Below are 212,819 nucleotides of genomic sequence, written 5' to 3'. Positions count from 1 at the left end.
AGCCTACACAGGTCAGGATTTTCCTCTAGCTCCTTTTCTACTCATGCAGGGGGAAGGGAATGGATAAATATTATACAAATCTTTACTGAATCTGACCTGGTTGGGCCGAAAGAGGAAAGAAAGGGGAAGAGACTGTAGTCCACCAGTCCCTAAGATAAGCTGCTGGCAGACCATGTTCTCTCTGTGGACGTAGGCTCAGAAATGGGAAAAACTCCCTCCCATTTTGAGGTTTAAAGAAGTTTGTGGGTCTTGCCATTGGCTATCGATGAGCAGAACCACCCACTCCAGGATTACCTACACTGATAGAGGAAATCAGTATTTCAAAAGAGTGCTTATCGAAACAAATTCAAATTTGTCATAATCCTGTAATCAATTCTTCACCAACTAGACTTTAGTTAGTGAGGCTGATACAGTTTTAATCTTAAAAATACTGATATAAGGTTGTGCTTTCCACTTCATCATTTTTAGCATCTTCACATTTTTATATCATACTGCTAAATAAAATTACATGAAAGTGTTACTTTAACAAACATAAGTCTTTATTCCTTATAATTTCTCATACCAGTGACACCGGAATAATTTCATCATCATTATTACATCACAACGAGAACTACAACATTCTGGTGCATATAGCTACAGTTTCATTATCAAGGAAAGACCTTGAAAACTGAACACAGAAAAACTTACCAAATGTGATATTGTTATGATGAAAATCAATTAAAAGGAACAATGATTTAACAAGGTATATGCTAGTAAGTATACAAAGAGACTTAGCCATTTGGTTTTCACAGTTTGATTAGTAAATGTGAAACCTATTTTTAGTGCAAACTCTATTTAAATGTACCTATGCATGCAGTATAGGCTTCTGAGCAACTTGCAACAGCAACACAATTTTGACTTGCCATTCAGAACAAACAAGTATGTTAACTGTATCTATACCTCATTAAATGTACATTGGAATATAACTGGACTTCATTGAGCAACAAACTGTAAATCAGAGTGGCAAGTAAAATGTGACTTCACTTCTTCCAAATGTATCCATTTTGATCGCTGTGTTATAGATCATGTGACTAGTGTTCAGACCTGACATAAGTCAAAGAAGGTGAAGAGGCTCTATTTTGCATTATTTTTTTTCAAGATGCGCGAAATTGGTAGTCTTTATACTTGCAAGTACTTTGGAATATGCTCTCAACTCATAGTGCTCAGCATACACTCCACAAGAACAACACTTTAAAAATCTCTGATGACAGAAGTTATTATATTTTATCTTACTGAACACATCAGAAAACCACTTTATCTCCCTGGGACCTGTCCCACCAAAGTGTGCTATTTAGTGTTCCAAAGCTGCTATCTTCTTCTTCTTGTTCTTTGGCAAGCTCAACAAACACCTAAAATGAGGAAGAACTGTATTAATACATTATGGTTATAAGCCACATTATTTCTGCTCAACCTTGGATGGTTGCCTAAATCAGCACTAAGTTCCAAACCTTCACAGTAGACAGTGTCTGACAATGTTAAGTTACCAATATTTTGTGTTCTTAAAAATGTAAAAAGGAAAAAAAAATCGGTACCAAAAGCAACATTTATAATTACTGTAATACGGTAGAAAAATCTGCTTTCAGAATGAGACCAATGTATAAATGTAAATCGCAATTCATTTTATTTTAAATTAAAATTTATTGGATAATAGCAATAACAATAAACAATAACAGCAACTGAAAGAAGCAGAAAAAAAAGAAAGACAATCATGATTTTAAATACAGTATATCTATATACACAATAAGATAACAACAGGATTCCTATGTTACAGCTAGAAAAACAGAATGAACGTAATTATTGGATTAAAAATAATAATCTAGAACCTTTATGTACAATTCTGGATAAAAAAGAAATTAACATTACATTTTTAGAATATTTACAAATGAAAAAGTATTGGAATAACCTAAAAGAAAATGATATAACCGAACGTAGAGATAAATCAGAGTTTGAGAAACTGATGATACAAGATAAAACTCCAATTTCAAATATTTATACAATTCTATTGAAAGATAAACTAAACCTAACAACGGGATAACGAGATAAATGGAGTACTTATTTGGATAGAGCATTAAGTGACCAAGAATGGGAATACATATTCACAAAGGGATTAGGTTTTACAGTCAGTATGCAAATGAAAGAAAATCTAATAAAGATGGTATACATGTGGTATATAACCCCACTCAGACTAAGTAAAATCCATAAATCAGAAAATGACAGCTGTTGGGACTGTGATAGAAAACAAGCAGATTTTATACACATGTTGTGGAAATGTGAGAGAGCTATAGCATTTTGGTCTGAAATAGTGAATTGCTTAGCTGTTGTAATGGAGGTGGATATTCCATGTAAACCCAAGATATTCCTGTGAAATCTGGTACCTAACCTAACTAAAGACCAACTTTGTATGGGATTACATATGATAACTGCTGCTAGAATGACCTTTGCCAGACATTGGAAGCAAAAATCGATTCCAAAGATAGATGAAAAGGCTGGTTAAAGTTAAAGAAATTTATGTTTTAATTAAGCTAGCAGCATATCAGAAAAATAGAGATACAATAAGTTTAGATGAGTTATGGTCACAAACTATAAATAAAATAGAGAATTTTATAAATAAGGGCGAGAAAGGGGAATGCATTTTGCTCAGTCAGGACAGAACGATGAATATGAAGACAAAGAAATAAGCAATTCATTTTATGTAATCAAAGTTAAAGACAAGTTTGAGATCCATAAAATGGCTTGGATCCAAAGAACTGCATAGTAGGTTCCACTTTCTTAAGCTACAGCCAGTGAAATAGTAAACTATTTGTATAATTTAAAAAGTAGGTAGCCATGCTCATCCACAGCAAAATCCCCAATCTGAAGCTATTAAGCCTTTTACTAAGGTAACTGAGAGGTAACTATATGACATGGGAGTCTGCTATTCAAAGTAAAGCATGTCACACAGTACAACCAAACATGTTGGGGTTTCTGAAGCAGCTCTTTGAATAATGAGCAATAGGTTCAGGGAGGGAACAAAACAGGAACAAAAATCCTGTTTTACATTACCTGTTCAAGTGTTGCTTGAGAGAAGCTGTACTCTTCAATATTAAAGGCATGTTTTGCTGTTAAAAATGGCAGAGAGAGAGATTTATTCCTCCTTGGCAGCTGGGTAATAACAATTTCATGTGAATGTATAATTCAAAATGTCACATTATTCCCTGATCCCAGTTAAAATTATAAACATGATTGATTGGATACTCCATAAGCACTATGATGGTCACTATGATGGGCCTATGGAGCTTCCAGTGAGCTCTGACTTCCATCTTTACAGCCATACCAGTTTTCCTGAACATTAATGCAACTGCGTAAGCCAGTTCATGTTTTCAGCATTGTGTGCATCTCCTGTGAATCTTGAAACCTCCAGATGACAGTAATGCAATAGCTAGTCAAAATCAGATTAAGGCCATGAAGGAAATGCACATTAATTTATCAGGATGCAATCCTGCACTTATTTACATGCTGTAAAGTTAACTTGGCTGTGCCCAATCAAAGCATATTAGGAACACTGCAAAATTAAACAGAGTAAAACCTCAGTTAACCTGAGTGGCTGAGGAGATGATATCTGAGTAACCAAAAGTTTGAATCAAGAAATGTACTGTTCCTAAATAGAATTATAATGCCATGAAGCTGCATGATGAGTAGGTTTGGAGACTACAGGGTGAATCACACTATCAGAAGAGTTGGGTAACTGAAAAAAAGATGGTGATGAGTCTGCCTTATAAGGTAACTTAGGAAATTACTGCCTCACCTTCCTCCAGCTTAGAAAATGACAGTGCAAGCGAGTGGACGTCTTCCTTGGGTATTTTATAAGCCAAAATTGATGCAAAACTGAAACACAAAATAGACATCATAAGCTGCAAAAACTAAGCAGAAACAATAATCACAAGAGGCTAGAGTAATGTTAACGGGAATTAGATGCTATTAGAATAAGCAATTTCAAACTGGTTTCAGAAATCCAAGCTAAAAAGTACAATTATTCCAAGATCAATTCCAAACTGTGGACCTTGTCAGGTCCCAAATGACATCACTGCAAGCTCAAGGGGGGTCTGAACAGCTCCCCCAGCTCAGCCACAATCCTCTGTAGCCAACCTCCTTCTTGTCCTGCTTCCTTCACATGCCAGTGGCAGCACTAACAGGAGGGTGTCCCTTCCTCCTCTTTGGTGCCTGCTAGACCACTGCAATGGCAGCATCTCAAATACCAGGACTCCAAGAAAACATAGTTTAAGCAGAACACCCTATAAGCCAGAGGTGGATCTACGGTGAAACTAATGACGCTTGAGCTTCAGGGCCCCTAATCCCGGAGGGGCCCCCTGAAGCAACTTTTTTAAATGAGTGAATATCTCAACAAAATCGATGGAGTTTTTTAGTGATAGAATCATAAGCCAATGGGTTGAACTACTTAATATTGACTTTAGAATATGCTCTAATACCCATTTCACATGGCTTGAAAATGTCCCTGTAATTGGTCAAATTTCAAAATTTTCTCGGGGCTTGCAACGCTCGAACTCCCAGCTGTAAGGACTCACTGAGCTGGCCAGAATCTATTCACAGCCTACATTTTGGCAGCTGGATCCACAAATCCTTCGTTGGTGAACGGCTTAATAGTTCTGTAGTTTTATTTCATCACTGTATGGCCCATTTTCAAGGACTCCACCCCAACACCCTGTTCTCCACCATTTGGGCCTCAAGGTCCTTGAAGGGCAGCAAAGCCCTTTGGACTTTGTTGGATGTTGCCCTATTGTTGCTGGTTGCAAAGGGTCCCCCCCATAATAGTTCAAGCTTCAGGGCCCCAAAAATGTAGGTCCGTCACTGCTATAAGCTAAATATTCCTAGGCCTTGATGTCCCAGGTCTCTTTACACCATACACCAGAGGGAGATGGGAAGAGTCTTCTCCAGCTCAGATTATGTTTCAGCTGCAGAAGAGTTCTCAGGACTGTGACGCTCATCTTATAATACAAGCAAATGTTCAAGCCTTCTAAGTCTGAATTATGAACTTCAGTAACTATTTGGAAATTTGGGATCATGCTAGACGTTTTATTCATTCTATCAATTTATTTTTGACTAAGTAGGTATTACATTTTATTTTTGACTAAGTAGGTATTACTAAGTAGAGCAGTACATCTAGTGCTGTTCAAAATAGTGAGTTTGATGTACTGATTGATATTCAAATAAATGCAAATCTTTCAAATACAAAGTTCAGACTGCTTTAAGAAGGAAAAAACAACATTGCTTACCTGTAACTGGTATTTATTGAGTGGTCCTCAATGCAGGCACACATGGGAACTGCACATGCGCAGGCCAGCCACGGAGAACTTTTGTATGGAAAGCTTCTAGAAGGGATGATTCCCTGCCCCCTCTGCCCGTTTTCCACCTCAGCCAACAGCTCTTCCTGCCAAAACAGTCATATGACAGTGGGGAGGGGGAGGGCCATCCCTCAGTTCTCCCATCGCTGCCATGGAGACTCCAGATTGCTGAAGCAGTCCACAGAGGAGATAGGAGGGAGGGATGTGTGCCTGCACAGAGGACCACTCAATGAACAACAGTTACAGGTAAGCAACGTTTTTCATCATCATGGCCTCTGTGTAGTCCCACATGGGAGAGTAACAAGCTCAACAAGGTGAGTGTGAGACTGCAAAACAAAATTAAGTATTGACTAATATTGCTCTCCCTACAGATGCATCTGCACTTGTGTCTAAATCAATGGCATAATGACAGATAAACGCCACAGGGGGTGACCATTTCTCCTCTTTACATATGTCCTGAATGTCAACTGCAGCAGCAAAAGTGGCTGATGAGGCCTGTGCCCAGGTGGAATGAACATGGACATCCAAGGGGCAGTCACACTTGGTCCTTCACATGCCATCCTGAACTCCTCCACAATCCAATGCAAACAATGTTACAAGGATAACAATGGTGTGATCGAAGTTGATCCAACAGAGGCGAACATTCTCAATGTCGGGTGTCCCAGCGTGTGGGTTGGTGGTGGTCTGTAAAAAGCGACCTGTCTCGGCGTTGGCCCAATCAACCCTGAGAAGGCAAAGCAGCTTCCATGTTCAAGTCCCAAGGATGGTGCGACAACTCTCACCAAGTTCTATTATGTCATGTCAATGCACCCGAGCTCAAGGGAACGTCGGGGATATGTATGGTGTTGCGATCGAGGAGAAACAAATTGCTGACCCTGTTGGAGAAGGTGTATGTGACTTCCCCTCCCTCCAGTTCTTGAAGAAGGAGACCTTCAGGGGGAGTAGGAATGGTGGTGCTGAGAAGGAGAATGCTCTCTTGAAGGAGCATGGCATTTGGGTGAATTGCGAAATCTCTCTAACTCCAACAGCGATGGCGTTCGCTTAGGAACAGAGGACCCTGCCTTCAGTGAAGGAAATTTGGATCATCTCTGCAGGCTGGAACGGGCCCTTCTTCGAGCCATCTTTCATCCCCAGAGGGGTTTGGAACTGAGGGGATCGGCCTCGAGGTTGATCATGATTGCCGGAGCTTGTTTAACTGTTGCGTAGGAGCCAATGACTTAGATTTCTTCTTAGCAGTCTTGGTCAGGGTCTCAGAAGCTGCCTGCTTCACCAGTTGTTTCCCTTTGTCCTTCTTGACAAGAGAGGACACCGAAGTGGATGCCAGGGAGGACTTCTCCAAGGGCTTCAATGATTTCTTGCAGAGAAAGACCTTCAGTCTCGAGGCCCTATCTTGCCTCGCTTTGGGGGTAAATAAGTTACAGGCCCGGTAAGAGCCTGTAACATGGCCCTCCCCCAAATAATATAAACACTCACGGTGTTCATCATTTTGGGCCATCTTTGTTCCGCAAACAGAACATTTCTTGAAGAGAGCCATCATCACAAAGAGAAGAACTCTCCCAATGATAGCACAGAAAAGTAAGTTGGAGTACTCACGTACCTGAAAAGCAGAGAAGCAATCCACACGTCCTCTCTCCACGGTGGCAAAGAGAGAATTGAGGGATGGCCGCTCCCCCTCCCCTCTGTCATGTGACCGTTTCAGCAGGAAGAGCTGAGGCAGGAAACAGGCAGAGGGGGAGGGGGATCGTCCCTTGTAGAAGCTTTCCATTAAAAAGTTCTTCGTGGCTGGCCTGCACATGCACAGTTCTCATGTGGGACTGTACAAAGGCCACAACAATGAACTCTTGATCCACTATATCACTGACTTTTGTTTACTTGTTGTTTTGGGAAAGAAACTACTACAAGTACCTTCTTCCTCATTTCAGGGAAAAACTAATGAATGAACCAAGCTGAATGGAATTGCTCAAGCAAGTGACACAGAAAAGGGGAGAGTCTGCGTTTCATATTGTCCAGGGCCCACACCTGGCCTTACCCCACTCTCAGCGGCACATCCCCGAATCACCTCCTCGCCAGCACCCTCAGAGGCCTCTCAGGTGACGAGTAGATCAGTGGAGTGTCAGCGAGAAAGGACAACTCCCATGCCCAGCACCTGGACATCAGTAGGTAGCTATGGGAAGTGGGGAGGGGCCCTGGCAGAGTCTGTACAGCTTGCGGCTGGGCCCACCAAGCCTCTCTGCCCATTGACAACAAACCGAGTGCAGGCAAGGAGGGTGCAAACAGGACAGGGTGCAGCCAGGCTCCTCAAGAGTAAGACCGGCCCAGGCAGGGAAAGGAAAAGATGCATGCAAGGCCCCAAATGGGGGCCAGCTGAACGTGATAAGCAAGGGCAGGTGGGAAGAGGGCAGGGTAATGAGAGCACAGGGGAATATAACGCAGATCCCAGCGAAGGGCAGGGAGGAAACAGAGCTGGGGCATCTTGGTGGTGGTGGATGCTATCTAGCTGAGAAGAGGAGGAATCAAGTGGCATAACCCCCTCTCTTCTCATTCCGAGGCCTGAAGGAAATTCCAAGCCTGGAGTCACCACGGTAGCCCTTCCTGAAGACAAGGTAGGGAACGTTAAGTCCGCGTGGGGAGGACACACGAGATCGAGACGGAGTTCCAACAAAATGCAGCTTTATTGATTTCAGCAATGAACAGTAAGGAACTGGGGAACTGTACAACCTGACCCTGCTTATATGCACCCCTGGCCCCCAGTGGCTGCTCCCCCCCTGATCCATGATAGGGGAAAAACAACCCCCAGGTCACCAATGGCATGACCTGGCTTAGGGCCAATGGGATGAGTTGGCTGTGGCCAATCATGCGAGCAGGGCTTAGGAGCCTTTGTCCAGGACTCAAGCTCCTGGGCTTTCTTCGCTATGGTCTTAACTGATGCACATACATTACACCCCTCCCCCCAAGTTCAAACACTCACGAGCACACAAAGTCTTTCAGGTGGCTGGGTCATGTTCGTATCCGCTGCGACCTACGCGGTACCGGAACCGGTGTTGTGGGTGCTGGGGCCGCGTCTGTGGCAGCGGTCGGCCCGGGTTCGCAGGGGGTAGGAAAAAGGGCTTCTGGGAGTTCTCTTTGCATGCCGGCAGACAGGCACTCCTCGCTCGGCCCGCTCTCCGCTGGCGCGGCTTGCTCCGGCACTCCAGAGAGCTCCAGAGCTTCTGTGGTAGCAGCGCGGTCGGACTCATCAGCCAATTGGCAGCGCAGCTGGTCGATGTGTCGCCGGAGGACTCGACCTTCGGGGGTGGCAACCCGGTAGGATACCAGGCCGGTTGCGTCTTGCACAGTTGCCGGAATTCAGGCCGGGCCCATACCATAGTTATGGGCATAGACGGGGGCATCCTGTTCTACGACCCGTGGGGCTGCCGGTTCTTCTCGATGGCTGGGGCGCTCCGGCGCAAGGTCGGGGTGTAGCCGGTCAAGTGGCGTTTTCGGCAGGCGGCCCATGAGAAGCTCCATGGGGCTTTTTCCGGTGGCAGAGTTGGGCGTGGTGTGCTGGTACAGGAGGAAATCTGCCAGCCCCCTGTCCCAGTCGTTGCGCTCAATGCGCCGTATTGCGTCCTTGGTCATGCGGACCATCCTCTCTGCCTGGCCGTTAGTGGTAGGGTGGAATGGTGCTGAGGTCATGTGGCGGATTCCGTTTTTGGCCAAGAACTCCTGGAACTCTGTGGACGTAAATTGGGCCCCGTTGTCAGAGACCACTGTGTCTGGAAAGCCGTGGGTGGCAAAAAGCTTCCGCAGTTCTTGAACCACCACTTGCGAGGTCATGGAGCCTACGTCAGCGACCTCCAGCCACTTGGAGTAGGAGTCCACCACGATCAGGAAAGTTTTGCCCTGGAACGGGCTCGCAAAGTCTATGTGGAGGCGTGACCAGGGTTTGTGGGTGGACTCCCAGTGGTGGGTAGGGGCTCGCGGCATCTCGGGCCACAACTCTTGGCACTGCTGGCAGCGGTTCACCCACTCCTCCACAGCAGCATCTATGCCTGGCCACCAAACGTAGCTCCTCGCCAGGGCCTTCATGCGCACAATTCCCGGGTGGCAGGCATGCAGGGCCTCCAGGACCTTGGTGTGCAGTTTGGCTGGAACCACGACGCGGTTCCCCCAGAGAAGACACCCCTTATTCAGTGAGAGTTTGTGCTGCCGCGTGAAAAAGGGCTTGAATACACCCTCCGGACTGGCAGACGGCCACCCCTTCCCCACCCAGTTCAAAACGCGGGTGAGGGTGCGGTCCTTCGCTATACGGGCCACAATGTCTGAGGCATGAAGGGGCGGTTCAGGCAGCGTCTCCAACAGCATGACGTTGTAGGCCGGGGACGGGTCCGGGTCCGAGTCCTTGAGCGGCAAATGGCTGAGCGCGTCGGCGTTCGCGATGCTGGACCCGGGGCGGTGCAGAAGCCTGAAGTCATAGGCGTTGAGAAAAATCGACCACCGGAGCATGCGGGGGGACAAGATCTGTGGCGTCTGTCAATGCGGCACGAACAACCCTAAAAGTGGCTTATGATCGGTGATGATGGAGAAGGGGCGGCCATAAACATAGTTGTGGAATTTCTTTACGCCGGCCACGATGGCGAGCGCCTCCCGGTCGATCTGCGCGTAGTTTCTCTCCGCAGAGGAGAGGGTCCGGGAGTAGTAAGCAATCGGGGCTTCCCGACCGCCTGGCAGCTGGTGGCTCAGAACCGCTCCGACGCCGTAGGGTGAGGCGTCGCATGTCAACACAATGGGAAGCTTCTCGTCGAAATGGACGAGCAAGCTGGAGGGAGACAAGAGAGCTTTGGTAGCCTCGAATGCCCATTGATGCGACTTACCCCATGCCCACGAGGAGGACTTGTCCAGGAGACAGTGGAGCGGCTCGGCAACCGATGTGCGGCCGCAGAGCCGTATTAATAGTACATTTGTAGTCCGCGCAGATGCGGACATCCCCGTTGGGCTTGAGGGGAGTCACGATCGGGGTCTCCCAGGGGGCATTGGGGACCGGGACCGCCCTGAGCGACGAGGCGGTCCAGCTCCGCGTCTATCCGGGGCTTGAGGGCGAAGGGAACGCGGCGAGGCTTGAGGCGGATGGGCGCGGCAGCGGGGTCGACATGCAGGTGGACCTGCAGCCCCTTGTAGCAGCCCAGCGGGCCCTTCCACACATCCTCGAACTCCACCCATATGTCGTCGAGGGCGGTCTGGCTGATGCAGTGGATGCCGCCGATGTGGAGGCCGAGGGCCGGGAACCAGTCTAGCCCCAGGAGGCTTGCACGAGGCCCCTCGACCACGATAAGGCGGAGGCACCCGGAGCGGTCCTGAAAGCGGACAGGCATGCGGGGCTCCCCCCGGACCGGCACCCGGCACCTCTGATAGTCCCAAATGGTGACGCAGGACGGTCGCAGCTCGGGGAGGGAGGCTGTGCAACGGGTCAGATCACGGTACGTGTCCAGCAAAATAATGGAGAGAGCCGACCCAGAGTCCACTTCCATCTCGCACCTTGTGGAGGGAGACGCTGTGCAGCTCCATCTCGCAGCGACCCCGGCGGCCACCGGCGGGCTTGTCATCATCCAAGTCGTGGACGGGGCGAGGGACGCCATCTTTCTTGGCTGGGCGCGAAGACCGACCCTTTGGCGTCGAGCAACAGACTTTGGCAATGTGGCCGACCCTGCCGCAAGCCTGGCAAGAGGCGTCGCGGAATCGGCAAGATCGGCGGTTGTGTCGCTCGCCACAGCTCGCGCACGGGCGGTCAGTGGTGCCCCATGCCCGGGGCCCCCGAGAGGCCCCTTGGTCGCTCAGTTTGTGAGCCTCGTCCTCGTCACTGGAGGCTGCGTCGCTGGCGCTCTCGTGGTGGACGGCTGCTGGTAAAACGCAGCTTTATTGATTTCAGCAATGAACAGTAAGGAACTGGGGAACTGTACAACCTGGCCCTGCTTATATGCACCCCTGGCCCCCGGTGGCCACTCCCCCCCCTGATCTGTGATAGGGGGAAAACAATCCCCAGGTCACCAATGGCATGACCTGGCTTAGGGCCAATGGGATGAGTTGGCTGTGGCCAATCGTGCGAGCAGGGCTTAGGAGCCTTTGTCCAGGACTCAAGCTCCTGGTCTTTCTTCGCTATGGTCTTAACTGATGCACATACATTACAGGGAAGGTGGGCTGTGACACATATAACGATCAGATTTTGTCTTCCAAAATAGCCAGCGTTCACTTGTTTGCATTTCTATAAGCACATACATGGAACTGGGGTACAGATAAGGATCTGCAATGGAAAATGGTTGATTTTTCTTCCTTACCTATAAAAAGTTTCTTTGGGTATTTGTGACAATATTGTAACCAGGGCATAATTGTTAAAACTGCTTCACAGAAACATGTCATAGGAAAAAATACAAGTAAATCTCTGCATTTCACCTGTGTCACAGACACATCTGCTGGAAATAAGCAAAAGTTATACTCCAGAATTTCATGCACACAGGATTAAACCACATGCATAATGCTGTTCTTTGATTTTTGATTTATTAGGGCTGTATTCCCCCTCCTCTACAAGGTAGATCACAGCCAATGTCTACATTTCTGTCTAACAGGAATGTCACCTTAGAGAACAATATTGCTTGTAGTTCAAGGTGTACAGCATCTATTGCAGAAAGGTAACATGAAATACATCTTAGCAAAATTAATGTGATTGCTTTAATAATTAGAACCGTTTTAATTTAGTGTTCTTTAAAAATGTTTCAATTACAATTATTTTCTTTATTTTTTTATTTTTAATGCACAGATTTATTATAATTTCTGCTTTTTACCTTTCCTGACGATTTGCATTTGGAAAGATGTACAAAATCTCCCTTTGAAGACGCTCCTTCTGGTTTGTATCTTGCCCTTGGTTTAATTTAATTTCTAAGAAGTATTCTTTGCCAAATTTACTCTTGAGGTGTTGAACTGTACCAATACACCTATAAATTTTGTGTATAGGAGAGGAAGAGACAAGACAGGCAAAAGTGGATTTAAGATCAGAATCGTTATGATATTTTAAAAACATATATATGTACTTCTCAACCCCACGATGCCAAAATTGTTCAAGATACCTTAACTTTCCAGACACCAAGATTGCCACCCGATCACAAACAGCATCTGCTTCTTCTGTATAATGAGTAGTCAGAATAGCTGCTCTCTCTCTAGTTTTAAAGGATGCTCGTATTGCTTTCCTAGAACAATGTAATAAACACTCGGTGAAAAAATGAGATGGCCAGCCTGTCAATGGTTGTTCTTTGAGTAATGCTCAGTGCAGCCACTCATATGGGGGATTATGGCTGCGAAAAGCAGCAACAGTGACTGTGTTTGTATGACTTGGTACAGAAGTAGCTCATACCCCGTGCATTATTATTCTATAATAAGGCAAATTAAATTTCCCTGAGAATTTTTAAATTAGCTCCTAATATAAAATCAGACTCTTCACATTTATCCTAGCCATGAACACTAGTAACACCTAAACAATGAGAGCAAACACCCACAATGTTTTAATGTTCAAAGTCCAGGAAACTGCAGGCAAGCCAGGGAGCTCCAGCACCTTGGAAAAAAGGAAATGTTACAAATCCAAGACTTCTTTGATTAAGCTCTGAGAAGCTTCTCATACCAACTGCACATAACTTATGTAGGAAAAAATTTCTCTACATAAGAACATAAGAAAAGCCATGCTGGATCCGAGCAAGGCCCATCAAGTCCAGCAGTCTTTCACACAGTGGCCAACTAGATGCCTTTAGGAAGCCCTCAAACAAGATGACTGCAGTAGCATCCTGCCTGTGTTCCACAACACCAAATATGATAGGCACGCTCCTCTGATACCGGAGAGAATAGGTATGCATCGTGATTAGTATCTATTTTGACTAGTAGCCATGGATAGCCCTATCCTCCATGAACAGGTCCACTCCCCTCTTAAAGCCTTCCAAGTTGGTGGTCATCACCACACCCTGGGGCAGGGAGTTCCACAATTTAACTATGCATTGTGTGAAGAAATACTTCCTTTTGTCTGTTTTGAATCTTTCACCCTTCAGCTTCAAATTCAGCAGATGATGCCACGTTCTATCTATCCCTACCCCCAAGCTTTTATATTATGGACTTTGTAGTTTGTAAGCAGTGGAGAAAAACATTGCTTTCCAAAACTTCAGTGTGAAATCCATACAAGAGGTTATACAGACAAAATAAATAAGATCATTGGGCTTTTTCCCTCCAGCGGAAAAGCAAACAAACCTTATTGTAGTTGTTTATTGCTCGTTAACAAAGTTATAAGCATATACATATAACACATAGATGCCTAAAATGTATAAAATGCATGGAGTGTATAAAGCTTATAATAAAGTTATACATGTTCAACAAAATCTCTTAGGCCAAATACCAGTGTCATTTACCGGGATAGTTTTAAAACCATTACCTGGGTTAAATATTTGGCGACCTGATGAATTTTCTCGATATCCACCTCTAAATCTGATGAGAAAGGGAACGATCCAGGGTTCAGAGGGAAGACTGTACTTTGTTAAGATAGGTGTGATCCACTTAGTACTCTCCTTGTTCCAGTTTTTGCAAAATAGAAGTAAGTGCCCTAAGGTTTCTATTTCGCTGGTTCCACAATCGCACAGGCGATCACTAAAGGGGATTTTTAAAAAGTAGCCCTTTAAAACCTGTGTGTGTAATGTGTTTAGTCTTGCTAAGGTGACAGCACGTCTTTGGGTTGGGGAGGTTAGAAGGTTAAAATATATGGGGAGAACTTCTAGGGAAGGGATTCCCATTGTAGCAGTAGAGCAGACTCTACGTGCTCTGAATTGGGTGCTGCCAATATCCAGGTTAAAAAGTCTTCTTGTTTCACGAATGAATTTTTGTTTACTAGGTCTAGTCGGTGACTGGCGAGGAAGACCTAGGAAGTTTACTTTGTTGTTTATTAGGTGTTCCCAGAAGCTGGAATAGTTGTCTTTGGCTATCAGATGAAGAAAACCGCTCTCTGCATTGGGCTTGATATAAAGCATTTTGAACCTCATTTTTAGCACCTCAAGCCATGCTTTAGCTCCAAGGAGCGCAGTGCAAATTCAATTCTGAGTGCTGTGCTCACCACACAGCCTGGTACCCCTACAATGTAATGCAGGAAGTAGGATAGAGTACTATCTATTTTTTTCTGTCACTCCCTTGATCCAAATGTGAAGAAGTGCCATCAAGTCGCAGCCGACTTATGTTGACCCATTTTGGGGTTTTCATGGCAAGAGACCAACAGAGGTGGTTTGCCAGTGCCTTCCTCTGCACAGCAACACTGGTATTCCTTGGTGGTCTCCCATCCAAATACTAACCAGGGCTGACCCTGCTTAGCTTCTGATCCAGATACCAACTCCAAAGAGTAGATGGGGAACTATTTTGGTGTTAAATACTTAGAGGACCGCAGGAACATATTTGGCACCTTTTGTGCGAAAGAATCTCAGAAGTGCTCTAGAAGAAATCTTGGCTGCCTGGGATGCTAAGCGCACGTGGGTGTTCCATGAGAGATTGTGGCTAAAGGCAATTCCTAAGTATTTAAAATGGAGGACTTGCTCAATCTTCCCTCCCCAAACCTGTCATGTTTTTAAACTGCCAGAGGTAGTTTTAGAGAACCTCAAGATTTTAGACTTCTGGTAATTTATTGGAAGATCTTCCTTATTACAATATTCGGCAAACACATTTATTGCTGCCCTGAGTCCTGATTCCGACCTTGAGAGTAATAGCGTGTTATCCACATATAATAGGATTGGAATTTCCCGCCCTGCTAGGATTGGGGCATGCTTTGCTGCATTTTTGATGTAGGGAACCAGGTCATTTATATAAAGGTTAAATAACAGAGGGGCTAATAGGCAAACCTGCCTGACTCCCCTTACTAGTGGGAAGTGATCTGTCAGTTGCCCTTCTGCGCCATATCGGACTTGCGCTATTTCGTTTTTGTGTAATTTTGAAATAAGCCATAGAAGTCTGTTGTCTATGTTAGTGCTTGCCAGTTTGGCCCATAAGCGGGTTCTCGGGATGGAGTCGACAGCTGCACGAAGATCCATGGATGCAGCATATAGTCTGCCTCCAGGAAAGGCTGAGTATTTCTCAGCAAGATGGTAGAGGGTAAGGCAGTGATCTAGAACAGAGGCACCTTTCCTAAAGCCTATCTGCTCTGGATGGAGAATTGCCTCTGTATCTACCCATTCTTTCAGTCTGTTTAGTAGGGTGGCCGCATAGACTTTGCCTGGGACTGATAAAAGGCTAATTGGGCAGAGGTTTGCGGGATTATCTTTTGCTCCTTTTTTGTAGATGGGAACTATAATTGCATGTCTCCAATCCCTCGGGATGATTCCCAGAGAGTTGGTTTGCGTAAAAATAGGAGCAAATAATTTACTCCACCAAACTGGATCAACAAGTAAGAGTTTCAAGGAGATCATATCTGGACCTGGGGTTTTGTTGGATTTTAGTTGTTTTATTAAAGGGAAATCTCATCAGATGTTACTATGGGCCAAGGTTCCAATTGAGTGCTATGAAAGTTTGTGGGAACAAACCTTATTTGAGATGTCCTATATGGGCTGAACATGCTGCTTATTGCAAAGCAAGTTAGGATAGCTAAGTATAGTTCAGAAGCATTAAAAATGTAATGAGCCCAGCAAAGCTGTCGTGCTCATAGTTGAAAAAATAATGTGCATATTGTCACCATCCATTCTAGTTTCCTTGGCATTTGGGGGTACTTACCACATATGCTGTTTTGCTTTAGGGTCCATACCTGCAGATGGCTCATCTAATAGAGTTACATAAGGATTCCCAAGCATACTTAAGGCAAAGCATAACTGAAAAGAGAGAGAGAGGGAGAGAAAGAAAAAGTTAATTTGATAACTTTGTGTAAGAAAATTATTCGTGTTTGCTGTGGAGTTCCCAGCTTGTGGAATGCCCTTTGGAAGGAGGCCTGTCTGTCTCCATCACTAGTTGCCTCTGACAAGCAGGAAAAAAGTGGCTGTCCCAACAAACTGTTGGGACAGCTGCTGCAGATATCCCCCCTCTTGTTTATGACCTTAGCATAGTTTTGACATAGCTGCTAGTTGCTTTAAAGTTTTTTAGACTGAAAATTATGATATGGACAAGTGGAGGCTTCAAGCAAGGACTTGAAGAAGACACCTCATTTCCTACCCTCCCACGATTTTCTTTTTCCTTTCCCTGAAAGCCCCGATTGTCCCGGGACGGGCCTACCGCCCGGCTCCCGGGCCGATGCCTCCCCCGCGTCCGATCCCCCGGGCCCGGGCTTACCAGTGGGAGAGTCGGAGGGAGCTCGGCTGATCACCCAGCCCCCTCGAGAGCCGGGAGAAGTCAACACCGCTTCTTCTCTCTCCCCAGGCGGCCGACGAGACGGGACCCGGCGACCCAGGGACGTCGCAGCAGGGCCGAGAGTCCCAGTGCCTGGTGCGGCCAGAATGACGCGGCCCTCCGGACTCCACCCCACTCAGCTGCCGATCGGGATGGCGCGGGTGGGGCGAGGGAGAGCTGGTGGCGCAGCTGCATCGGGTCTCGGAAGGGAGCATGCATGGCCGGGCTGCGAAGGGAGCACGGGGGACGGGACGGGGGTGTGGGAGGGGCGGGGCCTCGCTGGCTGGGGAAGGTTATGAGGCGAGAGGGGAGCCAAGGCAGAGGAGGAAGCCGAAGGAGGTTGTGAGGAGGCTGAACGTGGGTCGGCCGACAACCTGGCAGCGTCCGAGGGGGGAGAAAGCTCTGACTCTCCCTCGGACTGGTCTGAGGCCGAGGAGGCTCCTCTGCCCCCACCCTTTGCCCGGGCAGAGACCCCGGGGGTCGCAGAAGGCCAGGGGCAGCGCGACACCCATAGTCTCTCCCCTTTTCTTGCTTTCTTCTCTCCTTGTTATCCAGCCAACCTACCTTTATCTGCCCCCATCTTTTGCTTTCTCTCCTTCTTTTTCCCCAGCAGCCTACCCAGGAAAACTATCACCCAATTATGGGGTGCCTGCCACCAGGTCAGACCCAGCCGCTTGGCGGAGAAACTGAAAGGAGTTGCAGGGGACACCTCCCACCCCCCTTCCCATACTACTACCCTTCTTCTGGCAACTACCATATCCTCATATTCCCCTGTTTCCTTTTCTCCTTTCCACCCACCAGCTATCCTACCTTTTCTGCCCCTCATCTTCAGCTATATTTATTAACTTCACTTATCCCTTGCTGTGCTCCACCATGGGGACCCAAAGCAGCTTATATCATTCCCCTATCTTCTATTTTATCCTTACAACAACCATGTGAGGTAGGCTGAGAATGTGTGACTGGCCCAAGATCACTCAGGGAGCATAATGGCAGAATTGAGATTTGAACCTGGGAGCCCCAGATCCTAGTCTGAAACTTTAACCACTACATCAAACTAGGTTTCATGAGTTGAGTGCTATTGAACACTAGTGAATGGCCAGGCCTGGGTAAGTCATGGAAGTCACGTAGAGCAAGCTGTCCATGGCTACTGCCTGTCCTAGTCTTAGGAATCTCTTTCAAAGGCCAAAACAGCTCCAGAATAGGCCCTGCCCTTTCCCCCCAACCTTTACTGACATAAACAAAGTCTTCATCTGGCAGTACTGCTGTAGTTGCCTAGCAACAATAACAGTCAGAGGGCATTTGTGTTTTAAAGCTACAGGCACTGCTTCTATTATTTTGGGGGGGTTGTAACCCCCCAGTGTTTGTTTGTTTTTTTAGATTTCAGATTTTTCTGCAAACATGAGGCTTTTCTCAGGTTTGTAGAAAGATCTTGTCTGTTCATGGCTCCAATCACCAGATTTAAGAACCCATATATTTGGCCATGCTGAAATTAGATATACTGATATTTCAAATAAATAAATAAAGCACGAATAGTAAATTCACCCTTTTGACAATGAAATACCTTCCGTTTGAGTCCTGCTGCAAGTTTCTTTGTTTTTTTCTGTAGATGTTCCTTGAAATCAAATGCACTGGAAATGCTGCAGAATACCAAATGCAGAACATTGTTGTACCGTAATTTTCTAAAGTGCTGTCACTACTGCATTAACAATGCAATCCTGTGCACTCTTATCCAGGAATAAGACCCACTGAATTCAGTGGGGCCTATTTCTGACTACTGTACATGTATAAACATTAACAGAAACCAGCCTGAGAGGACCTTAAAACAATAGCATACATTCATTATTTCTTTTCCAGCTTTATGAAAAGATCCGTGATCCTTTGCAGGATGTAAGAGCAATATAGTATGCCCAGTATCCATTTTAGAAGAGGGGTTTACCAGTTGTTCATGAATGTTCCACTTTTTCTTTATGCTATTCTTATAGTGGTTCCTACAATAATTTCACACAGTATGTACAGTACATGTACAGTACATGTATAGTATTTTGTGACAGGGATTTGAGACAAAGGAAGACAATTGAGTTGTCTTTCAGCCTATGAAATGAGGAAGGCAAATCAGATTGATTAGTTTTGGGAGGGCTTATCCATCTTCTACTCTAGTTGTAATGTAATTTCAGAAACAAAAATATTTTGAATGTAATGGCTGAACTGGAAAATTTCAAGAGGCAAAAGTAAATAAATGAAGAATTAAGGGTACAATGCTATCTATCAAGATGGGTCATTAGCAACACAACTGGAAGAAATTATGAGTAAATTGGTTCAATTCAGTTGGGAGTTATACACTTCTGATGACCCAAATCAGAAGGATATTGGTGCCTTCTTGGCTAAATTAAATATACCTAAATCATCTAAAGGAGATAAGGATATACTGGCACAATTATAACTTGACATAAAGACCTTATTGCAATTAAGAAATTCCAAAGTAATAAGGCCTCGGGATTAGATGGATTAACTCCAGAGTTCTATAAACTGTTCTCTGGTAAAATCTGTAATCTTCTTCACAGAGCTTTAAATGGGACATATGAGTCTAAACAACTCCCAAGTCTTGGAATATTGGTAAGACCATAGTTATATTAAAAGAGGAGAAAGATGAGATGGCTACCGATTCTTACTGTCCGATCTCACTCCTAAACTATGAATAGGATTGCCAACCTCCAGGTAGTAGAAGCAAAAAAAATACAAACAGCACAGTGGCCAAATGAATGGTAGTACAACAGGTAGACTCTATTAATAAAGTCAAAGGACCCAAATAGAGCTCAACAATAACATGAACCGACCATGGCGGAGTAATTAATAACAAATTAAGCCAATGTTCGGGGTTTAAATACAAAGCAACATCCAACGTGATGGATATACCATAAGGAGCATGTCATCAACAATAAAGTCCACAGAATTGGTACCGAAGAGGCTCTCTCCAGACCGCTCTCAGGTGCCAAGGAAGTGAAGGTGACCGGGACTGAAACGACCAATGGGGTTCTTTTTCCCAGTACGGTTGAGGCAATATCGGGGTCCAATGATCATTCCCACAGGGATGCTTTCAGTCTCAAGGCTCTTTCCTGGCGGGCCTTGGGGGTGAGTATGGCCCAAGATTTGTAGGTTGATGGGATATGACCTTCCCCCAAACACATCAAGCACTCGGCATGTTGATCATTTTTTGCCATTTTAGTGCCACACTTCTGACCTAGCTTGAAGAGGCCCCCTCTTCTCTTATTAATGTTTTTCTTTTTCTTTTCTTTATCCATTTCTCCACAGAAAATATCTTTTGAGAAGGTCTATCCAAAACTAACACGTCCTCTCTCCGTGGCAGCAGAAGAGAGAACTGAGGGGAGAGTGCTCCCAGCATGGTGTAGTGGTTAAGAGCAGTGGTTAGGAGCGGTGGACTCTAATCTGGAGAACCGGGTTTGATTCCCCACTCGTCCACATGAAGCCAGCTGGGTGACCTTGGGTAGTCACAGCTCTCCTAGAGCTCTCTCAGCATTAAGGGATGGGAAGGTGATTGTAAGCCAGTTTGGTTCTTCCTTAAGTGGTAGAGAAAGTCAGCATATAGAAACCAGCTCTTCTTCTTCTTCTTCTTCTTCCCCCTCAGGTAATGTGGTCATTTGTGTGGGAAAACATATGACGCTGGCCTGGGGGGAGGGGGACACTCTCAGGAGCTGATATTCCTAGAAGGAATATCTTTCTCTGTGGCTGGCCTGCGTACGCGCACTCTCATGTGGGACTGCTCAGAAGTCATGAAGATATAATTCTGCTTACCAAATTCATAATGATCCTGTTTCACATATAACAGTTTTTAGTAACAGAATCTATTTCAATAATATTTCAATAATATCTTTCCTTTTATTTTCCAAGTCATTATATATCTTTTTGGATCCAGTTTTTGTGTGTGTTGCTTCTAATTCTCTTAATTGCACCTGCAGCTTCAATTTTTCACAATAAACGTCTTTAGCCATCTCTTGAATACACACCTCTTGAATACATATTACTGGTACAGGTCCTTGCTCTGTCATTCTGAGAGGCATTTTTTTAAAATAAACTGCTCTGAGCTAACAGAAGAGCAGAGTAGAAACTTTTCAAATATACAAATAAATATCCTCTGATTGTTGGGAGACAGAAAATACTCCTATAGTTAGCTTCCTTTCATATAGAACATGTCTTCAATGAGTCAAACTACATATACAAAACAATACAAAGGAACAGAACTCCCTGTCCAGGGGACAATGTCTGTCAGTTTGAAAAATGAAAATGGAAAACTTTTCAGATTATGCGGTAATATGCCTGAATTGTTCACATAATTTCCCCCTTCCCCCATATGCAAGCATCCATTATTTGGCATAAAAAAACTGATCCCTTTCAAAGACCACATCATAGTAAACCAAGACAAAGTCTATAGAGAAAAACCTATTAACATTAAAGAAAATGAAGTGAGATATTTACCATTTTATGACTTCTTCCATATCACTTTTGCACATTCCTTTGATGGCACCATATATTTCAAAATGCTCCTGCAATGTAATATCTGGCCAAAGTGGGTTTGTCTGTGGACAATATCCCACAAATCTCATGGAAGTATCCTCCTCATTGTCACCTAAGGAATCTCCCACCAGCATCTGTGGACACATTGGTCTTTACTCAGTATTTTTATATAATGTTTACAAAAATTATGCACACTGAATATAGGAATGGCTAAATTAAAATAATCACAGCAACTATTAGCTTAGGAAGGAGTTCTCAACTTGCTTTTCATATAGCAGCCCATTTTCTTTTATTAGAATCTTACTTGCATATTCCTTTCCACGATAGCCATACATTTTTGTAAACATGGCCTTTTGTTCAGTTCATATTTCTAAATCTGCCTGAAAACTTTATGAATAAGAAACCATCTAAACCTCATAGGCAAAGACTTTTTTCACAGTAGGTTTGTCATTGTTTGTGCATCTTATTTTGTTATGTACATGAAGCCTCAGTGAACATGCAGCTGCAGTATGAAGTTTCTATGGGGGCCAGATCAGAAAGGTTGAGAAGAATTCCTGTAATGGTTAACACATAAAACTACAGAGGAGGGGAGGTCATAGTCAAATACCTGGCCTGAAGTTGGTTCAACTTCTCCCACCAGCATATTAATCAATGTACTTTTCCCAGATCCACTGGGGCCCAACAACCCTAGTATTTCCCCTAAAAAAGGGGAAAAATGCAAAAAAGTTGCAGTTTTAATTCAGAAACCAATTGTTTTTACTTTTTTTAAAGTGTATTCGGTAGTAACTAATTTAACTCCAACCTTTTTTTACACAAAGAGAGACATGATCAGTTGCCACTTTCTTTATTTTTCTTCCAAGAAGAAAATCTCTCTTTTCGTCATATTCTTTATGCAAACTGCTGACCAAAATGGCTGGTTTCTAATAAAACAAAAAAATATGTATAACTTAATAATGAATTTGTTTGACTATATAATGCACAAATGTTCATACAAATAGACAAAATGCCTCTCCATTAGTGAATATCAGGGCATGCAGGCAACACAGTTTCTTTCCCCCACACTAGCCCTCCCATGTAGGGAACTGCAAAGGGAAACCTCTGTTAGAATCATACTTTACACAGAGTTTGCATCCATTTCTGTGGTTATGAGAGCTAAGGCCACTGTGATTAGGGCTGCAGGACTTCTCAATATATATGGCACAAAATTTCTTACATGATCCCTTATTTGGGAAAGTTTGTGTGGGGAAAAAGTGGCTTGTTCAAAATTTATGCATCAGATGGAAGACAAACATTCCAATTAAAATGCTAACCTTGTCATTTTAGTACAATTTCATTTCCCTGACTCAAGGAGAAAGATTTATCATCACAATAGAATCTGGTGATAACAAGTTCACAGGGACACAAAGATAAAATTTACCTCCTCACAACTCTGGCAGGTTGTCATCTCTTTAACCCTCAACCTCTCTGCCTTAACATCTTCATCCTCATCCTCATCATGTGGTACATCTGGGAATTTCCATGGTTTCGGTTTTACTGGCGTTCTGAAGACAGGAATATATATTAAATATATATTTAATATATATTCTCACTGGCCTGCTAAATAGATACAACCAACACCACTTTGCCATTGGTGGGTCAGATCTGATAATTTACAAAGATATACCCATGAAATCCTACTCATGTTTCCACATCCAATTCAGGGAGCATTCAGGGAGAATTGATTTGACACGTGAGCTGCAGGTGCATTCAGACTAGGCACTGTATGAAGCTTTCACATATACTTCTTAAAATTAAACAGTAATTCTCAAAATCCTGTAAGTCCCAGGTTTTCAAACAGTTTCTTGTAATCTCCTGGTGGACAATGAAATGCTAAAGAGAGTCCATAACTGGTTAATTTTGGGAAGTGATCCCACACGAGCTACTTGTATGACTTCCCAAAAGGTAAAATGAAATATAAATCAGTAAGGCAATTAACCAACATAAAACAAATTTAAAAACAAGAGAATACCATATATCAAAACAGCAGCAATAATGTGTCAACAAAGAACAGAAATAAAGGATGGTAACACTTAGCAGGAAAATAGCTTGGTTTAAAAACAGATTAAGCAGAACTAGAAATAAAATAAATCATAAAATTAAAGACAGCAGCAAAATAAAAATATTAAGGCAATATAAAAATATAGATGAGAGAAATATCAAAAATTAACAATTATATCCTATAGCACAACGGATCAACAAAAAACTTGGTGAATAAAAATGCTTCTAATGGGCAGCAAAAATTACACATTTGGTGCCAGCCAGGGGGCTGTAGGGAAGATACTCCATAACTGAGATGCCACCACAGAAAAAAACAAAACAAAAAAAATGACCCCTGTGGCTACCCTCTCTGACATCAGGCAAAGGTGGCCCATGGAGCTGGTCCACCAAAGATGATCTTGGAGTAAAAGTTGCTTCACTGGCTTCCCTAAAAATACTGCCTTGCTAACTGACCACATGGGTTGCTTGTGCAATCATTTCTCATACCCACTCACCCGCCAGAGCAACAATAAAAGGACAGTTCTCCAACGACAAAAAGACCATTGCTTCTCGGCCTTTTGGCTAAGATCAATGACAAAAAGACCATTGCTGTAAACACTTCAGAAGAGCCTTCAATAATGATTACTTCATCCCAATTTACTGCGGTACAACCCTGCTTTGGTTAAATAATTCGAGTACAGATTGCTGACAAAGAAAATGCATCACTGACCGAAAAAATGGATCCTCTCTTATTGATTTGCCACCACATTTCACCTCAAGATATCGCAGAAGAAAGAGCCACTTTACACATTGCAAGTAAGGCTAAAGTGAAAATAAAGAAAGATTAATTAAAGCTCTTTTGTTCCTGTGTCATTCCAGCAAATGGATGCTTTAAAATGGGCACCAGTGCAACATCTACAGTCGATACCATTACGCTAGCAGTGGAGGTATCATACTATTGCATTGGCAGGCACATACATTAGTGCAAAGATTTAAGGTAAAAGTGAAGTGTTTCTGATAATGAAACTAAATTAAATGGTAGTCTAGTAGTCGAATGCTTGGAAGCTCTAGTTCCTTAGCTGGCTCTTTATCACAGGCTTCAACATTTTGTGTGTAATTCTGTAAATCTGCTTCAGTTCCTGTATCTTAAAAAGTGCTTTGTATTATGGCAGCTTAAGTAGCATCCTGTGCTTGACCAGCAGGAAACCTTCTAGTTCCTCCACTTGTCGTAACAAAAAATGTTATTACAACCCCACGCTATTAAAAGGCTTTTCCAGTGTGGTGTAGTGGTTAAGAGCAGTGGTTTGGAGCGGTGGACTCTGATCTGGAGAACCGGGTTTGATTCCCCATTCCTCCACATGAGCGGCGGAGGCTAATCTGATGAACTGGATTTGTTTCCCCTACACACGAAGCCAGCTGGGTGACCTTGGGCAAATTACAGCTCTCTTAGAGCTCTCTCAGCCCCACCTACCTCACAGGGTTGTCTGTTGTGGGGAGGGAAAGGGAAGGTGATTGTAAGCCGGTTTGAGTCTCCCTTAATTGGTGGAGAAAGTCGTCATATAAAAACCAACTCTTCTTCTTTTTCATATCACCCTTGCCAAATGTATTTACTTAGAACATTTGTACCTTGCCTTTACAAAGCTCAAGGAAGCTTACACAAACATTTTAAACACAGCAACAAGTGAGAACAATTAAATGTTTTAAGAGTTTACTTGCACAAGGGATCTAATCCCTTATCTCCAGTTCCAACACAGTAACAGCCATTGCTGGCACAGCATGACTGAGCCTTCTACCATTGTGGCACATAAATACTGTTTAAGGTTATTTAACAGTATTTGCATGTCACAGTGGCAACAGGATCAGTCATGGTGCGCCAGCAATGGATATTGCTGTGTTGGCACTGGATATCAAGGATTACATCCTGCATGCAACTAAACTCTTAAAAACATTTGATCCAAGAATATAAATGTCTTGTTCAAATTAGAAACAGTAACATAGAGATCAAAATTATTACTTTAAAAAAATGTTTCCAGATAGTGAATCTCTGGAACTCTTAAGGAAAAATATGGTGCTTACCGCTACTGCTGAAACCCACAATCTTTCTGAATGTCTTTCCATCTTGTCATCAAGTTTCTGGGTTATCTAACAAGGTGATATAATTTGCTTATTTCAGTAAATAGATCTGTTTTCATATTATCTTTCTAAATGAAATAACAGTATCGTGTGTTTTTTTAATTCATACATTTCTCCATTGATGAACTTACATCTGAACTACAACAGTATTCCAACAAATATAGTTAATCATACTGTTCTCTTTGATTACCCATGCTGAATCTCAAACAACTTTGAATATAATCCAAATGGATCTAAAGATTATGAACTGAACTATCTGCTCCACCTCTTGATTTTTTCCCAACCCAGAAAAATCCATGATGAGTTCCAGTGAATTTGTAAAACTGTTCTGTGTAATTTGGGATGGTCCTAATCATAGGTTTTATATGACTTTATTCTCATTTTGGGATTTTGCATGGACACAGCTGCCTGTTGCTTTCTGGAACTTCAACAGAACATGATTGACAAGCCAATGTACCATCAGAATCTATGGAGCTTATTAGTGCAGTTGATTGCACATATCTATGGTAAAGTCATATTAGGTATTTTGTAGAGCATGTTATGGGTGATGGGAAATAAACATATTGTATCACCAGGAATGTATTTATCCTCTGCACGAGATAACTCTTTGGAAGTTACAATCAAAATAAAATCATATTTAATTCACTGAAAATTTACCTTTATAAAAGAAATTAGAGACCCAATAAGAGGATAGATTGGAATGAAGACAGAAAAACAAGCATGAAGAACAGCAGCTGCTGTATAACTCCACATAAGGGAAACTACTTCAATTACAAAAGAACAAATCAAGGCTGCCTGAAAGGGAAAAAAATAATTTAAAATTAAAAGACAGAACTCTGAATTACTTTCAATTACTTTCCTAACATATCTTCCCACTAGATAACTTGCCAAACAAGAAAATGTATAAACTCTGCTTTCAGACAAACATACTTGCAGGAATAAAAGCAACAATATGTTTTGTGCTTGAATTACATCTTTAAGGCCCTCTTCTGAAACAGCACAAACTACTGTCTGCGGTGAATCTACTGTGATATATACAAACTTAGGATGCTTTTGTGAGAAAATAAAATATTCACAAGACTGAAACACAATCCACCTGCAGAAAAAATGTGAGAATATTTTAATGTAAAAATAACAACCTTACTAAATTAAGGTAAGTCGGGAAGACAAAAATAAATACAGCACTTTTAACTTACCATGGAAAAAATAAATGACCAAAATTCTTTAGTGTTCTGTATGGTTTTAAATGTAAAGGACACAACGTAAGTGAACAGGATTACTGAAGGTACGTAGCCAATACAAGAAAAAACCTGTAATTCAAACAGACATTTCTTAGAATTGCTCATAGCATACACTGATATGAAAACACAACACAGTTAGGGCTTAAACCATATTCCATTTGTACACCTAGAGGAGAAGAACACAGGCCCCTTGTTATTCATAACTGCTGAACAGAGAAGGCAGATCTGCTCTTATATTTTGTCATTTGGAAAACAAAAAGGCATTTCTTAAATTCATGAGAGGCATTTGGTAGGAGAGTTTTGCAGAGGACTCTCATTTAGTAAGGATGTTCCAACATCCAATGTACCAGTTCTTCTCCCACAGATGTACTGGTTGCAGACTGAAGGAGAGACAGACTTCTCCCTGGGTCTTTTTGAAACACTGAACCAATCTTTAGCCATAAGAAGGAATCCAGTCTGAGAATCACCTTATTGATAAGGAGAAAATGGAATGGAAATGTGTGGCGATCAAAAGCAAAGGAAGTAACCTTGGCTTTTTGTGTCAAGCTGAAATTAAGCCCACCAATGAACTACTCGACAGCCACTGGAGTTGAGACAAGTTCAATTCTCCCTACCAGCTTGGAGAAAAAAGTGAAAGGAACGCAGTGCAGGTCAGACACTGTAATAGTACATTACATCAATTACATAGTGAAGAGCACGAAAGAGGCTAACTTACACCCACCCAAACTGGCAGGCGGTCATTTACCAATACTGCTGTATGCAGATGATGCTGTACTGTTATCCAGAACACCGGTTGGGCTGCGAAGAGCGCTGGATAGTTTCATAACTTTTTGAAAAAAAGAACATCTCGTAATTAATTTTGAGAAAACCAAAGTATTGGCTTTTGGGTCGCATCCAAAAATTATAAACTGAGTAATGGAAGGGAATAGGATAGAGCAAGTTAATAAATATAAATATATGGGTGTAGTTATTCAGGACACAGGGTCAACAACAGCGCACTGCAATTTTTTGTTGGAACAAGCAGAAAGGTCGGTACACTGTTTTAAAGTTCTACCACTCCAAGGGAGGTTTCTTTGTGCCAGCAGCCTTAAAGCTGTATCAAATTAAAATCCTGCTCCAATTGTTCTATGGTATCTATCCTAGGTACTTCTACTTCCTGTCTAGCTTCTTTAGAAAAGGTACAGTCTAAATTCCTTCATGCTATTTTGCAGGTGCCCCCTTGCATATCCAACGCCCTAATTCAACTTGAGTCGGACGTTATGCAAATCGAGGCTAGGGTTTTTCTTCTATCAGTCTATCAATGGCTTAAGATAAATATAAATGGAAGAGGCTTATTTCAGTTGTTAGCCCAAGAATCCTTCCAGACCAAGTGTATACAGGCAGTTAGGATTAAATTAGAGAGAGTGTGTCTTTCTCCAAGTGCTCTCGTGAAGCTAGATTATAAACAGACAAAAGGCTAAGTTAAACAGAGGATAGTGGCTGCAGAGCAACAACATGATCTCAATAAGTTACCATGTTTTAGGTCTCCTATGAAATTCAGGTATATTATGGCCCCAGCTCATTATCTCTTGCATCTAGATGCCCATCAGACAAGAAGGGCGTTCACTCAGCTGTATTTGAAGATAAATATTTTAAAAACTCCATGCTTAGAGAGATTCTGCCCATTTCCAAAGGGTGAGACGATATGACATGTTTTTTTCCCGACGTCCATACCACAGTCAATTGAGGTTTGTTTCTCCTTTACTAGCTAAACTCCCGGAATGCTCAGAACAGGTATGGTTGGAACGGCTATTAATTGATGAAGATCCCATTATTTCGAAGCAAGTGGCCAAATTTTGCGCTTATGTGGTCAAAGCTCGAAACAAGAAAAGGGTTCACAAGTTCACAAGGTTGGGAGAGACCACAAGGGCCACCCAGTCCAACCCCCTGCCATGCAGGATCCCACAATCAAAGCACTCTCAACAGATGGCCATCCAGCCTCTGCTTAAAGACCCAAAGACTCCACTACCCTCCGAGGTAACGTATTCCACCATCGAACAGCCCTCACAGTCAGAAAGTTCTTCCTAATGTTTAGGTGGAATCGCTTTTCTCTTAGTTTAAATCCATTACCCCGTGTCCTAGTCTCTGGAGCAACAGAGAACAAGCTAGTTCCCTCATCAACATGACATCCCTGCAAATATTTAAACATGGCTATCATGTCACCCCTTAACCTTCTCTTCTCCAGACTAGCTCCTTAACCCAGCTCCTTAAGTCTCTCCTCATAGGGCATGGATTCTAGACCTTTGACCATTCAGGTCGCTCTCCTTTGGACATGATCCAACTTGTCAACATCCTTCTTAAATTGTGGAGCCCAAAACTGGACACAGTATTCCAAGTGAGGTCTGACCAATGCAGAATACAGTGGTAGTATTACTTCCTTTGATCTAGACACAATACTCGTATTGATGCAGACCAGAATTGCATTGGCCTTCTTAGCCACCACATCACACTGTTGACTCATGTTCAGTTTGTGGTCCACTAAGACTCCCAAATCTCTTTCACATGTACTGTTGTCAAGCCAACTATCTCCCATTCTGTACCTGTGCCTTTTGTTGTTTCTGCCTAGGTGAAGTACCTTACACTTCTCCCTATTGAATCCATTTTATTGCTTATGGCCCAGCTCTCCAATCTATCAAGGTCATTCTGAACTCTGACCCTGTCCTCTGGGGTATTAACTACCTCTCTCAACTTGGTGTCATCTGCAAATTTGATTAGCATATCCTCTATTCCATCATCCAAGTCATTTATAAAAATATTAAATAGTACCAGTCCCAAGACAGACCACTTTGGCACCCCACTGGTCACTCCTCTCCATCCTGGTTGTGCCATTAATGAGCACCCTTTGGGTTCGGTTGGTCAACCAATTACCAATCCATAAGAACATAAAAATATAAGAAAGACCCTGCTGGATCAGCCAAGGCCCATCAAGTCCAGCAGTCTGTTCACACAGTGGCCAACCAGGTGCCTCTAGGAAGCCCCAAACAAGAATCCACCTAACAGTAGCAGTGTCCAGTCCACATTTTACTAGCTTTGTTTCAAGAAGATCATGGGGGACTTTATCAAAGGCTTTACTGAAATCAAGGTACACTACATCTACAGCATTCCCTTCATCTACCATACTTGTCACTCTATCAAAAAAAGATATGAGATTAGTTTGGCATGACCTGTTTTTGAGAAACCCCTGTTGACTGTCGGTGATCACGGCATTTCTTTCTAAGTGCTTACAGACTGTCTGTTTAATTATCTGCTCTAGTATCTTTCCTGGTATTGATGTCAGGCTGACTGGGCGATAATTGTTTGGGATTTCTCCCCCCCCTTTTAAAGATAGGGACCACATTTGCCCTCCTCCAGTCTACTGGAACGTCTCCTGTTCTCCAGGAAGTCTCAAAGATTATTGCCAATGGTTCTGAGAACACTTCGGCCAGTTCTTTTAATACCCTTGGATGCAGTTCATCTGGCCCAGGAGACTTGAATTCATTAAAAGTAGCCAGGTATTCCCGTACCATCCCAGTGTCTATATTATGCTGTAATCCCTCTACTGCATCCTCTGCTCCTTTATTCCCAGGTTGAGCACTATTTCCCTTTTGGGAGAAGACTTGAGACAAAGAAGGTGTTAAGTAATTCTGCCTTTTCTGCCTCCCCTGTTAATAATTCACCGTCCTCTCCACACAGTGACCCCATCATTACCTTGATCTTCCTTTTCCTCTGGACATAACCAAAAAACCCTTTTTGTTTTTAACTTCCCTGGCAACCCGCAGCTCATTCTGAGCTTTAGCCTTCCTGACTTTCTACCTGCATGTGCTGGCTACTTGTCTGAATTCCTCTTTGTTGATTTCCCCCTTTTTCCATTTCTTGTACATGCCCTTTTTAAATCCTGTCTCAACCAAAAGTTCTTTAGACGTCCACCCTGGTTTCTTCAAACCTCTACCATTTTTTCTCCTCAATGGAACTGATTGAAATTGCGCCTTCAATATCTCACTTTTTAAAAATTCCCATCCTTTATTCACCCCCTTCTCTTTCAGTATTCTTACCAACAGGATCACACCCAGTAGTTCCCTAAATTTATTGAAATCAGCTTTCTTAAAGTCTAGAATGCGTGTCTGACTACTCCTTGCTTCTTCTTTCTGCTGTATAACAAACTCCAGGAGAATATGGTCACTCCCACCTAAGGATCCCACTCCTTCCATCTCATAAACCAGGTCATCATTATTGGTTAATATCAGATCCAAAATGGCTGTTCCCCTTGTTGCTTCTTCCACTTTTGGGACAATGAAGTTTTCTGCAAGGGAAGTGAAGAATTTGTTGGACCTTATTGTCTTGGTGGAGTTTGTCTTCCTACAGATGTCAGGATAATTGAAATCTCCCATTACTACTACATCTCTCTTTTTTGAATGCTTGGACATCTGTTCCAGGAAGGCATCATCTAACTCTTCAGTCTGGCTTGGGGATCTATAATAGACCCCCACAATGACATCACTGTTTTTCTCCCCCTTAATTTTTACCCAGATGCTTTCAAGCTGGCTTCCAGTGTTTAAGTCCTGGACCTCCTTGCAGGTGTAGTCATCCCTAACGTATAATGCTACTCCTCCCCCCTTCCGGTTTGGTCTATTTCTCTGAAATAGGTTATGCCCTTCAAGTAATACATTCCAATCATGAGACTCGTCCCACCAGGTTTCCGTAATGCCTATTATATCATATTTGGTTTGTTCTGTTAAGAGTTCTAGTTCATCTTGCTTACTTCCCATGCTCAGTGCATTAGTGTAGAGACATCTTAGACCACGGGTCCTTCTTTTTAAAATTGTTTCCCTCCCATTGTTGAGTTTTTGAATGGTCTTTTCTTGCGTATGTGCTACCCTCCTCAAATCCTTCGTATCTATTTCTGCAGTTATTGTCCTCATCTGAGGCTTTGAATTTATGTCTCACTTTCCTGGAAGATTTAGTTTAAAGCCCTCCTTATCAGTCTTGCAAGGCTCTGACCAAACACATTTCCCCCCACCTTTGTGAGGAGCAAGCCAATAGGCTTTCAAATATACAGTATGGTTTTTGCCTATATTAATACAAAGTGTGCTTCTTTTTTCTCAAGTTGCATTATAAATGTTGAGTAATGTAAAACTTTCTCAAGACTATGTACAACAAGCATGTATGAAAAATGAATGCAAAGATAAACATTTTTGAGGGATGGCCCTCAATTATGGAACCCTCTTTTCTTGAAAATTTACAGAAAGACTGAACATTTTTTGGACTTATGTAAGTTACTTTATTTTGAGCTGGACACCTATCGCTGAGATTAAATGGGTTGGTGTGGGGGAGAGGAATAATTAATATGATGTTTACTATTTAGCTCGAGGGGTCAATATTTGGGAAGAGATGGGTTAAAATCCAAACATTTAAAGAAAAAGAGGAAAAGAACAGAACAGTTAAGTGAAACAGAAAAATCCTTACCACAGTAAGAAACTTCTCTGGAAAAAAGTAAAATTCTTGGTGAAATACAAACAAGCTTCCTATCATCAGAAAGAGAATAATGTAAAATAAAGGAATGTCAACTAGTGCTTGTCCACACCAGTAAGCAGAAGGATAAAGACCCGAAATCTTCAGCTGAGTGTAGGCTTTAATCTGTAAGAGTACAAAAACAAAAGGCTAAAATACATGTCAAAATATGGAGAATGACAGCAACAATTTGGTTGGCTCCTATGACTTCCTTCTGCTCCCCTATTGGAGGAAGATTCTTTATTCATCAGAAGAAAGTCATTGGATCCAACACACTGTATTTTTCTTCTGTCCTCTTTTTCCCTTCCAATTCTCCCAGGTAGCCCACATAGAGAGCATCCATAGCATCTGGTGCATTCTGAGAAGTGTATTTCTACAGACCCCAGAATACAGTGCGCATCATAGGTGTTATCCATCACATGCACTTGGGCAGGAAGACAGAAGAATGGAGAGATGCTGCAAGAATTTCTTGTCCTCTCGACTGCCTTCCACCACCACCGCTGCCACTTCTTTCACTTCAGCTAGGCAGATGGATTGGAATGGAAAAGGAGAATTCTAAGGTTTGGCACATACAAACCCCAAAGCATTCCTAATGACATTATTGGGTACACTGGCGTTCCAAGTGTGCCAAACACTCAGCAGATAATATAAACTATTTGCCAGTGTATTCACAAATTGTTTGGTTTCTCTGTGCTCAATTCTAAGGAGAAGGGGAAAGGGGAGCTCATCAGTCTCTTAGTTAAACATGGTCTTCACTGTGCCCTCTCCTCTTTTCAGCTGGTCTGTAAATAGTTTTCAACATTAAAAGACCTAATTCTACATAATAAATTTTAAAAAGATACCACAATAGCACTGAGGAGATCATACGATCATAAAACATCAAGGGTCATTAGTCCAACTCATTGACCTAAGAGAGGATACGCCAAACACCCATAACACTTGAAAGAACTCTGGTAGAAAAATATATCCTATTAAAATCAAATTACAGTGCAAGTAGAGAGCAGCTCAAAGAGAGGTACAGTGATGCCAGAGAGGTCTATACACTGCGGAGTAATTGGAGTAAGATAGATCCAAAGGACTCAAGTGGCACAGTAAAATGAAAATCCTCTAGAATGGTCATGGACTGAAGGGGAGATTTAATTCCAGACCCGTTTGACAATGAGACTGAGCAAGAATATCTAAGAAAGTGAGATTTACTGGTTAAATTTTGCATTTTTGCCCTTACAATAGTTAAATAGTTACAACAGTTAAATTTTCATAAAAACATGCAAATTGATGATTATGTGTTTCTGATTCATCCCACTGTACAGTTGGTTTCCTTTGCAGCTTATTATGCTGCCCTAACTGAATAATACCATCAAATAACAACCTTGGATTTTTTTAAAAAAAGTTTTTGCTGTTTGTTTAAATATAGAACATTTTAAAATTTTTCATACTACCAACTACTAATTGCTCCATTGTGTTGTATGAAATCCATTAATATGAGTCATAGTGCCAACTAAGTGATCATTTGGTGGTGAGGTTCACTCCTGCTTTTCATTCATTGTATCATACAAATATCATTATATAGTCCAGTGTTCGGCTAATATGTGAGACATGTTGTGCATGTGTTTTAAAAAATGTATCTTAATACTATTACCTTGTGATTTTCTGCATTCTCCATGGCAAAATATGGTGGCATTCCAGTTACAATGATTCCTAATAACACAGCTCCAAAATAAAGCACCACTGTGGAAAACCTATTAGTAAATTCCTGTAAAAGAACAGATTTCATATAGAATAAAATTCTCCTTACCCAGGATTTTAATTTTCATCTTTTTGGCCTTGCCAGGTGCTTGTCAAAACTTCTTGTTGTTGTGTTTTGGCTACCTACAGCAAATACTTGGTAGGCCATGATACATCTAGTTGACTATATTTAGTGTAAAGAAATTTGAGGCCTTTTCCAGATTAATATATGAACACAGACACACTAGAGATGATATTCTTCCTACATCTGAGAAAGGGAAAAAACCATTCATTCCTACATGAGCTATTCTGTTTACTTACCTGTAACTGCTGTTTATCCAGTGTCTTCTGTGCAGGCACAGGGACTGCACAGGCCAGCCACAGAGGAATTCTTTAAAGCTTCTAGAAGCTTCAGAGTGCTTGGAGTGCTCCCCCCCTTCTTGTCTGGAGCCGAGCGCAGGCTTTCTTCCAGCTCGTTTCCCCCCTTTTGTTAACCTTTTGAAAAGACTCATGAGACGGACACCAGATCGAATGGCATTGCCTTGAACTGCATGTCAAGGTCCATGTACCTGAACCGAAGGAAACGCCGATGAGATGGATGTATTGTCAGATGCAGGTAAGCCTCGGTGAGATCTATGGAGGTCATGAAGGTAGCAGGATGAAGCGCCTCCACAATGGTTCTCAGGGTCTCCATTCGAAAATGTTTGGCCTGGATGAAACGATTGACAAACTTGAGATCCAATATGGCCCTGCAGTCCCCGTTCTTTTTGGGGACCATGAAAAATATGGATTAGACTCACTTGGAGCGCTCCTTGGTGGGAACTTCCTCAATGGCCCCAATTTGGAGGAGATATGAGATGGCTTCCATGGTTCTCCGATGCTTTTCCACACTGCAGTACTGTAGAGAGGTGATGAGGTGATCCAGAGGCTTGTTGCGAAACTCTATTATGTGGCTGTGTTGAATCAGTTGCAGTACCCAGGCATCCGCCTGGGACCTTCTCCATTGTGGAAGAAAGAGTTGTAGCCTTCCCCCCACCAGTGGAGGCTTGGTGTCACTGTTTGTTCCTCTTGGGGAACTTGTCAGACTTGCCCCCTCGGAAGGGTTGGGATTGGGGTGGGCAACTGAATCTGTTGAAGCGTCAAAAGGAACCTCTCTGGGAGGACCAGTATGTCAGCTGTAGGCAGAAGCTTTATGAGCTTCTTGGTCCACGCATTCATGGCCCTGGCAATAAGGGCTGTGGTAGAGTTGGCCTTGATTGCCTCATGCACCTTCCTAGACAAAAATTCCATTTTCCTGTTTAGCTGATCCTTGATGAAGCCTACCCCAGAGTCTGACACAGTGTCTGAAGACTGCAAGGCTGTGACAGGCGCATCTACTATAGGTAGCTCTAGCATTTCCATTGCATAAGAGGCCATATCGTACAATTTCTTGGCATTGCCAGAGAACTGTTTATTATGAATGGGGTTATCACATTCAGTTCATGGAAACAAGTCCTTCCTCCCCGGTGGGAAGAAAGCCCGCGCTCGGCTCCAGACGAGGGGAGGGGGGAGCACTCCAAGCGCTCTGAAGCTTCTAGAAGCTTTAAAGAATTCCTCCACAGCCGGCCTGCACCTGCACAGTCCCATGTGGGACTGCACAGAATACACGCAAATGAACGTTAACTTTTCTTTACAGAAAAGCTTCCATTTTTTCATAAATGCCAGACATCTTTGAGTACTTAAAATCTGTCTTTTCATGGTTCCAACAGAATTCACAGATAGTGATTAATTCATCAGCTTTTGCTTCAGAACTTACTTCAGCTAACACCATCCATTAGGGAAGAGGTAGGAGTGATCCAACTCCAGTTTATAAATCTGCAATCTGTGTTCCATTTCAAAGAAAGGTGTGGTTTATTATTTTGTGGTCACACCAGAAGATCACAGAGAGCCAGCATAGTGTTCAGTAGACCCTCGCCATTTGAAGAGGCTAATCCTGGAATGAAATGGCAAAATCCACAAACACTGACAGGAAGGGACTGGGAGACCAAAATGGCCTGGAAAAGGCCCTGCTCTCGCTCCCACTATGCCAGCCAGAGAAAGCTGTGTGGCTGCTGCCTCCTAGGTGAGTTGTCTAACTAAGAACCAAAAAGGTTGACAATATAAATATGGGCTCAATATCTATTGGTTAAAGGTATGCATGTATATGTGTGTGTGTGTCAATATTTCTTAAAAACATATCTTGGCCCACATACCCTGACCAGACGTATTTCCGCCTGTTAGCCTTCCTCAGTGGGCAAATAATGTTAATCATACAGAAGGGCCCCAGACATTAAAATAGTACATTAGTAATCTCAAAACTAGACCAAGATGAGATGTAACAATAATAATTTTCTGTGACAAAAGTCAAAGATATAAATCACAGTACTCTTACTTGTATCTTGCTGCAAAGGTCAGGTACTTGTATCTTTGATGGCAATTCAATTAGGTAGGTTTCTCTCCTGATCAAAAGATGAAGTAATGTCTGGAGCCAACGCGAATGTATTTCGTCACAGAGAATTATTTTTATTACATCTCATCTCGGTCTAGTTTTGAGATTATTAATGTACTATTTTAATGTCTGGGGCCCTTTTGTTTGATTAATATTTGACTACTGAGGAAGGCCAATGGGCTGAAACCCATCTGGTCAGGGTCAATAATGATCCTTTTATTTATGTACATTTGTGAGGCTTTGGGCCAAGAAATGTGTTCTTAAGATATATATTCCTATATTTGCTCTTTTAACGTATAGATGTTGATCCCAAAATTGTATTGGTTCTATGAAAAAAGCCCACATGAAAATTGCGCACAGAAAACCCCCCACTGTCATTAATGCACACAAGAAAAAAGCCCACACGGAAAAAAGCCCGCACGGAGAAAAGCTCACATGGAAAAATACTCAATGTAGAAAAATTTCTGTATTCACAATATGTTCGGAAGAAAACAGCTTATTTGTTCAAAATGATGAGTGCCTTTCCTTTTAATTACAACTCTAATTGAATTTCAAAGAAACTACCAGCGCATTCCTGAGGATTGGAGTAGAAAGTGCTTAGGAGGCCAGCAGAGGACGCACAGGCGGGACTGGAAGATTGCTCCTGGTGACTCCTCGGAAGCTACCCTGGCAGTAATGACAAGGGAAGCTGTGGTGCTTCGATGTGACTGGAGGTCGGGGCGGTGACTGGGGGGGGGGCATTCTGACTATACAGCGCCCTACATATACCTCCCCATATTTCCGCCGCTGTTGTCCTTCTTGGTGCTACAACTCCTGAACCTGCCCCAAACTCCTCCTGGCGTTAAGTATTTAAATGTAATTTTCTGTGTGGGCTTTTTCCCATGTGGGCTTTTTTCCATGTGGGCTTTTTTTGTGTGTGCATTTATGATAGTGGGTTTTTTTCTGTGAGCAATTTTCATGTGGGCATTTTTCATGTGCGTTTTTTTCTGGTTACCATTTGTATTGTCTTAATCTTTTTGGTTCTTAATTCAATTCATTTTGGGTTATTTCCCTTTTTTTCTTTTGTTGAGTTGTCCAACTGCCTGGCAACAAGACAAGGCTTCATGGGTCTATGGCAGTGGTTAGAGTGTCAGACTAGGATCTGGGAGACCCAGGTTTGAATTCCTGCTTTGCCATGGAAGCTTGTTGGGGGACCTTGAGCTTGCCATACACTGTCAGCATAATCTAACTCATAGAGCTGTTATTATGAGAATAAAGTGGAGGAGAGGATAACAATATTGTAAACTCCTTTGGGTCCCTGCTGTGGAGAAAATCTGGATTTAAATAGCTAAATAAAAATAATTTCAGTTCTGGATATACATTCCTTTCGCATTTCATGGAATGCAATAGAGACAGAAAGCTAAAGGGGTGTGTTGTGGGTAGTATTGAGAGGGAAATGAGAAAAACCATTTCTATGCTATTATTGTGCTGGAGCAGTAACAAGCTAGTGAACAAGTAAAAAAGGAAAGAAAACGGAGGGAACAGAAAATTCCTTCTACTGATATTCATTTTTATTTCTATCTCAGTGTGAGATATCTCTAGCACACTAATCGAGAAAGTGTGGGGCTTTTAGTCAGAACAGCATTCCTGCACTTCTATAGGGAGCACTTTTTAATAATTAAATGGAATATAAGCAATGTAAGTGAAGTAAATTAGGTACAAGTTTCCATGGGCAAATTCAAAAAATTATTGTTGGAGAAATTTTCATTGTTTGGTTTAAGACAGCTGGAACTGGTCAGGGCAGAACATAATAATATTAATAACAATAATAAATTATTATGAATAATGGAACTGAACCAGGAGAATCTCTAAGAAAAACTGTCTACTTCTCTTACTTTGTCCGGGTAGACAATTTTATAACAATCTTTGGGGTTTTGCATTCACTTACTTGAAAGAAAGGGCTACTCCAGATGTTTATGCTTTCAGTTACATTTAAGCTGTGCAGATAGAGGTTACTAATGACATTCACCATAACAGGTAAAGAATGTACCATAGTACGATTAAAAGCAACTGCGAAGGTGTAGCTCTGCAACAATAACAACAGAAATTAAACAAATTAGCTTCTGTATATGAAGATCTTCAACAGAGACATGAATACGCCTACTTGTGGTACAGTATATTGCTTATGAAAGTACCCAGTGATGTGCTTCCCTAAAAGCACTTTTCACATTCTGCTTTACAAGCCTGTCAGAGTACAAGAGTGTTTTGTCCCATATAACAAAATTCTATCTTGGTAAATAATATAAGGCCACTGCATGATTGTTTGTGGATTATCATGCTGCAAAAGCTGTTACTAAGCACACTGAAGAATGAATTTGCCCTGTGTTTCTTTTGAGAAGCCACTGCTCTAATTTGGGATTAGTCTATAAAAAGCACAGTGGGTCCCATAATGAACAGGGAAAGTGCCAAAATTTATTTGCTGACCCAGGGCTGAATGGGAGGGAATATGGCCGCACTATAGTTATCAGTAATAAACTTCTTGATTGGCAATTTATTACAACATGTTTTTATTAAACAACAATTTTCATAACAGTTGAAAGATAGAAATGTTAATTGGAATGTAAAAGGCCACAACTTGGAATTGGCAACAGCTGCGACCCCCGTGGCGCAGCATGTATGATGTGTCAGGTGCCCAGGCTGACCCCAATGCGGCCTGGTGTGCCAACCCGCCACAGTGGTCCCGCTGTGAGCAACTGGAACGGCGGGCCCCGAAGACACCAGGATGATCGCCACTGGGTGTCTTCGCCTGCTGCTTGGGAAGAGGCAAACCACCTGCCCTTCAGCCAGGGCATATCCTTTAAGCCTCTCCCAAAAACCCCGTATTGGGATTCCCAAAGTTAGGAAAGCGACCCCTCCAGTTCACATTTCCTACCGAACTGACACATCTCCATGCCTATCCGCCCAAGTTGCAACATGAAATTAGGGAGGGTGGGTGGGTCAAAATTAAAGACGGAGTGAGCTGGAGGTCAGCCCGCCTCCTTATATACTACGGGGAGTAGCCCCTCCCCTCCGAGCTCCCGCCCACAATCCCCATTGGCTAGTAGCCTCAGGCCCCAGCCAATGGGAGGCTGTTGCCAGGGAGAGCAGACCCACCCAGCACGAGCCGACGGATGCGCGCAAACGCACAAGTCGGCTGGCAGGCCATTTTCTCTCCCGGCTCCCAGCATTCTGGCCTCCCCCTCCATCCACGGGAAGCAAACATGGTTCCCGTTGAGGCGGGAACCAGAGCTTCTGGCAAAGGCTCTAATATACCCTGAACTTGGGGAGAGGCAAGAGGGCTGCTAATTGAGTTCAAAGGTCCCCAAGTATGACCAAGTATGAAAACAGTAGTATGCACTGGGATGGATTCTGCCCAATAAATGTTTTATTGAAGTGACTAGTTTTCTTTTTCTTTTTAAATTACATCTGCATGATCTGATGTCAGCAGGCTTAGAAGCGTGTAACTCTTTATTTTTATTAGGAAGCTTCCAATGTTTACTAACTGCAGAAAAAATATGAGTTCATAGTCAGTTCCATTCTTAACGCTTGTGACTCTAATGAAGCAATCCTAAAGAATTAACAGTGCAATCCTAAAGAGGGGGCTGAATGGGCTTAGGGAGCTGACAGACCCATACACCGGTTTATCTTGGAAATACAATAAATACAAATAATAGATACAAATAATGACTAAGAAGCAATCTTAAGCAAGCCTACTCAGAATCCTCCCCAAGTCTATTTAATGGAGTTTACTCCCTGGAAAGCATTCTTAGGATGAAATTATAATACTCCCACACAAGATCTGTGGACCGAGGGCAATTACCTTTAAAGCTCTAAATGGATTTAAGTCACAGTATATTAAGGCTTATATGCTCCAATATATTCCTCCGCACTTTCAGATTTGCAGGTATGTACTTATTTCAATTCCCATCGTTCACGAATATGATTACCTGGCACACAGAACAGGGATTTTTAGGTAGTAGTAGCCATTTTGTAAATGGCTTCAACAAAGAGGTTTATTTGGCAGCTATTCTGGTTTCTTTGCATCAAAAGGCATTTTTATTTCAGAAGACTTTTCTAGATCCACCTGATGTGATCTCCTCCAGGATTGATATTTATTGTGGGTTGGCAACTTTTAAGGACTGCTTTATTTTAGACCTACACTATTATTTTTTATATGTTTTCATGTTTATTGTTTCATTCACTCATTCCTGTTTTAAGCCTTTATTGTTTTTATGGGTCAGTGGTAGGACAATTGTTATTGTTTTTAGCTGCTTTTATCTTTCTATGTCACCTTGACCACTTGGTTAGAATACAGCTCATAAATAAGTAAATATAATTTAGATATAATAATATGAATAACAATCTCTTATCCCTCCCCTCTCCAGGGCAAGTAATTAAGTAAAACACGCATCTTTTCTCACATTATCTGTATGAAACACATTTATTGCTGCACTGTGGGGGGCAACTGAAACATAACCACTTCCATTCTGTACTGTACTGTGATGCACAGATGATACATAATCACTGCCATTGAAGATCTCCGTCAGTATATTCTGGCTTCTAAGTGACCTGATGATGTCCTCAATATCTGATTCTAAATTAAGACAATGAAGAAAGTGACATGTTAGTACCACACATGCAGAGACACCTTGTGCACACAGCTCTGAACCTCACAAGCTGTGTGCACAAGGTTCTCCTTAACAAAAAGAAAGCTCTATACATCTAGCCCTATAGTGCATATGGAGATGCCACTAGCATTCCAGCCAGCAGGATGGCCCATGTTTAAGAACTTCATGTGCATCTCAGAAGCCAAACAGAACTTTGGACTGTGGACATTAAATACAATTATAATAGTATCATATTCAAAAGATTTATGCTGTCAGAAATGTGTCCCACCACCCCACTGAACAAAGTTCAGCCTAAGAAGCCTTCTTCCAACAGTGTAATGAAAAGTCATTGGTTTGTATCTAGTGAGTGGCTGTCAAGTGGACCCCAAAAGCAGGACTTTCCTGCGACATCCTCCCACTGTAGCCCAATAGGAAAACAGGGTTACACTTACCTGTAATTGTTGTCCTCTGTGCAGGCACACATTGGGACTTTGCAAGTGCAGGCTGGCTTCAAAGAGAACTTTCTGGCTTCTAGAGACTGAAAAGACACTCCTCCCCCTCAACATGTGAGGTGCCATTTTCCCACCAAAATCATCACACGCCATGAGAGAGGACAGCCATTTCCCCTTGGTTCTCCAGAGCCACTGGAAACTCAAGAAACTATATTAAAGAGCTCACAGCGGGACAGGAGGGAGGGAAAGTGTGTCTGCACAAAGGACAACTCAACAAACAACAGTTGCAGGTAAGTGCAACCCTGTTTTCATCTTTGATCTTCTGTGCAGTCCCATTGGAAGCATAACAAGCTACTCACCAAGGAGGTGGTAGTGAGTCTCTCAGTCAAAAAGAGAGTATAGACCAGCTTTTCTGACTGCTGACTCTCTTCTGACATTTGTGTTGACAGCATAATGACAGATGAAGGTACCAGTGGAGGACCAAGTAGCTGCTCTGCAGACATCATTTAGAGGGACATGAATAAATGTAGCCAAAGAAGCCTGGGCCCTGGTGCAGTGAGCCTGACTGGACAACAAACAGGAGACTCCTGCTTGGTGCTAACAGAGTTTAACAATCTGGACAATCCAGCATGACAGAGTCTGAGATGAAGCAGCTTAGCCCTTGCAGGGACCCAAATAACAGATAAAGAAACTCAAGACCTGATGAAAACCTTGTGCTCTTTGTAAATAATACAGGAACGCTCTGTTGTGGTTATATGCAAATATAAGGTTAAGAAACATAAAATACAGTTGCAAATTGTGGCAATTAAGGCATTAAAGCTTTAAAATCCTGGCTGGAGCTTCGTAAGGGCAAATTGTTATCACTTGCTGAAGTCTAAAGTGATTTGAAATAGTGAAGTCAGCTATAGTCTGGTCATGCCACCAACTGGAGTTCAGTAATTGTAAACAACAGAACACGGAAAAATATATGCCTCTTTGCATTTTGAGGGGGGGTACTTGAATTTCAGTATTTCATCATTTAAGCATCTTTTTAGCCTTTTAAGTGTAATATCAAAAGTGCTATTAAATGCATAATTGTAATGATTGTTTATATCTTGTGGTTTGTATGAAGGGAAGATGGAGCACCCCAACATTCTGAGGTGGACAATAACTACTGCCCTAGCCTTTGTAAAGACTCTTGGGGCAGTGGCTAGTCCAAATGTTGAAAGCCATATTGATAAATTTTAGAGCCCTGTCTGAACCTAAGGAACCTCCCGTGACTCTGATGGATCGAAATATGAAAGTAGACATCCTTCAGGTCCATGACCACAAACCTAATCGCTTCCCATTGAGGAAGGAAACGGTTCAATCTGTCCAGGACAAAGGGGCACTCTTCCTGGACATATTCTGCGAGTCAAAATTTGCGGCCTTGATGATGATGCTCCTTATGCAGAGGTGGTGCAGAACCAGGCCTAGGCCTATTATTAGGCCTCCTCTTGTACCCTTCAGGTTGAAAGTGTTGGTATTGGCGAGGATACTGTTGAGTTTGATGTTGCTATTGGGGATAGTTCTGATGCCTGTAATAAGGCGAAAAATATCCTTGCCTCCTTTGAAAGGGGAAGCGATCTCGGTTGGTGCTGGTGGCAGGCAGGACACTGTACGCCTTTGCTGTCTGCCTGCCTGCTTTCTTTTCTTTTAAGAAATTGTTGGTCCCAGAGGAGAACAGTGCTGTGCCCTCAAACAGGAGATTCTCCACCCTTGCCCTGGTTTCTATGGGTAAGGCTGTGTTTCTCAGCCAAGAGTGCCTTCTAAGTGTAATGGCAGAGCCCCAAGTCCTGGTAGACACAGCCAATGCATGGTTGCTTGTGGCAATCTCTTGCAGTGAGACTTTTATTGCCTCTGACTGCATTAATTGAACGGCAGCTCTTGCCTCTTCTTGGAGATTCTCTAAGTGGAGTGAGAGCTCCTCCCACATAAACAGTCAATATCCTCCTAGAATAGTTTGGTAATTTGCCACATGGAAATTCAGTGCTGCGGAGGGATAAACCGTTCTCCCAATCGCATCTAGCCATCTACTCTCCTTGTCGGAAGGTGTAGCATGTTGGCCCACTTTCTGTTTAGTCTGCATCTCTTCCATGACTATGGATGAAGGAGGAGGATGTGTGGAAAGAAAGGGACATGTATTAGGCTTGACCAGGTATAGATTTTCCAAATTATGTGTAGTTGCAGGAGTGGATGCTGGCTTCTTGAATAGTGGTGCTTGAATGTCCTGGAGTCCCTCAAGCACAGAGAAGAGGACCATGTCTGGTGAATCTGCATGGAGACTACTATTTTGTCTCTAGGCTTCTTGTCCACCATAGAGACCAAAGCCTTAGCGATTCCAGGTCCAAAACCTTAGCGATTCTTAACATTTGTTCTGTACGAAGGCGTGTGTCCTCAGTAGGCGAGGAAGGTTCCTGCTCCCCTACCTTCTTGTCTGGCAAGGTTTCTGATGCCGCCTCAGAACTGCAAGCTGACACACTGATGTCCTCTGCACCCGGTTCCGGTTCCTCATACGAAAATAACTGTTGGAATGATTGTTGCTGGAAGGATTTCTGGAACCCTGGTGGGGCAGGACCGTTTGCAGCAGCTGTTCCATAAGGTCCAAGCCTCTCTGCTGGCAAAAGTCTGTCTAGGTGGGGATACTTGAAGGAGCAATCATCATCTCTTGCAATGGGGTCTGTTTTTGCCAGACCCCATTGCTGCGGTGGTGGAAGTGGCGGACTTGGGAGGCCTTCATACACCTCCTGAAGGTGCTTCTGAATCCAATATGGAATGGGCTGGCGAATCCGAATGGAAAGAAGGAGTCTTAAGAGGGAAAATATCAGGCTCCAGCACAGGACTGTGACCCTTCTTGGAGGAATACCTCTTCTTCTTGGATGTTCTCTCCTTCTCCTTATGTTTTAATTTTTGCTTTTGTTTCTTAGTCGAAGGTTCTGCCAGCTTGTGGGAAGAAGAGCTTTGCTAACGAAATCATTGAAACTGTGGTCGCCAGATACGAGGCAGGGGCAGCAATTGCCGGATTCGATGGAACCGATAGCTTGGTTCCGGAGTGTGCCAGAACTGAATAATCTCCGGAGCTGATTGGAGTGGAGGGAAACTCGCCAACCTAGCAGATGGGGCAGGCATGGATCTCACGGATGCTGTCTGCCTGGAGATCATGCTCTACCAAAAACAACCTATTATAGTGTAAATCAATTTGCAAAATCTAAGTTGCAAGTTTTGTTGTTACTACCCTCCTGGACGAACCTAAGGAGGAAAAAACCTCAGTTCCCAACCTCCAGGACTGGCCTGGAGAAAAATTCTCTGTTGCCACCCTCCAGGAATGGCCTGAAGGAAAGAGTGTTTGCCAAACTTAAGAGCTTCTCTAGACTGAAATTCTGTGATTGCCAAACTCCAGGGCTCGTATTATAACAAAAACAATCTATTATAATCTTTACCAGGTTTTCATATCAAGGTTGCACATTTAATGATGATATTCACTATGGGCTCTTACTACAACTATAATGGTAAACATGAACTAACTCAATGTTATACCCACAAAATCTCCCACATATATGCAATACAAATACCACATAATAGATCAGTCATCATACAAAATCTCGAGGTCAGAGGGTACAGTCTCCATATGTAACAAGTGAAGTCCATGAACCATATCACTATTACTTCTCAAGGTAAGTGTTCATATTTACTGTTGTTTTTTCCAGACACATCCATGTGTAAAGTTTTTTTCTTTTCTTTTCCTTTCTTTACAGGTTACCGGTTGGTTGTTCTTTTTTCGAAGATTTCTTCCTCAGAAGATGCACATGGATTCCTATGTCAATACAATTTTCACACACACATGACAAACTGCATTTCTTGCACTTCTTAAATAAGTCCTTCGAAGCCATAGTGGCTGACCACATGCAAGTCCTCAGGATCCCCGGAAATCGGTCAGCAGGATTAGGTCAGCCAAATCTAACTCAAAATTGCCTCCTGGGTTCAGTCCAATGGTGCAAGTCCTATACACAAGGATGAGGAAGGACTCGGTTGATTAATTAGTTGCTTTTTAAAGAAAGTATGGAGGACAGAAAAACCCTTTCTATACATAACGGCAGCAGAAAAGGAACTGAGGGGTGAGAGGGTGCCCCCCTTGGATTACGTTACTGTGTTGGCAGGAAGGAATCATCACAATTGTTCCAAGGGGAGGTGCTCCCTCTGTATCTAGGAGGCTACAAAAATCTTCTACCGAAGGGAATTCCTTCACACGCACAGTCCCATATGTGGGGCTGCACAGAAGAATGAAAATGAACACCCAAAGATTTGGTGGACTACTTGTTTTTTCTTATTTGTGCCAGGGTGTAATCAGTCTTCAACAAGAGGAGATGATCACCTTCAACAGGTAGAAGTGAGCTGTGGCTCACGAAAGCTCATACCCTACCAGAAAATATTTTTGTTAGTCTTTAAGGTGCTACTGGACTCTTGCCCTTTTTGACTACTGCAAACAGACTAACACGGCTACCCACTGTGAATTATCTTCAACAGGTAAGTCTTTCACTTTAGCACGTTTCTGGAGACAAAGCAGTAGATCTGAGCCCTGCAAACCACTGCACAGTTACTGTGGATCCTATAAAATGAACAGAGCAATCTGCCGCATGTCGGCTAGCATTTATATGATGTTTTGACAGCTTAATTGCCTCTGCTTGAAGCACCTTAGCCAATGAGGATTTTTCCTCAGGTATCAATTCAAGGTCAGATAACATTTGCTCCCAGAGAAATCACTGGTTAAGTGGCCCTAATGGGCTGGTAATTTGCAATGCAAAGATTCAGAACTGCTGCAGAGTATACCTTGTGGCCTAAAGCATCCATCTTCCATCCCTCTTTGTCCACTGGTGATGAATGGGACCCTGGCCTATGCCTCTTGTACCTCTTCTGTCATGAGGGAGCAAGTTGGAGGATGAATAAAGAAAAACATGCAATTGTCTTGCTTGACTTTGTACATGTTCTCTAGGTTTTTCCCTAATGGCTATAGCTATGTCAATAAAGTACTGAAGAAAACAAAATGCCACTGTCACTGGAACATCAGAATAGAGGGCACTGAGAATTTTATTCTTTGACTGTGGGTTAGATGAAAAAAGTTGATTTCCAAAGATTTAGTCAAGCACAATATCTATTCTAAGTATAGATGGAGGTCTTTTGTTAGGATAAATAGGGGTCCTATCTCCACAATTCATCTGGGGACAGATCCAACAGGAGTTCAGAATTGATGCTAGAATGGGAGGCCTCTTCCTTACCTTCCATGTCAGATGGCTGGTGTTCCACAATAAAGCAAGAATGGAACTGAAGGATGGGGTAGTGGATGGTATAGAACTGAGGCTAATGGTTGAGAATGCATCTCAGCACTCTGTATGAATTCCCCCAAGCAGGACCATAAGTTGGGTAAGGATAAGGAGGCCATGGGCCTGATTAAAATGGCATAGACCATGGCATGCCATAGATAGGAGGCTGAGTCAGAACCAAATGAGAAGGGTCTGAATGCAGTGGGAAAGAATGGGCCTTCTCCTTGATGGAATGGAACAGGAAGGAAGGTCAAATAATACTTCAACCTCTGACAGAGAGTCTTCCGGTTCCTGAACATGCAGAGACAGAGTCCAAGGAATCATCAGAGGGTCTTCTTCCAAAACTATTGGTTTCGATACCTCAGGGTGAGGAACCAACGGAGGTCTCTCTTGTTGAATGGTACGGCCTCAATGGTACGGATCCCTTGTCAAGGTGCTTCAATTTAGTTTTAGCTTTCTTAGCTGGTGGTTCTGAAGCACTCTGATGTAGAACTGATGAGTCCAGGGACCTAGAATGGTGTCTATGCGGGTCCGGTGTCAGAACCGACAAAGCTGATGATAACAATTCTATTCTTGAAGAATGCTCCCATATGGCAGATGACTTCGACACCAGCTTATTGGAGCCTGAGAAAGCCTTATCCCAAAGTGTGGCCTCCATATATGAGGCCCTATTCCTCACCTTAGGAGTGAATTGTTGTCAGTTGTGGCTGGCACTGATGTTATGAGATTCAATCAAACAGATGAATCAGGGAGTATGCTCATCTGTTTCAGTCATCTTCATCCCATACTGAGCACACTTTTAAAATAACGCCTTCTGATCCATTGAAGATAAATCAAATTGAGTGAAGATAGTGAGGCGAAGTAGAAACAACAGGAGCAAAACTAGATCACATCCTCTCAGCACAGCGGCGAAAAGAGAACTGAGGAAAAATGGCTCTCCTGCTTCATGGCACATGAAGGCTTCAGGTTACATGCTGAGGGGGAGGAGTGTCTTTTCAGTTTCCAGAATCTAGAAAGTTCTCTCCAAGGCCAGCTGGGCGTGCACAGTCCCAATGAGGAACTGCACAGAAGTTCAAAGATGAATGTAGACCTTCTCATGGATGCTCAGAAATAACACAGGGATTAAAGTGGGTGTATACAATGGGAGGGGGAAGTGGTGGATATCACCATCCCCTCTACTGAAGACAGAGGTGCCCTTCTACCTTTGCAATGGCATAGAGGGATACAAGCCCGTATTCATTCATTATACATACATATATGTATATATAAAAGAAAGGGACCTGTAAGGACTTTCAGGGGGTGGGGATATCACATTTTCCCCTCCTCCATTATTTCCTCTTTCCTTTCCACATCCTCCTCCTTTTTCCTGCTTCCTTACCACACACTATTACCTGCCCTGTCTTCAGCTTTCCCTCCTTCCTTCCCATAGCAGCCTCTCCCTGGGAAAACATTGACAAAGTTGTGAGGTGCTAATCAGCAATCTGGGCCCAGTTATGTGGTGCTGGCCAGGCTGGATCTAGTTGCACAGTGGGGAACCTCCCAGGACTTCCAGTAGGTGAATTACCCCTCCCTACACCATTTCTTCTTTCCCTTCTCCTGGCAGTCCCCATATCCTCATCTTCCTTCTGTCCTTCCCACCCACCAACCAACCTACCTTTTATCTCCCTCCAATCTTCAGCCATATTATTTACTTCATTTATACTCCGTGTTTCTCCACATTGCAGATCCAAAGCAGCATACATCATTTTCCTCTCTTCCATTTTATCATTACAACAATCCTGTGAGGTAGCTAAGAGTGTGTGACTGGCCCAAAGTTACTCTGTAATTTTTGATGGCAGAGTAGGGATTCAAACCTGAATTTCCCTGATCCTAGTCTGAAATTCTAAGCAGTGTACTACACGGGCTTTCATGGGATGGCTGCTTTTGAACAGCAGCAAGCAGCTGGGGATGGGTGAGTCATGGAAATCATGTGGTAGCAACCCAGTGGATGCTGCTGGGCTAGTCCTCCTTCAAGGGCCAAAACAGCCCTGGAAATGGCCCTGTCCCCTCCCCCTGCCTTTTACTGACAGAAACCAAGGTTTGAAGGCTGGCAATATTGTTGTGGTTTCTCAGCATGGCCACTGAGGGCATTCATTTTTTAAAGCTACAGGCACTGCTTCTATCATTTTGGAGGGTGTTAACCTCCTTTTTTAAGGTTTCAGATTTATATGTAGACGTGGAACTTTTCTCCAGTTTGTAGAAAGATCAGTTTTGTCTGTCCATGGCCCCTATCTGTGGATAAACATCCACATATTTGGCCAGGATGAGAATTAGAAATATTGAGATAATATCTATGATTTATGTCACATAGCATTGCAGAGCTCTAGGGATGAGAACAGATCTTACCTTAATCAAACTTAAAGTTCTGCCTTGTGCAAGAATTACTGTGAATCCACACCTCAAGCACCTATAGCTAAAATCACCAGATAAGACTATCACCGAACCCAGTGAGCTGAACTTTTTTTGGGGGGTGGGGCAGCAAGCTAACTACAATAAATAAAAATGACTAACTGTAGTTAAAATGCATGGGCTTCTTACCAGTGGAATTTTGAATGAGGAGAGTCGTTTTGTACTTGTGATAATCATCTTTCGACTTAAGGAAGTACAAGTCAGGGGAGAGTTTGACAGATGACACTGCATTTTTTAAGTAATGGCGTATAAGAAACAAAAGAATCTGAACAAGGAGAAACAATGTGAATAGCAAGAACCTAAAAGAAAAGGGGAAAAGTAACAATGATCCATATTACATACAAATTAGCTGAGCAGTGGATTTTCGTTAGATCAGCAGAATTCCAATAGCCCACCAAGATAACCATTCAAATTTACAAAGCAAAAGTGCATACTCAGGATCTTTTCCTCAATAAACATCAGAGTGGGTTAAATCTAGCTACCCATCAGTGGAAGGCACTGATGGCTATGGATCTTTCCCTCATTCTCCTAACCCCAAAAGCCTTTCTGACCTCAGGTAAGTTTATGCCAGGGTTTACAGGACTTCTGTGGACTAATACCATATGAGTCAGGAGGCTTCAGTGGGGAGAAGGGAGGGTGCATAATTGTTCCTTTCTGCCTCTTCCATCAGTGCAACTCCACTGAAGGAAGAAGGGAGTGATTTCACTCCCCTTCCCCTGCAGCCTCTCAACCCTCAGGTGTATTAGTCCTTGTGGGTCCCAGAAAAGACTGCCTGTGGGAGGGGAATATAAGAAATATCATTGCATTTGTAAATCACTGGATCTAATCAAGCATCTTGCTAGATCAGACTAAGATCCACCTATCCAAGTATTCTTTGTGAGAAACTCAGAAACCAGTAGGAACAAGGTAGCTTACTGGAAATTGGCCTGTGGCCCACCAGTGGACTATGGTCTATCACCTGCCGACACTTACAGTACAGGTAATTATTTTATTCACTCAGGGTCTAACAATATGTCCTGAGGCAGCAGTCCAGGGGATCTAACAGTGTAAAGGCTCTGGCATTCTTATCTTATTTTTAGCTCCCCTTTCTCTGAAGATTAATTTACTTTTTTTTTTAAAAGCAGTAAATAAAATACATACAGCATGACCCATGCAGGGATTGCCCTGATTTTTCCCTGGCTTCTCCCTAGCGCACAGGCACAGATATGTGTGTAACCAGTATTTTGGCTATTACAGGAATTGGAAGGCACATTCACCCAGTGAAACATACTTAAATTTATAATGCTATACTGGAAAAGTGTATAATAGTATCAAGTGAATGTAGACAAATTCATATAAGATTATAAGGCAGACTGGTTTAATAATGGTCAGTTTTATTATGTAAGTTTATAATACTTATACTTTGAGAGTGAAAGACTGAACAAAAAGCAGTAAATTCAATGTCATAATGCAGTAAACACAACGTTATAAAGTCATAATAGCATATCATAGAGAAGATAGCAAGAGGGAAACAAAACTGTTTATGGTCACCCAGTTAAATCTTATTATTGTATATTTTAGATTTGGGGCATGTATTGTATTGTCTGCATTTCTTTTTGTTATGTAGTTTATATTTGTTTGTATTTTTATAGTTATGAAATAAAAATTTAATTAAAAAAGAAAGAAACATACTTAAAATTGAGTAACCAGACATGGATCGTCCAGGCTAGCCCAATCTCGTCAGAGCTCGGAAACTAAGCAGGGTCAGCCCCAATTAGTATTTAGAATGGGAGACCACCAAGGAATTCCAGGGTCACTATGCAGAGGAAGGCAATGGCAAATCACCTCTTTTAGTCTCTTGCCTTGAAAACCCTACTGGGTTGCCATAGGTCAGCTGCAACTTGACAGGATGGGGGTAAGGGAAGCAGGTACCTCCTGATGTTCATAATGGTGTGATATTGAGGTAAAAATAGGGCTCTTTTAGGCCTAGTGACAATACATTATGCCCTTGAATATGATACACACTACAAACAATCTGCCATGAAAAGAGCTAACTGTGCTGTTCCTCAACTACCATTGTGCTGCTTATTTCTGTATCTTCCCAAAATTTTGCTTAATGAAACACAAACCTGGGATAGTTAAATTTGAGTCCAGTAGCACCTTATAGTTCAACAAGAGTTCAGGGTGTAAGCTTTTGAGAGTCAAAGCTCCCATGTCAGATACAGTAGAACAGAAGTGGAGATCTGAGTCCTTTTAACCTAGTCAGAAGGTGGAAGTGGTGTTGTAAAGAATGCTTGTAAAGGAGACAAAGGTACAATTGATATTTATATTTTAATCAGCTTGATTAGAGCAGAGGGGAAATGCTTGGGGGCAGAAAATTAGTATCTGTAATGAGATAAAAGTCCCATGTCCCTATTCAGCCCTGGGGGTCCATTGTTCTGATCTTGTGAATTAATTAAATTCAGCAATCTCGCTCTAATCTGCTCTAATTCAGCAGATTACATTGTACCTCTGCAACCTTTACAAGCATACTTTACAACACCCCTCCCACCTTCCGAATAGAATGGAAGGACTTTGACTCAAAAATTTACATCCTGAAACTCTTGTTGGTCTCTAAAATGCAACTGGACTCATCACCATCATAACTTTATTATGGTCATTGACCAGTATTACAAAAGGAAAAAGTAAACAGCAGTTTAGTACTGGACTCAAATATAACTGTTCTACTGCATACAAACAAGGCTACCCTCTGAAACCTGAGATACTTACACTGCAGTTGCAGATTTAATTTCACGTTGTAAACTAAGGAAATGAACCTTTGCCACAGTTGAGACCTGCTTTCTCCATAGAGACTTATTGCTCACTGCACAAGATTTTGTTTCAGATAATATCAGTAGGCTTTGCTCTAATCCATTTATAGAATTTGCATCTATTTCACCTTCAGTTTGCTGTGGATTAAATACACTAAAATCTAGAAAAGATAAGAAAACTGGTCAGGCATGTAAAATGTATCCCTAGTGAGTAGATCATTGGTCCATAATACTTGATGCTGTATTAGTTGAAATTGCCTGTAACATACCAAGATTGCAAACCTATGCATCCTTGGAAGTAATTTTCATGGATCTCAGAGGGATTTAGTTCCAAATGAATAAGCATAGGTTTGGCCTGTAAGTATCCCACTATATACTCAGGGATATACAGTACATTTTTTCTGTACCTTCCAGGAGGTAGAGAAAAGTGGCATGATTAATTAAAGAAATTAATTTAAAATGTTTAAAATCTGGCTCCAGAACAAAAACCTCGATTACAAAATGATATGTAATGATCTTCTAATGAGTTTAAAAGAATGTGATTTAGTATCATTGGTATAAATGCAAAAATCGTGTTAACAATTTGAACATAATAGTCATAAGAAAATGTATAACAGAAGCTAATTCTAGTTGTTTGTCACCTGCTTGGTCAATTTCAGCTTCAACTTCTAGCTTGAGGAATACATCTTCCAAGGTTGACATGGAAACCCCATAGGAGATAACACCCAAATGAGACTGAGTGTCTAGATCAGAAAATAATGCTAGAAGAAGAAGGGAAAGATGTTAAACTACTTCTTGGATATAAAATTGCATTTCCTTGCAAACACATTGCTTCAGTTCCTTAAATTGTTTAGTGTAACATCAGCAAAGTTTTCTGAATCACTACTGTTTAAGAACTACGTACAATATAAGTCTTATGCCACATAAAACAGGAGACTGACAGTCCCCGTCTTTGGAGGTCTTTAAGCAGAGGTTGGATGGCCAAATGTTGGGAGTGCTTTGATTGTGGGATCCTGCATGGCAGGGGGTTGGGCTGGATGGCCCTTGTGGTCTCTTCCAACCTTGTGTGATTTTGTGATTCCTAGATTACAATATAGGGACTGATGGGGTTTTCGTTTGGTTGGTTTTTTGTGCTAAATTTTGGAAAACATTCTCCCTACCAACCAAGTTTTTTTTTAATGTTCCTTTAGAGGGAAAAAACCCAAAATTATTCACATAAATATGACTTTATGGGGAGAAACCACTGGGGTTTAGATGCCTCTTTCAGAATAGGGGGCATTTCTCTATTCTATGTAATAGGGCTAATGCTAAAGACTCAAGGCTAACGTAAGTCTTCTCACTTTTGTCTTCCCTGGGTTTCACTGATTCCCTCATCTTCTGCCCACTGGCTATTTCACTGGTCATCAACTACGCTGTGAACTGTACCTGAAAACTTGTCCATGTCTTTAAATGGTAAGGCATACACTTGTTGCTCTTCATTCTGTTTTAACAAACTGGCTCCAGGAATATGCTGTCTGACCAATGATGATATACCTTCTGTGTTACAGTACCTGTCTATGTGCATACTATGAGAAAACACATATATACACGCAAGGTATAATTATTATTGCTTAAAGATAGACCTCATTATCATTTTTAGAAAGAAGACACAAAAAATTCTGTAAGCCAATTTAAAGTGAAGATGTATTATCAAAACCCAACTAAAAGAACAAATATTTATAAACGTTTATTGGATAATCTAAATTCCTAACAGAAAATATTCAGATTTTGACCACAAATAGAGCATCCAACTTTACTGGATTGTGGACCACACATAACAAAATGAAATGGGCTTGTAAACTACTGAATGTTACCTCAAACGGTAGCCAATTCCCCATTTTGTTTTAAGGAAGAAAGAGGAGCCAACACATTTCAGCAATCCTTGAGAAATCACAGCTTTCCGATCTAGAAACACAAACAGAAGGCATCCTTAGTCATATGAGTTTGTACAGAAACAACCAAGAGAACAACAAGCTGGTCTGTATAATAATCTGCTTTATTTATGCTCTGTATTATTTAATACACAGTATAGTAATGGATCTTACCAGCTATAATGTCTGCTTCATCCATAAAATGGGTACTAAAGACGGTCACTCGATTAGATTTTCTTCTTTTCAAAAGGTTCCAAACTGTATGTCGTGAGCATGGATCCATGCCAGCAGTTGGTTCATCTAAGAGCAATACCTAAACATTGAACAGGAAAAAGCATACAGAAAATACGAACTATTCATTTTTAGAGTAATGAACATGACACACACAGAAGAAATGGAGTTGCTCTAATATCAAGGCAAGATTTAGCGCAGGCAGCCGGGGCTATAATGCAAAGTCTGACTGAATATTATCAATCAGACTTCATGGAAAGCCTATCCATCCAACCAACCAACATTTATTATGACTGAGAGATCAGTCAACAACAATTTAACAGCACCGTTTACATACAAATGTAAAATTAATATACAAAGATTAAAGTCCAGAGCCTTATTGTGCTGTAATTAATTATACATAAAGGTTATTAAAAAGTCTGGAATATCTTTTTTCCTGTGGACAAAGTCTCAACACAGAATTCGGCCACTTTAGAGGTAGTCTCACTGGAGCAGTGTGCAAGGGGGAGATGTGTGTAGAAATTTTCAGATCTTCCTGGGAACTTGGATCGAGTAGGAGTGAGATATGTGGAACACATGTCCTTATAAAATGGACAATATAATAACACATGTTCCACTGTTTCAACTGTGTTCAGTTGGCAGGTACACAGACATTGAGAGTAGGGGATACACAAATATATCCCTTCCAGTAGTGCTGCGGGGCAGGCAAATAAAGCAGGCTGCCATATTTGGGGAATTCTAAAGCATAAAGATAGTTTGGCAGCACAAAGTTTTGACTGGGATTCCCTACCAACAGATAGAAGTGTCCCCGAGCTCTATCAGCTTGAAGAGCTGTATCCCAGATTCGTTGTTTAAGTATTTCTTTAACTCACAAGAAGCTGAGACAGAATATTGCTAAGGGGGAGAAGCTGAGAAGTTGTATTTTATTCTTGACCACATCCATCCAACTTGAGCAGTAGCTATCCAAAAGAATTAAGGAGGTTAATCCAGCCGGGTTAAGGTTTAGCTTGCGCCAAAAACATATAGCTTGATACCAGCTATCAGCTTCAAGTGAAATCTGCCCCGATTCTATTTTAAGAATTGCATTTGGTGTGCAACAAGGAACCAAAAATGCATCTAAGGAATTTAGTCTGAACTGCTTCCAGATTTGTGAACTGTGCAGTAGTTGAGGTGTCACTTTACCTTAGAAAACTTAAATGTGAGTCTCCTTTCAAGAAGAAAATCTCTGAATAGCTGATACCAGTCTTTGGGCACTCTCGATAACCTTGGTCATCTGAGCCTTCCATGAACCTGTCGATTGAAACACTGTCCCTACGTATTTGAAGATCTTCATCTGTTCTATGTCATGCTCATCAATCTGCTATCTATGTTTAACATATCTCCTGGTGAAGACTAGAATTTTGGTCTTTTGGAAATTTATTGTAAATTGCTCATTTTTGCAGTATGCAGTACAAGCCCAAAGGGCTTGTCTAAGCCGTACTTCAGAATAGGATAGAACGGCTGTGTCTTCTGCATATAGTAAGGCGAGTATTGGTCTGTTTGATGTTTGGCAGGTGAAAATCTGGATTCGACAGAGCTTGAATCATTGAATTAATATAAAAGTTCTGGCAGAGGGGCCAGAATACAGCCTTGCTTCACTCCTTTCTTGACAGGGACAATGGAAATTAGGTGGCCCTGTTGGCTACATCTTACAGTCAGAAAATGGCTTTCGTGCAACATATGAATAAGAATGAGAACTCTTTAATCTACTGAGGAGGCTTCTAATTTAGCCCATAATCTATCCCAGACGATACTATCAAAAGCCATTTTATAATAACAAAGGCCTCATAGAGCATCCTGTGCAACCTGGTGCTATATTTCATTGCCAGATGATGTAAAATCAGGCATTCATCCAGAGTAGAGCAACTGGGCATAAAGCCCGCTTGTTCTTCGACAATTATGTTCTCTCTATCTAAGCGACCCAAAACTTCCAACACAACTGTCTAGAGTAAAGCTTACTCACTACACTGAGCAAGCTAAGTGTCAGGTCCTAGGGCCAGAGGCAGAGGAGCGTAGTCAATAGCAGTCTTGAGTTCAAAGCCAAGGTATCAAGAGAGTCCAGGTACAAATAGCCAAAACATAATCCAGGAGAAGGTCTCAGTCCAGTCCAAGTTCATAGGTAAGCCAAGGGTCAGAAGCAGGTAAACAGAGTGCTAAAGAATAGTCAAAGTCCAGTCCAAAGTCCAAGATACACATAGGGGTCCAAGCAGGTAACTCACAGGTAATACGGAGTGAAAACACAAGTTGTTCCCACATCAGCCTGGCTGCTAAGGGTTGTTTAAATAGCCCAAGAGGACCCAGCTGTTGCTGATTCCTCTGACTCAGCAGTCCTTGCTGGAGGGAGCTCATCTTCCTCATTGCTGTCAGCTGGCATAGTTCTCGTAGAGCTTGCAATCTCACACTTCTCCAAAGCTGGAGGAGGAGGGTTCTACCCCTTTGGCGTCACTGCTGTAGCGGTGGTGGGGGACTGCTGCTGGGTCCAGGTAAGTCCTCTGCCCTGGGTAGTTGTAGGCATGGGTCACAGTCATCTGCCTGTGCCTTCCCTGCCTGCTGTGATTCCTCCCTGTCACTGGCAGCAGTTTCCAGCTCTTCTACTCCTGAGGAAGCCTCACCAGACTGATCTCTGGCAGAAGCTTCAGCAGGCTGACCCATGCACTAACTGGATGATAATTAGAGGGGTTAGATTTATCCACTTTTATATATATTAGCAAGAACAGCAGTTGATTGTGGTATCAACCATAAATTGTTATTATCGAAAATTAGAATAAAAATGAAGAAAAACACTAAAAGAGTCATAATGCAAAAATAAACCTAAACAAAATCCTGAAGACCATGTGAAGAAGAGATTTTCATTAAAAAGTGCAAGTGAAAATAAGCAAGAATAACTACGAGTTGAAACCAGAGTTATTATTAAGGAAGAATGTAGCTAAGAGAAATGAAAAGCCTCAATGGATGACTGATAAAACAATTAAAATCGCTAAAGACAGTCGAGAAGCAAAAGGAAAAGGTGACACAAATTGAAGTCTGAATGCAGCATTCCAGCGACTCGAGTAGCTTTAACAAGTAGCTCATGTCAATCACCTGTCAAAAAATGCAGGTTTGTGTGTGTGTGTGCATTGGGTGACCGTGAGGGGGCGGGGCAACGTGTGTGCGGGGGGCCCCCTGCCTATTCTCCCCGCCACTCTTTTTGAGTGTCAGAGCCAAGGTCCTGAGCAGAGAGAGAATCGAAGGTTTCATAAAACCCCTGTATGGGTTTTACACAGAGACATGCAAAGAGAGGAGGGAGGGGGAGAAGGGAGGGGGGAGAAGGGAGGGGGGAGAAGGGAGCTTTCCCCTTATCTTTTGAAACACAGCACACCAGTTTTAAGCTTCTAACAGACGAGGTGTCTGAAGCACACAGTGTGGAAGAAGCAGAGTTTTAGGGGGCAGCCCTGACTGACAGATACCTTATCTTTTTTTTCTAAGCACCTCCGTGCAAAAAAACCTGCCATCTTATGGCACGTCGGCTGTCTCTGGAGAAAACTTTCTATGTTTTCTATGGAAAGAGGGGGTATCGCCCAGAGGGGCAGACCTAGAAACCAAACATGCTACAAGGGAGTGATTGACAACCCCAAGGCAGCAGGGGCGGGGGAAAGAGGGACAGGGCTTTGGACCTTCTACGGCAAGCGTGCAAGGGAGGGAGGGTAAGATGGTCGGAGGAGCCTTCTATTTTTTTCTAAGTGGTTGAATGAGACCCTAGACTAGAGCATAGCAGCAGCAGGGTGGGGGAGGGGGCTCAGACTCCTGCTTGCTTAGCTGGCCCCTGTGAAAATAAAACACAGAGGAAAGTTTTCCTTTCTTAAACTCTCCTGTTGAAAAGAGAGGTTGGATGGCTAATTCATGTGAACAAAACACTCACACGGGCACCCCTGCCACCGAGCCCTGAGAGAGACCATACAGACCCTTCTGTTTTTGGCCCACATGTGTGGGTTTTTTTTTAAAAAAACACACCTAACGCTGACCCTGCCAGGCAGCCCTTTCTGACCCAACTCGCAGGGAGAGCGGGACAGAACGCTGATCTTTGGCACATAGGTCAGGGGCGGCAAGCCTGGGTGCCCCGCTGATTTTTGTGGAATTCCGAGCTGGTTTAACTGAAGACCACTGGGGGTGCTGTGCCGGGAGCATGTCATCAGGAGGGGGGCGAGTGACCTATCGCCGAAAGCATCTAGGGGAGGGGATGAAGGGGCTGTGATCCCCGAGGGCATACGGGGTGGCAGGGAGGAAGCGGGGCGCAAAATGCCCCCCCATCGAAATAAGGTTCTGACACAGGGTGGGAGGCACGCCTCGGGGAGAGAGGCCGCCGATGCTCGATAGACAGAGGGCGGGGTGGGAGGCCCGGCGAATGGGCTTAAAAAGGGAGGGAGGTGAGGCGGTCCCTCTGGTTTTTTCCGAACGCAGAATGGACACGCGCTGGAAGCATCCTTTCTCGGCCATCTTGGCGGGTCCTGGAAACTGCGGTAAATCGTACTTTATTAAAAACCTGCCCACCCACACAAACTTGACGCTTTCTGTCTTCCCCGAGAACATAGTATGGCTTTTTTTCTGCCGCCAACCCCTGTACGACGAATTACAAGTAACGTTTCCCCTGATCAAGTTTGTGGAGGGACTCCCCTCGAGCTTGATGACGATGACCTGCTGCCTCCCGAGAAGAGAAACCTGATTATTCTGGATGACCTGATGGGGGCGGCTTCGGGCAGCTCGGAAATCGAAAACGCTTTCACCCAATACGTGCATCATAAAAACATGAGTGTCATTTACATAGTCCAGAACCTCTTCACGCAGGGGAAGTCGGCGCGCACCATCAGTCTGAACGTCAAGTACATCATTTTATTTAAAAACCCTCGAGATAAACAACAGATAGTCACCCTGGCCCGCCAGATGTACCCAGGGAAAGCTAACTTTTTCCTGGAGGCCTTCGAGGATGCGACCTCCGAACCCTACAGCTACCTCATTGTCAATCTGAACGCTACCACGCCCGAGGCCTACTGGCTCAGAACCGGCTTTTTCCCACCAGCCCTCCCCGCCAGCTATGTTCTTAAAAAATCAGAAAAGGGGTGTGTCAAAAGACGCTGATGGCCGCTCTCCGGCGCATTTTAAGGAAAGGCGGGCGGTGAAAACGCATGTGCCGTCATGTCTGCCTGCCTCAAGAGGAACGGGGACCTTTTGAAAGTGGTCTCCCAGAGTCTTCCCCCTGGCTCAGGAAAGCTATTCTGGGCCTGGCTCCCAACGACTTCATCAAGGCCGTGGCGGAGATCGCCCTGAACGTCTTGAAAGGGATCAATCCGCTGCCCCCGCATCAAAAAGTACTGAACATGAAAAGATGACATTGGAAGCACATCTGTACTACTACTCAAGGAGATTAGGCATCTGGCCCAGAATAATGAATCAGAACCCATAGTTGCCACTCTATTCCACCTCAAGGGCCCCGTCCATATTTCTAGCATATCTGTTATACAGAGCACACTTCAGCCAGCATGCTGTCCAAATTAAACAACAAGGGCAAATCCTGCTACTGGAATAGTCATGAACACATGTGGCTATTTTCACTTTATCAACTAGAATATTAAATCTGAAAGGTAACAATTTCTGCAAATCTTCACTTAAAACATAAGCAATGCAGATAACCTTATGTTATGTACAAATATTACAGTGTATTATCCTATTAACCATTCTACTTCTGTCCTACTGGTATTTACCTTGGGGTCTCCAATAACTGCAAATCCAATTGACAGCTTTCTTTTCTGTCCTCCGCTAAGTTTTTTAACTTGGTTATCTTTAATAGGCTGCATATCCAAGTCCAATAATACTTTCTGCACCTTGTGAAATAAAGCATAAAAAGTATTTTACAGTATTTTAAACAAGTACAAGTTGCATATACTTTTATTCATTTGTATTTTCATCATGCCAAGGCTTAAATTGGCTTATGAAAATTGTGTATCTTGTGGCAATAGAATAGAAAATGGCCATGAATTATGCATCAGAACCAAACTCTACTTTAATTACCAACACCCAATTTAAAAAAGCAATTTGAAGATTTTATTTCAGTTTTAAAAAGATTATATATGTATTGTCATCCCATTTTCAGATTTTTTTTAACCTCTATAGCAGATAATATCTAAAAAAGGAAACAGGTTCTTATGAAATCTGCCAGATTTTATTTTCTAATTATTATGCTATGACTAAAAATGCTTCAGCTGCTATTTCTCTTTTCTACTACTTACCTGGATGGCCCAGGTGAGCCTGATCTTGTCAGATCTCAGAAGCTAAGCAGGGAGGCCCTGGTTAGTATTTGGATGGGAGACCACCAAGGAATACCAGGGTTGCTGTGCAGAGGAAGGCACTGGCAAACCACCTCTGTTAGTCTCTTGCCCTGAAAACCCCCAAAAGGGGTCGCCATAAGTCGTCTGTGACTTGACGGCACTTTACACACACACACACACACTACTTAGATTATGAACAAATTGTATTAAATTATACCTGTGTATCAGCTCAGTTACTCACCTCTTGTATCATATCATTCGGAGGTATACCTTTAATTGAGGCAACTATTGATAAATTCTCTTCCACCGTTAATACATCAAAATATATGTCTAATTGTTGACACACTCCTGTTATTTTTCTCACATCTAGCATTTCATCTATTTCAGAAACTCTGTATCCATAGATTGATGCAAACCCTAATGCATAAAATAAATAAAGAGATCAAAACAGTGTTGCTTGCCTGTAACTGTTGTTCATTAAGTGCTCTTCCATGCAGGCACACATGGGAACTGCACATGTACAGGCCAGCCATGGAGAACTTTGTATGAAAAGCTTCTAGAAGATATAGGACACTCCCCCTCCCCAATGGCCATGTGATGGAGGGGCGGGGGAGTGGCCATCCCTCAGTTTTCCCTTTGCCGCCATGGTGATTGGTAAACCAGGCAATGAAGCAACCTACTGCGGGGAAGGATGTGTGCCTGTGAATGGTAAAGCCTCCTCTCCTTGGCCACCAACGCCAAAGGAGACCAATGTCGAGATGAGTCCGAGTGTCAAGGTTGAGCTGAACCCGGGCTCCGTCTACAGTCTTGAGGTGGGGAGCAATGGGGAGGAGATGGAGACTCACGGCATCGAGGAGAAGGTCAAGGCTGAGGAGAGTCCCATTGAGGCAGTGATGGAGTTTGTCAATGAGAACTCTTTGAAGGGCTTTGAGTGCCGTCCAGTTTTGTATTACGAAATCTTCTTTGTCATAGAAGCGGTGGCAGAAGTAGATGGAACTACCAGAATGGATGCCACAGAAGAAGTAGAAGTTCCCTTCTTAACTTTGTCCACAGGCTTGTCAACAGAAGTAAGAGCTTTTTCCCAGAGGGAAGCTTTTAATCGCAAGGCCCTGTCTTGATGGGCCTTCGTTGTTAACAAGGCACAGGAAGGACATATCTCCATAACATGGGTTTCACCAAGACAATGAAGGCAGTCTTCATGCTTATCATTAGAAGCCATTTTAGTCCCACACATAGAACATTTCTTAAATAATACCATCGCCAATGAATAATACCGGTGACAATGAGCAAAAACATCTGAAAGCTTTCAAGTCTGATATCTGCGGCTGGCCTGCACGGCCCCATGCAGGATTGCACTGAAGACATGAAGATGAACAACAATTACAGCTAAGCAACACTGTTTTTCATCGTTGTGGTATCTGTGCAGTCCCGCATGGGAGAATGGCAAGCTAACCACTCAGGAGGCAGGAGTGTGGTTGCTACACAGTAAACATTTTATTAAACAATAGACTGTGGAGTAAATACTCAAAAAAACTGTGGTAGGGGGCATCTGGGTGGATTGATTCCCCTCGCACTCGCTCACTCAGCAAATCTGTGCCACTTGACTTCCGGGTCAGGTGACCCCCCCCCCGTTGCAAGCGCGAAGCCGCGCTCCTGCCGTCCGCTGCTACGGGGCGCAAAATTAGCCCCGGGAAGAGCTTGCAAGCGGCACCCCTCGGGACAAGAGGGGATGCAGTCCTGGGTGCCGGTGGCGGATCTGCCATGGGAGCGATAGCCGCCGAGAAATCGGCGGCGGTCGCTCTGGCGGATTCCACCGAAGAGCCGGCGCCATCTTAAAGAAGACGGCAGGAGAGAGCGAGGTGGGACCTGACTTTTTGTTTTTTGGATCATTAATAAAGTTTTTTTCCTTGACTTTTAAAAATCACTAACTTGGGGTGTGTGGCAGATTTTTTGTGTTGAAGGACAATTCTGAACTATCTATAATTCAGTTACGCTTTGTCGCTGTGTTTTTTGGCTTTTTGCCAGTTGAGTGACGCACTCAAAAAAAAAGTTTCTTTTAAAACTAAAGAGCATTGAACTAAGAGAAAGGAATTGGAGGATAATCAAGTGACATGGCATAGAAACTTTATAGTGGTCACAGTGATTGTTTTCTCCAAAGTGGTTTGATCTGAATGAAATGAAATAAAAGAAACTTTCTGCCCCCCCCTACCTTTCCTTGGATTATAATGGATTTGTAACTTCAGTCTCCAGTCTTTTTTGGCTCACCAATGGGTGAGAAAGAGAAACACACTAAGGACATTTTAAAAGACACAAAGTTGGTGGTACAGCCTCCTGTTAGACGGTCCTCTGTGACTCAAATAACTCAGACAACCAAACAGACAACCTCTCCAATAGCAACAACATCTATTGCTGCCAAGATGCCTTTAAAAACTAAACCTGAAGTGACTTTGACTTCTGTTTTTGAACTGCTAACTAAGACTCATCAGGATGTCACAGAAATGAAACAGGCGCTATCTCAGAATACAGCTACTATAGCTCAGAATTCAGCTGCAATAGCTGCCTTGCAGGATACAATCTCATCTTTGGCTGTCAGGCAAGACAGGGTAGAAACCAAGCTTAAAAAAAATTCACAGGAAACTAAAGAAACTAAGAAGAAGGTGGATACCCTGGAGATGTCAATAACATCTGTAGCTGACAGACAAGAGACCCAAAATGATCAGATGGCAATGATGGAGCTCAAGATAAAAGAATCTTCTCTATGTATTCGTGGATTGCGAGAGAAAATTGAGGACCGGGACCTGCGTAGATATCTGACGGTTCTCTTGGCAGATTTTTTGCAAGAATCTGAAGAGGTGATTGCAGGGATGATTGTGACAGCCTATAGAATAAATTCAGCATATGCAACCAGGAATAAAGTACCGAGGGACTGCCTGATTCAACTGTTTTCTAGAAGCCACAGAGACTTAATACTTAACACTCACTATAAAACACCATTGAAAGTTGGAGATGAGCCACTGAGGCTGCTGAAAGAAATACCTGCAAGATTGCTGAGGAAGAGGAAGGATTTTATGGAGATTGCCCAGCGTTTAAGACTCAGTGGAATCCAATATAGATGGGAATACCCGCAGGGTGTCTCTTTTATTTTTAAGGCGAAAAGGTTTAAGTTCACGGAAGTGGATAAGGCAGACCAGTTTTTAAGAAGATATGATGCAGAACTGGTTAAACCTCCCAAGTCAGCCAAACAAGTTCCACCTAGAGAATCTACAGAAGAAGAAAAGGCATCTGAAGCTTCTGGTGGTGGAGATTTGCCAGTAGTTTCATCAGAGGACTCTCCAAGTGACGATCCTGAAGACTGAAGATTGAATAGATATGGGGGGTAGAGGGGGGTTGCAGTAGTAGGAGTCAAGTATGTATTTTCTGTGGAAATATATGGAATCTAATTGAAAATTTGATATGTTACAGGTTATATCTTGGAATGTTAATGGATTGAACTCCCCCAACAAAAGGAGGAAAATATTTCATCATTTAAGAAAATCTAATGCTAATATTATTTGCTTACAGGAAACGCATATACTCCCAAAGGATGTTTTCAGGTTGCAACATGCCAGGTTGGGTACTTTATTTACGGCTTGTAATGGGAGTAAAAAAACCAATGGAATAGCTATGTATATACCTGCTTTATTACAACCAAAAGTTATTTATCAAGATATAGAGGGAAGAGTTTTGATGTTGGAGGTAACAATTGGTTTCCAAAAGGTATTGCTTGTGGGAATATATGCACCTAATACAAATCAAAAGGTATTTTATGAGAACTTAGCACTATTATTAGCTGAATATGCTATTGAAAAAATGATATGGATGGGGGATTTTAATGGAGTCAAGGTACCTAAGGTAGATAGATCTGGGAAAAAGAAAAAAGCAAGTAATGAAGGAAAGTTACCAGGGATTTTTGATGTTCTTACAGATCAGTGGGATATGTTTGATGTCTGGAGGTTGACACATGGCAACATGAAGCAATATACTTTTTTTTCACAGAGACATCTCACGTGTTCCAGGATAGATATGGTATGGATGTCAGAGGGTCTGGTACAGAATTTAGAAAATTGTGAGATTTTACCTAGGGTATTGTCAGACCACAACGCGGTATCAGTTAAAATTGAAATGGGAAATAGAGGTTATAAACCCTGGAGAATTAATGACTTTCTTTTAAAAAATAAAAAAAATTGTAGATAAATTGAAAACTGAAATATCAAATTATTTTAGAGAAAATATAGATAAAGGTACCAGTGAAGACATAGTTTGGGACGCTGGTAAAGCAGTAATTAGGGGATTTTTAATCCAACAAAATACAAGATATTATAGGGAAAGGGAGAATAAGAAAAAATGCATATTAGATGAAATAAAGCAGGCGGAGAGATATTTAAGTAGATTGCAAGATAAAGGGGCTAAACAAGAACAACAAAATAAGATTAGAAATTGCCAACATCAATATGAATTTTTACTTGCTGAAGAAATTGAACGAAAAGTTACGTATACTAAACAAAGATTTTTTGAACATGCTAATAAACCAGGTAAAATGTTAGCTTGGCAAATTAAACAGAAAGATAAAAAACACCAATAACTCAAATAAGAAGGGAGGGCGAGATAACAAGAACTAAAGAGGAGATAGTAGATACATTTGTGAAATTTTATACAGATTTATATAAAAAAAGTTAGTTTCAGAGGTAGAAATGGAAGTTTACCTTGCTAAATGGGATTGGCGAAAAATAACACAAGAAAATAAAGAACTTTTAGATTCTCCAATAACCAAGGATGAATTGGAGCAGGCTATAAAAAAAAGTAAACTGAATAAATCTCCTGGACCAGATGGTTTTACAGCATATTATTATAAAACATTTAGAGAGCAATTAATCCCCTATCTTTTGGAAGTTATGAATTTAGGGATAACAAAAGGTATTATCCCTCAGACCTGGAAGCAAGCAAATATAGCCTTAATACCAAAGGTGAATTCTGATATATTGGAAGTTAAAAATTATAGACCGATTTCATTGTTAAATATTGATTACAAATTATTTGTAGCAATTTTAGCTACTAGATTAAAAGGAGTATTGAATCAATTAATACATGATGATCAAGCTGGATTTTTACCAGGAAGACTGATTAGTCAAAATGTTAGGGTGGTAATAGATCTTTTAGAATATGCGGAACAAGACACAACACCAATAGCTTTTATATTTTTGGATGCCGAAAAAGCCTTCGATAATGTTAATTGGCAGTTTATGATTAAGGTATTAGAATATATGGGTTTTGGTGATAGTTTTAAAACTGCCATAAAAAGTATATATACATATCAAACAGCTAATTTGATTGTGAATGGGTCTTTATCACCAAAGATTGAAATTCAAAGGGGAACGAGACAGGGCTATCCTCTTTCCCCTTTACTTTTTATTTTAGTATTAGAGGTTTTACTGAATAATCTTAGAAAATCTAATGATGTAGTAGGGGTAAGAATAGGGAGAAATCATTATAAACTTAAAGCTTATGAGGATGATTTAGTATGTTTTTTGATTGACCCGATTGAACAGTTTGACAGATGGAATAAAATATTGGAGGTTTATGGAAAGATTTCAGGTTTTAAAATTAATAAGGCAAAAACAAAAATTTTGGTTAAAAATATGACTCTTTCACAGCAACAAACATTGATCAAAAAGTCGGGACTCAATATTGAACATAAAGTTAAATATTTAGGTATATGGTTATCGAATAATAATCTTAATTTATTCCAGGACAATTATGTGAAACAATGGCAACAAATAAAAAAAGATTTGATAAGTTGGGGAAAAGTTCCTTTATCACTTTGGGGAAGAATATCAGTAATTAAAATGATGTTACTGCCCAAAATGCTTTTTTTGTTTCAAAATTTACCAATAGTGACAGGGATACAGATATTTGAGGAATGGAAAAAAGTTATTTTGAGATTTCTTTGGGGTAAAGAGAGACATAGGATTGCATATAATAATTTAATAGAATTAAGGGAGACGGGAGGATTGGGATTACCGGATTTAAAAATGTATTACCAAGCGGCATGTTTCACCTGGATTATAGATTGGATTCTCTTGGAGAATCCAAAGTTATTAGAATTAGAAGGATATAAATTACGATTCGGGTGGCATGCTTATTTATGGTATGAGAAACAGAAAGTGAATAAGGAATTTAATTCTCATATTATCAGGAAAAACTTATTACAAGTATGGAATAAATATAAAGATGCTTTAGAAAGTAAAACTCCCGGTTGGATAAATCCTATAGAAGCTTTTATGCGAACAGGTGCACATTTAAATTTGGACTGTGATATTTATAGAGAACTGATAGATTATAGAGATGGGATATGGATATTGAAAACACGTGAAGAACTTCAACTAAAAGACTGGTTTATGTATTATAAATTAAATGATGTTTTTATTAAAGATAATAGATTGGGATTTAATCATACTAAGTCCAACTTTGAGATAGTATTATTGAAAGGTAATAAAGGATTGATTGGTAGGATTTATAAAGTACTTATAGAATTGAACTTAGAACAAGAAAGGATTAAACCAGTCATGTTGAAATGGATGAGAGATCTAGGATATAATATTGATTTGGAAATTTGGGAAAAGCTCTGGAAAAATGAATTTAGGTTTACTATTTTGAATGAAATAAGAGAAAATTTATATAAAATGTTTTATAGATGGTATATAACCCCGGTTTTATTAAGTAAAATGAAAAAAGATGATAAAGCGTTATGCTGGAAATGTGGTACTGATATAGGAACGTTTATGCATAGTTGGTGGTTTTGTAAAAAAATTAGGAGATTTTGGCAATCAGTTATGAATGAAACTAATAATCTTATTAAAGTAAAAATCAAGCGAGATCCCGCTTTTTGTTTATTGGGTATTCCAAATAGAGAATTGGATAAAGGTGATAGAGTCATATGCCAATATAGTTTTGCAGCAGCTAGAATTATAATTGCAAAAAACTGGAAGCAAACGAACAAACCTTCAATTAGAGAATGGAGAGAAAAATTATGGTTGTATATGCGGATGGCCAAAATTACAGCATCTTTACATGGTAAAGACATGGAGGAATTCAAAATTATGTGGTCAAAGGCCGCTGCATATTGGGATAAATCGGCAAAAACGGATTTTAAAAATATAGTTAACGAATTATAGTACAATGTGATTTTAATTAATGTATAATAATGTGATTTTTTCTATTAGTCACTACACCCCATCGGAAGTCTATTGGTGATGGGCACTGTGGTGGGTGGTGGGTTTTTGAAGTAGGGCGTAATATATATTTTTATATGTATAACAATTTATGTATAACAATATATGTATAACAATATAAATAATATATATCTTTATATGTACAATGTAATAACAGAACTGTACGCTCTATATATGTTTGAACTATTTTTTGTTTTTATTTTTATTTTTATTTTATTATTATTATCTTTTATTATTATGTATATTTTTTTCTTTTTTTGTTTTATTATAAAAATCAATAAAAAAATTATATATATATAAAAAAGCAAATCTGTGCCACTTGAACTGGTAAGATTTCCTAGTGGATAGTTTCCTAGATGCCAGAAATTCCTCTGCTACCCTGTCCAAAAAAGTAATTACAGCAGGAGCAACCAAACTGCGAAGTAGATTGATGTGATGTCGTGATGCAGCACCGGACCTATGAATAAGAGGTCTGGGGATGGGGGAAGAAAAATTTCCTTCCTCTGGCCAATCTCCATAATGTGGGGAACCATGGCGTCTTTGGCCAGAAGGGTGCTATGAGGATCATGGACGCTCAATCTGTGGCTGCCTTTCCCACTACCTTGTGTAGGAGAGGAATGGGGGGGGGGAAGGAATACATGAGGGGACCATGCCAATTTAATTGAAAAGCGGCCCCTATGGACTAAGCATCTCTTGCTGCCCATGAACAAAAGCTAACACATTTTGTGATTTTAATAGTGGCAAATGGATCTATGACAGGTGTTCCCCATTGGTCTAGAATGGGCTGAAGGTATTGCATCCCTAAAGACCACCCTTGTTGAGTGGCAACATCTCTGCTGAGGACGTCTGCTGTGACGTTCGATGTTCCTGCCACGTGTATGGCCAACAAAGATACATGGTGCTCGGTTGCCCATTCCCAGATGATGGTGGCCTCTTTACATAGTGCCTTTGACCCTGTGCCTCTGTGTCTCTTGACAATATTTCACCATGTTGTCCGTAGTTATTAGCCACTTAATTCCCAGGGTGATATCTGCAAAAGATGCAAGTGCATACCTTATCGCACACAACTCTAAGAAATTAACGTGAAGTTTAGATTCTTCTTTAGACTGTCTACTTAAGGATGCATCTGTGTAAATCTAGTGGTCAGGGGTATGAACCCCAAGAGGGACTCCCACTAACAAATGCTGTCCCTTTCCCCACCAATCTAAAGAGTTCACGATGGAATGGGGAATAGACAATCTCTTCCATTGAGGGTCTATCGTTAATCTAAAGTGTCTGAGGAACCACAGGTGTAATGGTCTCATGCTTAACCTTGTGAATGGTACCACTGCTGTGATAGAAACCATTAAGCCCAAACATTTCTGGCCTTTAATCGCATTCTGGTACTGCAGTCTTTTAAATGATTCGGCCAATGGTTGAATCACTCTGTCTGCAGTGAAGAAAAGAGCTTGCCCACCTGAGAGTCAAATATCACCCCAGTGAATTCAATCCTCTGTACTGAATGAAGTTTTGATTTCTTCTGGTTTAAAACGAATCCCAAGGAGGTGAATAACTTCGCTATTTTGTTATCATCTTCACGAAGACCGAGGGGGAAGGGTTTACCAACAACCAGTCATCTAAATAGGGGAAGATAGTAAGGCCCTTAGTTGCTAGATACTCCACTACTTCCCAGATATATTTTAAAAACATCTTAGCAGCTGTGGCCAGCCTCAAAGGCAGGACGTTGTTCTGATAGTGCTTACCCTTGCACATGAATCTAATTTTTTTCCTAAATGATGCATGTATCAAAGTATGGAAATAAGCGTCCTTGAGGTGAAGGATGGCGAAAAACATTCCTGGGGCTAATAATGACCTAATCTCTTGGATCAACACTTTTCTGAAGGAGCAAACATGGATAAACATGTTCAGCGCCCGAAGGTCTAGAATGGGTCTCTTGCCTACTCCCTTCTTATTGACAAAGAAGTATCTTTAATAAAAACTTTCCCCAATCTAGACAGGGGGCACCTCTCTAATAGCTCCTTTACCCAGGAGTTCTGAACTCTCTATCACCAACTCCGGAGGAGTCTGCGAGGCTGGCCCTGGAGGGGAATCATAAGGAGCTGTATCATGCCACTGCGGCCCCATGGGCAAAGAGGCCCCGCCAGGTAATGAAGGAAAAAAAAATACAGAAACACCCATTTACTGGGATAACAAAAGGCCACAGCTTTATTGAGTACAACAGATGGAGGATTGGCAAGGCATAGGGAACAGATCCAGGCATTGGGTGACCACCCTGTCATTTGATGAAACAATCCCCAGCTCTCCTGTTGGGGGAGCAACTGGAGTGGTGTATCAGTAGTTCCACTAGGACATAAATCTCTGACTGGTTCCTACGCCACCTGGGAATGGAGCTACCGACAGCCCCTGAGCTGGGCATCCATGATAGGACTCCATCCCAAGACCCCTTATTGGGATCCCCAAATGAGGGGAAGGCAGGTACACAGGCATATCTTCCCCAAATTGCATCCATCCCAATGCCAAAAACTGCCAAAGCTCCTACTGCTGCAACCAACAAAGGAAAGAGTCCTGGATTCCATGGAGCCATTACGTTGGTATAGCTCAAACTGCCAGAAAGAAATATCAGGGTGACGAATAACCCCGTTACCAACTGATTCCACAAAACAACTGACAGCTCTGCACACTTTCTTCCTGGCGAAGTCAACCCTGGCTAGGGCATCAGTGTTGTGCCACATCTGCCGCTCCAAAAGCTGGGACCAAAGCAGGCGCATGTGCAGCAACCAAGAACAAAGCTCCTTAAGGTCCCCTATCACTGCCGACGACAGGTTGATCTCTTTTCGACCTGGCAGATCATTTTCACAAGCTGGATCACCATGGCATCAGGGGGGCCGAGACGTGCAACGTTCTCCATTATGGTTATGACAAAGGCGTCCCAGCACATGCCACGGCAACCAATCCACCTGTGCTGGCCAACCATGGCGGGGTTGCTGCTGTGGCAGCACGGTGCTAGAAAAAGGTTTGTAGTAGGCATGGCCGCAGGCCGGGCTGTCTGAAGCCGAGGCTTCTACAGCTGGCAGCTGTACCAACTTAGAATGGGTGGGGTAAGCGCAGTCCAGTCAACAGTCCAAAGGTCAGTCAGGGAGAAAGGCAGTCAATCAAGGCAAACGACAGAGGCAAGGTCAAACCAGTCCAAGGTCAGGCAAGGAATCCAGAAGCTTTCAAGGTCGAGGAACAATCTGGGTCAGTATACAATGGCCAGAGTGGAACGTAGCAGGTTCGCAATGCGTTGCTTCCGCAGCCTCCTACTGAGTCAGCCCTCCTTAAATACTTGCAGCTGTCTGGGGGAGACAGCTCCTGTAATCACTTCAGTCACTATCTCTGACATCGGCCAGGCTCCTTCTTTGTTGTTGCAGTGTTGCCGAACGCCGGCATTGTTCTAGCAGGCTCTGGCCCATTTTCCTCTGACGAGACACAGGAGACATCTGTTCCACACTGTCTCCCGGCTCCATTGGCACCTTTCTGGATGTTCCAGGGCTGGGCGGTGTTTGGTCTTCCTTAGGCTGCTGTTCAGCTGGTGCCTTTTAAAGTCTGGCTTGGCAATGAATCACCATCGGCTGCTTCCTCTGTCAGTGCAGGTGGGGGAGGCAGAATCTGACACCGGCTCTGGTCTCCGTCCATCTCTGAATCTGTTGCAGGGCAGTCCCTGACACCACCTCACCCATAGCAATCATCTAGGCCTAGAGAGGTAGCCCAGACAGACGATTTGGCATAGCAACCAGTCCAATGAATAATACTGTGTCCCAAAATCCACACTGACCTCACCACACCTGCAAATTAAAAAAAAACAAAAACCATGACAAGACATGCCCCATGCCAGGTTACTCACAAATATAAGTTTTGAATGCTCAGGACCTCCAACAAACAATGGAAGGGATTTTGCTGGGAGATAGCCTGCACCCACCACTGAGATAGCAGCCCCAATCCTGAACAAGTGGGTTCTAAAACCCACAGGTTGTAAGCCCACTGCTTTTAGGCTGGATCTTAGAACCACCATGAATTGATACCTCATGAGACATGCTAAGATGAACCTGCGCATGAGGTGCATGACCTGCTTAGAGAATGAGGACTGTCGGGAAATTTAGGAGGTATGGCATCAACGGAGGTGCCCAAAAGACAAATGGTGTATTAATTTATATTCCCCTGGGGATTTGGGGGGGGGGGCAAAGCCTATGGATGACATTGAGATTAGGCAACGGAGGGTTTCGAAAGGTGGGGCCAGCTACCCTACGACCCTCAAATTCCTTCACAACCTTGGCCACCACTATATCAGGTAGGTCTCAGGCTGATCGTATGTTGGCTGACTCAAATGGAATGCAAGGGCCGTTGAAAGAGATCCTAAAATCCACAGAAAACCCTTCCCACAAGAACTCAGCAGCGGACTGGTCAGGATACAGTTTAAGCAGATTAACCAGGGGTTAAAGACTAATAGGGGTAGGGCATGATGAAAGGCCAGCCTCAACAGGCAGAGGATTATTTATTGGAACTGGCATTATCAACCAAAATGGTGCTCGATCCATCTTCCTTCCTGCCATTACCTGGAAGGAAACTGGAGATATAGAAAACCTATGCTGCAATTAGTGAGAACTATATGAGAAGGCAGCACGTGGCTCAAAATTAAAAAAATTACAACATAAACTACCAATGGAGAATTGTAAGCATATATTATAAAGTCAAACACTAACAAAACAACAACAAAACCAAACGTTCTAGAGGCCTCGCAGGGCTTAAGGCTAATTAGCTTACAAATTCAACTCAAATGTAGCCAGCCAGCTTAAAGGTAACATATAATCACAACTCAAAAGTAGCCAACCGGCTTGAAGTGTTTCTGAGCCTCGCAGGGCTTAAGGCTGAGCTAATTAGCTTCTATTCAACTCCAATTATAGCCAACAGGCTTAATAATGATCACAAAGAGTAGCGAAATAGTAATAATAAGAGAGGTCCATAATAGGGTCTGTCGCAAAGATAGGGTCTGTTGAAAGGACGCGTTTCGACCAAAGGTCTTCTTCATCTTAACGACCCTGTGGAATTTAAGAGGACTATGATAACAACTGTAATGTACATGCAGTTCAGCCCATGGCAAATTGTATTTGTTTTGACAATATAAGCAAGTAAACAGTCACCTGTCCACAGAAGGAGACGACTTACCAAATGAGTGTTAAAGAGATGAAAGGCTCCCACCGGGACTTAATGAGACACCACAGTCCTAGAGATATGCCAATACAAAATTCTAAGTAAAAGTAACACCAGCATTGTAATATTGTGCAGAGGAAAAGAATTAAAGAGTCTAATCTTACCCAAATTTTGGTTGATTCAGAGTAAGGTATTACCAAAACATGTCAAGTAGCTCATCTTTGGAGTAATGTCATATGGCACTCCAGTATTAAAATATCCACAGCTGTGAGGTGGGGTTGATATTACGAAGGGATATCATTATTATTAATCTCTCCAGTCGTGCACTTACTTCTGAGGAATCTAATATTCTCAATCTTGGCTTGGGTTTTGTTCAAACTCCTAAATATTCTAGGTTTCACACCCGGGTTGATCTTTTTAAGTTCTTTCGTGCCATCAAACTAAAGGAGTTCTTCCAGGAATCTGAACATATGTACACACCTTTCAAACCCCGTTCTAAATTCCTTCCAAAAAATCCCAGCCACCACATTTCAACTTACCAATCCTTGGTTCTTAAAGATATTAACCATCTAGAACGTAGGAAAGCCAACTGTCCATATTCTTCCAATTTCTCAAAAACGCAGCAACAAACCCTTGCTGCCCTTACAAATGATGACACTTTGGTATTTAGACCAGCTGACGAGGGCGGGGGACTGGTGATTTTGGATCGTATTTAATACCAAGAAGAAAACCTTAGACAACTTTCTGACTTATCTTTTTACAGGAAGATCAAAAGTGATCCCAGTCCCCACATTTACTCACTAATGCACTCTATGGTTCAAGATGCCTTGGCTTTGGATTACATCAACAAAAAAACTGCAGACTTTTTGATTCCGGTTGAATACTGAATTCCTATTTTTCACACACTCCCTAAGGTGCACAAATCTCTTACTGCTCCGCCCGGGAGACCAACAGTCAGTGCCATAGGTTCTCTTCTTGAACCTGCTTCCAAATATTTGGAGTCTTTTCTACACCCATTCTCTATTGACACCCCTCATATGTAGCCGACACCAGAGATTTTATTAACAAGATTGAAGGCTTAGAGATTTCTCCCTCTTCAGTTTTTGCTACTCTAGACGTCACTGCCCTTTATACTAATATTCCTTTAGATGAAGCCCGGACCATTGCTCAGCTCAGCCTTTCCACTCGCTCCGTTTCTGATCCTCCTACACATTTTTTGTTATCATTATTAGACATCATTTTTGAACACAATTTTTTCGTTATGAACGCCAGTTTTACTTACAAGTAAAAGGGGTCTCTATGGGTGCCTCTTGCGCACCATCCATTGCCAATCTGTATATGTCTAACTTTGAAAAGGAGCACCTATTTCCAGCCTCTTCAATTTTTCATGAGTTTGTGCACGTTTACTTTAGGTTTGTCGATGATTTATATTTTATTTGTAAATCTCAGTAATCCTTTATAGCTTTGTCTGAATGGATGAATTCATTAAATCCTCATTTAAAATTTACAGGTACCTTCCATGTCAATAAAATTTCTTTCTTAGATATCACTAACTTAAGGTCTCCAGACAATACCATTGTTATTGCTCCATTTCGTAAACCCACCGATAAGGGTGGTGGCTTACATTTTCATTCTCACCATCCACTACACCTTCGTAAGAACCTTCCGTATGGCCAATATTTGAGACTCATGCGCAATTCCACATTATCTAATGATTTTGTGTCTGCTGCCCAAACTCTCACAGAAAATCTTAGAGCACGATCTTACCCTGAATCTATTTTGTCTTCAGCATATTCTAGAGCTATATCTCAAAACCGCAAAGATCTTCTCATCCCCAAACCTAAAACATATTCCCAAAGACTGACAGCCTCTTTTAGCTACAGCCATCTGTCCTATGACATAAAAAAGATTCTGTTACGTCATTGGCACGTGATTGAACATATACCCGGCTGCAACATTCCACCTCTCTTGGGTTTAAGAAAAACATCTTCCTTGAGGGATATACTTGTAAAGACTGATCTCTTGCCACAAAAACCCAGAATCTCAACGCTTGGACATTATAGATGCGGTGGCTGTGCCGTCTGTGCTTTTAGTTTACCGGTAAAACAGGTCACTGCCATGGATGGCAAATTCGTATATACTCTCCAACAGTTTTCTAATTGCGCGTCTGCCAGTGTCGTGTATGAGCTTCTTTGTTCCTGCCCCACACCAAAAATGTACATTGGATGCACACTTCGCCAGATCCGTGTGCGCATAGGTGAGCATAGAACGCGCATCAGAACAAAAATTTTAGACGCCCCGGTCGTCAGTCACTTCATAGATGCAGGCCACACAGATAAGGATCTTAAGTTTTTTGTCATTTGGCAATATCAATCACGTGCCTACCATAATCAAGATATAAAAAAGATTTTAAACTGTCAAGAAAGACGCTTCATCTACTTATTCAAAACCATGACCCCTAGTGGTCTAAATACAGAATTCGACTTATCTTGCTTCTTGTGAGAAATATCTCTTTAAATGATATCCCTTCGTAATATCAACCCCACCTCACAGCTGTGGATATTTTAATACTGGAGTACCATATGACATCACTCCAAAGATGAGCTACTTGACATGTTTTGGTAATACCTTACTCTGAATCAACCAAAATTTGGGTAAGATTAGACTCTTTAATTCTTTTCCTCTGCCAAAGTCCCAGCACAAGCTGGCTTGTTTGTGGCAGCCACCTTCCCAGGCCTGGCCTTTTTTGGCTGAGGGGGGGTCCTTCTCCCTCCCATCTGCAGTAGCAGGGAGAGCAGCCTTCCACTTTGCTGCCTTGGTCTGTTTAGGAGGCATGATTACCAAGGATGTAGAAGACCAGAAACAACAAAGATATAATTAATATAATTGCCGTGTTTCCCCGAAAATAAGACACTGTCTTATATTTATTTTTCCTCAAGAAGACACACTATGGCTTATTTTCAGGGGATGTCTTATTCCCAGGGAATCAGAACTGTCCTCCCTCTCGGCTCCCGTTCTCCCCTTACCACCCCCTTCCGGTCCCACCCCCAGAGGCCTAGGCGCGCTGGTTGCCGGGCCTTTGAAGTGGCCGCGGGAGACTGCATCTGCTCAGCTGGGCTCCTCTTGTCTTCCCCGCCCCCAGAGGCCCGGGCGCGCTGGTTGCAGAGTCTTTGAAGCGGCTGCTGGAGACCGCCTCTGCTGAGCTGGGCTCCTCCTGGTCTTTTCCACCCCAGCCCTGGGCGCGCTGGTTGCCGGGCATTTGAAGCAGATGCGGGAGACTGCATCTGCTCAGCTAGGCTCCTCCTGGTCTTCTCCACACCAGCCCCGGGGTGCCTTATTTTCGGGGTATGGCTTATATTAAGCAAATGCTTAGAAATGCTGCTACGGCTTATTTTATGGGTATGTCTTATTTTCGGGGAAACACGGTACCTGCAAGTTGTTCTACGGTCAGTTTTATCAGGTTGATACTAGCATGAACACGCTGTATGGGAGACTAATATAGCCTAGAGTAGAACAACTTGCAGGTATTCCACCTTAGTGGGCTTTCAAATTTGAAAATTGATATACCCCCTACACACATACCTGAGCTTTTAGAATTCTGTTTATATATTGTGATACATTTGTATATTGTTTGTGAGTGCATTATATGGGATTGTATCTGACCACTGATGAAAGCCAGTTGGCCAAAACGCATATGGTGTGTGGTTTGTTTATCAGCCTTAATAGTTGCTATTGTGCTTTGTTTTATAATTTTTAATGTTTTAACTCTGATACAAGCACCCTAAAATAAATATACTTCTAAATAACATAATTTATAAAAAATAAACATTTCTACACAATGTCGAGAGACACTGTCCTTCAGTGTTACTCCTCTGAAGATACCGGCCACAGCTGCTGGCGAAACGTCAGGAAAGAAAATACCAAGACCACGGTTACACAGCCCGGATAACCTACGAGAACCAATTTCTACACAACATTAAAAAATAAACATTTCTACATATCATTATTTCTCCACCCAGCCTTTGGGTACCCAGCTTTAGGACTGTTGATTTGGTAAAAACCGAACCGAAAAAATACTGGGAAAATGCCATTCTGGTAAATTTCTGGTTTGGGTTTACCGAATCCACAAAATTCGGGAGGTTGGCAAAGCCAAATTTACCATTCCCAAAAATCCGGCTTTTTCAGGAATGTCTTTCCGTGGCCCCTGGAGGGCATTTTTGCAGGTAGAGGCCCCAAATTTTCAGGGTAGCTAGAAGGGACTGTCCTTGCAATAACCCCCAGGTTTGGTAAATATTGGGTCAGGGAGTCCGGAGTTATGGGGTCTGGAAGGGGTCACCCCCATCCTCCTCAATTGAAAAGTATTGGCAAAGTGGCTGTAGACAGATTCTTTAGAGCAATCTTCGCAATGTATCTTCGCAATGGAGCAGCCGGGCTTTAAATGGTGGGAAAGTTCACCTGGCTCCTCCATAGAGATACAATGTATTTTTAATGGAGGAAGCTATTTCCTGTGTTTTTGCAAGGAGAAAGCTCTCCTTGGTGCAACCTACCTTGCATGGACAGCCTAACAAGGGGGAGGGGGGGAATCCCCTTTGATAGTAAGAAGCGCCTGGCCTCGGGTAATACTTGGTCTTACTGGAAGTCGCCTAGGTCTATGGCATCACTCCAAGTGATTTGGCCATCACCCTGTCCTTCTTGAACTTGTGCAAGAAGTCATAAGTGGCCTTATTAAAAGGGATTTCTTATCTTCAAGGAGCTCAATTGGGTGCCATTCCCTGCCAGCGAACAATGGGTTGATAAACTTAAGGTGGATTCTCTGATAAAGGGGGCAGTGCAAAAGAACGTGTGCAACTGATTCTATGTGATTCATTCCACAGGGGCATAACCTTGCAGTGAGTGGTATTGATTGAAATCTCCCCTGTAATATTGATGAGGGTAGTACATTGAATCTTTAACATCCTCAGTAGGGGACACCAGTGAGAGGTTCACTATAATGTCATCTGGTGAGGGGATAGAGGTTGTGTCCAAATCCTTCTCAGACAGTTTGGAGGCATTGTCGGAATCAGAGTGAATGTCCAAAATGGGCTCCTGCCTTTTAGCCACTGAAATTGTGCCCTTTGGCACCAAACACTCCATCGACTTTGATGACCTTTGATGCTGGTAGTCCCTACACCAACGTGACAAAAGGGAACGCTGCATCAACTTTGATGGCCCTTAATGTCAGTAAGCCTTAACCTGGCAGGCGGAGGGCGACCAGCAGTATGAACATGGTCTTTGGGAATCCCAGTACTGGTGTGACTTGTCACACCAACTTCAATGGGAATCCCTGGAGGTGGGAGAGTCAATGTCGGAGGGGAAGTCTGGGATCTCACATTCCTCTCCAACAATGAAAAGAAGGTTCGGTCACTCGGTGAAGGGGTGCATTTTCCTCCCAATGACTCATGCTGACTGCATTTGGGGGAGGTCGAGCACCGATGTTGGGGAGAACCCTGCTTTCTGGAGGGTGCATGGTTCCTCCTAGATCGGCTACCTCTTTTCGCACCAGAAGAAGACAAGCTGTCAGACCGTCTTGTTATGAGCCTTCCCTTTGATTCTTCTCGCCCTGGTGAAGGTGAGCACCACTGATCAACATCCTTAGGCTTGGAGTTCCCTCCATCCCTGGATTTACTAGATGAAGCTTGGAGGAAGACTAAAATTGAGATTTACCACAACGCCCAATGTCAACAGCAGTAGAAAGCGAGCATGACCTCTTTTGGGCCGATTTATCCATCGCCTTGAACCATCAACCAACACTGGTGAAGTATGGCGTCGAGGGGTCCGACTCTGAAGTTCGGATCCAACTGATTTGAATGGTTCCAGGCTGGACCTTGGCGCCAAGATGGACCCAGGCGGTCGCTTCCTCTTTTTCTTGTTGCCTTCTTAGAGGGTTCTCCAGCTGCCCATTTAGAAGAGACTAACTCTTCATGGGAGCCGCCCTCCCCTCCCGTCACTGTGACCCTACTCTCAACTAGGGATGGGCGGATTGATTTTTCATATAGCAAGGTTTTGAGCTGCGAGGCCCATCCAAGAGGCTACAGGCCCTTCACGAGGCCATCATATGCCCTTCACCCAAACAATAAAGGCAATCTTTATGCTCATCATTTTGAGCAATTTTCATCCTGCAGGACAAGAACTTCTTAAATAAAATGATCTCAAAGAACAAAGCAGTAAGAATTTCTCTCACCAACTCAGAAATCAGGACAAGCTCTCTACAAGTTTGGCTTCCTGTCCTGAAAACCTCCAGACTAACAAAGACTACAGTCCACAATAGCCATGCGGATTAGCTTCGGATTCCACATGTTAACAGATCACTTCAGGATACAATGGTTCCACATTAATATACCACACCCTCATTAGACATTATCTTGATAATTACAGGACAATGATTAGCACATTACCTTTAATACTTTGCAGGACAATGACTCAGCTCAAACCCAACCCGCTTCTGACTATATATTACTCTTCCTACACACTTGACACTGAGAGACACTGTCCTTCAGTGTTACTCCTCTGAAGATGCCTGCCACAGCTGCTGGCGAAACATCAGGAAAGAAAATACCAAGACCACGGTTACACAGCCTACAAGAACCAATGAACTCTGACCGTGAAAGCCTTCGACAATATCTCCACATGTTTGCTCCCCAAGGCAGCAAAGAGAGAACTGAGGGATGTCCGCTCCCCCACCCCTCTGTTACGTGGCCGTTTCAACGGGAAGAGCCGTTGGCAGAGTGGGAGGGGGAGCGTCCCGTATCTTCAAGGTGTAGTGGTTAAGAGCAGTGGTTTGGAGTGGTGGACTCTGATCTAGAGAATCAGGTTTGATTCCCCACTCCGCTACATGAGCAGGGGACACTAATCTGGTGAACCAGGTTGGTTTCCCCACTCCTACACACGAAGCCAGCTGGGTGACCTTGGGCTAGTCACAGCTGTCTTAGAGCTCTCTCAGCCCCACCTACCTCACAGGGAGAGGAAGAGAAGGTAATTGTAAGCCAGTTTGATTCTTCCTTAAGTGGTAGAGAAATTCAGCATATAAAAAACTCTTATTATTATTGTAGAAGCTTTCCATACAAAGTTCTCTGTGGCTGGCCTGCGCATGCAGTTCCCATGTGGGACTGCATAGAGACCACAACAATGAACCACAGATTACTGTGGTAGCTACCAATATAAAATAGTCACCATAGTGTAGTAAGAAATAGACTATACTTGGAAGCACCTCAACATGTACAGATTTCCTGCAATCCACGTGCAAGATGCTGCTGTGAAAAAGTGAGGCAAATTCTAACATCACAGGCTATAGGTCAGGTTTGGCCCTATTCTACTGAACCACAAGAACAGCAGGGAGCTTAGAGAGCTTGCTGAAGTACTCCTATCTCACTGGTTTGCGACATCTGCCTGATTTTCCTGGCTACTCCTCAGGATTAAAAACAGGTGAAAGAAAACTGTCAGATTTGGGGGCAAGAAACAGATGCCCAAAAGAGGCAATCAGGACACATTTCATGGTTTGACATTATTTACCATCAGAAGGTGGGCACAATCCACACAGAACATTCATTAATGTTGTTTTTCCTGTTCCACTATGTCCAAGTAAAGCTGTGATCTGACCCTCATAGATATCAAAGGATAAACCTGTTAAAAGAATGAAGTAATTGGAATGGGGAGAAATGAAATAATAGCATTAGAAATACTGCAATGATGTTTGCTACTGAATATTAAGCAGACAGTGCCTGAAAGCCAGAAAGAGTCTACTCATGTTCACCCTTAAGAAGTGACCAACATTTAATATAACATATAATGTTTAAGCAAAATACCTGTATAAATTAATTGTGACAAATGGTTGAAAATCTAAACCTTTTTTTACCTTTCAGTGCCTCTACTGTTTCGTCCTTTTTAACAAAAGATTTCTGAACACCATTGATTCTGAAAGAAAACAGGGTAAATTTATTAGAGAACACAAAATTTTAGTAGTTGCCTTGGAATGGTACAAGCAACTCAAAATGCACCTTTTCTCTATTTAAAGAGCTGATCTGCATATTCAAGTAAAATACAACCTATCTATTCATTTATAGCCCAAATTTCTCACTAAGACTCACAGAGGATTACAAAATGTAAAATAAAAAAACAATTTAATCAGACAGAATAAGACATCCAATAAACAATGCAATAGGACTAGGAATGCTTGAACACCTGCCAGTCAGCTCACTTCTTGTTCCCCAGTGGTGATCAGGCAGCCAATTGACAGGCTGTTCCTATCCTATTTCTGTGTACTCACAGAAACATGCTATGTGCAGTCATCAGAAGCTAATTCCCAGTTGGCGAGGAGCTTGTAGTTGGCTTCTGAGCTCTTGCTGGAGAAATTTCGATCTACCATATATACCCGTGTATAAGCCGACCCGCGTATAAGCCGAGGTGCCTAATTTCTCCCCCAAAATGGGGAAAAATTAGGCACCTGAGTATAAGCCGAGGGTCGGCTTATAACACCTCCCCTCCCCCGCAGACTTACCTTCTGGGCTCCTGGCGGCTGCAGGAGGCCCCCCCAGGCCGCTCCTGGCGGCGGGAAGTGGTGCGGGCCCGGCGGGGGTGGCGGAGCGGCCTCCCTGCAACCGCAGGGGGCCTCTGGAGGCCACTCCTGGCCGGGAGAAGGCGGCGGGGGCGGCGGAGCAGCCTCCCCGCGGCTGCAGGGGGCCTCTGGAGGCCGTTCCCGGCCGGGAAAAGGTGGCGGCGGTAAGTTCCCCCTCCCTCCTCCCTCCCCCCTCTACCGTATTGACCCGCGTATAAGCCGAGGCCGGCTTTTTCAGCCCTTTTTTTGGGCTGAAAAACTCGGCTTATACGCGAGTATATACGGTATACCCAGTAAAGATTTGGAGGGGGGAGCAAGTAGCCAACTCCTGGCTTATCAGCCAAAAGTCTGATTCTTCTGATCGACCATTCTGGAACTTTGCTGCCCCTAGATTTGCTGAGATGCAGCAAAATTTTAAGGGGAGGGGTGATCAGAAGCCCAGTCAGTTTTCCTTCTCTTCTCCCTGCCCCAGGTTGTTGGCCTGGCCTGCTCAGAAAAGGAAACAATCAAACTACTTTTCCTCTCCCTTTTATAATGCAGATATTATAAGCAATGCATCAGTCGTCATCCAGCTTGATGAGGGGAAGAGAAACGAACTCTTTCTTCTCTCCCTTGTGCATTGCAGAGATTAAAAGCATAGCAATTAACCTCTTTCCAACCCTCTACTTTGCAAAACATTGCTTCTGTCCCCACCCAGCTTGGAAAGGAGGGAAGAGCTCCCTTTTGCAACTTTACTGTGTAGCTATCATGCTGAGGGGGCAGAGTGAATAAGAATCTACCTCCTGCTTCTGACCAACAGGAAGCTGCAAACTTACTGTTCAGCAGGTGGTTGAGTTGCCTGAGGCAATCCAAACATATGCCTGATTGGTACACCGTATGATTGTGAGTTCAAACAGATTTGCTGAGAAATCCCCAAACAGGACTAGGATTTACAAAGTTAGAAAACATTGCAAACAGAAAACTATCTAAGGCATGACATACCATAAACAATGCAGAAAGTGGATTACAAAGGTGGAATACAGAGATGTGCATTCGAAGAGCCAAAATTATACCTGAAATTTGCTGTTCCAAGTCATATTGGAGATATCCAAAACAACAGAAGGCAATTTAAAAATCTTTGCGATTCTGGAATTCACAAGCTGAAAAATTTAGTGTTTCAGGATTTTCATGGCCTGACTTTTGCTGATACTGTATACTTGTTTTTTTCTGTTTGTGTTTCCTGGATAAAGGGGGAAGTGAGGCAGGTCTGCTGCCTTATCTGATCGCAGGGAGGTAGCTGTCAGGAGCTGTCCCTGGTAAGTGAGAAGGAACCAGAGAGCTTCTAGGAGGGAAATATAAATTGTGTTTGCCTGGGCAGCCATTTCTCAGAGTGCGCTCCTGGTGCTGACCTGCTGGGACTAGGCCTCTTGCTGCAGACCCAGACTACATGACTGCTTTGTCTCATTTGATTATTACTGGTTTGATTCATTCACATTATTATTAGCTAGATTTTCCACCTGTTTCTTTTTGGGGGGTGGGGGTGTTATGAAGGTAACTGGATTTGTGGGGTACAGGAAAAAGCCATTTTGTTTTGCTTCTCCCAAACAGAAGAGATGTACCTAAGGAGAGGAGAAGGACCCAGTGACAGCAATCCCCTCTCTTCTCCATTCTGAGGCTTTACCAGCCCTCGTCACCAAATGATGGACCCAGCAATAAATGTAATCTTTGGGGTGATCCACCCCTGTCCCTCTTTGACAGTGGGGCCACTCCTGTGGATCACTCAGGGAAGTCACCAGTAGCTTCATGGTGACTGACAGTGGTGCCAATGTTAAGGCAGCAGTGGACACTATGGGCCTGGAGAAAATTCCATGCACAACCTACCTCCATCACTTGGTGGCAAGGGATGCTCTCAGCTTGGGTTCATCAAGTGAAACACTGCCACCCATGAATTGTGTTGGGTTCTGGAGACATGTAAGAAGATGTCAGGTCACTTATCATACATTGTGAAGGCCAGCTACCTGCGACATGAGAGGCAGGTACAACCTGCCAGAACATCAGCTGATCAGCAACTCTGCCACCCAAAGGAACTCTACCTACCTCATGATCAAGTGTCTGGTGGAGCTAAAGAATGAAGTGCCTGGCATCATGCTTGGAGAGAAATCATTCAGCATCAAGTAGTGGCTGACATTCTCCCATTCAGTGATTGTCCTGAGGCCCTTTGAGAACTTCACCAAGTCACAATCAGCTGTGATGAAGCCAGACTGGATTAGATCATTCCCTTGATGCAAGTGTTCAAGAAGAAGTTGGCCTCCCTTTCTTACCCAGGTCAGGTTGGCACCCAGCTCCTTCTTGGGGTTACAGCCCTATTGGAGTAATTGCAAAGGGGCACTGAAGATCAGCTGCAACCTCTCATCCAGTACAGTCTCCATGTTGGTGACCATCTGTGACCTTCAGCAGAAGGGCAGTTTCACCCTGCATGATGTTCTCACCCACTGTACAGACAAGCTCCCCCAGCATGTGAGGGGCTTACAGGCAAACAGAGACAGAATAGGAGGTGGGGGAATGCAGCAGTGCTCCACCCAAGCCATTCTGCTGGCCATTTCCCTTCCTTGTCACTGCCAGGTAGGCAAGTGGTTGCAGGCCATCAAGCAGTCAGTTGGCACCAGAAGGAATGTGAAGATCAGGAGGCAGGGCCAAGTTGAGGTGATGGTGACGTACTACCTTGTGGAACTCTACAAGGTGCCTGATACTGATCCATTGAGCTACTGAATTCAGAAAGAGATGGTGTTTGTCTCTTATGGCCCAAGAACTCTTATCCTGCTCTCCCACCAGCCTACAGAGTGAACAGGTCTTTTCCCAGAGAGGCAACATTGTCTGTTCCTTCTAGAGCAGAGCAGTTGGTCTTCCAGCAGGTCAACTTTCCACTCTTCAACTTTCCAACTGGGGCCTTTGAGAGTTAAGAGAAATTTGCATCACATGTGTCAATCTCCTTCAATCTCTTACTCAGGGTTGGGAAGAAGGGTAACATTCTTTGCTCTGTCTCACTTCACGCATTCAGATTAATCATGTTTGTGTGTGTGGCCGAGTATTGTGGTGTAGTGGATAAGAGCGAAGGTTTGGAGCAGTGGACTCTGATCTGGAGAACCAGGTTTGATTCCCCACTCCTCAACATGAGAGGTGGAGGCTACTACACATGAAACCAGCTGGGTGACCTTGGTAAAGTCACAACTCTCTTAGATCTCTCTCAGCCTCACCTACCTCACAGGGTGTCTGTTGTGGGGAGGGGAAGGGAAGGTGATTGTAAGCCGGTTTGATTCTTCCTTAAGTGGTAGAGAAAGTCGGCATATAAAAACCAACTCTTCTTCTTTATGGGGGGGTGGAGTTAAAAGTCATGTCGTATCTCTGTCTCCACTGGTCAAGAGTGCCAGTAAGGAAGGGCAGCTGCAGCTCTTGAAACTCCTCCAAGCTAATGATGGTACAGGCTGCAGAGAGAGGGGAGCTTGGCTGTTCAAACCCCCCTCTCCTTTTGTTTTCTGAAGCCTTGGGAAAGTAACTTTTGTGTATGAGAGTGGTGTGTGTGTGTGTGTGTGTGTGAGAGAGAGAGAGAGAGAATCTGGAGTGCTTTCGGCTTCTGGGTCCATGCAGATAGACTTTTGTTTGAAGGACTGTGCTACATTTGGTCTTGGGCAAGCAGGAGTGCAAGCTTTCAAGTTCTCAGAAGTCTTCATCTGGTTGGATGTTTGTTATTACCCCCCCCCACACACACACACACAAGGTAGGTGGAAAGATGTTTCAGAACATGATCTTGCAGCCTTCTCTTTCATGGCCTGAAAGATCTGCTATCCTCCCTTTTAGCGGGGGGGGGGGATTTAATAACAACATCCAGCCTGATAGTTCTGGTCTGAGAATTGAAAAGCTTCCACTATTTTGCTAGGGTCATCCTGTTGAATTTTTCAGATCTTTAATAGAGAGGGAGAACTAAATTTCCATCTATTTGGAAAGCATTAAGTTGAAGAAGCCCTGACTTGGATGGCCCAGGCTTGCCTGATCTAGGGCTGTTGAATTAAAAAAAAAATTCGGTATAGTTCGGATTCGGCTGAATTCGGCCCTTTTAGATTCGGGATGTGCCGAAGTCCGAACTCCCCCGCTTCGGGTCCGTGCAATTCGGCGGGAATTCAAAGTTCGGGAAAAAAATTCGGCCGAATAAAGCCATTAAAAACACAACCGCGCCTTTCCGCGGCTCTGGGGGGGCATTTTTGGGGGTAGAGGTCCCAAACTTTCAGCGGAGCTTCAGAGGACATTTCTTGAAAGACCCCCCAAGTTTTGTAAAGATTGGGTCAGGGGGGGCTGAGATATGGGCCCCGAAAGGGGTCCCCCCACCCTTAATGTGCATGTCTGAGCAGAGCTTGCCGCCCACGCACAAAGCTCCCAGCCCCGACAAACAGCTGAGAAGTTTGCAAAGCATTGCAACACCACTACAAAGTGACACAACCTTGTAAGCAATACCTTTGCAACTGTGCAAAGCAACACCTGACACCTGGGAGTTTGCAAACCATGGAAAGGGACAGAGGCAGCTAGCTATGCATAATGAGCAGGAGGGGTGGAATTTCCCCTTTTGCATGGGACTCCAAATGCATTCTTTAAGTCACCATTTGAAAACCAGTTTTGAGCAAGCATCCAAATAGACTTAACCGCTCTTATGAATGAGGGAAAACCTGAAGACACACAACTGAAACCCCCCCCCTCAAACCAGGGAGAGAGAGACTCGAGGGGGAACACACCCCCAGGCAGAACCGGCAAAAGCCCCCTTTGGCTTCCCCCCCACCCACAGAAATTGCTCCCTCCCCACACACACACAGACTCTGCTTTCCCCCCCCACACACACACACAGGAGAAAAATTATAGATTAAAGCCCCCAAAGGGGTCTTACTGTGGCTGTCTTCTGTTCCATCAGGAGGGGCTGGGAAGGACTTGTAATCCAAGACGATTCCAATTAGGCACAGGACGTTTTGCTCTGGAGATGCACAGGATCAGCTGATCCATTCATCCCAATAGGGAAAAGGGGAAAGGGGAAAGCCCATATCTCGGGACCCCCTGACCCAATGTTTACAAAACTTGGGTGGTCTCTTAAGAAGGCTTGTCTGAAGCTCCGCTCAAAGTTTGGGATCTGCATCCCCAAAAATGTGCCCCCTGCAGCCACGGAAAGAGAAAAAGGGGGGAGCCAATATTTCTGCCCCCACTGAGCCCATCTTTACAAAACTTGGGTGGTATCTTAAGAAGGGTTGTCTGAAGCTATGCTGAAAGTTTGGGGGCTGTATCCCCAAAAAAGCGCCCCCGGCAGCCACGTAAATGGAAAAGGGGGGAAGGAAAAGGGGTGGAGCCCATATCTTGAGACCCCCTGACCCAATGTTTACAAAACTTGGGGGGTATCTTAAGAAGGCTCATCTGAAGCTCCACTGAAAGTTTGGGTTCTGTACCCCCAAAAATGCACCCCCTGCAGCCATGGAAAGAAAAAAGGGGGGAGCCCATATCTCAGGACCCCGACCCAATGTTTACAAAACTTGGGTGGTCTCTTAAGAAGGCTTGTCTGAATCTCTGCTAAAAGTTTGGGGTCTGTACCCCCCAAAATACGCCCCCTGCAGCCACAGAAAGGAGTGAATGTGCACAAGCACCCCCCCCCCACACACACACACGAGGATTTCCCTCTCTCTCTCTCCCCAGCCGGGCCGCACATCAGCTGATTCCTCCAGTACTCAATCCTGACTGATTGGCCAGAAGACCCAGCTTGGCCACCGATTGGCCGGGGGAGGAGAATGCTACTTACTGACGGTTATGCTGCTTACTGCCGCCCCGAATTGGCCGGATTTATTCGTGAACTCCTGAACTCGCTGAATTCGGCTCCCCCAGTTGCCCTCCATTTTTGAGTTCGGTTCGTCCCGAACTAAAAACCACCGAATCAGGGGAAATTCAGCTGTTTTTCAGTTCGGGCCGAACCGAATCAACAGCCCTAGCCTGATCTTGTCAGATCTCAGAAGCTAAGCAGGGTCAGCCCTGGTTAGTACTTGGATGGGAGATCACCAAGAAATGCCAGGGAAGGCAATGGCAAACCACTTCTGTTAGTCTCTTGCCTTGAAAACCCTATTGGGTTGCCATTCGTTGGCTGCGACTTGATGGCACTGTACACACACACACACATACACACAAGATGAAGGGTTCAATTGAGGTGACCTGAAAGAAACATGATATGCTCCCTATAGTAAACAGTGGAGGCAAGGATAGCTGGGGGCATCCAGTTCACCTGTACCTTGAGAGGACTTTAGTAGATATGGAGGACAAGGTTCCCTCAAATTTTGGTACCATTTGCTTTACAAATAGAAAGCCAAATTTATTTCCCCATAGGAAATAATAGGCCTGGTATACCCAAACCCAAAAATCGATCCCAAAATGGATTACTGAAACAAACATAATTTCCCAAAAATTCTAAAATGAAATTATTATTTTTTGAAGTGCATACCTCTAATAGAAAGCAGTGTAGTAAAAGCAAGATGATACATACAATAAACATTGCAATAGATTACATCCTATTCCATTATAAAAGCACCTTCCTGGACTGTTCCATTATATTGCAGTTCTAATCACTTTATAAAAACCCTGAAAATTTTTGTTTTGCACATTCTGCAAAATCATGGCAGTTATATGATTAAAATGATAGAATTCAAGTGGGGGAATCACATGTGCGAAACATTCCTTATATCAATGACTCTACCAAAGAAAGCAAACTATTGTACACTTTTTCAAACATTATAGACTGTCCATAATTTCTTCCATACTCTGACCTCTCATGAAATGTGTTGAAGGACATGTGTAGTATCAATGTGGTTACATAATACCTTGTAACACTACTATATAAAGCATGCACTTCAATATTATACATATATATATATTCAGAAGTTTTATTTCCAAGTAAAGGTAAATAGTGCCGCCTAAATGGAATATTTCTAAATGGAATATTTCTAAATCACAATATTTCTAAATCACAATATTGTTCATCACGGCTCAAGTCAAATGCCTGTCATTAGGGAAAATCTAGCTAAACAGCACCCCCATGTGGGTTGGATGGGATATACATAACGTCCCTTTGATATTCTGAAAACAGAAGAGGTTGTATGCACTAGTCCAAAGCAAAATTCAAAAATAAAAACCCTTTTAGTAGGATTAAGCAAAATAACACAAAATAGGGCACGTTTTCAAGTTGAAGTGTTGCCCAGATCATTTCATTAGGCTGGATTTTAAAAGGTGGGGGAAGACATTTCTGGCTATAAGCATCCCATATGAAATGCTGATCAGGTATCCATATTTAACATGGTACCAGTATCAGACTGACCTTCTAGAAGAAAGAAGCATTGAGTTTGGTCCTCATAAAAGGTATTGCATGGCTTTCGTTTCTCAGTGGTACAAATCCAGTTCACACATACAGAATTAAAACATTAAAATAATATATACCGTATATACCCATGTATAAGCCGACCCGTGTATAAGCCGAGGTGGCTAATTTATCCCCCAAAATGGGGAAAATTTAGGCACCGCGTATAAGCCGAGGGTCGGCTTATAACCCCTCCCCCCCCGCAGGCTTACCTGACAGGGCTCTCTAGCGGCGAGGGTCCGGTGGCAGCGTGGCCCGGGGGGGCCTGGGCAGCCTTCCTGCGGCTGCAGGAGGCTGCCCCAGGCCGCTCCCGGCGGGAGGAAGCGGCGGCGAGGCCCAGGGGGACCCGGAGCAGCCTTCCTGCGGCTGCAGGAGGCTGCCCAAGGCCCCTCCCGCCCGGGAAAAATGGCGGCGGGGGCGGGGGGGGCCTTGGGCAGCCATCCTGCGGCTGCAGGAGGCTGCCCAAGGCCCCTCCCACCCAAAAAAATGGCGGTGGGGGTGGGTGGGGCCTTGGGCAGCCTCCTGCAGCCGCAGGATGGCTGCCCAAGGCCCCTCCCGCCCGGGAAAAATGGCAGCGGGGGCGGGAAGGGCTGGGGCAGCCTTCCTGCAGCTGCAGGAGGCTGCCCCAGGCCGCTCCCGGCGGCAGGAAGCGGCACGGGCCTGGCGGCGGCGGCGGTAAGTTTCCCCCCTCCCTCCTCCCTCCCTCCCCCCGTATTGACCCGTGTATAAGCCGAGGCCGGCTTTTTCAGCCCATTTTTGGGGCTGAAAAACTCGGCTTATATACGGTAGTTTTCCCGTCACCATCTTTGTTAATGACCCCAATAGAGGCATATTATTCCACCACAGAAAGGAAAATGATGGATTATATACCTTATCAAGACATGGTTTTTTCCGAAGGCCAAGTTAAACCATGGGAGGATATTGAGATATGTAAGACTAAACTAGGATGTACTGTCAATTGGTATCGAGGCTGAGAAAAGATTGTCTGCTGGAAGGCAATTCAGGGAAGCAGTGGAGTTTGAAACCTCGATCAAATAAAGACAAAGACCATCTCCTGGGCAAAATATACAAACTTTTATTGAAATCCGATACAGAAATGGAACAAGTGAAACCATCAGCCCATTCCTGAGATTTTGGCGGCTGGTGACGGCATGGCTGCAGTGCTGGTGTGGCGCCTGCAAAGCCATTTCCCAGCCACCCAAATGTCGAAAAAAGCCTTTTAGAGGCTTTTCGTTTTTTTAACAGGGTTTTTCGCTCCATTGAAAACAGCGAGGCTGCCCCGCTAAAAAAAAGGTGCAGCCTCGCTGTTCATCCCGGTGGCATACCCAGGGCGAAAGGGGACAGGAGGATGCCTACAGGGAACTCCGTCCCCCGGCACACCCTGGGAATGCCCCCCTGGGACGCCGGCACGGGCCTTTAAGCCGGTGGGACACCAGCAGTGTCCATGGCAGCACTGGGGGACCGGCATCTGGGCCTCCTCGCCAGCAGCCATGCCATCCTGCACGGCATAAGTGGCCCAGCCACTGGCAGCTGGGCCACATACACAGGTGCAGCCCCTTCCTGGCCTCCTGAGGACTTTCATCCTCGGAGGACAGGAATGCACTGCATGCATGATAAAATGGGCCCAAAACCTTGGACAGGAAATTGACTTGCAGACTTGGGAGTATGTGTGGACCAAAGCAATTAAATTTACTGCTAGCCAGAACCTGAGGGAAAATTGGTTTAAGATGTTTTATCGGTGGTACATCACTCCCCAGGACATTAACAAAATGAGTAAGAGCAAAGATGCTGGAAATGTAAGGAGGCTGACGGTACCTTCTTTCATTGTTGGTGGTTATGCAGTAGGATAAAAAATTTTGGGGTCAAAGTACATTAAGAAATTCAAAAAATACTGAACGTCAAATTTCCCCTAGACCCAAAGTCTATGCTTTTAGGTATTACCCCAGTGGCAGTTGGGAAAAATAAAGAAGAATTGCTTAGATACATGATTACAGTGGCAAGAGTGACAGTTGCATCTCAGTGGAAATTAGATATAACTCCATCAACAGATAATTGGTTGGAGAAACTAGCGGAATATGCAGTGATGGCAAATTGACAAATATTGTTAATAAAAGACCGATTGAAGAATTTCGAAAGAACTGGAAACCATATTATGAATAAGTGCTTAAATAAATACTGTATAAGAAATTTTAAAGATGGGAATCTTGGTTAGTATATAGAAATATTTAGTAGTCGGCTAACCGTAGTACATCAATAATATAAGGTAATATATAAGGTAATATATTTCTCTTTTGCCGATCAAAGAATTTTATATATGTGTAATTAATTAATTATTTGTTAGTTTTCACAACAGCTGACACGGTAATTGATATAATTCAAAGTATTAAAAATGAGGGGGTGCGTGGATAATTTAGTATGAGGGGGCGATACAATACTAGAGAGGATAGTATTTTCACCAAGCGGGATTTAAAGGAGGATCCTGTTCTGGTAAAGTAGAGATATTGTGCCACACATCAAACATGAAATATATAATATAATGGTTCTGTATGTGTGTGTTATGTATGTTATGTTTGAAATAATAATAAGTTTTTTTTAAAGTAATATGTAGTTTTATTTGGTTTGCTACAAGCTCCACTAGCTTGCCCTTTGAAAGACTTTCTATCTTTTGAGACATAAGAATTTCATTTTCTGCTTCATAATTCCATACAATAGTAACTAGCCAACAGAGCTTCATGCCTTCTTGTTATCTCTCTCTCTCTCTCTCTCTCTCTCTCTTTTGCTGTCAAGTTGCAGCTGACCTATGGCAACTCCATAAAGTTTTCAAGGCAAGAGAAGCTCAGAGGTGGTTTGCCATTGCCTGCCTCTGTGTGGCAATCCTGGGCTTCCTTGGTGGTCTCCCATCCAAATACTAACCAGGGCCAACCCTGCTTAGCTTCCAAGATCTAATGAGATTGGGCTAGCCTAGGCTATCCAGGTCAGGGCTATTTTCTGATATCACCAGAGAAATGCTTGGTATATTCAACAAATGTACCTTATGCAGCCCTTACATGCATGGAATTTTAAGTATTCCTACAGACTCTTCTTTACAGTGTTTTTATTTGATAGACACACACAGTTGGATAACTGTGCTCTTTTCCAAGGGATTTGCAGACGTAAAAAATATGGGAACATTTATCCATATTAGGTGGAGCTGTGAAGGTGGATTCTTTGGGGTGTATTCAAGTGCATATTCAATCCACACCCTTTTATAGAATCCATAATTTTGAATTATTCCTACATACTCTTCTTTACAATATTTTTACTTGATAGACACACACAGTTGGATAACTGTGCTCTCTTCCAAGGGAATTGCAGATGTAAAAAACAATGGGAACAATTATCCATATTTGGTGGAGCTGTGAAGATGGATTCTTTGGGGTGTATTCAAGTGCATATTCAATCTACCCCCTTTTATAGTATCAAGACACCTGGAAGTGCCAATTGAACAGCAACATATTTATTTGGTGTTGTAGGTGCTTATGGCAGCAATAATCTTGATAGATGATAATTAGATGCAGAGCACTACACCATTGATTATAGTGTGAAAGAGTAAGATCATACCAGTCATAAATGATTTTGGGAAGGTAATACAACTGTCAAGAGTAGTTTATCTGACATTGGCTTCCTGTTATGCAATACTGAAACTAAACTATGCTGTCTGAAAATATATGATCATACGTACAGATGCTGATATAAATTCTGATTGTGTGTTGCTGCCCTATTGCTGCCTGGCAAAAGGCAACTCAGCTTCATGTGGTGACTCAAACCCATGTCTCTCCACTCCAGGGCTACTGCTGTTCGTGCCCCTGACCTCTTTGGGAGCCGCAGGGAGGTCCCTTGCTTCTGGTGCTTCACATGGGTGGAGGCCATGTGAAATTCATGGGTCATTGCTGCATCAGCAGGCATTGAGAAGCTGTACTCATGTGTGCGCTACTCATGGGATGTCAGCGACATATTGGTCCTTGATAGGTGGGCATTGCTGGGGTTGCTAGGGACTTTGGTGCGCTCACTATGTGGTCTGGACATTGCAGAGGGGTGTTTGTCATTTTTTTCGGGATGCTGATTACTTGTGCTGTGCTAGGTGGCACCCTGCCAGTACCTGAACCTCTCTCTCTTGATAATTTATTAACATGTGATACAGAACTGGTATATCTATCCATGGAAGGAGAAACAAACCCACCAACACCAAATGTTATGGATCTGAGTAGTGTGTAGTAGGTAGCTTCCATCAAAAGCAGGTGTCAAATTTTACATGACTATATAGTTCTCTATTTGGAGGCCCAGGAGCCCCCCTCCCCCTCCCCCTGGAGTGTGTGTGTGTGTGTCCCAGTGTGCCAAGCCCTGGTCGTGTTCTAGTGTTTTTGTCTGAGGGGCGCATTACCGAGTCTGGCCTGCGAGGTCAGCGTGCTAGAGAAGAGGCTGCCCCCCTGTTTGAGAGCAAGGCTCTAAGGAGCCATTTTTTTAAATTAAAAAAAAACCTATTTAATATAGAGTGGAAGAGAAAACAGTGTTTTTCCTATTTCCCCCCTTTGATTGTGAGGTGGTAATGAGAGGTCAGAGGGGTAGAGAAGGAGACAGCCTTGTAGCGTGTGTGGAGGCTTTAAAAGAGCCCTTTTTCCTGGTAACCACCTCCAGCCAGGAGATTCCCAAACAAGGGGGTTTTTTTGACTAGGAGTGAGCCTTTTTTTTTTTTTTTTTTTTTTTAGGACCGAGGGTGCTTATGCAGACGTCTTTTATGAGGGGTGAAAGCTATTCCCCCTCCCCGCATCAGAAAAAGAACTGGTTTTAGCCCAGGAGGGTCAAAAAAGAGAGGAGAGAAGCCCACCACTTAGATTTTAAAAAGCAGAGTGCATTCCATGCAAAAGAGGGTTGCTATCTCCAGGCAAGACAGAGAAAGGGGTCTTGAGAGAGGCAGGCAGGCTGGCAGGCAAAAAACCCAAACTTTCCCCCCCTCCTCACATAAGCTCCTACAGCTCCCCCCCCCCCCCCGGCTGTGAATCCTTCAGCCGAAAAAGAGCTGCTTATCTCAAGGACAGGCGACTTACTTTTAATGATTGTCTTCCTGTTTTTTAGCAGCGAGCTGGGGAAAACTATACCAGCCGTCAGTTCCCCTCTCCCTTCCCCCTCAAACAAGCCCTGCAGACCCAAAGCCCCTGCTCTTTTTAAAGTTGTTTTTTTCTTTTCTCCTTTACAACCAAGAGGAAACAAAACTGAAGAGATAGGCAGAGGGTAGGGGCTGGCTGCAAACGGTATTTTTTAATTTATTTTTTTACAGAAGGGAGCTGATTCCTAGCCCCACTCATTCCGTTCTTGAACAGACAGAAGAAAACAGACAGTCTAAATCAGCCCTCCAAACGCAGGTTCCTTGCAGGGAACATTTGAGAAAAGCAGATTTCTAGCCCCCCCACTAACTTCTCCAGCTTCAAAAGCCTGCTAGCTGTTTTATCTCCCCCCCCCCCCCGCTGTTTATCAGCCCGGGCTTCCTGTTTTTAAAAGCCACGTGTTCTGAGAGACAGTGTAAACAGAGAGAGAAAGAGAGAGAGACGCAGAGGGGTGAGGAACTTGGTTCTATAGCTCCTGTGTAGTATAGAGTGTGCTTATTTTAAACAGGTCTTACCGAGGGGCGAAAGTTCTATAGAGTGAAAAGGAAGCAAGACTGTGTCTGCCCCCGCGTCTCTACAAACGGAGGGAACGCCTCTAGGGAGGAGGGAGGGTGGAGGGGAAGCCAATGATTGGATCAGGCATAGCCGTGCTGCATGCAGGGAAGAAGGTGCAAAAGCTCTGCCCTGCTTTTGCAAAGAATCTTGGGGAGAAGTGAGTATCAGATACTTTATTTCATTCTGCCGACTCACAGTGAGAAGCCTGGAGTGACAAGCGCCCCCCCCCCATCAACACAAGCCACGCTGTCTGTACAGAGTGGTTTTAGGGGGGACAGCCCCTGACTGGCAGATGCCTTATCTTTTTTTCTAAACGCCTCTGTGCTTGTGTGTGTGTGTGTGTGTGTGTGTGTGTGTGTGTGTGTGTGAAAACTTTGCCTCAGAGACAGCGGGGCCCACAGGACAGAGTTTGTGGATTGACAGGTCCCGAGGGGGGAGGGAGAGAGATAGCTGATGGAGCCTTCTATTTTTTCTAAGTGATTGAAACACGCCAACCATGCAAGGAGGGTCTAAAGGGGCTGAATGAGGGAGGGTTCTCACACTCCTGTTTGCATAGATGGCCCCGTGAAAGTAAAAAAACATAAAGGAAAGGTTCTGAAACACCCCCACAGGCAGCTTTTTTCCCCTTTAGCCATAGGCAGGAGGGCTAATTCACACCCCCAAAACACTCACATGAGCACCCCTGATGCCCACCCCTGAGAGAGACCGTACAGAGCCTCCTGTTTTTGGCCCCCATGGGTGTTTTTTTTTTAAAAAAACACCTAACGCCGACCCTGCCGGGCGGAATCTAACCACTAACTTGCGGAGAGAGCTGGGCAGAATGGGGAGCTTTAGCACAGAGGTCAGGGCTGGCGAGCCTGGGCACCCAGCCGATTTTCGTGGCATTCGGAGCTGGTTTTTAAAAACACAGCGCCGACCCTGACGAGTAGGCCGTTGTAACCTGTGCTGTGTTTGTGTCAGCGGGAGGGTAGCAAGTGACCTATCGCAGGATGTGGTTAGGGGAGGGGGTACCAGATCTGTTACCCCCGAGGGTCTGCTGGGTTGCAGGGAGGAAGGGAGGCGCAAAAAGTGCCCCCGGTCAAAAACACAACACACGAGATTCTGACACGGGATGGGAGGCATGCCGCGAGGAGAGAGGGCCTCCAAAGCTCGATGGGGGAAAAAAGCCGGAGGTGGGATGGGAGGCCAGGTGAGCGGGCTTAAAAAGGACGGTTCGGGCGGCCTTCTTTCCACGGCATGCTCAAGTGCTTCTGCATCTCTCATTGTGCTATGGAGGATAAAAACAATGTTTATTTAGAAATGCACCCTACGACTCTAGCGCTGGCAGGGGCACAGGCTAAGGAGGAAGAGGAGCCGATTTATGAAGAAATGGATGCACAGGGGGCACCGGCTAAGGGGGAAGAGGAGCCGATTTATGAAGAAATGGACGCGCCGTTGCCCCGTTCAACGGTCAACGAGGTCCCCGATTCGAAGGAACCGGATGATGACTGTCCAGACGGATGACGACTGTTCGTTCTCTTGTACAGGGGGTGAGTATAAGCCTGATAGAGGGTCAGGGGAAAGAACCACAGGTGTGGGGCTGTGTAGGGGAAAACGCCACTGTGTTCTTCTCTCCTAGCTGAATGAGGGAAAAGTCCCATGGTCTGTTTTTACCCAAATTGTGTCTGCTGCACTGGGGGAAGTCCGCACAGACTGTTGTGACTATTGTGAATACATTGCCTTTTACAACCCGGCTACCAGCATGGGATATGCCAACTGCAGGCGGTGGAAGGCACTCTGTGTAAGTATTTGGAGGACCTAGAAGGGCCTGAAGCACGTGTCTGAACAGCTGAGAGACTCACGTGGCGTGTGTTTTTGAATGTTTTTCTTTTTGACAGGCTGAGGCCGCTGAGAAGGCTAAAACGGAGTCCGGTGTGATCTCTGAAGGAGATGTTCCAAATTGTGGTCCGCCTGGACAATATGCGACCTTCTCCTCGAGCTCCGAGGATGACAGCGTATTATATAGCAAGGAATCATCATCATCGGATTCGGGCCACCTGACGGTGGACGAGGAGGAGGAAGGAGAGGCGGTAGAATCCCCGCCCTCACGACAAGGGACACCCGAACCCCCCAAGGACGAAGGGGAAGTGGAGCGGCATCCCTGCATGCAGGAATTATTACCCGGGGTAAGTAGATCCCCAGAGCACCCGTCTATGAATGCCGTGATGGTGGCACGCTCGATGAACTGAGTTTTTTTTTTGTTTTTCCAACGCAGGTGTGGTCAAAGATCGTTCATTATTGCTGCCTGGCGAAAAGAGTCACCACTGAACTGAGCCCCTCATGCTGTCACCGATGCGCTTTAACCCGTCTGTTTCAAGAGTTGAATTTGGGGGAGGCCAACGAGGCTGACCAATGCATGAAAGATGTGGACGTGTTTGAGATCAAGGAGTCAGAGCTGTTTGATCTCCTCAAATCAAACATGCGAGAGGTGGCGCTGGGGAAGAAGAAGATGGACCCAAAGGCCAGGGAAGGAGCTGAGAAATAAAATGACGAGGAGGGATGGGGGAGAAAGAAAAACCACACAAACACACGTGTTTTGTCTATAAAACTGTCTAATAAAAATGTCTTTTTCATTGTGACCGTGAAAGACTGCGGCGTCATGACTCGGCAGGAGGCTATCCTGAAAAAAAATTATTATCAACCTGGTGAAGAGAGGAGCTTTGGGGGGGCCGAAGCGCTTTTCAGGGCGGCTTCTAAGAAGGGGTATGTGCAGGGTCGAAAAGGGGTCGAAGCCTGGTTGGCGGATCAGGATGCTTACGTCTTGCACAAACTGGCCAGGGTGCATTTTGAAAGAACAGAGTGGTGGTGAGGGATATCGACGAGCAATGGCAGAGCGATCTGGTGGACATGCAGAAATACGCCGAGTACAACGGGGGGTACAAGTACATTTTAACGACGGTCGACATCCTTTTGAAATACGGCTAGGGGGTGGCTCTGAGAGACAAGACGGGGCTGGAGGTGGCGAGGGCTTTTCAAAGCATCTTCACCGAAGGGCGCTTCCTTAAAAAACTGCAGACCGACAGGGGGAAGGAGTTTCTAAACAAACACGTCGCCGCCGTGTTAAAATGGCACGGGGTTCGACACTTTGTCACCAACAACGAGGTGAAGGCGGCGGTGGTGGAGAGGTTTAACAGAACCTTAAAGAACAAAATGTGGAGGTATTTCATGGACCGCAATACTTTCAAGTACATAGACGTCCTTCCCGACCTGCTTAAAAGCTACAACGGGAGTTTCCACAGAACTATTTGGTCCCACCCCGCGGACGTCACCCCCTCAAACTCTCTAGCCGTGTGGCGCACCGTGTACAGCGCAGACTCGCGGGGTCGCCTGAAGCCCGCCAAGCGCTCGTTCGGGAAGGGAGACCGCGTCAGGGTTTCTAAAACAAAGGGCTTTTTCGAGAAGGGGTACAAGCAGTTGTTCACCGATGAAATTTTTATCGTCAACGACGTATTCGAGAGGGGGAGGCGACCGGTGTATCGTCTGACCGATTTTGACGGGGAGCCGATCACGGGCGGGTTTTACACTAAGGAGCTGCAGAAAGTCAGCCGCTGGCAAGACAGGATCGAGAAAATTATAAAGACCTGCCGCGATAAACGAGTTTTTCTTGGTGGAGGGACTGGCCCACTAAATTCAACAGCTGGGTGCCCGCGGAAGATGTGGTAGAGCAGGATGGAAGATGAGGGGTTCTACATCACCCTCCCCAGCAACGCCTCCAAGGAGATCTTTCCCAAAAACACCAGCTCTTCTTTCACCGTGCGCCTGGCTAAGCCCCTGGACTTGCGGGGGGAATGGGAAGTGGGCCTGGTGGAAAGCCAGTATCCACGCAACTGGTACACTTTCGATTGGCCGGCCACGTTCTGGGTCAGCTGCGGATCGGTCACTTGCCAGTATTGGGTGAAACGGGTATTACGCCACCCTTCAAAGCATCGTTGAGTTGATGGATAAAGCCGTCAGGGAGCAGGCCAAGACGTTTTTCTATTATGATCCCTCGGTGGCCATGATACACTTTAAAGGGGACGATATTTATGAGGTCAGGATGAGCAAAGAATTAGCTTACGTGATGCCCCCCTGACAAGCCCGTTAAAAAACTCGAGCACTGCTGTGATATCACGGGGGGGGGGGTTAATATGCTGTACGTGTACTCCGATATTGTAGAATATCAGAGGGTGGGGGACGCGTCGGTTCCCCTTCTGCGCTGTGTGCCCATGCAGGGAAAGGTTCACAATTCTATCACGGTGACTTACGACCACCCTCATTATATCCCGATCAGCAAGCATCACATTGAGACGGTCCACATCGAAATAAAGAATGATCGAAATAAGAACGTTCTGTTTCACTACGGAAAAGTGGTGCTTAAACTGCATTTCAGGCCTCGGAAGAAATGGTGATCGTCAAAGAGTACGGGGACCCCCGGCTGTTCAGGGGCTATTATCAATCCCAGGCCGGGTACGGCCTCCCTGGCTTTCAAGGGGCGCTGGTGATGTACGGCCACGGAGTGGGGGGAAATTTTAAGCAGCTTTTTCAAATGGCCGTGCCGCTTTTGAGAAGGGGGTTTGAGACTGCCAAGCCGCACGTGAAAACGGCGGTGCACCATTTCACTAAAGACGTGGTGGGCCGGGTGTCTCAGGCCGCTCTGAATAAAATTGCGCCTCAGGAAGGCTGGGGGATGATGAACCTTCCGAGAAGGGGCGGATTGAAAAGGAAAGCCTCGAGGACGCGCAGCGGCCAGCCGTCGCCTCTTAAAAGGGTACGTCCCGCCGCCAAGAAGCAGAGGAGCGGGAGGAAACGCGCCGGCCAGAACAAGGGGGCGGAGAAGAAGAAGAAGAAGAAGAAGAAGGGCACGAAGAGCCCTCCGCACGGCAAGCTAGCCGACGTCTTATAACAAAAAATGAACCGTGTAAAAAAATATGGCCTTCGTCCACTGCGGCTCCGCAGAGTGCACCAAGTCGGAGCTCGACCTCTTCCTGCTAGCCCCCACCCAGACGTGCATCGAGAAAAGCATGTACGTGGAAGTACCCCCCCCCTCTCGGCTCTGACGGCGGGCTCACCCATGGAGTTTTTTATAACCAGGCACGGGGAAGATTATCTGGACTTGAATAACACCCTTCTGTATGTCAGCTGTAAAATCATCCTGGAAGACGGGACAAACATCCCCCGCAATGCCCGCGTGGTGGTGGCGAACTACCCCATCGCCTCCCTTTTCAGACAGATGGATTTGACCGTGGGGGATCGGTTGGTCAGCCAAAGCAGCAACTGCTACCCTTACAGGACCTTCATCGAGGGGGTGCTCAACTTCAGCGGCGAAACCTTGGTGACGCAGTTTTCCCCGGCACTGTTTTACAAAGACACCCCAGGGCACTCTGAGAACACCGCTCTGGACGGCCCCAACGAGGGCTTTAAGCAGAGGGCCGCTCTGACCACCGAGAGCAAGAAACTTGAGCTTCTGGGGAACCTGCACGCCGACATTTTTTTCCAGGAGAAACTCCTCCTGAACGGGGTCAACGTGAAAATCAAGCTGACCCACAGCAAGGATGCTTTCTGCCTCATCAGCCACGGTCAGGTCAACCACTACAAGCTCGTGATCCTATCTGCCTCCCTCTTTGTAAAAAAGGTGAAAGTGGCCCTGGGCATCAGGCTGGCCCATGCCGAAGCCCTGCTGTCCTCTACGGCCAAATACCCCGTGGACAGGGTTGCCATGAAGGTATTCAGCATCGCGGCCGGCACCCACGTGAGCAACCAGGATAACCTCTTCCTTGGCCAGCTCCCCAAGATGGTGGTGATGGGGCTGGTGGACAATGACGCTTTCAGAGGGGCTTTCAACAAAAAACCCTTCAACTTCAAACATTACAACATTAACTTCGTGGCATACGTGGACGGAGAGCAAGTGCCCGCCAAACCCTTCCAGCCTGACTTTCCGAACGGGAACTGCGTCAAAGAATACATGAACCTGGTGCAGACGGCCGGGAAGCATCTGCAGGACCGGCCTCTCCTGATCAACAGGGATGGGTTCGCGAAGGGGTACCTGTTTTGCCTTCGACCTGATGCCTGATCAGGAGTGCTCCGACCATTACTCTCTGATCAAGACAGGGAACCTCCGGGCCAAAATATGCTTCGCCAACGTGCTGGCCCACACAGTCAACCTGATCGTGTATGGGGTGTTCGATAACGTGGTGGAGATCAACCACAACTGCAACGTCCTCTTTGACTACATGTAGCATGGACACGCTGCAGCTGACGAGGGCCTTGCTGGCCAGCCCTCACATGTGAAAATCCTTTGCGGGGGTCTTCCCTTGTGATCGGCTGCCGGCTAAAAGACTGCTCCGCCGGCCCGTCTCTCTAGTGGTCAACACCCACCCCCACACTCTACCGGGTGAGCACTGGCTGGATATCCATCTCCCCGACCACGGCAGTGGCGAATTTTTTGACTCTTATGGCAACCCCCCTCCAGCCCCCTCTTCCCTCGAAACATCATGGCTTTTCTGAAAAGAAACGCGGAGGAGATCCGCTTCCAGCGGCACGGCCTCCAAAGCCTGACGTCCGCCACCTGCGGGCACCACTACCTGTTTTTCCTCCATCAGCGCTGCCGGGGAGAGTCCTTCAATTCCGTGGTGGAGATGTATTCGGCCGACCCCCTGCAAAACGACCGGCTGGTCGTGAATTTTGTGAAAAAAATAACCCCCCAGAGGAGGAGGAGAACTTTACAAAGCACATACGCACCTGTTCAGGCCTGTGTTTCTTGCCGGTTCTAATAATAATAGTGTTTTAAAAATTAAAAAATGGATGCTGGGCCAGCGGAATGATCCAACGTTCAGGGCGATCTCTGTCACGGCCTTGACAAAGTCATCGGGAGCCAGGCCCAGAATAGCTTTCCTGAGCCGGGGGGAAGACCTGGAGACCACTTTCAAAAGATCCCTGTTCCTCTTGAGGCAGGCAGACATGCCGGCGCATGCGTTTTCACCGTCCCACCTTTCCTTCAAATGCGCCGGAGAGCGGCCATCAGTGTCTTTTGGCGCCCTCCTTTTCTGATTTTTTTTTAGAACGTAGCTGGCGGGGAGGGCGGGGGGGAAACTGGTTCTGAGCCGGTAGACCTCAGGCGTGGTAGCGTTCAGATCAATGATGAGGTAGCCATAAGGTTCGGAGGTCACATCCTCGAAGGCCTCCATGAAAAAGTTAGCTTTCCCCGGGTACATCTGGCGGGCCAGGGTGACAATCTGTTATCTCAAGAGTTTTTAAATAAAACGATGTACTTGGCGTTCAGACTGATGGTGCACGCCGACTTCCCCTGCGTGAAGAGGTTCTGGACTATGTAAATGACGCTCATGTTTTTATAATGCACGTATTGGGTGAAAGCGTTTTCGATTTCCGAGCTGCCCGAAGCCGCCCCCATCAGGTCGTCCAGAATAATCAGGTTTCTCTTCTCGGGAGGTAGCAGGTCCTCGTCGTGCAAGCTCGCGGGGAGCCCCTCCACCAACTTGATCAGGGGAAGCGTTACTTGTAATTCGTCGTACAGGGGTTGGCAGCAGGAAAAAAACCAGACTATGTTCTTGGGGAAGACAGAAAGCGTCGAGCGGGTGTGCGTGAGCAGGTTTTTAATAAAGTACGATTTACCGCAGTTGCTAGGACCCGCCAAGATAGCAGAGAAAGGATGCTTCCAGCGTGTGTCCATGCTGCGTTTGGAAAAAACAGAGAGACCGCCTCACCTCCCTCCCTTTTTAACCCTGCTCCACCCCAGCGAGCTTCGGAGGCCCTCTCTCCCCCGAGGTGCACCTCCTGCCCCGTGTCAGAACCTTGTGAGTTGTGTTTTCAATCGGGGGTGCTTTTTGCACCCCCTTCCTCCCTGCCACCCTGCAGACCCGAGGGGAACGCAGTCCCTTCATCCCCTCGCCCGGACGCACGCGGGGAGAGGTCACTCCCCACTCTCCCGCTGACTCGCTCCCGGCTCAGCACCCCCTAGTGGTCGTCGATTAAACCCACTCGGAACGCCCCGTAAATCGGCTGGGGGGCAGGCTCGCCACCCCTGACTTGTGTGCCGAAGATCGGCGTTCTGGCCCGCTCTCTCCGCAAGCTGTTGGGGGTGGCCCGCCTGACAGGACTGTCGCTGTGTTTTAAAAAACCACCCGTGCGAGCAAAAACAGGGGGGTGGCTGTGTGTTTTGTTCACGTGTATGAGCCATCCTGCCTACGGCTAAAGGGAAAAAGGTTTTTTTAAGAAAGTTTACTTTCACGTCAACATCCCATGCCCCTGGATGGGGTGATGGCTGCCCGCTCGGAGGGCTTGAAGAGGGGAGCGGAGAGGGGCATTCATGACTCTTAGTTAGAATAGAGACGAGTCCTGCGGTCTACCTATTCTCTCTAGGATCCGAGGAGTGGCGGAACACGGGCAGGAGGGTGTTGCTGCTTTCTGGGAGCCTCTGCTGGGTCATTGTGTGAACAGACTGCCGGACTGGGTGGGCCAGGGTCTGATCCAGCAGGGCCTTTCTTACATTCTAAGCAGGTAGGAGTCACAGAGCCCCCTGCTAGAGAAATTCCATACTGCTGTCCCTCATTCCCCCACCCCTGCAGGGTCTGGTTCATAAAACTTTCCTAGGTGGTTTATTTTTTCATTTTTTCACAGGGGCAGCAAAGCAGGCGGGAGTTGGAGAGCCCTCCCTCATTCACCCCCCTAGAAAAATTGAAAGGTTACTCTACCTATCTCCCCTCCCACCCCCCTTAAGAAACAGAATGATTTTTTCTCCAACCTGTCATGCTTTTTAACACTGTGTGTTTATCTAGAATGTCACCCCCTGCAAGCAGAAGTCATTCAGCCCCCACAGAAAATAGAAGGCTTCACACACACACACACACACACACACACACACACACACACACCCTTGCATGGTGGCTAGAGAAGTTCCTCTTTCGCCCCGCTGACTTGGGGGTGTCAATCACTCCCCCTTGTAGCGTATCTGCTTTCTAGGTCTGCCCCTCTAAAACTTCACTTCTTTCCACCCCGTGTGCTTTCAGACACCCCCATCTGTTAGAAACTTTAAACTGTTGTGTTTCAGAAAGATAAGAGGATAGCTAGAGAGACCCCTCCCCCCTCCTTTCTCCCTCCACTCTCCCCCTCCCTCCCTCCCTGGGGGTGGAGAGTACATGTTCTGCCAGCAGCCTATCCAATTCTTACAGCAGGATCAGCTGACGGGGAAAACGGAGGCTTTCTCAAAAGACCCAACTCCGCCTTTCTTTTCTTTTCGCTGGACGTCTCTGCTGGGGGTAAGATGTGGTTGAACACCAGAGCACTAATAAACTGGGGGGGGGGGTCAGCCCCTTTCAAAAAACACTGTGATTAAACAACTGTTGGAAAGGTTAGAATGCCTAATCTACTGAACTCAACCTTTTAACTATTTTTCCTTCTCTCTCTCTCTCTTTACACTGTCTCTCTCAGAACTTGTGGCTTTTAAAAACAGGAAGCCCGGGCTGATAAGCAGCGCCCCCCCCTCCCCCCGATAAAACAGCTAGCGAGCTTTTGGAGGTGGAGAAGTTAGTTGGGGCTAAAAATCTGCTTTTTCTCAAAGGTTCCCTGCAAGGAACCTGCATTTGGAGGGCTGGTTTTCTTCTGACTGTTCAGGAACGAAATGAGTGGGGCTAGGAATCCGCTCCCTTCTGTTAAAAAAAAAAAAAAAAGTTTGCAGCCAGCCCCCACCCTCTGCCTATCTCTTCAGTTTTGTTTCGTCTTGGTTGTAAAGGAGAAAAGAAAAAAACAACTTTAAAAAGAGAAGGGCTTTGGGTCTCCAGGGCTTGTTTGAGGGGGAAGGGAGAGGGGAACTGATGGCTGGTATAGTTTTGCCCAGCTCGCTGCTAAAAAACAGGAAGACGATCATTAAAAGTAAGTCGCCTGTCCTTGAGATAAGCAGTCTTTTTCGGCTGAAGGATTCACAGCCGGGGGGGGGGGGGGGGAGCTGTAGGAGCTTATGTGAGGAGGGGGAAAAATTTGGGGTTTTTTTGCCTGCCAGCCTGCAGGGGCTATACAGCACACTCTGAGCTTACCTGAGATGTAGAACCCCAACAGTTCCGGGGGAAACCATCCTGCCTGTTTACTCCCTGTACAGAGAGCTTAATAAACTTAAATAACATCTCTGTGTGCTCACCTAAAAAAAAAAAGCCAAGCTCTTTCTAGCTGTCTGGCTCCTTGCTTTTTTTTAAAAAACATAATGTCTGCATAAGCACTCTTTAGCACAGACTTCTCTCCCCCATTATTAAAAAAAATAAAAATGGTGTTTTCTTTTTAAAAAAGGGGGGCTGCTTCTCTACCACGCTGCCTCCGAAGGGACAGGGACAGTAATGTGCTCTCAGACAAAAACACTGTCTTCTCTTCCACTCTATATTAAATAGGTTTTTTTTTTAAATGGCTCCTTAGAGCCTTGCTCTCAAACAGGGGGGGGCAGCCTCTTCTCTAGCACACTGACCTCGCAGGCCAGACACGGTAATGCGCTCTCAGACAAAAACACTAGAATGAATGACACCCCTGTCATTCATTACACGACCAAGGACTTGCCACACTGGGACACACACACACACACACACACACACACACCGGGGAAGGGGGAGGGGCTCTGGGGCCTCCAGAGAACTATATAGTCATGTAAAATTTGACACCTGCTTTTGATGGAAGCTACCTACTACACACTACTATCTGGAAAGATTAGAATCACCAAATTTACAACCTTACCTCCATGTAGAAGATAACTTGTTAATGCTCCCCAGTTCTGGGAAAGATGTCATCATAGAAACATAGAATCAGAGTTGAAAGGGGCCATACAGGCCTTCTAGTCCAATCCCCCTGCTTAATGCAGGATCAGCCTAGAGCATCTCTGACAAGTGTTTGTCCAGCCTCTGCTCTAGCTGATTCCACTGTCGAACAACTGTAAAAAAAAATCCTAGTATCTAGCCAGTACCAGCTAATGTTAACCCTTTTAACTGACTATCCAAAGGTCCCAATTGTTTAAAAATTATCACCTGGAATATTGCTGGGTGGTTTAATAAGTTGGTGGATTTGAACAATCTAAAACAATCTGACAATATTTTTTTACAGGATACACGGTGTCTGGATTCTTCACCCTGCCAGTGTAGGTGTACCACAGCCAGCAGGTACATAAGATAGGGCTGTTTAACAGTTAATTGTTATTGCACAAAAAAACTGGAAAATTGTTCTTGCTGCTGCAATAACGTCAATTTCTTAACCAATATTTTCATTTTATTTTTATTTACCAGTATTTTAAATCCTGCAAGTTTTCCATAAACCTTCAAAGTTTTATTCCATTCTTCAATTTGATCATTAGGATTAGATAAAAAACAAACTAAATCATCAGCATATGCTTTAACTTTAAAATGATTTTTCCCAACTTTACAACCAATCAGTTCTGTATTATTTCTAATCTTACTCAATAAAACCTCTAGTATTAATATAAACAATAAGGACGACAGCGGACACCCTTGTCTTGTGCCCTTTTGGATTTCAAAATGTGATGTCATACTCCCATTAATTAACAATCTAGCTGTTTGATGAGTATAAATATTATCAATAGCTACTTGAAATTTTTTACCAAAACCCATATATTCTATTACTTTTTTCATAAATTTCCAGTTTACATTATCAAATGCTTTTTCTGCATCTAAAAAAATCATTGCAATAGGTACAGTAGTAGATTCTGCATATTCTATTATATCTAACACGACTCTAACATTTTGATTAATTTGTCTACCTGGGAGGAAGCCAGCCTGATCTTCATGTATAACCTGATTCAATACAGTTTTAAGTCTGTTTGCTAAAATAGCTACAAATAGTTTGTAATCATTATTCAGTAGTGAAATTGGTCTATAATATTTGACATCCAATAAATCCGAGTTTGGTTTTGGAATTAACACTATATTTGCTTGTTTCCAGGTTTGTGGGATGGTTCCATTCTGCAAACACTGATTCATCACTTTTAACAGATGTGGAGCTAATTGTTCTATGAAAGTTTTATAATAAATTGCCGTAAAACCATCTTCACCTGGAGATTTATTTAATTTACTTTTTCTGATAACCTTTCTTAATTCCTCCATCGTTATATCAGAATCCAATAGATCTTTATGTTCTTGAGATATCCGATCCCAATTAAATTTATTTAAATAAACATCTATTTCCCTTTCTAATTCTACATTTTGTTTATATAAATTTGAATAATAATCTCTAAACGTTTACATAATTTTCTGTTTATCAGTTATTATTTTCCCATCCCTCTTAATTTTTAGTATTAGTGATTTCCTCTCTTTAGATTTAATTTGCCATGCTAATAATTTGCCCGGTTTGTTGGCATGTTCAAAAAATTTCTGTCTATTAAACATATTTTTTTTTCTATTTCCAAAGTTAATAAAAATTCATATTGATGTTGTAGCTTTTTTAGACTTTCCAACTGTTCTTTTTTTAATAGTTTATCTTGCAATTTTCTAAGCTGCCTCTCTCCTTGTTTGATTTCCTCTAAAATCTTTTTCTTTTGCCTCTCCTTCTCTTTAAACCCTCTTGAGTTTTGCTGTATCAGAAGTCCTCTAATTACTGACTTACTAGCATCCCATACTATTTCATCTGATACAACACTGGAAAATTGTTAACACCTGTTGAAGGTAAAACATAGCAGAAATCATACCTGATAGCTTCTTTTCCCTGAAATTCTGAAGATACAGGTTCAATCATCTCACTGTCATTTAAGTTCCCAGTGATACCAGCCTCATACAGTTCCTTATAATTTCTCGTTCTTTTTAACCAAAATGAAGGCTTCAGGAAGAAGAATGAGCTTCGACGCAATCCATATTCCCCTGAGCAATACAAGAAGAAAGATTTGTAAATGTTACATACAGGCTGGACTCTGTATATAAGGTCACAAATTTTGATAGTACTCCAAGGTTTTTAGCTTGCTGAGCAAGCTAGAGCAAGCTATAGCCTTTATTGTGAGCACATGTCCTTATTATTGTGGCTGGCTGCCCATGAAAAAGAGTTACACATATTTAGATGAGAGATGTAAAATTTCCAGAAACGTTGAGGTCATGGGAGACAGATTCCTACTCTTTTTCTTTTTAGATAAAAACAGAAATTTGGGGAAAATGTATAAAACTAGAACTTAAACTTATTGTACTACTTGAACCACCAAAAAAGCACCAAGTGTATCTTAGTTTATGCTAGGAGGTAGGAAAAAATAAACATTGAAAATAGAAAACAACTTCTACAGCAAACAAAAGAATGAGAAAGTTTGGATAGAAATAGTCATAATAGGACTAGCAATATATTTGTATACTGGGTTAAAGTTTGTAACGCTGAACCCGTCAGTAGTATATTACCACCTTACACATTATATAGCATATTCATTGTGGAGAAAATTGTCATGTTTAAACAATAAACGTATCTTTGAAAACATGTTTTATGTATTGGTGTAGATTGTTTTACATAAAAAATATTCATACTACATATTTAGTGAGTAAAATCTTGTCTTTAAAACATTTTTATTATTTCAAAACAGAACATATTTAATTGGAATTTTTTTTCAGTGCTCCCCTTTCCATTGGAAAATCCCCCCCCCCCCAGGTCTTTACCTCTTTAGTTTAAACTAGGGGTCATCAAACACTTTTGACTTTATAATTTTGAGAAGAGGTGGTACCACCCCAAAATGCCTGCCACAGAAATTGGAGCCAACCCCCAAATGGATGCCACAGGAGAGGAGCCAAATGCAAAACCTCTCTCCCTGCTATGCAAAGAATCACAGAAGGGAAATAAAATGAAGAAAGGAAAGCACAAAGGGGGAGGGAGAAAGTGAAAGGGGAATAAAAAGAAAGGAAACCTTGAGGAGGAAGTGGAACTACACATTGATTAAGGGAAAAGAGGGTATTGACCTGATCATCCAGTGCCTTCCAATGGTCTGGCCTAATTTCTGAAAAGTTCGGCAAATGCCAGGGAAAGTAGTGGTGAGCAGCATAGTGCCCATGGTCGCCATGTTGTGGAACATGGGTTTAGATGCTCATCAGCAGCGCATTGCTGTATTGATAAGGTAATAATCTTTTATTATTATTTTTCCCTGGTGCAATTCTAGTTATGCACAATGCTTTCCCTTCCTTCTGCCATGAGTATCTCCAAATTTAGGCTGAGGACTGCCACTTAAAGCCTAGGTACATATTCTCATGCTATTTTATGGAGAGCGCATGCTGAACATAATTGGGAGGCAGCTGTGCAGGCCACCTAACTCTAGAATTAACTCCAACAAGATACTGCACACTTTATATTGAATTCAAGCCTTAATACTTTATCAAACACTAGACATTATTTATTTTTCTCTCATTCAAATGGGTATACCTGGAATCACTTGATCCAGATAAACTGCTACCAGTAGGTAAAGCATACTGTTCAGAGCCAACAGCAACAAAGTAATAACCAGTGGATAAGGACCATGAGTTAAACTTGAGAAAACAGCCCCTTCTTCATAATCTTCTAGGTGCATAACCTGCAAACAAATATGAAACCTGAAGATACTACAGTACAGCACTACTAACTACAATTAGAATTAAGGAAAAATAAGATAACTCTGTATAAATATAGGTGATTGAATATAAAATATGAGGAGTCAGTCTCTTGAAGATAATACAGTACACTTACAGTACAAATATCTGCTACAGAAGCTACTAGTTGAAACTGATAGCCGTTGCCTTAGGCTGGCTACACAATGACTAAACTCAATGCATTGTGGATAAAATTAATTTGCACAATGTACCTGTTCTAATATTCTATGTCTGCAAAAGTCAGAATACTTGTTTTAAAACAGAAACTATATTTTAACTGATGAGAAAATGCATCAATAATTAAGTAACAAATACAGAACGTTTAATAGCAGGAGACTAATAATTTTGTTCTGATATATAGCATTTATGATATCTTATATTTGAACCAGTGAAGTTACCATTCCTATAAGACTACATACATACTTCATACAACAGTATGAAGTAAATGAAGTAAATGAAAGACTTTACTAACCTGTGCAATACCAAGTAAAAATGTGCACTGACACAGAGGGCTAAATAACCACACAAAAGACTTTGGAAAATCCTCCAAAATGACAATGGTCAGTCCCATAAAACCAAATGCCAAGGTTGTCAAAAATTCAACTGTACCAATGTGCTTTGATTTTTTGAAAAGAGGAGTCAACATGAATGCAAAGAAAACCTAAACAGAAATTTTAAAAAATATGTATAAAAGTCTTGATTTTAAAGAGTGAAGGAGCAATTTTTTACATGTGGAAAATATAATTACTGCTAAAGAAGAAAATAACAAATTGGCTTACTTAATACCTGCTATAAATAGTATTCTCTACAAATTATTATTCAAGGTCAGAAATAATCTAAATGGTCAAAACATAATTCAAGTCATAACGTTATTGTTGTAGCTTTTCTACTATGTAAACTGTATCTGTAAACTGAGACTCATACAAAACAGAAGACTGATTCTACAGTGTCATAGTATGTAAAACCTTTGTCCCAAGGATGGGTAATGTGCAGAAGGCAGAAAACAAGATCAGAAACCAATAACCAATAATACTGCTAGTGCTCATTTAAATATTCAAGATATTAGAATGACCAGATTGTCAGTACCTACAGGCTACATACTGCTAGAAATCAGAAGACATCTCAGAAATAATGATTTCTCCTTCCCACAGCAGCATCTGACTCCTCCCAAGCTATTCCCAGCGGTCCCCATTCCCCACCATCAGCACTGGAGAGACATTTTGGGGTGTAATGGGATGGGGAAGCAGGGATGTTGCATTTTTGTGGGCAGAAATCCACAGATCTGTGGAAAATTTAGGTTCCAGGTCACTGGGTATAGGTCCATTAAAATCAATGCTAGTTGAACTATATCCATAGTGGTCATTTAGAAAAACTCTAAGTTTTTCAGTTTGAAAAGAGGAATACATTATTACATATTACAGTTAATCTAATGACTTGTACACTACTACTCAACAAAGTTTGAAACTTTCCTCTGGCCTAAGCAGCCTTCCTCCAAGAGCCACTTCCATCTCAAAAAGGCTCCTTGTACTAAAAGAAAGCTTCAAACTTTGCTGAACAGAGTGGTAGGATACAAGCCAATACTTGGGAAGGGTTATGTAGTTAGTAGCCATTCCAGTACATTCAACATAAAATGAGAAAATTTCTGCTGAAACATGTAAACAGATTTTATTATTTGAACCCTGCTATTTATTGGGATAAGGTGCCAGCTACCATTCAGAGCAAAGCAAAACGAAGCCTAGAGAAACAATTGTTCTAAATATGTAACCAGCAAGGAGGAATCTAAAACACAGTGCCTCAATATATAATCGATGAGCACACACACATACACACATACACTTACGGAGGATATTCCATACAGGAAAAAAAGAAGAAATATCACAAAGCTGCTACTTTTGGGAAAGAGTGAAGAGAATGTTGCAATGATCGACATGAGAAGGGACATGACAAATATCAGACTGGTGTACAGTAGGACCCAAGAAAGCCTAGAAAAAGAAAAACATAATGAAGGTTCATGAAGTCAAATTCATCTGCATGACTATAGACAGTTTACTTACCTGTTACTAAAGTCTTTCGAGTGTTTATCTGCACAATTTCACAACTGGGTTCTGAGTCAGCACAGAATAAGTTCAGAACTTTCTAGAGATTTAGTTGCGCTGGTGCTCTCTGCTTACAAGACCCTGTGAGATTTACCTGAGTGAACACCTTCCCATTCTCTACCTTCTGACCTACAATAGAGGCACTATCAGTAGACGAGGGTTGAGTTGTTTAACTGCACAGATGACCACTTGGAGAATACTAAGTACAGGTAAACAACTTGTTTTTCTTCTTTGCAGTTTCTGTTCAGTCCAACAATTGTGTAACTGGTGAGTTGACACAGCAGTTACTGAATGCTGGAGGCATCACTGAAAGAGGCTCTGTGAACAATTTTACCAAACACAGCATCAGAATGAAACTTCATATTGGGAACATTATGCTTAACAAATGGGAAAGAAGCCCACCCACATAATGTTATTGCACAATTCATACTGGGGTATTCCCCCAAAAAAGGAGGCAGAAGAAACTATCACCCTATCAGTAGGAGGCAGCAGGAATGGCGAAACAAAGTGACACAAAAATCATGGAATTCCTTCCCCAGGGAGATTAGTCTGTCCCCCCTGGGTGAATACTTTTCTGTTTTGTCTGACATTCCTTTATTGACTCTCCTTATTAAATTGCTGATTTTACATATATGTACTATTTTTAAATATTTGTATTGTCTTTTTAACTGCTGCCTTAGTGTCCTAGTTGGGTGGAAAGGCAGCAAACAAGTGTTTTAAATAAACAGTTTGTGCTTCAAGATTATTGTGGAAGCTTCCCAAGGAAATCATCTAAGAAAAGAAGCCTCCCTTATAAAGAGTCAATCATATTAAGAACATAGGACATTTTGATATACTCCCCAGAATCCCAGGTGGGGCTCAAACTGGAATATCCACAGACCAGACCAAGCATCTTGTGTCACAGGGCCAGCTCCAGTAAAAAACAAATGGAATATCTTAAACCTGTGAAACCTGGGATAGAGCATGAGTGACAGTGAAGGTGGTAGGTGCCTTTAAGTCTAAAAGGACACAGGATCAGATGCAGCTTCTGCACTGGGTGTTACAGAAAATTTGAAACAATCAAATTTGAAATAATCACTGAGGGAACCTTGCAGTGAAGTCTTGTTGGTGCTAACAGAGTCTAGAGCCTATAATGATTGGGTGCTCATGAAGTCTATAATCCATAAATTTAATTCACTATACAAGATGTAGTTACACATTTTCCATGTTTATGCAGAAACTGAGTAAGTAATTTCCTGAAGGATTTCTCCACAGTCAGTGTCCATATGGCTGATGGAGAGACCTCTGTGACTCGGAAATGCCTCTATGACTGCTATGCAGTTTGTAAAGACCTTCACCATGCTTTTGGGCTCTGAATGGCAGAATCTAAGCAGCAACTGTTTATGATGGTAAAACATAGCAGCAGTTGCTGTCTGAAAATAAACATCCTTGAGGTTTATAAAACCAAATCAGGAAATATCATTGCAGAGAGGTAAAATATTGACAATAGAGGGTACAATGCTCTGTCCTCATACTGCAGAGAAGGCCCAGATCCATCATCTGAACAGTCAAATTCTGTTGATTCAGAAATTTAAGAGGCATCAGTGTATTTACGATGCTGATACTATCTGTACCAGGATCTGTGAAATCAGACCAGAAGAAATTGTGGCAGTCTGTGTTGGGATGATGGACAGTGGGACAAAAATGACATATTGCAACAGAAATAGAAGACAAAGGTAGTGCTATCAATGGAGCAGCAGAAGACACAGAGAAAATTAGCACAGGAGGTATTGACTGTCCTGGAGCCTGCAATAAGGAAGCAGGTACAAGCAACAACAACAAAAAAGCTTAGATTGTGTCAGCAGGCTCTTCTGTCTGTCTCTTCAATCAGGTTGGCTTATTTTCTGTGAACAAGGATTTTTTTTTCTGTTGCTGCTCAGGGCGGCTAATAACACATTAGATACCATAAAATACAATAAATACATAAAATACATGGATCACCATGGCTAGGTCGGGGTAGGAGAGGGATGAGATCTAGCCAGGCTGAGATGGAAAATGGCCGCCTGGGCCACAGCTGTGACCTGAGCCCCCATTGTTAAAGAGGCATTAAGGATCACACCCAGACTCTTGATGGTGGGCACAGATGTTAGTTGCTATCAAGAGCTGGGAGCTGGCACCCCGTTCCAGAGCAGCTCCGGCCAAGCCACAGGTCAATGTGTCTGGGACAGAGTCTGGATGGCCGTCCATCAGCAGATAAAGCTGGGTCCAGAGCCCGAAACTCTGGACAAGCTGGGCAAGGGGGCACAAACAGATCTTCAGTAACATAGGGGGGAGGATTGCACCCTGTGGAACCCCACACACCAAAGGGCACCGCTGCAATACCGCCTCCCCAAGCTTCACCCTCTGTCCCCGACCCTAGAGGAAGGAGTGCAACCATTGACAGGCAGTGCCCTGAATTCCAATGTCACCAAGGCGGTGGTATAGAAGATAGTGGTCGACCATGTCTAAGGCTGCTATAAGATCTAATAGTATCAACAGCCTCAACCTGCCTCGATCCAGCTATCAACAGAGATCATCTGTGAGGGTGACCATCTCTGTCCCATGGCCAGGGCAGAAGCCCGACTGAAGTAAGTCCAAAGCTGATGTCTCATCCAGGAAAACCTGAAGCTGCTCAGCTGCCGCTCTCTCAACTACCTTACCCAGGTACGATAAATTCAATACTGGGTGGTAGTTGGTGAGATCCCTTGGATCTGAAGATGGATTTTTTTCAAGAGCAGACGCACCACTGCCTCCTTCAAACTCCCTGGGAAGGCCCCCATGCTAAAGGACAGGTTGATCTCTCTTAGGGGAGCCCGCACCACATCTCGACTGGCCTTAACCAGCCAGGATGGATTTGGATCTAGGAGACATGTGGTGGGCCTCACAGCAATTAGGATCCTGTCAACATCGGCTTGGTAGAGCCGACTGAAGTGGTCCAATGTTGGACCTGAAGATGGGCAAGGAGCCTCCAGTTACTTTACTGTATCAAAGTTGGAAGAGGTCATGGCGGAGTGACAAGACTTTATCCACAAAAAAGCTTGAAAAGGCCTCTAAGCTATGGGCTGAATTCACAGTTAAATTTGGTTGTCCCTCAGAGACGTAAGTGATATAATTATTCTAAACAAGTGAGTCAGACGAGAGCTAGTGGATGCAATGGAGGCTGCATAATAATCCTTTTTTGAAACTTTTGCTGCCATCTCATAGGCTTTCATAAGCATCCTATAAGATGTTCTTTAGCTTTGTCATGAGCCTGCCGCCATACTCACTCTAGCCGTCTAAGCTCCCATTTCTTACTTTGGAGCTCCACAGTGTACCAAGAAGCCTGGTTTTGACGGAGGCAAAGAGGGCATCAAGGTGTGATTTTGTCAATGGCTGCAGAAAGTCAACACTACCAGTCTTCCACTAGCACATCTAGAGAATTGCCGAGGGGGGGGGGGAATAGGATCCTGTAGAGCCCTCTGGAATCCAATCGGATCCATGAGTCTCCATGGGCAAGCATAAACAGCTCATCACCCAAACAGGGTGGGAATGGGAAGTCAATTGGGGCCATCAGGACAAAGTGGTCTGACCATGGAACTTCCTCAGTCGGCATCAGACCCATATCTACCCCATATATAGAACACATGTTCCAGGAATTGTTTTTCGAGTTCCACTCTGGATTTGGCTGCAACCCCGGTGGACTGAGTCCGGTTTTCCAGCAAGTCACCAGCATTTGGTTGAGAGCGCTTATCCCTCAGCTGGATCCTTCAGTGCAGTGCAGCGTTATGGACTGTGAGCTGGTTTCTGTCTAACCTTAGGTTACTTTTTTCGCTGATTCGCCAAGCCCTTCGGGAGGAATTGAAGGCTAACTAAGGGACATCAAATCAAGGACATTCTGGGAATTGTGGCCTTTGTTGTTGTTTGTGGTTGCTTGTTGGGTTTGCATTGTATTGCATCGTGCACTATTGTTTTCCATGTTCTTTGAATGATTGAAGTGCTGTGTGTTTCACATATACTTGTTCTATATATTTCAGCTGTGTGCTGTTTCGTTTGTTAGGCCATGTTAAAGAAGCTACCCTCTGGTGATGAAAGGGCATCATGATGGAACAAATTTTCTTAGTTCTCAAGGTCCAGCTATAATAGCAACTTCAGGAATCCTGATGGCAGACTTACAGACTAGTAGTCCGTTTACAACGGCCAGTTCTCCTGAACTTGGCTGATGGGCTACTCTTCGGTAAGCTGAAGGGCCAGGAAACAGGGTGGAGAGGGAACAAAACCAGACTGGAGAACCATACTGCTCCCAGGAGGAAGAGCCCTAAGCTGGTATTTCCACAGCTCCAGGGGGTTCTCAAAGAACAAGGATCTCCTGAACTGTCCACCATTTGCTGATCCTGCCACAAGGGGCCCAGGGATGCCCAAAGCTCTCTGACACTTTCCAAAGTCAGCCAAAGATGTTCCAATGTTCTCCTGAGTCTCCTTGTAAAGATGATGACAAAATGATGGCAAACAACAGCAATCGAACAATATCCACTCGGGAATGGAATTTCGAGGGCGACCACACCGGGCCAGCCAGTCCATGCCAGCAGCTCAGCCAAGATCGATAGCTGCCAGTTCAAACTAGCAGCTCCAGGCCCCGCCTCTGCTCGACTCGCCAGGCTCACCCAGCAGTCCACTTCCAGCCAGCAGCCGACCAAGGAACCAGTTTGCTGGGTGATGGAGCTGAAGAGGCCGGCCCCTCACTTTGGGTCCAGCTCCCTTATCCCACTAGCATGACCCTAAGGCCCAACTGTTGACTTGGCTCCTAGAGGGCTTCAACTCCCAGCTGGCCTTGGCTCCCAGCCTGCCCTTCCAATATGGAAACCGGATGCAGCTGCAAGCAAGTAAATACCAGGAAGTCACGGAAGGATTCCAAACACTAGGTAAGCTTTCACAAGACTTACTTTGCCTGTTGTGTCGATGCCTGGGTCACTACTCTGAATACTGCCGACAGAAAGTTCCAAATCCAAACAAAAACCTCTATTGGGGTAAAGACTAACAAGGAGGCAGCTCCTTACAATGGCAGCTCCTAACCCACTGCCATCTTGCTCATCAAATTCTGGATGGGCATTTGTCCATCTTTCATTTGGTTTGGACAGTTGATTTCCATTATGGGGAAATCATTCGCAATCTGTTGATAAAAAGTCACCTTGGGCAAAAATTGAGAAAAATGAGTATAAAGGTTTTAAATAAATGCAGCCTCAACCTTCTGGAGTACTGGTTCAGATTGTGTCACATTCAGCTCTGTAAGTGAATTCCTGGAAAATCTCTTAGCAGACATCAGAAGAGAACTAGGGCTGTTGAAAAATTTTTTTGGTATAGTTTGGATTCGGCCGAATTCGGCTCGTCTGGATTCGGGATATGCCGAAGTCCGAACTCCCCTGCTTCGGGTCCCTGCAATTCGGCACGAATTCAAAGTTCGGGGAAAAAATTCGGCCGAATGAAGCCATTAAAAACACAACCGCGCCTTTCCGTGGCTCCAGGGGGGCATTTTTTGGGGTAGAGGTCCCAAACTTTCAGCAGAGCTTCAAAGGACCCTTCTTGCAAGACCCCCAAAGTTTTGTAAAGATTGGGTCAGGGGGGGCTGAGATATGGGCCCCGAAAGGGGTCCCCCCACCCTTAATGTGCATCTCTGAGCAGAGCTTGCTGCCCACGCACAAAGCTCCCAGCCCCGACAACAGCTGAGAGCAAGGGATGGGCAGGTGCTAAGAAGTTTGCAAAGCAACAGAACTGCAAAGCAACACTGCAAAGCAACACAACTGCAAAGCAACACCCACAACTGCAAAGCAACACCTTTGCAACCATGCAAAGCAACATCTGACACCTGGGAGTTTGCAAACCATGGAAAGGGACAGAGGCAGCTAGCTATGCATAATGAGCAGGAGGAAGTGGAATTTCCCCTTTTGCATCAGACCTGGGACCAGGCAAATGCATTCTTTAAGTCACCATTTGAAAACCAGTTTCGAGCAAGCATCAAAATAGACCTAACCGATCTTATGAATGAGGGAAAACCTGAGGACACACAACGGAAGCCCCCCCCTCAAACCAGGGAGAGAGAGAGACTCGAGGGGGAACACACACCCCAGGCAAAATGGGCAAAAGCCCCCTTTGGCTTCCCCCACACCCACAGAAACTGCTCCCTCCCCACACACACACAGACTCTGCTTCCCCCACACACACACACAGGAGAAAAATTATAGATTAAAGCCCCCAAAGGGGTCTTACTGTGGCTGTCTTCTATTCCATCAGGAGGGGCTGGGAGGACTGGGTAATCCAATATGATTCCATTTAAGCACGGAAGGTTTTGCCACTCTGGAGATGCATACAGTATCGGGTGATCCATTCATCCCAATAAGGAAAAGGGGAAAGCCCATATCTCGGGACCCCCTGACCCAATGTTTACAAAACCTGGGGGGGTCTCTTAAGAAGGCTCGTCTGAAGCTCCGCTGAAAGTTTGGGGTCTCTACCCCCAAAAATGCGCCCCCTGCAGCCACGGAAAGGAGCGAATGTGCACAAGCACCCCCCCATGAGGATTTCTCTCACTCTCTCTCTCTCCCCAGCCCGGCCCGGCCGCGCAGCAGCTGATTCCTCCAGTACTCAATCCTGACTGACTGGCCAGAAGAAGACCCAGCTTGGCCACCGATTGGCCGGGGGAGGAGAATGCTGCTTACTGACGGTTATGCTGCTTACTGACGCCCCGAATTTGCTGATTTTATTAGTGAACTCCCGAACTCGCTGAATTTGGCTCCCCCGGTTTTCCGCCATTTTGAGTTCGGTTCGTCCCGAACTAAAAACCGCCAAATCAGGGGAAATTCAGCTGTTTTTCAGCTCAGGCCGAGCCCTAAAGAGAACTGTACAGGAAGGAACTGTCCTCATCCTTCAGAGCACACTTAGAGGAGTTGCCTCTGTATTCGAGAGACAAGTGTGCCAGCTCCTTCCACTAAATTGCCAGAAAGTTTACTATGCACAGACACAGAACCCAATTATGAAAGGTCACAGAAACCATGAAGAAAAATAAGTGAAGACAAATACATTAAATGTTATACAATGCTGTACCGGTGGATAGTATCCAAATGCATCCTATTCAAGTTTTTAAAATGGATGGAGTGCAGAATTGCAGCACACATATTAAAGAATTTATTTATCTAGTCCTGTGACATTCATAATTAACCTAAACATATCAAAAATATAAAATATCTGAAAATACTAGCTTCTAAGCAAACAGCGCAGAGATTACATTAGCCTATATCAAACCACCAGAGTATGGAAGGTGTGTTTGCGTGAAGGTTTCCTTTATTCCTCTCCATTCCAGCAGCCACTTTTGACCTCCTGGGGATTCAGCACCCACAAGGATGAATAACTGCATGGACTGGTGTGTTTCAGGGAGGAAAGGGGAGTGCAGTCACTCCTTCTGTGTCCTCTGCAAGCATACCTTTGCTGGCAGAACAGAGAGGAGGGAGCGATTTCACCCCCTTTCCCCCTTCTCAATGTGCTGCCCAACATGTGCAGCAATTCCATCACTTGGGTCCTGGAACCCCAGGAATGTTCTTTCCAGTGGTTGAAAATCTGCATTCTGTGGGCACACGGTTGGATACAGACCACTCATTTTATATACTGCCAACACATAATATGTACAAAAATAATGTATGTTTCTATGCCACAAAATCTTTTTTTCATAAAGTCTTTCAACAAATGTTCAAGAACTGTGCATTCAGAAAGTATCCCCTCATAAATTTGTCCTTTAGAAATCTTTTGACAGAGTTTTATTAATCTTCTTCATCAAGAATAACTTGAAGAATTTTTCATTTGTAACATGTGGAAGACTTCACCTTTACAAAGACTGATAGCTTACAAACATAAATGTTCTTTCAGTTTAGAAGTCATCTCATTCAACCATCAAAACCAACAGGTGCAACATACCTTTCCTAGACAAAAAGCTCTATAAAAGTACTGGGATAGCTAATCCACATCCATTATTGCATCCTTCCAGTGAAATTTACAACATTATGTGGATAGAGCAATTCTGTGTGTATCAGAGTTGTTGAAAACAGTTGAAATTAACTGGAAACCTTACATTTCCTGCCTTAGAAGCCATGTTACCTCTGTAGCATTTACCAGAACAAGGTTGCAAATTCTGCTTGGGAGTTGCCTGCTGGGAGACGGGCAAGGCAGTAGCATGTGTTTACAGTACTACTAATGGATCTGTGTAGCAGTACTGTCAAACACAGACTCCTTTGCTGATTTTGCTTGTTGAGGCCAGCCTACAGTATCCCAAGGGGAACCCCCACCCCGCATGAAAGGCTAAATGGACCAATTATTCCAGACCACATTTCTGGCTCTTTCTCTTCTTCCACAGTGCAGAGATTCCCACTCTTACATTGCCTTTATTATTAATTATTTTCAGGCTCTCCAAAAGCAAAATCACAAAGGCACCTGCCTCCTTCATCAAAGGCAGGAAGTCTTTGGGGAAATGAGGGAGAAGGCCCTTTTCTTCAGATTCAAGACTGAAGACTGGCTTCCTGGTCTTAGAGGAGAGGCCTCCCCCCATGTAAGATGCCCTCATCCTCTTTATGGGAGAGCTCAGAGCACTGTTGGCTGCTCTTTTGTGTCATGATCTTTTTTAAACATCAGTTGCCCTAGCTAATGAAAGCCAGTGCTTGTGAACACCCTCCGCCCACCAAGGTCCATTATGATGTTAGCCAAAGAAATCCTGAGAGGCATAGCAGGCTGATAAATCAGCACCTGGGTAGAAGAATTACGGAACAGAATTAAAATATGACCCATCATACTGAGAGATCCATTGATAGTTAAAATTGGGAAGGGAGAGAATGTTGCAAGCCACTTTGAGTTCCCATTGAGGAGAAACGTGGGGCATAAATGAAGTAATAAAATAAATAGCATCCATTATATGGCCTATGAAGAGTAGAAGTTTAATATTTCAATGTCCTTCTCTCTTAGCCAGGAGAAATTAAGTTCATATTTAGAATACAGCATCATAGAGTTGGAAGGGGCCATACAGGCCATCTACTTCAATCCCCTGCTCAATGCAAGATCAGCCTAGAGCATCCCTCACAAGCACTTGTCGTGCCACTGCTTGAAGACTGCCAGTGAGGGGGAGCTCACCACCTCCCTAGGCAGCCAATTCCACTACTAAACTACTCTTACTATAAAAAATACATAAATAAAAATTTCTAATATCCATCCGGTACCTTTCTGTCTGTAATTTAGACCCATTATTGTGAGTCCTATCCTCTGCTGCCAACAGGAACAGCTCCCTGTCCTCCTCTAAGTGACAGCCCTTCAAATATTTAAAGAGAGCAATCATGTGCACCCTCAACCTCCTGTTCTCCAGACTGAAAGAAAGCTGTTGTTGTATATAAGACACTCAAAAAGATACAACTCCAATAGCCTAACATAATTTTACTCATGCACTATGGAGTACGTGATTACATTTTCAAAAGTTTAGCAGCAAACAGTAGCCAAACAGCTCAATCTTCAAAGTATTTAATGCTGACGGGCAACCTTGCCAATCCATTTTTAAAAGCCTACTGTGGAGAGTTGGTGGATATTCATAGGGTTAAAATATAACGATGTTGGCATTGAGCTCATTTCTGGGAATCTCAATCCTTTATACCTTCCTGGTAACAGAAGAAAGGTCTTTCTCCATGGCAGATGTCCACATCTGTTTTAAGAGGTTACCTTAGAATTTATTTTTCTTGCTGCCGTTAGTTGCTTTTTGATAGTTCATCTCCACTACTCTGTGCTTCAGTAACAAGTGCTGAATGAAAGGATTGGGTTGTAAATTACCCTTTGCCCACAATCTTTCCAGTTGAAGAAAACGAAACAATTCTGTTTAAAGTCCCGCTGAGTTCACTGGAATCTTCTTCTTGGTACTACATGCATATGAACGTCAAGGCCTGTTTGTCTTTAAAAGTTTTATGCTTCAGATTTCAAACACTTTAAAAGTCACTCTAAAAATGAAATGTGCAGCCTGATCCGATGGATGCTTACTCCAAAGAAAGTGTGATACATCGCCATGGCACCCCCTATCTTCAGCGGGTCCACCTTCACCCCAGGTCCTTGCAGGAGTAAGCTTCCTAGGAGTAAACTTCCTAGGCCTCAGGTTTGGAGAATGAGCATCCAGGCTTTTTCCTGTTAACTTTCTCCTGGCATAGGATGTTATGGCATAAGCCAAGCAAACCCACATCCTCCTTCCTCCTCGGCCTCTGCCCACATCTCTTCCTTTATGGGCTTCCGTCCCACTCACTCCTCCCCTGGCCCAGCCTTCCGAGGGCATTTATGGCCCATCCTCTCATAACTCCCCACTCCCGCCTTCTTGCCCTTCCTTCCGTCCCCGGCACTTCCCTCTCTGTCTTCCCTGGTGGTCCCCGCCTTCCCCCCTTTCCTTGTCAGCCGCGGCTCCCCCAGCTCTAGGCCAGGGAGCTGACGCTGTTCCTCTGCCTCTTCCCCATTGCTGGGTGGCTGCTTGTCACCACCCTGGCTGGCCTGGCCTCTGCTCCCGGCTTGTGCTGGGGCGGGCGAACTCCACTTCATCCTGACGCTTCCAGCTTTGCCTCCCTCTGCCCACCTTTTTTCCCTTCCCGTCTCTGCTGAAGCGATGGAGAAAGTCTGCCTTGCCTCACTTGCTGGGGAGCCCGGCTTGGCGATTGCCTGGATGCCTGTCTCCCTCTCTCCTGAGGCCCCAAGCTTCCTCCTGGCTCCCTGTCTTCCCAGCCTATCTCGAGGCCGGTCTTCATCCTTGCCATCGGCTTCCCAATGGCGAGGAAGTTCTCCCTTCCCCCATCAGTTGAGGTGATGGGCCCTACGACGGGCAGCTCCCCAGCTGCAGCCACAACAATCAAGCACCTTGCCTCCGCTCCATCCCAGCCTCTCCCGAGCTCACCTTTCTCCTTCTCCCCCTCCACCTCGCCCGGCTGCCCAGGTAAGTGTGGGGGTCGATGAGGAGAACCCTGGGATCTCCCAGGTTGTTGAAACCCGGCTTGGTGGGAGAGGTCCTGAGTCCAGGGCACGAGTCCAGGACTTGGGACAGAAAGTCTCACTGATTTTAATGGGAATAATTGCCAAGTACACGTATACAGGATTACACCTGTGATACACTTCTCAAAAAGAGACACCTTTGGTACTTAATGTGGTATCATCTGCTTACATTTTCTCTCCCAGTGATGACACAAAGGCCATTATGGAATGGAACAGATAGCATCTGAAAAAATACTTGTTCAGTTGTATGAATGATACTAGGCAAGAATGCACAAATATTTAGGGAACATTATTTTTCTAGCTAGTATCAAGATATCAGAGAGAGAGAGAGATTGAATTATAGCAAGGGAAATTTGAACTTACACTTTGAAAGTTGCATGTACAGCACTCTCTTCTAACCTTGAACAGCCAATAAGCTTTCAAGTCTAGAAGATGGAATGAATGCACTGTGAAGATGCCATAGCATGAGTGGAAGAAGATAAGTGCAGATGAACAGACAAGAGGATGGATCACAATTTACAACACATCTGTTAATTATTTGAAAGGATGGACTAATTGAGCATTATATTAGATATCTCTTTCTGAAAAGGGCCCATCAATACATTGCTATATTGATAAGGTAATAATCTTTTCTTTAGTTACAAGAACCTACAATTATAGTGATTGATAAGGCTTGCTTTACTTAACTGACTACTTTATTTTTAGATTAGTCAAAGCTATTAGAACAAGAGACTGGTGACAAAAACCTCTTGCATTAATTCATCCTCAAGGTAAAACCAAAACATTATTCACATCTTCTTTTTGTTTGATTGTGGGATCCTGCATGGCAGGGGGTTGGACTGGATGGCCCTTGTGGTCTCTTCCAACCTTGTGTGATTTTGTGATTTTTTTTGTGATTTTCTGTCTAGATAGAGAGACTATACGTCATTTATTAAGTTTACAAAATCAAAGAAATAAGGCATATTTTCACATACCAAAAAGCAGTGTCTTCAAGACCCATAATCATTAAAAATTCCTTCAACTTCTTTTCCTTTTCTGCCACAATATGGGTTGCCAAATAACAGCCAAAGGGTGAAAATGCAATTACTAGGTAAATTAAAATGATTGCTCGAGGAAAGTTATCTATTTCCATAATGGCAGACTCTCCCATCATGACAGCATTTGTAAATTCCAGGTCTTCCAAAACCGAATGATTAGTCTGCAACTAAGAAAAATAAATAAATGTTAAATTCCATTTGTAAAAGATTACTTCAAATGCACTGTCAGACATGAAACATCAAACAAAAGCCATTCTAGACTCAGCAGTAAATTGATATGGTAAAGCCCTAATCTGATGAATTTTATGATTATTTTTATTAATTTTCAAATTTAACAAAATAAAAACATTTTACAGAAAGAAAAACCTACAAGTATAAATAATACAATAATTCGAAAGGAAAAGAAAAATACTATAATACATGACATGTTCAAACGAATTACCCAATTCTATTTTCTAAATATAAGGCAGCCATACTGAGTCTAACTCATTTATGCATTAATCTTTCTGTAGATAATTTAATTTAATTAAAATATGGTTTATTTTTCCAGTTCACTCCTGGATATCTGAAGACACTTCTTTTTTCCAGTAGCTAGCACAGAGAATTCTGGTGATAGTAATCATGTGCAGTATAATGCCCCGGTATCTTTTAGGGAAATTCATGATGTTATTTAATAACAACACTTCAGGAGCAAAAGGTACGTACACATCTAAACCTGTCTCCTTCTTTTCAACAACAGTTCTCTAGTATTTAACAGCACATGGACAAAGCCACCACATATGTAAAAATCCGGCTTCAGATTGTTTACAGAACCAACAGTTACTTGACAACCCATATTAAGAACATAAGAAAAGCCATGCTGGATCTGACCAAGGCCCATCAAGTCCAGCAGTCTGTTCACACAGTGGTCAACCAGGTGCCTCTAGGAAGCCCACAAATAAGACAACTGCAGCAGCATCCTGCCTGTGTTCCATAGCACCTAATATGAAAGGCAAGTTCCTCTGATACTAGAGAGAATAGGTATGCACCATGACTAGTATCCATTTTGACTACTACCCCATGGGTAGCCCTATCCTCCATGAACTTGTCCACTCCCCTCTTCCAAGCCTTCCAAGCTGGCAGCCATCACTACATCCTGGGGCAGGGAGCTCCACAATTTAACTGTGCATTGTGTGAAGAAATTCTTCCTTTAATCTGTTTTTAATCTCTCACCCTCCAGCTTCAGCAGATGACCTCGTGTTCTAGTATTAAGAGAGAGGGAGAAAACCTGCTCCCTATCCACTCTCCCCATACCATGCATAATTTTATAGACCTCTATCATGTCTCCCCTTAACCGCATTTTTTCCAAGCTAAACAGCCCTTAGCCTTTTAACCACTCCTCATAGGGTAGCTGCTCTTAGTCTCCTGATCATTTTGGTATTGCAGCAACTTGCCTTGAGGATATATGCCAAAGATGAATATTTTTAGAGGCCTTTCCCCTTAATTAGGTACATATTGAGAAGGACAGACCATATGAAGGAAATAATTCCACACTTGTTCTGGGATCGTATAACCAGGAATCTTACACCATTTTTCGCAAAACTTATCTGTGCCGCACCCGGCACTATGCCCAGCGGGGGACAGTCGCCCTCGCTTGCCGGAATTACTCTGGGAAACAAAGTCCTGGGGGGGACAGAGATGGGAGGACTGCAGGAGAGAGTAGTTGGAGGGGAAGACGAGGTCTCGCTAGGAGAAAAGATCGCCAGTAAGGAAGAGAGGGTACACTTAGAGAAAAGGGAGAGAACACAAGGGGTTAATAGGGAGGGACAGAGGAGACAGGGGGAAGAGAAGACCCAGGCAGGAGTGATGAAACATCACCTGCAGAGGGCTAGAAAGGGAACAGACGTTAATTGGTGGTCGGGACAGGTGTTACAGGGGAAAGGTTAAAAGGAAAGGGATTTTGCTGGCCGAGGAGGAGACGGGCGTAGGAGATGGACGCGAGCGTTTAGCGGTCTATCTCCCAAGAGGCCACGAGTGATGAAGAGAGGCGAGAGGTCTCTATAACTCGGAAGTCTGAGGCTAGGAAAAGGGAGAGAGTGACAGAGGAACCGGGAAGAAAGGGGACTGGACACGATAAGTAGGAGTTGGAGGTACAAAGGGGAGTGTGCATCATGGAGCAATCAACGGGAGAACAGGTGAGAGCTGACAGTATCACTCCCTTTAGCCACATTTAGACGTTATAGATTTTAGACATAAGGTGTTTCCCGCCATTCATTAGTATTTGCTCGAACTCAGAACAATTTTTGAAGTTCAGACCTCTTATAACCTTATTATTATTATAACCTTATTATAACCTTATACAAGAAACTTCTAAACTGAATATATTCAAAGGGTCTGATCAGACCATTGTATCTCTAGCAATCACTTGAATCTCACTGTCTACTATTTATGATCTGTAAGAATCATAACATATTTTTTCTCATTTAGGTAAAACAGAATTGCACTTACCTATAACTGTTGTTTGTCAAGTTTTCTTCTGTGCAGGCACACATTGGGACTGCACATGCGTAGGCTGGCTGCAGAAAAGATCTTCATAGCTTCTTAGCCCTGTACAGGGGGCACCCGCTCCAATGTGCATGCGTCCGAATTCCCGCCAAAACAGACACAACAACATTGGGCGGGGGGCCCTTTCCCTCAGTACTTTATTTGCCCACTGTAGAACAAGTACAAACTCCTGTAACAACAATACAAAAAACATCAACAGAGCTCATAGTGGGGCAGGAGGGAGGTATGTGTGTCTGCATAGAAGAAAACTCGACGAACAACAGTTACAGGTAAGTGCAACTCTGTTTTCATCTTCATTTTTCTGTGCAGTCCCACATTGGGAGATTAGATGGCTACTCACCAGGAGGTGGGTGTGAGCTCTCAGTCGAACAACGAATGTAGGACTGCTCTCCCTACAGCCGTCTTACTTCTTGTGTTTACATCCACAGCATAGTGACGGACAAAAGTCTCCTGAGATGACCACGTCGCAGCTTCACAAAATCTCACGCAACAGCATATCTCTATGGAAGGTGGCAGAAGATAACTGCACCCTTGTAGAATAAGCCTGATGGAAGTCTGGGGCCTCTATTCCAAATTGTTGATAGCAAAGTTGGATGGTCTGAACAATCCACCTACAAAGAGTCTGGGATGAAATAGCTTGCCCCATCTTATTACCCGCAAAACATACAAATAAGTACTGTGACTTCCTGAAACCTTTTGTTCTGTTCAAATAATATAATAAAGCTCTCTTAACGTCAAGTGTATGTAGAGCATTTCCTCCTTTAGATTTTGGATTCTGAAAGAAAACAGGTAAGGCCACCGATTGGTTCAAATGAAAATCAGACACCACCTTTGGTAAGAAAGAGCAGCTTGTGCCTACCACCACCTTGTCAGGAAAAAATTGTAAGAATGGTGGACTACACTGTAGGGCCACCAATTCCCCCACCCTTCTAGCTGAAGTAATGGCAACAAGAAAACAGACTTTTTTAGATAAAAGGTCCAAGGGGCATGTCGCTAACAGTTCAAATGGAGGTAGCACCAACTGAGCTAAAACTAGTGATAAAGACCATTGTGAGATGGGCCGGTAAATGGGTGGGAACAGGTTGAACAAACCCTTCAAAAACATCTTAGAGTAATGATGGGAGACCAGGGACCTCCCTTCAATGCCTATGTGAAAAGCAGATAAGGCTCCTAAATGGGTCCTAATAGATGACACTGCCAACCCACATTGTTTGAGATCAAGTAAATACTCTAGTCCTACAGGTAAGGGACAGGAGGAGGGGTAATAACCCCTGGGCCCAACCCATTTGGAAAAATGATCCCATTTGAATGCATAAGATGACCTAGTGGAAGGTTTCCGCCAATTCAACATAACATCCAGTACAGAATCTGAAAGGCTCAAAGAGGGGGGGTGAAGTAACCACACTGTTAACTGTAGTCTGTCTGGATTGGGGCGTAGCACCAGAGCTATGCGTAATAGGTCTGGAGCCTGTGCCAATGGTAGGTAGTGATCTTCCACTACCCGTGCTAGGTTCGAAAACCAGACTTGTCGATTCTAGAAGGGATTTATCATTATGCAGTGAGTTTTGTAGTGGTGTATGCGTGTCAGAACCCTGGGAACTAGAGGTATGGGAGGGAAGGCATAAAATAGGTGTCCTTGCCAGGGCATGAGTAAAGTGTCTGCCACAGAGCTGGGTTTGTGGCCTGCCCTGGAACATAAAATTGATGCTTTTGCATTTCTGGAAGTGGTGAATAAGTCCACCTGAGGAAAACCCCATCTTTGAAACACTGGCAGCAGGTAATCCCACTTGATTTCCCAGTCATGGTGCACCGAAAAAACTCTCCTGAGGGTATCCGCGATAGAGTTCTTTACTCCAGTAATATGAATGGCCTGTAGTGTGACATTGTTGTGCAGAGCCCAGTTCCATATTTGAACCACCTCTTGGCAAAGCGACAGTGAAACTGTGCCGCCTTGTCTGTTTATATAAAACATGGAGGTTGAGTTGTCAGTTAGAACGTTTCGTCCACGCAATAGTCCTGTAAAGGAAATAAGAGCATAGCGTATAGCCATCAATTCAAGGAGATTAATGTGTAAGTAAGATTCATAAGTATTCCAAACCCCTTGTGTAGAGAGACCCTCACTGTGGGGCCCCCATTCTAGGAGTGAGGCATCAGAGGTGACAATCTTTTGGGGAGTGAAGACATGAAAATTGACCCCACCCGTTCAATTAGATGCAACTGACTACCAAGATAGTGTGCGGAGTATAGATCTGGGTACAGAAAAACACTTTGACTGAGGCTGGATCAGTGGTTTGAACTTACCCACAAACCAATTTTGGAGAGGCCTCATGTGGAGCCTAGCATAAGGAACCACTGCCGTAGTGGAAGACATCTGAACTAATAAAGTTGGATCTGTAGAGCAGGTTAATACCAGACTGTCTCTTAGCCAATGATCCAATGGATTTCACCCGGTCGGGGGTGGGGGGAGGAAAGCCTTCCCTTTACATGAATCCAACCATATGCCAATAAACTGAATGGAATGTGGGAATCAGTGTAGATTTCTTAAAATTAACCAGCATACCTAGGTCCTGAATGATTCAAAGGGCTAGATCCCTATCACCCATCAGCTCTTCCTGAGAAGGGACCATAAATAGCCCATCATCCAAAAAAGGAAAAATTGTGCAACCTCTGGTTCTCAAGTAGGCCACTACTACAGCCATACATTTAGTGAACACCTGAGATGCGGTAGAAAGGCCAAAAGGTAGTACTGAGTATGGATAAATGCCATTTCCAGATTGAAATCTTAAATATTCTCTGTAATCTTTGTGGATGGATATATGAAAATAAGCATCTTTGAGGTCTGAAACGATAAACCACCAACCAACTTTTAATAAACTTAAAACCTAGTGTACAGTAACCATACGGAACTTTTTAGAACATACACACTTGTTTAAACATCTCAAATCTAAAATAGGACATTTCTTTCTTTCTTATTAACAGCAAACAGTCTGGAATAAAAACCAGGCTCCAAAGTGTTTATAGAAAGGGACTCCACAGCTCCCTTCTCAACCAGTTCAGAAATTGCAGAGAACAAGCATTCTGAATTAACATTATTACAAACAGGAGGAGGACCTAACGGAGACCTAGACTTGACCTCTAAACGATACCCCTCCTTAACAATGGAAACGACCCAGGAGTCCACTGTAATAGCATCCCAGGGAGAGTAGAAAGGGGCCAGCCTGTCCCCAAACTGTATCCTTTGTGACAGAGCCCCATCCCCCAGTCAAAAGGTTGGCTTAGAACCTTGATTTCTAGAAGACTGAGGCCTGGTAGAAGGTGTCACAGGCTTGGAGGATCTACGCCTATTACGTCCCTGGAAATGCTGGTATGGGCAATGCTGCCCATAAGATGAAGTAGAAGGCTGCCCTTCTCTTTGGTACCTGGGTTGCTGGAAGCGATCCTTGAAGTTAAATCTTGGTCTCTGGAAAGCAGGTGGTGGAGGGGCAGAGACCCCCATATATCTCGCCGTCTGTTTCGCTTTCCGTGACTAGTATCATTGGTAGAGGCAGCAAACAACGTTTTACCATCAAACAGAAGATCCTCAATGGTATTTCGGATATCTGGAGCCAATGCGGTAGACCGGAGCCAGGCAAATCTACGCAATGAGATAGCTGCAGCCATGCCCCTGGCAGATGAATCAGCTGCATGTCTTCCTGCATTCATTTGATGTCTGGCAAGCTGACAGCCTTCAACTTGTACTACTTTAGCAGAAGGTTTGTGTTCCTCTGACAAAAATTCCAGTAAACCAGTGATTTTGTCCCATAAGAAAATCTGATATGCAGCCATGATGGCCTGATAATTACCGATTCTGAAACACAAGTGCATTGGCCGAGTACGCTTTTCTGCTGAGTATATCAATTATTCTCCCATCTTTGTCCACCAGGGCTGGATGGCCACTTTGGCCTCTCTTGGATTGTGATTCAGGCACAATAAGAGATGAAGGAGGTGGATGGGAGAATAAGAACTCACAATCAGCCAGTTGTATCTTGTATCGATTATCCACCTTCCTTGATGTAGAAGGGGTGGACAAAGGTTTTTCCCAAACCTTTTCGGCCATGTCCATAAAAGAGTTAAGACTGGGAAAACCATGGTTAATGGAGCCTCAGCAAACAAATCAGATAAGATTTTTTCTTTAGGCTTGGGGTTGGAGGCGTTAACATCAATGTCCAATCCAGAGTCAGAGCTGAGCTTACGGAACCGTGGGGTTCTCACTCGGCCAATGACTTCGAGGCCAGCCCATGAGAACCATACAAAACTTTCTTGTACAAAGTGGCCTTTAATCGAGAGGCCATGTTCGCCCAGGCTTCAGGGGTGAACTGTTGACAGTACTTGCAAGCCCCCACATTATGAAACTCACCCAAGCACAATAGACGTAACAAATGTTCATCAGTTTTCTTCTTTTTGGTATCGCACGTAGTGCACTTTTTGAAAAGAGCTGACTGAGCCATTTCAAGCCAGACAACAATGGCCAAACTCAAGGTAAGTCAATTAAGTTCGTAGAGCTAAGCGTTGATGATCCTTTCTCATCAGAGGCAAAGAAAGAACTGAGGGAAAGGGCCCCCCGGCCAATGTCATTGCGTCCGTTTCGGCAGGAATCCAGACGCATGCGCATTGGAGCGGGCGCCCCCTATCCAGGGCTAAGAAGCTATAAAGATCTTTTCCGCAGCCGGCCTGGGCAGTCCCAATGTGGGACTGCACAGAAGAACGAAGACGAATGAGGTAAATTGACCTGCCTAAATCGTGGACTGCAAAGGCCAATGGTGAAACTTGACACAATAAGCTTTTACTATATTGATCTCAACCATTAAATAAATTATTAATGAGAACATTATCATAATTATATACCATTTTTCTTTCTTTCTTAGGAACCCATAACCATAACCTTCAAGACATACCAACGTGTCAATTAAAATGCACAGAGTATGAGAAATAAGCAAGATGAACAGGAACTCTTAACAGAACGAACCAAATATGATATAATAGGCATTACGGAAACCTAGTGGGACAAGTCTCATGATTGGAATGTATTACTTGAAGGGCATAACTTATTTCAGAGAAATAGATCAAATTGGAAGGGGGGAGAAGTAGCATTATACGTTAGGGATGATTACACCTGCGAGGAGGTCCAGGACTTAAACACTGGAAGCCAGCTTGAAAGCATCTGGGTAAAAATTAAGGGGAAGGAAAACAGTGATGTCATTGTGGGGGTCTATTATAGATCCCCAAGCCAGACTGAAGAGTTAGATGATGCCTTCCTGGAACAGGTGTCCAAGCATTCAAAAAAGAGAGATGTAGTAGTGATGGGAGATTTCAATTATCCTGACATCTGCTGGAAGACAAACTCTGCCAAGACAATAAGGTCCAACAAATTCCTCACTTCCCTTGCAGACAACTTCATTGTCCAAAAAGTGGAAGAAGCAACAAGGGGAACAGCCATTTTGGATCTGATCTTAACCAATAATAATGACCTGGTTTATGGGGTGGAAGGGGTGGGATCCTTAGGTGGGAGTGACCATATTCTCCTGGAGTTTGTTATACAGCAGAAAGGAGAAGCCAGAAGTAGTCAGATACACATTCTAGACTTTAAGAAAGCTGATTTCAATAAATTTAGGGAACTACTGGGTGTGATCCTGTGGGTAAGTATACTGAAAGAGAAGGGAGTGCATGAAGGGTGGGAATTTTTAAAAACTGAGATATTGAAGGCGCTATTTCAATCAGTTCCAATGAGAAGAAAAAATGGTAGAGGTTTGAAGAAACCAGAGTGGATGTCTAAAGAACTTTTGGTTGAGATAGGATTTAAAAAAGGCATGTACAAGAAATGGAAAAAGGGGGAAATCAACAAAGAGGAATTCAAATAAGTAGCTAGCACATGCAGGTAAAAAGTCAGGAAGGCTAAAGCACAGAATGAGCTCCGGCTTGCCAGGGAAGTTAAAAACAATAAAAAAGGATTTTTTGGTTATGTCCAGAGCAAAAGGAAGATCAAGGTAATGATGGGGTTATTGCGTGGAGAGGACGGTGAATTATTAACAGGGGAGGCAGAAAAGGCAGAATTACTTAACACCTTCTTTGTCTCAGTCTTCTCCCAAAAGGGAAATAGTGCTCAACCTGGGAATAAAGGAGCAGAGGATGCAGTAGAGGGATTACAGCATAATATAGACACTGGGATAGTATGGGAATACTTAGCTACTCTTAATGAATTCAAGTCTCCTGGGCCAGATGAACTGCATTCAAGGGTGTTAAAAGAACTGGCCTAAGTTATCTCAGAACCACTGGCAATAATCTTTGAGGAAATCCTGGAGAACAGAAGAAGTTCCAGTAGACAGGAGGAGGGCAAATGTGGTCCCCATCTTTAAAAAGGGAAAAAAAGAAATCCCAAACAATTATCGCCCAGTCAGCCTGACATCAATACCAGGAAAGATACTAGATCAGATAATTAAACAGACGGTCTGTAAGCACTTAGAAAGAAATGCCGTGATCACTGACAGTCAACACGGGTTTCTCAAAAACAGGTCATGCCAAACTAATCTCATATCTTTTTTTGAAAGAGTGACAAGCCTTACTTACCTTCCAAATCATTGTAAGGAAAAGTAGCAGAATCTATATTCAATTCATTATTTTTAAACTATCATATATTCTGAAGTTTAGGACACTTGTGCTCTAATATTATTTTATTGCTTATGTTTTAGAGTTTTTAATATGATATTACTATTTTACTATTTCTCTGTTTCTTGCATTTGGTAACTTGTAATGGCTTTTGACCAAAAGCATTAAAGATTTTCTGAATTCCAAATTATTAGTCTTCAACTAAGAAAAAGATGGGAAACATTGAGATCAGTTTGTATACTACTACGGCTGTTATTTAATTTCTTAATTTTAATTTCTAAAATAAGTAACCTAAACATATGAGTGCCTGTTTATATTATACTTTATACTCCTAATCCCAACGACTGACATAAAGGGCAGTTTATTCAAACTTTCTGAGATTATGGGTTTACACATCCAGTTATCATTTCTTGCTTTCACCAACTTTCCTGATTTTCCAAGAACTGATTTTGCAATCCATAGATGCATCAAAGCATTCAGAACACCAGTTCAACATCCTAAAATCCGCTTCAGCAAAATTATTTTATTTAATAAAGATTGGCCATATTAATAAATTAAAATTAAACCAAAAATTAAACAATGTCCAGGTAATCATAAACTAGAAGACTCCATTTCTTAGATGTCTGGAATGTGCAACAGAATGACTGATGGCATTATTATTAATAACTACCAGTAGCTAAAATAACTGAATAAATGGTTCAAGAGGGTGCGTTAATAAATGGAATGGGACCATGGATTACACTATTGCATACAGTATTATCATCTGTTTGCTGCCATGTGTTATCTTGCTCTCACAGCATTGTTTCCTATTTATATAACATCATTTTCTGTATTGTTATACATGTCATGTGATTTCTGTAATCTTAGTCCTATTACATTGTCTATTAGATGTCTCATCCTATTAACTGCATTGATTTACACAGTGTAATACACCTGGAGTCTCAGTGAGAAAGGTGGATAAATAATGTAAGCAAATATAAACAAACAAACAAATTGCCTGTAACCCAGATGCCAGAACACAAAGGGAGATATCATTACTTATATAGTCAGCTCAAACTTTAGATATCTAGAGGGATTTCTGGTAGTATATGTCATTGTGAACACCAGAGGTCATAATGGGTAAATGTGTATTTTTGATATGTGGAGTTATACAGTGGATATGCACAAAAATTGGCTACAGATCTCTGGGTGTGTATGTGGTGCCAAACTGTCACAGAATGGAAACAAAAATATTGTATATTCTGTTAATGAGTGCATGGGTAGTTTATGGAAACCACATAACATTCAGTCACGAAGCAAACCTGACTGCCATTTATTTGCAAAGTCTTTTTAAAATAGAAAAAAAGCTTATCCATTTAACGTTTCAATCATAGCAAATGATGATTATCCAGCTTTTTTCACATCCTGATTATTGCATTTACCTGTATAATTGCTGCTTCGAGACACATCTGTAGAGCTGTAAATCCAGAGCGTAAGTACTTTTCAGCTTCACATGTATAGGAAGAGCCTGGACAACTAGCTATAGAAAATCAAGTAAGGTTATAAAAGAAAAAGTGAACATATTTTGTTCATTAATTATTCAGAAGCACTGTTTTGTTTACATCAAGTTCCTGCATTAAAAATTTTGATGCAAAAAAAAGGGGGGACTTTTTGCATTCCCGCTGTTAATTCTGGCCAGGATTAGCAACTTGGGGGTAAGGCTTCTTTCATAAGAATATAAGAAAGGCCCTGCTGGATCAGACCAAGGCCCATCACGTCGAGCAGTCTGTTCACACAGTGGCCAACCAGGTGCCTCTAGGAAGCCACTAACAAGACGAGTGCAGCAGCACCATCCTGCCTGTGTTCCACCGCACCCAAAATAATAGGCATGCTTCTCTGATACTAGAGAGAATAGATATGCAGCATGACTAGTATCCATCCTAACTAACAGCCATGAATACTCTCCATGGGGAGAGGCTGTGGCTTATTGGTAGAGCATCTGCCTGGCATGCAGAAGGTCCCAGGTTCAATCCCCGGCATCTCCAGTTCAAGGGACTAGGCAAGGAGGTGACGTGAAAAACCTCAGCCTGAGAACCTGGAGAGCCGCTGCCAGTCTGAGTGGACAATATTGAAAATATTTTCGAAGGCTTTCACGGTCAGAGTTCATTGGTTCTTGTAGGTTATCCGGGCTGTGTAACCGTGGTCTTGGAATTTTCTTTCCTGACGTTTCGCCAGCAACTGTGGCAGGCATCTCCAGAGAAGTAACACTGAAGGACAGTGTCTCTCAGGGTCAAGGGTGTAGGAAGAGTAATATATAGTCAGAAAGGGGTTGGGTTTGAGCTGAGTATTGTCCTGCAAAAGTAATGTGCTAATCATTGTCCTGTAAGTATCAAGTTAATGTGCTAATGAGGGTATGGTATGTTAATATGGAACCATTGTATCCTAAAGTGATCTGTTAATGTGTGTAATCCAAAACTAATCTGCATGGCTATTGTTGAATGTTGTCTTTGTTAGTCTGGAGGCTTTTTAGAACAGGAAGCCAAGTCTTATTCATTCTTAAACTCTCCTCTTTTCTGTTAAAGTTGTGCTGATGGTTCCATATTAACATACCATACCCTCATTAGCACATTATCTTGATACTTACAGGACAATGATTAGCACATTACTTTTGCAGGACAATACTCAGCTCAAACCCAACCCCTTTCTGACTATATATTACTCTTCCTACACCCTTGACACTGAGAGACACTGTCCTTCAGTGTTACTCCTCTGGAGATGCCTGCCACAGTTGCTGGCGAAACGTCAGGAAAGAAAATTCCAAGACCACGGTTACACAGCCCGGATAACCTACAAGAACCAATGGACAATATTGACTTTGATAGACCAAGGGTCTGATTCAGTATAAGGCAGCTTCATGTGTTCATGTGTTCAATACCCCTCTCCTCCATGAATATGTCCACTCCCTCTTAAAGCCTTCCAAGCTGGCAGCCATCACCACATCCTGGGGCAGGGAGTTCCACAATTTAACTATGCGCTGTGTGAAAAAATACTTCCTTTTATCTGTTTTGAATCTCTCACCCTCCAGCTGTAGCAGATGACCCCGTGTTCTAGTATTATGGGAGAGGGAGAAAAACTTGCTTTGTAATGACATTACATCCCCAAACCAAACCTTGGCAGAGATTGAGACACACCCCTTAAATAGTTTATTAGGCTTTGGCTTGGTATATGATTTTGGGGGTGTAGTATTTTCCCCAGGATCAACTGCAAGCTCTTGAACCCTTTTTTTTCTTTTGTGTGTGTGTGTGTAAAGTGCCGTCAAGTCACAGACGACTTATGGCGACCCCTTTTGGGGGTTTTCATGGCAAGAGACTAACAGAGGTGGTTTGCAAGTGCCTTCCTCTGCACAGCAACCCTGGTATTCCTTGGTGGTCTCCCATCCAAATACTAGCCAGGGCTGACCCTGCTTAGCTTCTGATATCTGACGAGATCAGGCTAGCCTGGGCCATCCAGGTCAGGGCTTTTTTTCTTTTACAATTGTTCAAATGTTCTTTTGATGACTCAGTAATGTCAGGAAAGGACTAGGTGCCAGCTGGAGCTTTGTGAATTGTGTGCCTGTTGATGTTGTTTGATTCTGGAAGATTGCACTGTGATAAAATATTGGTTATTTTGTATTGATAATATAATCTACCATCCTATCTAAAAGACACTCAAAGAAGCTTCATAAAAGCAAACAAAAGTAAGCAACAGAAACTCTACAAATACATGCCAAACTTTTAAAAAAGCTTGCTACTTCAAACTACTCCTATGACTATGGGTACAACTAAATGAGACACTGGAGGTCTGTGATCATATTTCCTATATGCTTTCCCTATCAGTGCAAACAGCAGTGCAGTGGGAAGGGGATCACATTGGGAAAACAGCACAGGAGAAAAATGTTGTACCCCTCCTTCCTTCAGCATCAGGATCCCTGTTTAATTCCCCACCCATTTCCATAATCCAGGCTGTTGCTATTAATAAGAATTTTATCTAATCTGGCCCTAAAACCTCAGTTTTTTATATTCATTTCCTGGTGTAAAAATGCAGGTATGCTTAAAATCTGAAAGCAGCTTGCATAACCTTAAAGCAACTTTGCATAACCTTAAAGAATAATGGGAAACAGTCCTGTCTGTTTCTGAGTGTTTTATTTTGGTAATAAATTCTTCAAGTCTTCATCATGAACTTGGTGACATGTGGCAAAACAAGCACAACTTTCTAAATTAAGTTCTTAGAATATGCACATAGGTATTCTTACCTCTTGATTCTACATAACTTGCAGATGATGGAATCAAAGTAGGAGGAAATCTGAGATGGTAGGACATGGAATCCTTGAAGACTACAGCTACAAAGTTTGGGGATCTATGAAGACTAGCCTTTTGCATTTCTTGCTCAGTGAAAAATTCTTCTGTAGTAATTCCTGCAAAAGATTCAAATTACCTCCATTACTCTTATCTCTGTCATCAGTGGTGCAATACTATATTAAGCTGCTCGCCTCATTTGTTGTCCCACATGAGAATACATCTGTATTCATATGTGGTCTAGTTCTGTAGTTGGATGGGAACCCCTGAATTTATTGACAATAATACATACCAAAGTCAAACCTGTATGAGAAGTATTTTGTTCTACTAACGGGCACAGCTTTCTTACATTAGCAAAACAGGAGATTTCCCCCCTCTTTTCTTAAACAATGAAATTTTATAGATCAGTGCTCCAGAATGCTCAAGTTTCTTCAAGAAATAACAACTCTTGAAAACAAGTTTTCCCTGAAGGGATAGATGCCAAGTGGCTTGTTCACATGGCTAAGGCAGTAGAACTGGACTGTCGCTGAAGACTTCCTCTTCCTGGTCTGCAGCAAAAGGAGGACTGCAGAATAGGAAAAGGAATTCTTCTAGCACAGAGCCCCTGCTTAACATCAGGTACAGATGGAACACAGTTCTAAATCAGTGGGAGAGGACTTTTAATTACATCACAAGTGAGAAGCAAACTGGCTGCTTAGATTCCAGTAAGAGGGAATAGAATTCTTCCTGCTTAGATAAGTATGGACCTTTATTTACTCTGGCTGAGCACACTTGGTGTCTTCATGTAATAGAACTTCTCTTTTTGTAAAGATTTTGAAGTTATTGACCTTCCTTTAGATTTTCGCTGTACTGACCACGATCTTTAAAACTTTAATCTTTACAAGAAGAGAAGTTCTATTTCATGAAGACACCAAGTGTGCTTAGCCAGTATGATGACCATAACTTCCAGACAAATACATGGGGGAAAAACCAAGACAAATTCATGGAAGTACTGAGGAGCGTTAAGTTTCACATACCTTCTTGGAAGCATTCTGAAGACACTTTGGTCATGACTTTTCTTGTGAACTGTGTCACTGGAGTGTAGCCAACAATAAACTGAGAGATTTTTGAGTAAGCCACAGAACCAAGATTTTTATCAGCATCCTCATCATATTTCTTGTTTGGATACATCATGCTCAATAATATTAGCCAAAATATAAAGAAAATTGGAAGCAGAACTTCCTACAAAGGAAGTATACAAGTTAACATTGAAGGAAGTATACAAGTTAACATTGATAATAATAAGAAAGAGCCATCTAAAGCTACAATTCTGCAGCTAGTCTAAAGACATTGGCTTTGAAATACACATGACCAGCAGGATGACAGCATAACAGCAAGGCATAAATAAATAAGTTCTGCTAGTGTTACCAAAGCACATTTGTACATTAACTATGTAAGAGGCGGTTCTGCTTACACATTGTCCCCTCTGGAATAATAGGCTGCTGCCCAGGAAGAAAACTGATAAACATACATCTGGCAATGATCAGAAATGCTTTTAAACATACATGAGGACCTATTTTTATTGCCAGACAGTCATTTTTCTGGCAGGGTATGAGCTTTCGTGAGCCACAGCTCACTTCTTCAGATACAGCTAGATACAGTTTCTAGCTGTATCTGGAGAAGTGAGCTGTAGCTCACGAAAGCTCATACCCTGCCAGAAAATATTTTTGTTAGTCTTTAAGGTGCTACTGGACTCTTGCTCTTTTCTACTACTGCAGACAGACTAACACGGCTACCCACTGTGAATCTTATGATGAGTTATTCTAGACTGTTCACTATTTCAAAGAGCTTTGGCTGGAGTAGCTCCACAGGGTTGCATTATTATTTTTTTGCCATCAAGTCACAGCTGACTTATGGCGGCTCTATAGGGTTTTCAAGGTAAGAGATGTTCAGAGGTGCCATTGCCTGCTTCCATGTCACACCCCTGGTATTCCTTGGAGGTCTCCCATCCAGATACTAGCCAGGACTGACCCTGCTTAGTTTCTGAGATCTGACGAGATCAAGCTAACCTGGGCTATGTCAGTATATTAAAGTCACATAAATATTGTTACACTGTTCAATTATCATATCATTAATACTCATATATACAATTAAATAAAAAGAGAAATTTGCATAACTTTGGAGCTGCTTGTGGCGTTGTCCAAGCAATCTGAGTTCCAAAGTTATGCAAATAACTTCCCACTGGGGGTTCTTTAGGGAAAATGTGGAGGGAGCAGGAGCGCCCCTCCTCCATCCATCCCTCCTGTCATCAGAAAATCAGCTTCTCAAGCTTTTAAAGCAACATATGTAACTGGACACTGAGATGGTAAGGAAAGGGATTGCTCAGGAAACATCCTTTTTGCTGTCCTCTGCTACACCTAATGGCTTGACAGAGAATAAATCAGATAACTGCAACAGTTTCAGGCTTGCGTGTCCTCCTTCAATCAGGCAAGCTTCTCCATGAAGACTGAAATAGACCACAGATCCCTCCTCCTGCTTGCTCACGTACTCATAAATACTAGCATACTAAGGATTAACTCACCTGAGCACTACTCTTCTTAGTCCTCCATTTAACAAGACAGTTCTTATACAAGAGAGCTCGGGTTTGCCTCCACACTCCTACTTCTCTTGGAGCCTCCATCGACATTTTTTCATGTGTAGCTGATTTAACAAGAAAAAAATTGTACCATTTTATGTGACAAATGCTAATATTGTTTTAATCATTTAATAATGAACAATAAGCTCCTACAGAAACTTCATGACAAGTAAATTAACTGTACTGGTTTAACTTCAAAGACAAGACTACCCAATGGAAGTAAATCTATATTTTATCATTTCACATTCTATATATAAATAGCTGCTTCTTACCATATAAATGGTAGATATGACTAACCTAAATTTTATTTTCAGGACATGGTTAAGAGACTTAACAGAACATTTATTACTCATATACCTTGAATTATAAATATACAGGCAGATGAAAAAAAATCTAAAATGCCTTTTACTTTTGTGAGAACAACCCCATCATTTTATATCACTATTGTTCCTCAACAAGTACGGATACCATGGACTGCCAAAAAGACAAAGAACTGCGTACTAGACAAAATCAAGCCTGAACTCTCTCTAGAAGCTAAAATGACTAAACTGAGGCTATCGTACTTTGGTCACAGTATGAGAAGACAAGACTCACTGGAAAAGTCAATAATGCCAGGAAAAGTTGAAGGCAGCAGGAAAATGAACCTTGGATTACTTACCGTGAAGGTTCCTTCTGCTCTGAGGTAAGGAGGGCATCTTGCAACATTGGGTGATTCCCACTGGTTGCTCAGGGAGGCAGGATCAAATTTCACTTCCTGTCTCCTTGGCTGGAATCGCCCACTCCTCAGTTAGAAGACTTTCCAAGCTACAATGAGACAGGAAAAAACCAAAAGGCCTACCTAACTAGACAAAAAAGAGAATAAATGCCAATGGGTACACGAAACAGAGAGAAGGACAATAGAAGGACTGTCCAGCTTGCTGGGGGTAAAGGGAAGATGACTGGGGAAGGCACTGGCAAACCACCCCGTAAAACAAAGTCTGTCTATAAAACGTCGGGATATGACGTCACCCCATGGGTCAGGAATGACCTGGTGCTTGAACAGGGGACCTTTACCTTTTTTAGAGGATCACTAAATTGACCTAAGTTGCCCTTCTCCCTTTAAATATTCTCAAACCTTGATTTGAGATTGTTCCATGACCTGCATGTCAAGCTTTGCAACAATATCACCAAATTTTAGTGACTTCTTTATCCATCTTATTCATTTTTGGGTTGGCAAGATGCCCTTCTTAACTCAGAGCCGAAGGAAACTTCACAGTAAGTAACCCAAGGTTCATTCTTGCTCTGAGGAGGAAGGCATCTTGCAACACTGGGACCTCCAAGAGCTCTGTCCCATTATCGGGAAAGTACTAGACTTCTTCCACCATTTGTTGCAGAACTCTTTGCACGAAGGCTGCATCCACTGAGTCAAAGTAATGTGGTTAGTATTGCCTGACTAAGGTAAAATGGGAGACTGTGTTGTTGTAAGCATAGCTCCCTTGTCAAGGCTTGGTTATCGAATGCTTAAGGAAAAGGAGGACTGAGCTAGGTGCAGAGTGCATAGCAATGCCTGTTTGATACATTGCCCAAGATTATGACTGATGGACTCTTGAGACTTTTCCTCTGCCCTTCATTTGGTATGGTCCAAGGAGAGATCGAAACATCGGACCTACTAATGGATTGGTTGCGGCCAATATAAGTGCATATAAAACCTGCAGGTCAAGCCTGTGTCACACCTTCTCCTTAACATGTTATGGGTGTGGACAGAATAAGGAAGATGGATTAGCTTATAAAAGGAGAAATTTTCCTTTAAGGATGAAGGTAAGAACAGGGCACGGTACTACCTTGTTGTTAAGAAATACACACATAACCCTTCTAGAACAATAGGGTTCTCAGTTCGGGTACCCCGTGGGTTGACTCAACTGGTGTCGGGACAAGGCTTGTCAGGAGCTACTTTTATTCAATGTTTTTGAGGAAGCCTTGGAAAACACCTAGAGGACGAAGAGACGTTACCAAGTAGGGAACTTGAATATCGAAGGTGGGCTAGCCTGTGTAACACCCTTAATTAGGTTTTGACATGTGAGATCCTGGCTGCTATATCCTGCTATACCAGGAGTTATTGCAGCAATGGTTGTCACTTGACAGCACAAGGTGGAGAACTGAGCATCCTGGCATACTCCATCTTTTGGAACACGAGTAACTGCCTGACCTAAGAACTTATACATGTACTAGCAGACAAGCGCTCTCCAAGAGAGATAGCATATCCTCTTAGAGACTGGTCTTCTAGGGTTAGAAGAGTGTGTCACGTCTGCATTAGCTCCCACAAGTCACCGTCAGTTTCTTTTGATAACCAGGTGATCAGTAGTGGTCAGTCCGGATCTGGGAAACCAAGTGGACCGTGTGTAATAATCCTGGCATGCTGGGAGCCTCTATGGTTCCTATATGGATCACTTCATCCCCGATGGAAACCATGGTTTTGTTATTTTCCTCTTGGTCCACACAAGTACAAGAATATGGCTACTGCTTGTACCTGTCATAACTTTCTTGGGCTCGTGGAATATTTGGTGAAGGAGTATTCCATTCCACCCTTACGATCTGAAGAGAAACCAGAGTATAAAAAGTGGAAGATTTATACGATCTGAAGAAAAACCCTTGTGAGGTGATAACCAGGAGAAAATTCCTGGCCATAAAGATTAGAGTTTAGCGTGGAGGCCCAGTCTGGGCACTGCCTGTTGGAGGAAAACTTGACTGACTACTCATTTGTCTGTGAGCTAGTGGCTTAGACAGTCCACCTGTATGGTGGGCTATCCCTGTGTATGCTCTGTAGGAAGGAACAGGTGGGAGAGACCTCCTGACACGTCTTAGATAAGGATGGTAAATTAAGTAGTTTCCATGTCTGTATTTTCTTGGATCCTCTGGCAGAGGAAGAGATCTGTGTCCTCATAACTTGTTTATGTGGATTGATCAGAGAGTAGTCTCTTCTGATGGGGACAAAAAATCAATCAGGGCAAAGAAACTTAAAAAAAACCTGCTTAGCTCCTAAGATCTGGGGAGCTCGAGCTAGTCCACCCAGGTCGGCTCGCCTACCCTTGACCAGAAGGAGGCACCTCTATAGTGTTCTAGTGATGGCCCTGAGTTCCAGGATGTTGATATTAAGACTCCCACACCAGGTTACAAATCTTGAACTGATATACCTAGCGGGAGGCCTGATGACTGAGAGATTTGAACTAAAGGGTAATGGGAGTATGGCTAACCCTTGGTCAAGTTGTTGGACTGGTCAAGAACATAAGAACATAAGAAAGGCCCTGCTGGATCAGACCAAGGCCCATCAAGTCCAGCAGTCTGTTTACACAGTGGCCAACCAGGTGCCTCTAGGAAGCCACTAACAAGACGAGTGAAGCACCATCCTGCCTGTGTTCCACCGCACCCAAAATAATAGGCATGCTCCTCTGATACTAGAGAGAATAGGTATGCAGCATGACTAGTATTCATTCTAAGCCATGAATACCCCTCTCCTCCATGAATATGTCTACTACCCTCTTAAAGCCCTCCAAGCTGGCAGCCATCACCACTTCCTGGGGCAGGGAGTTCCACAATTTAACTATGCGTTGTGTGAAAAAATACCGTATTTTTCGCTCCATAGGACGCACCGCTCCATAAGACGAACCTAGTTTTTAGAGGAGGAAAACAAGAAAAAATCTTGTTTTCCTCCTCTAAAACTTGTCTTATGGAGGGTGCGTCGGGATGGCGCGAGCTTGCGTTCCCTGCGCCGACGGCCAGCTGGGAGGTGGGCAGGGCCGCGCAGAGCACTTTCCAAGACCTCCCCCACCCCCGCCCGGCTTCTAGAGACTCCCTGGAAGCCCGGCGGGGGGTCTTTAAACTCCTCTGCGCTGCCATCCCAGGCAGCACAGAGGAGTTTAAAGATCCCCCCGCCCGGCTTCCAGGGACTCCCTGGAAGCCCGGCGGGGGGGTCTTGAAAGTGCTCTGCGCTGCCATCCCAGGCAGCTCAGAGGAGTTTAAAGACCCCCCCGCCGGGCTTCCAGGGACTCCCTGGAAGCCGGGCGGGGGGGTCTTTAAACTCTTCTGCGCTGCCATCCCAGGCAGCACAGAGGAGTTTAAAGATCCCCCCGCCCGGCTTCCAGGGACTCCCTGGAAGCCCGGCGGGGGGATCTTGAAAGTGCTCTGCGCTGCCATCCCAGGCAGCTCAGAGGAGTTTAAAGACCCCCCCGCCGGGTTTCCAGGGACTCCCAGGAAGCCGGGAGGGGGTTTCTTTAAACTCTTCTGCGCTGCAATCCCAGGCAGCACAGAGGAGTTTAAAGATCCCCCCGCCCGGCTTACAGGGACTCCCTGGAAGCCGGGCGGGGGGGTCTTTAAACTCCTCGCTGCCTGGGATGGCAGCACAGAGGTGTCCAAGCCGGCTCCCGGGGCTGCCTGGCTCTGCGCCACGCTGCCACTACGCTGGGTGGCTGGGAGCCCCGGGAGCCGGCTTGAATGCAGCCAGCCAGCTGGGGTGGGTGGGAAGCCCCTCCCAGCCGCCCAGCGCAGCGGCAGAGGGGGGGCAAAGCAGGGCAGCCCCGGGAGCCGGCTTAAATGGCGCCAGCCAGCTGGGGAAATGGGAGGGCCTCCCACCCCCCCAGCTGGCTGGCAGCACCCGAGCCGGCTCCCGGGGCTGCCCGGCTCTGCGCCCCACTGCCACTACGCTGGGTGGCTGGGAGTCCCGGGAGCCGGCTTGAATGCAGCCAGCCAGCTGGGGTGGGTGGGAAACCCCTCCCAGCTGCCCAGCGCAGCGGCAGAGGGGCGCAGAGCTGGGCAGCCCTGGGAGCCAGCTTGAACGCAGCCAGCCAGCTGGGCGGCTGGGAGGCCCCTCCCATCTCCCCAGCTGGCGGGGCGCAGAGCCGGGCAGCCCCGGGAGCCGGCTCGGCTGCTGCCAGCAAGCTGGGGACGCCGTTCAAGCCGGCTCCCGGGGCTGCCTGATTCTGCGCCCCGCTGCCGCTGCGCTGGGCGGCTGGGAGGGGTTTCCCACCCACCCCAGCTGGCTGGCTGCATTCAAGCCGGCTCCCGGGACTCCCAGCCACCCAGCGTAGTGGCAATGGGGCGCAGAGCCGGGCAGCCCCGGGAGCCGGCTCGGGTGCTGCCAGCCAGTTGGGGGGGCGGGAGGCCCTCCCACCTCCCCAGCTGGCTGGCGCCATTTAAGCCGGCTCCCGGGGCTGCCCGACTCCGCGCCCCGCTGCCGCTGCGCTGGGCGGCTGGGAGGGGTTTCCCACCCACCCCAGCTGGCTGGCTGCATTCAAGCCGGCTCCCGGGACTCCCAGCCACCCAGCGTAGTGGCAGTGGGGCGCAGAGCCGGGCAGCCCCGGGAGCCGGCTCGGGTGCTGCCAGCCAGCTGGGGGGGGGGGTGGGAGGCCCCTCCCACCTCCTCAGCTGGCTGGCGCCGTTCAAGCCGGCTCCCGGGGCTGCCCGACTCCGCGCCCCACTGCCGCTGCACTGGGCGGCTGGGAGGTGCCTCCCACCCCCCAGCTGGCTGGCAGCAGCCGAGCCGGCTCCCGGGGCTGCCCTGCTTGGTGCCCCGCTGCCGCTGCACTGGGCGGCTTGGAGCTGGCTGGCGGCATTCAAGCCGGTTCCCTGGGCGTCCCGGCTCCGTGCCCCTCTACCGCTGCGCTGGGGGGCTGGGAGGGGCCTCCCACCCACCCCCAGCTGGCTGGCGGCATTCCAGCCGGCCCCGGCGTCCCGGCTCGGCGCCCCGCTACCGCTGCGCTGGGGGGCTGGGAGGGGCCTCCCACCCCCCCAGCTGGCTGGCGGCATCCCAGCCGGCCCGGCGACCCGGCTCGGCACCCCGCTACCGCTGCATTCGCTCCATAAGACGCAATGACATTTCCACTCACTTTTGAGGAGGAAAAAAGTGCGTCTTATGGAGCGAAAAATACGGTACTTCCTTTTATCTGTTTTGAATCTCTCACCAGCTTTAGCTGATTACCCCATTTTCTAGTATTATGGGAGAGGGAGAAAAACTTCTCCCTGTCCACTCTCTCCAAACCATGCATAATTTTGTAGACCTCTATCATGTCTCCCCTCAGCCGCCTTCTTTCCAAGCTAAACAGCCCTAAGCATCTTAACTGCTCCCCATAGGACAGTTGCTCTAGTCCCCTAATCATTTTGGTTGCTCTTTTCTGCACCTTCTCAAGCTCTGTAATATCCTTTTTTAGGTGTGGTGACCAGAACTGTACACAGTATTCCAAGTGTGGTCTCACCATAGATTTGTACAAGGGCACCAAAACAGGCTTTGCTTAACAGAATTGGTAATTGAGATCTCTTGACCCTTTTGTCAGTCACCTATTGATAGATTCAGAGAGATCGTCGTAGTGGTCTGGGGTGCAATAGAGGGCCAGTCAGCTAACCCTACGTATAACATTGTGAGACCTTGGCAGCAAGCCAGGACCAAGAGCTGGGCATAACTTGACCTGACAATCTCTCTTAATAACTTGGCTATCTCTTGTTGAGGTAAGGCTTATTCTTCCTGGTGCGGCTAAGGACCTCTAGGTGTTGGAGCTTCTGATACGGTACAGTTCCTTAAAAAAAAATTCCCCGTGATCCTCTAGGATCTGGGTGGGCTGAACTAAAGATCGGGGCTTAGGCCTCTGGACTACTATAGTCACCAATGTCTGGGGAAATGTCCTGGATATTGAAGAGAGACTGAAGGCAGGGCCAAAAACTGAAGGGCTGGTCCCAGTAATGAACCAAGGAAAGCCTGCAGTGGTTGCTGTGGATCGTGTTGCGTATACAAAAAAAACCTTTGAGAGGTCGAATGATGCAAGGACTACACTTGGGTGACGATCTGTAGTGATTGACTCACCAAGTCTCCCTGTGGAGATACTTCTGCACTATGGAAACATTGGTGCCCTTGGGGCTAGTGCATCACGTCAATCTCCGTTTGTCTTCGAGAGAAAAGGCAGCAGCTGTACGTAATGTGCATTTGATAGAGTGCTGGCTTGATCGCTCCATTAAGCTGTCCTAGTGAAGAACAGAGCTCTGAGAAATGACCACATTTGATTAATGGGTTCAGGAAGTGAAAGAAGCCAAGGATCTAGAACTGGTTTAATCTTCCCCTCATCTCTGGTGACCTGACATCACTACTTCTGTAAATGGTAGGCTCCGACGGTTCTATCAGAGTGAATATGTTGGCAGAGAGCTGTCCTTAGGGAAGGACCCGAGGGGGATGCTTGCTATTTGACCACTGTGTATCCCCTATGCTACTAACTGCCAGGGTGCAGAGTGATGAGAATGGGGAGAAGACACTGTGGGTGGAAAACCCTGGTCTCCCTATAAACATGCCTGGGCATGGTTTTATTCCTGCTTATCCAATTTGTCTCTGAAAAGTCCAGCCCCCCACCCCTGGAAGGAGCTGGATGTAACCATGACTTTGTGTGCAGATAGGTTTGTCATGCCCTGAACCAAAGCGCCCGTCTTTTCCTTTGGTATGGGGAAAGCAGCTGCCAAGGGTAAAGAAATCATGATGTCAGAGATACAGCAAGGAAGGTGACCCTTGTGAGATCACAACTTGCCCCTGGGATGCAACAGTCCTGGGTTTAACTAAAAGTCTGTGGTGCAGGCTATCGCAGCTCTAGTGATGATGGCTGAGAACACTGTTGTTCGAATGGCAGGAACCGGTGCCTGTGTGCCTTCTTGGGAACTTAGACTGCTCTTCTAGCCAAGGAATCTTGGTTGAACCCCAGAAATCTACTGATAATAAGCGCGAGATAGGAGCTCCTCTAGGGGGTGTCCCCCCCAAATTACCTGCTGCATAGCTGTGGCACAGTGGACCAAGATATAAGGCTTTTTGGTAGTGTTAATAGTGATCTGTTTGCCGGGGGGCTTTCCCATTCGGCCTTAACCAGTGACTCAGACTTGCTGGGAGCAGTACTATTTTAACTGAGGCTATTCGTATGTGAAAACCTTAAAGCCCTTGGACAAAATGCCTTGCTCTGGCTCCTCCACTGGGTCCGGAGTCTTCAACAGGACCCATGCAGTAAGGGTCATGTCGGGCAAGGAATAGTACTCCTCTTCATAGAAGAGGCTGGTTATTACTCTTCAACTGCTAGTTCATCTCTTTTTTTGAAAGAAACTTTCCTTCCTCCCTTACCTTGTCATTAGGAACAGGAGGGGGTAGGAAGCATGCTGCACCATGCGGCTGGGGTGGGTGCCCAAGAGGATAAGCTTCCTAGCCACCTTACTGGATCCTTTTCTATGACACTCACCGTGAAAAGCATGAGGTCCCATCCTTATGCTTTCCTGATCAGAAGGACTTTGCAAGGGGGAAGCTTGAGGAGAACCCTGCCTTCCCCTAATGAACATGGAGGGGGGAGGGCAGTTAAGAAACTGCAACCCCTTCCTAGGCCATTTATACAGTCGCCGAAATCAGCATGCAAGGCTAGGTGCCCCCCCCCCCATGGCCACTGCAGGGGAGGGGTAAGTCACCATTCGATGAAAAACTCATCTGGAGCCCTCTTGAGAGCTAGGTGTACACTCAAAACCACATAGGACCAAGCTCTTAGCCTGGGGGCCGATTTATTTGCCGGGCCTTTCTTAGTTGCTGCATCAGCACTCTTTCCTGTGGCCCCAGTCAGCTTGCCCCAGCTCACCTCCTCCATTTTGCTGTGAAAACAGCTGCAGGAGGTTTCATCACTCCTCTGTAGCTGGCCCACGAGTGGACCCATCCGGGTCTCCCTTAGAGGTTAATCTGTCTTTGGTGCTGCCAATCTGCCATTTTGTTTTGGCGGGAACAAAAATACTGAGAGAGAAGGAGAAATGGCAGAGGAGGACAAGGTTGAGAGGAGAGGGGCCAAAAGCCGCATGAGATTGGGAATGAAAGTAAGAATTTTAAGAAAGAATAGAGTAAGGTAGGTTTCCTAATTTAAGAAAAAAGCTATTTGCAGCAGAGAGCAAAAGGAGAGAACAAAGTGAGTTTCCTAAAGTAAAAATGAAACTAATTTGCAGCAGATAGCTGCTTTGCAGCTGCTCTCCCTGTGTTAGGCAGGAAACAAACTGAGGAGTGGGCAATTCCAGCCCAGGAGACAGGAAGTTGAAATTTGATCCTGCCTCCCTGAGCAACCGGTGGGAATCACCCAGTGTTTCAAGATGCCCTCCCTCCTCAAAGCGAGAAAAAGGAAGACCCAACATGAGATGGACTGACTCTATAAATGAAACGACGGTCATCAGTTTGCAAGATCTGAACAAGGCTGTTAACAATATAATGTTGTGGAGGACTTTGATTCATAGGGTCGCCATGAGTCGGAAGCAACTTAATAGCACTGAACACACACACAATCAGAAATACACTTATCTCCAGCCAGCATGCAAACTCGTAGAAAATGAGTCATAGCATATACATATGGGTAATTCAAGTTCTGGTATGTCAACCTGACACTGACATAGCTTCTGGAATGGAATCCAAAAAACATACCTCAAAGCACTGTTGTAAGGATAACAGGAGGAAAGGAAAAGCCATATATGTCACCCTCTGATTCTTGGAGAAAGGGTAGAGAAAAGTATAATATAGTTTGTGTGTACAAAGTGCCATCAAGTTGTAGCCAACTTATGGAGAACCCAGCAAGGGGCTTTCAAGGCAAGTGAGATACGTCTTATTCAGTCTACATTCTCATTAATGTTACTTCTAAAAGGTTTTCTAAATAGCTATAGATCTTTATAAGTTTTCCCATATAGTTTTAAGGTAGCCAATTATTAACTTGATCCTGAGAACTGCTTCAACTAGTGCTGCACTCTTTTCCATTGGGGAGGCAATCCTTCGCTACAAAGAACATTTCTCTGGCTCTAGGACAGGGATGGGGAATCTTTTTGCTGCCAAGGGCCATTTGCCCATTTATAACATCATTCAGGGACCATACCAGGTGTAGCTCTCCTGGCCGGGGGGGAAGGGGGAGAGGCTAGGGTTGCCAGGTCTCCAGCCACCACCTGGAGGGTAATGGAGTCCCCGTCTTTGGAAGTCTTTAAGCAGAGGCTGGATGGCCATCTGTCGGGAGTGCTTTGATTATGGGATCCTGCATGGCAGGGGGAGGGTTGGGGTCACTGTGCATGTAGGGGGAGGTAATTGTTAATTTCCTGCATTGTGCAGGGGGTTGGACTAGATGACCCTAGTGGTCCCTTCCAACTTCCATCCCTGGTGGTCCCTTCTATGGACCCTAGGAGAGGCTATGCAGAGAAGGGAGAGAGGGAAGGAAGGAAAGGGAGGGAGGCTTCACCCACACACACATGAACACACAAGATTGGGGGAAGCCTTCTCAGCTTCTCCCTCTCCCCACTTTCACACACGCATTCACACATGCTTCCCACCCCTTCCCCACTTTCAAACACACACACACGATTGGGAAGCCTTCTCTCAGCTTCCCCCCACCCCACTTTCACATACGCACAGCGCGGCCCGGCGGGGAAACCTCAGCTCCCCCCCCCCCACTCCACACACACACACGCGATTGGGGGAAGCTTTTCGGCTCCCCCCTTCCATACTTTCACATGTGCGCTCACCAGGCCATGCTAGTGGCCCGGCAATCGGGGGAATGCCCCACTTCCACACACACACACACATACAGGGGTGAGCGAGGGGAGGGAGAAGCCAACGGTAGCCAGGCGAGGGGGAGATGGTGAAACGAGCTCCCAGCGCTCAAGCAGCTTCAAGCTGCGGGGGATCGCCCCACCACATGGGTCACAGGCAAGCTGGGGGGGGAGGATGGTTCGGGGCCGGAATGGCTGGAGAGCCCACTTTTCTTGTTGGCCTTGGCCCGGGGGAGAGCGAGGGGAGGGCCCACTGAGCCAGCAGAGGGTGCGGCCAGAGGCAGGCAGGCAGGCGAGGAGGAGATGGTGACTCAAGCTCCAGGCGCCCAAGCAGTTTCAAGCTGGAGAGCGAAGGGAGGGCATGGCATGCCACCCACTCACCTGGAAACAGCCGGGGAGAGAAAGGGGAAGGGGGCTTCCAGCCAGGAACATGTTTTGAGTGGAAGTTGTGTGTCTCTCCAGGAGCAGGAAGTGGGGAGAGTTGGGAGAAACGGCCTAACAATTACCCAATCAGCATCAATTTTACAAGCGTGCCTGCCAGCCAGCAATGGCCGAAGTGCCGAGGGGAGAGCCTAAATAGGGAGAGCTCGAGTGGCAGGGCCCTGGAGCTCCCAGAATCGGCTCGAAGGCCAGGGGAAATGATCTCGCGGGCCGGATCTGGCCCCCGGGCCTGAGGTTCCCCACCCCTGCTCTAGGATCATACACTCATATAAGACTAGCATCTGACAATGAGCTGAAAAGTACATACTGCCAGAAGAAATTGCTGTACAGATGAAGACCACCTCCATAATGAACGAGGAGCAGCCATCAGGAACAAGGCCCTCAATTCAGCCAACACAGAGATAGTGGGGAACTGCTTGAAATCTCATATGTTAGAGAGATTCCCAGCTAAGCCCTCCCTACCTCCCTCTCATACCTTGATGTGAACCAATGCATGAGGTGCTTTTTGTTATCAAAAAGATCAAATAATTCAAATTTCATTAAAAGAAACGTTTTTCCCGAAGAGTATATGCAAACAATGAATACAACAAATAAAAACATACTGTTGAACAGCACAAGACTATAGTATCAGAATAGAGAAAATGAAATGTGTATAACTGCATCTTCTTTCCCTAGGACTATAACTTATCTCTGTGATGGGAAAGAGAAAGGCAGAAAGGAGCTCCAAGATTGTCCAGACTAAATTTGTGTAAGAATACTTTCTTTTCCATCTGGCTGGTTACCTCTTTTTAGACCCTGGGCCAGTGTGTGTCTCTTTCAGAGTCCCCACAAAGTCCCCTCTTTACATCATAAGAGGGAGGGCAGGAAGATATGAGCCAGTGCTCGGCTCTTGTGGCCCTTTCTTATATGCCCAGGTAATGTTGATTGCCACTCTGGGGTCAGGAAGGAATTTTCCTACAGGGATCCTGGGAGTGAGAGGGAGGTAACTGGGAATTTCTTCCATTGTGCAGGGGGCTGGACTAGATGACCCATGGGATCCTTCCAGCTCTATGTTTCTATGTCTCTTTGAGTTTCCAACAAGTCTGCTAAAAGGAATGACCCCCCTTTATGAGAGCCCTTCTTCTTCCCACAACCCCCCACCAAACCACTCCCACAGTAACTTCAACAGTGAGGAAAGAGGAGAAAGTACAACTATGTGGCCACTTTCAGGCTCTATGGTCTGCATTGCATACATGCATGTAGCCAATATCTAGGCTCTCAGGTTGCCTTATCATACCAATAGTTTTATTACAGCTTGGAATCCAGAAGGAATTGGGGTGGGGGGAGCAGACATTATCTCTTTCTGTTGACTAGACTACCTGTAAAGGTAGTCTGAGTTTAACCCCTGAACTTCCACATAATGTAAACCTGACATTCACATAGCAAAGCACACCTGGAGAGAAATGCCATTATATCCCAAACCGCATCATCAGTTTATGCAGAAAATGTGATTTGATTATGTTCATACTATGAGTCCTGCATTTATTTAATTAGCGTACCTTTGTTCTCCTGACAAGAGACGTTGCAGGGCATAAGAATATGGGGTAGGACTCAAAACTGTGTTCGGAAAGCAGGGGATTGGTGAGGGAGACAGCAATTAAGCAGTGCCTTTAATCAGTGCCTTAAATACTAAAATAACAGATTCCTACATTACATCTGCCAGAAAATCACTTCTTCCAACTTACAAATTATTCCCTAATACCAGATAGATAAATATGTGAGGTCACTGTGTAATGAGGAAAATTCTCACCATTCAGAGAATTGATTTTTTTGGGCAGAAATTTCTATAGGATCCTCTTAAAAACCTTATTTTTATGTAGTGAGAGGTGATCCGGTTTAAAACTACCTGGATATTATTCTTCCTTGGCCTTTTAGCCTTCTGTTTTAAAGAGTTTTGGAATTTAAACTTGCTTGGGCATTACTATGTCTGTTCAGTCCTTTAGCCCTAATCCCAGATTGGTGGAGGGGGCTGAGGGCAGAAGATTGACAGTGGTTATTCACAGGTCTGTAAAAGGCATTCTGCCTGTGCTCAAATCCTTTACACAGGCAAGACACAGAAACTGCAAATAGAGGAGGAAACCTCAGTCTATATAGTATAAATATCAATCTAATGTCTGCAGTGTTAGAAAATTAAAAAGAGAAAGAAGCTAAAGACTCAGGGAGAAAAAAGATGATGGGACACAGCAGATGAGAATGAATCAGCTCCAGCAGTCTTACAGTTGTCCCTCTATGTCTTCTCAATGAAAAGGGTTGGAGACTTACTTTTAAATTTAGAGGTGGGTATGGCATATTTGGGGGGGGGGAAGTTGCTCTCAATTTTGCCTCCCCCACCAAGCCATGTACCTGGTTCCCACTATGGATACCACTATCCTCATTCTCCAGAAGACCATGGAGCTAATGGGGAAAATCTGGATTAATTAGTCAAGAAACCTGGTCAGACAAATTAAAAGTAACTAACCAGAGCAAAATGGTAGTTAAAAAGAGCTGTTCTGAACCAGAACAAAGAAGTTAAAAAGGCAACCACAGAGAAGTCAACAGGCTGAATCCTACCAGTCAGCTCAGTAAAGTATGAAATCTTCATCCAAGCTTTCCTCCAAGTTAAATGGCTCTTCCTCTGACAGAATAGCTACTGAAATAGCAGGAAGAACCTAGCCAGTGTAGCTAAAGTGAACTGAAGTCATTTGGGGTAATGAGGAGGAGAAGGAGAAGGAGAGTTGGTTTTTATATGCCGACTTTCTCTACCAATTAAGGAAGAATCAAACCGACTTACAATTACCTTTCCTTCCCCTCCCCACAACAGACACCCTGTGAGGTAGGTGGGACTGACAGAGCTCTAAGAGAGCTGTGACTAGCCCAAGGTCACCCATCTGGCTTCATGTGAAGGAGTGGGGCAACCAACCCAGTTCACCAGATTAGTGTCCGCCGCACATGTGGAGGAGTAGGGAATCAAATTCAGTTCTCCAGATTAGAGCCCACTGCTCCAAACCACCGCTCTTAACCACTACGTTACACTGACAGAGGCAGCAAGAGCTCAGGTTAAGACTGAGAAGGCCAGTAAAATTTATAAAAAGAAGTGGTTTTGTAAACACAAGATTATTTATATCCTGGTCTCCCCCACGGGTCCAGGTTCTCCCAAAACCAAGTGCTTCTGTCTCCAAGTGGCTCACAATCCAAACAATAAAAGAATATGGGGAATACTAGTAGCCAAATTAATTAAAAAAATAAATTTTATGTCAGCGGCCCCGCCTGGGCTCGTCGGTGGGGGAGAGGGCTGTGGGGCTTCCTCAGCCTCAGACCATTCCGAGGGGGAATCGGACCTGTCTTCCCCCTCGGACGAAGCCAGCGTCGTAGCCCACGGAGCTAAGGCAATGGGGCAGACTCTGACCATCTCTTCCCTGGCTTCTGCCTCACAGCCTCTTTTATCCCTGCCGGCTCCCCTTTTGCCCCTCCCACCCCTTTCCGGCCCCGCCTCCAGAATCCATAGAAGGGTGAGAGAGGCTTGCGCCAGCCTTCTCCCCTGCCCTCCTCCCACGTGTCCCGTCTTCCCCAACCCCGCCCCGGGCGCGCCCATCCGCCTCCCATCCGGCCACTGGGCGCCTGCGGCGTCTGGGGGAGACCACCGCCGCTCAGCTGGGCTCCTCCCCGTCCTGGCGCCGCCCGGTCTCCATCGGTCGGCGTCCGAGGGGCCTTTGGGGCATTCGCTGCCTCTCCTGGTGAGGACCCTGCGGGGAGAAAGTAAGGGTTGGGGGCCAACTCTTTGCCGTCCCGGGTGCCGGCATTGACCGCGCCACGTCCTCCGTGACTGCCGGCCGGGTGGGTCAGCGGGCGGGGCCGCGGGGGAGGCGGACCCGCTTCTTGCTGCATGGACCCTTTGGGGGCCCTTGCTGTAGTGGCCGTTGGTCTTGGCTCCGGCTCGGGGAGTCCCGAGATGGTCTGGGGAGGCCTGGACTCGGGACATTTTATGTCAGCAAAATTTAAGGTGGCAAACAACTTAGTTCTGTAAGTCCCCCTCTCTTCATATAAAACAAAACACAGATGGACAAGGAAATAAAAAAAGCTTCTCCCCCTTAAAACAGCAATGGTCTAATTCAGCTTTCTTCCTTCAACTCATATACTGCAATACATTACCTCCTCTACAATCCTGCAGTATACTTACAAAAAAAAGTTTTAAATCTAAATGCTCGGACCACGTGGGCACATATCCCAATCACAATGGCAATCAAAAGGGCTTTTTTCTGCAAGCAGTACTTTCTGAAATGGCTATTAGCTGAAGAGGTGCTGCAGAGTGAGAAGGCTGTGAAAAGTAGTCACAGGTATGATAACTGCACCTCTGGAGATCTGCCCTGGATTAAAAATTTGTCATAGAGACTGTGTGATGGACAGCTAACTGCAGGTGCCTTATGCTGGTCTAAGAACCCTGATTGATCGAGGGGGATCCTGAAGTAGGGAAGTGAAACCAATAGTCTTCCCTGAGGGAAATAGCTCCTAGGAAAGGGGGGTGATCCCTATCATGTGTTAACAAAGGAAAATTGGAACCTGTGTGTATGCTCTTGCCTCCATACTTTAGAAATGTTATGTCAAATAAATTTATGCCTGTGTATCTAAGGAGTGACAGCCAAGCATCTCTCTCAACAGTTACAAACAATTCATGTGGTAACCCGGAGTAGGCCTCAAATTCAAGCTTCAGAATTGCATACTAGGCCAGAAGCTAGACTGGTTGCTATGGAAACATAATGCAGCAACTCGGTAGAGCAGGCTGGCAGAGCCAAGTGTGAATGAACATGAAATCTCAATGCAGAATATTCTTGCTGTACAATTTCTAGCTGAACAAAAGCAAGATGTTTCTTTACAGGAGTTGTGGCAACAAACTAAGTTCTCTTCCCAAAAGGTAATAGTAGAAAATCTTTGATTATACTCATAGACCAGAGTATAGAACAAGGGTGTAAAAAATGCAGCCCGCGAGGGCTTCTATCCAGCCACCGTAGCTGAGGCAGCTAGCCCCCCACCCCGTCCCAATCTGGCTTTGCTGGGCCGCAGCAGCCTCGCTAGCCCAGCCATCAGCCATCCCCCATCCCTTTCTGAGCTTTGAGGGGCCATAACAGCATCGCTAGCCCAGCCAACAGCCCTCCCTGTCCCGATCTGGGCTTCGCGAGGTCACAGTGGCCTCTCTAGCCTAGCCAACAGACCACCCCCATTCTGATCTGGGCTTAGCGGGGCCACAGCGGCCTCGCTAGCCCAGCCAACAACCTTTCTCCATCCCAATCTGGGCTTCATGGGGCCGCAGCAGCCTCGCTAGCCCAGCCAACAGCTCTCCCCCATCCCTTTCTGGGCTCTGTGGGGCCACAGCGGCCTTTCTAGCCCAGCCAACAGCCTTCCCCCATCCCTTTCTGGGCACAGCAGGGCACAGAGCCACCACCGCCCAGCAGAAGGCACGATTGCGCAAAAGGCGCGATGATCGCGCAAAAGGTGCGATCGGGTGGGGTGGGGGGGAAGAAACCGCCACCGCCGCCGCGCAGAAGGCGCGATCAGGTGGGGTGGGGTGGAAGAAGCCTCCACCGCCGCTGCGCAGAAAGCGCGATTGGGTGGGGTGGGAGGGAGAAGGCGGGACAGCCCGCCCATCAGCTGGCCGGCGGGAGCGCGCTGGGAGAGGGCCCGGCAGGCGAATTACCGTATTGGCCCGAGTATAAGCTGAGGTGAATTTTTAAAGCCAAATATCATGGCTAAAAAACTCAGCTTATACTCGAGTATATATGGTATCTTTCCCAATTAGAACTTATCAACCATAGGGAAGCTTTCACCCTCGCTAGGTACCAGGTCTTACCATCGGTGGTATTGGAGGGAAGATATAAGAAGGTCCCTATAGCAGAAAGGCTTTGCCCTTGTGGGTCAGGGGACATAGAAACTTCAGAACATGTCTTCTTGATTCTACCATGAAGTCAGCACAAGGGTTCTTTCCCCTTTGCTTAACACTTGCCCTGACCAACCAGATGAGTTTCTGGCTAAGAAGCTCCTAACTGATGAAAAACCAGTTTACACTCTTGACTGCTAAATTCTGCGCTACAGCTATTAAAATACGTTGTACCCTGACAAGATAAGAGTAACAGAAATACTTTATTACTCAAAATATTAAGGGGGTCACACCAAGTTATACAATGTTTATATAAATTTTATTCATACATGTAATATGTAATTTTTAGACTCAGATTATTTGTAGTAGCAGTAGTAGCTGTTGTGGTTTTCTTATTATCTGTTGTGGCTGTTTGTTTTTTGCTGGTCAGTGACATTATTATTATTATTATATGGCCCAGCCAAGTGACATTTATGTAACATCTGGCCGTCATAATAAATGAGTTTGACACCCCTGGTATAGAGTATTTGTGAGGCGAAAATGTGCCGTTATATGGGAGAAGCATAAACAACTGGTTACCGTATATACTCGTGTATAAGCCGAGTTTTTCAGCCCAAAAAAAGGGCTGAAAAAACCAAACTCGGCTTATACGCGGGTCAATACGGGGGGAGGGGGAGGGGGAGGCGGGAAGGAGGGAAGAGGAACTTACCGCCGCCACCGCCGCCGGCCCACATGACTTCTGGGCGGCCTGGAAGCGGCCAGCGGGGCCTGCCTGCTCGCAGGCAGGGCTCTGCCGCCGCCCCCGCCGCCGGCTCACGCGCTCTCTGGGCGCCTGGAAGCAGCCAGCGGGGCCTGCCTGCTCGCAGGCAGGGCCCCACCGCCGGCTCGCACGCTCTCTGGGCGCCTGGAAGCGGCCAGCGGGGCCTGCCTGCTCGTAGGCAGGGCCCCGCCGCCGCCCCCGCCGCCGGCTCGCGCGCCCTCTGGCCGGCCTGGAAGCGGCCAGCGGGGCCTGCCTGCGCGCAGGCAGGGCCCCGCCGCCACCGGCTCCAGCACTGGAATGGCTCCGCTGCCGCCTCCAGCTGATCAGCGGGCCTCCTCCTCCCATCTCTCTCGGTAAGTTGGGGGTTCAGGGGCTCTTCCCCTTCTCCCCCCCAGGGTGGCGCTGGGGTCAGGGTGGGTCTGGAGGGCCCAGGAGGAGGTGGCACTGGGGTTGGTCTGGAGGGCCCAGGAGGCCGGGCGGGAGGGCGACCCGTTTTATAAGCCGACCCTCGGCTTATACGCGGGTGCCTAATTTTTCCCCATTTTTGGGGTGAAATTAGGCACCTCGGCTTATATGCGGGTCGGCTTATACACGAGTATATACGGTATCCCAAGGAAATACAAACTGCAGTTTCCACATCTGGACATTTGAGAATTAACAAAACTAGAGACAGATTGCAAGCAAGACTTTATTGGCCCAATATGGGAAAGTATATCAGAGCTTTTCCAGTCCTGCCAAACCATTCCACTTGTGACTGAGGCACTCTTAAAAGTAGCAGTAGATATTGTAGGACTAGTGGCTAGAGAGCCACCTGGCATGGGAATAAATACATAATAATCATTGTGGATTATTCCACTTAATTCCCAGAAATTGAAGGTAAAGGAAATTGAAGCTAAAACAGTGGCAGAAGCATTAACAGTATTCACTAGGCTAGGCTTTCCACAAAAAATGGTCACAGATTTAAGAACATCATTCATGTCCAAAGTAGTGAAGGAGCTGTGGCATTGAACACCTCACCACCACGGCATATCATCCCCAAGCAAATGGACTAAATGAAAGGTTCAGTGGTACCTTGAACTACATGCTGAAGACGTATGTGGTGAATCATCCTAACAACTGGGATCAAAGACTTCAACATCTTTTATTCGCATATTGGGAAGTGCCACCAGAAAGTTCTAGATTTAGTCCCTTTGAACTACTGTTTGGGAGCCATGTGAGAAGACCAATGGACATCCTCAAGGAAGCATGGGCAGGCAGAGAGACAATCAAAAGTAAAGAGCTACAAGAGAATCTACAGAAATTGAGAACTGCTGCTTTAGACAACGTTCATCGAGCCCAACAGAAGCAAAAGACCTGATGCAATGCCAAGGCCAGAGAGAGAGTCTTCAAGCCAGGAGACCAAGTTCTTGTTTTGAAACCACAGCAAAAGCACAAGCTGGAAGTAGCATGGGAAGGGCCTTTTAAAATTGTATACCAGGTTTCTTGTGTCATCTGTTTGGCTAATGTGGATCCTGAGGGGGGCAATGTAAATTATTGCATGTCAACATGTTAAAACCCTTCCATGACAGAGGTAATCTGGTCCTTATGGCCAGGGAGGGAAAAAAGAAGGACACTGAACTAACAGATTGGGGAAAGATAATGAAGGGTAATATGGTGAGTAAAGTGAACTTAGCACCAACACTTACAAAGGAACAACAATGGCAAGTTAAAGCAGTCTTAATGGAATATCAGTCCATGTTTTACAGCTTCCCAGGAAGAACTCAACTGGCTCAGCACAATAAAGATGCTGGAAATACTAGGCCTATTGCTCTTCCTCCATACAGAGTAACTGGCCCTAAAGCCACCAGCACTGAAAAAGAAGTTAAAGAGATGCTGAACCTTTGGCTTACTGTGCCCTGAGAAAGTTCTTGGGCCTCCCAAGTAATTTCAGTTCCCCTACCATAAGATATTGTGTGGACTATTGGCAGTTGAATAAGGTGATGGTACCTGATGTGTATCCTATGCCAAGAATGGATGAACTGATTGAAACTGTTGTTGTTGTCATCCTTCCCTTCCCGGCTAAAGCTGGGATCAGGCCAGCTAACAACATAGAATTACAATTAAATCATAGAATCTGAAGAAGTGAGCTGTGGTTCATGAAAGCTCATACCCTGCCAGAAATTTTGTTAGTCTTAAGGTGCTTCTAGACTCTTGCTCCTTTCTACCACTATTGACAGACAAACACAGCTACCCATCATGAATTAAATAATAAATATCACATAAATAATTAGAACGTTCTATTATTAAAAAACGATAATGGTGCCCTGATCATGGCTCTCAGATGATTTTGTCACTTCCAGATTTGGAGAAACCAGCATGAGGAGCCACAAGGTCACAAGGTGTTAATGGATAGGCATAAGATAGGGTCAGGAAGAAACAAATAAGGGAAAGGGAAAAGTTGGAAGGGAAGGGGGAAGGGAAAAGGGAGAAGGGGAGGCCAACTAAGAGACCAGTACTGTCCTCAAATGTAAGCTTGGCAGAACATCTCCATCTTGCAGGCCCTGCGGAACTATGCTAGGTCCCACAGGACCCTGGTCTCATTTGACAGAGAGTTTTACCAGGCTGGGGCCAAGGCCAAAAAAGCTCTGGCCAAAGACAGCCAGATAAGTTATGGGACAGGGACCACCAGTAGATTGGGGGGCATAATGGGAGAGGCGGTCCCAGAGATACGACGGTCCCAGACTATTTAGGGCTTTAAAGGTCAATACCTTGAACCTGATCCGGTATTTGACCCAGAGATAGTGCAGCTGGCGAAGAATTCGTGTTATATGTGCCTTACATGGGGCCCCTGTAAGGACCCAGGGCACCGCATTCTCGACCAGTTGGAGTTTCCAGATCATGTTCAAGAGTAGCCCTGAGTAAAGCGAATTACAGTAATCTAGTCTGGAGGTGACCGTTGCATGGATCACTGCGGCTAGGTCGACACAGGAAAGGTAGGGAGCCTGTTGCCGTGCTTGGTGGAGATGGTAGAACACTGCCCTGGCAGTATTCGTGACCTGGTCTGCAAACAAAAGAGAGGAATCCAGGATCATGTCCAGACTCTTGACAGAAGATGATGGAGTAAGTTGTATACTATCAAGAGTTGGGAGCAAGCTATCCAGACCCAGGCTGCACCAACCCAGCCAGAGGACATCTGCTGTCAATGGATTTAACTTCAGTCGACTCTGGCTCAATCATTTTGCCTTGACCCCCAAGCATGTGGTCAAAGTATCTGGGACGGTGCCCGGTCGGCCACCCATCAGGAGATATAGCTGAAGACAACCTAGCACGCTGATGACAACCTAATCCCAAACTCTGGACAAGTTGGGCGAGGGGTCACGTATAGATGTTAAAGAGCGTGGGGGAGAGGATAGTCCCCTGAGGGACTCCACATACCTAAGTGGTGCCCACTATGTTTCCACTTTAGATTTGACAAAAGGGTATTGACAGGTGGCCATGAGTCCTAAAGATCAACCCCAAACAGCATTTGTAACCAGAGATTGCTCCTTTGAGTTCACGATTTTAGCTTTTGGACTCAGGAATGTTCCAGCCACGTTCCAAAGGCTAATAGATAAACTATTGATTGGTTTAAAAGATTGTGCACTTGCATATATGGATGACACTGCAATTTTTAGCAAGACGTGGAAAGAACATCTACAGCATCTGGCAATAGTGTTCTAAAAAATAAGGGAGGCTGGCTTAACAATGAAAGCAACCAAAATAGCTATGCACCAAGTTAAGTATCTAGGGAACATACTTGGAGATGGGGTAAAAAAGCCAGAATTGAGCAAAGTGCAAGCCTAGATCCCAATTAAAAAAATTAACTAGAGCATTTATAGGAGTGGTGGGATGGTATTGAAGGTTCATTCCAAAGTCCAGTTCCATCGCAGTCCCCTTATGTGACCTTACCTGACAAAATAAAATGGGCTCCTGAATGCCAAACTGGCTTTGAACACCTCAAGTAAGTACAGACCACAGAGCCAGTCTTGAAGGCTCCTGACTTTGCTAAGCCCTTAACTATAAACATGTGACAGACAGCTAATTGCAGGTGCCTTATACTGGTCTGAAAACCCTGACTGACAGGGGGTGCAAAAAGAATTCTACTTGTGACAATGAAGAGTGGCAGTTGAGAGTGGCAGGAAGGAAGGTGGGGGGGGAGTAGGGAAGGAAAAAGGTGAAGGATTGAGGAGGATCCTGGAATAGGGAAGTGAAAGTCTTCCCTGAGGTAGTCTTCCCTGAGGGAAATAGCTCTTAGGAAAGGGGGGGTTTATCCCTATCAAGTGTTAAAGAAGGAAAATTGGAACCTGTGTGTATTTTCCTGCCTCCACAGTTTTCAGAAATTTTGTGCCATATTATTTCTTAAGAAGTTGAATTTTGGCAGAGAGACTGAGAAGAAGGAACTTGATTATATTTAAATGTCGATCCAGGGCAGAAACAGTCATATTCCTCGTTCCCAAACTGTGACGAAAGTTTATACGGAAACTTGTAGAAACTCCTCTCCTTCCCCCATCCTCCCCCCCAGTTGAAATTTTGGGCCCTGAAAACTTTGCTGAAGACTCTGAGAGTCTTGCTATTCTGGCACCCCTAAAAAAATCCTTTTACTTTAGTAACCTTTTAAGTTTAGTGAATCAAACCGTATGTCTAAATTGACTGAAAAATTATAACTTATTTTTCCCCTCCTCCCCTCTTCTAGAAGCACACATTCAGGATATCAGGATGATGAAAGAAAATTGATTGACACTGAGAAATTTCATAACTTGTTCCACTGGTTTCAAAAACGGATCTTCTTTAAGGGACAGCTGTTAGCTGATTTGAGGGACTTCCTCTAGGGGAGCCCCTCACTCTTGAAGGGAAAACTTTAGGGCTTCGCACTTTGACAGTATTAATTCTCTTTCATCCAGGTACGACACAACCTAAGCAATAGGACTCAGGTTTTTAAAAAAAGAAAGAAAAAAAATTAACTCAGGTTTTAAAAAAAAGAAAGAAAGAAAAAAGAAATTTTGTGCCATAGAAGCTTATGCCTGTTTATTTAAGGAGTGACAGGCAAGTGATCTCTCTCAACAGTTACAAACACCTGACAGTAGAACGAAACAGCTACATTTTTGTGATGAACTATCGTGTATAGTTATACAAAGTTTCCCTTTCCTGTTACATTTTACCTGCCAAGTTTAAAACTAAAATTTCCGTAACATTCTGACTTGACCATTTCACCATAAGAGTGAAATAAAACATTTTATGTGTTGTGAATTAATATCGTGTTCCATCTTCAGACATATGCCAACAAAGGGTTTTTCAATTTCTCAGCTTCCTAGGCTGGATCAGAATACATCTATATACATTTTAACATTGGGGTGGGGAGATAAAGAAGAAGAAAAAGGAGCTGATCAGTTAAGTGAAAAAAGGAAGTGAGGAATTGTCATAGCCTGGTTTAACAAGATCCTTCAAAGGTCGAGGTAGATTATTTTAAAGTTTGGGAATGATTGTTGTATTCTACTGATCCCTGGAATCTACTGATTTATGAACAGCTCCTCCAGATATTACCATTACAATGACAGGTTTATAAGGTTTGTTGTGACCACTAGCAATATTAGAGATGAGCCAGGAAGTACTCTGATCTGAAGTTCTAGGGAGGTCCAAAGTTGATTTGGTAGGGGAATGGACTGAAAAATTGCAGTTTTAGCCTACAGAATCCCTTCCTATGCTTGTGTGTGTGTGTGTGTGTAGTGCCACCAAGCCATAGCTGATTTATGGAGACCCCATTGGGTTTTCAAGGCAATTGACTAACAGAGGTGGTTTGCTATTGCCTTCCTCTGCATAGCAACCCTGGAATTCCTTGGTGGTCTCCCATCCAAATATTAACCAGGGCCAACCCTGCATAGCAGCCAAGATCTGACGAGATCGAGCTAGCCTGGGCCATCCAGGTCAAGGCTTCCTATGCTACTATAAATAACACTGATGTGATGCTTACCAAGTGCCAGACTATGCCAGCACTCTGAAGCATCCAACAGTTGTCAACTAACTAAAACAATACTTCCTGTTTCTTTAGTGTCATTTCTGACTGTAGCTAAGGTTCTAGGTTTGACACCTGCTGTGAATTCACCTCTAACTTTTGTTTTGCATTTTTGGTTCTCCAGCTATTTTCCCAGAATCATCCTTCTGGCTTTCATGCCAGATAAAGGCTCACTCCTGTGTACACTCAGACTAAGAACTTAAAGCCTAGTGAGACAAGAACTTAAAGCATAGCATGATAACAATAACTGGAGATGAGAATAAAGATTTTTGGGGTGTGCCATGTATGCAAGGAAACAAACTTGTGGGTAAGTTCAGAAATGAAAACCTCGGGGCACATAAACCATGGATTCCGAGGTCTGTACACTAATGTGCAGAGTATGGGAAACAAGCAGGAAGAACTTGAAGCCCTAATACAGGAAGGGGATTTTGACCTAATTGGCATTACTGAAACTTTGTGGGATATCACTCACAATTGGAATGTTAAGATTGAGGGGTACAACTTGTTTAGAAGGGATAGACAGATAAGGAAGGGGGGAGTAGTAGTATTGTATGTCAAAGATATGTACACTTGTGAAGAAGTACATGAATCTGAGCATGGTAGTTCAGTCGAGAGTATGGGTAAAAATAAAAGGAGTAAGAAATAATCATGATATTATGGTGGGGGTCTGTTATCCACCGAACCAGGTAGAGGACTTGGATGAGACACCCCTAGACCAGATTACAAATTTATCAAAGAGAAGGGACACGGTGGTCATGGGAGATTTTAATTACCCGGATATCTTTTGGAAGTCCAACTCTGCTAAAAATGCAAGATCCAATGAATTCCTGACTTTTCTTGCTGACAACTTCCTATTCCAGAAAGTGGACAGGGAAACAAGGGGATCTGCTATCTTAAATTTGATTCTCAACAACAGGGAAGAACTGGTTGATGACGTTAAAGTAGTAGGCACTCTGGGTAGTAGTGAATATGTAATCTTGGAATTTACAATCTTGGGGAAAGGGAAAACTGTACATAGTCAGACATGTAGGTTGGACTTTAGGAGAGCAAATTTTAACAAACTTAAACTTGCCGTATATACCCATGTATAAGCCGACCCGCGTATAAGCCGAGGTGCCTAATTTCTCCCCAAAAATGGGAAAAAATTAGGCACCCGCGTATAAGCCGAGGGTCGGCTTATAACCCCTCCCCCCCGCAGACTTACCTTCTGGGCTCCTGGCGGCGGGAAGCGGCGGATCCGGCTGCAGGAGGCCCCCCCCAGGCCGCTCCTGGCGGCGGGAAGTGGTGCGGCCCGGCGGGGGTGGCGGAGCAGCCTCCCCGCTGCCGCAGGGGGCCTCTGGAGGCCTCTCCCGGCCGGGAGAAGGCGACGGGGGCGGCGGAGCGCCCTCCCCGCAGCCGCAGGGGGCCTCTGGAGGCCTCTCCCGGCCGGGAGAAGGCGGCGGGGGCGGAGCGCCCTTCCCGCGGCCGCAGGGGGCCTCTGGAAGCCTCTCCCGGCAGAGAAAAGATGGCGGCGGTAAGTTCCCCCCTTCCTCCTCCCTCCCCCCTCTACCGTATTGACCCGCGTATAAGCCGAGGCCGGCTTTTTCAGCCCTTTTTTTGGGCTGAAAAACTCGGCTTATACGCGAGTATGGGTTGATTGATTGATAGAGTTTGTTGTCTGTGGCCGAAGGCCATCACAATTTACTATACAAAACATTAAAATAACATAAAATAACATTAAAATAAAACAGTCTGACCCACAAGAAACTAATATTTAAATATGTTAAGATCCCTGGTTAAAAACTGCTTTAGCAGCTAAGAAAATCCAAGCTAAAGCTAAGAGTAACACTTTGTAGGAAACATCAGGATTGGTGTCTTATAAGAGAAAGAGCAGCTTCTCTGGATCTGGAGAAAGATTTAGGCCAACTTATGCTGGGTAGAATCCCATGGTCAGAAATACTTAAGGAGAAGGAAGTTCAAGAAAGTTGGGGTTTATTAAAAATGGAATACTGAAGGTGCAATCACAAACCATTCCTATGAGAAGGAAAAATGGGAGGAGCCTAAAGAGGCCAGGGTGGCTCCATAAACAGCTTTTTAAAGATTTGAGAAATAAAAAAGACCCATTTAGGAAGTAAAAGGAGGGACTTATAACCAAAGAGGAATATAAACAAATATCTGGTGCTTGTAGGGAGAGTGTTAGGAAAGCTAAATCTCAGTATGAGCTTAGGCTAGCGAGAGATGCTAAACACAACAAAAAAGGGTTCCTTTACTACAGGGATGGGGAACCTCAGGCCCAGGGGCCGTATGCAGCCCCCAAGGGCATTTTTTGTGGCCCTTGGGAGGTCTGGGGCCCTGCCAACGGTTGTTGGTTGGCGGGAGGAGGGGGAGGGACTCTTCCCCCAAAACTGCCCCCTATAGCCGCAGCGTGCAGGAACGCCGGGGCACACTGTAAGCCCCTCTCGCTGCCTGTTGAGCAGCGAGAGGGAGGAGGGAAGAGGCCCGTGGCTCCCGGCGGCAGAGCATGCTCGTAGGAGCCGATCGGGCTTTGGGGAGCCTTTTGTGGACTTGGGGGGGGGAGAGCATGGAGCCTGGGGCCAGGTTGCTTGGGGCCGGCAGGGGTGTGTGTGGGGGGGGGGGAGAAAGGTTTTTCTCTCTCCCTCTCTTTCTGTCTCTTTCTTTATCTTTCTCCCTCCGTCCTTTTCTTTCTTCCCCTCTTTCCATTTCTTTCTCCCTCTCTCCCTTTTCCCCTTTCTCTGTTTTCCTTCCTTCTTCCCTTCCTCCCTTGTCAATCAGCTGCGCCCCCCTGGCGCCTTGTTTGCTTGGGCCCACCGCTGGCTGCCCTCCCACCTGGGAGGGGGGAGGACCAGGGGAGCGGGGGCGCCCTCCAAGCCTTCTCTGCGTGGCCTCCCCTGGGGTTGCCAACCTCCAGGTGGTGAAGAATCAAAATAATGCACTTGTACAGCTAACAATAAAAGCACAGACTCAAACTAGAATGCAATTAGGTCTATTCAAAAGAACAACCTCAATGATAAGAATAAATACGTGCTCAAGGAGCAAAAGACAAAAACCAATCAATATTCACAGTTACAATATCCCCAAAGGTAAATGTAAGTATACAATTTCTCTAAAAGGTAAATAGAGGTATAATAAGCAAAAAGTCCAAACATCCAACTGGTAAGTATGCAAAGGCAACGGAGTAGTTATAAACCGCAATGGGCTTCCGGTAAAGTCCCCATTTCATATTCTTTTTTCAAGCTTCAAATGTATCCGTGTGCCAATAACCCTTATGGGAAAAGAAGCTTATAAGCTTGCAATTAAATATGGACAGCTTTGGTAAAGCGTCTTTTCCCATAAGGGTTATTGGCACACGGATACATTAGAGAAATTGTATACTTACATTTACCTTTGGGATATTGTAACTGTGAATATTGATTGGTTTTTGTCTTTTGCTCCTTGAGCACGTATTTATTCTTATCATTGAGGCTGTTCTTTTGAATAGACCTAATTGCATTCCAGTTTGAGTCTGTGCTTTTATTGTTAGCTGTACAAGTGCATTATTTTGATTCCTTGCCTTTCTTGTGCACTTGGAGCCAGTTTTTGATTACTAACCTCCAGGTGGTGGCTGGAGACCTGGCAACCCTAGCTTCCCCTCCCACCGGGAGAGCTACACCTGGTATGGCCCCAGAATGATGTTATAAATGTGCAAAAGGCCCTTGGCAGGAAAAAGGTTTCCCATCCCTGCTTTACTATGTACATAGTAAGAATAAGAACAAGGACAAGATAAGCCCATTGCGGGGACCAGAAAGTGAAATTGTAACAGGACATAAAGAGAAGGCAGAACTCAATTACTACTTTTCCTCAGTCTTTTCTTGCAGGGATATAGGGCTCAACATAGCATAAATAGAACACATGATGGGGGAAGGGAGCTGCAGCCTAGGATTAGCATTGGGGTAGTGCACAAACACCTAGTTTCTTTGAATGAAACAAAGTCCTCAGGGCCAGTTGAACTGCATCCAAGGGTACTCAAAGAACGTGCAGATGTAATTTCTGAGCCTCTGTCCATTATTTTTTAGAAGTCTTAGAGAACAGGTGAGGTGCCAGAAGATTGGAGGCGGGCAAATGTTGTCCCCATCTTCAGGAAGGGGAAAAGGAGGATCTGGGTAACTACCGACCCATCAGCTTGACTTCTACACCGGGAAAGGTTTTCGAACAAATCATCAAACAGTCAGTCCTTGAGCATTTAGAAAGGATGGATCTGATCACAAAGAGCCAGCACGGGTTTCTCAAGAACAAGTCATGTCAGACTAATCTTATCTCCTTTTTTGAGAAAGTTACTACCTTGCTGGATCAGGGGAATGCTGTAGACATAGTTTATCTTGATTTCAGTAAGGCTTTTGATAAGGTTCCACATAGTATTCTTGTTGACAAATTGGGAAAATGGGGTTCAGATCCTATACTATTAGGTGGATCTGTAACTGGTTGACAGATCGCACCCAAAGAGTGCTTTTTAATGGTTCCTCATCCACTTGGAGAGAAGTGACTAGTGGAGTGCCTCAGGGATCTGTCCAGGGTCCTGTGTTGTTCAACATCTTTATAAATGAACGATGAACTCTGACTGTGAAAGCCTTCGGCAATCTTTATAAATGGTTTGGATGAAGGAATAGATGGGATGCTTATTAAATTTGCAGACAATACTAAATTGGGAGGGGTAGCAAGTATGGTAGAAGACAGAGCCAGGATACAGGATGACCTTGACAGGCTGGAGAATTGGGCTAAAACTAATAAAATGAACTTCAACAAAGATAAATGCAAAGTTCTGCATTTAGGTAGGAAAAATCAGATGCGTAATTATAGGTTGGAGGAGACTTGTCTGAGCAGTAGTGTGTGTAAAAAGTATCTTGGGGTCTTAGTAGACCAAACACTAAACACGAGTCAGCAGTGTGATGCAGTAGCTAAAAAGGTAAATGCGATCCTGGGCTATATCAACAGAAGTATAGTGTCCAGATCACGCGAAGTGATGGTATCATTTTGCTCTGGTTAGACCTCACCTAGAGCACTGTGTTCAATTTTGGGCACCACAATTAAAAAAAGATGTAGGCAAGCTGGAACGTGTCCAGAGGAGGGCAACAAAGATGGTGAGGGGTCTGGAGACCAAGTCCTATGAGGAAAGGTTGAAGGAGCTGGGTATGTTTAGCCTGAAGAGGAGAAGACTGAGAGGGGATATGATAACCATCTTCAAGTACGTGAAGGGCTGTCACATAGAGGAGGGTGCCGAGTTGTTTTCTGTTGCCCCAGAAGGTCGGACCGGAACCAACGGGTTAAAATTAAATCAAAAAAGTTAGGAAGAAATTTCTAACAGAGCGGTTCCTTAGTGGAACAGACTTCCTTGGGAGGTGGTAAGCTCTCCTGGAGGTTTTTAAGAAGAGGTTAGATGGCCATCTGTCAGCAATGCTGATTCTATGACCTTAAGCAGATGATGAGAGGGAGGGCATCTTGGCCATCTTCTGGGCATGGAGTAGGGGTCACTGGGGGTGTGGGGGGAGATAGTTGTGAATTTCCTGCATTGTGCAGGGGGTTGGACTAGATGACCCTGGTGGTCCCTTCCAACTCTATGATTCTATTATTCTGATTCTCATGAGTAATTAAACCACAGCATGAACAACTGTTTAAACCAGAAGTTCCCAATTTTTTTGAGTCACGGAGCACTTTTCAGGAGAGAAATTCGTCACGGAGAACTAATTTTCACCTAGCACCTATATACTAAACCAAACGACAGTAGTATTTTTCTTTCTAATCTCTTCATGGAGCACTAGGAGATGCTTCGCGGAGCACCAAGTGCTCCTTGGAGCACAGTTTGGGAACCTCTGGTTTAAACTAATAAAACAATTATCCATAATTGTGATCCTGGCTACCAGTCTACACAAGCTTATTTTTTGAAGTAAGTACCACAGAGTAGAATGAGTTTTGTGATTTAAAGTGCACAGAATTAGGCTACACAATCAGTTCAAAGTATCTGAACAGCTTTATTCTTGCAAGTCATAACTTCTGTGCGCGAAATACCAGCATTTCTATGTGAAAGAAATATATATTTGTAATATTAGAAGAGGAGCCATGATCTCCTAAAGCTCCTTTTCTACTGTTACGCAGCTCCCATGACAAAAGCCACGTATTATCTTTTATTTACCTCATATGAGTACAACAACCAAGTAACGAAAGTAGTTAATTCTAAAAATAAAGCAGCTGAAATGCAGCAGCCGTACAGTCAGACTTTACCTGTTATAAATAAATCGTCCTTTGCTTTGACTTTATGCTACGATCGAAATATTTTTTGACATCCAGCTTTTCCGTAGCTTCCTTAATGTCGAGAAACCCTCCTCCTAAACCCTGAGCTCAAATATCTGCACAAACAACTTCAGGGACACGGCTAGTTACATGCAGTAGATAATGAAATATATGACGCAGCTGCTGCTCACACTCAAGGATACGATTTTCCTTGTCTGCTACCAGCAATGGATGCCTGCTTGTTCTGCCCCTCTGAGCTACTTAAGTATTAATATACTCGGGGGAGGGGGGTAACTGAACACTGCTCATATTTGGAAAATAAGTTATCCTGGCTTCGGCTCTTCTAAACCGAACCCTTTTTAGGGTTAATACTCAACAAAGCCCTTGCCCCATCCACAGCAGTACTGTCATGTCATGTCATGGTCAGCAATGCGGGTGCCTCCGCGTTCCACCCGGTTTTCCAAACGAAGGGCCCTGCGCGCGACCCCTGAGGGATGCTTGGCGGGGCCGCGCACGCGCCGCCCCCTCCCCATTTCTGCCCCGCCGCCGCCGCCTCCGTTTCCCACTTCTCCCCGCTTCTCTTTCTTCCCCCCCCGGCCTGAATGCCTCCCCCGCCGGCCTTTCCCTTTGGCATCCGCTCCCCTCCCCTCCATCCCCGCCGGCGACGCCTTAGAGTCGAGCTTCGTGCCCAGCGGGCTCGCGGTGGGAGAGACATCCCCGTCGCAAGAGCCCTTACCGGGGACGGCGGCGAGTTCACCTCAGGCCCTCCGGACCGGGAGGCGGGGAGGCGTCGGAAGAAGCTCCTGGCCGCCGCTCCGCTCCCAAGAAGACTGGCAAGGAGAGCCAGCTTTCTAGCGCCGCCCCGCTTTGGGGGCGGGGGGCCGCCCGCCTTGGTTGCTGAAAGCAGGCCCGGAGCTGACGACAAGCGCCCTGAAGGAGCCGCCGCCCCTCTGCTTCTCGCCCCCGGCGGTCCACCTCCAAGAAGAAGGGGACGTCGCTTGGGTCCACTGCCCCGGCAGCGCCGCGCGCATCAACCGCATCGGCGGCAAATTGCCAACCCAGCAAAGGCGGTCATCACTTTAAATGCAAAAAAAGGGTGGGTTGGTTTTCAAAGCGACGGTCTGGATCTGTGGTTTTGCTTGTAACCCAGAATATACCTTTCTCGCAGAAACACAGGGTCAGGAGAGAGCCGTCATTAAACGACAGAGAGGACGCACAAACGACAAGAATGCCTATTGGGAACAATGGGAGATGCCTGAAGGCCCACTGAATATAACGAGAGCCAGGAATGACTTGTCGCTCCTCGGGGGGGGGGGCTGTCATTCCACATCCAGGATGCTTATGCTGCTCCAAGGGATCATTATTCCACTTTGGGGGCTGTCATTCGAGGGCCGGAGGAGGTTTTTCTAAATCCATTCTGCACTTTCTTTGCAACTTTTCACAGTGGGTAGCCGTGTTAGTCTGTCTGCAGTAGTCAAAAAGGGCAAGAGTCCAGTAGCACCTTAAAGACTATTTTCTGGTAGGGTAGAACTGTGGCTCACGAAAGCTCATACCCTACCAGAAAATATTTTTGTTAGTCTTTAAGGTGCTACTGGACTCTTGCCCTTTTTGACTTTTGCAACTTTTGTGTGCTATAATATATTTGATGGAGCCAGTGCAAGGCAATTGGCATTCCTGGCTCCCATGCTATCCAATGGGTCTCCATGCATCTCCCATTCGTCCCAAAGAGCATTCTTGGCATTTGTTTTAGTGCATTTAATGCCCCCCATGGTAAAATGACAGGAAGCAAAGAACAGGAATTAATGGACAGTTCTCACAATGAGGGGAAGTAAGCAGTGGGGCCCCACAAGCATCAGTACTGGGGCTGGTACCATTTAATTAGTTCATAAATAATCTGGAACTAGGGATGAGTAGTGTAGTGGCCAAGTTTGCAGATGACCCAAAGTTATTCAAGATGGTGAAAACCAAGGGTGCCTGTGAAGAGTTCCAGGAGGATCTCCACAAATTGGGTGAGTGGGTGACAATGTAGCAAATGATGTTCAGTATTGTCAAGTGTAAGGTGATGCATGTTGGGACAAAAAATCCCAACTTCAAGTTTAGGCTAATGGGGTCTGAACTTGCTGAGACTGAGGGGGAAACAACTTGGGGTTGTAGTAGGTAGCTCAATGAAAATGTCAATCCGGTGTGCTGCAGCAGTGAAAAAGGCAAACACTACATTGGGATTATTAGGAATGAAATATGTGTAATACCTTTTATTAGGACCAACTAAATTGACACAAAATGTTGTGCAAGCTTTTGAACTCACCAGAACTGTTCATCAAACTAGATGTTACACAATTTAAAATGATGGAAATATGGAAAGCAGATTCTTATGGCCATGGTGTTAAGGTCTGATCTTGCATGCATTGTCTGAGCGATGAAAGCAGACAACTAGCTTAACTTTGTTGCTGCCGTGGTGCCACAACATATTCTCTGGGAAGCTGTATTCCCTCCATGCCATCAATTCTTTGTTCTTTCACTTCTTTGGACCACCAAAGAAGGCCTGGCTTCCTATGAAGAGGAAGCAATAAGAAATCACCTCTGTTCATCTCTTGCCTTGAATACCCTATGAGGGTTCAGCATGAGTGACGTATTTCAGTTTCAGTCACCTTTATTGGCATGATAATAGTAATAATAGCAGAAATACATAAAACTCCATACTCGCTCAAAAGAGTCTCACGTACAGATACATATTTATTTATTTATTTATTTAACTCTGGAATCTAAATGGAACTCTTGGGGATGTCATCAGTCAGACTTTTGATTACAGTTGCTGACTATTTTTTGGATTTATTTTGATATCACTAAGCTAGTTACAACACAGAAAACTTGATTAATGTAGTAACATACTGGTTGTTCTACAAGTCAATAAACAGAATCCCTATTTATTTTATGCTCCTTCTCTTAACAGAACAATACATTTTGTCATGTAAGTAAGACCCCAAATTGTGAAATGCCAATCCATTAAAGGTGAATTATTGTTCTCCTAGTTGCTGGCAACTGCCATTTTTACCACTTAGGTTCCATAAGATTTCTTAGCAGGTGCCCCTCAGACTGCTGCCAATAACCAAGCTAGGCAGACTCCCCAGTAACACAGAGAGCAATCCTAAGGAGCTATACCAAAAGTAAGTTCCATTTTGTTCAATGGAGCTTACTTCCAGGAAAGTGTTCTTAATGTTATTATTAAGGCTTGAAAATACAAGGCACAAAGTATCACTGATACAGAACTTTACAACAAAATATCCTGGAACTTGCACATATGGGTCAGTATCCAAAGAACCATACCGTTCATTTTATTCATACAAGATAGCATTTGGCTTGTGTTTGTGAAACAGCAATCCCCTACCCTGTGCCACAGAAAACCTACTTTTGAAACTTAGGTGACTTTCAAAAACACTGTGATATGGCATGGTGTGTGTGTATGAGTGTGTCTTCTGTTTGAAGAAAAAAAGTCTAAAAATTTCACTGGGCCAGCCTAATCCTTTCGGCATGCCTAAAGTAACATCTTTGATCCTTTCCAGTTTATTCTCAATAAAATAGTCTATAAAGCACAATGGCTTTTTGGACTTACTCAGGCTAGGCCTAATACAGACATTCAATAAAATACAATAAGTAAATGCACACATTTCACATTCAAAAGTTTACATCATAAAATGATGGAACTACTACATTTTAAAGGTAAAGTATAATATTAATAAGCCCACTAGCAAAATTAGATCAGTCCTGTGACCCCACTCAGTCAGGATAGTTTCAAGACTTGTTCATAATTTTTAGTGCCCATGAGATTAATTTTGCCACTGTTTCTGTATTCCTCTTGTCAATCCCCAAAAGGAGGTTTATCAGATGATAATCCATAGAATGGGCTGGATTGGTAGCCATAAACAGAGATAACATAATTGCTCTTTGCTCGGCATACATCTTGCAGGAGAACAAAAAATGTGTAATAGATTCAACAACCTGAACTGCACAGGAACATAACCTCTTCTCACATGGGATTTCCAAAATCTAACAGTCTGCTAAAGGTAGCATGTTAAAATGGGCTAAGGAGAACAACCTACATCAGGGGTCGGCAAACTCATTAGTCAAAAGAGCCAAATATCAACAGTACAACGATTGAGATTTCTTTTGAGAGCCAAATTTCTTAAACTATATAGGTAGGTACACTGTTTATTAACTTAATAAACTTTAATTAAAACTTTAAGTCTTAATTAAACTATAGGTACACTGAATAAAACTTGATATCATACTTAATAGTGATCTTATTTATTGATAAAAATTAAATTGTAAGTCCCTGCCATTTCCCCCTCCCCGTCCGGAGTCCTTGTCTGGAGGCCTGGTCTACCGCCATAAAAGCCTATTGGTAGACCTTGTCTGGAGGCCTGGTCTACCGCCATAAAAGCCTATTGGTAGACCTGGCCTCCGGCTGAGTCCCATTGGGAGGCCAGGTCTACCCATTGGCTTTCTTGGCAGTAGACCTGGCTTCCGGAGGCCCATAGAAGCCAATTGGTAGACCTGGCCTCTGAAGGGGGACTTTTTCCCCCTCCTTGGAGTCCAGGTATACCGCCAAGAAAGCCAGTGGGTAGACATGGCCTCTGAGGAGGGAAAAAAGTAAGTAAGGTATCCATAAAATTAAATCATGACAATGACTGACAAACACTTAATGTGAACAATGTGAGCAAACTTTTCTCTAGAATGATTCACAGACGCAGTAAACACATGAGAACATAAGAAAGGCCATGCTGGATCAGACCAAGGCCTTTCAAGTCCAGCAGTCTGTTCCCACAGTGGCCAACCAGGTGCCTCCAGGAAGCCCACCAGCAAGACCAGTGCAGCATCATTGTTTTACCTGCGTTCCATAGCACCTGATATAATAGGCCTGCTCCTCTGATCCTGGAGAGAATAGGCATGCATCATGACTAGTATCCATTTTGATTAGTAGCCATGGATAGCCCTCTCCTCCATGAACCGGTCCACTCCCCTCTTCAAGCCCTCCAAGCTGGCAGCCATCACCACCTCCTGGGGCAGGGAGTCCCACCATTTAACCACGCGTTGTGTGAAGAAATACTTCCTTTTATCAGTTTTGAATCTCCCACCCTCCAGCTTCAGCAGACAACCCCGAGTTGTACCATTATGTGTGTCCTGGGTCAGGGGCCCCACCCCGCGCCCTGGGGCTTTCCCGCCACCCTCCACTTACCAGACAAGCCCCTGCTGGCTCCAAAGTGTGCCTCTACCCTACAGGGACCCGCAGGCCCAGAAGACGACGGGGGAACGGAGTCGGCGCTGCAGAAGACAGGGCGCCGCGGCCCAGCGCCGCAGCCGGGGACGCGCCACCAAAGGAAGCCCGCCCCGCCCAACAGCTGATAGGCGGGCGGGGCGGGCCAGGAACCGCCGAGCTGCCCGCCCAGCAATCGTGCGGCCAGAGGGGAGGGGAGGCTTTAGCCTCCCAACCATTGAGGGCAAGGGAAAGGGGGACCCGGCCATTCTACACGGCGGACGGGGGAGAGACAGCGAGCCTGCTCGCCTACTCTCTCGCGCTCGCTCTCTCCCTCTCCCAAGCGCGCCGGCTCCGCAGCCCGGCTGCCGGCGCAAGCGGGTGCGAAAGCAGGGGCTCCGAACCAAATTCGGAGAGTCGCACTCAACAGGCCAAAGAGCGGCATGCAGCTCGCGAGCCGCGGTTTGCCGACCCCTGACCTACATTATGCAGAAACTGTAAGATAAGATAAAGATGGGCAGCCCATTCCTGAGAGGGGGTAGATCCACAGTGGCCATGAGTGGTGCAGCCACGCCACCTCCTCAGGGGCTTCTCAGCCGCCATGCAGGGGAGAAAAAAAACTTCTTTAACAATTAAAAAGGGGGGAAATGCCCCATTGCAAACATTAAGGTTGCACCACCAAAAAAGGTTGCACTCAAGGGGGCATTCCCAGGGCCAAAGGGGTTAGGAAGCTGACTACTATCAGCTCCGCCCCTTGAAATGCTCCAAGAATTCCCTCATCACAGGTGTGGCCTGCTGCTTCTGGGATTTGGGCCCAGTGCAATGGCAGAAGCTCACACTGGCCCGGGGCGCCCAGTCACCGGTATATGTGCCACCCGGGATGACGTAAGTGCCCGTTATCCTGCGTTAAATGGGCACTTAAGCTGGTGCAGGGTCACACCGGCTCCTATGAAGCTTCGGCCCTTCCCCTCATGAATGTGATCTTAATGTAAGAAAGGGGAAAGCACAAAACCTAGATACATAGGCGAGCAGACTCACTTGGCATCAATTATGAGCATTTGCCAGCCCAGCTTTTTATTCCTTTCTGTTACTACTGCACAGGTCTTGATTGATGCAGAGCAAGCTATGATCGAAATTTGCTTCATATCTGCCTCTAGGTACAAAGCTAATGAGGCTACGCACCTATGTGCTCCAAGAAGAACACGCAGGAAGGCAGTTTGGATGTGTTTAATAAAACGTTTGACCTCAATAAAATGTTTTGACAAATCTGATCTTAGAAAAAATATCTTTTTTAAAAAAAATAATTAACAGATTTTTAAAAAAGTAATAATCAACAGATTCAGACTATTGGGCAAATATTTTAAAGTACGACACAAACTGCAGAGAGTGAAAGCAAGACAGCATCATCAGCATATAGAATAGTAACTGAGTGACCAGCCACCTTAGGTGCATGTCGATCTGTAGAAGGAAATTTCGGAGGAAGATCATACAAGAAAAGATGAAAAAGATAGGGAGGAAGAACACATCCCTGACGTACACCCCACCCCCCAGTGACTGTGATTGAGTTAGAGAAAGAACCTTGGGAATTATATTGAATTTACAATGTGGAGGAATTACACAATTGCTTAATTAGAAATAACAACCTCCTAGGTAGAGTTGTGGTTTCTAGTTTCTTGCATAGACACATTCTATACTGCTTGTAAATGGATGCATGCTTTCCTTTTTTAAAGGAAAAATATTTCTCAACTAAATGAGACAAAACCAATGCATTGTGCAATGTAGAGCTCCCTTTTCTAAAGCCAATCTGCTCCATGCCCAGAATCTGAGCTGCTTGCTTTCACTGTTTTAATTTTTAATTTTTAAAAAAATAATAATTTAATTTTTAAAATTTATTTTAATTTAATTTTTTAATATCCAGTTTGAGATGTAGATGGGAGGTGTATAATTACCCAAGACTGAAAGAAGACTGATAGGGCCATCATTAGCAGGGTTATTTTTTGCTCCTTTCTTATAAATGGGACCTACTATTGCCTGCAGCCACTGATCAAATATTATCCCTGTTCTATCAAATGCCATGGACAAGGCAGCAACCATAAGCAACCACCAGCCAACATTAGCTTTTAGAAGGTCTGGAGGAACCAAATCCGGCCCAAGCGCCTTACCAGCCATTAAAAGGTTAATCAACATTTTACCCTCATTGGAGGGACCAGGCCAGGCATTTAAATCACCAGCCAAAAAGAAAATACTAGGAAGCTGCAGTTCCAATCTGCACACAATTGTTCCAAGTGCAGCCATTGCTCAAGAATTTTCGTACAGGTAGATTGAGAGGGCAAGTAAACATTTATCAGAATTCACTTCAGACAGATCAGATCACTTCAGTGGATTTAATTAAAACAGCAATTGCGAGAGTTGGAGCTAAAATGAATATAATGCTTTATAAATTCTGTGTCTGTGAAATAAGGCAGATTAGCTTTGCTCTGGACCTACCATTAGTTTTAACTGCTGGAATGATTATGTAGGCGTAGCTACATGCTAGGTAGCCTGACTGAAAGAGGGACAGGATTGCTAACTCCTATCTCCCATGAAGGACAGGATTCCTAACTCTGGATTGGGGAAAGGTTTCCATCAGCACAGGCAGAAAGGTTTAAAAGGTATTCTTTGTTTAAATACTTTGCACAGATGCTGGGACCTATGCTGGGACCCAAACTCCTTTGTAGGGGATGTATTTGCTCCACCTAAGGTAACTGTCTTGTATTGTAACTTAGCTAGACCTATGGCTTTATATTCTTTTCCTTAGATATGTACTCACTAGGCATGACAGCTGTTTTCCATGTATGTGCACTACTTTAATTTTTAGTAATAAAGTTTCTTTCCTGTTCATGAAAGCAGACTTACCCATACGTCTAGACTGCTTGACACAGTAAAAACATACATGCACCTGGGTGTGTGTGTGGCTAAAGTAATTGGAAAGTTCTGCTCTTTGTATTTGCTCACAGGCAGTCGTACCAGGGTTCCTCAAGGCATTGGCTATGTGATAGGCTGGGTTTTATGATTTGAGGTGGTGGCACGAAGAGAAACATGCTTTTATGTATAGGCAAATGCACAACACGAATGTGAGAACACACAGACTCAGAGCAGGTTTGTGACAACTATCTCCCTGCATGTCATTGGTCTATCTTATCTAACCTAACCATCATTTTTTCTGGGACACAGACATCATTCCATCTTGCCCCAATAGGGGAAGTTGCCTTTATATGGAAAAATTGGCCAGGTTAGCCTAGATGTCTGCAAGACATTACTGTGTACACCAATGGTAGGATACACTACCTAATATAGTTTCTGAGTCCTACCAATGTTACTTTCAGGAGTTGCTCTTTTCTCAATTAATTGGGAGGGCTTGTCAAGTAAGACAGTTAACTTCTCAAGTTTGGTCCAGACTTGATTTAACTGACAATAGATTTGTTGAACTGTTTTAGCTATTAATATAGTTTATTCTGCCAACACGTTCTCTGTCTTTTTGGCTCTCAGAGAATGGACTAAATTGGGAGGTGAGGCAGATTTAAAATAATCCTCGATGTTTTTTGTGAATGGTGCTGCAACACCAGGGCAAAGGGGAGTAAAGCTGTTGCTTGTGGGGATAGCTGAATATATTGGGTCAGCCTTACAACACTCATAAGCAAAAAGTCATCGATTCTACCTTGCATTGGAGTAAGCATCAGCTCCTGGGCTAAATACATGCTTTGATTTGCCAATTTCTGCAGTAAGGACCACAAAGGTTAGCACAGACTTATGGCACCCTTAAAACACAATTAAAATATGCTCAACAAGAGCTTCCAATTAAATCAATAAACTGATATAAAACTTTAGAAAGGTTTAAAAAATGATTTTGAAGAGCTCTGTTGCCATCAGTAATTACCACTCAAGTCAATTTGTCCTGAGCAACTTAGAGGTGGTAGCTGGAGTTGGTCCTGTGTGACTGGAGCAAGTGGAGTACAGTCTATACACAGCAGAAAATAGCAAACTTACGCAACAATTTGGGAGCCTCCAGCAAAGCTCAGGGATTTGAGGCAGTGAAGAAATACCCTTTCTCAAAATAATGACTACTAACAAATCCAAACAGAGGCACAGGAAGCCACAAATAGTCAGATTCCCAAAGGGCGTTGGGGAAAAAATAGGGTAGATTACTCAGCACTTTCTCCTGCCACACAGAGTTCCCTCTTGAGGTTGTAGACCTGCTAAAATGCCATCACAGAGGAATGCCAAAAGCACCCAGTCTCCTGGCTGCAGATCAGGGTTAGTCTTCCAATCTTTAACTCCACTTCTAACAAACATCTGACAGGTCGCACTTAAATCAGGGAGTTTGCTCACCTAGAAAAGGGGAAAGGCTCCTGGAGGGAAACCAGACTTCTCACAATGTATACAGTCAGAGGCAGGTTCAGATTTTTAAAAGGGGAGGGCAAAAGTACCAAATGACACCACAGGTTGTTCAGTTATCCTTTATATATATACAGGTAACTTTGTGAATCATTTAGTGCAGTGCAACTCTATTGCCTGCATAGAAAAGCCCTTTTGAATTATTTAGTTTTGCATAGTTTGCAGAAAGCCTTGGCAGACTGTGCCATACTATTCATCTATCACATTTTATCCTGCATATTCTCCAAGATCAAGGTGGCATACATAATTCTCTCTTCCTCCATTTTATCTTAATAACAATCCTAAGAGAGAACAACCCTTGGGTCACCACAGTTCAAGTCCAACAAGCTAAGTACTGGTTTTCTCTATGATTCTTCTGAAGGAAAGCTATGAATTGGATAGCTTACAGTGAGAGCAAAAAAGTATGTCATGATTTCCAGTCAAGCCAGGTTAAAAATCTAAAGCTGAACAATTTCTCACTTTGAAGGCTATCAGTCATTGTCTAGGTAAAACATCTCCTAAACCTTTTAAGGCACGACAAATGTAAGCACTTCAAATGTAAGTGCTTCAAATGCAGAAGCCATTTAATTTGGGGGAGCAGAGTAGGAAGCTAGAGTACTGCCAACTGGAAGGACCTTGTTTGCAATAGAGAAATTATCAACATAATAGCCCACTGAGCTCAGAAAATCTACCTAGAGTCTTAACTAGGGTTGTGCAAAAAAGAAAAAAAAATCGATAAATTTCAGGTTTGGGTTTATTGGGCCCAGGTTTTTCAGTAAACCCAGAATAAGCTGAATACCCATACCGGTAAAGGGGCATTTTGGCTTTATTTCTGGGTTTGCCCCCCCCAAAAAAAATTCAGGTCCATTATAGTCTACGGGGATTTTTTTTGAAGCTCCTGTGGGGACATTTTTGGAGGTAAAGTAACCAAATTTGCAGCATAGCTGCAAAGGACTCTCCTTAGACGGACACCGAAATTTGGTAAATGTTGGGACAAAGGGTCCAATTTTATGGGCCCACAAAGTGTTCACCCCTATCCTCCAGGCACTTGGGAGCCAAGCTGTCCATCGGTTTTCAGGTTCAGAAGTTCAGTGTTGCTGAGACTGGTGGAAAGAGTCAATTGGCAGGCTAATGCCTCAAAGTCTGGGGGCTCCCTTCATATCTGGGGCGCATAGCATGATGTCCATGCAATTTAGCTTCCAAACTGAGGGAAACGGCTTAAATGCAAGAAAAATAAGGCATGGAAAACATTTCTTTTGGTGGCAAATGACATACTGTGAACAGTCCTTCATTACAGTCATCAAAAATCTGATTTCAAGAGATGGTCATGGTGTGAGGAAACAAAGCCTCTACTCAGGGTGACCTTCAGTTGGAGAGCAGGTTTTAAGGGGGGGGTGATATCAGAGCCAGCTGAAGTAATGACCAAGGCAGCTCTTGTGAAGGAGACTGTTCATCCGCATGGGAGAGGAGTCTTCAAAAGCCCAATAAGTAGCTGTAGAAGCGGGCGTTTTTTAGTTGGAAGGTATATCCCTCCGGACGGGACTGGGTGAGCACTGTCTTTTAAAATGACCCTTCCAGACTAGTTGGATCTGACCAAGTTGGCTCCGATTACACAACCCCCACCTCAAAAGGGCCCCAAGTATAGGGCCCTAACAAAACCAGTCAAAGATAGAAAAAAGGGAGAAAGCACAGAGCTATGCATCTGAAAAGCCGAATATCTATTCAGCTTTTTTGGGAATCGCCTATTCGGCTTCAGGCAAATTCCCAGGTTTTGGTATTTGGTTGACTTGAAACCTGAATATTGCTGAAACAGCTAATTTTGGGTATATCAATATGCACAACCCTAGTCTTTGTAAATGATTGAATGATCAATGCTGAAGTGTATGCAAGTGCAGCAGTTGAAAGAAGTATACCTTAATTCAGTGGTTCCTGCCCTTTACAAATACAAGGACCCCTTTTTAACAAAAATTTAATGGACCCCCACAATATTAGATGTAATATTTGTATCTGATCAGTGAGATCATACATAATGAAAAAGAGATTCATGGACCCCTTGCAGTAACTCCATGCCCCCCAGGGGTCCTCAGTTCAAGGCTGGGACCACTGCCTTAATCTTTAAAAACAAGAGAGTGCAGCATGTGATAGCAAGCCATCGTGACTCTTGGAATCATATAGATATCAGAACAACAACTGCAACAATTATTGTGTCCGTCTGCTGTGCAAATAATTGTGCATTGGTGCATAGCCAATTGCCAACCAATCCACCGCAATCTGCATGAGTCAGCTAAACAACTGGCATCAAATTTTCCTAATTAGATGCCATTTCTGCTTAGTGGATCATTGTCCATCTCTGATCAAAATCTGGTGATCAACATGCCTTCTTGAGTATAAGTGGTTTTGGGGTAATACAGCTTTAGTTGAGGATAAATGATCTAAAGTTCTTCAAGATTTTCATCAGGACAATAATTGCGGATGGGTAGCCATGCTAGTCTATAGCAGCAAAATCAAGACTAACAACATTGATTCCAGCACAAACTAGAACTCTGGCTCATGGAAGCTTATGCTGGAATAAGATCAAGAACAACATTCATATGGTAATTTGGTTTATTGTTCTTTTGGGAATTTTCATGGACCAATACATGTAAGATGCCACTGAACCCCTGTTTCACCAGGACAAAAGTGCTAACTGGTAGAAACATTGACAAGTCATAGCCCATCACAATGCTCAAGAAGGCTCCATGTTAACTGTAGGAAAATATTTCGGTACAGTGTTATCCCAATGTTCTATTTTTTACCCCTTCTCTGGTAACTCTTTTTTCTTTTTTCTTCAACATCCTGTGCTCTCCCTTCTATTTGTTTCACCACAGGTCGTTCAGTTATTCTTCCTTTTCTCTCTACTCCCGATGGTGGTGGATAGCCTCCTCTCTCTGCATCCCAAAGTGCATATAATCGCTGTACAGCTCTATACAAGACTTTCATTTTACCTGCAACTCAGTCTTTGAGGAAGTCTTACATTCACACAGGTTATGAAGCTGGTAGATTTAACCAGGCTGGAAAAACTGGTGCAACTTCTGGGGATATGTGATTTGAAATTTACTAATGAAGATCTGGCTTGAATGACACCCCATTTGGCAAGATTCCTATCATCACCAAAATACCCTCAAGCCTTTTGACTTGGGACTTATGTTGGCACCTTGTTGTCTAGGTTCATTTTCCTAGTAAGCAGGAGGAGCAGAGACAGCAAGGGGAAAGAGTGACTCAGCATCCCCAGATCATCACTGAGCCAGAACAATTCCCACCAAATAGAATGATTCCGACTGATGTTAATGTGCTTATCATTTCCACTTCTCATCTACCATTTCATTATGTCACTGCCTTGGGGAAGGTTTTGTGATCTTATATAAGCAAGGGTCCTGGTTACCTGAAATATTCTGTTATGTGGGACTGCAAATGTACTAGTCTAGGAAAGTAACAATTTGCTTGCATTTATTCAATTTTAATGTTATTTAGACAGAAATTTCTCTAAGGGGCTTACACAAATACCAAAATATATTATATCATGAAAATAATCCCACCTCCTCAGGTTGCTTTTAGCTCTGGTAGGGGCCAGGGGGAGGAAGTCAGGTGGCAAATATGGGTGCCTATCTTTGTTAACAATAATACTAGTAGCTAAGCCACACCAAACCTATAAACAGAGTACAGAGTATGTGGCTGCAGGGCAATAGGTCAAAAACTGTTCACATCATTACAGCAATTTTTTAAGACATATTAATACCAGTCTGCAAGATGATAAACAAAGATGTACATATATCACAGTCCACCAGAATTCAAAAGTTCTCCTCTGTAGCAATGACTTATCAGATGCAATAAACCTTAACAGTCCTTTCAGTGAAGAAGAACCACTGGGAAGTAACCAATTAAATCTGTAATCCTTCTTTAGGACAAGTCAGGCTACCCCGTTTCAATATTGTCTTCCTCAAACTTAATCCTTAAAGTACATCAGAAAATTTTCAAGCTGATATTTTATTTGAAGCTTGAAAATTTGCTGACGCAATTCATCTGAGATATGCAAGGTTTAAGTCTGAGGAAGATAGAGCAGGCAGAAAAAGGAATTCTATGAGAAAACAGTCACTTTTCCCTAAGGTCTCCACCTGCTTCACCCCATCTACCATCTCTTGCTTGTTGGTCAATAGGAGCATTCATCATCACCCTCCCAAGTGGATTTTTCACCCTAGAAATAACTTGGTGTGTTGATCTAACCAGAAGCTTACAGACCTGACCAAATGTCTACCTAAGCCAAAAGGGATAACACATACAATGATATAAAAGTTTCGTAACTACTTAAAGGGTCCCAGGCCCAATCCCCAGGCTAAGAACCATAGGGCAAGAGCCCTTTACCTCTTGCCCTTTGAATCGCGCAAAAGGCTCACACCTCTTGCAGGGAGGAGCCTTGCAACTCAAAGGCTTACAGCTCCCACATCTCAACAGCCACAGCAATAGCAGAGGGCAGGTCCAGCAATCAACCCCAGGCAAACAGGCCCTCTTCACTGAGCACCAAACTTCCCAGCAGCTCTGTCCTCACTCTGCCTCCCAGCCAGCTGACTCAGTTCTGTTTCTGGCAAGGAGCCTTGCAATTCAAAGGCCCACAGTCCCCACCTCTCAACAGCCACAGCAACATAATGTGTTTTGCTTTTGCTTTTTTTAAAATGTGCTGCTATTGTCGGGGGGTTTCCCCAAGCTGAAAATCAGTATGAGGTATGGGTACAATATTCCAAAAAAGCAGGATGGCTCAAGTCCAATAGAAGAGACCTTAGAAAGTACTGATGACTTCCAAATGAACTCCGTGTACTGTTTTTCCCCCGATCTTAACTGGAGCAAAAAACACTGGAAACATTCTGTTTGCTCAGTTTTAACTACAGCATTTGTTATTAGTGGATTAGCCTGGTTTTGTGGCAGGAAAGTGTATACCAGATGGGAAGCCTAGGTAATCTCATCCAGCCTGCACAGTGAGATGGAATTGTCTGTACTTAAGTTATTTATCTTACTAATTTCTTTATTCTGATCTTCATCCTCCTTTGCTGTCCAAAGATGCCTACCACATCCATTCTTCTCCATTATGGTGCTAACCTTATGGAACTTAGGGCCCCAAAGGTGATTCCTTTGTTAAAAGAACATATTCTCTGCACTTTTTCTTCATTATATTTGAATTTTACATAATTACCCACCTTCACTTGGTTCCTAGAAGGTATCCATTCTTTTGTATGAAGATAATATGATTTTGTTATACCTTACTTTTGTTGTCCTTATGAGAATGTTATACAAACCTAGTAATATTGTAAAGCAGAAACTCTAAGTAAAATTATGCTAAGAATAAGGTGACTGTCCTTGAAAATAAGTCCTGTAAATTTCACTGGTATATAGACAACATCTTAACTGACAAATAAAGGAGTTTTAAACTGTACAGGGTTGCCACTAAAATTTTATTTTTCATTTCCCTGACTTTCCCTGACCAACATTTGTCAATTTCCCTGACTATCATTCAAATATAACCACAAGTTAAAAAATGAATAGGTCGTGGTGCATTAATGCAAGGCTTAATGAAATGTTCCACTCTACAACTACACAAGTCTCAACTGCAAAAGTATTTGTCAAAGTAAGAGATTTAATATCAGCTTCTTTCAATATTAACTGCAGCAACATCTATTTTGCAATTGCACCAAAAATTACACCAAGATACAAACTTCAATTCAAGTAAACTCTGAATGCTAACAAATGACATAACATTTTTGTTATTGTTTTAAAAGTACACTAAAAATTATAGAAACGTTCTATCTAAAATAAGCCACATAATAAAACTTATAGTTTTGAAATTGCAGTAATAATCAAGTTAGAAATTAGAATACAAGTAATCTTGCATGGTGCAGATGTTTAAAATCTGTATCTTGCTAAATGTTTAAACTAGCCTTGCTTTGCAAATACTACAGGCAGACCTTGGAAATCATGCAGGACAGAGCTCAACAAACATATTAGGCTGGTTGCTGGGGGTGGAGCTGAGAAAAAGGTGGAGCTGGGAAAGGGCATTATTAAGTTTTAGTTGTATTCTGCTACTTCTCTATTCCAGTTGCCACAAGGACAGAGCATGCTCTTGCAGCAGCAGGTCAAAAATCCACTGCTTGAATATATTTTAATCACTATTTCCCTGACTTTCCCTGACTTCAGACCAATTTCCCTGACTTTCCCTGACCAATTTCCATTTCCCTGACTTTCCAGAAAGTGGCAACCCTGCTGTAGGAACCATGCTAAAATTTTATTGTCCAAAATGTGGTTTTATGATTGACCTTGCCCTGAAACGTTTTCAGAGCAAGGTGATAGCCCAAATTCTACATTAGTATAGAAGACTAGAATGAAGTATTCATTGGAGACTATTAAAAAAAATGTTGTTAAGCTCTGCCTCCTAGTATAGCTGTCCTGCTCCAGGAGGAACGTGGTCTTCCCTGTCGGGACTTGTTGCCCTAATAAACTACATGAGCAAACAGACTAATACCCCAGTCAGCCAGCTAATGAAGCAATCTCTTAGTTTATTGCAGAAAGATACTACTTGGGCAAGCAAATTATATCTGGTTCCACATTTTTCAAAAAGAACCATAATAGGGCATCAATATTTGTCCAGTATTACATTTTATAAACTCAGGTCAGCCTTTACAGCAATTCTTTTTCAAATCATGCAAACAGGTAATCATGCAAACAAATGGTCAATAAACTCAAACACCCGTGCCTCAGTGTTCATGTGTTTGTGGAGTTCTAGAATTAGACTTATATTTCATTTGTTTCATATTTTGTACTGTCCCCTTTATTCATAACCCAAACATAAACTTCTTGTAGCTATTTTGGCTTGTTTAAATTCAAGCTCAGTTGTAGAGAAAATAACCTATTTACTATCTGCCACAAATCCTTATGTAATGTACACCATCTTTGTCTATGCACTGACAGGTAAGAAACTTAGAGCTATAGTTGTTTCTGATTAAATACCACATAGCACTATTTGCTGACATGTTACAATTTATTTTTATGGAAAAGAATCTGCACTTTAGTGTCTTTTTATTATTAACTTTTATGGTTGTATGGTTTTTATATGGTCTTTGCATCCTTCTTTTAATTCTGCATCTTATATGTCAAGACTGCAGTGCCTTTAGCCATTAGCAAGAAATAACAGGATGATGATGACATAATTACACCTCATCATGTATTTCATACATACCATGAATCTACTATTTACAACTTGTTTTATCCCCTTGTGAGTATATATAAAGAAGTCTAGTCCATGAAAGCATATGCTGGAATAATAAAAAAAAACTTGCTAGGCTTTGCTACAAAATGCCTGCTTATTTGCTACTAACTTGCCTACCTCTCTGGAATTGGTCCAGGAGGCCTTTACTGCTGTCTGAATGTTGGAGACAGGGTTCTGATGGATTATAAAAATGATGTACAGAAATTTATAGACATTGATATTAGTTCTGAATTAACAGTTACCTTGACTTGGTGAAACATTCCTTCCTGGCCCAGAACATGGAGAGTTTGCTGAACCCTGTACCTTCTGTACTCATTTTTCCAGCATCACTAGCATCACTTTACCTATCCGTTGTCCTTCTTCTATATTAATGGCTAACTTGTGTCAACAAAGAACATAAGATTTGCCCCCAAATCTGTGATGGTTTATTTGCACGTGTAACCCACCAGTTGGTTCATTCACACATGTAAGTTACCAAGCCATCAAATGGTGAACATGTGTATGTGTGACCTAGGCCTTGGTGATAACTGCCATTAACCATCACACTCATGTAGATAGGGTATACCTGTATGGTGAGCAATCTTGCCTAGCTTCAAAGGTGTAGGCAGTGTGTAACAAAGCAAAATGACTGGGGAGAGGTATAAGAGATATGCCCCCTTCAGAGACAAACCACTGAGTGAAAACTATTAGTCACCACCCCATTCTTGGCTTCATGAAACCTAATACTTTAGATACATGACAAGGTAATTGACATTTGACCCATCTATGGAGTGTATTTGACCACTGGATTGACTTCCCACCAGTAATTTGCTACTGATTACTCAATGTGAGCTTTTTACATGAGCAATTACATCTACACAGTGCTTATACTGAATGTACATATTTGTGGTGAATGAGTGGTGGCTGGCTTAATCCTACTACTGGTAGGAGGAGGGTATGACCTCCTGTTTTGGATGGGGTTACACTTACCTTAAAAGAGCAGGTTCATAGGTTTAAGGTACGCCTGAACCCGAGCCTCTTGCTGGATAAACAGATGGCAGCGATGGCCAGGGGTGCCTTTCACCAACTTGAGCTGGTGTTCATTCATAAAATTTATTGTGGTCTTTGACCAGTATAACAAAAGTTATCACAAGATTTAACAAAAGTTCCAGATTTAAAACAATGATTCAGTACAACTTGGGCTGGTGAGGTGGCTGCAGCCCTTCCTGGGGGGTGGGGGAGATCTTGCCACTGTGCTACATGCCCTGGTATCAGCTTGGATTACTGCAATGCACTCTACATGGGGCTACCCTTGAAGACTGTCCAGAAGCTACAGTTGGTACAGAATGCTGCGGCCAGAGTGTTGACTGGAGTAGGTCATAGGGACCATATCACTCCAGTCTTGTTCCATCAAGCCTGGCTTCCAATTTGCTTCTGGGCTCAATTCAAGGTGCTGGTATTGACCTTTAAAGCTCTGTGTATGTAGCCTGAGACCAACATACCTTAAGGACTGACATACCTTAAGCAACTGCCCTATGAGGAATGGTTAAAATGCTTAAGGCTGTTTAGCTTGGAAAGAAGGCAGTTAAGGTGATAGAGGTCTATAACATTATTCATGGTATGGAATGAGTGGACAGGAAGAAGCTTTTCTCCCTCTCTCATAATACCAGAATGTGGGGCCATCTGCTAAAGCTGGAGGGTACAAGATTCAAAAAAGATAAAAGAAAGTATTTCTTCACACAACTCATAGTTAAATTGTGGAACTCCCTGCCCAGGGGCGTGGTGACGGCTGTCAACTTGGAAGGCTTTAAGAGGGGAATGTTCATGCAGGATAGGGCTATTCATGGCTACTAGTCAAAATGGATACTAGTCATGATGCATATCTATTCTCTCTAGTATCAGAGGAGCATGCCTATTATATTAGGTGCTGTGAAACACAGGCAGGATGCTGCTGCAATCATCCTGTTTGTGGACTTCCTGGAGGAACCTGGTTGGCCACTGTGTGAACAGACTGCTGGACTTTGATGGGCCTTGGTCTGATCCAGCATGGCTTTTCTTATGTTCTTACGTCTTACTTCTCTCATATGAACCTACCCATACACTCCAGGGATCTTCAGAGGCCTTGCTTCAGTATCCCCCGCCATCAGAAGCTAGATGAATAGCAACCCAAGAAAGGTCCTTCTCAGTTGTGGCACCAAAACTTTGAAACTCCCTCCCTAGGGTGATTAATCCGTCTCCCTCTATTAATGTGTTTCACTTGACGGTGAAGACTTCTTTGTTTCATCTGGCATACCTCCAGTAATAGTTACTGGCCCTCCTTCTAGTCTTGTTTATGTATTTTAATTGCATAATTCTATAATTTTAATTGTATTTTTGTTTCAATGTTTTAATGTTTTTTATGTTCACCACCTTGTGGACCCTGATCGAGTGTAAAGATGGCATAAAAATGTTTTAAATAAATAAATAACAAACTTGTAAGTATGCTTACTCTTAAGAAAATTATATCAATATCAATAGGTCTTACTTTCCAGTTCAAGTACTTGAAAGGCTCTCTATGACAGCCTTTCAAGTACTTGAAGATGGTTATCATATCCCCTCTCAGTCTTCTCCTCTTCAGGCTAAACATACCCAGCTCCTTCAACCTTTCCTCATGGGACTTGGTCTCCAGACCCCTCACCATCCTTGTTGCCCTCCTCTGGACACGTTCCAGCTTGTCTACACCTTTCTTAAATTGCGGACCCCAAAACTGAACACATTTCTCTAGGTGAGGTCTAACCAGAGCAGAGTAAAGCGATACCATCACTTCACATGATCTGGACACTATACTTCTGTTAATGCAGCCCAAAATCACATTTGCCTTTTTAGCTACCGCATCACACTGCTGACTCATGTTCAGTGTTTGGTCTACTAAGACCCCTTTTCGCACACACTACTGCTAAGACAAGTCTCCCCCATCCTATACTTATGCATTTGATTTTTCCTACCTAAATGCAGAACTTTGCATTTATCTTTGTTGAAGTGCATTTTATTAGTTTTAACCCAATTCTCCAGCCTGTCAAGATCATCCTGTATCTTGGCTCTGTCTTCTACCGAATTTGCTACCCCTCCCAATTTAGTATCATCTGCAAATTTAATAAGCATCCCTTCTATTCCTTCATCCAAATCATTTATAAAGATGTTGAACTTTACAGGGCCCAGCACAGATCCCTGAGAAACTCCACTAGTCACTTCTCTCCAAGTGGATGAGGAACCATTAACTAGCACTCTCTGGGTGCGATCTGTCAACCAGTTACAGATCCACCTAACAGTAATAGGATCTAAACCACATTTTCCCAATTTGTCAACTATGTGGAACCTTATCAAAAGCCTTACTGAAATCTATATAAACTATGTCTACAGCATTCCCCTGATCCAACAAGGTAGTAGCTTTCTGAAAAAAGGAGATAAGATTAGTCTGGCATGACTTATTCTTGAGAAACCTGTGCTGGCTCTTAGTGATCAGATCCATCCTTTCTAAATACTCAAGGACTGGTAGTTTGATGATTTGTTCAAAAACTTTTCCCGGTATAGAAGTCAAGCTGATGGGTCGGTAGTTATCCAGATCTTCCTTTCCCCCCTTTTTGAAGATGGGGACAACATTTGCCCATCTCCAATCTTTTGGTACCTCACCTGTTTGCCAAGACTTTTCAAAAACAATGGACAGAGGCTCAGAAATTACATCTGCAAGTTCTTTGAGGTCACTTATGCATGGTCGGTTTAGCCTCCTTCATTCCCTGTTTCAGCCAGGATCAAGTTTTGAAAATGCATGTTACCTCATTCCTTTTTGGCTCAACCCCGTTTCAACTTTAAACGAACTCAGCTTTTCCCATTCCTCTTCTTGCCGGAGTCAAACGGTCTTTCCTAGCTGAAACGTGATCCAAAGAGCATGCATATACTTGCCTCGCATTGAGCTTTCCCCGCCCCCTTTCCAAACCCCTCTTCTGTTCTGTTTGTTGATAGCAGCGAAGATTGGGAAGCAGCGAAGATTGGCATCTCTCACAGCCAATCACAAAGAGGCAGGGATTCAATTGCTTCCTGCTTCCTGAGAGCTCTTTCTGAGAGAAAGAAAGGCTTTTTTAAAATAAGGCTTGGATTTTGCCCCCCCCCTTCTTTCAAATGGCTCAATTTTTTGTTCTTAAAATGCTTTCTTATGCGGCAGTTGGGTCTGGGGGGAAGGAAATGTTCTCTCATGAGGTGAGCCAATCACAGACCATCAATTAAAGGGGTGGGACTTGATTTGAACTTAGGAGACTGCTTTCCTGTATTCATGCCCCCGATTTGCACACAGTTTATTCCCTGATCATTCAAGCCAATGCATACAGTTTTCCCCAACGCAGGTTGCTTTGATCCTGGCTAAAACGGGGAATAAAGAAGGGTAAAGCGAGCATGCATAATCGGCCTGTGTATCCTTGGATGCAATTCATCTGGCCCAGAGGATTTTGTTTCATTTAAAGAAACTAGGTGTTTGTGCACTACCCCAATACCAATTCTAGGCTGCAATTCAATTCAATTCAATAAACTTTAACAGGCATAGTACAAAAAAACCAGCTCATACAGATTCTCATGAACGAGAACAATTCACACAAATCCCTGCTGAACAAACCAGGGCCCCTATAGAGTATACAGTACAATTAAGTGTAAAATATATAAAATGTACCATATTTTGGGGGTTTAAAAAAAGGTTATAATAAAGAAATAAAATAATCTAACCATCCAGCCAGACTGTGATATAATAAACAATGATAATTATGATCATTACCCAATCTCTAGATAAACCATATCACAGCAGCAACTTAAAATATTAGGCAGGCTTCATAGATCCCCTTCTCAGTAACATTACCAAAATTTTTGCAACTGAGGAAGTTGTTTCAGGCTTGACATCAGACAGTAGAGCAGTTAACATTCAGCTTTTATTATTGACTAACTCAGTATCAAGCAAATCTAGTAGACAGTCATTACGAAGGCCCTCACCCAGGCGACATTCCAACATAATATAAATAAGTGAGTCTGGAGATCCTGAACCACAGGGGCTGCAAATCCCTTCCCTCATCATGCATTCTGTTTAAGCCTCTTCCAAAGATTTTCCCAAGATATGTGCCTCTACCCAAGACTTTGGAATTTGATCATTGGTGAGGAGGTCATTGAAGATTTTTTGTAACTGCAGCTTCAAGAGTTAGTCAAAAAATTTGTAATAACTCACTGTTAATCCATCCAGTCCTGCAGCTTTATCTGTTTTCAGTCTTCCAAAAGCATCTGTCAATTCTTGCATGGAAATTCTTTGGTTGAGTATTTGATGGTCTTCTTTAGTAAACCCCATTAAATTTGCAGAGTTTATATAGGGACTTCCGGTACAGCGCTGGTTGAAGCAAAATGTCTCTCAGGAGTTCCCTCCCTGAGAGACCCCAAGAAATGTTCAATTAGGGGTGAAAATTAACACCCCACCCCAGCTCTAATTAGTGAACTGGGGAGCAGGATTTCCTCTGCAGCCATGAAGGGTGGTTTGACTCCCATACCCTCTGAGAGTGCTTATAAGCCTCCCGGAGATATGGACGTTGTCCCACGGGCATTTGAGAGGATTAACATCGCCATGAACGGCTTCTTGGCCTGAGGCTTCAACCTCCTTTATCTATTAACACTTAAGGAACAACTTTATTGCAATGAAACCCTCAACATCCAAAACCTGAGTAAGTCACAAGAACTCTTTTGGTTTTACCTTGATTCCGATGATTTGAACGATTGATATAACCATCACTGCAATCCGCACCTCTCCGCCAAGAATACAAATGACTTTGAAGTTTTAAAAAGACTATAGTTAAACGGCAGGAGCCTTATCTATCTGATCTTTACTTAGACAAAACAAACACTACGTTTGAAAGACACTCTAGCTTCCAATTAGACGCCGAGGTGTTAAAAGGGGTGGGAGCGAACGGGATAAATTCCTTTGGAGCTGACGTCTTTCTGATCTAAGACGTTCTTCCTGCCACGTTTCTACTTGAAAGATTTGTCTTGAGAAACGGAAGACAGCAAGGAAATACTCTCACTGCTCTACCAAGCATAGCCATCGAGATTAAGGGGAACGACTGTCACAGGAATTCATAGGATCAGACTTGCGCCTCCCTTGTGCATCAATTAAAGAATTCCTATTACTTGGAATCTATCGAGAGGAGACGAAGGAAGGTCCACAAAAACAACATCATTATTCTCACTCCCCCTTTTACAGCTAAGCTAGAGTGCCGTAAATCTTGATTCTTTAAAATCACACTAATTGTTTTACAACTGAGAAAAGAATCTGCAGTCATTTAACCCCGGGGAAACCATAAAACTGACAAATTGAAAACTGTCACAGGTCTTGGCTCCTGCCAGCACACTTACAACACACCTTTGATATTGGTGACTGTTTGGAATTAATCTCAGAAATAAATATGGAGGTCGACAAGGATATACAGGAAATGCTACTAAAATACACTGATATCTTTACCAAACAATATGAGAAAGTATCTCAGCAACTGGCTCAGTTAACCAGCATATTGACTAGCTTGACTCAAACCACTAACCAATCCAGTCAGAAATTGGACATATTGACTAGTGATGTTAAAAATATGAAATCACAACTTTCTACAATAAAAACCAATATGGGGAAAATGGACATATCAATTAAAAAGGCAGTTGAAGAACAGAAAGATATCAAAAATAAACAGATAAATCAAGATAAACAAATCCAAGCTATCCACTCCCAACAGGAAATTGTTACAGACCACCTGGCTATGATGGAGATGAAGCTAAGACAATCAAATGTTCACCTTCGTCATTTTCCAAAGAATTGGGAGGTTCCAGAACCACCATTATAAAATCATTGGCTGACCTGATTCAGATAAATGAACAAGATCTGGACTATGCAATAAATAAAATATACAGAATTCCTTTACCTTCTAGAATCCCTTTACCTACTACAAAGGCCAGGGACATTATGATTTCCTTCTATGACATCAGGATGAAGGATTATATTATGCAAACTTTCTATGACAACCTTTTCTATGACAACCCCGGTGGGAGGGGTACGGCCCCCAAGGGTCCAAAATCCATCCCATAGACCGCTTTGAATGGGCTTATACCGGTCGCAGAGTGTACCGAGTTATTGTAGGCATATTCCGCCAAAGGCAGCAGATCGACCCAATTGTCTTGGTGGTAATTTACAAAACGATGCAAGTAACATTCTACCACTGCATTAACCCTTTCGGTCTGCCCATCCGTCTGCGGGTGATAGGCTGAAGACAATCCCAATTGTACACCCACAAGTCCTAAAAACGCTTTCCAGAATTTTGATACGAACACGGACTCCCTGTCACTCATGACCTTCCGCGGAAAGCCGTGCAGTCTGAAGATGTGGTGTACAAACAAGAGCGCCAGTTTGTGTGCCGATGGCATTCCTTCGCACGGAACGAGATGAACTTGCTTAGAGAAGAGATCCGTGATCACCCACAGAACTGTCTTTCCCTGGCTAGATGGAAGGTCAGTTATGAAATCCATCCCAATCACCCACCAGGGTGCCTCTGGGGTCTCTAGGGGCTTTAGCAATCCCGGGGGCTTCCCCATCAAGCGCTTGCTTGTCACACACACAGAACAAGATTTAATGAACACATCAATGTCCTGGCGCATTCTCGGCCACCAGAACTGCCTTCTTACTAGGTGCAAGGATTTCACGAACCCGAAATGCCCCCCCCCGATTTAGAACTGTGGCTCCATTCCAATACCTCTCGCCACAGTTCCAGGGGGACGTAGTGTTTATCCTTATGGGTACCATTCTCGTCCGTCACCTGGGACGGGAGAGACTCTCCCCCCTGCTCCCGCCGAAGAGTCTCCCCCCATCTCCTCTTGACAGTATCGGGGAGGTTCTCCGGAACTGCCCAGAAGCGGGAGACAGCACCATCCGACTTGAGAGGAGACTGGAACCGGCCCCTCAGTCCTGTTCTCCCACTCTTGCTGAGGGGATTCCCCCCTTCCCAGAGACTGTATTCGGAAGATCCCCGGGGGCCGCCAGAGGTGAGGAGGCAGGAGCGGCTTCCTCTTGAGAGGGATTTGGGGTCGACCCTTCCGCTGCAGCGTGAGTTTGGGCTCTGGTCAGAACTCCTGCGCTATTCCCTTCCGGAGTCAAACCTAGGTGTTCCCGTGTAAAGAGAGAACCCACCGGCCGCTCGACCTTACATTCGTATTGCGGCATTCGGGATAGCCCGTCGGCTAGGCAGTTTTCCTTCCCAGGCATGTGTTTAATGGTGAAACGGAACTTGGAGAAAAAGTCCGCCCAGCACAGGTGTTTGGCGGACAGCTTCCGCTGACCTAAAATAGCCTCAAGATTCCGATGGTCCATCCAGACCTCAAAAGGTTCGACCGCCCCCTCTAGGAACTGCCACCAGACAGTGAGAGCATGCTTAATTGCCATGCCCTCCTTCTCTCCTATCGGCCAGTTGAGCTCCGGCCCAGAGAATTTCTTGGAAAAATATGCACAGGGCTTAAGCCTCCCTCGGTCATCCCTCTGAAGGAGTGCACCTCCCATCGCCTTCTCCGAGGCGTCCACCTGAAGGGTGAACAGCTTAGAACAATCTGGGTGAGCCAGCACGGGCTCGGAGGTAAAGCGTTCCTTAAGAGTCTCAAAAGCCGCCTGACACCGGTCAGTCCAAGGCACCTGGTACTGTGCAAAAGTGACCTCTTGCCCTTTCCCTTTGGTTTGAAGCAAATCGGTGATTGGCAAGGCTATTTGGGCGAAATCCTGGATAAAACTTCTATAAAAATTAGCAAACCCCAAGAATTGCTGAACCTGTTTGCGAGTTCTGGGGGGGTTCCCACTCCCATACTGCATGAACCTTCTCGGGGTCCATGATCAACCCTTGGGGGGATACAACATATCCGAGAAACGACAACTGGTCCTGATTGAATGCACATTTCAACAGCTTAGCATACAAATGTTTCTTCCTTAAACGACGCAAAACCTCTTGCATCAACTCTCGGTGTTCTTCAGGGTCCCTGGAGTAAATCAGAATATCGTCCAAATAAACTATTACCCCTTTAAATAGTAGATCGCTCAGGATCTCATTAATTAATTGCATGAAGCATGACGGTGCCCCAGATAGACTGAACGGCATGACCATAAATTCAAACAAACCATAACAACAAGAGAAGGCTGTCTTTGCTTCATCTCCCTCCTTAATCCGGACCCAGTAGTAGGCTTCCGCCAGGTCAAATTTCGAGAACACACAACCCTCTTGGAGAGCACTCAGAAGGTCCGGGATTAAGAGAATGGGATAGGCGTTAGTCTTTGTAATCGCATTAAGCCCCCTATAGTCTACACACAGTCTGAGATCAGAGGTTCCTTTCTTCTTTACAAAGAAGCAGGGAGAAGGAAACGCAGCCTTGGACGGCCGTATGAATCGCCGCTCCAAGTTCTTGTCCAAAAATTCCCGCAGTACTGCTTTCTCTTGGGGACTCATGGGATAAACTCGGGCTTTGGTCGGCTTAATGTCTTTAATCAGTTCGATGGCACAGTCCGTCATGCGGTGAGGAGGTAATAAGACACAGTCCGTCCCCTCAAACACATCCGCAAAGTCACTGTACTCTGGGGGTAGCGGGTGCGCCCCCAGCGCGGCGGCATTCCCTCCCTTGCCTCCGGGTAAGTTGTCCTGGCCGTGTCTCTCGCACTGGGGAGCTCCAAATACAACCCACCTTTGTTCCCAATCAATGCTCGGGTTGTGCCCCGCCAGCCAATTGCTACTGAGAACCACCGGGTATGAAATCTTAGGGACTACCGTGAAGTGGATCTGTTCTCAGTGGTCTCCCACCCCTAACAACACCTTGCAAGTGCGCAAATGGACCGGACCCCCTCACAGATCACTTCCATCCATTTGATGGAAATGTAAAGGCTGGTCCAGTTCTCGAGTCCCAATTTTCAGGCGTTCTACCACAGCCTGATCAATCAAGGTCCGGGAACACCTGGAGTCCAGGATAGCAACTACAGCCACCGGTTCCCCTCCCTGGGGGTTTTGTAACACAACAGGTAGCAGCAGCGTTTTCCCCTGATCACTCACCCTATTCGGAGCCGGTTTGGTTTCTTCCGAGGGTGCCCTCCATGCCGGCTCTCTCACAGAAGGCCGTCCTCGTCTTTTGCCGGTGAGGGATCTCTGTAAATATCCTGAGTACGAAGGCTGTGTGGATCCGATGTGGATTCTGCCTGCAGGGCTGCCGTTCCGCAGCGACCGGTCGTCCCCTCCGCTCTTTTATGCTCCAGGGTCCAAGGTGGTGTCGACTCCTGCTCTCGGGCTGCTCGGGTGCTTGCCCCTCTGTCGATGCGCTGGTACACTTCGCCGCAAAATGACCCATCTTCCTGCACTGGAGACAAGCCCCTTCTCTGAAACGGCACGCCCTGTCGAGACTGGAGATCCCTTGATGTCTTCCCTCGTGCCACAGGTCCGCTGCATTGTCCCTTCTTGCGGGAGCTACAGGGGTTGCCTTTGACGGACAATCCTTAGAGAACTGGAGGGTCAGCTTGCGATTCTCCACCAAAGCCGCCAAATTTATCCATTCCTCTACTGACTCAGGGTCTCCCAAGGTTAAGCAGCCATCCAGCACTTCCCAGCGTAGTCCTTCGCGGAAGTGCTGGACCTTGGTGGCTTCGCTCCACTCCCGTATCTTGCATGATAGGGATAAAAAGTCCTGTGCGTACTCACTCAGTGAGCAGGTCCCCTGTCTCAAACGACGCATGGCAATCTTCGCCTTCTCCCCCCTATGGGGATCCTCAAAATGGCGTCGCAGAGCAGACAAAAATTCCTCCAAGGATTTCAAGACCCTGGGCATAGTTTCTACCGTCGTCACTGCCCATTCTACCGCCTCCTTCTCCAGAAGGCTGATCACGTACCTGACCTGAGCTTCCTCCGAGGCAAAAGTCTCTCCTTGGTCATTCATGAAGCCGGAGACTTGGAGTAGGAAGTGGGGCATCTGTATGCTGGATCCGTTGAAGGACACTTTAAGATCCCTAGCAGTAGGGCGTCTGGGCATGGGTGCCTCCCCACAGACGAGTGGTTTCGTAGTGGGCCGCGAGCTCGCTTGGGGTTGCTGCGAGGATTGTCTGAGCTCTCTCACAGCCCCCATAACAGCAGCCAAGTCCCTCTGAGAGCCTCCAACTGAGTCTGCAGGTCCCGGTTCTGTAGGACTAATGTCTGGTTCTGTCCGCGTAGCAGGGTAGCCTCTTCTGCGGTGAGGACGGGAGTGCGAGCGAGCGAGGGCTCCTTCCACCACTCTCCAGGAGCAACCTCCTAGCTTCGCTCTTCCCCTTCTCCATACCAAGCAGTTAGTGGTCCTCGGTATAACTCGCCCCATGGTTCCAACGCTGCCCATTCGCCGGTTATGACCCTGTGTCGCTGTCCGGTTTCTAAAGGCAAGGAGTTCCACGTCGGCCTCCCAGGGACATCGGTAGGCCAGGGCATGCGTTGCTCCGGGGTTGTCTCTTCCCAGCCAACCTCAATATCAATGACGGTCTGCTGGAGGTCCTCTCTCGCTGCAAGTGGATTTGAGGATTGTGCAGACATACTAATACTAACTCCTAACACAAAAATAAAAAAGAAGGATGGAGATTCTAACCTACTGTCAGACTCCAGGACCTCGTTGCATCTCTGGAATAATAAACTTCGCTCCAGACATGGCAGAGAGTTTTAAAAGTTTTATTAAGAAAGCAAACGAGTTCAGTGGTCTATACAACTTAAGTTAGAATGGCGATGGGGATTTTACAGATCAGCTTTATAGGATGCACACACTAGAATTGTTTACATGTAATGGCTTTGAAATGCAAAACATCAGAGTTCTCTCAAACTTCAAGAGAGAGAGGGTTCCGGCAAAATCACACCTTAAGATCAGAGTAGATTTACAATAGAAAGGCTACTTTGAAATGGAGGCATTCGAGCCTCTGGCCATAGCACCTCTCTCCCAAACTGAAGAGACTTTCCCACAGGACCAAAAGGTGTGTGTGTGTGGGGGGGAAACACGGAGCATGCTATCCGGGGCTCGACTGCATGCCCTCACTGACAGCAGGTTATCTCTTTGTGCCCGTAGAATCTCGTCTCTTGTTCTCTGGTGCAAACATTTGACTAGAATATCTCTTGGAGTCTTGTTCCTCCTTGCATAAGCAGAGTTAACTCTGTAGATCTTCTCTATTTGTAAGAAATCCTCTCAGAATTCATGTCTTTTGTAATAACTATGGTAGCTCTCCTTCAAGGTCTGTTACTCCAAAGCTTTCATCCAGCCCTCTGAATTTCAGATTATCTTTGCAATTAACAATTTCCTGAAGGTCAAAATATTCATCTGCTTCTTGGCGCTTACATTCGTGATATCCTTCTGTTCATTCATTTTTTTCCCAAACATCTTCTGTTGAAGAGCTTTTATATTCTGTGTATTCTCATCAATTTTCTTCTCTATTCTTGCCAAGCTGTCTTGTAGTCCTTTACACCTCTTTTGTAATCCTTTACAGTTATCTTCTTGTTTTCTTGTACTATCCTCAATCAGTTGTTTCATGTACTCCTTTAATTGTTCCATTTGTGGCCCAAAGTCCAGAACTTGCTTTTCACTAGCTGTCTTTGACTTCTCTTTCTTACTAGCTTTAGATTTTGTAGCTAGAGATGGAGGTGGCTCTAGTTCAGAATCAGATATCTCCGAGATCTTTTCCGGTGTTGTAGAGGACTCTTCTGTTGGGGTTTCACTTACAACTAGAATTCTGGGGGAATTACGCCTCTTGGACAAGTTTAAATATCTTTTCATATTTATAATAACAGCAGTTGTCTCAAAAATGTCACTAGCATATATTTCTTATCGGTACTTTATCAAAAACCAATTGATTTTAAGTGTATATATGTATTTTTTAAAAACAAAAATAATAACGAACATTAAATTTGATTAGTTCATTAATAATTTTAACACTGTTAGTAAGCTGATCTCATATGGTAGTTAATATTGTGGATATAAGTATTTATTGATAAATTAGACACTATGCAATAAGTAAATATAGTTTAGAAGAGAAAAATGATTTAAGACTGAAGCAAATCTTGGAAAGGTTAATGCAATTTAGGAAAGAATTAGTTGCAGGGGACTCATTTTGGTTAGTCCTTTAATCTTTTATCCACCAGGTGTTGCTGTTCTATTACTAAAATTCATCAGTCTCTTGATTATTTGCTCATTCCATGGATGTTACTTCTGTGAAAGAGGGAAAGGAAGGCAGGCTGCAACCAAAAAGAGGAGGACAGGCATAAACAAAAGCCCTCCAAAAAACACTCACCCAGTCTGGGTCACTGGCTCAGGGACAGAAAAGACACTGGGGCTGGTCAGATACGAGCAGGTGTGCAATCCAACTGCCGCACACAAAGATCAAGTGCTGCAGTGAGGGTGAAAGGCTCACCCCCCTCCTTTCACACCACTATTTTTCCAAGCGCCCAGGTCACCGTAGTTTCGTGTCCACCGGTTTTCAATGGGGCAATCTAACACATCCAACATCCCTGTACAGCTCACACTTCAAGAGGCAAACAAGCTCTCCGTTTCCAGCTCTCCCACTCTCCCGATCCCGTCCTTCTAGCCATGTCAGCTCAGTCTCTCGCCCGAAACACAAAGACCTCTTCAACAGGTATTCCCTTTCTTATTCCATACTATCCACAGGACAGTTCACAAGACAATCATTTCCCAATTTAGCCCTACAATTCCAACAGTTCATGGGCTCTTGTGAATTCCCCTGCCGCCACTAACTTTTTACTTTCAGTTTTGCAGCCATCTTCATAGTAAAAAACCGCCCTTACTGAGAATCATTTATTCACAGCTCCCAAAGTTTCAGCTGGTGATTTGCAGAACTTCTTGTAGCAGATGCAAGCATTTAATTTATTAGAGATGTATTTCCGAAGTTTCCAAGCTCGGACACCGGTAGAGAAGCAGAAAGAAGACAGAGATGAAGGTGTGTGTCTGTGTGTGGGGAAATGGCAGTTTCAGACCGGCTTGGGAGAGCCCAGCCCAAACTCAGCTTTGCCTGGAACCTGCCGGGAAGAGCACAGGTGCCCATGACACATGGACCCTCACTCCAGTTGGGAGGGGGAGAATCAGATTTAAAATTCTGATGCTCTGAGTCCTCGCTGATGGCAGGGGACTCTCCAATTGAACAGGGGCTGCGAGCACCTAGTAAAACTACACTGCTCATCGGCCATCACCCGCCAGAAGTCCCCTGTTGCTGATTCCTAATGCACAATACATACACAAAACGTTGCCCATATGGCACATTTTTGGTCAGACATTAAAGAAACATGATCATCCCATATATGTCCATCATATTCCAGTACCAAGTATCATCAAATGTATACTGTTACACTAAAAAATGGTGACACAAAAGCTCTCCACCTCTAGGTGTACAGAGGGATAACAGAGTGAGGCCAATATTGTGGAGGAACCTTTGGCAATTTACCAAAGCACAACTAGGCTTGGAAATTACAGCTAATCCAGACAGGGCCTGTTGTCAGCCTGTCTGCTAGAAAAGGTAATTGGTTATGACTGCTCAAGATATTTGATCAAAAGAGCTTTAATCAGATGGAAGGGAAGGGAAGGAAAATTGTTGGTTATGAGTAATAAGGGTTAGCTTAGCTAGACCCACTCTTGGCAACATAGACAACTGTTGTTTGTTGTTGGCTATCAACAATGATGCTGAACCTTGTCCAAAGGGCATGACAGCTTTTGTCTCTGAAATATCTGAATGTTCAAACCATACACCATATGCCTTATATATATTTGGTCCAGGAAAAATAATAGTGTCTTGCATCATACACTCTGATAATGAGCAATGCCCCTTAACAGAGCCCAAGGAACTCGGAGTATAAAGTGCATTTGGCTGGATCCATATTTGGAGACATTGAAGCCTTCTCTGAAATATTTATTGTAGTGTGCTTATTAAGCTTACTCTTTAAAAAATGATGAATTAGGTCCTTTAAAAAGTAAAAATCATTAGTGGTGCCAATTGTGTCTACCTTGGAAGATTCAAAGTCACAAATATGCTTTACAAAATACATCATATTAAAATAAATACAAGCTTCCCAAATCTAATAAAGCCTCTTCGTTTGTTTGTCTGGTGGAACCCAGCAGTGTTTCTAGTAAAGACCTATATCTTGAACCAGCTGGGGTGGGTGGGGGGAGGACCCACACAGCACCTTTCTATTGTTGCACTTTTCAATTTCTGCCTTGTTGCCAGTTCTTGCACAGTAGTCTGCACACAAAAAGAAGGGAAAGTACCCATAACATTTTTTCAGTCCTGTTACATGAAAGAGAAATGAACATTAAGCAGAATGGGGTACCTAAATTTAACAGAGGATTAAGCTACAGCATCTTAATCCTTGACAGAATTTCATATTCAGTTAGTAGAAAGCACCAATACTGGCAACTGTGTGTTTACTTCCATAATGGAAAACAATTGAATACATGATGTAATTTTTCTCTATTATAAGAAATGCAAGAACAAGGAGTTTCTGTTTGAAGCTCATTGTTTGTACTATCCCCCCAACCAACAATACAAGTTAGATTTCCAGTTAATTTGCTGCTTTTCCTTCGTTTCCTAGAGACTCTTTTGTGGTACTTTTCCTTCCAGGTGGCATAATTCTGTTCTTGAATTCAACTCTTTATTTGCTTGTTAAGCCTCAGGTGCATGCAGTTTGCTACTTCAGAAGATTCATAGGCACCCAACTCTCCCTTCTGTGCTCATCTGTTTTGCTATAGGGAAGGTACTTTCTCTCATTTTTCCCCCTGCACAAAGTTGTGGCTTAGACCAAAAGATAGAAGCCATGCAAAATAAACAGGCTAACCGTCTGTATCTGAGCACAATCCAACATACTGGTTCTTACTGTTAAGGCTTTTTACCCAGGCTTTTAATCTTTGCATCTGTTTTATGGTCTGCTTCTGGTCTGAGGTCTGTTTTATGGATAGTTTCATTCTTTGGGCATAGTTTTAATAATTTGTTTGAAACTGCTTCTTGTTTTAGTATTGATAGCTTATTATTTTAATTGTGAGCAGCTCTCTGGAGAGGTTCCATTGAAATTTCCTAAATAAACAAACAAATAACAGGCTTTCTGTCAAGCAAAGTGGAAGAATAGCTTTGGCACAGTGGAAGTAGCTGGAAGAACCAACCAACCATATCAAAAAGCTCTTAAAGTCTATTCCCATGAGTAATTATAGTAGCCACACCTAAAGAAGGAAAAAGCTTCAATTCATTAACAGAAATTTAAAAAGGACATTTCAGCAAATGTGGCTTGTAGTTATGATTGCCAGCTCCAGCTTGGAAAATTCCTAGAGATTTGGGGTGGGTGGAACCTAGGGATGGTGGAGTTTGGAGAGGAAAGGGAGCTCAGCAGGGATGAGATACCAGAGTAGGGCTGTTCTTATCAATAAATCCAAACCGAAAAGAAACCCGAAATTAGCCATTTTGGCAATATTCGGGTTTAGTTTCAGCCAAATACCAAAACATGGGAATCTGCCTGAAGCCAAATAGATGATTCTCTACTTACTCAGCTTTTTTGGGTTTTACTATTCGGCTTCTGTGGATTCTCTATTTTTTGTCCCTTGTTGTGTTTAAAGGAGAGCTATTTCCTTTCTTCATACTCCTGCTCCCTGGCTGGTTTCCAGCGCAGCAGGAGAGAGGGAGCAAGCCAATAGGAAGGCTCACTGGAGCTTTCCCATGTGGCCAATGGCAGCATTGCATTTTGCATTGCTGCAAAACCAGCCGGTGCAGTCTACCTGGATTGCAACAGAGGACAACCTAGAGAGGGGAGGAGGGGCAGGAATTCTCAGTAGCCAATAGGAACCCAGGTAAGGAAGAGCAATGTTTTTTGGCCAATCACAGAAGGTGTTTTTTTGACTGGAATTATTTTTAAACTTTTCGGTGCTTGGCCAAAGACTATAAAAGTAGGTCTGGTTCCCAGACCAGGCAACTCCTCACAGAGGTTTGGGAGAGTTTGGTGGCAAAGCTTGGCTTTAGCTCCTGCCTGATTCTCCCTCTGCATTCTTGGATCCTGGTGCCTCATCCTGATCGTTTAAACTAGTAATTGTATTTGGGGTTTATATTCTAAATTTCGCTAGAAGCCAGCAGGCCTTGGCCTCTTGGTTGAGGGGGTTGCTAGTTTGAGGGGGTGATTTGATTATTTTGGGTGGGAGGCGCTGCTTCCTTTTCTCTGCTGCTTGCCGTTTCAAAGTTGCACTGTTTGAATTTTTGCTGGTTCACTGGTCCACAGACTAATCCCAAAACAAAAAAATGTATAGTGCCTGTTTTTAGGATTAAAACAGTGTGCAAGCAAGTTCTCCCCAAGAAAGATTAAAAGAAAAAGAAAGAAAAGGGGACAGATAATGAAAGAGATGTTTCTTGGGCCAAGATGTAAAATTCTTTGGCCTACTATTGTGCAGGATATGCTACAGACTAAATTAGATTAAGTGGTGATAAATTTTAAAGCATTGCTTAAGACTTCTGGGTGGAAAAAAGAAAAAAGATTAGTCTCCATTGAGATGTCTCCTCAGCATCAAATGGAATGTCCAGGACCCTCAAATAACCAAGAGCAGAGGAAAAATGTGGTAGTTAGGGCTGTTGAAAAAAAATTCGATAAAATTCAGATTCAGCAAAATTCTGCTCATTTTGATTCAGGAAATGCTGAAGTCCGAACTTCCCCGATTCAGATCCGTGGAATTCGGTGCGAGATTCAGAGTTCGGGGAAAAAATTCGGCCGTTTAAAGCCATTAAAAACACATTTGCGCTTTTCTGCGGCTCCGGGGGGGGGGCATGTTTGGAGGTAGAGGTCCCAAACTTTCAGCGTAGCTTGAGGGGACCCTTCTTGCAAGAACCCCCATGTTTTGTGACAATTGGGGCAGGGGGTCCCAAGTTATGGGGCTCGGAAGTGGCCCCCCATCTGCCCATTGGAATAAAGCCATTACAAACACATTCGCGGCTTTCCGCGGCTCCGGGAGGGCCTTTTTGGAGGTAGACGTCCCAAACCTTCACTGTAGCTTGAGGGGACCCTTCTTGCAAGAACCCCCAGGTTTGGTGACGATTGGATCAGGAGGTCCAGAGTTATGGGGCCCGGAAGGGGTCCCCCCATCCTTAATGTGCATCTTTATTCCATTCCCTCATTGGAATAAAGCCATAAAGCACAGTCATGGCTTTCTGCGGCTTTATGGTGGAGCATTTTTGGAGGTAGAGGTCCCAAAATTTCAGTGTAGCTTGAGGGGACTCTTCTTGCAAGAACCCCCAAATTTTGTGACGACTGGGTCACGGGGTCTGAAATGATGGGGCTCGGAAGGGGTCCCCCATCCTTAATGTGCATCTTTATTCCATTCCCTCATTGGAATAAAGCCATAAAGGTCCCCCCTCTCAAACCAGTATGGCTCAGCCCCAAACGGGGAAAAAACCAAGGAGGAGGAGGCTTGGGTGCCGAGCAGCGCCGGGACTCACGCAAGCCACATTGTGCCACTCAACCCCAGGCTAGGGGCAAAAAACAAAAGCAGAGCACAGCACACCCGCAGAGGCGAGCGGGCACACACCTGTCAGGCCTGTATTTCAGTTAGTTTCGTTTTCTCACCAACTTGTCTTCAAGAATTGTTTTGCATTCTTAGCCTCTTTGAAGCCGACAGAAGTCCGTGGGAACAGCGGCGCCTCTGTACTGTTTGTAATCTGTAATCTCCTGAAACTGTACTGTACTGTTGAGTGCTTTTTTCAATGCTTTTATATTATCAAGTGCAAGCCAGTTTCCTCCATTGCTGTCTTGGGTTCTCTTTGCTCTGCTTATCTATGCTACCATTAAACCAACTTCTTTGGACAACTTCGTCTCCTGCTGTGGTTAGTGGTTCTCGATAGGACAAGTGCTTACAACACCCTCTGCAGAATGGGCAAAGCCCCCCCCCCAAACCAGTATGGCTCGGCTCAACCCCAAATGGGAAAAAAACTAAGGAGGAGGAGGTGCGGGTGCCAAGCGAAGAGAGACTCGCTAGCCGCCGCACAGACTCAACTTTAAACTTTAAAACTTTAAAAGCAGAACACACACTTCCGCAGAGGTGAGCGGGCACACCCCCCTCGGCAGAACGGGCAAAAGCCCCCTTTGGCTTCCACCCACCCATTCAAAGAAACTGCTCCCCCCCCACACACAGACTCTGCTTCCCCCCCCACACACAGGAGAAAAGGTATCGAGAAAAAACCCCAAAATCAAACAGTGTGGATGTCTTCCAGCAGAAGCATGGAGGAGAAGTAAATCCAATCCTATTCCGGTAAGCACCAGCAGCTAGGCTCAGTCAGGAATCGGATCTCTCAGCAGCACCGCCACCAAATTGGAAGGCAATGAACACAGTTGGGACAGGAGGGGAGGGACAGGAGTTTTTAGACTCTTCTCCTGGCCATTTCAAAAGTGAGAATCCCTGCTCTGATTGGCCAGGAGAAGACCCAGCTTGGCCACCATTGGCCGCGGGAGAATGCTGCTTACTAACTGACAGTTATGTTGCTGATTCTGAGTCCCCGAATTTGCTGAATTTATCCGGCGTGCCCCGAATTCGGCTTGTCGTTTTTTCGCCTTTTTTTGAATTCAGTTCCATCCAAACTGAAAACCGCCGAATCGGGGGAAATTCGGCTGTTTTTCAGTTCGGTATGAACGGAATCAACAGCCCTAGTGGTAGTCCTTAAATTGGCAGAGACTAATTTTAGTGCACTAGGTAAAGAGTTTAGTTTAGTTTATTGTTACGGTTGTAGACCAGCACATATATAAAACACTGTCTTGAACCATCGCTTATATAAAATAAAATCAACATTCCACATTAAAAGAGTTACATAAACCTTCACAAAAGTAAAATTATGTACATCCATATCCAAATATGCACCTAGTTAAATAGAAAAAAACCCTATATAATAAACCAGATCCGCTATTGATTGATTATGTATACCTTCACTTCAGCACGGTTTTACTTTGTATAAAAAATATTGGCCGTCCTTCTTACCAATTCATTTCTTTTCTTAATGGCCAAATGACAAAAGTTTGTCACAGCAGACTAAACATAAGCCTCCTTATCTTCCAGTAGGTATCTAATCTGATCTAGCTCTGTAAACCTCGAGTAATAACTTGTTTGATCAATACGAGCTAACAAAGGGGAAATTATATTAGCTCTAATATCAGTATAAAATTCGCACTGCAAAATTGTATGAGATAATGTTTCGACCGCTTTGGCTGAACATGGGCAACGCTGTTGCTCCAAACAGGAATGTTGGAACCTTCCCTCCAACACAGCAGAAGGCATAGTATCAAAACGCGCTTTTGAGAAGGCCCATCTATATTTAGTTTATATGATGGTCGACAGATATGGGGCTGCAGCAGCTCTAACACGGGATTTCAATACACTGTAAGATTTTAGCAATAGTTGACAATCAGATTGACTTTCAATATCTGCAAGGCGTTGAAGGACCAATGATTTTGCTTGCCTCAAGCCTGACTCCAGAAGATATTCAGGATCTAATCCAATCATGTGTAGTTTATTGATTATTCTGGATGACTATCTTGGATATGGAGCTGCTGCTAATAGGAGAGGGAGTAATACATTATGATTTAAATGAACTCTCAGCCAATAATTGATGGAAATTTGCCAAATGTTTGTTTCTACCCTAAACAAACCAGCCTCCTGTCTTAGTACCACATTGGACGTGCATTTAGGAACTTTAAATAGTGCTCTGAGGAAGCCCAATTGGACCCTTTCCAAAGCCACATAGTTGGTAGCGAATCCTAAATGGAATCCATAGCTAAGCTGAGCTAAGGATTTGGCTGAGTAAGGTTTTAGGGCTGATGGAATGTGCCCTCCCTTTGGTCCTAAAGAATCTGAGGATAGCGTTGACACTTCTCTGAGCATTAAGAATGTTAGATCAGATATGTGCAGTAGCTTTTCCATTGTATTGGAAGAAAACTCCCAGATATTTAAAGTTTTTAACCTGTTTGATAGGATTCCCGCCAATTTTCCAGTTAAATGATTTATATTTATTACTGAAACACATTATTTTTGATTTTATGTAATTAATTACCAAGAGCTCAGCATGACATTGTTGGCTTAGAACATCCACAGCCCGAGATAGAGCCACTCTGGTCTGTGACAAGACTATCGCCGGCATACATAAAGATTGATATTTTTTTCCCTCTGCCAATTTTGGGGCGTGTACATCTACCTTTTGCAGACATTTTATGAGGGGGTTTATGTAGATGTTAAATAGGAAAGGGGCAATGAGACAACCCTGTCTAATGCCTTTATGAGACGGAATAGTGTCAGACAACGTTCCCTCGTGGCTAAATCTTATTTGGAGCTTTGTATTTTGTGCAATTTGATGATCAGATGTAAAAGCCACTTATCTATTGTTGAGCTCGCCAATTTCGCCCACAGATGATCTCTAGAAATAGTATCAAAAGTGGCCTTTAAATCTATGAATGCTGCATACAGCGAGCCTAAGTAAAGAGTGAATTGAAGCCACACTGAGTAATTTTACTTATTGGGTAGAGAGAAAGAAATCCGCAATAGAAAAATTATATCCCAGATCATCTTCCTCCAGTTGAAGAATCATTCTCCTTGATGGTTAAAATTGGTATTTCCTAAAACAGAGTGTTTTTTTTAATGAATTTTTTATTGTTTTTCCAAAGGTATTAAACACAAAGTTCAACAATTAATATAAACAGTAAAAGTAAAATCCAATAAAAAACATTGTTGAAGATATTTATATATAATCAAAAATATGTTGACTTCCCCTACACCTCTCTCCATCTTGTGATAAATTAGTAGTCTCTTTTGCATAAAATTCTAATCCTGATATTATTACTAATACTTATTAATCTCTTTAGCATTTATATTCTTCAGAGAGAAGATTAATAGTTAATACTATCATGAAGAAAAAAAAGAAAGAAAAGGAAGAAAGTTAGTAAATCTCACTAATAATAAATGGATTAGAACAGTTGGAAACATTTAATTACTTCCATTAAAAATTAATTATTTTGTAAATCCTTCATTTCTCCCAAACACTCATTTAATACAAATTATATTTCTAGTACATTGATATCATATATAATTCTATTTCCATTAAAGCCAAGCCTTTTAACCGGTTCCTTTTTAATCTCTTCCAAAAGAAAAACTAGACTCTTTTAAATCAGTCCCTTTGTCCGGAATTTCCAGCATTTTCTTCTCTTCCTCATTAACACTAAACGTCGAAGAGCATCCTTGGAAGTTGTTGGTAGAGTTTCTTCTGCAGGTGAATGATCTTCATAGTAGATCTGCGTTGCAATTTCTTCCATCCCAAAATCAAAGAAAGAGATCCCAGTAGCTCCAGTTTTTCTACCCTTTAAGTCCTCCAAGCTGGTTTTAAAAAGTTCATCAGGCAGATTATAGAGACAGAAGTCAAAGTCAAACAATATCATTAATTGACTTTGCCTGTGTCTTTTGTAAAGTTTGTATCTCCAGTATCTGGCATTACATTTTATGCTATTTATTTATTTATTTATGCACACATGGCCCGGCCTGACCAAGTGACATTTATGTTATATCCGGCCCTCCTAACAAATGAGTTCGACACCCCTGCTTTAGAGTTATGGTGTTACAACTTAAAAGACTCCTAGTTGTCACCCACCCCACCTCAGAAAGAGGGAGGTAGAACAGAGCTTACTCCTTCTCCTTTGTTCTCCCCTTCCTTGTCGGGGTGGGGCCTGGGCTGTTTTTTCTCCCAGCCTATGGCTATTCAAGTAGGATGGGGGCACCTTGTTCGGAGGCCCATATAGTTGGATCCTTTTGGTCCAATTTGCTTGAAACTTGGGAGAAGTTTCTTTAAATTTGAGAGTTTTAATTTAAAGTTTCTTTAAATTTGAGAGAAGACTATGTAGTGTACAAATTTGGTCCAATTAACTTTAAAAACAGCTGCCCAAGACCCTTGAACTGGTTCCCCATTAACAATAATGGTCAAAAATCTGGTTGTCCAACACACACACACACGGGTTTGAAACCTAAACCCGTAATGTCCTACCTGAAATCCAGTAATTACAGTAAAGGTTTTCCCCCTTAATGTCAGGTCCTAAATTATACCGATTTTTTTCTTGGTGCAGACTCCTAGTAGCAGCAGAAGTATACAGGAACCTTGTGCTACCTTAAATGCTAACAAACCTTTGTTCCAGTACAAGTATTTGTAGACTAGAGGCCACTTCTTCAGGTCTACTCACTGCATCTGCAGAAATGGTCTGTAGTCCACAAAAGCTTATGCTAGAATAAAATTTTATCTTGAAGGTACCACAGATTTCCTGTTTATTGTCCTGTTTATTAAGCCTAAATCAAATCATTTAAAAATATCTGAAAGCCACTAATTTATAGTGGTTAGAGAGACTAGTCTAGGTGTGACACCCAGGGAATACCAGAGAAACCCTGGTGGAAAGCAGGGACCCCTTCTGGGAAGGCAAGGGTAGCCTGGGCCCTCGGGGAGCAATAAACCCCAAGGAGACCAGACCCATGGGGCAGGTGTGGCCAAGCATGCTGATGGCTGGATGGGGTGGCTGGTGTTTGCAGCCGCAGTATGGAGTAAGGGCACCCTGTTGGGCCTAAAGAGCTCAGGGTGGAGCCGAGAACCAGAAAAGGTGGCCCCTGAGCAATGGCTGCATCGTTAAGGCAGTGGTCCGGAGAAGCAGGAGGTGTCCGGAAGTGGAGGAGGAGTGTGAGACTGGAGAGGCTAAGTTAACTGCCCGAGGGGAGGAAGGCACTGGTCGTGTTTTATGGATTACTGACCTCATTAAGAAGTCATGCTACAGCCACTGCATTGGTCATCCTTTGGGACTATGGAACATCACTCCCCACCCAGCCTGCTATGAACATCATCCTTGCAGGTGCCATGCTTGACCACACCTATTCCAGCCCTAGTCACAGTAGGACTCGGCCATAAAGTTCACTGGGGTCATTTATGCATGGGGTTTTTTCCTGAGGTTTGTTGCTGGCTGGACTCACACTTTTCTGTTGGGAATCTATGCATCAGCCGCCTCCCAAGCTCAAATCAAGTCCCGCCTCTTTAAATGCTGCTCTGTAATTGGCTTACTTTTCAGTGCTCACCATGAGAGATTTCCTCCCCGCGAAACCCAACTGCTGCATAAAAAAGCATTTTAAGAACAAAAAACAAAAAAAGGAGCAATCTGAAAGAAGGAGGGGGGGGGAGAAATCCAAGCCTCATTTTTAAAAAGCCTTTCTTTTGCTCAGAAAAAGCTCTGAGGTAGTAGGAAGCACTTGAATCCCCACCTCTTTACACACTGCTTTGTGATTGGCTGTGAGAGAAGCCAATCTTTTGTGTTTCCCCTGCTTGCCATCTTCACGGAAATTTGAGCCGGGCTGAGCTCAGGGGAGAGGGAAAAGTTGGATTAACAGAGGAATGGGAGGACCAGGGTTGGTTTTGCGTTCGAACAGCGTCAAGCTACCAATGGGATATTGTGCATACTGAAAAGTTAGATCCTGGCTGAAACAGGGAATAGAGGAGGTTACAGTGAGCATGCATAAATGAACTTGGTGATTTTAGGCTACTCATTTTCTCTCAACCTAACTTACTGCACCAGACTGTTGCAAGGATAAATTGGGAGTCAGGTGGACCATTTATATTACCCTGAGTCCTTGGAGGAAGGGAAGGATAAAATTGTTACAGACAGAGCAGATCTCCACCCCAGTTTTCAGCATGACTAAAGTAACAAATGGTGCTCAGTCCAGAGACAATGGCACACATCTGTGTAAATTCGCACTATGAAAAGCTAACCTAGAGAGACAGACTCAAGGCAGCATACAAAGGGGAACCCAATAGCTGTCATATGACCAGGGATCCTGTCCCAGTGGGAAGCTGAATGTAGTATTTGCCCTGGAGCCAGAAAAGTCTATTCAGCAGTTCTGGACAAACCGACTATCCATATAGCATTACCATGTCTATTTCTGCATCTGAGTCAAGAAGGTGATCTGAGCTCAGAGTCAGAAGGGCTTTAACTGAAGCTAGGTAAAGTCATGGAGTGAGATCATTTAGAGCTTGGGAGCTGGATGTCATCAATATGCTGATGAAACCCAGTTTATGTTCTTCAGGAACTGCTGAAGTTCCTGTACCAGTGCTTGAAATATGGGTTTGAACAGAACTAAAACTGGAGAAGCTGGAAGTGATGCTGTTACAGAACTCCTGTAATACCCAAATGTAGGTGTAATATGCCTAGGCCTAATGGGGTGGTTATTGCTGTATCAGCACATGTTGATGTAGTCTTCATGTCATCTTGGATGCAGAATTAACTCTTTAATAAACAGGTAACTGGTCTCTAGAGTAGCTTTTCACCAGTGATATGTAAATGTTGTATCCCTCCTTGGAGACTGGAATCTTCCTCTGCAGATCAATGCCTTTGTAACTGCCAGGCTTGATTACTGTACTGAAATCTATGTGGGGTGCTCTTGAAGACAGTTGGAAAACTTCATTTACCATAAAATGCAGCAGCATTCTGTTAAATGTAAAGATAATTAGTCTTTGTCAGCTAATTGCCTGCCAATTTATTCTGTGCCCCATTCAAACTGATTTAGCCTGGAGACATGGGCTCCTTCTATCACTGGGCTCCATTCCTGGTTTTGAAGACTGAGACGCTTACACATTTCCCCTGACCCCTTTGATCCCACTGGCTGTGCCCAGATACCAGAATATTGTTTTTCAGGGATTGGTATGAGTGCAGGTGACCAAAGCAATAGTACTTGTTAGAACAATAATGGTTCTTATGTTTACAAGAAAAAAGATCTAAAACCGAGACCAACCTGATCTTGAATTTATTATTTCCAGAGATAATTTCAGTTCCAAAAATCCTAAAAATCAAAAGACCTTCCTTTGATTTAACACCAGATGAAGAAATCCTGATTGATTAAAAGCAATTTACTGCATTAAATATTGTGGTGGAGCATCAGTTTTTGTGATTTCAAAACAATGCATATTGTGAACATTGTTATGGGCTGAGTCTATTTAGAAGGTTGGAATTTATTTAATATGAAGTGAGAAAAATGTTGTTATTAACAGTTCCCTGCAGTATTGTAATTGATTTGATAATTTTTAAAAGTATAAACCACATTAATGTAGAATAGTTCCAGCGGCTATCTCAGATAAGAATCTAGTCTCTGTGTTTAATGACAAATTATTATACTTCTGATTACAAAAGACTGGGGTGAAAGGGAGAGTTTGCCTATATTACCAATTTCCCTTACTTATGAGAACTGTGGATGCAAAGAGCTGGATTACATAGACAACAGTACAGAATGGCAATTCATACGTAATTATAAAATTGTAAATAGGTAGAAAATATGTTTTGCAACAGGGTTACATACTACCTAATGCTTCTCAGCA

The 212,819-nt window shown here is 44.1% G+C and overlaps 1 protein-coding gene across 1 annotated transcript; it reads right to left on the bottom strand.

Annotated features, from left to right (window-relative positions):
- Positions 1–1,255: 1,255 nt before the first annotated feature.
- On the bottom strand, positions 1,256–139,583 carry ABCA5 (ATP binding cassette subfamily A member 5). Its single transcript, XM_056855217.1, has 38 exons — positions 139,467–139,583; positions 137,923–138,127; positions 136,864–137,025; positions 134,015–134,112; positions 123,345–123,574; positions 111,084–111,225; positions 109,716–109,904; positions 109,041–109,188; positions 107,347–107,515; positions 80,847–80,905; positions 80,504–80,614; positions 60,742–60,917; positions 59,937–60,056; positions 54,106–54,244; positions 53,875–53,965; positions 53,447–53,586; positions 52,663–52,782; positions 51,981–52,182; positions 49,362–49,531; positions 40,811–40,983; positions 38,299–38,436; positions 33,819–33,932; positions 32,135–32,305; positions 26,609–26,722; positions 26,070–26,207; positions 25,356–25,421; positions 24,010–24,101; positions 22,681–22,804; positions 22,066–22,183; positions 21,871–21,962; positions 21,225–21,397; positions 18,295–18,370; positions 16,128–16,222; positions 12,476–12,595; positions 12,194–12,343; positions 3,824–3,903; positions 3,082–3,137; positions 1,256–1,388 (listed from the first exon to the last, which is right to left on the bottom strand). Exons 1-38 carry the CDS (start codon positions 139,569–139,571, stop codon positions 1,281–1,283), a joined length of 4,974 nt encoding a protein of 1,657 aa, XP_056711195.1. The 5' UTR covers positions 139,572–139,583; the 3' UTR covers positions 1,256–1,280.
- Positions 139,584–212,819: the final 73,236 nt, after the last annotated feature.

Source organism: Euleptes europaea, chromosome 1 (assembly GCF_029931775.1).
Source record: "Euleptes europaea isolate rEulEur1 chromosome 1, rEulEur1.hap1, whole genome shotgun sequence".
In the NCBI taxonomy this organism is placed as follows: domain Eukaryota; kingdom Metazoa; phylum Chordata; class Lepidosauria; order Squamata; family Sphaerodactylidae; genus Euleptes; species Euleptes europaea.
The sequence above is the reverse complement of the archived record's forward strand: the minus strand, read 5'-3'. Positions and strand labels throughout refer to the sequence as shown.

What these genes read in the sequence shown, in the direction of transcription:
- ABCA5 (XM_056855217.1), bottom strand. Translation starts at nt 139,571, where the DNA reads ATGTCGATGGAGGCTCCAAGAGAAGTAGGAGTGTGGAGGCAAACCCGA. An exon ending in TGAAGCAGACATTATAGCTG is followed by an intron (nt 53,966 to 54,105) that starts GTAAGATCCATT and finishes TTGTGTTTCTAG; the next exon opens with ATCGGAAAGCTGTGATTTCT. An exon ending in CAGCAGGACTCAAACGGAAG is followed by an intron (nt 16,223 to 18,294) that starts GTATTTCATTGT and finishes CTCTCTTTTCAG; the next exon opens with TTATGCTTTGCCTTAAGTAT.